Source organism: Colletes latitarsis, chromosome 9 (genome assembly GCF_051014445.1).
Source record: "Colletes latitarsis isolate SP2378_abdomen chromosome 9, iyColLati1, whole genome shotgun sequence".
Taxonomy (NCBI): Eukaryota; Metazoa; Arthropoda; class Insecta; order Hymenoptera; family Colletidae; genus Colletes; species Colletes latitarsis.
The window spans coordinates 16,823,578-17,111,935 of record NC_135142.1 but is presented as its reverse complement, the minus strand read 5'-3'; the positions used below and the strand labels follow the sequence as shown (position 1 = coordinate 17,111,935).

Below are 288,358 nucleotides of genomic sequence, written 5' to 3'. Positions count from 1 at the left end.
TTATAATAACGTAAGCGCTTCTTTAAGTTAACAGAACTTTACGGTTAACATAATCTTCTCAAACAATCTTTACGTAATCTTCAAACAACTGATAAATAAACATTATGAAAAACCGGGTGCGATTTTCTCGAATTTACAGATACAACACTAACTGGTACAAAACGTCAGTATCTATACAGAAAATGTTGTTGATGATCATGCTTAGGTGTAGCGAACCACTTGATTTCACCTTATTTGGCTTCTATTGTGCATCGATTGAAGGTTTCTCAACGGTACGTTATTTTATAATTTATACTATTACAATGTTTCTAGAGTGTGTTCCACATGGTAATATTACCATGAGCATTTCCGTTTCAGATAGTAAAGAATTGTATGTCCTATTTCATGATGATGTCATCCCTCGAGTATTAGTGAAAATTTTCCTCATCCAAATAGTAATGGAATAAGTAGTAATACTATACATTAGTAAGAAATGAGAACACTATCATTTAACTATTGGAGTTGATTCAGTGTAATCTGTGGAAGAAACACAGCGATCTTGTGAAAACTGTGGGTTTTGAAGAATTACTATTACTTTATTAATGTCTTCGAGCATAAGATACCACTAAAAATTTTTAACACCTTATTCGTCATTATGGTACAATAGAATGTAAAATTTTTAAGGAAAATTTTTATTTTTATAGGTCAGAAAGTAATAAGGTTCACAGGTAGAAAATATTATAATAATATAAAGCAAAGAATCATATAAGCAGAACAAAATCTTGATACAGATTAATATTGCCATAGTCTATATATTAAGTATAGTCAGTAACTATTTATTGTTATTTTTCATTTTTATTATATGATTCTGTAAACCTTCATATTTAACGGAATTCTCAGAAAGGGCCTAAAATCAAAATTGAGACGTGGAAGTGTTTTAAAATTTACAATTATTTTATAAAATTTAAAAAGGCTAATAGAATTACGTGAAAGAAACATCCATGAAATATTTTTATAATCATCTCTGAGAAGATTAAGTAGATCGCTATGTTTGTTCCACTGACTGTGCACTTTTCTGACGAAACTAAAACGCCCGACAGGTTTTCCACTCAATGCGGATAGTATGTTTCTGCATCCATAGGAGGAATTACTTTGATACGAAGTTTGGTTAATTTAGGATCGAAAAATTTAACCGTCCAATATCGCAGCGCTTTGTCTAGCTCGCTAGAATGCAAACATTCTACATCATAGGAATTAATTTATCCTGAAGAACTGAATAGCCACAGACTTATGTATTCTAGAACATTAGTATTATATTGTAGTATTAAATAAAGAGTGATATTAATTCTTGATATATGTAAAACCTATTAATTGTGCACTAAAGAGGCAATTATAATTGTAACGACGATTTAATTTCGGTTTTCAAACTAGTTGCTTCGTTTGCATTGTTTAGAAGTTTCAAGAAAATTTCTTGGGAATCGATATGTATCACGCACCTTTGAATATTACAATAAAAATGGTTACACAATTTACTCAAGTTACCTTAGACTGTCCGTTTGATAGTAAGTTTCACCCGTATCTAAGTTCAGTGCCGCTGACAAAATGCTATGATACATTTGCTGCAGTAGTGTGACATCTCTCTCTTATCACTCTCTGAAGACTAAAGTTAGTTTAAGTTTGGACAACGCTCTAAAGTCACTTCGATTTCTCGTCATGCCGACGGAACAATCAAGAATGGAGGTGTTCCAAGTATATTACAGGTCTGAAAGGTACAAACTTTTAGAGAAGTTCTCTATTTTTTAGAAACGTATAATTTTGTTAACAACCGTACATGCGTAATCACGATATAAGAATATCGATCGAGCCAGTCTCTTACCACCGTGTATTTACGGATGAATAAATAACGAAATGATTGTACACTATTTCATTCTTTATACCACAAATTCGTGATCTTTTATTCCATTTCCAAGAAAATATTTGTAAGAGGCGAAATTGAATTGAAGAAGTGGTGGCATATTGGATGGTCAGTCGTGTTTGAATCCCTGATCACTATGGCCGGACTTGAGTCATATTACAAGCTGAGCCTGAATCTTTTATCATTGATAGGACTCTGGCCCTACCAAAGTGTGAAAATTCGACGTTTACAGACTTACTTTATCAGTGGTTCGTCCACCTATTTCGTAATAACCCAGGTACAGTCGATTCATTCGATAAATTCTACTCGCTACTCGCGTTTCCAGTATTACCATATTTTATTTAAAGTTTTCTTTTATTAGGGAACGAAACTTTGCAACGGAATTAAATCTAACGCTTTTCTTTCAGTTGATGGCTTTCAAAACCGTCGAGTTCACGTTGACTCTTCTATTAAAAAATCTGTCGCCAATAATAATGTGCACGTGTGCCCTCGTAAAATACAATGCATTTTGGTATCAGATCGATACAGTGAGTTGTAACAAAAATTCCAATTAACTTAACGTTTTGATAAATAGTATGTAAAGACGATTGCAAATCCAGATTAAAGATTTTATGGAAGATGTGAAATACGATTGGAGCACCACAAAGGGTGAATCACTTAAAATCATAGAAAAACGAGCCGGCTTAGGAAGGTATTATTCAACGATATATGCGTGTAAGGATAAAATTGAAATTGGATAAATGACGCCATATTACGTCGCGTTAATTACAATAAGCATATAATTCCACGATCGTGACTATATTGCAGCATTCATATACCCGTCTGCGTGTATTGTGACGATATGCCACCTAGTATCCTTTACTCTGAACGTGTCAGTGCCCGTGAATGGAACACGACCGAACTATTTTCCAATAATAACAAATTATTTAATCGACGAAGAAAAATACCTATTTCTGATTGTGCTTCATCAGAATTTATCGTTGTTCATAATCGCGTCTGTATTTGTAGCCACAGAGACGGTGTTCATTATGTGGCAACAGCACGCTGCCAGCTTATTCGAGATTACTGGGTAAAAAGGACTTACTAATCGTATCACTGTCCCAAACTATTGTTATGCTATCTTATTAGTAGTTTCCCGTTAAAGATGCATTATTTCTGCAGAGTCAGGAGCTTACCAATTGACAATCTACTCACATTACAAGTGGCTAGTTTTTTTTTTTTTAATTTTTTAAACTAAGAGAATGAATTTATCTACAGTTCTTGGATATCTAATAATTTATTTTTAGTGTTTGTCGAAAGTAGAATTAAATTCATGCAGTAAAGTGATAAGGATGAATTTCCAGACGTGTGTTTTTTGAACATTTTTAATCAGGATTGTATTTCTATACATTTTGCAATCGATTTCTGTTCTTTAAAATTTTAAATATGAAAATTTAAAAATAACATATTTTTCCTGCGTCGTATGTTCGAACGAATTATTTGCTACAATTTACAGTTACCATCTCGAAGAAGCCGTCATCAAGGGGTCTGAGATATCATGTGTTTCGCAAGAACAATTGGATAATAACTGTAAGAAGTGTCTAATAAGTGCTGTAGCTACACATAAAAGAGCGACAAAGTCAGTATTTGAAATACATTACGTTTACGTATTAAGTGTTCTTAAATATTTGCGATGATACGGAGAGAATACTCGCTAAAAATGTTTACATATCTGCAAGCTTTTAGCTGACAGTCAAGGTGGTCGAACGATCTCTTAGTTTTTGGCAATACCTTCCACTCGCATTAATCGTATCAGCACGTTTACTATTTTTCATTGAAACAGTCTTATCTTTTTGTAAAGGTTCGTCCGTAAGATGAAACAAAAATTTGAACCCTCGTATACGTTTCTCCTTGTATTTGGTGTCATCTCATTGAGCGTTAATTTCTTTCGCGTAAGTAACTAATTATTTTCGTAAGCTACTAATTAGGAAGATTTCATCGTCAATATCGATAATCAGGTAGTCAGAAGTTACCAGTTTTGTGTTTTCCTTTTTAAGAAAATTCTCGTTTACTTTTCAGTTCTCTCGAGCAGTATGTTTGACCCACGATATCGAAGAATTTTTCATCTCCAGTTTGTTTTCTGTTACCGAGCTAGTTTATATGTTTTACATAAACTTTGTGATAGAGCAAATGCTGGAATATGCGAATAGACTTGTCTCGGTAATGTAAGCGCTAAGAACTTCCTTTTGTTAATAGAACTTAGCAATAACCATTAATCAAGATTGTCTCACAAAATTGTTTGTTGAATTTTTAACCAAAGAGTATGTAATGAATAAATTTTAAAATATCTAGAACACATTAAAGATTGAGCACCTTAATGTTAGAATTTGTTCTGGTTTGGTGTCGGTGATTGGGATTTCGTTAAAAAATTATTTACGTTTAAAACGTCTAAAACGTCTCACTCAGAAAACTGTAAGGCTATCGATACGTCACTAAGCAGAGTTCCTCATGCTGAGTGAGAATCACTATCGTGCGCATGCAGCTGTACGCAAGTTGCCTATCTGCAGCCGCAACTGTAAACGTTGATAACTTTTTAACGAAACCTTAATCAATAAATTGGTATTCTTGATTTTCGTCTTATTTTGGCCTCTAAGATCTCCCATTAAAATTTTTCCCAGGGGTGGCCGAACACCCTGTATAATCCACCAGCATCTTTATCAGATTTGTATTCTAAGACTCTCTAAGTTCTTACCAGAACTGTTACTGAGATTGTTGACTGGTATTCGGCTGATCGCGTATTTGTGATTGATGATTTTAACTTGCCAGGCGTTATCTGGAATAATTCAAACTTATATCTTATCAGTGGATGCAGTCAGAATATTGTACCATCTTTAGAAATTTTATTGAACAACTTTAATTTCTATGGTCTGAACAAGTCATGCATTATAGAGTGAGAGTATAAACTGGGTAATACAAATATTTCCTAAGTAACAGAAATATTGGACTTAGGTATACATTACACACCTGTGTTAAATTTTGGGATTCATTATCAATGTGTCGTCAGTGATGCTCATAAAGTTCTCGGGTTTAGTAAGTGTTGTGTGGCAGACTTAAAAAGCCATGATTACTACTAAAATAATAATCACATGAAATATAAACAACTCGAAAGAGTTCAACACGATTTCCTCAGATTTGCATGCTTTAAGTTAAGCTAGAGATTGTTTTTTACAAGTCATAATTATGTTCTGATTATGTCTACGGTTAACATGAGAATTAACTGATCTGATGTTTTTACATAAACTGATTAATGGCGTTGTATGGTGCCTGGAACTATTAACTGTACATTTTTATACACCATTGAGATCCACTTTGTTGTTTCATCCTGCCTTTTATAGATCTACAATCGATATTTCTGAGCCCTTAAATCGTGATCGAAACCAATAAATTCGTTTAAACTTTTTTTTGAGTAATGGATGGAATTTGAAAAGTTTGTTGTACAAATTGATGTAACTAATTGTGACACGTTCTATCCGATTGATGTATTATGTACAGTCGAACCTCGATAACACGAAAACCTCTATTAGATGAAAATTTTGTTCACTCTTACTTTAACTCGAATTATCTGCCACATACGTTACATGCATTATTTGATCTCTATAACTCGAATTTAGAATCGCCGAAACTCTATAAATCGAACTTTTATCATGGCTACCTGACTGAAAATAAAAGAACGCTGGGAAACATAAGATGAAGTTTAATAGAAAAATGTAATAACATTGAAGACAATATATTTTCTGCTTTAGTTATCGTTGAAAATGTCATTGATCAACAATCTATTGAATCCTTAACACAAAGCAAATTAAAGTTTCATTTAGTAATAATCAGTAATAGCAGTCTTTTGTCTGTAATAGAATTTGCTTACGATTATGTTCTGCATGTATAAAATAAATATATCGCCTTTAAAGATTGGATTTTTCTTTTTTTAAGTCATTACAATCGGAAAGTTATTAAGTATCATACAAAGCCTCTGTAAGTCGAACTTTCGTATATTGAACCTCTCTTGGTCGAAAAATTCGATAAGTCAAAATATCTGTAGCTCGAAGATTTTAGCTTTTCCCTTGAGATTCGAGTTATAATATGCAATAATGGGACTTAAATCCGTTTGCAATAAATAAATAATAAAAGGTATATAGAACTCATATTTTGGAAATTTCCTTTCAGAAATTATAGTACATATCTGCCTTTAATGTGTTTTGGATCAAAATTTATTTATCACCAGCTCCAATATCAAAATGCTTAGTGTCCATGATAATACAGGACAACAAAAATTTCTACCAGTCCTATTAAATATATAAACATAGTGAGAATTTGGATGCTTTGCGTTTACATGCACAAACTTGTTAAGCACGATTCTAACATATTTATAGATATAACACGAACTGGTACGAAACGTCAGTACATGTACAGAAAATGTTGTTAATCATCATGGTAAGATGCAACGAACCAGTAGATTATATGATTTTCTTCTTTTCTGCATCGATCGAAGGTTTTTCAACGGTACGTTAATTCTTGATTGATATTATCGCGACGTTTATATATCATGCTCCATATTGACATTTCAGCTCGTAAAAAATACAGTGTCGTATTTTACGATGATGTCGTCCGTAGAATTTGCCTAATCCAATAATACTGGAATACGTAATAAAATATTGGTAAGTAAAGGGAAGACATTTCGTTCACTTTTCTGTAGCACTCGATCAAGTACAATGAGTGGAACAAATATAGCGATTTTGAGGCTGTTGTAAGGAGCAACAACTATAGTACAGAGTATCATGATTTTGTATATGTTGACAAACGATTTACTGTACTATTTATCGACAACATATTTAATGATTTCTGTTGCGTCGACGATCGCGAACCGGTAAAAATGGAATGGCTCGCGAATGCTCGCTTCCCGAATAGTAAATTAATACTATCAGGGTAGTTGAAAACTGTTGAATGAATGAAATATACTGATTGCACTTGACTGTTGAAGTGTGCAGTCTTGATTGTTGGTTGATTGTATTTATTTGAATATATTGAGCCTTGTGCTCTGATATTTGAAGTATGACTTGTCGCGTACAAAAACGTTACTTGAAGGCGTTGGAGTTAAGTTGCCGTTTTTGGACAGCTGGCATGGCAACTTTCTCTCGATTTGCAGTTAGGGAGGTTCACGGTAGGGCTGTACGCTGGTACGTATATCTGAAGGTTGACCGTGCACGCGGTCAAGGAATTTTTGCCCTACCATAAACCTCACTTAAAAGGCGACACCAGGCTATTACAATGCGCAACTTTTATTCAACCGAATATTTCAGCTTGCTTGAAATAGATCGCCATATTTGTTCTATCCACTGTAATTTTTTCTAACGAAAGGAAAATGCTCAGCAGGTTCCCCAATGTATTTAGCGTTTCTTCTGCGGCCATGAAAGTATTTTCTTTAATATCTAATGTGCAAGACCCAGGACCGAAGATTTCGAACATTCAAAGAATAGTCTAAACTTGAATATTTTATTACATACTGTGTACAATAAAAGACAATTCTATTTCTTGATACATGTGGACTTGTTTTCAAAAAAAGAAACATTTATAATCCCGCTGATATAAAATTAGAATTTTACCTAAGGAAGAATGGACGAAGTAGTGTTTTGAATTGCAGTTGCGGGCCAAATTTATATTATATATACATAAAATTTTCGTAATACGATTGAAAGATGAAAACAAAATTCTACTAATAACTCATCGTTCTACCTACTTGTTTCTTCGAGCACATATTTCTGACAGCAAGATATCTGATAATACCATGAAGAAGCCTCGAGTGGATTCTAGTTCCTTTTGCTACAACGAAACAATAGCGACTGAAAGCGGTGCATGAATATTCGCGTTGCAAATCGAAGAGACAAAGCAACCGAGAAGAATATACGACATTAGTATTAATTAGAAGAATATACGACAACTTCTCAAATATGTTTTTTTCATTTTCAAGAACGTATAATTTTCTTAACGACCGTGCATACATTATCGTGATGGTAGAATATCGATCGGTCTCGTCCTTTGCAATCGTGTATTTACGAGTGAATAAGTAATGAGAAGATTGTAGATTATGCCATTCATTTTGCCACAAGTTCGCAATATTGTACCGTAATTTCCAAGAAAATAACCGTAAGAGGCGAATTGATTTGGAGGAGTAGTGGAACCGAGGGTGGACAGACACCTATGAGTCAGTCGCTTTTGAATCATCAGCCACGATGGCAAAACTGGAACCATATTACAAGCTGAGTGCAACTCTCATGTCGTTCATAGGACTCTGGCCATACCAAAATATCAATCTTCGACGACTTAAGACTGGTCTTATCAGTCTCTCCAACTGGTATTTCATGTTTGTCCTGGTATAGTCACTTTATTTGACACATTATACTTAACACTTGCGTTTATTTCGATTGCTAACATACATACGCACCTTACACTATATTTTAATAACAACTTTTACGATTGCTAGCCGTTCATAATACATGTACGTAACCTCCATTAATCTTTATAATTTCATAATTATTCCAAAATATACATCAACCCTATAATATTAACTTTTTCAAGTTCTGTGCACACCACTGATCCATTATCATTAATTTGCGTTAATACCAACAGAAGCGAAGCAACAATATAAAGAAACAATTTTTTTAAAGTTGTATGAATCCCAAATCTTTTTAACTACTGAGCCCCACAAGTATTTTTAACACAGTTACCTGAAAATCTATTCTTTTTATTCCTCGAATAGAAACGCTTGAAAGGTTCTTAATAAAAATATTATTAATAATCGAAGAGTATTCGTGGAAAGTAGCGTAAGTGCCAGCATTGTAATTTTAGTGCAACTTTGTTTCTTTAATATTAAATAACCTGATCTAACGATAGTATTAATTTATACGTCACACATTAAATAACTTGCAACAAAAAAACATGGATTCAAAGTGCGGCATAGTAATTAATATCATCGTTAAATCCGATTATTTGCTATTAAAGAAATGAAATTGTACTGAAATTATACACGCCAGGCGAAATGTTAGACGATCGATCGGAATTTTAAATACTTGCAATGAAATCTAACACGCTTCTTTCAGTTGATGGTTTTCAAAACCACAAAGTTCACGTTGTCTCTTCTGTTGAAGAATCTGTCGCCCATAATAATGTTCATGGGTTGCCTCTTAAAGTACAATGCATTTTGGTATCAGACCGATACAGTGAGTTGTAAACATTCCAGTTACGTTAAGATTTGATAATCAGAATGTAAAGACGATTGAAAATCCAGATTAAGGAATTTATGGAACGCGTGAGGTACGACTGGAACACGAAACAAGACGAGATACTTAAAATCTTACAGAAACACGCCACCATAGGAAGGCATTACGCGAAATTATACGCCAGTAAGAAAGATGTTGGAATCTACTGTAACGGATATCGGTGTAAGATGTGATCCCGCAATCATCAATGTGTTACAGTGTTTGTTTATCCGTCAGCGGTCATCGTGACGATTTTCCAAGTCGCAGCTTTTGTTTTTGTCACGGACGCATCGACAAACGGAACTCGAGTAAACTATTTTCCAATAATGACGGAATATTTAATGGACGAAGAAAAGTATCTATATTTTATTGTATTTCATCAGAATTTTACATTGTTTCTATGCGCCTCCACGTTCGTAGCCACGGAGACGTTGTACATTATGTGGCTGCAACACGCTGCTGGTTTGTTCGAAATCACGAGGTAAAAAGAGCCGATCATTCGATGCACTTTTACGACTATGGTCTTTGCCATCTTGTGTATACGATTTTATTCGATTAATGTAACTAACTCGTTTATTTTAGTAGACCTATCACAGAGTCATTCTTAATTTTTGTGACTTTCTTGACTTTGTAAGAAAGATTCAGCGTTACCTTCTTTGCCATATTAATTGCACTTGTTAATGTAACAAATTCTTTGTTGTAATTTGTAGTTACCATATTGACAAAGCAGTTTCTGCGGAATCTATGCGGTTACCTGTTTCGCAAGAACATTCGGATAGAAACAGTAAGAGGTTTCTAGTAAGTGCAGTAATTGCACACAAAAATGCGACAAAGTTAGTATTTTATCGATGGTTTTATTTTAAAGTGTAAAGTAACAGTAGAAAATCATGATTTTTTCGCACTAACAATAAATATTATATGAAAGTACGAGACATATTTTCAAGACAAATGATGATTTTTTTCATTCGATGAATCTTATTTGTTCATAAAGATTTGCCACCGATTTGAGAATTAGATTTCAAGCCTCTTATTCTGTTCTTCTTATACTCGGCGTCGTATCCTTGAGCGTTAATTTCTTTCGTGTGAGTAACTAATTCTTTCCGTTAACCGATAAATAGAACATGCTTGTGGTATAAAAAAGGCACTCTTTATTTCCAGTTGTCTCAAGCAGTATTTTTGACACACGACGTCGAAGAATTCCTGATCTCATTACTGTTTTCCATTTCTGAGCTGGTGTATATGTTTTACATAAATTATTTGATACAGCAACTGTTGGATTGCGCGAACAGCCTCGTCACAGTGATGTAAGCGTCAAAAACTGCCGTGAGCTTGTAAAACTCTGCTGTCAACGCTAAACAAACATCATTCGAGACAATCTATAGTTTCGATTTATCGAAATTTTCAGATACGATACTAAGTGGTACAAAAGGTCAATAATTATACAGAAATTGTTGCTAATCATCATGACAAGGTGCAACGAACCTTTCCATTTCAGTTTTTATAACTTCTATTCTGGATCGATCGAAGGATTTTCAACGGTACACCGTTTTTTTTATTAATAATATCGTGACGTTACCACGAGGAATGCGCGTAATTGTAATATACATTTCAGCTTGTAAAGAGCACAGTGTCCTATTTTATGGTAATGTCATCCTTCGAGTGTTAATACAAACTTTACGGATCTAATAATAGTGGAATAAGTAGTAAAATATTAGTAAATAAGGTAAAGAACTGTTTTCTAAAGCGGAATAATTGGATTTCTACACATGGAGTACGTTCTTACAAGATCTAACTCAGCGTTGTACAAAGTATAGATCGTAATAGCGCAATTTAACAAACTTTTAACTAATGATTGCTTTTCAAAGTATATGATCTAATTGTTTCGCTGCAATGTACCGTAACATGAATTTGCAACAACCTCGAACTGAAAAATGTCATTGGTCATTTAATGACAGTTGAATCCTCGAAAAAATTAATTTTGCAAGGTCCAGGTGGTTTCAAAGTTATAAAAAGGAACAAAGGTATATATTTTTGATTCCATTAAAAACAAATTCCAACATACTGGATAAGTTTGAAGGAAATTTCGTGAAAGGAAAAGAGTTATGTTTCCGTCATTTTGAACCATTTAAATTCTGTTTAGATTTTCTTTTTACCTAAAAATAGATACTTGGATGGTCTGTTTCCAACGCCTCGCATTGTAGAAGGTATTTTAGTAAACCGTTGGTACGAAATATTGAAGGCGAAACTATTTCGATGGAAACGTTAATGAGATGACCAGTTTCGCAAACTCGTTAACATGCAATCCTAGGAGTATTTCGTTCGTACTAAGTCGCAACATGTCGTTGAAATTCATACCCTTTGACAAAATAAACGAAACTACACGACGTACAACTCTTCTCGAAGTAATGGCCAAACGGAAGTTGTCGGCAGATACCTCACTACCGATACTGATCTGGCTCGAATGACGGATAAGAAGAGAGGAAACGAACAGTAAAGGCTCTGGACAAACAGGTATCGTCGAAACATAACTTATTTATGCTAGTAAAATAGAGAGGAATGGACAAAGGATAATACAAACCGTGTGTGAATGAAACAGATTATTAATGGAAATGCATATCAGTAAGAAATTTGATATGTTTGAATATAAAAAATAGAGACTGCGGGCATCGAGGAATATTCTAGAATGGAGGCACCTGTTGGTAGCATGTGAAGTTCATAAAGTTTGCATTAAGATCGACTTTCCAACATTACGCGGCTATTATGCACCCCAATTGCATGCATGCACTAGAGAAACTACGGTTATTTTCTCATTATAAAGCTATAATCATAGCTTCTATCGCTCGGTCAACGTATATGTAAAGTTAATAATATCTTATTAATTCTTTTACACTATTCTAGCATCAGTTCCATTCATATAAAAGAAGTAGATGTTCTATTATAACACAAAGATCTACAAATAATGAATGTGAAACCTAACTTAATAACATATACATTTTTATCAATCACTTTGTGCAGAAGGTAATGGATCATAATTCCGAAATGTTCGAAATCGTGTGAACGTTGTATATACAGGGTGTCCCGTAAATAGTGTAAGAGCCGGAAATGTGGGGTAGCTGAGACGATTCTGAACAACAATTTCCTTTGCAAAAATGTCGGATGGAGCTTCGTTTTTGAATTATTAACGAAAAACACTGACGAATCACGGCGCTTGCCTGCCGCGCGCTCAGGGCCGTCCGAACTAAGAGAGCCACCGTGTCGGGTAGGTAGCAAGATGTGCATCGGAGATACGTCGAGGAACGAATACAAATAATTAAAAATACTACCACCGCAACTGTTACCTCTGCGGATTGGATAAATCAGCCAGCTAAATCGAACTTATTAATTATTTGTATTCGCTGTTTCCAAGGAAGAAGGAATAAAATGTGGGAAGATACTCTCGGAATTTTTAGGAAATTAATTCTTCGCACCTGAGTAACGCTTCTCGCCAGTGTGTTAAAATTAAAATAAGAATTATTTTCAGAAAATTAAAATAAATACGGTAAGAACCATTTGTAATCGTTTGTTATTAAAAACTGTACTGGAAAAGCAGACTGGATTTGTGCATACCGAAACATTCCTCGAATGCAAAGGCTTTAATAGAGAAATAATTGAAATTCGACTTACCCATTTACTAGCAATATCCTGAAAGAATCACAAGATTACCAAATATTTATTTATATTTCACATTTATCATATTGTGTACGACGATATAAAATTTTCTTATGAAATCGTTCGAATATTTGAAAATTACACACTCGTTTATGCCGTATTAATTATTTGCGTTCTAAATTACTATAAATGTAACAGAAAATATCAAATAACTTTTACGTGTAAAATTCACAGCTACAATTTCATAGTGGTACGGAATCTGACTGAACAAATTTATTATCGAACATCATGATTAAAATTTTGAAGAATGTAACTATTACGCTTGGAGGTATTTTTATTCCATCGTACGAAGAATATTCTTTGGTAAAAGAAAATACGTAATGATATACAAAATATTTCATAATCACATAATGTTATATTATGTGATCATGAAATATTTTATGTGATTACATTCTGAGTCGCGTGTTGTGTAGATTATGAGGATATACTTCTCTTACACTATGGTAATTTATTCCATCGAATAAGAACCATATGATGGACAAACAGTCAAAGGGTAAATATTAAATAACAATTGCTGTAAATCTTTCTTTCCTTAGGTGACGTACGATATATTATTTCCTCTGTATGTCACAAATTATTATATTGTTCTCCTAATTGAGAATAATTTAATGTCGCATTAATGAATTTTTCAAATCCCTGTTTATCCTAATGAATCTTTCAATTTCTTGTTTATTCTAGCTGGTTGTGGTTGAAACGGATTATTAATGGAAATGCATATTGTTCGAATAAGAAAGGAACGTTGATCACACAAAACTGTTACCTAAGAGTACACGGCAGTCAGGGGCGTGAAATAAAAACAAACATCTATTAGCGACTGCGATTCAGTTATTATGCACCCCTGGCATTGGCTCTATTCCAGTAACAGCATAAATTGCATTTAAATTACAATTCCTGCCACTTACTTTCCGCCACTCTTCACGAGAACATGACATTGACAGTCCAAAGGTGAAAAGTTGAAATAAACAAAGGTTAATCTTAGAAGAATCGACGTTGATCCACTTCTCATTACATACTGGATTTAATTCGATGGATGAAATTTGCGAATCAAACACTTATCGACTGTTTCTTTTTAATTTCTGAAAAGAATATTCTGCGTAAATGTTTACACGGAGGACAAGGTGTATTTTGGCCTCTAGTTTTATATATTTTTTTAAATCTGATTTGTAGTTCCAAGTGTTTTAAATGTTTGCTTATAACGTAGATAAACAAACCTCTATCTATTAATGATATTAGTTTTACCTGCAATAACTAAAGTGCACAATTATACTATTGTTATATCTGCTTCTATGATATTCGACAAGTATCGTCATCGTAATTTTCGTTTACAAGTCGTTATACAAGTATTTGTTTACACTTCGAAAAAGTGATTCTCCAATAAATACTGGACATGGTTTGCAGTTTTGAATTACTCTTACAGAGAGATTTACGAATTAATTAACTACATCACGGTTTCGAGTGGTCCTCGATTGCCGTTCAGAAACAATTTCGAGCGTTGTCTCTACTAAAACTAATTCCAGAAATGCGGGAATATCCAGCTTATGGAGAAGGTAACGATCGGTGGTTTTCTTGGATTCGAAACACAAATGTGTTCCAGCCCTTGAATAGAAATGAACTTCGCTGACAGGAATTCTCAAAGCTAACAATATTGCTTCGCGATCGTCGCTATTGGAGGTACTCCGCAGGAACACGTTTGAGGAAATCTTTGCGTAGGTAAAACCGTTTGTCCACTGACAAAGGTGACTCGTGTTTCTGCTTTATCGCATTTCCGCGGCCAGAGGGCTAATCCTGATCAGTATTTTCGAGAATTCTTGACTAAAATCTGCTCGGACGAGTAAAACTTCTACCTTGATGCGAATAGTTTCTATAAGGAATGGAAAGGAATTTCAGTCAGTGATGAAAGTCATTATATAAATATTACCAATGGATCGAGAAGATTTTCCCGACGAAAATGAGTCCAAACACGACCTCATTTAAACTATTTGTTGGAGAGGATTGGGAACATTAACCCAACCGCCATTGTAAACCAAAACAAACATGGTGTTCAGCATCCCTGGTAACAATTTGAATAGAAGATTCTAGAGACCAAAATAAGACGAAAATCAAGAATACTAATTTGTCGATTGAGTCTTCGTTAAAAAGTTATTAACGTTTATAGTTCCGCCTGTAGAACACTAATCTGCGTATAGCTGTGTGCGCGCGATAGCAGTTCTCACCACAGGCGAGGTATACAAGTAAACCTTACATCCAATGTATTTTTTTCGCCTATTTTTCTGGGGCTCTAAAGCTCCATTAATATGCATTGTTTGAATTTTGAATCATTAAAATCCTTCAATCCGTCCAGAAGTTATGATTTTTTAAACATACGCATGAAATTTTGAGGAAACATTTCTGGCCGCACAGTATATTTTCGGTAAAGAATTTTTTTCTCGAAAGTACATAGGATTTCGTGAGTATGTGTATCCAACAAAAATGATAGTAGTTGACCCCCTCAACCGAAAATAATTTTTCTAGAACGATTTGAAATTTTTTAATTTTGCCGAAAAATTTTAACAGCTATTCGAACTGTTTTCTCGAAAATGGTTAGGATTTCGGTGGTATGTATTTTCACCAAAAATGATTGTAATTGACCCCTGCAACCGAAAATAATTTTTTTAGAACAATTTGAAATTCTTTTTTCGCTGAAAAATTTAGGCACCTATCCCCCGTCGATCATATGATCGTAGTCATTTTGTTTGACGTTGTATAACAAAATTTTTTAATACTTTTTTGTAGGTATCCATAAACTCTACCTTTTTCTACAATTTCAATCCAATATATCCACTATTGTAGGAGATATGACCATTTGAAAATTGGACCACTTTTATGGGGTTTTCTCACATTACACGGCCAAGGAACCACTCTTCGAATATTCTTGGAATGTCTACACATTCAGCATCAAAATACACGTTGTTAGCATTTTGGAACATTAAAATCCTCCAATCCGTTCAGGAGTTATGATGTTTTAAAGATATGCATGAAATTTCAGGGGAATCAGGCATATATGGTCAGGCATTGTATTTTCGGTAATGAATTTTTTTCTTTAAAGTGGGTAGGATTTCGGGGGTATGTCTGTTCTCCAAACATGATTGTGATTAACCCCCGCAGCTGAAACTAATTTTTCCAAAATGATTTGAAATTTTTTAATTTAATTTTGTTAATAACTTTTTAACGAAGCCTGAACCAAGAAATTGATATTCTTGATTTTCGTCTCATTTTGACCTCTAGAATTTCACATTAAAATTTTTCCCAGGTGTAGCTGAACACCCTGTATATTATTCCACTATAAAATTGAAAATTATATAGTATGTCTTACATTTCGCATTGCGTTCTCGAACGGACTGACTCCGAGAGAGGGACCCGTTCCCGTTCTACGCTAGCCATCGTGCAGCCACTCTTTCCAACATATAATGTCTGACAACTTCTACTTGCAACCCTATTTTTAATTATGTATAGTTGCAAACTTTTAAGAAGTAACCTGAGTAGCCTGTGATTAAAAATTGTCGGAATTAGGTCGTATTTGGACTCGTTTTCATCGGGAAAGCCTCACGAATCGATGGAAAGCTATCTGATAAAGATGTAACCGAAAATACAAACAAGTTTCTTCGCTGTAATCAATTTGAGAAATCGAAGTGCTTAGTGCAGACTTGAAACGAGGATTGTTCTCTTTGCCCACCAAAGAAATCGTTGAAAGCTTTCGTCGTGTTAATTGGGCTATTAATTTTGCCGAGTGTTTAGGATGCTCCGCGTCCCTATTTAGAGAAAATAAGGAGCGTTAGCGTCGCTGAAAGAGATCCTTGAAGGTTTCACGACTCGAGTTCTTGCACTTAAATACCTCGGTTCCAGGCTTCCAACTGTAAGCCATGACATTTGGAAACTGACTACAACGCTGTGCCAGCATTGCAGCCAGTCTCATTTGGAGATGGCTACTGGACACTGTTGAACGCCACTGGGCGCTACACTATAGACTTCTTAGGCCCCTAATAACGCCAACTGCAATGCTGGTGAGCCGTCGAAACAATTTTCCAGAAGGACGCTATTTGCGACCGAAGCTCAGGACAGTATAAATTGCAAGAATCTGGCTCCTTTAGTAAACTTTTAGAAATCGTGATTCGATCATTTTTAAAATACAAGCAATTAGAGTCCTCGTTGTATTAAATACTATCACTAGTAGAAAAGAAACTCGCTTTCTATATTTTTTGCGATAGTCATCGCTGTTCTTTGTCGTAAATTATTGTGATTCAAGTCTGAATGCGTTAATGCATCGCACCTTGCACCGTCACAATTTTATTTGTTCCGAGTTTCAGAGAATTCACTTAAAATCACGCAAGAGCACGGAGGCAGTAAAAAATGATACGTCTCAGTGTTTCAGCAGCAAAAATGGAAGCTTTTACTCTAATGGAACGTGGAAATGAACCAAAGGCAACGAAAAGGTTATAGAACAGGACTGCGCGTACACCGCTGATCATACATTGTTTTCATGACCGTAGCGCAATTTGACGTTCACCTAAAAAAAAAAAGAAAGAAAAAATGGAAGCTAAAAGGCCTTGGTACGCTTTTCCTCTTCCAGAAATGGATATTGGCTACCGTCACAGCCGTTTCACGAAAACCGTCCAAAAAAATCGTTACGTGCCTGTCCCATTGTCTCGTTCGCATTAACTCGGGTTGGTATCGCGAGAACCTAAGGAACGATGCTCTGGGCACCGAGTCCCATGACGCTCCAGCACGACGCTTGCTGGCTCTTCTTCGACGTAAAAAGCACGGGTGTGTCGCTATACGACGCGGAACTCATTTTCCTGCGAACAATTTCCATCCCGAAAACGAAGAACACCGCGTCGGTGGAACGGGACGAAAGTGGAGCATACGAAACGCGCGTCGAAACCTGTTACTCACGAAAGTGCTTCCGTGACTATCTCCAGGTTGTACAACCGTAGCACACTCTTACAAGTGGCTCGAAAACACGCGACCGGTTCCCGTAGTACGGAATCGTTGCCTGTTTCGCGAACAATCTCACCTGGTAATCATATTCGCGTAAACCACCCCCGTCTGACCGTCGTTACTTACGCTGAACGCTCCTGGCCTCGGGCGAAAAGCGAGACGAAATTTTTTTTTTTAATGGAAAAGATTGAATACGGTAGATCCCACGATCGGCAAAAATTGTTAGATTAATGTCAAAAAAATTGGGTGTATTTGGCGAGCCTCGTCAGATGGATTCGACTTCTTATTATGAAGTTGGACGAAAAGCCTCTACTGAGATTGAAATTTAATTAATTTTACTGCGATTGAATGTAAGCAACACCTACGTCAAAAGTCACCTGAAATAAAATTTCCCAACGCACCCCAATAAATTTCCATAAGGACTTTGCAACCTTGCCTTTAGTTAAATGTGATATAGAAAGTTAAGATGTGGCCAGTGTGCGTCAAGGTCGACATTGTTCTTTAAATTATTACTTTCGTGGTTGATATGATTTCGCGTAAAGTAACCGCGTTTGTGATCGATTCCTTGAAAGTATCAGGATAGTCGTCGAAGTCCCGGTTCGTTCTGGTATCCATGAATCATTAAGGGCCTCGTCATGTATTTCATAGTAAAGGTGCCGTAGGATCTCGCATTCTCGAGTACAATATTGTCCAAGGACCAATTTCAACTCGAGTTGGCACCTGATTCACCCTTTCGTCGTGATTCTCTTTAAGCAGCCCTTCACGGTCTTCTAACCATCGACTTGGTTTCTTCCGCCTCCCGCATCCAGGCTTTCTTTTTCCGCACAATTCCCATCCATGCGATGCATTTCTGCGCGCCGAAACGAAGAGCGTAATAATCATCACAATCCTGTTTTACTGCCCGTGAACGTGGTTGGTAATGCAGAAGGGAAATCCGGAAATAACTGGAACAACGGACAAAGGAACTGCTGAAAATCGATGATACCGGTTGGACCGCATCTTCGAACTTGATCAAAATCATAATATCACAGACGAAATATAGGATAGATTATTTAATGGTGGTGTCACACCACAGACTAGGTATTCGAGTAAACCTTACACCTTATGGATTTTCCTGGCTGAATCTGACTACCATACCGACCTGAAAATTCGGAGGTCTTCTTCTCACGGATGACGCTCAGTTGAGAAATTATTCACTGAATTAATATTGATGGGCAGACAGCTGACTTGACTATGGGAGGTATTGAAAAAGGCAATCCACTATTATCAGACGGCAGTCAGCTGCCTAAAGAAAACTAGCCCCTCCCCCTCTCTTGTATATGAATTCTGGCGCTTCGTAAAGCTTCAAGGATTCAATGAAGAAGTAGTTGATTCTAATGGTTTCCTGCAATAGTGAACACATTTCATTGTAATTCAACAAATAACAAATTTATTAAAAATCAAAAACAGAGGGTAGATGCAAATTATTTCGACGAAATTAAAAAATTTCGAATCATTCTGAAAAAATTACTTTTAGCTGCGGGGGTTAATTACACTTATTTTTGGTCTATTTATTTTTCATGCTTATATATAAAAATTTATTTAATAATATTTTATTTAATAGTATTTTAGTGAATAATATTTAGAAATTGTAAGAATGTTGGAAAAGTTATTCTTTAATCTCATAAAAATAGCCCAGTTTTCAAACGACCATAAATCCTACAATAGTGAATGTATTTCATTGGTCCTACCTCTTGACATTTCCTTCATGTCAACCTCATTGTTGACCATCTATGACCATAATCCAAAATCCAACCATTGTTGACTATCGAATAACCAATTGACTCATTAAACTGAGTCAAGTGGCTCACTGAACTGAGATACCAATATGGTAAGCAATCAGTAGTTTTGGAGACAATAGCCAATTAAACTACTGAAATCGATAAAGTTAGTAAACGTAGAAAAGTCTTTCTTCCCTTATATGGTCGCTATTATTAACAATTTTATCCGAAAGTCACGTGTTTTATTATCTAATATTTTCTTCGAACGTACAGGTCATGGTTTTCCAAAACTATAACTTTGACCAACCCTCGGAATTGGCGAGTACGTCGTATCTCGTACAAATGAAAGGAGTTCGAGTAAGTTCTCGTGGCGGTGCACTTAAAAGTGGAACGAACAATACGATAGCGCGTTCTATATGCGCTTTACAATGTGTATCGCGTTACGAACCACGCCATAAGAAGTAGTATTAAAAGCGTTGCTGTAAAGTGAAACCACCCGCGAGCCTCGTCTGTTCATGCGACTGCGAAGATTTACAAAAACAGAGAACGCGGCGATAACGGGATTAACTTTCACGAGTTTTGTTTTCTCTTTGCTTTCTTCGTTTCCATTCTCGCGTAAACCTGATTATTTTTCATCGAAGTACAAGAGTTATTAATCTGTTCCTATCAGAACAAAATTGTGGAGGCGTTAAATAGAATTGTGGATACGATTGATCGAATAATTCCAAGTAGAAATCACTAATCGACTACGTTATAAAACCTAGGTGACTCTTAGAATTATTATAATTTCAAGGAAAGAAGCAGTTCAATGCCTTTTCTTCAAAATTTTCGTGCATGAGTCATGCTCGTGTAACCATTACTTTGATTCATTTAAGTAGTCGTTCCGAAATAGTCACGACCTCGTTCCAAGAATAATTCTTGGACAGATCGAATAAAATGTAAACTTGTCTCTGATATACAAGAAATAAAATGGTACAGAAATAATCGTTAATAACAGGGACGAATGCGTAGTTGCACCGTAGTTGCGTAGATATCATATCAACCTTACAATTAGTAGATATTCAAATGTCAAGGTTCAATTACGGAAATTCGTCGGAAATCTCCTAGAAGAGGAATGGTATCTGCTTATTAAAATTTTAATTTCGTGCTTCTGACAGTGTTACGACGTCCGTCAAGTATTGACGGAAGTGCCTATATTTTATTAAAAATACACGTCGGTGCCAGTGTTCTAATTAAAGTCCAAAAGTAATCAACCTTTGAAATTCATGCTACCAAATACCTAAAATACCTAGATGCTCACAAAATAAGTTTTCTTTAAGCGGTGTTTGAAGCGTGATTTTCATTTTCAAATATTTTTTCGTGTAGTATACAATTAGGATATTTAGTCCAGAAATATCCAAATCATTTAGCCCTGGCCGTATTGAATATATCAATTTAATCGAATCCATAACACGCGACGAGAAGGCTCGCATGCAAAACAGCGTCTGTCGAGAACCTTCCCGCCCCACTGATGGACGCAACAACCCTGATCGCATCGCGTGCACATGCGAGCGAGATATCAACGAATCCGCGTGAATTATGACGTCTTCGTTAAAACTTACCTGGCTTCATAAGGAAATCGGTGATTTCCCAACGAACTGGTCGTGATCGTTGCTGACAGCCGTTTAAAATATCGGGGAAGATATGACACGGGCTTTGAAGACGAACACGAAAAACGCACTTACTTCCCAAAATAATTCGACTCTCGGGAAATAGAATATTTATTTTGAAAGCTCGTAACCGGCTCTCGGAGCAATTTATCGAAGCGTCGCAATTCGTTGAACTCAAGCCTCGATTGTTATCGAATTAGTGTGGACCGTGACATTTTAATTAAAAGTTCCTACGTTACAAAGATCGAAATGTTTCCTGTCAGCGACAACTGTCGACGTAGAAAGGAATCGGGTGAATTCGTAAACGATATTATAATGCTGTGGAGAGGGGCAAAGTATCAAACTCGTTTCGTTAGTAGAATTGTTCGATAAATAAATATATTCGAAGACTTCGAGGGAACAAAAAAAAATTGATGAATTATAAAATCGAAATCCCAAGGTTCTTCGGGGCGAGAAATCGGGTTAGAGGCCGCCAAGGAGAGCAGCTTTTAACGAAGTTACAGGACTTAATAAGAAGGTTGCGCTATTAGGTCCTAAGTAAACGAGTTAATCCGGTACACCTGCCGAGCCGGGAAGTATAGCGACGTGCACGAACATCCAACAGACGTCGAGTCCTTTTAACTTAACGATCTCATAAACCAAGATTTTTTTAACTTTCTTTTTTCCTCCCGATCAATTTATAAATACTTACCAGCCACCGTGCCCCCACTGGTCGACCAGCCGCGTGCAACCCCGGTGTTGTTATTCCCTTGTTCCCTTGCATTTAATTGGGGGTTTTTATTGTGGCAGCAGCGCTGTTACTTCATGTCCCGTGATTACATCTTGCGAGAACGATCGTTCGACTAGCGGTCGTTAATAATTGTAGAGCTGATAGCGGCGTCGGCCTATCATTTCTTCCTCGGTTTTCTTCCAATCATCGCACGAACGTGGGTCTCATTACGCCTCGTTTCCATGTTTTAACGCATCGACGATGTTTTTTTGGTCCCTCGGCTACTTTGAAGAAGCAGCTCGCATTCCGAAGAAAGAATCCAATTTCCAAATTGCAAATTGATTACATACAGAAACTTTAGGCGCAGTAACTCAATGGTTTTAATGATATGAATGACTTGTAAATTTACGCACCCTTCGAGTTACTATAAACATAAGTACACGTTACGGAATTTGCGGTACGATTTAAAATTGTACTATATATCAGTTCTAAAATAATCGAGTAAACGCTAAATGATGGAGGGCTTGGACCGGACGGGCCCCGAACACACAAAGCTTTCTTCGCCGTGGTATCGTTAATAATGCAACATCCTTGCACGAAGCATAACGTATAAATAACACTGTTCACGAGCACAGAGTAACATGGATATCGTTTTGATTGCATCGATTACGCGCCAAGGCACGTATATCACAGAATTGAATGTTTCGATCACTGGAATCATTGCCAGGGCCACGTACCTGTTACCAAAGCGATTACGTCTTTCTCCTTGATACCACACCTCTATCCACAGTATCTCGCGTATTAGGATAAACTGCCGCGATTACGACAGGTGGAGCCGGCCGTATTTCGTAATTTCTCTGTCGGGGTCCATGGCTTATGGGCCACGCAGTAAATTGCACCGAGCTATTTATGATCGCCTTACGCACATTTCGTTCCCTAACGCCACTTCTGACGCTTCGAAAGTGCAACGATGCACGAGAAATGCAGTGGTTCTCATGCTTGTACGTTCGATCCACCTGTTAATCGTTCGAATCGCAAAATGCAAAACGTAAATGGATTATTAAAGCCATTCTATAATATGGCTTAAAGCCCTCCAAACATTCACAAACATTCGAGGCTTTGTGCATACAACCTAGTACCCCTAAGACCGCTATTTAATTAGTAAATTCACTTAAATTCGATGATTTTCTTAAATACGAGTTCGATTCGTCGTGTCTCGAAGCTTTCATCGGACCGTCCAGTCATAAATGTCTATTAGTCACATTTTGCTTGTCAAAAATAAGAATAATAGAAATCTTCACGTTGCAAGCACGACGCACTATTATCCCTTCGTCTGTTGCCGCTGCGATCTTCGTGTTCTGGCTAACCAGCACCTATGCTGCGTTGATTGTAGCCTGTTGCAGAAATCTCAAACGCGATTTCACGCACGGATACGTCGTTCACGCAGCAGAGAACATCGATAAGAAACGTTTAACCACCTAAGTAAGTCTATCAATTTAAAAAAAAAGAATCCTTAGTTATTCTATATATTTACGTATTTTATAGTGATCAAATTAGGTAGAAGGTTGATGAAGATTAAAAACAGCGATGTTTGGTTTCCATCCTAATATCAACCGATAAAAACCGTCAGGACGACCAAACAGTATCAAGTTCGAACCAAACAAGGAAACACGAGCAGGAAGCCAAACTAAAACGAGCTTGAGACACCGTCGTTTCTAATAACTTTATAAACTAATAATAATCTTAGCTCGTTAAATACCCTGGAAACTTAATCGCCAAATTTTCCGTTGCCTTCCAGACGCCTGGAATACAAGTTACCGTGAACTTTAAATCTCGCAAGTTTATCGCGTCCCGAGAGGGAGCATTATTCGAGCACTGAGTTGTATTTCTGCGTGTTAGGTCTTTCGCAGTGCAACGATGCGACGTCGCGACGCGGCTACGTACATAGACTCGAAGAACAGGCGCATAATCTTAACATTTTGATCGAGGTTCGCATTGTCTCACAATCCTGACGCACCGACATTCGCTGATAAGCAAGCACGTAACTGTTTTACGTTGCAATCGAATGCGTAACAAAATAATTTTTGAATGGTTGTGCATTGTAATATTCATTCTCGGAATGTAACGAACAGTGTAAAATATTAGTTTGGCCAATAAGTAACGTCGAATCGAAAAAACAAAAAAAGAAAAAGTTTTGAACGAAGTGGTAAGAAACCGTTTTATGGTACGTTTAGTAAGAGTATTTCGAGGAAAAATTGAGGTCGCATGCAGTTTGCAAAAAGAGTAAAGAGGACATAGTGTAATATCCAACTAGATGTTTCTCTCTCTGACGATCTTTAAAATTCCTCTCGAAGTAAATACTTCGGCATAGTGCAAATTGAGATGCATCTCCGACCTTTCACTTTTCTCGCGGAACGTATTGCAAAACGTGCCCTGCGTAACGCGGCAGCAAGCGTTGGAAAAAGCATGCATGCTTCTCCAATTTGTAAACTCCATCACCGCACGCTGGTTTCTTCATTATCCCCTCAGAGAAATGTAGCCGGAAATTCCTGGCGCTGTTGCGAGTTTGTTTGTCCGCGCGAACGTTGCGGGAGGAAAGCTCCTTTCGCTCGGATTGATCGCACAACGGTCTGTGGACAAATTTTATGGCCAAACCGGAACTTTTGATCCCACGATATGTGACAGTTTATTCGTACGAGAAACGCTGATCGTGACTCGTAACAAGTATCGTTCCCTCGAGGCGAGCAATGCTTTTTCCAATGATAAATTTAAAAATTATTGTTAATTTTTATATGTTGGATTGTTCTTCTATTTACTCCAGAACGCGTGTATCGTTGACAAAATCTCATTTAATAAACGAAAAATAAAATATGAAATAAGATATGCGCATGTGGCACGTTCGACACGAATTTGTTTCAATCGTAACCTGGTTCTGTCGCTTATCCGGGGCGAAGAAATATTTATTCTTTTAAAAGACACCTTCTAAAAAGTTCAGAAATCATTTCGATGCGCTCAAGCGTTACAGAATATAATTCCGAGGATACGAGTGTCTGGGAAAGTAATCGCAAGTAGGACGCTTGTCAGAGGAACGACGGAAGAGAAATTATCGACTATTGGCTGCAATTAAACTTAATACCTCGACGTCAAGTATGCAATTAACGACGTTACATTCCCGCAAAGGCGTGTCAGTACGCAACGAGATTCGAAGATCTCACGCACGTAATACACTTTACAGAGTTGCTCATCAGAGTCACGATACGCTTCATAAATTGTTGCGAAGTAAAAATAGCGGCTGCAGGAGGAAGCAGTAAGAAATAACGTCGGTTTCATATGGTAGGGAATTACAGTAGAAAAGTTTTACCAAATGCTAGAACTTCCGCGTCCAACTTGTAAGTGTTCCGGAACTTTATAAAGAATCGTACTAGAATTTTTATGTATTTGCATGTCGCGTGTATTCCTAGACGTGCGCGAGCACCGCTGTATATAATTAAAATATTACATGTTTATACGTCGTTTTGCTCGCGGAAGAGTCCAATAATTTAAGAGCTTCTACGGAGTGTTCGGCCAGCCCTTGGAAAAATTTTTATAGGAGATTCTAGAGGCAAAAATAAGACTAAAATCAAGAATATCAATTTCTTGACTGATGATTCGTTGAAAAATTATTAAAAAATTAAATTAAAAAATTTTTCAAATCGCTCTGGAAAAATTATTTTTGATGGCGGGGATCAATTACAACCAGTTTTGGTGAATTGATATACCCCTGAAATCCTGCGTATTTTTGAGAAAAAAATTTAGTACGTGCGGAACTTTAAACGTTAATAATTTTTTAACGAAGCCTCCATCAACAAATTGGTATTTTTTATTTTCGACTTATTTTGGCCTCTAGAATCTCCCATTACAATTTTTTCCAGGGGTGGCCGAACACCCTTCACAGACTGCACGTACAATATTTAAGATGTTTAAAAATAGCGAGGAATTATTTGTATGACAAATGTAAAACAAACTAAGGAATTAGTTTGAGAAATACTATATTGCATAATTTTACTTGTTCGACGAATTTCCTGTTTGAAATTAAAATAAGAATCGTAAATACAGTATGAAAATGGTTTACTTATTAATAAAATTTGATAAACCCACATATAAAATATGTAGTCTTTTAATTACAAAGGCAAATACTGAAGTTGGAAGCTGAACGAACTCAGCAGAATGTCCAATATCACGTACAGATTGTTTTCAAAGAGATGGCCGAACGAAATGTAAGCAACGTGAGTTAGTACAACAAACAAGGTAAAAGTATACGAACGTACAAAAAGACAATCACAATAACTGACTTCGCAAATCCATGCTGCATCGCACATAAAACCGGTCCCGGACTCAGGTGTGCGCTGCAACTCAGATCCCTCTCTCTTTGTTAATGGTTTTCAGTAATGTTTTATCATGTATATGGATTTTTCGACGCTGACGTATTATTGTAAAATATTATTAATATTTTATTAAAGAAAAGACACTATAAAGTTTAATCATGATTTTTTTAACATAAATAACATTTATTTAAAAATAATCTTTAGAGGCTGCTGCAATACGTTGAGCTACCCTGACCTCTTGAATATCTTAAATATAAGCATTGAAACAATTTCAAAGTATCGAAATAATATGAAACGTTGTAAGGCGATATAGATACATTTAATTTGCATCTGTACAGCTGTATTTTCGTCGCTGAGAGCGACCTGCATAATTAACTTCACTCCGAGTGACGAAGATGAATGAGGATTAACGCAATAATTTTTTTCTCCTTTTTTCCAGAATTCCGAGATATCTCTGTTCGAGACAAACATTCGTTTCATGGGAAGCCTGCTAGCCTGTTACGTTCTCACCGGGGACGTGATGTTCCAGGATAAGGCGGCTCAGCTTGGTGAACGGATGTTGCCCGCTTTCCAGACGGAAACCGGAATTCCTCATTCTCTCATCAATCTCCATACCGGGGTAAGTCTGGGATTTCGTGGTTTCGCATCGGCCTCGACGTCGACGCCAGCATGTTTTAATGTTAATTATTTCTGATGGAATTGCGGCTCGAAATTTACACGGCGAAAACATTTACGGCGAAAGGGTCGCCAGGGAAATTCCTCTCAACGACCGTGAGATTTTGTCGTGGATTACATGCAAGACCGTCCAAAAGTAACTTCTTTTTAGCGTCTTTTTCTTCAGAGTCCGTAAATTTTACATAGTTGTCGTAATGTACGTACTTTGAACTGATCCTCGCTTGTTAAAAACGAACTCGGAAAAGTTAGAAACTGAGCACAATCAAAAGTTCAATGTTCTGCATTCAGGCTAAACGTTTTACCAATTTAATTTTTTTGCATTCAATCTGTTTAATGTTCGGAATGAAGCGATTTTAACACGTTCACTGCCAGATCAAAACTGTATAATATTCTGCAAAAGTAAAATTTTGATTTTAGATCATTGTAAGCAACACAATCTTTTGTTTCAGTACTTATTTTTGTAACCTTGTTAAAATTCATAAATTTTGTCAAAATTTATTTTTTTCAACGTCTTAGGTTGAGAATTAATTTTTTTAGTATCATAATGGTAAATATTGTCACCCATATACGGGTGACGTGGCAATGAAAGTGTTAATATTTAATATTCAATATTCAATGTATCTTTAGGGGCAGTCAAAAACATTGTCAATGAAAATAAACAAATATAATTTCAATATAGTGAAGGAATGTTTTCCAAAAAAAGTCACAAAAAATTCGAATCATGCGAATCTCGGGTTCGTTCGACGAAGAAAACAAGGTGTTACGTTAAAGTCGTTTCTTTTTTCGCCTGTAATGCATATGCCCACGGGGACGAAAAAAGAGTCGGGAAGATTGTACAGAGAAGGCGGAAACCCCGGTGGTTTTTGCGCGCACATTAGAAACGAGAACATCGTTGTATTCGTCGAGTTTTATTGAAACGATTCCGTCAAGTCACGCTCTCCAAAGCGATAGGCCGCGATTAATATGCAAATTCTTAATTGGACGAGAAACGATGCCGTGGAAGGCGTTGCCTAGGTCACTTTGCCTGTTCTGCATCTTTTTCCCCCCTTTCTTCTCTACCGTTCGTCTTTTCCTTTGATCGTTCCCCATTTGTTAAGATTTGCGTTCAGAAATAAACCCTTCAAATTACTCTACGTTCGAGAAGAATAATAACAGTTTTTATATTGTCACTGGAAGGTTTCTACAAGGATTTGGGTTCGATTGGAAAATAATGTAAAGTACAATCGTTGACGAAAGTTATTTAACGAAATTAGTTTACGAATGGATCTAAAATTTGTATTCGTTATTCGTGGGTAAAATTTGTCCAACTCTGGTTAACACCACCGTTTCGAGCCTTTTTCGACTACTCTTTCTTTTTGCTTCTCTCTTTCTTCTGCTGTATCGCTCTTATCTTTTAACGTTTCTCTTTGATGTTCACATTTTCTCGTCTTCCTGTTCGCACTTTCCCTGATTGTCTTTATCTATGTTCGCTGTTCCTGTAATACTCTTCCTCTCGCGTTTTCTGCCTACGGTTTCGCGAATCCTCGACTTCAAACGTACTTTTCCCCATCGCTCTTTTCGTTTGATTTCGCTCTTTCCTCGCTTTCTTTCCCCTTTCGCGCAATTTTCCATGAACGATACGACTGTCTACTTCGACAGCTCATTTCGTTTTCCCGCGGAGCGTTGCACCGCCGCAAAAACTCGGAGGCGAATGGAAATCCAGCAGGAACCGTTTTTTTTCTCGCGTTGGGGACCATATCCAACGAGTTTACACTTTCACGGTGCATTAAATAAACGTTGAAATTGGATTTCCTATCTTTCATATCAACCTAACGGTGGGAGCTTGCTCGCAGAGAAATAATTAAAGACCTCCTCCGTTATATTTTGCAGTAACTTTTAAGCATCCTCGGAAATATAAAATTACTTTTTCTTTGGCTAAAGAGGAACACGTAAAAAGTAGGTACTCTCGTGAAGTTATGTTTGAAGGTGAATTTCAAAAATTGAAATTAAATACAAAATTAATTTATAGTCGCTGTGTATCTTTTAAAACACGAATAAAAACTTAATAAAAACTAGTACGGTAGATGTTCAATAAATAATTAATTAATCTTCATGATGATTATTTGATTAATGATTATGATTACCATTATTACTATTTCTAACCGAGTGTAATTTTTGCACTTGTCACTCGTATAAAGTCCACTCGCAAGATTCAAAGCTTTTTTCTTTGAATTCCCGGGAAATTCAATTTATTTCTGCGCAACCACCGAGGATTGTCATTATCAACAAGACTGTAACCGTAATTTTACAAGCAGCGAATATTTGTCTCGGAAAGAAAAGGCAAAGCGAGTTTGTTTCACAACAGTGAGACGTCTATAATGTAAACGAAGTCGGCCGTCTTTGTTCTTTCATTTAATTGGTTCCCATTCGATACTGGTTTCAACGGAATTTTTTCGTCGACTAATCGAAACAAAATTTCGCCGAAATTTACAGGCGAGCAAGAATTACGGATGGGCGAGCAGCGGGTGCAGCATACTGTCCGAAATTGGCACGATGCATCTGGAATTTATCTACCTTAGCGACATCACTGGCAATTTGGTCTTCAAAAGCAAGTCGAGAACGTTAGGAAACTATTGATGAATCTGGAAAAACCGAAGGGACTCTATCCGAATTATATCCACCCTAGGACTGGAAAATGGGGACAACGTAAGTTTTCAAAACAATACAAATTGATTATAGATTTGTTTTCTATTATACTTTCCGGGTGAAGGGTGATACTAAACACACATTCTTTCCTTTGATTTTGATATATATATTTGTAATTATTATAGTATAAAATACTATGGACTACATTTATCCAACAATCCCGCATTCTTCTTCAATCCCTCAACCTTTCTCTCTTTCGTTCGTTTGTCGCTCGAGCGCACGCGCAATAAGCCGGGAGGCCCCGTTTTCATGTCGCGTCCAAAGGCGCATCCACATCTCACGTCATACATAACATTTTCTCTTGAGCATCAAGTATGTTTCTTATCTTTTAAAATTAACCTACGCGTATACAAAAAAATATGCATGACAATTTAGTGTAACGCTATATAGAGACACATGCTTGAACCACGAGTAATCTATACGACGTATATGGAAATAATAGCTTAGACAGAGGAGAGATTTAAAAAATTAATTTGACTTGTACGTCGAGAAATATACGCACTTAGGTAATTTTTTAACACCAAACCTACCAGCACTTCATGTATACCCATTCCAACCATGACCGATCAAACAACCAGTATTTCTTTTTCTCTTTTATGAGGCATCGTATTTCTAATTTTTCCATTATATGTATAGAAAGTTGTGTTTTGAAATGTATTCGTAAGATATCATTCGCTTTTATGTCGCATATTTTTTCTTAAAGCATTGAATTTTAAGAATCTGCACAAAAATATTCAATACTTTTACTCTAAACGTGCATTAGTATTTTAGTAGTATTAGTAAATTAGTAATTTTCATCGGATGGAAGATAAAACACTCTTGAGAACAAATTTTCTTTCAAGTCGATACCGTAGTTAAAAACAATTATTTACGAAAGAAATGGCATAATAATTATGCAAACATCGGGTATAGAAATTTCAATTCATTTTGAGTTAAATAAACAATTTGTAATCAAGTTTTATCGCACACCAATCATATAATCAATAAGAATTGTTGAAACTTCTTTAGGTATATAGCGCCAAAGTAAATGTGAAAATAAACATAGAAGACAGTAAAAATTATAGTAGGTGATATAATCGTTAGGTAGAGGATGAAATGCTCTTTAAAATGAGCGTTTGTACGAGTCGATAGCTTTATTAGTTCCGGAGATATAGTGATTTTAGTTTCGCGTCGATGCGATGGCTAGTTACGGAGATATAAGGGTCCGAAGCGTTTGTTTACTACGGCCTTGTCAAGGCCATTGACCGCACGTACTCGTAGTAAATAGTAAACGTTACGTCACTCGGTCACTCGGTCAGTGTGTCAACGTGCGAGAAGGAGGTCCGATGCGACGCGTTAAACGGAGACAGCGATAGTCAAATGAAGAATACTACCCTTTTACATAAATTACGATATCTCGAAAATGAAAAGTCGGATCGACATAAACAAAAAACCATTTTAAAGAGGAAGCTTTACCGCTTTTAACGGTGACTCAATCATGAAGAAAATTCTAGTAGCTTCGAAACTGCTCGCGTCTGAAGTTTAACTATTTTTAATACGCGTTATTAGACCGTTCTAAGGCAGTGGAAGCTGAAGATTCTCTCCTTTCGTCTTTGCTATAGATATATTTCCTATTCACATCGGAAGCTAACCAGAATTAGGTATCAAACTTTGTTCAGTTTCTTATAAAAAAATATAAATCATTCAAACGGTCGGCTGAGCGGTCTTAGTAGGCAAGACAGAATACATAGCTTTTTTAAAAAACAAACAATAAGAATAGAAGTGAATATTGTAAAATTCATTGTACGTATACTATAAGAAAAGTCGTGAAGTTAAATGGCGCTGAAATAATATTGTGTGTTAGAAATTCTGAACAAAATTTAAAATCGGTCACTTGACCGGTTGCGGTAGATTTAGTGTTAAGTAATGTTGGAAAAATATCGATTGTGAAAATTCGTAACGTATGTGTTTGCTTACGACTCGACCAACACGTCTGTCTATTGCTCATCATTTCCACTTGCGTTTGCGGAAAAATACATAATTTTCTCGTAAGGTGTTGTGCCTGACGTGCACCGCTGTGATTTTGAAACCCTCGTCTCTCCACACCGCATGCACTTTCGAAACCCTAAACTTGAGATTTAGAAGTAGTTGGAGTTCCTCGTCTGGGATTCAGTTTTCACGAATCCTTTAAACGAGTTTGCATCTCTTTGATTCTCGCGTGCCTCAACCGCATCCAGGAGCATCTCGTTTCATCTCGCAAGCCCCCTCACCGAGACGCTCGCATTTCAATTTCTGTTACTCGCAGTTCCCGCGTTTCGATTTCACTGTCCCGACCACACGTACGAAAAAGTAACGAACGAAAACACCATGATATAAATTTCAAAGAGCGCCGCGGCAACGTGTTCCGGGCTTCCTTTAAACTGGCCACGCCAATTTCAATCACAGTAATCAGTTTGCTCGTAAAAAAAGACGTAACACCTGAAACTAATTATTTTTTGATGTCAGACTCGGGCTTCATGAATTTCTATTGAAAATTAAAAATTTCCTATTGGATAAAAAGCTTTCTTTCAAAAAACACGCGATGCTCAAACATTGACGAATACAAGAGACACCGAACTTCTCGATAAAATCATTACCCCGCGGGCAACCGTGTAAAAAATCCGAGGAAACGAAAATGAACAGAAAAAAACTGACACGCTCATTACTAGCGAGAAACATTGACTCGGCCAAAAACAACAAAACAAACAAACACACAACAAATTCGTCCGTCGAATTTAATTTATTTCGTCCGTTCGTTTCGATCCGTAATCGCGCTTTTTCCTAGCACGGGATTTCATTTCTAGCCAGCGACCCGCGAACGCAGTGGAAAGAGGAAAACGAAAGTACTCGACGTTTCCCGCAACGAGGGGATAGAAAAGTCGCGAGAGTAAAACTGCTCGAGCTCTTTCCTCTTTGTCCCGCTGGCTCTCAGACGAGTTGTCGGAGTAGCCCTCTTCCCGGTACAAAAACCTCGCCGATATCCACGGCGAATCACAGTACCGGCGGTCTTTCCTGTTTTCGAAGAACCGCGGAGACGTTCTGCTACCCAAGTGGCCGACCATTTCGCTGCTCGTTGTCATAATGAAGCATCCTTCGCGATCACTGGCGCGCACTCGTCCGGCGATATCTTCGAAAACAGACGGTCCTCCTTCGTTATCCGGCTCGACGTTATTAATATGATTTCGCTTTCATCGCAGGAAGCACAAAATCAGCTTCCTCCGACGAACGCAATTGTAACTGGCAATCTAGAGGGGCGTCGCGAACGATAAATAGATCAGCGGTTCCTGCGTTAGATCGAGTGAATAGTCCCGCGAACCATTGAATTGTATATTTCTGAAAAAAAAACACCGCATGAAAAAGGTTACAGGTACTGCCTCTCTAATTATTTTATGAAATATTTTTTAGACTTTTGTGATCTTTAATAAAATTACGAATTCGATGAACCTTCGCTCTCATTCTGTAGAAAGCTTTTTGCATCATCGTATTCGTGGTGGTCATTTAACACTAAACCTACCGGTGATGTTTAATTATTTTTAATACACGTTATTAGACTGTTTTAAGATAGTGGAAACTGAAGATTCTCTCCTTTTATCTTTGCTATGTACATATTTCTTATTTACGTCGAAAGCAAATCAGAATTTAATACCAAATTTTGTCTGTGTTTTTACAAAATAATATAAATTATTCAACCAGTCATTTGACCTATCGTGGAAGGTTTAGTGTTCAATGACACTGTAATACAATATTTTATGTCATCGAACGTACATAAAATGAGCACCGAATTATGTTATGTAGTTTTCATTTTACTTCAATTTGAAAACCCGTTTATATCGCTGCCCAAGCCACTGTCGAATATAAGCATCGATGACATATTTATGTTTCCAGCTGTTTGCGATACAGCACGTTCCTTTCTCGAAAAAGCGTTGGCGTTAACACGGTTCCCCGTAGTAAATCGGTTAAGAAAACTATTTTCTCGTCAAATATAGATCACATGTCGGGAGGACTTGGCGACAGCTTCTACGAGTACCTGCTGAAAGCTTGGATTCAGTCGGGTAAGGAGGACGTCGAGGCCCGTCAAGTGTACGACGAAGCGATCGCAGCGATAGATCAACACATGATCCAAACGTCACCCGGAAAGCTGCTTTATGTATCGGATCTGAAATACGACAGGCTAGACCATAAAATGGGCCATCTAGCATGTTTCGCTGGTGAGTTTTAACAGAAATCCTCTTACTTTTCCATTTAATACTTCAGCTTCGCTTACTTTTAATACTTCTGCTTCGCTGGTATTTTCGCGAAATATCTTTTCGACCTGCGAGATTATTTTCACTCGTTTTTCTCGACTAGATACAGTAGCGACCACTCAATATCTGTTTATCATAGCGACGGTAGTTCTTCCGATTAAAAATCATCGTATCAGAAATTAACTATAGGCTCCGTGAAATAAATAACTGTTAGGCTCGTCCTGCGTTACTGGTTTCGAACCGTAAGAAATGTCTGTTTCCAGATGGAATGTTCGCATTAGGTGCCAAAACAATGGAAAACGAAATGTCTGACAGATATATGTCGATAGCCGCCGGTCTGGAAAGTCTGAAACTTGGACCGGAAGCTTTCCATTTCATCGAGGGTAATGAAGCGAGGAGCTTAAAGAACGGCGAGAAATATTATATCTTCCGACCGGAAGTAAGTTTCTCAAAAGTTTAAAAAATAAAACGTATTTCGCGTTTTCTTTTTTTCCTTTCTTCCTTCCAGCTGTAAAATATGTTTCATATTCTAAATAAGAAACAAGAATATAAACGCCCTAGGTCAAACAAACTAGGAAGTAACGTTTTGATGTTATTTTCTGGTGTTTCCCCAGCCAGGAACGGAAACTAAAATATTCAATCCTTAATTTTTTACGTCTCTCACTGAGCAAATACGGTCTGCTGGTCAAATTCCGTGGAGTAAAATATCTATCTTTCAGACGTTTGAATCGTACTTCGTGATGTGACGGCTGACAAAGGACCCGAAATACCGCGAGTGGGGGTGTGAGGCGGTCCAGGCGTTGGAGAAATACTGTCGCGTTCCAGGAGGTTTCACTGGACTTCACAACGTTTACGTGATTGATCCGCCACAAGACGACGTTCAACAAAGCTACTTCTTCGCCAAGACTCTGAAGGTACGAGCGCGCTATTAATTTATTTTTTAATGCACGTGGATCGAGCGAAAAACAACGCAACCACACCCTTAACTTTGTTTCAAAAGGGTAGTTTTCTGTGGAACTATGATAAGATTCAGTTTCTTTTTATATTTGAGTAAAGTTATTTAAAATATATTGCTAGGGTTTCAATGTTCACAATTTTGCATAGCCGTCAACATTTGAATTCTTTGAAACTGTCACCAAGGAACCCATACTTCGTCTCATCGATCCAGACAGTCTCTCTTACAATTTTATTTTGAGCGAACAATCGAGATGAATTCAAAAGCATAAGGAGAAAAGTTTGACGGGACACGACAATGCTAGATTTCACGCTTCACGAGCCACCAAAGAGACAATGGCGAAGTTGGATCTCTGTGTTTTACGTCATCCGCCATACTATTGAAACTCAACGCCATTCGACTTTCGACCATTCCTAAAATCAAGGGAATATCTTCGTGCTAATCTGTTCGACTCGAAATAAAACAAGTTGCAAATGCATTCTTAATTACTCTAACTTGTAAACCATCTTTCCTGACATTTTTAAGGAGAAATTGAGCTATCATATTAATTTATTTTAAGACGAGAGAGCGAAAAATCTGGTAAAATATATACGTGTCATCCGGCACGAATGTGTTAAACTGACCGATATAAATTAAACAACCCTCCCTTAATTAGTCGACACTGTTCCGTCGATTTTATCAATGGTTAATTACCAGTTTTGCATCCAACGAATTAGCTTCCCGTGAAGTTTTGTTCGACCTCCAGCTGAGCTAACAACTCACGCGTCGATGTAACATTTTTTTTACCATATTTCGCAAAGTCTGCAACGTTCAAGATCGCATCGTCTTGAATGCGAATCAAGCTCGTTAACTTCCCTATAAAGCAGCCGTGGTTTTTGTAACGTTACGCGGCGGGAAACGATTAAACTCATCGAGCAACGTCGGCAAGCTACAAAATGGGAACGCGAACCTGAACGTAGACAGTCATTATCGTCCATAACGGCGAGTATGTTAGGAAGTTAATTCACTCATTAATGCGTAGTTGATTACTGTCCGAATCCCACTGGACCTTCCAGGAATCCCATTAAACCGTCGCTTTTCCAAGATCGCCAGGATGTTTTAAAGCTTCCAAGATTCTTCGCGAATTGCTATCTCGGTAACCAAGAAAAATGGCCGGAGTCTGAAACAACATTGTTAACATGTTTATTCCAGGGATAAAAGGTCGTAGATTACGTTGAAAAATGTATAGGAACGAGTGATAAAATATTTAAATATATTTAGTAGACATACTCTGACCCCTGTCAAGTTTCTGTTTACGATAACAATAAACCATTATTTGTTTTTATAAAGAATTAATATCGAAAGTATTACTGTTTCAATTGTTATTCAAAATTGTATTTAGCATTGGATGCAATCAGAGACTAGAAAAACTGGTTGGCTGACGAAAACTGTGTTATACTACTGCAGCAGAATATGAGTTTTCGAGGTACAACGTTCTTCCGCAGCTTTGACTACACTTTTCCATCGATTCTGCAATGCAAATGAATCAACCGTCCATTAATTCCCATTAACTCTGCCAATTCCACAATGTATGGAAATAGAATAATACAACTTGATGGGGGAATATCTATAACGCGTAAAAAAACGAACTTTTTCATTACTACGTTTATTTGTCAAATCACTATTGTACCTAAAACCAACTTTAGCGACTTGTTGTTAAATGTTTCGCAATTTCTTTCGATATTAAATGGATGAACATAACAAAAATACTTAATACATCGCGCAATACCAAATTTCAAAATTTTTCAATGCTGTACATTCCTTTGTCAAATTGAAGATTGTTCTGTACTGGTTTACGCGCTTTTTAAGCATTAAGATGATTAACTAGTCTGATGAATCACTCTTGTAACACAATGGTATCATGTTTTCATTTATACACAGTATCACTGTAATATTTTGGTAATATGTTTCGATGTTGTAACTACCCAGTTTCTTGCATTATTTGCGGTGAAAATCAACGTGTCCTGTCGAGAGCCTTATGCTCCCCTTTGATAATCTCTGTTCTAGATTACTGAAAGCGTTAGGAAATGAATGAATGAAACCTCAGGAAGTGATTACTGAGATCGTTATTCTGATCTTTCGCAGTACCTCTACCTGCTGTTCAGCGACGACGACCTCATAAACTTGGACGACTGGGTGTTCAACTCCGAGGCTCACATGCTTCCCATCAGGGGCAATCCTTTTTACCGGCCATCTCCTTCTTTATAATTCCAACGAAGTCTCACGATACGTAAAAGCAATGCGCCGACGCGACAAGATTCTTAACACCGAGAATCGCATCGTCAGATGCGCCAAAAGGAGACCGAACTCGAGAAACCGGAACAGGAGTAACCAAAAATAGTCTGGCAAAACAAAAGGAAAAGGAATAAAATAGGGGTACGACAGTGCACGGCGGGATAAAGTGGCTACATGAGGACGAAGAGAGTCAGAAAACACAACGTTTATGCGACACTCATCAGAGAACAATGGAGGAAACAGCAACACGTGACAAATGGGAGAAACAGAATGGCAACGCGAGGTCTCGTCTCGAGACGTCGAGCGATCAAAGTCGCACGTTGCCGCGCGGTTGATACGGATAAATAATTAGTTTAGGTAAAACGAGGTAATAGGGAACGGCGGCGGCGTTACGGATGTTATCTAACAGGGAAATATAGCCAAATGTCGGGCAATTTTAATCAAATTTCAAACAGATTGTTCGTTTTTCCGATCTAAGGTCCGGTGTCGTATTTCATTAACACTTTACGACTTTAAGCGAGAAGCCACCCCTTGTAACAAATCTATTTTATTCAAGATTACATAACTCTTAAATAACAAAGGATATTGATACATGCTACGAATGGAGAAAGTTACTGTCTCTGGGAGAGCTTGTAAATTAGTGAGAAAAAGTGTCGGGGATAAAATTTTTTAGAAAACTTAATTTCTGTCCCCCTTATTTTTACATTTTTCTCTGCTGATACGAGCCTCAAAAATTTGCTATTTAAGGGTTATATAGACACGAACGAAATGGGTAGTTGCTCCCTTAAAGTCGATAAGTAGCAACAACAGAACGTGGTGTAGTTTTTAGGCCGTGTCGACGAACGTTTGTGCAAAGTTTCGTTAAAAGTGACGTTTGACAGTTTAACGATGTTGCTTTGTAAACGACACGCACGTACGTTTGTAAATAGCGAGAAAGGAGCGCATGCGTGAGAATATATAAAATAGAAAAACTGAACGCACGAATACGAGAATGGACGTTAATGGAGAGTGTGATCATTTACTCTTCACCCGAATGCGGGTACTTAACCCATTTCTTTTTTCGCCGGCGACACGAAACGGTCTACCCAACGGAATCCATTCGGAGGGAATTAGAACGTTTGGTCAGATTTATCGGTGATTATGGCGTGTTTCTCTTTTTCTTCTTCCTTCCGTTCGAGCTTGAAAAAAAATGATGAACCTTCCCTCAGAAAGAACGGAGAAGCTAATTATCGCGTGTGTGACGACGACGATGAATAATGGTAGCATTCGGTTTTGGGGATGTTCCTTGGGGAGTGGTTAAATATATACCACTCGTTACGAAAGTGGTGAAAAGACATTTCAAATAAAATTGTCTAAGAGATAAAATTACCTTTTCTGTTGACTGAAATTCGGTTGGTAAGCAAAATGAGATAAACATTCGGTATGGAATTGGTAAAGTCCACGAACTAGACTATTCTTATGTTTCTACTACAACGATGATGGAATTCCCTCTAAGCTACACGGTGGCAAATGATTGTCTATTTTATTTCTCCGAGTTCCATTTCATTAATAATGTAACATTTTTTACTACTTTTACATGTATAGTACAAAACTCGCTTCATTTCAATAAAAATGTAAAATTTTCGTAACCGCTATTCGTAACCTCTGATTGCTCAAAGAAGTGTAACTGCCCATTCAGAGGACTAACGAATCAATCACCTGCTCCGCTGACTTAGAGGGAACAACGATGAAAATCCATATTTTTCCAATTCGACAATTATATACGCGTGTCGTTACCTAAAACATATTTTCTCAGAAAAATATATCATGTTTTTTAAAATTCAAAACTGCTATTTCGAAACAGATATGGATTTTCACCACTTTAATTATGAACGTCTAATAGTTACGATTCGACTTTATGACGTGCAACGGTAAAAAAGAAAGAACAGCCCTCCAAACAAAAAATAATAATTGATCGGTTACTGTTATCACGATCGATCGCAATTGCCAACCGTCGATTCCGCCACTTTTCAAACTCCACCAAGACGAACCTGATCGCGGCTTTTTCTAACGTTTTCTACTTTTGAATAACAACACTGCGTCTCGACGGTCTCGATGGCAGAAAACGCCAATGTAGATTTACTCAATCCGTCACGCTTGTTTGACGCGACGAGTTATTTTTCTCTATTTAGCGGTCATAAAAACGAATAGAGACCAGTCGTGGAATTGTTCATTAGCGTCAACTCGTTTAGAATTTTCAGATTAGTTAAATATACCGTGAAGGGTGATCCTCTGTTGTCGCGATTTGGTCATGGAAAACGATGGTATCGATTATTTTCATCTGCACAACATTGCTACGATACGTTTAAGCGTACCTGTTGACGAGGAGTTCATAAATCTTGCTATCACGAAGTAAAATAATTACGTTGGCTGGATGACGTGAGATTTATCACAAGATGTTATTTTCAATTAACGTCTGACAAAGATGGGCAAAATTCTTATTCGGATAAATATTTCAAATAACGAATATATGATAAACAACATATATTTGTTATTGGTTGAATAAAAATTAAAATTCGAGTTATGACTGTTCGATTGAATATATGTTGTTTTCATTAATTATTTATTATTCGAATAAAATATTATCCATCTCTGGTGTCTATGTTTGTTTTTTACGAGTACCTTCCATAACTGCGACGCGTAATTTCTTGACTCACAAGTTTTTTTAAAAATACGATCACGAAGTCCGCAGAAGCGCGAAATGCAGCGTATGAATCATGGAAATTCGAATACAATTACAAGTTCTTAACGCCCTTACTTTCTACTCTTTACGAATTTCAAAGCGACTCGCAAATCGTGTATGCTACCATGTAACGGTGCAACTCGCAGAGCAAACTTCAAAACCCCTTAAACGTAAAAGTAAACTTTGCTACGAAGCTCGTATCTTAAAACGTGATTCCATATCGTGGCATTTTTACGAACCCCTGGAAGACAACAGGCTTGCAAAACCTTGCTCGAATTATCAGGTCAATTCATAAGTTTGCGTATTTCGTTATAGAAACTTTTTATAGATCTGCCAAACCCAAGAAAACCATAATTAAATAAAAAATAAAATAAAAATATTTATGTTCAACGACTCAAGCACATTTATCTTTGCACCACAGATAAAGATTATATAAAACGACCACTCTGTGTATGGCCAATATTTTTTTAACGACTTCTTTAATCAAGCATACGCAAAGACTTGTATAATGATCCAATAAATTGAAATATAAAATAAAGTCGGAAACGTGCCCAAACTTGCGACAAATCACATCGATCATCTGAGCCAGTCAATACAATCGAATTAACTTTGATATTCTGAAACGTGTGTAATAAATTGAGTCTAAGGATAATAATAGCACTAATGCAGCTCATCGTGACGAAATAGAGCAGAGAGTTGCCCTTCGTGGAAGCCGATTCGAACAGCCTTCCTGTATGCAGTCGGAACTCGACTGGCCGTTGAAGGCAAGCGACAAACTATCACTACCGCTTAAACCTTAACTATATTAATAGTGTATCACTAAATACATCCATATAATTGCAGATGAACAGGTAGAATTTCTGTTAAGAAAGCATATTACAATTTGAATACAAATTAAATAAATTTACCTAAACCTTCTGGAAACAAATGTTTTCGACGGAGAAACATCTATTTCTCCAAATTTTGATGCCTAACCCTAACTCGACAACACGCTCCCTGTTCTCCAGTTCGATACAATTTGTATTTAAAAAACGTATGCGTGCATACAGTCATAGAGGAAGAAATGTTCGTCACTTTTCGATCGTTTCTCGCATTTCGACGCAGTACACGAAGCAGGAAATACCGAAGAAGTGGCGTGTTCTTCGTGGAAGATCGATTTTCCGAGAGATTTTCCTCGACCACTTTTCAAACAATCAGTAAGCATCGCACTCGTCGATGATTAAGACGGCCAGAAAGTTACTTAATATATTACACATAATATACTCCACCTCTTGCCTTTCGTTCCTCGATTTCGGACGGTCCCTCAAAACATCATACTTTTTGAGCGTTCATCTCGGAACAGAAGCAAGACACACATGCACACCGGAACACATGTATTTGCGTATATCTTTTCTACTTGATGGGAAACGAAACGCTTGGAAAACGAAGAAGTTACATCACGATACTAAGAACGATGAGACACAGCGCGTTTCTTTTGTCATCGTCGTCGTGTTTTCAAGCGAATCGTTAATCCATTCGCATAGTCGCAACTGTGGTTCGTTCGTAGACGTTCACTGTTATTGACGCACTGAAGCGATTTCCTGAAAATCATTCAATTTGCGGATTTTAAAATCGAGTAACCGAAACAGGTGGCTGGACAATCTTCGAAATTATTTCTCACGCGACAGAGTTTGTGGTTCTTTATTTGAATGTGGAAACGTGAGAACATGTTACATCGTGATATTATTAAATTCGTAAAATTACGCACTCGTATAATTATTCATCACAGAATATCTCGTTTTAGAAAATGTCCATGCGATTACAGGACGATTGTTCGAGGAAAAATTGTATGTCCGTGTTAATACTGACAACGAAATTACCTTTTGTATAGTTACTGCACAGGAAATTTATGATTTACCAAAGAGAACAAGAAAAATATAATAATTTCGATCGGACTGACGCAAAGTCGCTTCGATGAACCAGCATCAGCGAGCATGTCAACGATTTAGTGTCTTCTAGCATGTAAAACACTTCGCTCGAAATTAGACGGCCAAAATCTCTTCGTTTCCCACTCCTTCTTTACGGACAAATCAGCGAACAAATGATTATTTGTATTGCTGATATACCTATACGTATAAACAGCGAACCTTAGGCCGTTGCTGTATAACAAAATAGTATCAAAGACGATAATCAATGGTGATGGAGATGACAAAGGGTTGGGAATAGGTTGGCGGTGACAAGGATAGTAATAAAATGATAATTAGCCTATACATATATTTGTGAATAGATATTTAATAACTTATTGTTAACTAGACCATTTTATTTGAAGAATTTCATTAAACGGGGTTTTGGGTACCAATAATACCATTTCTTACGCCGGAAGAGGAGATTGAGATTGAATGACCGCGTGCGCGAGAGAGAGAAAGAGAGAGAGAAAGAGAGAGCGATAGTTTGTACGTGCGCTTTTATCAAAGATCCGAGAAAGATAGAAACTGTTTTTGGCTTTACTTATCTAATTTTTGTAAGGCAGAGCGATGCAGACATGTCTGAAAGAAGAAAAACAAATATATATTATATATTTATCGTTGGTCGAGAATGAGATGAAGAATGGTGAATGATAAAACGACGACGCGAAACAATATACTTGTAAATACAATACACGATTTAGTGATAACGGGGTTTTACTTTTAACAGCTTTACGTGATTATTACTTTGTCATGATCAGTGAAATAAATAAATGATGATAATACTTTAATCGCGATATTGTTCATCTTCATAACCCCTTATACGACGTCAAAATATTTAAAGTATTTAAATACCATGTTCAAGAATAGATTGGGGCATTTAATAAAAATGAAGCCATGACAGCTCTATTTAGTAGGACTTCGGGGTACGTGAACAAATATACCTCGTAAAATAACAATGGTTTCGGAGCAATCTCTTCGTTTAAACGCTAGGCCTACCAGCAATTATAATGTATTTATTTGAACTAAAGAAATTAAAACGATAGATACTTGGAGAAATGTATGATGCAATGGAAATTTAGGGGTCCTGTGGATTAGATGGTAAGAAAAGTTTAAGGAAGGCGTGTTTCGTCTCGGTAATGCATTCTATCAAATCTTGCCTTAGTCGCTGCGATATTGGAAGTGGGTCGAGGATCGTATATGCACAGACAAGGTATGCCAGTACACCTTACATCCAATGTATTTTTTCGGCCCACTTTTCAGGGGATCTCGAGCTTCATTACCATTTAGATGTCACTCGCAATATGACCAACTGGTTACATTAATGAACAAAAGGGGAAGTGAGACAGAAAATGAAATTACAGAAACATTCCTGGTCACACATTGTATTTATGAACTAATAAATACTAATTCAAAAAATAGTTTCTCAATTGACCGCCAACCAGAAGAAGAGGATGCTAAGTTCACCTCCGAATACCCATGTCGGTTGAGTGCTTGCGAGAGGAACGGTCTCTTTGGCGGTGAGTACAGGAAGAGAGGGACCCCATAATAGAATAACAAAAGCAACAAGTTCACAGTTTTTTAGTCATTCTTTCGCGTTGCAATATAAAGTCAGATATTTAAGCAGCAATGATGCCGAAAAGTTGGAATGAAGATGACAGTGTGCAATTCTATAGTATTATTTGCAGCAGTGTACAAAGTTATGTGATATTGCATGATACTGTATGATGCTTTATGTAACATTACACAGTATGATGAGGCCTTTACTTTGATCGATTATACGAGTATATTGATTCCCAGACAATATTGATTTTTTCTTATGCGGCCAGTTCCCCCATAACATACTTTCGCGTCCTTTAACGGGAAATCGATAACTCTGTTTAATCGAAACGTACTACTTTTCTACGTGTTTATAGTTCCCTTGTCTTGTAATCAATGCATCCCCAATAAAAAATTATTGGACTTTAATTTAAATTAAACGTAAATCTTTAAAAATGTACTCTAATATTATTCCAACATTCTATTTCAGTTAATTGCTCATACACAAAGCAACCAAACTGGTCGAAGTGTAACCTGATTTTAATTTTCAATTATGGTTTAATAACTGTTTAATACATATTATTCTTACTTCCATCACAGAGCTTTTAACCCATCCAGATTAGAAATTAAACATTGTTAATACAATAAGTAGACAAAAATTACATCTGTTTCCGTTTGTGCAATTGCCACGACTATATTCTTCGCCTTTTGAGTGCTTCGGTAAACGTTTATTAACACGGATTCTTGCTGGAATTTTATTACAGTGGAAAATTCGGGTAGCTGACCCTTCGGTCAACTTTACCGCCATTATCAAATTCACGGGTGGACTCTACATTACGAGTCACCCTCTGCAAAGCATAAAAACGTTGCACGCCATGAAATATTTTTTGCACCGAGTCGCGAAGGGTAACCAAAGGGGAAACATACGTACGCTTAGGCGTACATCTATCCGACTATTGCGGAAAATATTTTTCTATTTCAATGCCTCTGGTATCCTTCCGATCCCTTGGGTTCAAAGTCCTTCTCCAGCCATCGACCTCGTAAATTACACCAACTGTCAATCATTTCCTCTCGCCTCTCGCAACCTGTTCCAAGGATTCACCGAGGGTGCGTGAAGGCATATAGTGGCAATGCGCGATCGATCGCGTCGCACTCGCGTTTCTGACTTCACAGAAGGACGTACTGCGTCGCGAGTTCCTGCTACGCGTGCCGAACGAAGTTTCCATTGGCCTGTGGCAGCATTTCGAGTGATCTTCTGTTTCGTGTCAGTGTTCGATCTATCTTTCCAGTTACTGGAGGCTGTCAAGATTGCCCCTACGCGACAGCCGAGTCTTTTCGTCCATAAGATGGGATTTGGCGACGATAAAGTCCGCTTTTCCGGTATTACCTATCAAGTGCTGTTAAAAAAATCGAAAAAAGTACTAGAATTCTTGAAAAACTTTCTAAGACTAACTATTTTTACCACGTCCTTGTGAAAGAGTTGCCCAATATGCATATTTTCTGTATCAAGGTCCACGACAAGGTATTAAATAAATTTCTGATAGAGGCTATTGCCATAAACAATAGCCTTTCAAGGTATTTCTCTCGCAAGTTTGCTATTTTATAGTTGCTCTATTTAAAAACAAAACTTCGCAATTTACACTTTCATTTATTTTCAGTGTCTTATATTTCTGTGTTTATTGTTATATATTATATTATATTGTCCGGTAATTAAAAACAGTTTTAATATAAATAGGTTGCATTTTTCCTAAGGTAAGCACTCCTACGAATTAAGAAGCTCTTATTATTAGATAATTATATTTTTATCGAGAATATTAATACAGGTAGAAAATAATCACCACTGACAATACGCACCTTAGGAACTCCTAGTCTGTCAATGTGGCAGTTATTAGATCCGAAAAAACACAATATAACGTATTAAGTAGTGCATATTCTAAAAAATATGTTTAATAAATTTTTTGTGTATTTCTAATTCCGAGGAGAACTGTTATTAAATTTGTAACACTCACAGAGGATAAAATATATTATTTTGACAACAATTTCTGTGTGCTATATTCTGTTCTAAAGAGAGGATGTTGCTGCTTTAAAGTATTGATGTGAGAGTATATTGATTAAACCCGTGCGTGACACGATTCCCCCCATGGCATTCACTCTTTAAAATGAAATCGATAACCTAGTAATTGCTTATTTCAATCGATGAAAATAACTGGTTAAACAGAACTACTTTTTAAAAGCATGGTTTATACATATATCCGACGTACGATATGTTTCATTTTTTTTTTTTTCTTATTATCAGAGATATTCCTATATATGCTACTTACTGTTTCATATTAAATTTAATTCTCGTTATGATTTCTTTGAAACATTTTTTAATATTTTAACAATTATTTCAGCGCAGACACGAGTACACTAAATACCTTACTTCACCGTCATATTGTACCGAAACATGGTTACGATTAAAAAGGAAACAATAGTTTACACAAAACTGGTACATTCATTTGCGTGTATTCGAATATTTGACAAATATTCGAAAACTATGAATAAAATTCAAATATCTATGTATTCGAATACTGTTATTGGGCATATGTATATTAATATTATTAATCGAATATTAACGATTCAAATATTCAGCAATGAAATAATTGAAATAGTATTACCTTTCATATGACGAACACCTAGCAGAAGTAGAAATAACAAATGATAGTCAGGCATACCTACAAGTCACACTGAATTGCGCGCGTAGTTGAATTTTATTGTTACTAGGATGACAATAGGAGATCCACAGTAGTCCACAGTGGAAAGTATACCCACAAATAACAGTAACTGGAACACTTTATTATAACAAAGCGGAATACATTACATTCTTTACTTGGAGTGTCAGTGGAGGAACTCGAAACGATCTGGGGAACGCACGCCGCAGTGCTCGTCTAAGTAGCAGTTTGCTTGACAATCAGCGATCGCCGAAACAGCTAAAACGCGATCGGTCACCGCGTGCAAATCACGTCGTGTGCAAACCACGCTATATGCACGGCAAACCGTTAGCGGCTTCCGTCTCGTAATACAATGTAACGCGGCGGCTTTCTATGACAACAAATTTCCAACATCGCTTGCTTCGATAAAAAAATTTTATGTACAATATACCTTAATTTGTCCACCAAGTAAACCAATGCTTATGCCACGCTCATATATTGCGCTACAAACCTTATAGTTCAACAGTTCGAACAAGAATGCAAACGAATTTGACGTAAACTGACATATTCCTGCTGTGAGCATATATAACATTAACTCTGGATTCTGTGATACCTCTGAACACATCTCGCACGCTTAGTATACCAGTCTTCTTAGAATATAACATCGACCGTGAGAAATACTTCTATCTTATTGTAGTGCACATTTCTTTATTACAATGCAGTAACCAGAAAGAGTAATCAGCCACCGAATCGACCATCGTGATGCTCACTCTAGGTGGATGTTGTGGATTATTGCAGCTCGTCAGGTAATTTGAATTATCACTGACTAAAACGGTTTTTGTAAGTTTAAAAATTTATTGCGGGAAATCAAATAACTTAGCGGACATTATCGTGCATATATTTAAAATAATAACTGTATTGTAACCATGCACGTCGATAATGTGAATTTACAGTTATCATATTCATACTGTGATCGTAGATACTAGTTTACATTTTAAAAAACAATCGTTAATTCGTGACAAAGTGAATACTATAGTACAAATCCACTGCTAAGCTATTAGGTCAGTATTTAAATATTCGGGAAATAATATAATTTTTAGAAATAAAGCGATACACTTTGTTTACCAGTTTACGTTTCGCACCTGCAATTATAAACATTCGTTTGCAACACTTTTACGCACTTTGAGTCAATGCAACTTCCAACGAACTGTTTAATCTGAATTTTGTATTCAGTGTGTTGTGAAACAAATTATTATTTTTTAATATTAAAGCTTCGTCCACTTTATGAAAAATACTTAATCGGCCCATTATTTTCTGTTACTTACTCTGGGAATTTTGTCATTGAATCCCAATCTTCGATGATAAAAAAATGACTATTTTTCAATACTCAATTCTCAAACTCAATTAATGAATTACGTTATTACAAATGAAACATTTTTTAAAATTGTATACGGTCCCGTTGCCAATTCAAAAATTACAGCTACTTCTCTTGCAAAGAAACATGAAAAGCTGTTCGCGTATCTTTGGCTATATATTTTCAGCCTCCTATGAACTGTATTTGAAAGTAACGTATCTGCTGATAACAAAAATAACCAAAATACACGTCCTCGATTTAATATTCAATGCAAAGTCATTTTTCCGCCATAGATTTGTAAACAACGTTGTCGTACTTTATGGTTCTGTGGTCCACAAAATGAGTGCGAACCAACGAATAAATTGTTCCGACAGATTATAAGTGAATCCGTTTTACGAAATGATGGTGTCGTTGACAAATTGTTAACGCACGATAGAGAATAAACGATTAAGAATACAGTACTATCTTTCGATTAATGCACCATGGTCTTCACTCTTTAGCCATTACCGAAACAATTGATAAGAAAAAATATTTATCTGATGAGCATCAAGTATTAGAAGTACTACTTGGTAAGTTTCGAATGTTAGAAGTGGTTCTGACTCCAGACCAAGATGATGTTTTTAGTTGAAAGTCTCCCGTAGAACACGATTTTCCATATTTACACCTGTTTCTGCTCTCAAAGCTCAAGTCACCCCATGAAACTATATTCTCCTATGCACTGCGTTCTTGCTAGCAATTGGAAACGTCATAATACAACGGTTCGATAGGGAGTGACAAATATTTCAGTGTATTCCACCTCCGCTTCCGTAAAAGATTATTTATTCATCACGTTTTCCAACGAAGCATATTAACCTGCCATTTATCTGTAACCCCCTATGACAATCGAAAATGACCAATAATTTTTCGATGATGCCCTTTGAATTTCACTTTGCGACAATTCTACCTTACTTTTTATCGATCCACGAAACAAAAAAAGAAAAAATAAAATTCTGGGAAGTAGCAAAAATGGGGAATTTGTGGTGGGGACAGCGAGGCTTCGTATCAGTCGTGTTGCAACTGTTAGGCGAAGATGGTGCTCCACAAAATCCACTACTACAAGATTAATCGTTTTTTTGGATTATTAACTGGTTTGTGGCCAGAAAGTGACGGCAGGTTACCGCATATTAAAATGTGTTTTATTATCATGACTTTCATCTCCGGCTTTGTAGTGCAGGTACAGTAAAGAGTGGTTTGCGTTAACTTTTCATTCGTCACTGCATATTGTACTCAGCAGGACACCTAACCATACAGGCGTAATCAATAATATTCTTTGTATTACTCAATTACATTTTTATATTCCGTTATACTTTATTTTGTTCATTAAACGCTGTCTCAATTTTTACTGATATACAAGATGTTCGGCCACTCGTGAAAAAATTTTGATGAAAGATTCTAGAGGCCAAAATATGACGAAAATCAGGAATATAAATTCCTTGATTGAGGCTTTGTGAAAAAGTTATTAAAAAATTATATTAAAGAATATCAAATAGTTCCGAATATATTATTTTCAGTTGCAGGGATCAATTACAATAATTTTGGTGGATACACATAAGCTCGAAATTCTACGTACTTTCGAGCAAAAAATTCTTTACCAAAAATATACTGCGTGACCAGAAATGTACCCCCGACATTTCATGCATATGTTTAAAAAATCATAATTTCGGGACGGATTGATGTACTTTAATGATTCGAAATTCAATCAATGGGTATTAATGGAGTTCTAGAGTCTTAGAAAAATGGGCCGATAAAATACATTGGATGTAAGATCTACTCGCATATCTCGTCAGTGGTGAGAAATACTATCGCATGCACGCAGTTGTTCGCAGATTGCCGCTCTACAGGCGGAAATTTAAACGTTAATATCTTTTTAACGAACATGACTTTTTCATCGACAAATTAGTATTTTTGATTTTCGTCTTATTCTGGTCTCTACAATCTCACATTAAAATTTTTTCTCTGAGGTGGTCGAACACCCTGTATATTAATTAGCATTTTTGACGACGAACGATCCTTTCAGCTCAGCGTGTTCGTTACGCATGAATGCAATTTCATGATGTGTTTGAGAATACTAACGTCTGTCATGCCAGATGTTACCTACTCTTTGAAATATTTGACATTCATTATTTATAACGATAGGGTAAGAGATATTAGAAAAATTAGATTCTTAAAGTACTTCTGGGTGAAACACCGCCGTATCCTGCGTTTGCAGGTATTGCAGGTAATGCGTTGGTTAGAAGCAGACTGGAACAACTTTTCCAGTAAAATGGAACAATTAATATTAGCGAAACATGCTAAGAATGGAAAATTCATCACCATAATATTTGTGGGTCAGTAATAGTATCTATATATCTAATAATTTTTTATAATTTGTTATTATTTATTACTTATGTGTTTATTTTCATAGTGATCCTTTTTGCGTCCGTCGTCTTTTTCGTGGTACTGTTGTGCCTACCACGAGTCCTACAGATTGCAATGTCTGGGAATGATACTCATACAAACAACCTACCATTTCTCTTCGAATATTACGTTGATCCTGACAAATACTTCTTTTTCATCGTGTTGCACTTTTTATTCATAAATTTCATCGGCATATGCGTTTTAATAGCAACCGAGATGCTTTCTGTAATTAGCGTGGAACACGGTTGTGGATTATTAGAGCTTGCCAGGTAAAATTGCTCAATAATGTAAACACAGTCATTTCGAAGGACACCACTCGTTTCGTGACTGTGCATCAACCCTAATTGGAATTTTCAGTTATCATATACAAATCATAATGGATGATACCACCTTACATTTCAAAGAACATTCTCTCATTCACGAAAAAGTAAAGACCGTGATACAAACCCATTATAAAGCTCTTAGGTCTGTATTTATTGATTTGAGTATCAGCATATCAAATAATATAAAGCGTATATTTTTATGTTGAAGTTTTATCAAATTCTTAAACGATTCTTTCTCGAAGCAATATTTGCCATTGATCGCGCTGGGCGTCGTATCATTGAGTATGAATTTTTACACCGTAAGTGTGATACATTTTGATACTAAGGCTCGTACATTTACAAACTAAATTATCTGCAGACGCAAGTAAACCACTAATATTCAACGAATTCTAAAAGAATACGTCGATTTATGTTATTTAGTGTGCACATGCGATGCTATATACAGGTACTTTGAACGAATTACTTCTTTCGGGTGTAATTATTATCGGAAACTTGGGTTACGTGTTTTCCTGTTGTTATGTTGGACAGATAGTTTTAAACTAATGTCACGACGTTTTCATTAAAGCGTGAGTATAATCTAGAATCTTTTGTATTAATAAGTATGTTGGACGTTGCAGCCTGTTTAAAGAGTTGCGTTCATAATTCTTTGCATATCTATACAGGGTGTTCGGCCACCGCTAGGAAAAATTTTAGTGCGGGATTCTAGAGGCCAAAATAAGACGAAAATCAAGAATACCAATTTGTTGATGGAGGCTTCGTAAAAAGTTATTAACGTTTAAATTTCCGACAGTACTGAATTTTTTTTTCGAAAATGCGCAAAATTTCGGGGGTATGTCTATTCACCAAAAATAATTGTAATTGACCTCCACAGCTAACAATATTTTTTTCAGAACGATTTGAAATATTTTAATTTCATCGAAAAATTGCAGCACTTTCTCGTATTTTTTTCTAGAAAGTGGGTAGGATTTCGGGGGTATGTCTATTCATCAAAAATGATTTTAATTGACCCTCACAACCGAAAATAATTTTTCCAGAACGATTTGAAATTTTGTTTTTTTTCATCGAAAAATTTAGATACCTAATTAGATTTTCGGTAAGGAATTTTTTTCTCGAAAGTTCGTAGGATTTCGGTGTTATGTGTAATGACCAAAAGGATTGTAATTGAACCATGCAGAAGAAAATAATTTTTCTAGAAGGATTTTAAAAATGTTTCTTTTCGCCGAAAAATTTCACACATTTTCGAATTTTTTTCTCAAAAGTGGATAGGATTTTGGAGGTATGTGTAATAACCAAAAATGATTGTAATTGACCCCTGCAGACGAAAATAATTTTTCCAGAACGATTTGAAATTTTTAAATTTAATTGTTAATTTTTTTAACAAAGCCTCCATCAACAAATTGGTATTCTTGATTTTCGTTTTATTTTGGTTTCTAGAATCACCCATTAAAATTATTCCCAGGGGTGCCTGAACACCCTGTATAGTGCTTCATGTAAAACACCAAAAGCACTTACAGACAATTCAAATTATATTCTTCTAATTGCTTTCTTCTTGAAAATAATTTTATTGTGCCATTACAACGTTATTATGCACAATATGGAAATATTCTGATTTCCGTCGAAATGTACAATCACTATCTAGTATTTCTGTATCGTGCATGGTAAAAACTTGATCTGATATATCTACAGATACTTCGTACTTGTTTAGATACGACACAGAATGGTATTCGGCTCCGTTGCCAATTCAGAAAGTATTACAGTTGTTTCTGCAGAGAAGTATGAAAACTTGCACGCTATCCTGTGGCGGTATATTCATATCCTCGTACAGGATGCAACTAGCGGTAACGTATCCGCTGATATCAAAAATTACTACACCACGCAACCACGATTCAACGTAAAGATACTTTCCCGTTATAGATATGTCAGACGTCGGCATCGTACTTTATGATGCTATGGTCTATAAAATGATTGGGAGCTTGCAAATGCATTATTTTGACATAATATAAGTGAATCGCTTGTATTACGAATAATAATTGTGTCAATTGCATCTTGTTAACCCACCGTACTAGACATTCGTTTATAAGTAACAATACATTATGGTATAAATTATTCTATTTGCATTTCTATAATTTCATTTACATTTGATTGACAAATTGAATAACTAGTGGACTTATTTGTAAAATAAGTGCAACAATGGTTCTAATCACCTTGAATAATTAACACTCGGATTTTCTTACAATAGCATAGTATAGAATCCAAAGCCGTTTCGTTGTAAAAGAAACATTAATCTCAAAAAGCTTGGATCAATTATCGAAACGGCCCGACTGGCAAAATTACTTACTTGTTAAGTATTACGTGTTGAAACCTAGAGCCTTTATGTCGTTGTACTAGGATAAGCTTATTTAACTGTCAGAATCACAAGTTCCGATACGAAGCTTTACGAGTATTACGACTCTGGGAATCTTCATTTCTACAATACGTACTTAAACAGCATCGACCCCAATTTCTGAAAAGACGCGCAACACATATTATATTAACTGTGGGATTTATACGTTCAACACCAGTGGAGTATAAATCAAAATTTCTGTATGTATGTATGTCTATATGTATACTACTACAACTTTTCACAAAATTTCACACAGAATCCTTACTTTTTCAATAATCCCGCGATTTGCACAGGAACTTCGTTGTTCACTACTCCAGCCTTTTCCGATATTGAAGTTCAAGTCCCCCCATGAAACTATGTTCTCCTATGCACTGCGTTCTTGCTAGCAATTGGAAACGTCATAATACAACCGTTCGATAGAGAGTGACAAATATTTCAGTGTATTCCACCTCCACTTCCGTAAAAGATTATTTATTCATCACGTTTTCCAACGAAGCGTATTAACCTGCCATTTATCTGTAACCCCCTATTACAATCGAAAATGACCAATAATTTTTCGATGATACCCCTTGAATTTCACTTTGCGATAATTCTACCTTTCTTTTTATCGATCCAAGAAACGAAGAGAGGGAAAAATAAAATTCTGGGAAGTAGCAAATATCGGGAATTTGTGGTGGGGACAGCGAAGCATCGTATCAGTCGTGTAGCAGCTGTTATGCGAAGATGGTGCTCCACAAAATCCATTACTACAAGATTAATCGTTTTTTTGGATTATTAACTGGTTTGTGGCCACAAACTGACGGCAGGTTACCACATATTCAAATGATTTTTTTTATCATGACTTTCATTTCCGGCCTTGTAGTGCAGGTACAGCAAAAAATGTTTTGCGTCATCGCATATTGTACTCGACAGGCGATGCAACGAGATTATCAAACTATACAGGCGTAGTCTATAATATCTTGCAGATTACTCAATTACATTTTTATATTCTTATATGTTTTATTTTGGGTATTAAACGATGTCTCAATTTTTGGTGATACAGTAGTGCTCACATAAGTGACCAAGCCCGGAACCGGCTTCGATCGTTCATGTGGCCATGGTTAGTTCTCAGAATTCAACGGAGATAAGGAAAGAGGATAAGTGCAAGTGAGATACAATAGCTTGCACCCGAAACCATATATCCAAGACATGAAAAACTAACCGCATCAAGTACAAACTGATGGGGATAACTTTGGTCATTTATGTGGTCAGAAATCGGGTCGCTTATGTAGGCACGACTGTATACGGGCTGTTCGGCTACACCTGGGAAAAAGTTTAATGGGGGATTCTGGAGGCCAAAACAAGACAGGTATCAAGAACATCAATTTCTAGATTGACGCTTTGTTAAAAAGTTATTAAAAAATTAAATTAAAGAATTTCAAATCATTCTAAAAAAATCATTTTCGTTTGCGGGGGTCGATTACAATCAGTTTTCGTGCATAGACATATCCCCGAAATCCTACGCACTTTGGAGAAAAAAATTCGTATAGGTGGATAAATTTTTCAACGAAAATAAAAAATTCAGATTATTCTGGTAAAATTATACTCGTTTTTCGGGTCCAATTACAATCATTTTTGATGAATATACATAACCTCGAAATTCAACATACGTTCAAGAACAAAATTCTTTACTAAAAAAATATTGTATGGCCAAAAATGATTCCCCGAAATTTCATGCATATGTTTAAAAAATCATTGTTTTTAGACGGATTCAAGCATTTTAAGGATTCAAAATTCAAACAAGGTGTGTTAATGGAGTTCTGGAGACCCAGAAAGGTGGGCCGGAAAAATACATTGGATGTAAGGTCTACTCGTATATCTCGTGAGTGGTGAGGACTATCGCGCGCTCGCAGCTGTTCGTGGATTGCCACTTTACAGGGCGGAAATCTAAACCCTAATAACTTTTTAACGACACTTCAACCAACAAATTAGTATCATTGTTCTCGTCTTACTTGGGCCACTAGAATTTCCTACTAAAATTTTTCCCCAGGCGTGGTTGGCTACCCTATATATTAATTAGCATTTATCTCGTCGAACGACAATTTTAGTTTAGCGTCTTCGTTACGCACGAATGCAACTTCATGATGAGTTTGAGAATACTGACGTCTGTCGTGCCAGACGTTTTCTACCTTTTGAAATACTTGACTTTCATTATTTACAACGATAGGGTAAGAGATATTAGAAAAATTAGATTCTTAAAGTACTTCTGGGTGAAACACCGCCGTATCCTGCGTTTGCAGGTATTGCAGGTAATGCGTTGGTTAGAAGCAGACTGGAACAACTTTTCCAGTAAAATGGAACAATTGATATTAGCGAAACATGCTAAGAATGGAAAATTCATCACCATAATATTTGTGGGTCAGTAATAGTATCTATATATCTAATAATTTTTTATAATTTGTTATTATTTATTACTTATGTGTTTATTTTCATAGTGATCCTTTTTGCGTCCGTCGTCTTTTTCGTGGTACTGTTGTGCCTACCACGAGTCCTACAGATTGCAATGTCTGGGAATGATACTCATACAAACAACCTACCATTTCTCTTCGAATATTACGTTGATCCTGACAAATACTTCTTTTTCATCGTGTTGCACTTTTTATTCATAAATTTCATCGGCATATGCGTTTTAATAGCAACCGAGATGCTTTCTGTAATTAGCGTGGAACACGGTTGTGGATTATTAGAGCTTGCCAGGTAAAATTGCTCAATAATGTAAACACAGTCATTTCGAAGGACACCACTCGTTTCGTGACTGTGCATCAACCCTAATTGGAATTTTCAGTTATCATATACAAATCATAATGGATGATACCACCTTACATTTCAAAGAACATTCTCTCATTCACGAAAAAGTAAAGACCGTGATACAAACCCATTATAAAGCTCTTAGGTCTGTATTTATTGATTTGAGTATCAGCATATCAAATAATATAAAGCGTATATTTTTATGTTGAAGTTTTATCAAATTCTTAAACGATTCTTTCTCGAAGCAATATTTGCCGTTGCTCGTGCTGGGCGTCCTATCGTTGAGTATGAATTTCTACATCGTAAGTATGCAATAATTTAATAGTAAGACTCATACATTTAAAAACTAAATCAACTCAAGACGCGTGTAAAACACAAATATTCAACGAATTCTCAAAGAATACGGTGATTTATGTAATTTAGTGTGCACATGCGATACTATATACTGGTACTTCGGACGAATTATTCATTTCGGCTGTATTTATTGTCTCAGAATTGGGTTACGTATTTTCCTGTTGTTATATTGGACAGATAGTTTTGAACCAATGTAACGACGTTTTCATTAAAGCGTGAGTATAATCTAAATTCTTTTGTATTAATATGTACGTTGGACGTTTTAGTTACGTTCGAAAAACTTTGCATATGTAGTGCATTATGTAAAACACCAAAAACACTTGGACAATTCAAGTTATATTCTTGCCATTACAATGTTACTATGCACAATATGGAATTATTCTGATTTTCATTGAAATGTACAATCACTATCTAGTATTTCTGTATCGTGCATGGTAAAAACTTGATCTGATATATCCACAGATACCTCGTATTTTTTAGATACGACACAGAATGGTATTCGGCTCCGTTGCCAATTCAGAAAGTACTACTGTTGTTTCTGCAGAGAAGTATGAAAACTTGCATGCTATCCTGTGGCGGTATATTCATATCCTCCTACAGGATGCAACTAGCGGTAACGTATCCGCTGATATCAAAAATTACTACACCACGCAACCACGATTCAACGTAAAGATACTTTCCCGTTATAGATTTGTCAAACGTCGGTATCGTACTTTATGATGCTATGGTCTACAAAATGATTGGGTGCTTACAAATGCATTATTCTGATATAATATAAGTGAATCGATTATATTACGAATAATAATTGTGTCAATTGCATCTTGTTAACCCACCGTACGAGACAATCGTTTATAAGTAGCAATACATTATGGTATAAATTATTCTATTTGCATTTCTGTAATTTCATTTACATTTGATTGACAAATTGAATAACTAGTGGACTTATTTGTAAAATAAGTGCAACAATGGTTCTAATCACCTTGAATAATTAACACTCGGATTTTCTTACAATAGCATAGTATAGAATCCAAAGCCGTTTCGTTGTAAAAGAAACATTAATCTCAAAAAGCTTGGATCAATTATCGAAACGGCCCGACTGGCAAAATTACTTACTTGTTAAGTATTACGTGTTGAAAAACAGGGTCTTTAAATCGTTGTACAAGGATGAGCTTATATAGCTACCAGAATCACAAGTTCCGTTACAAAGCTTTACGAGTATTACGTCTCTCTCCCCTCTCCCAGAGGGGAATCTTCATTTCTACAATACGTACATAAACAGCATCGACCCCAATTTCTGAAAAGACGCGCAACACATATTATATTAACTGTAGGATTTATACGTTCAACACCAGTGGAGTATACATCAAAATTTCTGTATGTATGTATGTCTATATGTATACAACTACAACTTTTCACAAAATTTCACTCTGAATTCTTACTTTTTCAACAATCCCCTGATTTGCACAGGAACTTCATTGTTTACGATTGTAACTTTTTCCGATTTTGAAGTTCAAGTCCTCCTTGATACTATGATCTCCTATGCCCTGCGTTCTTGCTAGCAGTGGGAAACGTCATAATTCAACGGTTCGATAGAGAGTGACAAATATGTCAGTATATTCCACCACCGCTTTTGTAAAGCGTTATTTATTCATCACGTTTTCCAACGAAGCGTATTAACCTCCCATTTATCTGTAACCCCCGATTACAATCAAAAATGTCCAATAATGTCCAACCCCTTGAATTTCACTTTGCGACAATTCTACCTTACTTTTTATCGATCCACGAAACAAAGAATGAAAAAATAAAATTCTGGGAAGTAGCAAACATCGGGAATTTGTAGTGGGGACAGCGAGGCTTCGTATCAGTCGTGTTGCAGCTGTTAGGCAAAGATGGTGCTCCACAAAATCCATTACTACAAGATTAATCGTTTTTTTGGATTATTAACTGGTTTGTGGCCAGAAACTGAAGGCAGGTTACCGCATATTCAAATGTGTTTTATTATCATGACTTTCATCTCCAGCCTTGTAGTACAGGTACATCAAAAAATGTTTTGCGTCATCGCATATTGCACTCGACAGGCGATTCAACGAGATTATCAAACTATACAGGCGTAGTCTATAATATCTTGCAGATTATTCAATTACATTTTTATATTCTTATATGTTTTATTTTGGGTATTAAACGATGTCTCAATTTTTGGTGATTCAGTAGTGCTCACATAAGTGACCAAGCCCGGAACCGGCTTCGATCGTTCATGTGGCCATGGTTAGTTCTCAGAATTCAACGGAGATAAGGAAAGAGGATAAGTGCAAGTGAGGTACAATAGCTTGCACCCAAAACCATATATCCAAGGCATGAAAAACTAACCGCGTCAAGTACGAATTGATGGGGATATCATTGATCACTTATGTGGGCAAAAATCGGGTCGCTTATGTAGGCACGACTGTATACGGGCTGTTCGGTTACACCTGGGAAAAAGTTTAATGGGAGATTCTAGAGGCCAAAACAAGACAGATATCAAGAATAGTAATTTCTAGATTGAGGCCTTGTTAAAAAGTTATTAAAAAATTAAATTAAGGAATTTCAAATCATTCTAAAAAAATCATTTTCGGTTGCGGGGGTCAATTACTATCATTTTTCGTGAATAGACATACCCCCGAAATCCTACGCACTTTAGAGAAAAAAATTCGAGTATGTGGATAAATTTTTCAACGAAATTAAAAAATTCAAATCATTCTGGTAAAATTATACTCGTTTGCGGGGGCCAATTACAATCATTTTTGATGAATACACATAACCTCGAAATTTTACGTACTTTCTAGAAAAAAATTCTTTATTGAAAATATATTGTCTGGCCAAAAATGATTCCCCGAAATTTCATGCATACGTTTAAAAAATCATAATTTTTAGATGGATTGAAGCATTTTAATGATTCAAAATTCAAACAAGGTGTATTAATGGAGTTCTAGAGCCCCAGAAAGATGGGCCGGAAAAATACATTGGATGTAAGGTCTACTCGTACATCTCGTCTGTGGTGAGAACTACCATTGCATGCACGCAGCTGTTCGCAGATTGCAGCTCTACAGGCGGAAATCTAAACGTTTAGTAACTTTTTAACGAACACGACTTTTTCATCAACAAATTAGTATTTTTGATTTTCGTCTTATTTTGATTTAAAACTTTTTCCCTCAGGTGGCCGAACACCCTGTATATTAATTACCATTTTTGTCGACAAACGATTCTTTCAGTTCGGCGTGTTCGTTACGCACGAATGCAACTTCATGATGAGTTTGAGAATACTGACGTTTGTCGTGCCAGCAGTTGCCTACTTTTTGAAATATTTGACTTTCATTGTTTACAACGATAGGGTAAGAGATATTTGAAAAATTCGATTCTTAAAGTACTTTTGGGTGATACATCGCCGTATCATGCGTTTGCAGCTATTGCAGGTAATACGTTGGTTAGAAGCAGACTGGAATAACTTTTCCAGTAAAATGAAACAATTAATGCTAGCGAAACATGCTAAGAATGGAAAATTCATTACGATATTATATGTGGGTCAGTAATAGTATCTATATATATAAAATTTTTTATAATTTGTATATTTTTTGTTATTATTTATTTCGCATGTGTTTATTTTCGTAGTGATCTTTGTTCGACCTTGGTCATTTGCTTGGTACTGTCGTGCCTACCACAAGTCCTACAGATTGCAATGCCTGGGAATAATACTCATACAAACAAGCTACCCTTTCTCTTCGAATATTACGTTGATCCTGACAAATACTTCGGTTTCATCATATTCCACTTTTTTTTCATAAATCTCATCGGTATATGCGTTTTGGTAGCAACCGAGGCCTTTTATGTAATTAGCGTGGAACACGGTTGTGGATTAGTTGAACTTGTCAGGTAAAATTGCTTAATAGTCTAAACACAGTCACATCGAAGGACACAACTCTGTCAAGACACAATTTTCAGTTATCATATTCAAACCATAATGGATGATACTACCTTACATTTCATGGAACATTCTCTCATTTGCGAAAAAGTGAAGCCCGTGATACAAATCCATTATAAAGCTCTTAGGTTTGTCTTTCTTGATTCAAGTAACAGCGCATGAAGTTATATAAAACGTATTTTTTTATGTTGAAGTTTTATCAAATTCATAAACGATTCTTTCGCGAAGCAATATTTACCGTTGCTCGTGCTGGGCATCGTATCGTTGAGTATGAATTTTTACGTCGTAAGTATGATACCATTTGATATTAAAATTCGTACATTTAAAAACCAAATTAACCGAAGATACAGGTAAAACACAAATACAGTAGTGCCGACTATGTAACCAAAAATGTACCCACATAAGTGACCGCGGTTATCCCCACCAATTTTAAGATGTCAGGTGACTTCGAAAATAGAGCGTGTCGAGCATAACTTGACACCGGTCGATATCGATACATTGTAGATATTTCGGGTGCCAGAAATTGTACGTATCTCACTTGCACTTATCATGTTTCCCTATCTCCGTTGAATACTGAGAAGTATCCATGTCCACATGAATAACTACGCCCGGTCCCGAGCATGGGCGATTATGTCGGCACTACTGTATTCAACGAATTCTAAAAGAATACGATGATTTATGTTATTTAGTGTGCACATGCGATACTATATTCTGGTGCGTTAAACGAAATACTTGTTTCGGGTATACTTATTATCGTAACCTTGACTTACATATTTACCTGTTGTTATATTGGGCAGATTGTTTTGAACCAATGTCACGACGTTTTCATTAAAGCGTGAGTGTAATCTAAATTCTTTTGTATTAATATGTACGTTCGACGTGGAGTTACGTTCGAAAGTCTGCATATACAGGGTGTTCCGACACCCCTAGGGAAAATTTTAATAGAGGATTCTAGAGGCCAAAATAAGACGAAAATCAAGAATACCAATTTGTTGATGGAGGCTTCGTTAAAAAGTTCTTAACAATTAAATTCATAAATTTCAATTCGTTCTGGAAAAATTATTTTCGGTTGCAGGGGTCAATAACAATCATTTTTGGTGAACTGACATACCCTCGAAATCTTGCGCATTTTCGAAAAAAAAATTCAGTACGGTCGGAACTTTATACATTAATAACTGTTCAACAAAGCCTTCAACTACAAATTCGTATTCTTGATTGCTGTCTTACTTTGGCCTGTAGAATCCCCCATAAAAATTTTTCCCTGGGGCAGCCGAACACTGTGTGTAGTACTTCATGTAAAACACCAAAAACACTTGCAGACAATTCAAGTAATAGTCTTGCAATAGTTTTCTTCAGGAAAATAATTTTATTGTGCCATTACAACGTTACTATACACAATATGGAATTATTCTGATTTCTACCGAAATCTATAATAACTATCTAGTACTTCTCTATTGTGCATGGTAAAGACTTGATCTGATATATCTACAGATACCTCGTATTTTTTAGATATGACACAGAATGGTATTCGGCTCCGTTGTCAATTCAGAAAGTACTGCTGTTGTTTCTGCAGGGAAGTATGAAAAGTTGCGCGCTATCCTGTGGCGGTATATTCATAGCCTCGTACAGGATGCATCTAGCGGTATCGTATTCACTGATATCGGAAATTACTACACACGAAACACGATTCAACGCAAAGTTACTTTCCCGTTATAGATTTGTCAGACGTCGGTATCGTACTTTGTGATGCTATGGTCAACAAAATGATTGGAAGCTGGCAAATGCATTATTCTGACATAATATAAGTGAATCGATTATATTACGAATAATACTTGTGTCAATTGCATCTTGTTAACCCACCATACGTGACAAACGTTTATAAGTAGTAACAAATTATGATATAAACTATTATAATTGCATCTCTAAAATTTCATATTAATCGATGTTTCGTTTTTTCAGTTTGCACAAACAGTATTATATATAAGTAATTTAGGAAAAGTATTCATTTCATTTGCAATGGTTATCGTACACTTGGTTAACGCGTTCTACTGTTCTTATATGGGTGAGATAATTTTAAATGAGTACGAAGAAGTCTCCATCGATGTGTGAGTGATCTTAACATTTCCTCCATTTTTTACTTCCCTGTAATGTGCAAGTCTAGCTATAAAACTGAATCAGTAACTAACAGACTGAAAAGTAGACTAAAGTAACTAAAACATAGTATTGATTAATAATGCAAGGTGTATTAAATTCCAAAGCTTATATCCACAATGTGTCTATTTTCATATCCCCTAGATATGACTCGGAATGGTTAGCCCCGTTGCCAATACAAAATTTCCTACTATTGTTTATGAAAAGGAGTTTCAAAAATAATTCACTCGCCACTGGAAGAATATATTTTCCTCGTCATATCGGACATTTTCAATGGTAACTGATTAACAAGTATTGGAAATTAGTAACGCAATGCAATCACGAGCGGTTGTTCAATTAAAAATCTACTTTCCTATTTTAGATACTGCAATCATCAGTGTCGTATTTTACGGTTCTTATGTCTCTAAGCTGATACAGAAATCACAAAATAATTATTCTAATAATATAATGCAACCAACTGTTATTGGCGGGTGTGCTTGTTTGTTTTTGCGTGTTTCAATATTAACTTGGCACGCTATGCTATTGCAAATAGTAATAAATAATGTTATGAAATCTTGACTTTCTTTCTATTTCACCTCCAGTTATTTTAAATGACAAATAACAGGTTTTCTGTTTACACCTCTAAAATCATTTGTGTGAATTTATTACTTCGACGTAGGAATTTATCTGATTCGATTGAAAAATGCATTTTATAGTTTATTCTTATATAAATTCTGCGTCGATCATTCTCATGCTGTAAAAAATAGTAACATTTCAAAGTAATGTAAATAAATATTACCTCCACATTATTTTCATTCACTAATCTTCTTATTAATAATTAATGGTCAAGTATCTGTAAGTTTGCTTTTCAATCGCGAACCGTAAACTGATTCTGATGTTATCGGTGCAACCAGCGAATCGAAACTGAAGATTACTGGTAATTATTCGGACAGGAGAGCCACGCTTGCCCATACTAAATATTTATAAAAAGAACCGGTAGCAAGAAAGCAGGCGCTCGTAATAAAATAGTAGCCAAAAATACACCATTGTTTCGATTGCGAGAAAATATAACGGTAAATAAGCGTTTCCGCCATAATTAAATATCAATATATCAATTGACACGTCACTCTTTCACCTTTCGAAAATTTTTTCAAAGTTAATTCAAGAGAGAAAATATTTACCTGGGAAGCGTTAGGGGTTGGCAGTCAAGTCGATTAACTCTGAGCTCCATTCGTATTTCGTCGGTCGATCGAAGATGAACCTTCTTAGCTATAAATATTACAAGTTTTACCACCTCAGCTTACAAATTCTTGGATTATGGAATACGTAATCGTCGTGGTTCGAAACATTTCAGAGGCTGGTTTTCGGTTTCTTTTTACTGGCAGTGGTTGTCTCCCAAGTATTGTCATTTGGTTTACATTTTTACATGTTCAACTATTTCGAGCTTATTCTGCAACTAATTTTGTTAACACACTCTTGTTACTCGAAAAGGTAAGCACATTGTATTATTCGGTAAACATACGAAAGTCATGTTATTTCAGTTAGCAGTATGCGTTGAGACTGTGTACGAGTTTCGCACGCTTTCGAAAACGTTAATACTTGCTTCGTTTACGTATGTGAGTTGTTCGAAATATTTAACGTTCTAGATTAATAGAAGAAAAATAAGCACTTCCGTTCTAAAGCGATTTTGGATTTTCTTTTTCCTTTATTAACTGCTCATACTTTCTCTACGTGCGACAGATATGCATACTTTTTCAGCAAATTAAACACAGTTGGACCGACTTACAAGAAGAGAACGAGTTTGAAACCATAGGAGCTATATGGAACGCGGTTGTTTGTAGAAAGTAATATTCATAGGTATGCAAACATAGTTCTTTTATCACAGTTATTCAACAATATATATTTTTATCTTTAACGAGATTTAAAATAATTACAGCATTGTGTAATCCCTTCCAAAGTTACATTATTTTAGCGCAATCTTTGCCGATTATTTTTGAAACAGTGATGGATCTGAACGAATCTCATCCTCACACCTAATTTGCGTTTATACAAGATTCTGATCAAGGAATGGGATTTAATATTGGTCATTCCATCCAGGCGATTTGTACTTTTGTATTAGGAGCGATAATATTAATAACCACCGAATTACTAACTTACATGTTCGCGCAACATGTTTTCGTATTCTATGAAATAATTGGGTAATATGTGGAAATATACAATTCGTTGTCTACAAAAAATGAGATACTTTTGAAATTCGTAGCTGTGCTTTGAATTTCGAAGCTGTTTCCTTTCAAATGACGTATTCAAGATCAGAAACGTATATTTGAACGTAACGATTAAATTAAATTAAATATACGAGACCTGTCTGTGCTTTTTACCAGAACGAATACAAGTTAATTATTTTCCAGTTATAGATATCATTGTGCAATAACCGAGAAAGATAAGTGTTTAATTTACAATAATTTGGCTATGGCGAGAAAGATACACCACAGAATCATACAGTAAGTATTTTCTTTTATAGTATTTTTAGGAACAGGTTTCATTATCTTAAATTTTTCTATTTTAATAACACAAGTATTTTGTCTCATGTCTTAAAATTATCGCACAAATTATAGCACTAATATTAATGAACTGAATGAATATAATCGACATTGTTAAAGATTCATTAACGCTTTTGAGATCACCTTGTCGACATCATACTTCTGTCTACTTATAAATGGTATGATTTCTGGCAGCCTGAACCTTTATTTGGTGAGTACTTTTTATATTATGTTTAGAATGAATTTAATTGCTTACTTTATACTTAAATAATATATTTCCTTGATGGCAACTTGTTTTATTTAACTGTGATAACTTTTGCACTTTACGATTCCAAGTTATTTGTAACTTAAAATTTACCATCCGTCAAGACAAATGTTTTCCAATGTATTTGTTGTGTATATAACAGATACTTTCGTCCGTGCAATTGAGGAACATGAGAAATCTCTTGGAGTCCGTTCTCACCATCTTTTGTTAATTTGTTTATTCGCTTCTCTGTCACCACATGGGCCAAAAAATAAACGTACGCGCACAAGTAGTCACACAATTTATTTAAACTCGCAAAGAAATTGCTGGGATATTATTTCATTCGATTCTAGTTTCTGTTAACTTCATAGATACGATACAGCATTGTATGAAGCTCCTTTAGATGCACGAAGAATATTACGTTTCGTCATGCAAACCAATATGAAGAACCGCATAATCACACTTACTAAAATATATAATGTATCGTTTCAAAGTTTTATAAAGGTATACAAATACTTATAAGTATTCGTATATTTTTTTACAATATTCGATTCATTCTCATATTTAATCGATAATAAATTACGATATCATTTTAGATGTCTAGCACGACTTTCACCTATTTCATGTTCTTATGCTCGGTACAACAATAAATAGCTCGATTAACGAAAATAAAATTACGTTAAGCGTATAATGAGTTTCGAAGGAGGTACTCTAAAACATCTACGGGTCATTCCACGCGAAATCGGACACTTTTTGGAGTAAGTTTTCAAATCACATTTAATTTTAAATATGTTGTAGACCTTAGGGACGTTTGAACGTATCTGAAAAGATATTTAAAGTTTTGTAAATTGTTGAAATTACAAACGTATAAAGATGAGTGCTACCTTTTATTCGCAAAATATATCTGCTGAACTAATAAAGGGATGAAAATGCGCTCTTGGCTGCTTGTAGCGAAGATATTACAGTACAAATAGAAGTTGTACCGATTAAAAGAAAATTGTTTTTCACCATTTTTTATGCAATTATTTAGAAGAAATGTCATGCTTTTAAACGAAGAACTGTTTAAAAATCTGATAAAATTAAAACATAATACACCTCGTTTGTCTTCTTAATGGATTGCCATAACCAACCAAATGCGTGTTCTCATCCGTTTATTAATTAAACGGCTATAATTCTTGAACGAAAGGTAGTCCTCAACTTTACGCGATTCTAGTAACTTAAATAATTACCAAAATATTGAAAAATCTTTTCAGGTACGTTTAAAATTGAACATGATTTCAAAACTTACTCGAAAAACTGTTGGTTTCTGCGTGGAATGGCCCCTAGATAATTTTAAAATATGTGTAAACATAGGACAATTGAAGTAATAAATTAAACTAATGTGTAATCTTTTTCTCAAATAAATTTGTACTTTTCACAACGAAATAATTCATTTTGAGGTTACTTTTACTGTTCAAGTGTTTGTAAACTTAAACCACCTACTTAAATTGCCTACTTAACTATTTAAGGTAGGAAAATGCAGACGACACAATTCATCAGTCAAAATAGCAAAAGATTAAAGCAAAAATATTCTGCCAAAGTTTCATTCACTATATTTAATAATATTTTCAATCACATTATTGAAATAGACGACTTCCACGAAATTTCTTTCGTATTTATAAATACATACATTTAAAGATTAATGTCGCTAGCTCATTACTTTGACGTTCCAATTAGCCTTATTGAATTGAAAAATAAATGTTATACTTTGTTCCAATATAAATTCAACGTTTCGAAAAAATAATAAAATTGCAAAATAATATAAATTAATGCTACCTTCACATTCGTTTCATTCGTTCATCTCGTCGTTATAATCTGTATCTGTATATATTTACCTGCAAAGCGTTGGGAATTAAAAGACAGAGTTGAAACATTCCGAGTTCCATTCATGTTTCGACCGTGGAACGAAGGTGAGCTTCCTTGATTAGAAGTATCAGAAGTTTCTTTCTTGCAAGCAGTCCTTGCCACTTAGGTATTGAGATTAAACTAATGGAGCTTGAGTGGCTTCAATGCGTGGTAGAAACCCTCTGACGAACTAGAAGGATTATATGTATGGTTAAGGAATAATAAAGGCAATTATGCGGCAAAGGGAGCGAGGTTTACGTATAACTGACATTTGCGGGTTGATTGCAACTTACTGATTGTAAGTTCAGTTCCAACGGGAAGGGAAGTCTTCATTGCGCAATTCTTGAAGCCAGACAGTGGAACACCTTCCCCTCGTTGCAACTTGCGATCGGACCTGCGTCGATTAAAAATTTATAACAAAGAAGGGTTCACAGCAAGAAAATAACTACTTGCAACAATATAATACCACAGAATATGCGACTGTTTCTCTGTAGCGGGAGAATTATGTTGCCTCGCGATACTTTTCTTTAAACTGACGGATCGATACGCCACTTGCGTCAATCGCAATATAATTTGTATGCAATTTGCTACGAATTTCCATGGTAAATTCGAAGGAAGAGAATATTTTATTAGGGAATATCGAGGGTGGAATGACGGAGCGACCGAATACTCGCAGTAGTATTTTAACCTACGATCAAGAATGGACTTCGCTGGCTATCATTACTACAAGCTCACCCACAAACTTCTAATATATTTGGGGCTCTGGAATATGGAAGCTAGATGGCCAGAAAAGATTCAACGATTCTATTCCTTGATTTCTTTCACGATATCCGCACTGGTTCAGGTAACATCTCTTTTATTATTTTATCTCACTAGGTAACTCTTTCCGAACGAGCAATTTATTATGGAGTTACAATTGTCAAGGAAATACGAGCATTTTAGGTGGCTGCATTAATCACGAACGAGAACGATTTACATGAGTTTTCGAAGTCGTTAATATTTATCATAAGCTGGTATACATGTGTCGGCAAGTATTTAACATTCTACATCCACATGGATAAAGTAAGCAACCGATGCCTAATGTTACTTTTTCCTTTATCTTGCATTTGCATTGGCGATACTCATGAATTCTGTGCGCGACAGGTGAGAACGCTTTTGTACTACGTTCAATATGACTGGAACCAATTAGAAAACACAGACGAGTGCAAGATATTGGAGAAATATACCAAAAATGCTAAAGTTATCAGAACGGTGTTCATGAGTAAGGGAAACATTTAATTTCTTCGAGACTCCACTTTTTATACGATGCAAATTTTTGGAAAACATAGCACGCGAGGTATAATCCGTGGTTATAACTGGAAAAAATATTTTGAATCCGTTAAGCATAAATAAGTCGTGAACGTGAAATACAGTTTGCCACGAGATTGGGCATTTACAGCAGATTAACCTTCTATAATTTGTTTCTTAATTTAATTTAATTTCTTCAAGTCTGATTTTTAAAAATTGTCTTTTCTACTTCTATCCAATTATTAATATTTTACTGTATCATTTTTTTCAGAAGAAATTAATTTGAGTTACAAAGGGTTTATTATATTTTAAATGTTATGAATTACACCCCTTCTGCCTAGGAATCTACTTAGATTTCTTGCAATAATCCTGATATTAATATGAGTTTTCAAAATTACAGCAAACATCACATTAATTCTGTGGTTTTTAATAATTGTCGAATGTTTACCCATTACGGTTAAGGAAACTTACGTCCACAAGGTTCTAAAACCTTTTATCGATGGAACGGGATCGTATTCTATATGTTATCTATTCCTCAGTATTGTATGTGCAATAGGATTATTGACAATGATAGCCACCGAAACATTCTTAATCATGTTGATGTTACATTGTTGTGCAATGTTTAAAATTATCGGGTAAGATAATATAGTTGTGAAATTTGTTTCCGTTTTCCGAAAATATGAAAGGTTTCCACAACGAGAATTAGCTTACGTACAATTAATTTAATATATACTACTTATCCCTAGCTATCGCATACGATGTGCAATTAACGAAAAGAAGAAATATTTGGTTTATGCAAAATTAATCGAAGCAGTGCTGTTACATGGAAGAGCCATCAAGTTGGTATTTTCAATCGCAACAAGCTTTTCTTTCAGACTCGATTGATTTCTTGAAAATCTTTTGCATAATTACATTGCTTTTATTCAATAGAGAATAACATTTTAATCATATTTAACATAACATACTTAAAATTTTATGGCCAACGTAAATAGTTTTATCATTATTAATTCTAAAAGGTATATCGATATCACAAACATGTCCTTCGCGACATCTTATTTTCTTCTACTTGTCTTTGGTTTAATTTCGATAACCATGAATCTATATAATGTGAGTACTTCTTATATTTGTTAATTTTGTACTTTACTACAGATTAGGACGTTTCTCCACTAAATATAACAAAAATAAACAGCACCTTTCATTTCTTTTTTTATCTTTTGTTTTTTATGATTAATATGTTTTTATATAGTATGTTTGTAGAGAAATTTTGTACAGAGGATCGATAACATTAAGATTACGTATTAAAAAATGATACATAACATCAATTTAATATAGAAAAGATAAATTCGCCCGATTCTTTTCCGTTTAGCTCCTTGAAGCTGTACTAGTGACACAGAATATCATGGATCTTTTGGAGTCGACTATATATTTGGGTTTTCTATTTTTCTACATATCGATGTGCAACTATATGGGACAAATGTTGATCGACCACAGTTCCAACGTTTTCACAGAAACGTGCGTCACAAAACACTCTCTAAAACAATTTTTAGGTTTTTTCACACTGCAAAATTCAATACAAATTCATTATGTATATGTTGAATATAAGCTATATGTATAATTTATACCAATTTTACAGATACGACACGCAATGGTACGCAATGCCTTTACCCGCACAAAAGTTAATCATTTTAATTATGCGGAGAAGCATGAATTATAGCACAATCAAACTCGGGAAAGTCTACACGCCCTCATACGAAGGCTTTTCGTCGGTAACGTTTGTGTAAAGAAAAACATATTCTGAATCTTACCGATCGTTCGTGATTAATTAACGTTTATTTTCAGATATGTAACATATCGGTGACCTATCTACTATTTCTCTATTCGTTGCATCAATAAATGTCATCGTTTGTAATAACAGAATTCTACTCGAAATTTTCGAATAGAGTTTTATAGTAGTAAATATATGAGCATCAAACACAGTTTGAACGAAACATTTAATCTAACGCTCCCTCGGTGTAATGTTTAATAATATTTTTAAAGAAATTTCCACCATAAGCCGTCAAACACAACTGTCGACGAATGAGTTATGCTATTCTCGTATTGCACTTCGTTGAAACGAGCTTAAAAAATCATTGTGTACCAAAGACACGTTTGATCAGTTCACACAAGTGCAATGTGCACTGCACGGTATCACGAATGTACCAAGTGAAGCTTTCTAACCAAAGTATTCAAATGTTTAGTATTCGTTCGCTTTGGGGTGGTAATGAATGTTTTTGCAGCTATTTCATTGTCGTTCCGTGTATCAGTATCAATGTTAGGGTAAAATATAGTTATTGACTTTGTGAGAACTTGGCGAGGTTTATGATACGGACGCTCGAAAACGCCGCTATTTTTGAGAGTAGCTAATTTCAATTCGCTTGTTAATAGTTACAGCTAAACGAGGTGTCTGAGCCCAAAAGAATAATTACAAAATTGAAGCAATTAGGATCTCGTATCTGGGCCTTGTTCCGTCGTTCTCAATAGCGATTGTCGTGTCACAAACCGTCCAACTAGTCGCCCGGTCGATTAACGGCCTTGGTACTTACCTGGACATAGTCCACGGTCGGGCGTTGGGAAATTTTTATTTTCGGAGGCTTCTGCTTGCACCCCTACTGGTGGGCGGCAACCTGGACATAGAGGATTTTGGAAATCCAATCCCCGACAAGATACGTTGGCCGAGTGGTTAATTTTAGTTACGTCTCATCGGTAATTGTAATATATAAGAAAAGCATTGGAAGAGCTTCTTCAGATTAAGAACCGAATCATAGTTAGGAACGTTACTGTAGCACTCATTAAGTTCTATAAACCCCAAATACACAACCATTAGTTTCTTTCAAAGGATGTTGATCCTTTGAGTTTGTATTAGTCGATACACACGTGCAAACACAACAATATCCGAACGAGCAATACTCGACCGCGAATCGAACAGACTTAATGTCAACAGTCAAGCGAATCGCCATTGAGAAACATTTCCAAGGAAAGCTTCTTATCGATATTTCTTCATTTCCCTTTTGGTTGGACATTCGTAACTGACACGATACACAATGTGGAAATTTTAAAAAAGATATTCAACGTTCGTCGAGAGGGAGAGACACGTGTACCACAATTTTCGAATAAAATCATAGGTATGGTTACGTAATGTTCTGGTTACGTGACTTCTGTCGATTTGTTTGCGAAGTCTCTTTGCAAGGGATGCGTCTCTGGTGTATTTCGATAGAATTGGGGGCGACTTGTTGTACGGTTGAACGACAATGAGCAAGTAAAATAGAGCTGTGGATGCCACCCACTTGTGGCACCAGCGGCCACGTAAATCAGGGCAACGCAGAAGGAAAACAAACGACGTTATGTTTCCATAACTGTGGGAAACGGTCATTTGTTTTCCACCGACGATAATCGTACGCAAAGATAGGGTTAATGTTTCTGCAAAGACAAGAAGCTACGTTTCTCGACTAACGTGTAATTTGCCACGATTCTTACTCCGCGATTTGTCGTTCTGGGAAAAACATTGTAACGCAGCGAACCGATCGAAGGACATCCTACAATCATAGCACCCTGTGTAGATATTGTTTCCAATTACACTGACCCTCGGTCTTTGCTGCAACATTATAGTTCATTACTTTTTCAAATGACACGCGAGGGGGGAAAAATATACCGAAGAGGGTAGACAACATCTGGAGGGTCTGGCGAAGCCCCCTGATTGACCGTTGCCCCAGACACATGTTAATTTTCGAGCTAGAATGAAAGATTTGAACGACCATCACTATAAGTTGAGCAGAGTTTTTTTGACGTTCGTTGGATTATGGCCGTACGAGGACACGCGTTCCACGCGCTTCAAAAGAGTATTTTCCGTGCTGATACTTACCTCCTCTATATTCTTTCAGGTACTGTTATCTCCTCATCGATATGTTTTCACGTGATTTGAATTAATTATATTTGCTAAAAGAAATATTTAATTTAGCGAACATGGTACAACGATTATATAATTATGTCTTTGAAGACAATAATCATACTCTTACTATTGTAAGAAATTGACGTATAAAAATTATTCGAATATTAATATTAAAATATATTCATAATTCAACGAGTCGTCATTTTGAATATTTGTTTGTTTCCAACAAAATGATTCGATCCTGAGGAGTTTAATTGACTCTAATCTTAAGTATTTGTGCTAATTAATTTCAGTTTGTAGTTTTGTTTCGGGCTCCAAACTACAACCGAAATCAGCTCCTAAACACCGTGACAAGCGTTTTGATAACGAGTATATTTCTACATAAGTGGTGCACTTTTTGGTATAACATTAATGGTGTAAGTTTTTTTAAATTTACTTAGAATTTTTTTTAATAATGTCGTAATGCACACGTAACGCGATTTTTTCAATAGAACTCACGAGAACAAGAACGTTGTAAGCCGATTTTATTTCACTTTCGAAAAGTAACGCGTGAAGCGTGGTATTCCACGAAACACCAACAGACTTTTGATGCCATTCATTCAAATCAACGATCATTTTTTTCGACTGTAGATCGAGAAGCTCGTAAATATGATTCGAGATAACTGGAGATCAATAAATAGCGAGAACGACCATAAAATAATTCTGAAATACATCGATCATTTGACGTTGATAAGTCAAATTTTTACATGTAAGGACGAACATTTTGTCTGTTTTACGTAGCAAAAAACAATCGTTATCGTTACTTTAATAATTGTAACCGTGCAAATGAGAATTATTTCAACAAGGTGGAGTCCTTGAAGGTGAAGCAATTTTAAAGGAACTGGGATGCAGATATGAATAAATGTTCCAAAATGTTTTATTTACATGCACCCTCATTCTCAAGGACTCGATTCCAGGTGAACTGTTGATCTGATTAATTGCATGGTATTACAGGCATCATTTATCTATCAATGTGCTGCTTTTTGATATACGATATGCCCTGGTCAAACGATTCCGAAGCATTGCTCGATACAAAATCGATTGACCTGCACATTGAATTGAATTATTATAGCGACAAGAAGATATACTCTTATGTCGCATATTTTCACGAGTATACTATGCTTGTGATCGGAGCTACCACCATTATTGGGACGGAAACAACGTCGGCGTTACTTTCTCATTACGCTAGTGGTCTGTTACACGTGGTACGGTAAGATATGTTAAAAAGTAAGTGCACGTGGGACTGACGCTACGAAAAATTCAGTAAAACACGACTTTGGAAAAAGTTTTGGTTTACCAAATACTTTGCAAATTTCACCTTTGACTGTTTTTATTTTATTTTAAAATAAGTACACCGTCTCTCCAATTATTATTAGTCAAGCGTACTTATTTTAACTCCGGTGTTCTCTGACAGTTATCGGATACAGAATGCGTTCCACGACAAAGTAGTGAAATCTTCAAGTTTCGAAAGGGACGAGGCGGTGCGTGGCAGATTGATCATCGCTGTAAAAGTGCACAAAACAGCGTTACAGTCAGTACCGTTAATTAATTTTTTTAAACTTAACTGTTCCAATCATATTTAAAAGTTTGAATTCGTGCAACATTTGAATTCTATTGTCTAATCTGAATGTCTGCTTCCTAAAGGTATTGCAAATTCTTAGATGTTACCCTAGGACGTTCCTATTTTACGTTACTTATAATGGGGGTGTTTTCCCTGAGCCTTAATCTTCTACGTGTAAGTACAAACATAGGTATTTTTTCTACGATACGGTTATATATATTTATAGTTTTCCGTTTCAACATATGGCTATCTCAGGCTAGGCTACAAACTAATAAGCTCACAGTAGCGATGATGGATATAATTATCGTTCTTGCACACTTTTTGTACTTGTTTCTGGGTAATTACATTGGGCAAATGATCATAGACAGCAGTACTAAGGTTTTCACATCCGCGTAAGTGATATGCGTAAAGCGTATTTTCAAAACGAGATTTATGCTAATTAGATGACGTTCTCTAAGTGGTATTTAAATATTCTGTCGTTACTGAACAGAGTCGGCTGTTGCGTTTGTTTTACAGATACCATACTCGATGGAACCTGACGGCAGTGCCAGAGTAAAAGTTGTTTTTGTTTATCCAGCTTCACAATCTGAAAAATTATTCGTTTCATGTCGGAAGTCTATTCACGCCATCTTACGAGGGATTTTCCACGGTAACATAATATCGAAACTGTTTAGAATTTATCGTTCTTTAATTTTTACTCATGCTGTTTTTGCAAGTATTCGTTTGCAGCTTGTGAGAATGTCGTTCTCTTACTTCACTGTCATTTATTCTACGCAGTTATGATCAAACAGAATTATTTATAACTTTGCTAGTAGAAACATAACGATATCGTTGTTAATATGTCACCCTCGATAGAACATGTAATGCTAATGAATGAATGACTTTATTTAAATTATATCTGGCTGATTGATTATATCAACTGCATCTTCACATTTTTATCCTTTAACTAAGGACTAAGACTTAGCTATTCATGAAACTGAGTCCACTGGCGTGCAAAATTCAGGGAACACTAATCTTTCATTGAAAAATTGCTGATATTTAAAGTGCGATAACTTCGTAATGAATCGTCGTACAACAATCATTCTGAAGTCCTTTTAAAGCTTGGAGCCTCTATTTTCAGAGTCCTCCAGCAGTTTTCTCCAGCGTCATTTCTACGTCACGTGGTAGGGTGAAGAAGCGAAGGTGTCTTGTTTTTCAAAAATTGTTCGATTTCAAACGACTGTACAAACATTGAAAAATTTTTTTAAGCGCTGCAATCATCACAGATTTAACGGCTGATGCCTCCCCCTTTACAACGACCCCGAAAAAATTAATCTACGATTTTGTTTTACCGTTTTATTGTACTTTGAATGAGAGATGTGCTACCGGCATTAAAATAACTCAAGGTACTCTAGGTGAAGGTTGCACAGACAGACTTGTACCTCATATGCATGTGTTTTGTCAGTGTGCGCTTAATGTGTGCATGTGGTGTGTGTGATTTAGTAGTGGGCTAAACGTTCAAAATCGGGTTGGTTCATAATTAGAACATTATTCATATTAATCAATCACGCTTCCGTAGCAAACATAACATAGTTCCTATTAATTTAAAAAAGAAAGCAAATTTCTGTAACCCCTTTATTAAAACGGTGATCATGTAAAGAACTGAGGTAATTAAACAGCACTGGTTTTAGTTGACGCCTCTCGTCTCCAAAAAGTTAACGCTAATAATGATTCTAAAGTATCTGATACCCATGGTGTTGGCCCTGCTCGTTCTCTCCAAGTACGTCATTTTCTGGCAACAATCCGAAATAGTGAATTGAAAGAATTATTGTCGGAATAGTTGCTCTCGATATAGTGTAAGAATAATTCCTAATACAGATGAAGACATTTGTGGAGAAAGTGAAGCTTGATTGGAACAGGATGGACAACGAGGAACTGAGGATCATTAAAGAGTACGCTGGCTTAGGGAAACGTTATACAATAATTTTTGCACGTGAGGAACAAACATAACTTCAAAGATTGCAATGCTCGTTTTACTGCAACAACCGATATGTTACAGTGTTCACTTACCCATCGACGTCCATTAGAATGTTGTCTCACGTCGCATCAGAAATTCTGGATATTATAACGCCGTTGAACAAATCTCGTCTTCACACCGCACCAATCCCAACGAACTATTTTATTGACGAGCAAAAGTACCTCGTTTTAATCGTGCTGTATCAGGATTTAACGCTCATAATAGGCAGAATTATTTTCATAGTCACTCAATCGTTGTTTATCATGCTCATACAGCACAATGTGTCGTTCTTTAAAATTGCTTCTTAAGAAAAAATTTTATATTATTTCACATTATAAAATTAGAAAAGCCCGAATCTTCCTGTATTAGATCGTATAATATTTTGTATTATGAGTTGTGTTTGATATGGAGACGTTAAAGTTATTGTCAATTTACAGCCGCCGTTTCAAAATAGTAATTCTGGACTGCGTTTCCCATAACTCTCAATTGTTCGATAGGGTCAACAAAACGCGTTTGTTAAGAGTCGCTGTGCTGCATGAAGGCGTAGTGAAGTTAGTGGTCTTTTTTATTTTTCAATTATAATATTTCTCTAAAATGTTGTTAACATTTTCGTTAATTTGACCACCGAAACAACTCTTGTTTTAGCTTTTAAAACCAACTTTTCTCAACGATATCAATGGTCTGATATTAATGAGTATTTTTTAAAGATTTTCCAAAAATTTGAAGTTCACCTTTACGTTACAATATTCTACTCTCCTTACCGGAGGTGTTTTATGTCAAAGCGCCTTGTTATTTCTCGTGAGTACCTGCTTTTTCTTCTTGGTTAAGAAAACTTGAGAATTTCAGATATACGGGTTTTCAGATGATTCAATCAATGTTTGTGTCAACTGAAAGAGAGGAATTATTACTGATCCTTACGTTTATATTAACAATATTTGGGTACATGTTTTATATCAATTTTGTAGTGCAACAAGTATTAGACAGTGGCAACTGCAACTTTACGTTTTCGTAATTATTTCTTGTTTCCAAGATAATGCGATCGCACAAGCAAAATCAAATCTTTGCGATAGAATAATTAATTATTTTATAAATACACATTACAGTAGTATAATTAATATTTTCTATGGCTGCTCTTAGGTGTAGTTAAACATTCTATCCAATGAGGAATATACCTTATTTGTCTTGGATGTGTACCATTAATACTTTTATTTTCATGACTTTTTTAGTAGACAGGTAACAGTGAATCAGTTGTGACAAAACCATTAGCCATGATAAATTTATGGAATCTACGTAACGGATATCGAGCGCCGCGAAACATATTCCCCTAATTGTGAATATGTTACAGTTTTTGTTTATCCATCAGCGCTTATTGTGACGATATTGCACCTCGCATCCTTTGTTGTGATCACAGACGTACCGTTGAATGGCACTCGACGAAATTATTTCCCGATAATGACGCAATATTTAATCGATGAAGAGAAATACCTTTATCTGATTGTACTTCATCAGAATTTTTCATTGTCCCTATGCGCGTCTATATTTGTAGCTACGGGGACGTTGTTCATTATGTGGCTACAACACGCTGCCAGCTTGTATGAAATCACGAGGTAAAATGACTTACTACTCGATGCACTCTAAGATATACTCTCAGGCTGTGTACACGACGCAATAATATTGTGGCATCGCCTCCCATGCTCGCCACCAAAGGGGTCGCAGTCTCACAAGCGCTCGACCGACCCCTCTGTTGCTATATACATATATGGAAAAGAATTTTGAAGAAAGAATCTCAAGTGAGTGACCGTTGAAATGAGCAGTTGCTAAACGAGAGCAGTTACAGCGAAAGAAACGCAGAACGAAAGAACAAGAAGAGAATCCAAACCACAGCATCAAAAATAAAAATCAAACGGATAAGGATACAATTTACGGCGAACGCGTCCTAACCACAGGAAGGACAAAAACCAGCCTGAAAATCAAGGAGACAAGCAAGAAAAGGGACCACGCCCACGCTCACCGAAAAGATAAAACAAAATCATCGCCTGGTTAACAGACAGGATGTGGTGACCCATACACGCCAATCATAAAAAGGAGAACCCTATCCTTATCAGATTCCAAGAGGACGGATTCACATCAGGACAAGCGCGGACGGATTCACGCAACCACGCCCTAAGAACACCATTAAGGAGACGGCCATTGCAACCTCCAAAGTTGCCATCGTATCAGACCCAGTCGAGACATGAAACAAGTATGGCGTCCTAGTCGACATTTTTGACACAGAAGGCCCAAACGTCAGCAGCGCCATCCCCAATGCCACCAGCACCGAGCCCACTACGAATCAGGTTACCACTCCAGTTTTATATTCCAACACATCATCTGGTAAGCCACCACCTCTTTTTATACATTCAAGTGGTACCATAAAGCAAGCGGTAATATACGCTCAAGATCACCTAAATAGCATCCTTAAATTCACGCATTTTATGGAAGCTTACCATAAACCCTTCCAGAACAGAAGCAATCCTCTTCTCCCATAAACGGAATCCCAACCGAACCAATATCTCCGTAGACAACTACCTCATTTCCTGGTCCAACAAAGTGAAATACCTAGGAATCCGGAATACCTAAAATGGCAACATAACACACACGATCGAGCCTGCAAAGGTATCGGAGTCCTACGCATACTCTATCCCCTCATATCCAGAAACAGTCCACTCCCCACCTCCCTTAAATTCCGCCTATACAAAATCTGCGTACGCCCAATCATAACATACGGCGCCGAAATTTGGTGCACAGCAGCTTAAATGCACATTTCCAAGATTCAGGTAAGACAAAATAAGTACCTTCGCGTCATACTAAACAAACCGCTATCACCAGACAACCGCCACACAACTGCTTCGTTGCATGAGGAAGCAAAAATAGATTATATTCGCTAGCATGTCATGAAGCTGGCCGCTGCAGCTCAAACCTCCAAACCCCAACACAAGAAAAACCGCAACTCTACGCTAACATAAATATTTCTAGACACCAACACCCATATTAAATGCAGGCTATAGGGCCCCAGCCCCAGGTACTGCAATCAATCAAAAGAAATAACAAAAAAAAAAAAGAAAAGAAAGAAAGAATCTCAGTCTATTATAGACGCGTTCAAGTGAAGTCCTGTTCGAGACGCGTTACGCACGGTCTAGTAAAGACGTAGTTGTGTGCATAAAGTTCAGTCTGTTAAACATTAACCTACGTGTGGCTACGTGTTACCCACAACACTCGCGAATAAACATTAATAATTACCCTCAGTATGTTTCTGCTTCCCTAGAAGGAATTACTTTGATACGAAGTCTGGTAAACTCAGGATCGAAAAATTTAACCGACCAATATCGCATGCGCTTTGTCTAGCATCCTAGAATGCAAACATTCTACATCATAGTAATTAATTTATCCTGAAGAACTGAATAGCCACATACTTATGTATTCTAGAACATTAGTATTATACAAGGTGTTCGGCCACACCTGGGAAAAATTTTAATGGGGGATTCTAGAGGCCAAAATAAGACGAAAATCAAGAATATTAATTTCTTGACTGAGGCTTCGTTAAAAAGTTATTAACAATTAAATTAAAAAATTTCAAGTCGTTCTGGAAAAATTATTTCCGATTGTGGGGGTTAATTACAATCATTTTTGGTGAATACACATACCTTCGAAATCCTACCCACTTTCGAGAAAAAAAACAGTTAGGTGTTGAAATTTTTCGGCGAAAAAAAAATTTTTCAAATCGTTCTAAAAAAATTATACTCGGTTGCGAGGGTCAATTACAATCATTTTTGGTCATTACACATACCCACGAAATCCTACCCACTTACTAGATAAAAATTCGAGAATGTGTGAAATTTTTCGACGGAAAAAAAAAATTTCAAATCGTTTTGGAAAAATTATTTTCGGTTGCAGGGATCAATTACAATCATTTTTGGTGAATAGACATACCCTCGAAATCGTGCGCATTTTCGAGAAAAAAATTCAGTACGGACGGAACTTTAAACGTTAATAACTTTTTAACGAAGCCTCCATCAACAAATTGGTATTCTTAATTTTCGTCTTATTTTACCCTCTAGAATCCCCCATTAAAATTTTTCCCAGGGTTGGCCGAACACCCTGTATTGTAGTATTAAATATTATTTCTTGATATATGTAAAACTTATTAATTGTGCACTAAAAAGGCAATTATAATTTTAACGGTGATTTACTTTCGATTTTCAAACTAGTTGCTTCGTTTGCATTGTTTAGAAATTTCAAGACAATTTCTTGGGAAACGATATGTGTCACGCACTTTTGTATATTACAAGAAAAATGGTTACACAATTTACTCAAGTTACCTTAGAGTGTCCGTTTGACAGTAAATTTTACCCATATCTGAATTCACTGCCGTTGACAAAATGCTATGATACATTTGCTGCAGTAGTGTGACATCTCTCTCTTATCACTCCCTGAAGACTGAAGTTAGTTTACGTTTGGACAACGTTCTAAAGTCACTTCGACTTCTCGTCATGCCGACGGAACAATCAAGAGTGGAAGTGTTCCAAGTATACTACTGGTCTAGAAGGTACATACTATTAAAGAAAATTGCTCTTTTTTAGAAATGTATAATTTTGTTAACAACCGTACATGCGTAATCACGATATAAGAATATCGATCGAGCCTGTCCCTTGCCACAGTGTATTGACGAGTGAATAAATAATGAGATGATTGTAGATTATACCATTCATTTTGCCACAGGTTCACGATATTCTATCGTACTTTCCAAGAAAATAATCGTAAGAGGCAAAATTGATTTAAAGGGGTAGTGGAGCCGAGGGTGGACAGACACCTATGAGTCAGTCGCTTTTGAATCATCGGCCACGATGGCAGAACTGGAACCATATTACAAGCTGAGTGCAACTCTCATGTCCTTCATAGGACTCTGGCCATACCAGAATATCCATCTTCGACGACTTAAGACTGGTCTTATCAGTCTTTCCAACTGGTATTTCGTGTTTGCCCTGGTATAGTAATTTTATTTGATACATTATACTTGACACTTGCGTTTATTTCGGTTGCTAACATACATACGCACCTTACACTATATTTTAATAACAACTTTTACGATTACTAGCCGTTCATAATACATGTACGTAACATCCATTAATTTTTATAAATTCATAATTATTCCAAAATACACATCAACCCTATAATATTAACTTTTTCAAGTTCTGTGCACACCACTGATCCATTATCATTAATTTGCGTTAATACCAACAGAAACGAAGCAACAATATAAAGAAACAATTTTTTTAAAGTTGTATGAATCCCAAATCTTTTTAACTATTGAGCCCCACAAGTATTTTTAACACAGTTACCTGAAAATCTATTCTTTTTATTCCTCGAATAGAAACGCTTGGAAGGTTCTTAATAAAGATATTATTAATAATCGAATAGTATTCCTGGAAAGTAGCGTAAGTGCCAACATTGTAATTTTTGAGCGACTTCGGTTTTTTAATATTAACTAACCTGATCTAACGATAGTATTAATTTGTACGTCACACATTAAATGACTTACAACAAAAAAACATAAAGTCAATGTGCGGCATAGTAATTAATACCATCGTTAAATCCGATTATTTGCTGTTAAAGAAATGAAATTGTACTGAAATTATACACGCCAGGCGAAATGTTAGAAGAACGATCAGAATTTTAAATATTTGCAATGAAATCTAACACGCTTCTTTCAGTTGATGGTTTTTAAAACCACAGAGTTCACGTTGTCTCTTCTGTTGAAGAATCTGTCACCCATAATAATGTCCATGGGTTGCCTCTTAAAGTACAATGCATTTTGGTATCAGACCGATACAGTGAGTTGTGAACATTCCAGTTACGTTAAGATTTGATAATCAGAATGTAAAGACGATTGAAAATCTAGATTAAGGAATTTATGGAACGCGTGAGGTACGACTGGAACACGAAACAAGACGAGATACTTAAAATCTTACAGAAACACGCCACCATAGGAAGGCATTACGCGAAATTATACGCCAGTAAGAAAGATGTTGGAATCTACTGTAACGGATATCGGTGCAAGATGTGATCCCGCAATCATCAATGTGTTACAGTGTTTATTTATCCGTCAGCGGTCATCATAACGATTTTCCAAGTCGCAAGTTTTGTTTTTTTGACGGACGCATCCACAAACAGAACTCTAGTAAACTATTTCCCAATAATGACGGAATATTCAATGGACGAAGAAAAGTACCTCTATTTTATTGTGTTTCATCAGAATTTTACATTGTTTCTAGGCGCATCCACATTCGTAGCCACGGAGACATTGTGCATTATGTGGCTGCAACACGCCACTGGCTTGTTCGAAATCACGAGGTAAAAAGAACCGATCATTCGATGCACTTTTACGACTATGGTCTTGGCCATCTTGTGTACACAATTTTATTCGATTAATGTAACTAATTCGTTTATTTTAGTAGACCTAACACAGAGTCATTCTTAATTTTTGTGACTTTTTTAACTTTGTAAAAAAGATTCAGCCTTACCTTTTTTTGCAATATTAATTGCACTTATGAATGTAACAAATTCTTTGTTGTAATTTATAGTTACCATATTGACAAAACAGTTTCTGTGGAATCTGTGTGTTTACCTGTTTCGCAAGAGCATACGGATAAAAACAGTAAGAGGTTTCTAGTAAGTGCAGTAATTGCACACAAAAATGCGACAAAGTTAGTATTTGATCGATGGTTTTATTTCTAAGTGTAAAATAGCAGTAGGGGATCGTGTTTCTTTCGCACGAGCAATAAATATTAAATGAAAGCACGAGAAATGTTCGAGTTGATGTTAGAATAAACTATTAATAAATTATAAAACATAAATTAACATAATTAACATAAAACATAACAATTGAATATTTTCAATACTAACGATGATTTTTTTCATTCGTTGAATCTTATCTGTTTATAAAGGTTTGCCACCGATTTGAGAATTAGGTTTCAAGCCTCTTATTCTGTTCTTCTTATATTCGGCGTTGTATCCTTGAGTGTTAATTTCTTTCGTGTGAGTAATAATTGTTTTCGTTAACCAATAAATATAGCATGCTTGTGGTATAAAAAGTGCCCTCTTTATTTTCAGTTGTCTCAAGCAATATTTTCGACACATGACGTCGGAGAATTCCTAATCTCATTACTGTTTTCCATTTCTGAGCTAGTGTATATGTTTTACCTAAATTATTTGATACAGCAACTGTTGGATTGCGCGAATAGCCTCGTCAAAGTGATGTAAGCGTCAAAAATTGCAGTGAGCTTATAAAACCCTGCCATCAACACTAAACAAAAATCATTCGAGACAATCCGTAGTTTTGATTTTGTCGAAATTTTCAGATACGATATCAAGTGGTACAAAAGGTCAATAATTATACAGAAATTGTTGCTAATCATCATGACAAGGTGCAACGAACCTTTCCATTTCAATTTGTGTAATTTCTACTCTGGATCAGTCGAAGGATTTTCAACGGTACATCGCTTTTTTTATTAAAAATATCGTGTCGTTACCAAGAGGAATGCACGTAATTCTAATTTACATTTCAGCTTGTAAGGAATACAGCGTCTTATTTTATGGTAATGTCATCTTTGGAGAGTTAATACAAACTTTACGTATCCTATAATAGTGGAACAAGTAGTAAAATATTAGTAAATACGGTAAAGAACTGTTTCCTGAAGCGGAACAATTCGATTTCTACATAAGGAGTACGTTCTTGCAGAATCTATTGTAGCGGTGTACACTGTACAGATCGAATTTGCGCAATTTAACGAACTTTTTACTATTGATTGCGTTTCAAAATATATGATCTAATTGTTTCGCTGCAATGTACCGTAACATGAATGTGCAACGACCTCGAACTGAAAAACGACGTAACATCTTTTTCTTATTTCGTCTGATAGAAGATACCGATGAAGTTTGACCATTTAATGACAGTTGAATTCTCGAGAAAATTAATTTTGCAAGGTCCTGGTGGTTCCAAAGTTATAGAATGGAACACGGATAATTTGGTCTTGATATTATTAATATCATGCAAGGAACGAAATTATATATTTTTGATTTCATTAAAAACAAATTCCAAGAAGGTTGATAAGTTTGAAAGAAAACTCGTGAAAGGAAATGTCAAGGGATATTCTATAATAGAGACACCTGTTGGTAGCATGTAAAGTTCATAAAGTTTGCATTTAGATCGACTTTTCAACATTACGCGGCTATTATACACCCCAGTTGCATATATGCACTAAAGAAACTACGATTATTCTCTCATTAGAAAGCTATAATTATAACTTTCATTGCCCGGTCGTCGTATATGTATAATTAATAATAACACTATTCTAGCAAAAGACGTAATAGTTTTATTTTAACACGAAGATCTACAAATAATAATTGTAAAACTTAACTTAATAACATATATTTTTTGTCGATCACTTTGCGCTGAAGGAAATGCATTATAATTCCGAATGTTCAAAATGGCGTGAGTACTATACATATATATGTCGGAGAAACAACTACATTAGCCATTGCTCTTGGGCTACATCTATCAAGTTCTCTCGGGCGACCAAGCCTTTGTCTCGTTATCCTTTCCATGTTGATTAAAACCCTTAACTAATTAAAGCATTAACTGATAACTGGAACGCACACTTTATTTACAAGAAAGAATATTAAACGAAAACGGATGAGTCCTTTGCAGGAATTCTTTTACCCTTTTTTAGCGGCCGCGAGATTTTGTCGCTGATTACATGCAAGACTGTCCAAAAGTAATTTCTTTTTTACGTCGTTTGCTTCAGATTCCGTAAATTTTACATGGTGTCGTAGTGTGCGTATTGCAAACTGATCCTCGCTTGTTAGAAACGAACTCAGAAAAATTGGAAACGGAGCACTATTAAAAGTTTAATGTTCTGCGTTCAGGCTAAATTCCTTACCAACTGAATTTTTGTATATTTAATCTGTTTGACGTTTGGAATGAAGCGATTAAATATTTAATATTCAATATTCAGTGTGTCTTTAGGCGCAATCATGAACATTGTCAATGAAAGTAAACAAAAATAATTCGAATGCCGTGACGTAATGTTTTCCAAAAAAGGTTACAAAATATTCGAATAACGTGAATTTTGGGTCCGTTCGAAGAACTGGCCACGTCAATTTCAATCACAGTAATCAGTTTACTCGTAACTGGAACTAATTACTCTTTGACGCTAAACCCGGACTTCATGAACGTCCACTCCGTTAGATAAAAAGCTGTCCTTCGAAAAACACGCAACACACGAACAGTGATGAATACAAGAGACGCCGAACTTCTCGATAAAATCATGTATCCCGCAAAGGACCGTGTAAAAAATACGAGGATACGAAAATGAACAGAAAAAATACCGACACGTTACTTACTAGTGAGAAACATTGACGCGGCCAAAAACAACCAAACAAAGAAAATCTTAATAAATCTTCTCGCGGTCCGAGAATATATCAGGCCAAATAGATTTTTAATCTGACAACCATCAATTATGTTGCTGAAATAGTTTTGAACGGGGAATGGAAGAGGGGGGCGAAAGATGGGGCAGAAGGGGTGCTGGTCCCATTTCACGGTACTTCTCAGGTTCCTTTTGCGCTTCCGTCGCCTGCTGTGGAGACGCTATTTCCCAAGATCTTTTTGCGCGATCCCGAATAACGCATTTATCATGCCGCGCATCCCCTCGGGTGTTAGATCCTCTTCTCTCGTTGTTCCGCCGACTTCATGTTCCTCACGTGTTTTCCCAATGTATAAACTCGAGAAAACGGAACAGGAGTAACCAAAAACGAAAGGAAGTGGAATAAAATAGGGATACGACAGTGCACGGCGGGATAAGGTGGCTACTCGAGGACGAGGAGAATCAGAAAACACAACGTGTGTGCAACACCAAGCGGAGAACAGTGCAGGAAACAGCAACACGTGACAGATAGGAGAAACAGAACGGCAACGCGAGGTCTCATCTAGAGACATGGAGAAATCAAAGTTGTATGTTGTCGCACGGTTGATGCGGTTGAGGCCAAAGACCACTGTAAAAACCTAAAATAATGGGTTTTTTTGCGATATTTGTTTGTTTTTGATAGATGGAAAAGTAAGAGGATAATAATATTCAGAAATGCTTGATGCTTGAATGTTATTAACTATGTTGTTAAGCGTTAAGACAAAAATATATTCAAAAATAGTGAAAACGACGACGCTGGAACCATTCTCGCGAGGCGTGTTTTGAATTTGAGGCGCTCAGCGACACGCAGTATAACTGACGCAAATTTAAATCGGGAAAAATACAAAATTTTCTCTTAATCTACATGAGTATAGCTAGAGAAGCATCTGGGGGTCATGGATAAGTTAATTTTAACATTATTAATTAACATATGATAGCCCCATTTCTTGTACAAAGTTGAACTTTCTACTACAAATGCCCGTTAATCACACAAAAATCAATGTTTCAAAAAGCTCCACATAATTACAGATGGACAGGCAGAATTCCTGTTAGAAAAACGTATTATAATTTGAATAGAAGTAACATAAATGTACCTAGACCTTTTGGAACAAAAAGCTTTCAACGGAGAAACATCTATTTTTCCAAATATTAATGCCTGACCCTAACTCGACAACACGCTCCCCGTTCTCCAGTTCGATACAATTTGTATTTAAAGAACGTATGCGTGTATACAGTGTTAGAGAAAGAATTGTTCACCACGTTGCGATCGTTTCTCGCATTTCGACGCAACACACGAAGCAGGAAGTACCGAAGAAGTGGCGTGTTCTTCGTGAAAGATCAATTTCCGAGAGATTTTCCTCGACCACTTTTCAAACAATCAGTAAGCATCGCACTTGTCGACGATTAAGACGGCCAGAAAGTTACTTAATATATTACATATAATATACATCACCTCTTGCTTTTCGTTCCTCGATTTCGGACGGTCCCTCAAAACATCATCCTTTTTGAGCGTTAATCTCGGAACAAAAGCAAGACACACATGCACACCCGACACATGTATTTGCGTACATCTTTTCTACTCGATGGGAAACGAAACGCTTGAAAAAGGAAGTTGCATCACGACACTAAGAACGATGAGACACAGTGCGTTTCTTTTGTCATCGTTGTCGTGTTTCCAAGGGAATCGTTTATCCATTCGCATAGTTGCAACTGTCGTTCGTTCGTAGACGTTCACTGTTATTAACGCGCTGAAGCGATTCCCTAAAAATCATCCAATTTGCGAATTTTAAAATCGAGTAACCGAAACAGGTGGCTGGACAATCTTCGAAATTATTTCTCACGCGACAGAGTTTGTGGTTCTTTATTTGAATGTGGAAACGTGAGAACATGTTACATCGTGATATTATTAAATTCGTAAAATTACGCACTCGTATAATTATTCATCACAGAATATCTCGTTTTAGAAAATGTCCATGCGATTACAGGACGATTGTTCGAGGAAAAATTGTATGTTCGTGTTAATACTGACAACGAAATTACCTTTTGTATAGTTACTGCACAGGAAATTTATGATTTACCAAAGAGAACAAGAAAAATATAATAATTTCGATCGGACTGACGCAAAGTCGCTTCGATGAACCAGCATCAGCGAGCATGTCAACGATTTAGTGTCTTCTAGCATGTAAAACACTTCGCTCGAAATTAGACGGCCAAAATCTCTTCGTTTCCCACTCCTTCTTTACGGACAAATCAGCGAACAAATTATTATTTGTATTGCTGATATACCTATACGTATAAACAGCGAACCTTAGGCCGTTGCTGTGTAACAAAATAGTATCAAAGACGATAATCAATGGTGATGGAGATGACGAAGGGTTGGGAATAGGTTGGCGGTGACAAGGATAGTAATAAAATGATAATTAGCCTATACATATATTTGTGAATAGATATTTAATAACTTATTGTTAACTAGACTATTTTATTTGAAGAATTTCATTAAACGGGGTTTTGGGTACCAATAATACCATTTCTTACGCCGGAAGGGGAGATTGAGATTGAATGACCGCGTGCGCGAGAGAGAGAAAGAGAGAGAGAAAGAGAGAGCGATAGTTTGTACGTGCGCTTTTATCAAAGATCCGAGAAAGATAGAAACTGTTTTTGGCTTTACTTATCTAATTTTTGTAAGGCAGAGCGATGCAGACATGTCTGAAAGAAGAAAAACAAATATATATTATATATTTATCGTTGGTCGAGAATGAGATGAAGAATGGTGAATGATAAAACGACGACGCGAAACAATATACTTGTAAATACAATACACGATTTAGTGATAACGGGGTTTTACTTTTAACAGCTTTACGTGATTATTACTTTGTCATGATCAGTGAAATAAATAAATGATGATAATACTTTAATCGCGATATTGTTCATCTTCATAACCCCTTATACGACGTTAAAATATTTAAAGTATTTAAATACCATGTTCAAGAATAGATTGGGACATTTAATAAAAATGAAACCATGACAGCTCTATTTAATAGGAGTTCGGGGTACGTGAGCAAATATACCTCGTAAAATACCAATGGTTTCAGAACAATCTCTTCGTTTAAAAGCTAGACCTACCAGCAATTATAATGTATTTATTTAAACTAAAGAAATTAAAACGATAGATACATGAAGAAATGTATGATGCAATGGAAATTTAGGTGTCCTGTGGATTAGATGGTAAGAAAAGTTTAGGGAAGGCGTGTTTCGTCTCGGTAATGCATTCTATCAAATCTTGCCTTAGTCGCTGCGATATTGGAAGTGGGTCGAGGATTGTATATGCACAGACAAGGTATGCCAGTACACCTTACATCCAATGTATTTTTTCGGCCCACTTTTCTGGGGATTTAGAGCTTCATTACCATTTAGATGTCACTCGCAATATGACCAACTGGTTACACTAATGAACAGAAGGGGAAGTGAGACAGAAAATGAAATTACAGAAACATTCCTGGTCACTTATTGTATTTATGAACTAATAAATACTAATTCAAAAAATAGTTTCTCAATTGACCGCCAACCTGAAGAAGAGGATGCTAAAATCGCCTCCGAATACTCATGTCGGTTGAGTGCTTGCGAGAGGAACGATCTCTTTGGCGGCGAGTATGGGAAAAGAGGGACCCCATAATAGAATAACAAAAGCAACAAATTCACAGTTTTTCAGTCATTCTTTCGCGTTGCAATATAAAGTCAGATATTTAAGCGGCAATGATGCCGAAAAGTTGGAATGAAGATGACAGTGTGCAATTCTATAGTATTATTTGCAGCAGTGTACAAAGTTATGTGATATTGCATGATACTGTATGATGCTTTATGTAACATTACACAGTATGATGAGGCCTTTACTTTAATCGATTATACGAGTATATTGATTCCCAGACAATATTGATTTTTTCTTATGCAGCCAGTTCCCCCATAACATACTTTCGCGTCCTTTAACGGGAAATCGATAACTCTGTTTAATCGAAACGTACTACTTTTCTACGTGTTTATAGTTCCCTTGTCTTGTAATCAATGCATCCCCAATAAAAAATTATTGGACTTTAATTTAAATTAAACGTAAATCTTTAAAAATGTACTCTAATATTATTCCAACATTCTATTTCAGTTAATTGCTCATACACAAAGCAACCAAACTGGCCGAAGTGTAACCTGATTTTAATTTTCAATTATGGTTTAATAACTGTTTAATATATATTATTCTTACTTCCATCACAGAGCTTTTAACCCATCCAGATTAGAAATTGAACATTGTTAATACAATAAGTAGACAACAATTACATCTGTTTCCGTTTGTGCAATTGCCACAACTATATTCTTCGCCTTTTGAGTGCTTCGGTAAACGTTTATTAACACGGATTCTTGCTGGAATTTTATTACAGTGGAAAATTCGGGTAGCTGACCCTTCGGTCAACTTTACCGCCATTATCAAATTCACGGGTGGACTCTACATTACGAGTCACCCTCTGCAAAGCATAAAAACGTTGCACGCCATGAAATATTTTTTGCACCGAGTCGCGATGGGTAACCAAAGGGGAAACATACGTACGCTTAGGCGTACATCTATCCGACTATTGCGGAAAATATTTTTCTATTTCAATGCCTCTGATATCCTTCCGATCCCTTGGGTTCAAAGTTCTTCTGCAGCCATCGACCTCGTAAATTACACCAACTGTCAATCATTTCCTCTCGCCTCTCGCAACCTGTTCCAAGGATTCACCGAGGGTGCGTGAAGGCATATAGTGGCAATGCGCGATCGATCGCGTCGCACTCGCGTTTCTGACTTCACAGAAGGACGTACTGCGTCGCGAGTTCCTGCTACGCGTGCCGAACGAAGTTTCCATTGGCCTGTGGCCGCATTCCGAGTGATCTTCTGTTTCGTGTCAGTGTTCGATCTATCTTTCCAGTTACTGGAGGCTGTCAAGATTGCCCCTACGCGACAGCCGAGGCTTTTCGTCCGTAAGATGGGATTTGGCGACGGTAAAGTCCAGCAAGTGGAAGAATCGACTCGAGGGAAGAGAATCCAGGAATGGGAACGTACGAGCTACCCGGCTGAAACAACCAGAGATCGAGGAATTCTCCTGCTAGTTGGTACTGGTTGAGGCTAACGGGTGTTTATCCTTCGAAGGAAGTGCACTTTTCATTTGCTTCCTCGGAGACCAAGTAGATCCTTTCATTTGCTGGGCCTTGATGTCGTCAATCGTCAGTTTATAATACAAGGAATCTTGGTTAATAGTGAGATATTAATTTTTACAAACGTTTCTATTCGATGAAGTCTAAATTCTGTCTTAACTTGGGGCATCTCTATTTTCCTAGCTGTCGTTGAATTTCTCGACCGAGTGCAATTTCGTCCCTTCAACCGAACGCACGGGCCGCCATCCGTCAGCTTCGTTATGGAGATATACAGCGACTGCAAGAACCGTGAAACGTTTAACGTTCGAGCCGTGTGTACTGTGATGTGACTAGGTGAGCACGATGTTCGCAGAGCGGTTAACAGTCGACCGGAAGTAATTTGCACAACGATTGAACGAGTAACGCCGGGCATCCTCGTTTTGTTGCTTACACGTAAGGAATGCGAAAAATTGTTTTACACAATCTCTTTCCATTCGTTCGAAAACTTTTCATGTTATTGTTGGAATATCGTGAAATCCATCTAAATCCTTAGATACCGCTTTTCCGGTATTACCTATCAAGTGCTGTTAAAAAAATTGGAAAAAGTACTAAAGTTCTTAAAGAACTTTCTAAGGCTAACAATTTTTACCGTGTCCTTGTGAAAGAGTTGCTCAATATGCATATTTTCTGTATCAAGGTCCACGACAGGAAATGAAATAAATTTATGATAGAGGCCATTGCCATAAACAATAGCCTTTCAAGGTATTTGTCTCGCAATTTTGCTATTTTATAGTTGCTCTATTTAAAAACAAAACTACGCAATTTACACTTTCATTTATTTTCAGTGTCATATATTTCTGTGTTTATTGTTATATATTATATTATATTGTCCGGTAATTAAAAACAGTTTTAATATAAATAGGTTGCATTTTTCTTAAGGTAAGCACTCATACGAATTATGAAGCTCTTATTATTACATAATTATATTTTTATCGAGAATATTAATACAGGTAGAAAATAATCACCACTGACAATACGCACCTTAGGAACTCCTAGTCTGTCAATGTGGCAGTTATTAGATCCGAAAAAACACAATATAACGTATTAAGTAGTGCATATTCTAAAAAATATGTTTAATAAATTTTTTGTGTATTTCTAATTCCGAGGAGAACTGTTATTAAATTTGTAACACTCACAAAGGATAAAATATATTATTTTGACAACAATTTCTGTGTGCTATATTCTGTTCTAAAGAGAGGATGTTGCTGCTTTAAGGTATTGATGTGAGAGTATATTGATTAAACCCGTGCGTGACACGATTCCCCCCATGGCATTCACTCTTTAAAATGAAATCGATAACCTAGTAATTGCTTATTTCAATCGATGAAAATAACTGGTTAAACAGAACTACTTTTTAAAAGCATGGTTTATACATATATCCGACGTACGATATGTTTCATTTTTTTTTTTCTTATTATGGGAGATATTCTACATCGCATCGACATGTAGGTCATTAGTGTCACATATCTATATTAAGTTAAGAATATGCGATATTTACTGTTTCATATTAAATTTAATACTCGATATGATTTCTTTGAAACATTTTGAAATATTTTAACAATTATTTCAGCACAGACAAGAGTACACTAAATACCTTACTTCACCGTCATATTGTACCGAAACATGGTTACGATTAAAAAGGAAACAATAGTTTACACAGAACTGGTACATTCATTTGCGTGCATTCGAATATTTGACAAATATTCGGAAACTACGAACAAAATTCAAATATCTAAATATTCGAATACAGTTATTGGGCATATGTATATTAATATTACTAATCGAATGTTAACGATTCAAATAATCAGCACTGAAATAATTGAATGAGTATTACCTTTCATATGACGGACACCTAGCAGAAGTAGAAATAACAAATCATTGTCAGGCATACCTACAAGTCAGACTGAATTGCGCGCGTAGTTGAATTTCCAACATCACTTGCTTCGATAAAAAGATTTTAGGTACAATATACCTTAATTTGCGCTAGAAACCTTATAGTTCAACAGTTCGAATAAGAGTGTAAACGAATTTGAAAACTGACATATTCTGCTATGAGCATATATAACATTAACTCTGGATTCTGTGATACCTCTGAACACATCTCGCACGTTTAGTACACCAATCTTCTTAGAATATAACATCGACCGTGAGAAATACTTCTATCTTATTGTAGTGCACATTTCTTTATTACAATGCAGTAACCAGAAAGAGTAATCAGCCACCGAATCGACCATCGTGATACTCACTCTAGGTGGATGTTGTGGATTATTGCAGCTCGTCAGGTAATTTGAATTATCACTGACTAAAACGGTTTTTGTAAGTTTAAAAATTTATTGCGGGAAATCAAATAACTTAGCGGACATTATCGTGCATATATTTAAAATAATAACTGTATTGTAACCATGCACGTCGATAATGTGAATTTACAGTTATCATATTCAAACTCCGGTCGTAGATACTATTAATTTTTACTAAAAATACAGCGTTACACTTTGTTTACCAGTTTACGCTCCGCACCTGCAATTATAAACATTCGTTTGCAACACATTTACGCACTTTGAGTCAATGCAACTTCCAACGAACTGTTTAGTCTCAATTTTGTATTCAGTGTCTTGTGAAACAAATTATCATTTTTTAATATTAAAGCTTCGTCCACTTTATGAACAATACTTTATCGGCCCATTATTTGCTGTTACTCACTCTGGGAATTTTGTCATTGAATCCCAATCTTCGATGACAAAAAAATGACTATTTTTCAATACTCAATTCTGAAACTCAATTAATGAATTACGTTATTGCAAATGAAACATTTTTTAAAATTGTATAAGGTCCCGTTGCCAATTCAGAAATTACTGCTACTTCTCTTGCAATGAAACATGAAAAGCTGTTCGCATCTCATTGACTATATATTTTCGGCCTTCAGTGAACTGTATTTGAAGGTAACGTATCTGCTGATAACAAAAATAACCAAAATACACGTCCTCGATTTAATATTCAACGCAAAGTCATTTTTCCGCCATAGATTTGTAAACAACGTTGTCGTACTTTATGATTCTGTGGTCCACAAAATGAGTGCGAACCAACGAATAAATTGTTCCGACAGATTATAAGTGAATCCGTTTTACGGAATGATGGTGTCGTTGACAAATTGTTAACGCACGATAGAGAATAAACGATTATGAATACAGTACTATCTTTCGATTAATGCACCATGGTCTTCACTCTTTAGCCATTACCGAAACAATTGGTAAGAAAAAATATTTACCTGATGAGCATCAAGTATTAGAAGTACTACTTGGTAAATTTCGAATGTTAGAAGTGGTTCTGACTCCAGATCAAGATGATGTTTTTAGTTGAAAGTCTCCCGTAGAACACGATTTTCCATATTTACACCTGTTTCTGCTCTCAAAGCTCAAGTCACCCCATGAAACTATATTCTCCTATGCACTGCGTTCTTGCTAGCAATTGGAAACGTCATAATACAACGGTTCGATAGGGAGTGACAAATATTTCAGTGTATTCCACCTCCGCTTCCGTAAAAGATTATTTATTCATCACGTTTTCCAACGAAGCGTATTAACCTGCCATTTATCTGTAACCCCCTATTACAATCGAAAATGACCAATAATTTTTCGATGATACCCCTTGAATTTCACTTTGCGACAATTCTACCTTACTTTTTATCGATCCACGAAACAAAGAGAAGGAAAAATAAAATTCTGAGAAGTAGCAAACATCGGAAATTTGTAGTGGGGATAGCGAGGCTTCGTATCAGTCGTGTTGCAGCTGTTAGGCGAAGATGGTACTCCACAAAATCCATTACTACAAGATTAATCGTTTTTTTGGATTATTAACTGGTTTGTGGCCAGAAAGTGACGGCAGGTTACCGCATATTCAAATGTGTTTTATTATCATGACTTTCATCTCCGGCCTTGTAGTGCAGGTACAGTAAAAAATGGTTTTCCTCATTTGTTCATCTCTCGTTGCATATAGCACTCGACACGGCACTCAAAGACAATATCACACCATACAAGCGTAGTCTATAATATTTTGTAGATTATTCAGTCATATTTTTTTATTTTATTATGTTTTATTATGCGTATTTAACGATGACTCAATTTTGGTGATATTATATTAATTAGCATTTATGTCGACAAACGATAATTTCAGCTCAGCGTGTTTGTTACGCATGAATGCAATTTCATGATGTGTTTGAGAATACTGACATCTGTCATGCCAGATGTTGCCTACTTTTTGAAATATTTGACATTCATTATTTACAACGATAGGGTAAGAGATATTGGAAAAATTCGATTGTTAAGGTACTTCTGGGTGACACACCACCGTATCATGCGTTTGCAGGTATTGCAGATAATGCGGTGGTTAGAAGCAGACTGGAACAACTTTTCCAGTAGAATGGAACAATTAATATTAGCGAAACATGCTAAGAATGGAAAATTCATTACGATATTATATGTGGGTCAGTAATAGTATATTTATCTAATAATTTTTTATAATTTGTATAATTTTTCTTTATATGCATTTCGTATGTGTTTATTTTCATAGTAATCCTTTTTACATCCTTCATCTTTTGCTTGGTACTGTCGTGCCTACCACGAGTCCTACAGATTGCAATGTCTGGGAATGATACTCATACAAACAAGCTACCATTTCTCTTGGAATATTTCGTTGATCCTGACAAATACTTCTGTTTCATCGTGTTGCACTTTTTATTCATAAATTTCATCGGCATATGCGTTTTAATAGCAACCGAGATGCTTTCTGTAATTAGCGTGGAACACGGTTGTGGATTATTAGAACTTGCCAGGTAAAACTGCTTAATAATGTAAATACAGTCACATCGAAGGACACCACTTGTTTCGTGACTGTGCATCAACTCTAATTGGAATTTTCAGTTATCATATACAAATCATAATGGATGATACCACCTTACATTTCAAAGAACATTCTCTCATTCACGAAAAAGTAAAGACCGTGATACAAACCCATTATAAAGCTCTTAGGTCTGTATTTATTGATTTGAGTATCAGCATATTAAATAATATAAAGCGTATGTTTTTATGTTGAAGTTTTATCAAATTCTTAAACGATTCTTTCTCGAAGCAATATTTGCCGTTGCTCGTGCTGGGCGTCCTATCGTTGAGTATGAATTTCTACATCGTAAGTATGTAATAATTTCATAGTAAGACTCATACATTTAAAAACTAAATTAACTAAAGACGCATGTAAACCACAAATATTCAACGAATTGTCAAAGAATACGGTGATTTATGTTATTTAGTGTGCACATGCGATACTAGATACTGGTACTTCGGACGAATTATTTATTTCGGCTGTATTTATTGTCGCAGACTTGGGTTACGTATTTTCCTGTTGTTATATTGGACAGATAGTTTTGAACCAATGTAACGACGTTTTCATTAAAGCGTGAGTATAATCTAAATACTTTTGTATTAATATGTACATTGGACGTTGTAGTTACGTTCGAAAGACTTTGCATATATAGTGCATTATGTAAAACACCAAAAACACTTGGACAATTCAAGCTATATTCTTGCAATTGCTTTCATCATGAAAATAAATTTATTGTGCCATTACAACGTTACTATGCACAATATGGAATTATTCTGATTTCCATCGAGATGTACAATCACTATCTAGTATTTCTGTATCGTGCATGGTAATAACTTGATCTGATATATCTACAGATACTTCGTATTTGTTTAGATACGACACAGAATGGTATTCGGCTCCGTTGTCAATTCAAAAAGTACTCCTGTTGTTTCTGCAGAGAAGTATGAAAACTTGCACGCTATCCTGTGGCGGTATATTCATATCCTCGTACAGGATGCAACTAGCGGTAACGTATCCGCTGATATCAAAAATTACTACACCACGAAACCACGATTCAACGTAAAGATACTTTCCCGTTATAGATTTGTCAAACGTCGGTATCGTACTTTATGATGCTATGGTCTACAAAATGATTGGGAGCTTACAAATGCATTATTCTGACATAATATAAGTGAATCGATTATATTACGAATCATACTTGTGTCAATTGCATCTTGTTAACCCACCGTACTAGACATTTGTTTATAAGTAGCAATACATTATGGTATAAATTATTCTATTTGCATTTCTATAATTTCATCTATATTTGGTTGACAAATTGAATAACTAATGGACTTATTTGTAAAATAAGTGCTATAATGATTCTAATCACCTTGTATAATTAACTCTTGGATTTTCTTATAATATCATAGTATAATGTACCAATTCGTTTTGTTCTAAAAGAAACATTAATCTCAAAAAGCTTGGATCAATTATCGAAACGGCCCGACTGGCAAAATTACTTACTTGTTAAGTATTACGTGTTAAAAACCAGGGCCTTTATGTCGTTGTACTAGGATGAGCTTATTTAACTGTCAGAATCACAAGTTCCGTAACGAAGCTTTACGAGTATTACGACTCTGGGAATCTTCATTTCTACAATACGTACTTAAACAGCATCGACCCCAATTTCTGAAAAGACGCGCAACACATATTATATTAACTGTGGGATTTATACGTTCAACACCAGTGGAGTAAAAATCAAAATTTCTGTATGTATGTATGTTTATATGTATACTACTACAACTTTTCACAAAATTTCACTCAGAATCCTTACTTTTTCAATAATCCCGCGATTTGCACAGGAACTTCGTTGTTCACTATTCCAGCCTTTTCCGATATTGAAGTTCAAGTCCCCCCATGAAACTATGATCTCCTATGCACTGCGTTCTTGCTAGCAATGGGAAACGTCATAATTCAACGGTTCGATAGAGAGTGACAAATATTTCAGTGTATTCCACCTCCACTTCCGTAAAAGATTATTTATTCATCACGTTTTCCAACGAAGCGTATTAACCTGCCATTTATCTGTAACCCCCTATTACAATCGAAAATGACCAATAATTTTTCGATGATACCCCTTGAATTTCACTTTGCGACAATTCTGCCTTACTTTTTATCGATCCGCGAAACAAAGAAAGAAAAAATAATATTCTGGGAAGTAGCAAACATCGGGAATTTGTGGTGGGGACAGCGAGGCTTCGTATCAGTTGTGTTGCAGCTGTTAGGCGAAGATGGTGCTCCACAAAATCCATTACTACAAGATTAATCGTTTTTTTGGATTATTAACTGGTTTGTGGCCAGAAACTGACGGAAGGTTACCGCATATTCAAATGTGTTTTATTATCATGACTTTCATCTCCGGCCTTGTAGTGCAGGTACAGTAAAATATGTTTTGCATCATTGTATATTATACTCGACAGGCGATACAACGAGATTATCAAACTATATAGGCGTAGTCTATAATATCTTGCAGATTATTCAATTACATTTTTATATTCTTATATGTTTTATTTTGGGTATTAAACGATGTCTCAATTTTTGGTAATACGGTAGTGCTCACATAAATGACCAAGCTCGGAACCGGCTTCGATCGTTCATGTGGCCATGGTTAGTTCTCAGAATTCAACGGAAATAAGGAAGGAGGATAAGTGCAAGTGAGATACAATAGCTTGCTCCCGAAACCATATATCCAAGGCATGAAAAATTAACTGCGTCAAGTACAAATTGATGGGAATAACTTTGGTCATTTATATGGTCAGAAATCGGGTCGCTTATGTAGGCACGACTGTATACGGGCTGTTCGGCTACACCTGGGAAAAAGTTTAATGGAGGATTCTTGAGACCAAAACAAGACAGATATCAAGAACATCAATTTCTAGATTGAGGCTTTGTTAAAAAGTTATTAAATAATTAAATTAAAGAATTTCAAATCATTCTATAGAAATCATTTTCGGTTGCATGGGTCAATTACAATCATTTTTCGTTAATAGACATACCCCCGAAATCCTACGCACTTTGGAGAAAGGAATTCAAGTAGGTGGACAAATTTTTCAACCAAATTAAAAAATTCAAATCCTTCTGGCAAAATTATACTCGATTGCGGGGGCCAATTACAATCATTTTTGATGAATACATATAACCACGAAATTCAACGTAATTTCAAGAAAAAAATTCTTTACCAAAAATATATTGTATGGCCAAAAATAATTCCCCGAAATTTCATGCATATGTTTAAAAAATCATAACTTTTAGACAGATTGAAGCATTTTAAAGATTCAAAATTCAAACAAGGTGTGTTAATGGAGTTCTAGAGCCCCAGAAAGATGGGCCGGAAAAATACATTGGATGTAAGGACTACTCGTATATCTCATGAGTGGTGAGGACTATCGCGCGTACGCAGCTGTTCGCGGGTTGTCACATTACAGGCGGAAATCTAAACCCTAATAACTTTTTAACGAAACTTCAACCAACAAATTAGTATCATTGTTTTCGTCTTATTTGGGCCTCTAGAATTTCCTACTAACATTTTTCCCCAGGTGTGGTTGACCACCGTGTATATTAATTAGCATTTATCTCGACGAACGACACTTTCAGTTCGGCGTGTTCGTTACGCACGAATGCAACTTCATGATGAGTTTAAGAATACTGACGTCTGTCGTGCCAGGAGTTTTCTACCTTTTGAAATATTTGACTTTCATTATTTACAACGATAGGGTAAGAGATATTAGAAAAATTCGATTCTTAAGGTACTTCTGGGTGACACACCGCCGTATCATGCGTTTGTAGGTATTGCAGGTAATGCGTTGGTTAGAAGCAGACTGGAACAACTTTTCCAGTAAAATGGAACAGTTAATACTAGCGAAACATGCTAAGAATGGAAAATTCATCACGATGATATTTGTAGGTCAGTAATAGTATCTATATATCTAATAATTTTTTATAATTTGTATATCTTTTGTTATTATTTATTACTTATGTGTTTATTTTCATAGTGATCCTTTTTGCGTCCGTCGTCTTTTTCGTGGTACTGTTGTGCCTACCACGTCTTCTACAGATTGCAATGCCTGGAAATAATATTCCAACATACAAGCTACCATTTCTCTTGGAATATTTCGTTGATCCCGACAAATACTTCTGTTTCATCGTGTTGCACTTTTTATTCATAAATTTAATCGGCGTATGCGTTTTAATAGCAACCGAGGCGGTTTATGTAATTAGCGTGGAACACGGTTGTGGATTATTTGAACTTGCCAGGTAAAATTGCTTAATAGTCTAAACACAGTCACATCGAAGGATACAACTCAGTCAAGACACAATTTTCAGTTATCATATTCAAACCATAATGGATGATACTACCTTACATTTCATGGAACATTCTCTCATTTGCGAAAAAGTGAAGACCGTGATACAAATCCATTATAAAGCTCTTAGGTCTGTCTTTCTTGATTCAAGTAACAGCGCATGAAATTATATAAAACGTATTTTTTTATGTTGAAGTTTTATCAAATTCATAAACGATTCTTTCGCGAAGCAATATTTACCGTTGCTCGTGCTGGGCGTCGTATCGTTGAGTATGAATTTTTACGTCGTAAGTATGATACAATTTGATAGTAAAATTCGTACATTTAAAAACCAAATTAACCGAAGATACAGGTAAATCATAAATACAGTAGTGCCCACATTGTAACCAAATTTGTGCCCACATAAGTGACCGCGGTTATCCCGACCAATTTTTAGAAGTCAGGCGACTTCGAAAATCGAGCGTGTCGAGCATAACTTGACACCGCTCGCTATCAACACGTTGTATACAGGGTGGGGCAGTAACTATTAGCACCTCAGATATCTTCGAAACTATAAGTTTCACAGAAATGTTTGCTAAAGTAAATTGCACAGTACGAAGGGCGCTATTGGGTGGCGATAATAGTTTTTTTGCAGGTGGAGGTACTTCGGACATTTGAAGGTCACATCCATTTTTTTTAATGGATCGGTATGTTTTTGTTTCCGTATCACGATAGAGGATCTTAAAACGAGTTCAACGACCTATTACACAAGGTCATTGAAGGTCATAGAAAGTAGAGAAAGGCGATAAACTTACGGTTTTGGTAGTAAATGAAACATGTTTATAGTAGGTGTTCGAAATGATGACCATCCCTGTCAATGCACCGTTGGATTCTTTTTACGATTGATTGACTTGCAAGTCTTACAGCGTCAGAACTTATTGATGCACAGGCTGCAATAATTCGCTGTTGCATATCGTGAGATGTAGTTGGTACTTCTTTGTACACTTTCTCTTTCAGTGTTCCCCACAGAAAGAAATCTAAAGGTGTTATGTCTGGTGAACGAGCTGGCCACGATATTGGACCGCTGCGTCCAATCCAACGATTTCGAAATTTTTCATCGAGTTCCTTTCGCGCAATCGATGAATAATGTGCTGGGCATCCATCATGTTGATACCACATGGTTTGTCGTGTAAATAAAGGTAACTCTTCTGGCAAAAGACCCAATGTATCCTTAATAAAATTAGCATAGACGTTGCCATTCAAATTTCCATTGATAAAATAAGGTCCAATAATTTTATCACCTATGATACCGCACCATACATTCACAGACCATTGTTTTTGATGTTCAACCTGTCGCAGCCAATGTGGATTTTCCGCTGCCCATAAATGCATGTTATGCAAATTAACATTCCCGTGATTTGTGAATGTTGCTTCATCAGTAAATAAGACGGTATTAAAAAAAAGCTCATTGTTTTGAATCTGACGTATAGCCCATCGACAAAACTCAACGCGATTCATGAAGTCGTTCCCATGCAATTCTTGGTGAAGACTAACGTGATACGGATGAAATTTGTGACGGTGCAAAATGCGAAGTACGCTCCTTCTACTAATGCCAGATTCGCGTTCAATTTGTCGCGAACTAATATGAGAATTTCTAGACACACTAGCGAGCACACCGATTTCCATTTCTTCGTTAATTACTCGTTTCTGGCGTTCACTTTTACGAACACTTAAACTACCGGTTTGCCTAAGTTTATCATACACATTTTTAAATGTTTGACGCGAAGGCTGAGACCGATATGGATATCGTTCAGCATACAAGTTTTTCGCCCTTACAGAATTTTGTTGGCATTCGCCATAAATAAGAAGCATATCAACCTGCTCTTCAAACGGATACATCGTGCCGGATTGACCGATTTATCGATACTAATTTTATGATGTTTATCTTACTCTGCAAACTATTAAAGTGTCCTTCAAGCAGTGTTTATTCTCAGTGAAGTAAACGGTAAGCATTACGCATTCCTCTACTGTTGACAATACGTATGTTTCATTTACTACCAAAACCGTAAGTATTATCGCCTTTCTCTACTTTCTATGACCTTCAATGACCTTGTGTAATAGGTCGTTGAACTCGTTTTAAGATCCCCTATCGTGATACGGAAGCAAAAACATACCGATCCATTTAAAAAAATGGATGTTACTTTCAAATGTCCGAAGTACCTCCACCTGCAAAAAAACTATTATCGCCACCCAATAGCGCCCTTCGTACTGTGCAATTTACTTTAGCAAACATTTCTGTGAAACTTATAGTTTCGAAGATATCTGAGGTGCTAATAGTTACTGCCCCACCCTGTATATTTCGGGTGCCAGCTACTCTACATGACACACATGCACTTATCATGTTTCCTTATCTCCGTTGAATTCTGGGAGGTATCTATGTCCGCATAAAAGGCCACGGCCGGTCCCGAACTTGGTCGATTATGTCGACACTACTGTATTCAACGAATTCTAAAAGAATACGATGATTTATGTTATTTAGTGTGCACATGCGATACTATATACTGGTGCGTTGAACGAAATACTTGTTTCGGGTGTATTTATTATCGCAGACCTTGGTTACGTATTTTCCTGTAGTTATATTGGACAGATGGTTTTGAACCAATGTCACAACGTTTTCATTAAAGCGTGAGTGTAATCTAAATTCTTTTGTATTAATACGTACTTTGGACGTTGCAGTCTGTTCTATAGCTACGTTTGAAATTCTTTTCATGCGTAGTGCATCATGCGAAACACCAAAAACACTTACACACAATTCAAGTTATATTCTTGCAATTGCTTTATTCTTGAAAATAACTTCATTGTGCAATTACAGCGTTACTGTGCACAATATCGAATTATTCTGATTTCCATCGAAATGTATAATAACTATCTAGAATTTCTCTATTGAGCGTGGTAAAGACTTGATCTGATATATCTACAGATACCTCGTATTTCTTTAGATACGACACAGAATGGTATTCGGCTCCGTTGCCAATTCAGAAAGTACTACTGTTGTTTCTGCAGAGAAGTATGAAAACTTGTACGCTATCCTGTGGCGGTATATTTATATCTTCGTATAGGCTGCAGCTAGCGGTAACGTATCCGCTGATATCGGAAATTACTACACACGAAACACGATTCAACGCAAAGTTACTTTCCCGTTATAGATTTGTCAAACGTCGGTATCGTACTTTATGATGCTATGGTCTACAAAATGATTGGGAGCTTGCAAATGCATTATTCTGACATAATATAAGTGAATCGATTATATTACGAATAATAATTGTGTCAATTGCATCTTGTTAACCCACCGTACGTAACAAACGTTTATAAGTAGTAACAAATTATGATATAAACTATTATATTTGCATTTCTATAATTTCATATTAATCGATGTTTCGTTTTTTCAGTTTGCACAAACAGTATTATATATAAGTAATTCAGGAAAAGCATTCATTTCATTTGCAATGGTTATCGTACACTTGGTTAACGCGTTCTACTGTTCTTATATGGGTGAGATAATTTTAAATGAGTACGAAGAAGTCTCCATCGATGTGTGAGTGATCTTAACATTTCCTCCATTTTTTACTTCCCTGTAATGTGCAAGTCTAGCTATAAAACTGAATCAGTAACTAACAGACTGAAAAGTAGACTAAAGTAACTAAAACATAGTATTGATTAATAATGCAAGGTGTATTAAATTCCAAAGCTTATATCCACAATGTGTCTATTTTCATATCCCCTAGATATGACTCGGAATGGTTAGCCCCGTTGCCAATACAAAATTTCCTACTATTGTTTATGAAAAGGAGTTTCAAAAATAATTCACTCGCCACTGGAAGAATATATTTTCCTCGTCATATCGGACATTTTCAATGGTAACTGATTAACAAGTATTGGAAATTAGTAACGCAATGCAATCACGAGCGGTTGTTCAATTAAAAATCTACTTTCCTATTTTAGATACTGCAATCATCAGTGTCGTATTTTACGGTTCTTATGTCTCTAAGCTGATACAGAAATCACAAAATAATTATTCTAATAATATAATGCAACCAACTGTTATTGGCGGGTGTGCTTGTTTGTTTTTGCGTGTTTCAATATTAACTTGGCACGCTATGCTATTGCAAATAGTAATAAATAATGTTATGAAATCTTGACTTTCTTTCTATTTCACCTCCAGTTATTTTAAATGACAAATAACAGGTTTTCTGTTTACACCTCTAAAATCATTTGTGTGAATTTATTACTTCGACGTAGGAATTTATCTGATTCAATTGAAAAATGCATTTTATAGTTTATTCCTATATAAATTCTGCGTCGATCATTCTCATGCTGTAAAAAATAGTAACATTTCAAAGTAATGTAAATAAATATTACCTCCACATTATTTTCATTCACTAATCTTCTTATTAATAATTAATGGTCAAGTATCTGTAAGTTTGCTTTTCAATCGCGAACCGTAAACTGATTCTGATGTTATCGGTGCAACCAGCGAATCGAAACTGAAGATTACTGGTAATTATTCGGACAGGAGAGCCACGCTTGCCCATACTAAATATTTATAAAAAGAACCGGTAGCAAGAAAGCAGGCGCTCGTAATAAAATAGTAGCCAAAAATACACCATTGTTTCGATTGCGAGAAAATATAACGGTAAATAAGCGTTTCCGCCATAATTAAATATCAATATATCAATTGACACGTCACTCTTTCACCTTTCGAAAATTTTTTCAAAGTTAATTCAAGAGAGAAAATATTTACCTGGGAAGCGTTAGGGGTTGGCAGTCAAGTCGATTAACTCTGAGCTCCATTCGTATTTCGTCGGTCGATCGAAGATGAACCTTCTTAGCTATAAATTTTACAAGTTTTACCACCTCAGCTTACAAATTCTTGGATTATGGAATACGTAATCGTCGTGGTTCGAAACATTTCAGAGGCTGGTTTTCGGTTTCTTTTTACTGGCAGTGGTTGTCTCCCAAGTATTGTCATTTGGTTTACATTTTTACATGTTCAACTATTTCGAGCTTATTCTGCAACTAATTTTGTTAACACACTCTTGTTACTCGAAAAGGTAAGCACATTGTATTATTCGGTAAACATACGAAAGTCATGTTATTTCAGTTAGCAGTATGCGTTGAGACTGTGTACGAGTTTCGCACGCTTTCGAAAACGTTAATACTTGCTTCGTTTACGTATGTGAGTTGTTCGAAATATTTAACGTTCTAGATTAATAGAAGAAAAATAAGCACTTCCGTTCTAAAGCGATTTTGGATTTTCTTTTTCCTTTATTAACTGCTCATACTTTCTCTACGTGCGACAGATATGCATACTTTTTCAGCAAATTAAACACAGTTGGACCGACTTACAAGAAGAGAACGAGTTTGAAACCATAGGAGCTATATGGAACGCGGTTGTTTGTAGAAAGTAATATTCATAGGTATGCAAACATAGTTCTTTTATCACAGTTATTCAACAATATATATTTTTATCTTTAACGAGATTTAAAATAATTACAGCATTGTGTAATCCCTTCCAAAGTTACATTATTTTAGCGCAATCTTTGCCGATTATTTTTGAAACAGTGATGGATCTGAACGAATCTCATCCTCACACCTAATTTGCGTTTATACAAGATTCTGATCAAGGAATGGGATTTAATATTGGTCATTCCATCCAGGCGATTTGTACTTTTGTATTAGGAGCGATAATATTAATAACCACCGAATTACTAACTTACATGTTCGCGCAACATGTTTTCGTATTCTATGAAATAATTGGGTAATATGTGGAAATATACAATTCGTTGTCTACAAAAAATGAGATACTTTTGAAATTCGTAGCTGTGCTTTGAATTTCGAAGCTGTTTCCTTTCAAATGACGTATTCAAGATCAGAAACGTATATTTGAACGTAACGATTAAATTAAATTAAATATACGAGACCTGTCTGTGCTTTTTACCAGAACGAATACAAGTTAATTATTTTCCAGTTATAGATATCATTGTGCAATAACCGAGAAAGATAAGTGTTTAATTTACAATAATTTGGCTATGGCGAGAAAGATACACCACAGAATCATACAGTAAGTATTTTCTTTTATAGTATTTTTAGGAACAGGTTTCATTATCTTAAATTTTTCTATTTTAATAACACAAGTATTTTGTCTCATGTCTTAAAATTATCGCACAAATTATAGCACTAATATTAATGAACTGAATGAATATAATCGACATTGTTAAAGATTCATTAACGCTTTTGAGATCACCTTGTCGACATCATACTTCTGTCTACTTATAAATGGTATGATTTCTGGCAGCCTGAACCTTTATTTGGTGAGTACTTTTTATATTATGTTTAGAATGAATTTAATTGCTTACTTTATACTTAAATAATATATTTCCTTGATGGCAACTTGTTTTATTTAACTGTGATAACTTTTGCACTTTACGATTCCAAGTTATTTGTAACTTAAAATTTACCATCCGTCAAGACAAATGTTTTCCAATGTATTTGTTGTGTATATAACAGATACTTTCGTCCGTGCAATTGAGGAACATGAGAAATCTCTTGGAGTCCGTTCTCACCATCTTTTGTTAATTTGTTTATTCGCTTCTCTGTCACCACATGGGCCAAAAAATAAACGTACGCGCACAAGTAGTCACACAATTTATTTAAACTCGCAAAGAAATTGCTGGGATATTATTTCATTCGATTCTAGTTTCTGTTAACTTCATAGATACGATACAGCATTGTATGAAGCTCCTTTAGATGCACGAAGAATATTACGTTTCGTCATGCAAACCAATATGAAGAACCGCATAATCACACTTACTAAAATATATAATGTATCGTTTCAAAGTTTTATAAAGGTATACAAATACTTATAAGTATTCGTATATTTTTTTACAATATTCGATTCATTCTCATATTTAATCGATAATAAATTACGATATCATTTTAGATGTCTAGCACGACTTTCACCTATTTCATGTTCTTATGCTCGGTACAACAATAAATAGCTCGATTAACGAAAATAAAATTACGTTAAGCGTATAATGAGTTTCGAAGGAGGTACTCTAAAACATCTACGGGTCATTCCACGCGAAATCGGACACTTTTTGGAGTAAGTTTTCAAATCACATTTAATTTTAAATATGTTGTAGACCTTAGGGACGTTTGAACGTATCTGAAAAGATATTTAAAGTTTTGTAAATTGTTGAAATTACAAACGTATAAAGATGAGTGCTACCTTTTATTCGCAAAATATATCTGCTGAACTAATAAAGGGATGAAAATGCGCTCTTGGCTGCTTGTAGCGAAGATATTACAGTACAAATAGAAGTTGTACCGATTAAAAGAAAATTGTTTTTCACCATTTTTTATGCAATTATTTAGAAGAAATGTCATGCTTTTAAACGAAGAACTGTTTAAAAATCTGATAAAATTAAAACATAATACACCTCGTTTGTCTTCTTAATGGATTGCCATAACCAACCAAATGCGTGTTCTCATCCGTTTATTAATTAAACGGCTATAATTCTTGAACGAAAGGTAGTCCTCAACTTTACGCGATTCTAGTAACTTAAATAATTACCAAAATATTGAAAAATCTTTTCAGGTACGTTTAAAATTGAACATGATTTCAAAACTTACTCGAGAAACTGTCCGATTCCACGTGGAATGACCCCTACATAATTTTAAAATATGTGTAAACATAGGACAATTGAAGTAATAAATTAAACTAATGTGTAATCTTTTTCTCAAATAAATTTGTACTTTTCACAACGAAATAATTCATTTTGAGGTTACTTTTACCGTTCAAGTGTTTGTAAACTTAAACCACCTACTTAAATTGCCTACTTGACTATTTAAGGTAGGAAAATGCAGACGACACAATTCATCAGTCAAAATAGCAAAAGATTAAAGCAAAAATTTTCTGTCAAAGTATCATTCACTATATTTAATAATATTTTCAATCACATTATTGAAATAGACGACTCCCACGGAATTTCTTTCGTATTTATAAATACATACATTTAAAAATAGTTGTCGCTAGCTCGTTACTTTGACGTTCCAATTAGCCTTATTGAATTGAAAAATAAATTTTATACTTTGTTCCAATATAAATTCAAAGTTTCGAAAAAATAATAAAATTGCAAAATAATATAAATTAATGGTACCTTCACATTCGTTTCATTCGTTCATCTCGTCGTTATAATCTGTATCTGTATATATTTACCTGCAAAGCGTTGGCAATTAAAAGACAGAGTTAAAACATTCCGAGTTCCATTCATATTTCGACCGTGGAACGAAGGTGAGCTTCCTTGATTAGAAGTATCAGAAGTTTCTTTCTTGCAAGCAGTCCTTGCCACTTAGGTATTGAGATTAAACTAATGGAGCTTGAGTGACTTCAATGCGTGGTAGAAACCCTCTGACGAACTAGAAGGATTATATGTATGGTTAAGGAATAATAAAGGCAATTATGCGGCAAAGGGAGCGAGGTTTACGTATAACTGACATTTGCGGGTTGATTGCAACTTACTGATTGTAAGTTCAGTTCCAACGGGAAGGGAAGTCTTCATTGCGCAATTCTTGAAGCCAGACAGTGGAACACCTTCCCCTCGTTGCAACTTGCGATCGGACCTGCGTCGATTAAAAATTTATAACAAAGAAGGGTTCACAGCAAGAAAATAACTACTTGCAACAATATAATACCACAGAATATGCGACTGTTTCTCTGTAGCAGGAGAATTATGTTACCTCGCGATACTTTTCTTTAAACTTACGGATCGATACGCCACTTGCGTCTATCGCAATATAATTTGTATGCAATTTGCTACGAATTTCCCTGGTAAATTCGAAAGGAGAGAATATTTTATTAGAGAACATCGAGGGTGGAATGACGGAGCGAGCAAATACTCGCAGTAGTATTTTAACCTATGATCGAGAATGGATTTCGCTGGCTATCATTACTACAAGCTCACCCACAAACTTCTAATATATTTGGGGCTCTGGAATATGGAAGCTAGATGGCCAGAAAAGATTCAACGATTCTATTCCTTGATTACTTTCACGATATCCGCACTGGTTCAGGTAACATCTCTTTTATTATTTTATCTCACTAGGTAACTCTTTCCGAACGAGCAATTTATTATGGAGTTACAATTGTCAAGGAAATACGAGTATTTTAGGTGGCTGCATTAATCGCGGACGAGAACGTTTTACATGAGTTTTCGAAGTCGTTAATATATACCGTAAGCTGGTATACATGTGTCAGCAAGTATTTGACATTCTACATCCACATGGATAAAGTAAGCAACCGATGGCGAATGTTACTTTTTCCTTTATTTTGCATTTGCATTGGCGATACTCATGAATTCTGTGCGCGACAGGTGAGAACGCTTTTGTACTACGTTCAATATGACTGGAACCAATTAGAAAACACAGACGAGTGCAAGATATTGGAGAAATATACCAAAAATGCTAAAATTATCAGAACGGTGTTCATGAGTAAGGGAAACATTTAATTTCTTCGAGATTCCACTTTTTATACGATGCAAATTTTTGGAAAACATAGCGCGCGAGGTATAATCCGTGGTTATAACTGGAAAAAATATTTTGAATCCGTTAAGCATAAATAAGTCGTGATAGTGAAATATAGTTTGCCACGAGATTGAGCATTTACAGCAGATTAATCTTCTATAATTATCATTTTTTCAGAAGAAATTAGTTTGAGTTACAAAGAGTTTATTATTTCTTAAATGTTACGAATTACACCCCTCCTGCCTAGGAATCTATTTCATTTTTTGCGATAATTCTGATATTAATATGAGTTTTCAAAATTACAGCAAACATCACATTAATGCTGTGGTTCTTAATAATTGTCGAATGTTTACCCATTACGGTTAAGGAAACTTACGTCCACAAGGTTCTAAAACCTTTTATCGATGGAACGGGATCGTATTCTATATGTTATCTATTCCTCAGTATTGTATGTGCAATAGGATTATTGACAATGATAGCCACCGAAACATTCTTAATCATGTTGATGTTACATTGTTGTGCAATGTTTAAAATTATCGGGTAAGATCGGGTAGTTGTGAAATTAGTTTCCGTTTTCCGAAAATAAAAATAGTTTCCACAACAAGTATTAGCTTACGTACAATTAATATAATATGTATTACTTATCCCTAGCTATCGCATACGATGTGCAATTAACGAAAAGAAGAAATATTTGGTTTATGCAAAATTAATCGAAGCAGTGCTGTTACATGGAAGAGCCATCAAGTTGGTATTTTCAATCGCAACATGCTTTTCTTTCAGACTCGATTGATTTCTTGAAAATCCTTTGCATAATTACATTGCCTTTATTCAATAGAAAATAACATTTTAATCATATTTAACATAACATACTTAAAATTTTATGGCCAACGTAAATAGTTTTATAATTATTAATTCTAAAAGGTATATCGATATCATAAACATGTCCTTCGCGACATCTTATTTTCTTCTACTTGTGTTTGGTTTAATTTCGATAACCATGAGTCTATATAATGTGAGTACTTCTTATATTTGTTAATTTTGTATATTACTACAGATTACGACGTTTCTCCACTAAATACATCAAAAATAAACAGCACCTTTCATTTCTTTTTTTATCTTCTTTTTTTTATGATTAATATGTTTTTAGAGAAATTTTGTAGAGAGGATCGATAACATTAAGATTACGTATTAAAAAATGATACATAACATCAATTTAATATAGAAAAAATAAATTCACCACATTCATTTCCATTTAGCTCCTTGAAGCTGCACTAGTGACACAGAATGTCATGGATCTTTTGGAGTCGGCTATATATTCGGGTTTTCTATTTTTCTACGTATCGATGTGTAACTATATGGGACAAATGTTGATCGACCATAGTTCCAACATTTTCACAGAAACGTGCGTCACAAAACATTTGCTAAAACAATTTTTAAGTTTGTTCACTCAGCAAAATTCAAAAGAAATTCATTATGTATATGTTGAATATAAGCTATATGTATAATTTATACCAATTTTACAGATACGACACGCAATGGTACGCAATGCCTTTACCCGCACAAAAGTTAATCATTTTAATTATGCGGAGAAGCATGAATTATAGCACAATCAAACTTGGGAAAGTCTATACGATATCATACGAAGGCTTTTTATCGGTAAGATTTGTGAAAGGAAAAACATATTCTGAATCTGACCGATCTTTCGTGATTAATTAACGTTTATTTTCAGATATGTAACATATCGGTAACCTATCTACTATTTCTCTATTCGTTGCATCAATAAATGTCATCGTTTGTAATAACAGAATTCTACTCGAAATTCTCGAATAGAGTTTTATAGTAGTAAATACATGAGCATCAAACACAGTTTGAACGAAACATTTAATCTAACGCTCTCTTGGTGCAATTTTTCATAATATTTTTAAAGGAATTTCCGCCATAAGACGTCAAACACAATCGTCGACGAAAGAGCTCTGCTATACTCGTATTGCACTTCGTTGAAGCGAGCTTTAAAAGTCATTGTGTACCAAAGACCCATTTGATCAGTTCACACAAGTACAATGTGCACTGCACGGTATCACGAATGTACCACCCACTGGGGTGGTAATGAATGTTTCATTGTCATTCTGTGTCGCCCTTAATTGAGTTCGCGTGACTGGAAATGTAAGACTTGAACAGTATCAATGTCAGGGTAAAATATAGTCATTGACTTTGTGAGGAACTTGGCGAGGTTTATGATACTAAGCTAATAGTAGCTAATTTCAGTTCGCTTGTTAGTAGTTACAGCTGAACGAAAAGACCGAGCCCTAAAGAATAATTACAAAATTGAAGCGATTAGGATCTCGTATCAGGGCCCTGCTCCGTCATCCTCAATAGCGATTGACGTGTCACAAACCTTTCAACTAGTCACGCGGTCGATTAACAGTCTTGGTATAGTCTGGGCTAAAATATAGCGAGGTCGTAAACTGAACTCTTGAAGGTTTGGACTGACTCCTGCTGCGACACTTAGGGCCGTACATGACATCTTGCTTGGGGGTGCCTTTCTGAATGTTTTTCTGTGTCCGTAACTGCACTACCTTTTTTCATTTTCTAGATGCATATATTATAAGCAGGTAAAGTAAGATATTAAAGACTTGAGTAAGACCTTTACTTGTTACGATACCTCTAAAAACGGCTTTTTAAAAATGGCGACACTAGATAAAATATTTTTTCGTACGGCCCTGACTATGGTTTAAGGTCCTTAGCTACTTGTATTTCTGTCAATTCACTTGTTTCAGGAGTTGAAACGTGTAAACTTTGACACCCACTCGAATTTACGACCTCGCTATATTGTGGCCCGGACTATACTTACCTGGACGTAGTCCCCAGTCGGGTGTTGGGAAATTTTTATTTTTGGAGGCCTCTACTTGCACCCCGACTGGTGGGCGGTAACCTAGACTTAGAGGATTTCGGAAATCCAACCCCCGACAAGGTACGTCGGCTGAGTGGTTAGTTTTAGTTACGTCTCATCGGTAATTTTAGTATATAAGAAGAGAATTGGAAGAGTTTCTTCAGATTAACAACAGAATCATTGTTAGAAACGTTACTGTAGCACTTATTGAGTTCAATAAACCCCAAATACACAACCATTAGTTTCTTTCAAATGTTGGTGATCCTTCGAGTTTGTATTAGTCGGCACACGTGCAAACACAAGAATATCCGAACGAGCAATACTCGACCGCGAATCGAACAGACTTAATGTCAACAGTCAAGCGAATCGCCATTGAGAAACCTTTCCAAGGAAAGCTTCTTATCGATATTTCTTAATTTCCCTTTTGGTTGGACATTCGTAACTGACACGATACACAATGTGGAAATTTTAAAAAAGATATTCAACGTTCGTCGAGAGGGAGAGACACGTGTACCACAATTTTCGAATAAAATCATAGATATGCTTACGTAATGTTCTGGTTACGTGAGTTCTGTCAATTTGTTTGCGAAGTCTCTTTGCAAGGGATGCGTCTCTGGTGTGTTTCGATAGAATTGGGGGCGACTTGTTGTACGGTCGAACGACAATGAGCAAGTAAAATAGAGCTGTGGATGCCACCCACTTGTGACGCCAGCAGCCACGTAAAACAGGGCGACGCAGAAAGAAAACAAACGACATTATGTTTCCATAACTATGAGAAACGGTCATCTGTTTTCCGCCGACGATAATCGAACGCAGAGATAGGATTAATGTTTCTGCAAAAACAAGAAGTTGCGTTTCTCAACGAACGTGTAATTTGCCACGATTCTTACCGCGCGATTTGTCCTTCTGGGGAAAACATTTGTAACGCAGCGAACCGATCGATGAACATCCTATAATTATACCACCCTGTGTAGATATTGTTTCCAATTACACTGACCCTCGGTTTTTGCTGCAACATTATAGTTCATTATTTTTTCAAATGTCACGCAAGAGGAGGAAAATATACCGGAGAGGGTAGACAACGTCTGGGAGGTCTGGCGAAGCCCCCTGATAGACCGTCGCCGCAGACGCGTTTTAATTTTCGAGCAGAAATGGACGATTTGTACGACCATCACTATAAGTTGAGCAGAGTTCTTTTGACGTTCGTTGGATTATGGCCGTACGAGGACACGCGTTTCACGCACTTCAAAAGAGTATTTTCCGTGCTGATACTTACCTCCTCTATATTCTTTCAGGTACTGTTATCTCCTCATCGATATGTTTTCACGTGATTTGAATTAATTATATTTGCTAAAAGAAATATTTAATTTAGCGAACATGGTACAACGATTATATAATTATGTCTTTGAAGACAATAATCATACTCTTACTATTGTAAGAAATTGACGTATAAAAATTATTCGAATATTAATATTAAAATATATTCATAATTCAACGAGTCGTCATTTTGAATATTTGTTTGTTTCCAACAAAATGATTCGATCCTGAGGAGTTTAATTGACTCTAATCTTAAGTATTTGTGCTAATTAATTTCAGTTTGTAGTTTTGTTTCGGGCTCCAAACTACAACCGAAATCAGCTCCTAAACACCGTGACAAGCGTTTTGATAACGAGTATATTTCTACATAAGTGGTGCACTTTTTGGTATAACATTAATGGTGTAAGTTTTTTTAAATTTACTTAGAATTTTTTTTAATAATGTCGTAATGCACACGTAACGCGATTTTTTCAATAGAACTCACGAGAACAAGAACGTTGTAAGCCGATTTTATTTCACTTTCGAAAAGTAACGCGTGAAGCATGGTATTCCACGAAACACCAACAGACTTTTTATGCCATTCATTCAAATCAACGATAATTTTTTGCGACTGTAGATCGAGAAGCTCGTAAATATGATTCGAGATAACTGGAGGTCCATAAATAGCGAGAACGACCATAAAATAATTCTGAAATACATCGATCATTCGACGTTGATAAGTCAAATTTTTACATGTAAGGACGAACATTTTGTCTGTTTTACGTAGCAAAAAATAATCGTTATCGTTACTTTAATAATTGTAACCGTGCAAATGAGAATTATTTCAACAAGGTGGAGTCCTTGAAGGTGAAGCAATTTTAAAGGAACTGGGATGCAGATATGAATAAATGTTCCAAAATGTTTTATTTACATGCACCCTCATTCTCAAGGACTCGATTCCAGGTGAACTGTTGATCTGATTAATTGCATGGTATTACAGGCATCATTTATCTATCAATGTGCTGCTTTTTGATATACGATATGCCCTGGTCAAACGATTCCGAAGCATCGCTCGATACAAAATCGATTGACCTGCACATTGAATTGAATTATTATAGCGACAAGAAGATATACTCTTATGTCGCATATTTTCACGAGTATACTATGCTTGTGATCGGAGCTACCACCATTATTGGGACGGAAACAACGTCGGCGTTACTTTCTCATTACGCTAGTGGTCTGTTACACGTGGTACGGTAAGATATGTTAAAAAGTAAGTGCACGTGGGACTGACGCTACGAAAAATTCAGTAAGACACGACTTTGAAAAAAGTTTTGGTTTACCAAATACTTTGCAAATTTCACCTTTGACTGTTTTTATTTTATTTTAAAATAAGTACACGGTCTCGCCAATGATTATTAGTCAAGCGTACTTATTTTAACTCCGGTGTTCTGTGACAGTTATCGGATACAGAATGCGTTCCACGACAAAGTAGTGAAATCTTCAAGTTTCGAAAGGGACGAGGCGGTGCGTGGCAGATTGATCATCGCTATAAAAGTGCACAAAAAAGTGTTAGAGTCAGTACCATTAATTCATATTTTCAAGCATGTTTAACCGTTTCAATCATATTTGAAAGTTTGAATTCGTGCAGCGTTTGAATTGTATTATCTAATCTGAATGTCTACTTCCTAAAGGTATTGCAAACTCTTAGATAATACCCTAGGATTTTCCTATTTTACATTGCTTATAATGGGGGTGTTTTCCCTGAGCCTTAATCTTCTACGTGTAAGTACAGACATAGGTATTTTTTCTACGATACGGTTATATATATTTATGATTTTTCGTTTCAACGTATAGCTATCTCAGGCTAGGCTGCAAACTAATAAGTACACAGTAGCGGTGTTGGAAATAGTTATCGTTCTTGCACACTTGTTGTACTTGTTTCTGACTAATTACATGGGGCAAATAATCATAGACAGCAGTACTAAGGTTTTCACATCCGCGTAAGTGATACGCGTAAAGTATATTTTCAAAACGAGACATATGCTAATTAAATGATGGTCTCCAAATAGTACTCAAATAGTCTGTCGTTGCTGAACAGAGTCAGGTGTTGCGTTTGTTTCACAGATACCATAGTCGATGGTACCTGACGGCGGTGCCAGAACAAAAGTTGTTTTTGTTCATGCAGCATCGCAATCTGAGAAATTATTCGATTCAGATCGGAGGTCTATTCACGCCATCTTACGAGGGATTTTCCACGGTAACATAATATCGAAACTGTTTAGAATTCATGGTTCTTTAATTCTTACTCATGCTGTTTTTGAAAATATTCGTTTGCAGCTTGTGAAGATGTCGTTCTCTTACTTTACTGTCATTTATTCTACGCAGTTATGATCAAACGGAATTATTTATGACGTAGCTAGTAGAAACATAACGATATTTTTGTTAATATGTCACCCTCGATACAATATGTAGTGCTAATAAATGAATAATTTTATTTAAATTATATCTGGCTGATTGATTATATCAACCGCATCTTCACATTTTTGTCCTTTAACTGACCTCTAAAACTTAGCTATTCGGGAAGCTAAATATTTCTAATGTCATATGGAAACATGTCCGTGTGAATATTTTTCTGCGCAGTAAAAACCTTCGAACAGTAGAGTCGAGGAAAGCAATATTAGATTCGAAACAAATGGAATGGTGAAAAGATATGCGCGTTGCGAAATATTGTTTTACAAGTGAGTTGTATCACGAAATCTGATTTTGAATATAATGGATAGAGAAATGTAGTCTAATATTGTTTGAATGTATAAATGATATTAACGTGGAATTATTTTGTTTGTTTCAGGTAAGTACCTTCAATTTCCTGAAGAACAGCGTATATCAGCCGTACTATGAAAACCAATTTAATAAACGCGGTTTATTCATGAAATTTTGAAATTCTAATGCTTGCCAGTCATTCTAGCAGGCTGCGACTTCTACTTCATTATTGAAAAAAGATTTTCGCGGAAGATGTACAAAATCGGAAACGAGAAAGATAAGTTAGTCAATATTAGAGATATTGTCGTCAGTCGAGTTTCAGTCGCGCCTCACTATAGATGGTACTTTATTGGACTACTATAATTTCTCTATATGGCATCTGTCGTTAGTCGGGCTTTGGCTATACTAGAGTTCAGACCTTCGACGGTTTCTGAATCTTACTGTTGAGCGTCGTTCGGGTAACGGGTTGTAAGGTCGACGACACTCTCGTAGTGAATTCGCGAACATGCTCGCAGATGCGCTATCTCCACGAACAAACTAATGTTGTGGAGTCGCGTGGAGAAACAAGGATTGATCTACGGGCAATGCTATGTAACGGTAACAGAGAGACATAGATTTGAAGTGCGTTAGTCGGAAGCGTCGGAGTAACTGCATTGCAGAGATGCCAGACGGAGCTCCAGGTGCACCGGAGACACCTCATTCCACTGTCTCACACTATGCCAGATCACACGTACGTGAGCTCGTAGAGTTTCGGAGAGTCGATAAGGGAAAACTGAAAACGGGAAAACTCTCTTTTTCGATTCCCCGAAGCTGTCCGAAGTAATTTCCGACCGTCTCGTGGGAGTCGAGAGAGGAAGGCTCACATTTTGCCTTCTCGCTCTTGAACAACTGAAATCCGACCTCACGTCAACGGCATTTGATTTGGAATCTCGACTGCCCAGGCATTTTTAATCTTTGACCAATGTAGGCTCACATAAGCAAAGTATATACCATAAGAAAAAAAGAATTTTGTGAAATTCTTTTTACGGAAATACACGTTTTAAGACCCGCTGATCATATTTTAGTTATTGAAAAAGAAGAATTTTTTTTATTATTCCTATGTATGAGCGTGCATATGTATATTATTAATACGGTTCTTCAAAATCAAAATACTTTAAGATTGAATACTAATAAATTAAAATGAGAGTGCACACTTTGCCAGTATCGTGCACCTTCTAGCATTTTTCAATAAGAAGTGTTGTTATTCTTGTAATATGAACAAAACAGAAGAATTAATTGTTGTAGAAATTAATGAATAATGATTTTCCTCGATATGTTTTCAGATAACCGTATCAATTTGTTATGACGAACTAAATATTACGTGCCATTTTAATAGGAAGTGTGGGACGGATTTTAAATTTTAAAAGGATATAGCCGATTATTTTTACAGGTACAAAACATAGCGTTTAAACAGTGATCTAGTAGCGATCGCTGCTGGTCACTTCTGGACACTGCTGACGCATGAAAGCCACTGCAATCAGAATTGACCTCTGCTGACAACTACTGACAACTAGTGACAATTACTGAACCCTGCTAACTACTCCTGGTTTCTGTTGGTCTATGCTGGCTTCTGATAGCCTCTTATGACCAGTGCTGACCACTCTGCTGATATTTTTGATAACACGTAACAACTACTACTGGCTAGTGCTTGCCTCTGCTGGTCTCTGCTGACCACTTCTGATATTTCTGACAACGTATAACGATTGCTACTGACTACTGCTAGCATCTGCTTTCTTCTACTGATCTCTGCGTACCTCGGTTCACCACTGCAGATCACTCCTAGTACTTCTGACTACGTATAACGATTGCTACTGGCTACTGCTAGCATCTGCTTGCCTCCCGCTGTCCTCTGCTCGCCTCTGATGGCCTTGACGTGCATCTGCTGGCCACTGCTGATACTTCTAACATGATATATATGTAATAACGTTCGTGTAATATAAATCTACGGCAATAAATGATACAATTTCAAAGAATTTAAAGTGTTCTCATCAGTTTTACTTTTCTTTTCCTCTCCAAGTCATTCCCTTAGTTATAAGTTACGTGTCACCTCTTGAGTATCATGTTCTCCTGATAACAAAGTCTAAAATGGGCCTAAAACCGCCAACGCCATACTTGCGGTCGATCAACAATATTTATTCATTTATTCAGTAAACGTCACCTCCCGTACTGGCTACCATAGAGCTACACTCTCGTCTCTCTGGCAAGTGCTCGATCGACCCTCAGTTTTTATATGCAGGGTGTTCGGCCACCCCTGGGAAAAATTTTAATGGGGGATTCTAGAGGCCAAAATAAGACGAAAATGAAGAATACCAATTTGTTGTTGGAGGCATCGTTAAAAAGTTATTAACAATTAAATTCAAAAATTTCAAATCGTTCTGGAAAAATTATTTTCGGTTGCGGGGGTCAATTACAATCATTTTTGGTGAATAAACATAGCCCCGAAATCTTGCGCATTTTCGAGAAAAAAATTCAGTACGGGTGGAACTTTAAACGTTAATAACTTTTTAACGAAGCCTCCATCAACAAATTGGTATTCTTGATTTTCGTCTTATTGTGGCCTCTAGAATCCCCCATTAAAATTATTCCCAGGGATGGCCGAACACCCTGTATACACTTTTGAGCCGACATCTAAATGGGTCATTTGACTAAGGAACGGCCTGGGAGCAAAACAAACCTAATAGCGAATCGACTAGCAGATATACTGGGGGCTACCAGAAGAGAGAGGGGAAGGGGAAAGGGGCTGCTGTGGAATTTTTTTTTTAAATTCCGCCGGGATTTATGTCACTTCCTCCAGTGACGTCTTTTTCAGCAGTTGGCAGAAATTCTTGGAAATGACGTCACAGCAGGAAGTAGCACAAATTCCGGCGGAATTTTAAAAAAAATTTAAAAAAAATTCCACAACAATACTCATTTGCATTTTTTTAGTCCGAGTTTGGATTAATGTATTTTATTCATCTTGTCATAGGTGTCTGTTCTGAAAGCATTATGTTATTTCACGTAAGTAATTGATTTCACTTTTGTCTAAACAATTCAAAGAACTTGTGACCTATGATATTTAGCTATCCCAATAAATATTTTTATTAAACAATAGAATGTAAACAAGTATTTATGTTTTACACACATTATCTAATGCAGCATGTGTTGTACTGAGGCAATAACATTCGTACGTTTTTGAAAGTATTTCTGCTTTGTTTCTGACGAACGCTGAATAATATTTTGTATCAAACACATAGCTTTTACAAAACATTAACGCGAATATATAATACAATATGGTATATGACATCAGTGTTCACTCAAGAAATGTTATTGTTTGTCATGCTAAGATATTCCAGAGAAATTAATTTTAGCATTCGTTTCCCATAAAAATCATCTATCGATGGACACACTTCATGCAATCTTTACAAAATCCGTAGAACGTGTATTTCTGTTGAGTATTAAATAAAAATTGAGACAAGTTTGAATAGTATAGTCCCTAAAAAGAGTGGTCCTTCGAGCTTTAATAGTCAACGCACTTCGTGCAATCACTACAAAGTCCGATCGAGAAGTTCTCGACCGCGGATATTTAACAAAAACAGTTATAATTCTTATGTTTTCAGGATCCCAGTCGTTGCTAATCATTGTCGGTGCTTCTGTTGTGTTCTGGTATTCTGATACTAGAGTCCGTTACTTGGCGTACTCTTGACAGAAGAAATAAAACACTTCGAAGTACGTCACTTCCCGTTTCGTCTCTTAAAATAACACTCTTCTCCATCTGAGACTAAAGTGAAAGAAAATTCTGGTAAGACAATACATCGGCGGTGGTATCGATACAAAACAGTGTAACAAAATTTCTTTTCTCAAACAACGTATAATTTTCCCAATTGTTAATATTTACAGACTGACTGCAGTGTCTTATTGATCGATAATGATTATAGTGCACCTTCGACACGGTTTCTTCGTAGAATTTCGAAATTATATCGTCTGCCATTCATTCTACCGCGCTGGGACTTCCGTTTTATTATTGAAGGAAACATTTTTGTAGAATATATACATAATGAATGTCAAGAGAGAGAAATTGGTCGATAGTAGGGACACTGGTCAGTTGAGTTTCAATCGTGTCGCAGCATGGATAACACGGTATTGCGATACTATAGTTTCACTATACTTCTTATGTCGTTCGTCGGACTTTCGCCATACCAGAATACAAAACTCCGATGGCTTCTAAATTCTATGATTACGTTCATGTTCATAGTTTTTGTGATCGGTCAGGTATAATTACGAAATTTAATTTACTGTGATCGATTACTATGAATCAGAGATTCCCAAACTGTTGTTAACTTACGAGATATATTTCAAAGAAGCTAAACTCTCACAAATATTGATAACTGCCTTTATATTCATTATATCTGTTTTTAACGACAAATGAAAATAAATTAATATAATTAAATTTATTTAATGGATATTATGAATTTATTGTGGGTTCATAATTAGAACATTATTCATATTAATTAATCACGCTTCTATAGCAAACATAAAATAGTTCCTACTAATTTAAAAAAGAAAGCAAATTTCTGTAACACCTTTATTAAAACGGTGATCATGTAAAGAACCGAGGTAATTAAACAGCACTGGTTTTAGTTGAGGGCTCTCGTCTCCGAAAAGTTAACGCTAGTAATGATTCTGAAGTATCTGATACCCATGGTGTTGGCACTGCTCGTTCTCTCCAAGTACGTCATTTTCTGGCAACAATCCGAAATAGTGAGTTGAAAGAATTATTGTCGGAATAGTTGCTCTCGATATAGTGTAAGAATAATTCCTAATACAGATGAAGACATTTGTGGAGAAAGTGAAGTTTGATTGGAACAGGGTGGACAACGAGGAACTGAGGATCATTAAAGAGTACGCTGGCTTAGGGAAACGTTATACAATAATTTTTGCACGTGAGGAACAAACATAACTTCAAAGATTGCTATGCTCGTTTTACTGCAACAACCGATATGTTACAGTGTTCACTTACCCGTCGACGTCCATTAGAATGTTGTCTCACGTCGCATCAGAAATTCTGGATATTATAACGCCGTTGAACAAATCTCGTCTTCACACCGCACCAATCCCAACGAACTATTTTATTGACGAGCAAAAGTACCTCGTTTTAATCGTGCTGTATCAGGATTTAACGCTCATAATAGGCGGAATTATTTTCATAGCCACTGAATCGTTGTTTATCATGCTCATGCAGCACAATGTGTCGTTGTTTAAAATTGCTTGGTAAGAAAAAATTTCATATTATTTCACATTATAAAATTAGAAAAGTGTTTTACTCAATTTCCCGAATCATCCTGAATTAGATCGTATAATATTTTGTATTATGAGTTGCGTTTGATATGGAGACGTTAAAGTAATTGCCAATTTACAGCCGCCGTTTCAAAATAGTAATTCTGGACTGCGTTTCCCATAACTCTCAATTGTTCGATAGAGTCAACAAAACACGTTTGTCAAGAGTCGCTATGCTGCATGAAGGCGTAGTGAAGTTAGTGGTCTTTTTTATTTTTCAATTATAATATTTCTCTAAAATGTCGTTAACATCTTCGTTAAGTTGACCACCGAAACAACTCTTGTTTTGGCTTTTAAAACCAACTTTTCTCAACGATATGAATGGTCTGATATTAATGAGTATTTTTTAAAGGTTTTCCAAAGATTTGAAGTTCACCTTTACGTTACAATATTCTACTCTCCTTACCGGAGGTGTTTTATGTCAAAGCGCCTTGTTATTTCTCGTGAGTACCTGCTTTTTCTTCTTGGCTAAGAAAACTTGAGAATTTTAGATATACGGGTTTTTAGATGCTTCAATCAATGTTTGTGCCAACCGAAAGAGAGGAATTATTACTGATCCTTACGTTTATAGTAACAATATTTGGGTACATGTTTTATATCAATTTTGTAGTGCAACAAGTATTAGACAGTGGCAACAGCATCTTTACGTTGTCGTAAGTATTTCTTGTTTCCAAGATAATGCGATCGCACAAGCAAAATCAGATCTTCGTGATACAATAATTAATTATTTTATAAATACACATTACAGTAGTTTAATTAATATTTTCTACGGCTGCTCTTAGGTACAGTTAAACATTCTATCCAATGAGGAAATATACCTTATTTGTCTTGGATGTGTACCATTAATACTTTTATTTTCATGACTTCTTTAATTAACTTGTCGATAAATGCAACCTTAATATTTTGCTTACAAAATGAGCAAATATAGCACAAAAAACTTAAACAAATTTGTAAATTTCAGTTATAATACAGAATGGTATGAAACGTCATTGTCTATTCAAAGAATGCTATTGTTTATTATGTTAAGAAATTTCAGAGGAATCGAATTCTGATTGCGTTCAACCCATCTATCAAAGGTTTTTCTCAGGTACTAATTGGTTTCATAGCAAAACCATTTTCGTTCAACACTAGAAGAGTACCTTCCTTTTTACCAGTGGCATATACATTTTCAGTTGCTAAACACAACGATGTCTTATTTCATGGTGTTATATTCCAGACAGCAGAATTACAAATAGTTCAGCTACGTAGGACCAACACAGTTAAAATAGTTTTAATCGATGTTAATCAATTATTTCCGTTCAAGTTATGCTTCGTTAAGGATAAGTTAAGGAGGTATTGAGATCTCAACATTTACTATCGAATATCAATGTTCCAGTACACAATTGTATACAAAATAAACCAAAATGTTTGTGCTTGAACGGAATGAAAAAATGAGTCCCATTAAATGGAGATTACGTAGAAAAATAAATATGTACGTTTCAAGTACAATAAATTTACTATACTTTGAAATCAATTTAGGATTCGAAACCTTAGTTATCAAATTTTTCTGAAAGTTACTTCCATAACAAATCAATTTTCCATCGTTAGTTTTGAGATTCGTATTCATTACTTCATGAATAACATGTGTCTATACTCATACATATGTTTTTTGTTCTTAGCATAATTTGACTTGAAATGAAAAATATTGTAAAGTACGTTCAATATCTCTCGCGATGAAAAATGTCCTTACCATTTAAAGTTTGTTCCTCCAATACTTTCATTCCATTCTACCTTTCGATGGTATTTTTTATATAATATAAAAATCGCAAAGAGACTTATCACGCTACTAACATAATCAAGAATTTACCTTATGTCTCGCCCTATCGCGTCCGGTTTCGCGTACATTGAACTCCCGTATCTTCCCGTGAAACCAGCAGTTTTTCAAATACACATTTCTGAGTGCACCGCCTTCGACAATACTATGTACCAATCAACACCAGTATTACGTTCAGTTCAAAGTTTCGAGCTGATTTCATCCCCACTAACGTCGAGGAGTAACTTCGATTTCCTCCCCAATCGACGAAACAATACAGACTGAAGATGCCGCACGAATATTCACGTTAGACATTGAAAAAACGAAAAAGTCTAGAACCGCAAATTATATGAACATCCAATGAAAATATTTAAAATGTTCCCCGTTTATTGTAAACGTATCATTTCCCGTAATAGTCGTGAATACATTATCGCAACGAAAGAATATCGATCGGTCTGTCTTCTGCAACCCTGGATTTAGGGATGAATATGTAATGAGAAAATTATAGATGCAAATTTTTGCTTTATTTCCAAGAAAATCTTTTCAAGAGACAATCGACTTCAGTGAGTGATGGTGCAGAGGGTAGACAGGTAACAGTGACTCAGTTGTGACACAACCATTGGCCACGATGGCTGGGCTAGAAACGTATTACAAACTGAGCATATTTCTCATGTCGTTCATGGGACTTTGGCCATACCAAAATTCAAAACTTCGACGGGTTCAGAGTGCCATTATCACTCTCTCCTCCGGATGTTTTGTAACAGCCCAGGTACGCTCCTTTAATCCGGTATATTAAACCTGACATTTGGGTTTACTTCTATCGCTTACCTACACACGCACATTAGAATGTTTCAGAAAATAAAGAGCACTTAAAAACGTGAATTTATTTAATCTTAACTGTTTCTGAAAGCAATTGTATTTTTTTCAACTTCATTTATCCACGTTTGATATTGTCATGATTGAATTACTACTCGCTCAAAAAGTCGTAATTCTCCATTATTTCAAACGGGTGATCGCCTGACCGAACAAGGTCTGCATTATACACTGAATGCATTATATTAATACAGAATTTAATTACAGAACTATAGTTTCGCTACGTGTAGCGCCGTAAAATCATCGGAGCTTCGATTTATTCGTACTCATTTTGAAAAAATTGACACAATACTTTCCCGACTCGCGAAGATAACAATTATTTAAATGCAACAATATTTTTTAGCATACAGTCATCGAAACATTTACGCATAACAATACATTAATGAGAATATCAATTTTCAACCCGCGTCTACAAATGTAACAACTTAGATTTATTCAACTCGAGAAGCCCCAGTCTCATGAAAAACAATTCTATCCGCATGGAACGGAATTTAAGTTTAAATCGAACTGGTATATATGCCCGCGTGAAATTTAACGCGCTTCTTTCAGTTGATGGTTTTTAAAACCGCAGAGTTTACGTTGTCTCTTCTGTTGAAGAATCTGTCGCCCATAATAATGTACTTGGGTTGCGTCGTAAAGTACAATGCATTTTGGTATCAGATCGATACAGTGAGTTGTAAACATTCCAGTTACCTTAACGTTTCTTAATCACAATGTAAAGACGATTACACATCCAGATTAAGGAATTTATGGAGCGCGTGAAAGGCGACTGGAACACGAAACAAGAAGCGATACTTAAGATCATAGAAAATCGGGCCAGCGCCGGAAGGTATCATGCAAAGTTATACACCTGTAAGAAATTTATGGAATCTACGTAACGGATATCGAGCGCCGCGAAACATATTCCCCTAATTGTGAATATGTTACAGTTTTTGTTTATCCGTCAGCGCTTATTGTGACGATATTGCACCTCGCATCCTTTGTTGTGATCACAGACGTACCGTTGAATGGTACTCGACGAAATTATTTCCCGATAATGACGGAATATTTAATCGATGAAGAGAAATACCTTTATCTGATTGTACTTCATCAGAATTTTTCATTATTTCTATGCGCGTCTATATTTGTAGCTACGGAGACGTTGTTCATTATGTGGTTACAACACGCTGCCAGCTTGTATGAAATCACGAGGTAAAAAGGACTTACTACTCGATGCACTCTAAGATATACTCTCAGGCTGAGTACACAACGCAATAATATCATACAACATCCCTGAAATTTTTCTGTGTTTCGATACAAGTGATATACATAAGAAAAAGAGATGCACATAGGTGAATAATTAATATCTTCTTCCAGAGATTATATCACTTTACGTGAGAAACAATTGGGACAAACCACAGGTCGTAAAAATTAATATTCGGAGACTCTTGATAGATCTCGAGTAATACTCTAAACGTTATTAACGCCTTGGTAACGTTTAATGATTCTAGTAGTAACGAATAGTCGTTTAAATGAAACCGGGAAGAAAATTTTCTTGAAATTTTAGAATTATTAAAGGGAAGTCGAAAGTTTCTAAAGGATCCTAAAAACACGAAAATTTAAGGGGTGTTCAATTATTTTGTCACAGAATGTACTATGTAGAAATCATAAGTTGCCGACAAATCAAATCAACCGTATCACTAATTGGACAACCTACTTAGACTTTTACTTACAATTAATCGATTACATGCTCAAGTATATCGCGTGACGAAAATGGCAAAGAAGAAACGTCGAACCAGTGGGTCTGTTAAGAATCTAATGGTGGGGAATAGGCGAAGCGAGTATAATACTTGGCAACTTACGATCTTTGCACGGTACATTAATCACAGCACTGTCTAGAGCCATCGTATACGGCCGCTTTTCATGCCTCCCTTTGGAAGAGCACTGTTTGCCTAGGCGTCATATTCTTATCAATAAACAATACAGTTACGAATAATTCAGCAATGCTTGGAACATTGAACTCTGTGTCGACAAACAAGTTTGGGATCTAATTAGCAATACAATTTTGAGCATAGAAGTTGAAGCTTTCGCAACTTTTCGAAACCTCTTAATCACAGCGTTGCTAATTATTATTTGTATTTTTTAATTGCTTCCGTTTGAAAATTTCTATCTATATCAGCCAAAATATAGCGTTGTTTTAAATCTACTTTCTTAATTTGTAATAACTAATTTGCTGATCTAAGATTACAATCTATTTTACTTAACAAAATTTGATTCAAAATTACATACCTTATCAGATCCCATGGTTTCGGTTCAAAATGTGATCAAACTTCAGAGCCACGTCACCTTCGAGCTGTCCACTCGTATTTTAATTGTTATGAAATCAAGGAAACAACGCAATTTTCCAGTTCTAGGACACGTTTAAATTAATTCTTTACTGTAATTTACAGTTACCATATCAAGGTAGCAGTTTCTGAAGGTACGGTGTCAAGTATCTCTCAAGATCTTGCGGATTGTAATAGTAAGAGGTGTTTAATAAATGCAGTACTTGCACATAAAAAAGCCGCAAAGTCAGTATTTGCTCAATGACATTCTATTTACGTATGAATTATTCTTTAATATTTGCGATTACATGAGAAGATTCACATCCCATTTTCATCTTTCCACGCGTCTACCTTCCACACTAGTGATTACACAAAATGTTTTAGACGAGATCTACTTTTTTTCGAGAATGTCGTTATGTAATCAGTATGATTTTGTTCCAAATACAGGTCTGCAATTCAAAACCACCTTTACCCCTCCTGTTTTTTTTTTTTTTTTGTAGAAACATACACTATTTCTTACTTATATTTGTAATATATGAATAATCAAATGGTGTGAAGATTATCCAACTCGTGTTATAGCCAATAGTTAAGGTATAATTTCTTGGAAAGATTAAAATGAGACACTGTGTGCAAACATTTGTATTGGGCATCGATGCGATTGAGGAGTCCGTTTCTGTTTGCACTTTGAATCAATCTCATTAGTTGTCACTGAACATTTACTATTTTCCGGTCAAATAATCCTATCTGTTCGTAAAGGTTTGCTATGGATTTGAAAGCAAAGTTTCAAATCTCGTATTCCTTTCTGCTTGTATTTGGCGTCATCTCCTTAAGCGTTAATTTCTTTCTCGTAAGTAACTAATTTTCTTCGTTAACCACTAGATGAGAAAACTTTGTTGGTAATACAAACATAAAGAAAGCTAGATGCTCTTGAAATAATCTTCCTATTTGTATTTAAATGACACGCTTACTTTCCAGTTGTCTGAAGCGGTATGTTTGACACACGATCTCGAAGAACTCATGATGTCCTTGCTGTTTTCCATTACCGAATTAGTTTACATGTTTTACATAAATTTCTTGATACAGCAACTGCTTGATCACGCTGATAGCATTGTTATAATAACGTAAGCGCTTTTTTAAGTTAACAGAACTTTACGGTTAACATAATCTTCTCAAACAATCTTTACGTAATCTTCAAACAACTGATAAATAAACATTATGAAAAACTGAATTTACAGATACAACACTAACTGGTACAAAACGTCAGTATCTATACAGAAAATGTTGTTGATGATCATGCTTAGGTGCAGCGAACCACTTGATTTCACCTTATTTGGCTTCTATTGTGCATCGATTGAAGGTTTCTCAACGGTACGTTATTTTATAATTTATACTATTACAATGTTTCTAGAGTGTGTTCCACATGGTAATATTACCATGAGCATTTCCGTTTCAGATAGTAAAGAATTGTATGTCCTATTTCATGATGATGTCATCCCTCGAGTATTAGTGAAAATTTTCCTCATCCAAATAGTAATGGAATACGTAGTAATACTATACATTAGTAAGAAATGAGAACACTAGTATTTAACTATTGGAGTTGATTCAGTGTAATGTGTGGAAGAAACATACCGATCTTGTAGAAACTGTGGGTTTTGAAGAATTATTGTTAATTTATTAATGTCTTCGAGCATTAGATACCATTAAGAATTTTGAACACCTTATTCGCCAGTATGGTACAATAGAATATAATATTTTTAAGAAAAATTTTTATTTTCGTAGGTCAGAAAGCAATAAAGATTCACAGGTAGAAAATGTTACAATAATATAAAGCAGAGAATCACAAAAGCGAAACAAAGACTTGATATAGATTAATTTTGCTATAACTCTGTAAACCTTCATGTTTAACAGAATTCTCAAAAAGGACCTAAACCAAGATTGAGACGTGGAAGTGTTTTAAAATTTACAATTATTTTATAGAATTTGAAAAGACTAATAGAATTACGTCAAAGAAACTTCCATGAAATATTTTTATAATCATCTCTGAGAAAATTGAAGTAGATCGCTATGTTTGTTCCACTGGTTGTGCACTTTTCTGACGAAACCAAAACGCCCGACAGGTTTTTCACTCAATGCGGATAGTATGTTTCTGCATCCCTAGAAGGAATTACTTTGATACGAAGTCTGGTAAACTCAGGATCGAAAAATTTAACTGACCAATATCGACTGCGCTTTGTCTAGCATCCTAGAATGCAAACATTCTACATCATAGTAATTAATTTATCCTGAAGAACTGAATAGCCACAGACATATGTTTTCTAGAACATTAGTATTATATTGTAGTATTAAATAAAGAGTGATATTATTTCTTGATATATGTAAAACCTATTAATTGTGCACTAAAGAGGCAATTATAATTTTAACGATAATTTAACTTCGGTTTTCAAACTGCTTGCTTCGTTTGCATTGTTTGGAAATTTCAAGAAAATTTCTTGGGAATCGATATGTGCCACGCACCTTTGTATATTACAAGGAAAATGGTGACACAATTTACTCAAGTTACCTTACAGTATTCGTTTGACAGTAAATTTCACCCATATCTGAGTTCACTGCCACTGACAAAATGCTATGATACATTCGCTGCAGTAATGTGACATCTCTCTCTTATCACTCCCTGAAGACTAGAACGTTGTCCAAACTTAAACTAACTTCAAAGTCACTTCGACTTCTCGTCATGCCGACGGAACAATCAAGAATGGAAGTGTTCCAAGTATACTACAGGCCTGAAAGGTACAAAGTATTAAAGAAAATTGCCTTTTCTTAGAAATGTATAATTTTGTTAACAACCGTACGTGCGTAATAACGATACAAGAATATCGATCGAGCCAGTCTCTTGCCACTGCGTATTTACGAGTGAATAAATAATGAGAAGATTGTAGATTATGCCATTCATTTTGCCACAAGTTCGCAATATTGTACCATAATTTCCAAGAAAATAATCGTAAGAGGTTAAATTGATTTGGAGGGGGTACTGGAACCGAGGGTGGTCAAACACCTATGAGTCAGTCGCTTTTGAATCATCGACCACGATGGCAGAACCGGAACCATATTACAAGCTGAGTGCAACTCTCATGTCGTTTATAGGACTCTGGCCGTACCAAAATATCAATCTTCGACGACTTAAGACTGGTTTTATCAGTCTCTCCAACTGGTATTTCATGTTTGTCCTGGTACAGTCACTTTATTTGATACATTATACTTGACACTTGCGTTTATTTCGATTGCTAACATACATATGCACCTTATACTATATTTTAATAACAACTTTTACGATTGCTAGCCGTTCATAATACATGTACGTAACCTCCATTAATATTTATAAATTCATAATTATTCCAAAATACACATCAACCCTATAATATTAACTTTTTCAAGTTCTGTGCACACCACTGATCCATTATCATTAATTTGCGTTAATACTAACATAAGCGAAGCAACAATATAAAGAAACAATTTTTTTAAAGTTGTATGAATCCCAAATCTTTTTAACTACTGAGCCCCACAAGTATTTTTAACACAGTTACCTGAAAATCTATTCATTTTATTCCTCGAATAGAAACGTTTGGAAGGTTCTTAATAAAGATATTATTAATAATCGAATAGTATTCCTGGAAAGTAACGTAAGTGCCAACATTGTAATTTTTGAGCGACTTCGGTTTTTTAATATTAAATAACCTGATCTAACGATAGTATTAATTTGTACGTCACACATTAAATGACTTACAACAAAAAAACATGGATTCAAAGTGCGGCATAGTAATTAATACCATCGTTAAATCCGATTATTTGCTGTTAAAGAAATGAAATTGTACTGAAATTATACACGCCAGGCGAAATGTTAGAAGAACGATTGGAATTTTAAATATTTGCAATGAAATCTAATACGCTTCTTTCAGTTAATGGTTTTCAAAACCACAGAGTTCACGTTGTCTCTTCTGTTGAAGAATCTGTCGCCCATAATAATGTTCATGGGTTGCCTCTTAAAGTACAATGCATTTTGGTATCAGACCGATACAGTGAGTTGTAAACATTCCAGTTACGTTAAGATTTGATAATCGGAATGTAAAGACGATTGAAAATCCAGATTAAGGAATTTATGGAACGCGTGAGGTACGACTGGAACACGAAACAAGACGAGATACTTAAAATCTTACAGAAACACGCCACCATAGGAAGGCATTACGCGAAATTATACGCCAGTAAGAAAGATGTTGGAATCTACTGTAACGGATATCGGTGTAAGATGTGATCCCGCAATCATCAATGTGTTACAGTATTTGTTTATCCGTCAGCGGTCATCGTGACGATTTTCCAAGTCGCAGCTTTTGTTTTTGTCACGGACGCATCGATAAACGGAACTCGAATAAACTATTTTCCAATAATGACGGAATATTTAATGGACGAAGAAAAGTATCTATATTTTATTGTATTTCATCAGAATTTTACATTGTTTCTATGCGCCTCCACGTTCGTAGCCACGGAGACGTTGTACATTATGTGGCTGCAACACGCTGCTGGTTTGTTCGAAATCACGAGGTAAAAAGAGCCGATCATTCGATGCACTTTTACGACTATGGTTTTTGCCATCTTGTGTATACGATTTTATTCGATTAATGTAACTAACTCGTTTATTTTAGTAGACCTATCACAGAGTCATTCTTAATTTTTGTGACTTTCTTGACTTTGTAAGAAAGATTCAGCGTTACCTTCTTTGCCATATTAATTGCACTTGTTAATGTAACAAATTCTTTGCTGTAATTCGTAGTTACCATATTGACAAAGCATTTTCTGCGGGATCTACGCAGTTACCTGTTTCGCAAGAGCATTGGGATAGAAACAGTAAGAGGTTTCTAGTAAGTGCGGTAATTGCACACAAAAATGCGACAAAGTTAGTATATGATCAATCGTTTTATTTTTAAATGTAAAGTAACAGGATATCGTGTTTCTTTCGTACGATGAATCTTATGTGTACGTATAGGTTTGCCACCGATTTGAGAATTAGATTTCAAGCCTCTTATTCTGTTCTTCTTATATTCGGCGTCGTATCCTTAAGCGTTAATTTATTTCGTGTGAGTAATAATTCTTTTCGTTAACCGATAAATGTAACATGCTTGTGGTATAAAAAATGCACTCTTTATTTCCAGTTGTCTCAAGCAGTATGTTCGACACACGACGTCAAAGAATTCCTGATCTCATTACTGTTTTCCATTACTGAGCTGATGTATATGTTTTACATGAATTATTTAGTACAGAAACTGTTGGATTGCGCGAACAGCCTCGTCACAGTAATGTAAGCGTCAAAAACTGCTGTGAGCTTGTAAAACTCTGCTGTCAACGCTAAACAAAAATCATTCGAGACAATCTATAGTTTCGATTTATCGAAATTTTCAGATACGATACTAAGTGGTACAGAAGGTCAATAATTATACAGAAATTGTTGCTAATCATCATGATAAGGTGCAACGAACCTTTCCATTTCAGTTTTTATAACTTCTATTCTGCATCGATCGAAGGATTTTCAACGGTAGATCGCGTGTTTTATTAAAAATATCGTGTCGTTACCAAGAGGAATGCGCGTAATTCTAATTTACATTTCAGCTTGTAAGGAATACAGCGTCTTATTTTATGGTAATGTCATCCTTGGAGAGTTAATACAAACTTTACGTATCCTATAATAGTGGAACAAGTAGTAAAATATTAGTAAATACGGTAAAGAGCTGTTTCCTGAAGCGGAACAGTTCGATTTCTACATAAGGAGTACGTTCTTGCAGAATCTATCGTGGCGGTGTACACAGTATAGATCGAAATAGCGCAATTTAACGAACTTTTAACTATTGATTGCGTTTCAAAATATATGATCTAATTATTTCGTTGCAATGTACCGTAACATGAATTTGCAACGACCTCGTACTGAAAAACGACTTAACATCTTTTCCTTATTTAGTCTGATAGAATATACCGATGATGTTTAGCCATTTACTGGCAGTTAAATCCTTAATTTAAGTCCAGATGGTTTCAGAGTCACAAAATGGAACACGGATAATTTTGTCTTGATATTACATGCAAGAATCGAAGGTATATATTTTTGATTCTATTAAAAACTAATTAAAAGAAGCTTGATAAGTTTGAAAGAAAACTCGTGAAAGGAAATGTCAAGGGATATTCTATAATACAGACACCTGTTGGTAGCATGTAAAGTTCATAAAGTTTGCATTTAGATCGACTTTTCAACATTACGCGGCTATTATGCACCCCAGTTGCATGTATGCACTAAAGAAACCACGATTATTCTCTCATTAGAAAGCTATAATTATAACTTTCATTGCCCGGTCGTCGTATATGTATAATTAATAATAAGACTATTCTAGCAAAAGACGTAATAGTTTTATTTTAACACGAAAATCTACAAATAATAATTGTAAAACTTAACTTAATAATATATATTTTTTGTCGATCACTTTGCGCTGAAGGAAATGCATTATAATTCCGAATGTTCAAAATGGCGTGAGTACTATACATATATATGTCGGAGAAACAACTACATTAGCCATTGCTCTTGGGCTACATCTATCAAGTTCTCTCGGACGACCAAGCCTTTGTCTCGTTATCCTTTCCATGTTGATTAAAACCCTTAACTAATTAAAGCATTAACTGATAACTGGAACGCACACTTTATTTACAAGAAAGAATATTAAACGAAAACGGATGAGTCCTTTGCAGGAATTCTTTTACCCTTTTTTAGCGGCCGCGAGATTTTGTCGCTGATTACATGCAAGACTGTCCAAAAGTAATTTCTTTTTTACGTCGTTTGCTTCAGATTCCGTAAATTTTACATGGTGTCGTAGTGTGCGTATTGCAAACTGATCCTCGCTTGTTAGAAACGAACTCAGAAAAATTGGAAACGGAGCACTATTAAAAGTTTAATGTTCTGCGTTCAGGCTAAATTCCTTACCAACTGAATTTTTGTATATTTAATCTGTTTGACGTTTGGAATGAAGCGATTAAATATTTAATATTCAATATTCAGTGTGTCTTTAGGCGCAATCATGAACATTGTCAATGAAAGTAAACAAAAATAATTCGAATGCCGTGAAGTAATGTTTTCCAAAAAAGGTTACAAAATATTCGAATAACGCGAATTTTGGGTCCGTTCGAAGAACTGGCCACGTCAATTTCAATCACAGTAATCAGTTTGCTCGTAACTGGAACTAATTACTCTTTGACGCTAAACCCGGACTTCATGAACGTCCACTCCGTTAGATAAAAAGCTGTCCTTCGAAAAACACGCAACACTCGAACAGTGATGAATACAAGAGACGCCGAACTTCTCGATAAAATCATGTATCCCGCAAAGGACCGTGTAAAAAATACGAGGATACGAAAATGAACGAAAAAATACCGACACGTTACTTACTAGTGAGAAACATTGACGCGGCCAAAAACAACCAAACAAAGAAAATCTTAATAAATCTTCTCGCGGTCCAAGAATATATCAGGCCAAATAGATTTTTAATCTGACAACCATCAATTATGTTGCTGAAATAGTTTTGAACGGGGAATGGAAGAGGGGGGCGAAAGATGGGGGCAGAAGGGGTGCTGGACCCATTTCACGGTACTTCTCAGGTTCCTTCTGCGTTACCGTCGCCTGCCGTGGAGACGCTATTTCCCAAGATCTCTTTGCGCGATCCTGAATAACGCATTTATCATGCTGCGCATCCCCTCGGGTGCTAAATCCTCTTCTCTCATTGTTCCGCCGACTTCGTGTTCCTCTCGTGTTTTCCCAATGCATGTATGATGATTTCCCCTCCGTCCTCTCTTTCTCATCGCCGAATATTTATCATTCTTCTAGAACCGAACGTCGACCGTCCTTCTTCCGTTTTCGTTTCTTTGCGGACGCCGGCGACCGTCAAGCCTCGAGTCTTCTGAAATTTATGGTTCCATTGAAGACTGTCGAGTTATCGCTACGGAGCCAGGGCGAACGAACTCTGTTGCGAATTTTCGGCAAACTAATTAATACTCGAACAGAGGTTCAGGGTTAGATGGGTACGCGGTCATAGCGACCCACGACAGAATTTCAATTTTATGCGAGTCTTCGAGAAGGATTTCTGCTTGAAATTTGATGTAACTATAGCAAACGACCTATGTACTGTGCGTCCGCGAGAAGTTGGCTAGCGAAAGGAACGCAGGTCTGATTGGTGCCCAAACGAAAGAAGAGATGGGCGGAGTAAGCCAGCCACTCCCATTAGCCAACTTCTCGAGGACGCACAGTACGTACTCCAAAAAATCGGTGCGATAACTTCTTGAGCGCACCTCGCACAACGGAATGATATAGTACATACAACAATTACAAATTTAAGTCGAAATCCACCCAGTCGAAGCATGTCGAAAATAAAGTTTCACCATGGCTACCTCTACTTGGGCGTTCGACTTCTACATCGGCCAGTCGTCCGCCGAATTTAATTTATTTCGTCCGTTCGTTTCGATCCGTAATCGCGCTTTTTCCTAGCACGGGATTTCATTTCTAGCCAGTGACCCGCGAACGCCGTGGAAAGAGGAAAACGAAAGTACTCGACGTTTCCCGCAACGAGGGGATAGAAAAGTCGCGAGAGTAAAACTGCTCGAGCTCTTTCCTCTTTGTCCCGCTGGCTCTCAGACGAGTTGTCGGAGTAGCCCTCTTCCCGGTACAAAAACCTCGCCGATATCCACGGCGAATCACAGTACCGGCGGTCTTTCCCGTTTCTGAAGAACCGCGGAGACGTTCTGCTACCCAAGTGGCCGACCATTTCGCTGCTCGTTGTCATAATGAAGCATCCTTCGCGATCACTGGCGCGCACTCGTCCGGTGATATCTTCGAAAACAGACGGTTCTCCTTCGTTATCTGGCTCGACGTTATTCCTTCCTTCCTTCCAGCTTCCTTCGACGAACGCAATTGTAACTGGCAATCTATTGGGGCGTCGCGAGCGATAAATAGATCCGCGATTCCTGCGTTAGATCGAGTGAATAATCTCGCGAACCATTGAATTGTAAATTTCTGAAGAAAGACACCGCTCGGAAAAGGTCACAGGTACTGCCTTTCTAATTGTTTTATGAAATATTTTTTAGACGTTCTTGATGTTTAATAAAATTACGAATTCGACGAACCTTCATTTGGTGACCTAATTCCGTAGAGTAAAATATCTATCTTTCAGACGTTCGAATCGTACTTCGTGATGTGGCGGCTGACAAAGGACCCGAAATACCGCGACTGGGGGTGGGAGGCTGTCCAGGCGTTGGAGAAATACTGTTGCGTTCCAAAAGGCTTCACTGGACTTCACAACATTTACGTGATAGATCCGCCACAAGACGATATTCAACAAAGCTACTTCTTCGCCGAGACTCTGAAGGTACGGACGTGCTATTAATTTCTTTTTTAATGTACGTGGATCGAGTGAAAAACAATGCAACCATACCCTTAACTTTGTTTCAAGAGGGTAGTTTTCTGTAGAACTATGACACAATTCATAGTTTCTTTTCATGTTTGAGTAAAGTTATTTAAAATATGTTGCTAGAGCTTCAATGTTCACAATTTTGCATAGTCGTCAACATTTAAATTCTTTGAAACTGTCACCAAGGAACCCATACTTTGCCACATCGACCCTGACAGTCTTTCTTACAACTGTATTTTGAAACAACAATGAAGATGAATTCAGAAGCATAAGGAGAAAAGTTTATTGGGGCACGACAATGCTAGATTTCACGCTTCACGAGCCACCAAAAAGATAATGGCGAAGTTGAATCTCTGTGTTTTACGTCATCCGCCATACTGTTGAAACTTAACGCCATTCGACTTTCGACCATTCCTAAACTCAAGGGAATATCTTTGTGCTAATCTGTTCGACTCGAAATAATGCAAGTTGCAAATGTATTCTTAATTACTCTAACTCATAAACCATCTTTCATGACATTTTTAAGGAGAAATTTAGCCATTAGTAGCATCTTAATTTATTTTATGACGAGAGAGAGAAAAAGTTGATGAAATATGTACGAGCCATCCGGCGTCAGTGTGTTAAATTGACCTATATAAGTCAAGCAATCTTCCCATAATTAGTAGCCACTATTTCATCGATTTTATCAATGATTAATTGCCAGTTTTGCATTCAACGAATTAGCTTCCCGTGATGTTTCGTTCGACCTCCGGCTGAGCTAATAACTCACGCGACGATGTAACATTTTTTTCACCATACTTCGCGAAGACTGCAACGTTTAAGATCGTATCGTCTTGAATGGGAACCAAGCTCGTTAACTTCCTCATAAAGCAGCCGTGGTTTTTGTAACGTTACGCGGCGGAAAACGATTAAACTCATCGAGCAATGTCGGCAAGCTACAAAATGGGAACGCGAGCCTGAACATAGACAGTCATTATTCTCATATGCTCATTGTCAGTCATATGAAAACTGAGAAAAGAAAACTGAGTTGTACTACTGCAGCCGAATGTGATTTTCCAAGCTACAACGTTCTTCCGCAGCTTTGACTACATTTTTCCATCGACTCTGTAATGCAAAGGAGTCAACCGTCCATTAATTCCCATAAACTCTGTTAATTCCACAAGATTTGGAAATAGAATAATACAACTTGATGGGGGAAGATCTATAACGCGTAAAAAAACGAACTTTTCCATTACTATGTTTATTTGTCAAATCGATATTGTACCTAAAACCAATTTTAACGACTTGCTGTTAAATGTTTCGCAATTTCTTTCGATATTAAATGGATCAACATAACAAGAATACTTAATACATCGCACAATACCAAATTTCGAAATTCTTCAATGCTGTACATTCCTTTGTCAAATTGAAGATTATTCTGTACTGGTTTACGAGCTTTTTAAGCATTAAGATGATTAACTAGTCTGATCAATCACTCTTGTAACACAATGGTATCATGTTTTCATTTATACACTCTATCATTATAATATTTTGGTAATATGTTTCGATGTTGTAACTTCCTAGTTTCTTGCATTATTTGCGGTGGAATTCAACGTGTCCTGTCGACAGCCTTATGCTCCCCTTTGATAATCTCTGGTCTAGATTACTGAGAGCGTTAGCAAATGAATGAATGAAACGTCAGGAAGTAATTACTGAGATTGTTATTCTGATCTTTCGCAGTACCTCTACCTGCTGTTCAGCGACGACGACCTCATAAACTTGGACGACTGGGTGTTCAACTCCGAGCTTCCCATCACGGGCAATCCCCTTTACCGGCCATCTCCTTCTTTATAATTCGAACGAAGTCTCATGATACGTAAAAGCAAGCGTCGACGCGACAAGATTCTTAACACCGAGAATCGCATCGTCAGATGCGCCAAAAGGAGACCGAACTCGAGAAACCGGAACAGGAGTAACCAAAAATAGTCTGGCAAAACAAAAGGAAGAGGAATAAAATAGGGGTACAACAGTGCACGGCGGGATAAAGTGGCTACACGAGGACAAAGAGAGTCAGAAAACACAACGTCTATGCGACACCCATCGGAGATCAATGGAGAAAAGAGCAACACGTGACTAATGGGAGAAACAGAACGGTAACGCGAGGCCTCGTCTCGAGACGTCGAGCGATCAAAGTCGCACTTTGCCGCGCGGTTGATGCAGTTAAATAATTATTTTAGGTAAAACGAGGTAATAGGGAACGGCGGCGGCGTTACGGATGTTATCTAACAGGGAAATATAGCCAAATGTCGGGCAATTTTAATCAAATTTCACACAGATTGTTCGTTTTTCCGATCTAAGATCCGGTGTCGTATTTCATTAACACTTTACGACTTTAAGCGAGAAGCCACCCCTTGTAACAAATCTATTTTATTCAAGAATACATAACTCTTAAATCACAAAGGATATTGATAGATGCTACGAATGAATATACTTACTATTTTTGGGATACTATTTTTGGGAAGCTTGTAAATTAGTAGGAAAAAGTGTCGGGGACAAAATTTTTTAGAAAATTTAATTTCTGTCCCTTCTATTTTTACATTTTTCTCTGCTGATACGAGCCTCCAAAATTTGCTATTTAAGGGTTATGTAGATACAAACGAAATGGGTGGCTACTTCCTTAAAGTCGAGAAGTAGCAACAAAATATTTCTGACAGGACAGTGTTTGTGGTTCTTTACTTGAATGTGAAAACGTGAGAACATGTTACGTCGTGATATTATTAAATTTGTAAAATTACGCGCTCAAAGTATTCATCATAGAACATCTCGTTTTAGAAAATGTCCATACGATTACAGCACGATTGTTCCAGGAAAAATTATGTGTCCGTATTAATACTGACAACGAAATTACCTTTCGTACAGTTACTGCACAGGAAATTTATGATTTACCAAAGAAAACAAGAGAAATGTAATTAAATTCGATCGGACTGACGAAAAGTCGCTTCAATGAATCAGTATTAGCGAGCATGTCAACGATTTAGCGTCTTCTAGCATGTAAAACACTTCGCTCGGAATTGGAACAAAATCTTTTCGTTTTCCTCTCTTTTTTTTACAGACAAATCAACGAACAAATGATTATTTGTATTGCTGATATACTTACACGTGTAAATAGCAATTCTTAGGCCGAAGGAAGAGAATCTTCAGTTTCCGCTGTCTTAAAACAGTCTAACAATGCGCATTAAAAATAGTTAAACTTTAGACGCGTGCAGTTCCGAAACTACTAGTGTTTTATTAATTATTGAGCCACCGTTAGAAGCGGTAAATCTTCCCCTTTAAAATGGCTTTTGGTTTTTGTCGATCGGACTTTCCGTTTTCGAGATATCGTAATTTATGTGAAAGCGAATTTTTTAAAATTCCACTCTCCGCCTTAGAAAAGGCTATTGACGCGTATTAAAAATACTAAAACTTTAGACGCGTGCAGTTCCGAAACTATTAGTGTTTTATTAATTATTGTTGTATTGTTAGAAGCGGCAAAGCCTCCCCTTTAAAATGGTTTTTGGTTTTTGTCGATCGGACTTTCCGTTTTCAAGATATCGTAATTTATGTGAAAGGGTCTTTTTCTTAATTTGACTATCTCTGTCTCCGTCTGACGCGTCGCGTCGGGCCTCCTTGTCGCGCGTGAGTCGAGACAGTCACGTGACTAGGAAGTCGTAGTATTTCCAAGAATTTACTACGCACTGTCTACTATCTACGCGCGCGGGGCATGAATGAACTCGCGCGAGCGCAACGAAATGTAAACAAAGCTTCGGACGCTTATATCTCCGTAACTAGCCACCGCATCGACTTGAAACTAAAATCGCTATATCTCCGGAACTAATAAAGCTATCGGCTCGCACAAACGCTCATTTTAAAGGGCATTTCATCCTCTATCAAATGACTGTACCAGTTACTATAATTTTTGCTGTCTTCTATGTTTATTTTCACATTTACTTTAATGCTACATGCCTATTGATCATACGACTGATGTGGGATAAAACTGGACTATAAATTGTTTATTTATTTGAAAATGAATTTAAGTTTGTATACAGGATGTTTACATAATTACTATCCTATTTTTTCGTAAATAATTGTTTAGTCTAGAATTAACTACCGTATCGACTTGAAAGAAAATTTATTTTCATGAGCGTTTTATCTTCTATCCGATGAAAATAACTAATTTACTAATACTGTTGAAATACTAATGCACGTTTCGAGTAATAAGTAGTATTGAATATTTTTGTACAGGTTCTTAGAATTCAATGCTTTAAAAAAAAATATGCAACATAAAAGAGAAGGATATCTTATGAATAAACTTCAAAACACAACTTTCTCTATATATAATGCAAAAATTAGAAGTACGTTGTCTTGTAAAATTGAAAAAGAAACTAGTCATTTGACCGGTCATGGTAGGAATGGGTATACATGAAGTGCCCGTAGGTTTTTGTTAATAACAATTATATTAATTTATGGCCTATCTCGACATCGAAGAATCCTTTAATACGAGATTAAATACTTTTTAAATATGTACACTGACGGATGTCAATAGACATGACGCATTCATTGAGATTGGACACTTTATTTTAACAGTATGGCTAATATCTGGTTAAATTTATCTATGAGAGTACAACTACTATACAATAATCTTTATATTTTATCTGTGCATTGCGTTTGCTTAAATTTTGTTATTTTAATTAAATTTAGTTATGTCAAATATTGCATGATCGAGTTATGTGCTTACTTGAACCACTATGCCTCAGGAATAACTTCGTAAGCGCCGTGCTCACGAACTTCCGTTATTTATAGTACAGTTTGATCAACTATTTCTTCTCGAGTGCGTTCACCTGGCAATCGAACCTAGATTCTACTTTCGAGCTAAACGCAATGAACGTTACGATCACGATATCAGTATTTATGCGCGTTTACTTCTTCATCCGATTTCTTACGATTTAAATACTCTGTTCTACACATTTATTTTCGAGAAACATTTTTTTACACATTCTATTTCTCATGTTCCACGTTGTTTCATAGGGAACGACTCGAAATACACGCAAATAATTGTCTTAACCAAGCAGACTTTGTACTAGAAAACGATATTCCATTTCAAAGCTTCTAGATAGCTAAACCAACTATGTGTGTACAGTAAGCATACCAAATCTTCCTTTGCAAACATAAATTTCATATTCACAGAGCCATGCACGATTTGTGTACATTTAGCATACGTTCGGAGTCGTGTGCATGTAAAATGGTCACAAAAGTTTGTTATCACTATTCGTCTAAAACAAAGAGCCAATAATATCAATCCTTTTAAAAAATGTGAAATTTTAGAAAGGATTTAATTATATAAATTAATGTGGATTCACTAATATTTCTTGCTAGTCATCGCAAGGAATTTAACTACTACTCGATTCAAAAAGCCAGATAAACTATTCGAAACGATTATTCGGCAGAAATAGCTCTGTCTATTTTTGCATATAAATCTTTCAGATTAGATGACAAAGAATTACATAATATTTCGAATACTTCAAAATCATGTCGATACGGCAATTTATTATTTTAATGTTCGTCTAAAATCATAAATATTCTAACCTGCTATAGAGTAAGGTTCTGTGAATCAGACCAATTTTTTCAATGCCATTAATCACAATTTTCTCGTGTTTTGTTTTTATTGTTAGCCCCACATATTTCCTGTTTGATGTAATTATTCTATATCAACACCATCAGCTTCACTGACCTGACTGACTGACATCAGGGACCCCAACCCCATTACTTCGTTAATCACTCATCGACTTCATTAATACTTGTCATTTTAACTAATGTTATACTGAGATAACGTGTTTCCATGTTACTTTAAATAGACTGAAATTAAATAATTCAGTCCCAGACCTCGATTAATAACTTCACGCGGTGCTTCGTCTATTAAACACGCTGTCAGCTTCAACAAACAGAATTGTGAATTACATTTTCAGGGGATAAATTAAGTCGATTTGTATATGTTGGTTTGCCTCTTTCAAAAAGAGAAAGTTTTCTTTCATTTAGAAAAACCATCGACGTTTGTGTTGCGTTTCATTTTTCGAGACACAAGTCAAGAGGGTGCAGTGTCCCTTCTTTGGCTTATTTAGACAATGAATAGGATCGATTGGGTCTGTGGGTACGTGAAGAATTTTTTGTCACTGATCTTTTTTCATTCTGACAGTTTCTTCCGAACTGAACAGAGGTGCCATTTCAAGTGTTTCAAATAAAGACAAAGTTTAGTTTAAAAAATATTTAACTGTATGTTTTACTTTTAATTCCACCACCTATTTCCAATAGTATATTTATACATGGCAGTAAAAGTGTTAAACGGTATCGTTGAAACGTTATCAGAAAATACAGAAAAATTTTTAAAAAAGTCGAACGACCGGGGCGAACGTAAAGGGGATGAAAAAGAAATAAAAAGAGGCGGCTGGACGGTGGTATCGGAAAATAAGAGCAAACCGCGAGCAGGGCCGCAGCCATCGAAAGGAGCCAGATACACTAGGTCAACCCCTGCTAACCGTAAAATCCAAAAGTTCTTCCCCTTCCAGTGCGACTTCCGTTTATGTTAATGAGTGGCAAATTATCGGAAAAGAGGCCGGTTCGCGTAGCAGGCTGTCATACGTGTACAGAGGTTCGCAGGACCTCTTTTTCTCCGTCACACTTTCCACCCTCGATCGGCTTCCTCTTTTCAGTACGTCACCTCGAAATCCGATAAACGCGGCTGGCTCCGCGTTTATGGTTATCGTCGAACAACGCCGTTGTCCCGATCGAACAGTCACCCCCGGGTCACGGCTTGAAAATCAAAACACCGCGAATAAAGTATCGTGTGCTGCGGCCCTGATCGATTACCCATCCCCTTGCTTCATCTCTTGCTGCCCGACCGATGAGCTTCCATTCGACGTGCCGCAATCCCGTGCTCCTCGAACTGTGATTTCTATCGACCACCCCTTCCGATTTCTCGAGATTAGCTGACATTAACCTTCCTCTGATTAAGTTTCCTCCCAGTTTTAACGTGGTATCAAAGTTATTTAAAATGGTAATTTCAGTATGACACGTAATACGTATTAATTCGCAACAAACAAACGTTTTCTCGACGAATCCATCGAATTACACGTGATCGAGCAATTGAAACTTACCTTCATCGTTAGAAACTATTTTTGCCCAGATATAGTCCAGTTTAAACGATGAGCAATCCTAGTATTTTTTTCAGATAGGGTGAGTTGCCTAATTTTGAACACCGCAATAATATCAAAGAATCATGATTTTGCAATCTATTGGTGATGAATGCTATCGATTACGATTGTTATTTATTACAACTAAAATATTGTAATCTGAGTTTTTCCTAGATGATCTTTGACCTAATATTATACATAATAAGGTAAGTGCATCAGCTTTATGTTGGCTTGATTATTTCTCCAAATATAAATATAAATATATATAAATTTAGTATTCCATATTACGAGTACTATGAGCCTAATATGGAAAATAAGGACCTCAGTAAAAAAAATAAACATTTCCTAAACCCTTATTATATTTTAAATTTGATTGTTACCAGTCAAAAGGGTATAAATTCATAATATTCAAGTCTTTATAAAAGTTCTGCAAGCAAGTGAAACATGTATATAAAAAAAAGTATTCCATATTAGTGCAACTGACGCTACTAATAACAACGCCATGTCGTCCATGAAGATGAAACGATGCTAAACAGAACGACGAACGGCTCGTATTTTTCCGCCAAACTGTGAGAACTTAATCTAGAGGAGAAAAACAGAAAGAAATGTTATATAAAGTTATAAATAAATATTAAAGGAAGCAACTCTTAAAGATAGTATGTATTCTTAAGTCTCGTGCTCTTTTACTTTCCTGTGATCCTGGCAACTTGGTGGCGCCACGTGATCAAATGAGAAAGCAAACGAAACAAGTGGGGGCCGGGGACGAATCGAATGATAACACGTCATCTTCGAGTAATTCGATTTACATGCCTCGCGTAACTTTCATAAGCCAAATTTGCAACGCAGAAGTAATCTTTGTCGATACTGCCACCATAATTTTCAAATATTGTTTTTCCCACATACTTACTATTTTACAAAAAGACAGTATTTCGTTTGTTCTTCGCGGTTTGATAGTTTAATATTCGATTACTAGAATACAGTGTCCAATGTTTCCAATCAAAAAAAACATTAATATTCAATGAGAAAAAAGATAATCTACTATCAAAATTATCATTGCACATCTTTTATTTAGCAATTGTTTAGGCATTCTGAGACGATGGTATTTAAAATGAAGGGTAATGTGAAAAATTGTGGAATTAAGATCATCGAAGTCAATAATTTATTTAACTGTACTCAAGACCGTGATTAGCAACAATCACAGTATTCGCAACAGGGGGCGTAGCTCAGATGGTAGAGCGCTCGCTTAGCATGCGAGAGGTACCGGGATCGATACCCGGCGCCTCCAAAAACCATATTTTTTCTTCTTTTTAGTTTAAACAATACATTTTTTATTGCAAACATTACATAACATAAATTCCCCCAATTTCAAATACCATAAACGTAAACACAATGCTCATATATTTTTCTATTCACGACTATTGTTATCGTATCATTACACACGTTCGTTATTTAATAATATTACTCTTTTAACCTACAAAATTGATCAGATATATCGAATCAAACGTCCATTCGACTTCAACCAATTTGCATGTACTAATAACACAGTTTCCATTAATTAAAAAAAAATATCATCACAAGCAGCAATAAAAACATCTGCCACTTATTGTATTACTATTTTGTCCGTATTTTGTAACGATACACGAACTGTGAATGATCGATCAATTTTTAATCGGTATTCGCGGAAATCTTATTTAGAATAATATTTATTTAAATAGACGTTTTTTTCAAGTTTTCTAGAGATTCGTACATTTTGTAACCGACGTTCGGAAGCAGCAATCGTTGTTGAATAAACATTTTTTGCGAGTTTTATTATACGCTTCATTGCGAGCTAAGAATTATGGATGAGATGATTGACGGTCGGCGAATAAGAATTGACCGGCCACCAGATGGTCATACGAGTATAGCAATGCGCACGGACACACATAAACCGCGCATCCAGGTATAGCGTTTAGGCGTTGTTCGTGGCGCTATCCTAAGCTCGTTTAGCTCCTCTGGCCACCTCCACATCGGATCTGCTAGCCGGTTGATTCTAAACCACGATTTACCAACAACCGGCAGCGAAACTAGTGCTGGTTTGGCATCGTCCACATATTCATCCTAATCCCCATCCTAATCTCTCTTGACAAGAGTTCCTTGCGACGCTTCGTAACCACACCTGTTGATTTAAACGACTATAAACAATGAAACATTGAAACGCGCGTTAATCTGTAGTTCCCCATTATACCGACGATTCTAAAAGTGTCACATACATACATGCATGTATATTTTATTTGTAGATATTTAGATTTTTGGATCCGATCGTATCAAAAAATATTACTACATTATTTAACAAAATATTCCTTGATATATACGGTCTACTAACGTGCAATTTACACACCACTGCCCAATTTTATGAGTAACTTACTCCGAAATGTTTAATAGCTTAAACTATTTTCAAAATTAATAGCATTGGGTCATTTCATAAGTTTGTGCCGTTCGTTCTTCCTAGAGTGAAATTTATCGGTTCATGGAATGTCTGATACATTTACAATACCAATATCAACATTTATAAAGATTTGGAGGGCAAATAGGGGTAATATCGAAGCTCCAAGTGTTGTTTCACGCTAACTTATCATATGAAACTTAAATGTATGACAGCATAAAGACTTTCACTCGTATCCAATAAAAATATACGATTAAATTGTCCACGGAAGATATATGTAACTGAAAATTGATGGAAAGATTCCACTAGGAAACATTCTCACCGATAATTTTGCAAACCTATACTGAATTGTCTACTGAGTTCCGAAGTCTATTTATCATCTTCCTTTTCTTCTTATGAAACGATGGTAAAAAAGATAGTAGTTTCATGCGCGGGTGCATCATTCATCCCTGCCCAGATTCTGTGATCCTGGTTCTTACCCCGATCTAGGTTCTCAGCGCCATTGTTCGGATGCGGTCAAGCGTCCTTTGGAGAGCATTGCGCGTGACCGCTACTCAAGTAACAAGAGACCTCAGGCTCCTTGGAATACACAGTATGCACATTAGGGTGATCCTTAGCTACGTAGTGGCTACTAACTTAGCTAATAAGTGGCAGATGTTTTTATTTTTTTTGACGCACTCTCACAGATTGTGACACTTGATGAAAATATCATTTATGCCAAATTTTAGCGTGATTGGACAACTAGTAGACACGTACCGCATTTGAATTGAAGTTTTGAAATTATAACGATTTCGCATTAGAGTCGAATGCACTTGTATTATCGTATTCTAAATTTGTTAACCGATATTTTTTGGTGAAATTATAATTCCTTTACTGTAAAATAATAACACTATATATGCGTGTGATCTCCGCTACTATCGTTCAATTTATTATTAAACATCGCATATAACATGGGGAGTAAGTCATAATTCGTGATTTTTCCTTATGTATGGAAACTAAAACCGAATGTAGGTGTGCTACGTTTTGCCATACGATTGTTTTCAATTGAAAGGACGAGGCACATACGATCGTGTGTCAAAAAATCACGTTTCTTTGCATCGTACTAGGAAAAGGTTCTTTTCCTTTTTTCACGAGAATTAATAAATTCCGCTTGATTGTTGGGTTAGAGAAGATCGCAGAAACCATTTTTCAAGTACACAGTCATAATCTTCTGTTCTTCTTGTACGCCAAGTTTTATGCAATGCTAATAGTTTTCGAGCTTTGATCACGATCAAGACACTTGTTTTGAGATCCAATTTTATTTTCCATACGTTGTAAAATAACACACACAATACCTGTCTATTACCAGGAAGCTTTGTTCCAAAAATTTCACTTTCGTCATGCCACAACAAATATATTTCACCGGAACTTCTGGTCTCCATTTTTGTACACATTTCTCTATGAATAATATTTGGCGAACTGCACACGACGAACTCTTAATTCCTTCCTGTACCATTTAGCTCGACGAAATTCGGGCCCAAACGATAGGCATCAACGCACGGTACACAGACCAGACTGATGCTAAACTGCTTTGTAACAGAGGTTATAAGAATCGCGACCGACTTTTGTGGCGTACTGGTAGGAACTAAAACTCAATCACGATCGTCATTTACTGTCCGCGAGCCTGGCGTTATGTTTACGTTTGGGCCAAAATCTTTGTCACGAGTCAAACTCGTTAAGGTACGGGAAGGGGTTAACAATAACTAAATAAGAGACGCTTCTTGTTCCTACCGCCTTATCGTTGAAAGTAATATACAAATATTATTAATATATATATCTGAGAAATTGTACTTCTAGTTAAAAATGTTCTTTAGTACTTCTAAAATGACACAATACAATTATGTCCTAAATTTACGTGAAATCGCCTATAATTTAACAATTTTAACTCAAATGCGGCACAGATTCCAGTTTTCCAATCATTCTCAAATTTTGCACATGTTATTTTCTCTCTAAATGACATGATTTAGGAGGGTAAGACCGAGCAAAATCGAAAGTCGAAAAATAAGGGCCACCCTAATATGTACTATACTTTTCTACTCCAGGCGCTGCGTTGTATAGGATACTGAATATAACAATGACAATCACACTCACGTTATTGTTTTAAACATAAGGAATTATAATTTCATTAAAAGATATCAGTCGACAATTTTGGTAGAAGATGGTACAAGTGCATCCGACTCTAACGCGAAATCATAAAAATTTCAGAACTCTAATTTAAATGCGGCACGGTTCTTGTTGTCTAATCTCGCTGAAATTTTGCACAGAACTTTTATTCACCAAGTGTCACAATCTGGAGGGGTGTGTCAAAAAGTAATCGAAAGTCGAAAAATAAGGACCACTTTAATACACATTCATCCAATAGAATCTACAACAGAGAAGAATTAAGACCAAACCTCCTGTGAGAAATTTTAACGTTCCCTAGGTGGAAATTGAAATCACAAGCAAAATACGATGTCCTGTACATTACGCGCCATCTGTAATATGCTATTTTTTTTAAATTTATCCTTTAAAAAAGATCTCGAAACGAACTATATCCATTGCTATTTAGCTGACGATGGATTTATGGCAGGGTCAAGAGCTGAACACGATTCTAACGATGGCTGCGTGACTTCGAGGCCATTGTCGATTATTTACGACAAGTTTGCATGTGTCGAGCGAGGCAGGTGACCAGACATCGCACTGTCGATGAACAAGGTCTTTGTCCTAAAGTATCTGGCCAGTGAAGAAGGCAACTAGCCTTTCGACAAAAGGACCTCTCAGAATCTTTGAAAGACTCAAATAGTCGATTATATTATATTTCTAACAAACCCTCGCATATACCAACGTCTTGTACCAATGTGTTTGAGATTCAAAGCACATTTTCGTCACGATGGAAAATAGAAAAATCGATCGTTAAAGACATTCTCATTTCTGAAGAAAAATAAACGCTCGTATTCTGTTATTCTCGTTGTTCCATCAAGAATTCTATCGAACCTCCTTGTTCGATATCTCCCACTCGAACGCAGGATGGGATTTCAGCCCCCCTCGGTTGACCCAGTTGGGCACAAAACTGTCACAATAAAAGTATCACCAACGCACACAGGCTCACCGTGCAACCCCCCCCCCCACGCTTCGTGTTCTCCTGTTGCTCCGCATGTTTTTTCTTTGTTCAACGCTTCAGAATTTACCACCCATTTATTACGGACATGCATGGGCATGTTTCATACTACGTCGAACAGTAAGGCCACGCACAACCCGTACGACCACGTGTTACAAGAGCACAAGGGAAGACCGAACACGTCCTGCAACCCTAATAATGCGTGTGTAGATAAGGTGACGTAATGTGCGTGTCACTTGCACATTCCTCGAACAAATGTTTTCTCAAACGAATTCGCCTGAAACGCGTTCGTACGCTGTGCACAAAAATTACGAACGCCAGATACGGCGAAGGTACTTGTCTAAAATTTTTAATTTCGAATAGAAAGTAAAAATCGTAACTCTGGTATCGATGTCGCAAGATTTCTACAACCTATTGGTGAAATACCTACCGTGGAAACAAATGTAGAAACAAATAGCTCGATCTAGGAGCTTTGCAATCGTTGTTGTTGTTATTATGTTTCTAAATGTTCGAGTCTCGTAGGTAACGAGCATCCACGCAAGGAGGACTGTTTTTCTTAAATATTACGTCGTTTAAATTAACTTTTCCTTTTCTTATATTCGTACACTACGATACTTTTGTGGCTAGTCGAAGTTCACACCTATTCCGTCGTTCCTTTTCACAAATCAGTTCCTTTAATCTTGCCCATACGTTTTCAATCGAATTAAGACCAGGAGTACTCGCATGCCATTGATATTGTTGAAATGTATATCTCCTGACAAGGCGTTCATTTACAAAAATTAATCTTTCATTATGAGATCGAGGTAGGTTCTTCGGTGACCGAGTGGAGGGCCGGATGTTTATAGTAATAGAGATGAGATCCCGAGACTCTAACGCATTCGTTCCTTGGTCCCCCGACGCTTGGAAAGTTAGTCTTTCACGAGAGTTCGTTCGATCGAGTTGAGATATAATCTTCCTCTAGTAAAAAAGATAGTTTAAAAACGTGTAATAATATAAAGTGCAGTGCAATTTCCATAAATCAATAATCCTAATAGTTTCAACAGTGTTCTGTTACAAAAAGTTTTCTATGCTTCGCTACGATGACAACTGGGCATTGTCATTTTGGAAAATAAAGTTTGAAGCGTCTTCGATCCAATTCTCGTTACGAGAAAATAAAAAATGTAAGTAGAATATAAATGTATAGAGTAAGTGGTAGGAATGTGAGATATCCTTTTTATTTTTTAACCAAAAATCTCGCAGAATAGTAAAAATTAACTCTTTGCACTCGTATGTTGCCATCTTACATTTTATTATTGTAAATATATTTACATTAGAATTTCATTCTAGGGGTCCTTTTTACAATGTTTTTTTTAGTTTCTGCTTAAATATATGCGTATATATAAATAACAAATAGAAGATTTTTCCTCTTTTGTCCTGGCTAATTGGTTTTGTTCCCGAGATCACTGTTCAAGAGGGGGTGAGATGCAGATTAAATTTTTGTATTTTTCTAATTTCTTCTACTAAACCGACAAGTTAAATTGTAATATGTTCCCATAAAAATGTTTTCATTTTGATCGAGTATGAAAAAAAATTCCGAGTCGATTAGTAACCATCTCAAATATAAATACGAGTGCAAAGGGTTAAAAACTTTCAATAAATAAATTTAGAGAATTTCATCTGAAATAAACTGCACGAGTATAAATATCGTGGACCTTGCAAAACCTACGAATTTTTTGATGGTTGCTGCTATATGATACTTTGACAAAACCTTCCTTGACAATATTGCATATGGCTCAAAACCTGTGTCTCATATTTCTACCCTATGTCGTAATCTTACCTTCTCCTCTATTTCTGAATTAATCAGAAAGAAGGAAGAGGTGCTCCTGTCGCCTAAGTACCCTCTTCTTTGCTGTTTCCCCTTTTCACTTACGCGGGTCCCCCCTTCGCGCTTCATTCGTGACTTTGCCGCACCTCTTCTGTCGGCTCGCGTGCGAGGAAGCGTTTCCCTGAATCGGATGTCCCGTGATGTATCTCCAGGATGCTCGTTGTTTATGCGTCCCTTGCACAGTTGGACCGCAGTCAGGCTTTGGCCTCGGCCCCAAAAAGGAGCAAGGAGGAAGAGTCAAAGGAAGCGAAAGCAGAGATCATGCTTTCCCGATAACTCACGCTTGTACAGCAGTGCGTGAGCCTAACCAGTCTGCAAAAGCGTGGCGAAGTTATGGTGTAGCCGCGTACGAGCGTACAGTGTCGACTAAAATGTTCCCGACGCGAACTCCGAACGTAATTTTTCGAATCCTCGAACCGTTCGATCGGATACGAACGGTCTACGGTGTATGAGATCGATAATCACTGATCACGGGGGTACCAATGAAAATGAAAGAAGGGTTGATAATTTGAAAAAAGAATTGAAATTGGTATTAACTAAAAAGTATTAAAGTTACATAAAATTGCAAGAAAGAAATGAAATGTTCGAAGAAACGTAGTCAAATATTTATTATCAAGTTTACGAATGTCACGAACTCCCAATGTATAAATATTGACACGATTTATGAGATGGGGTAATTCCTTCGATACGTCATCGATTAATTTTTTTTAATTCACTTTGCACGTATATTTTTCATTGCAGAATTGTTCCGTCGAAACACGTTTCTCGTGAATGGAGCGTGTAAGCTGTAGTATCGTAAACTTTTAATCGACACTGTACATAATAAAGTGTGCGTACGTGCGTCTTCTGGATGTGTGTATTTATATATGGTACACATGGAAAGTGGTCGGACCCTTTGAACACTCCCTATGGGGGCTGATTCCTTGGTAAGGCCACGCATTGCCTCTCAAGCCCTTCATTCCTTCGTGTCCTTACAATGCCTACATGTGTAATATGCGACACCCCCTTGTACTTTATACTAGTTACAAACGTGATACAATTATGGGATTTTTTTCTATTGATCGTGCATCAATTAGTGAAAAGTCATTCTAGAAATTTACATAAAACATCAATTACAACGTACGTGCACGGTTAAGAATAATTAAATTGCGATACAATTTTGCCTACGGCACATATTTATGATGCTAACGCATTAACGTAAATAGCAAGAAAGTTTTATATTTAACAACAATCGATGATTATTGTTATTATTTATTGTTAAACTTGCATATTAACATACTTTGACGTTTAGTTCTTTTGTTAGTCATAAATAAGAAAAATTTAAACATTGATGTACATAATATGAATGCTCTATATATAACAGTCTCTGATGGTACAGTTTGCATAGTTGTTTTTTACGTATTGCTAAATTTTAATATTCCACACAAATGTTTCACAGTTCGTTGTACGTAAAAGTGAAACATTTAAAATTATATTCCCCATGTTTGAGCAATATTTTTTAACAATTTGATACATTAGAAACCGAAGTTGATATTCAACATGCAAATAAATTATCTGACGATGTTAAAACTATATCAATGCAAACATAACTGTATTGCACCCAAAATAAAAAAAAAATCACACCACAATTTTCATTCCATCGATGTTCGATGCACATTTCAACGAACGTGTCAATAACAATGCGTAGAATAAAGTATAAGTTAACGAACGAAAAATGTTTGGGCCCGTTTCGCGGGAAAGATAATTATTCGCCAAAATTGACATCAAAAAACTCGAATCGCGCGAGCAATTTATTGCGTGGGAGGCGATCATCGTTCGATTTGTAGGCATCGAGCGCGACGGTACTCCCACGCTTCGACCTCTTTAACGCGATGTGTTCCTGGTAAAAAATCTCGTTCTCTATTGTTCCACCCTAATTAATGTCCGCAACAGCAGTCTACGCCCCAGGTCGCTATGTGCTCGTGTCCCTGAGTATCATACGTCCCTGCTACCTCGCGCTGTCACTTATCCAATATCTGTAAACAAAAAATGGTCATTAACAACGGGCGGGGTAAGATGAATGGGCCTCTTTCTGTAGTATACGCTACACGCGCGTACACACCTTTCGTCATATGCGTACGACAATGACAGGAAATTATAACGACGTCACGAAGAATCTTCCACGATCCACTTAACGCGTCCCTGCATGCACTTGACCTTGATACCTTTGTTTAACAAATATTGTTGAGAATCCTATTTTCCACGTATCTTACAAACTTTTTAATTTTCACTTCGATGAACCAACGCTGATAAGCTTAGGACGTTACGATATTAATTATTTTTAATGTTCCCTTTGACAAGTTAACACGTTGACTGCCAATCTAAACCCGTAAAATTATTTACAAGACCAAAACTTTGATTTTAGACAATTGTAAACTACATAACTTAAAACTTGTCGTAGTACTTTCTCTCGTAACCTCACTAAAATTTATGAAGCTTATTAAAATTTATTTGCTTTAACATTTCAACTTGAGAATTAATTGTTTCAGTTCCATTGTTAGAAGCTCTGTCACCCATATATGGGCGACGTGACAGTGAAAGTGTTAAAATGCAAGGAGGTCGTTTTGAACATCTATTATTCAAAAAGAAAGTCTACAACTTGAAAATGGAGTCAAATGGAACACATGTTTATGTGAACTTTTATTATAGTTTTCTTGAGTGGAATCTAATTATCTCTAACTATCGAATGTTTTGACGTCCAAGGCAGGATCTGCTAGGGTTACCTTGTTAATGGACCAGTTTTCCTTTTCTTTTCACATTTGTTTCGTTACTTAAGTTTGTAATTTGTCACAAATAACAAGCCTGTCCGTGAAAGATTTATGTTTGCTCAGAGAGCGTTGTGGAAGGAAATGCATGTTTACGCGATAAGGAATGGCACTGATAAATTGCAGAGTCGAGCGAGAGAGGAGTGGGGCACGCGTCGAACAGTGTTATGTTCGATAAGCGTCGGTGAACGAGCTTTTTTTTAAATACAAAATGTCGCGTCGCGTAACAGGTTAGCACGCTGCGAGTAGGTGAACTTTACAAATGTAACGTGACCGCGTTTATCGGTAATACATCGCTTTACCTTCTGTTTTCCTGGGTAATTGCAAACTTTACTTAGTTTACAACGATTTGTTACATCGCCGTCGCGAATACGTGGAAAATTGCAATACAGCGCGCTACGAGCAACGATTTCGCGCCCATCTGGCCTGGTTCCCTTACGAATTTTTACAGAGCACTGTACCCTCGCGATCGGTGCTTAGAAAACATTGTTTTCTATAACATTACATAATTTTGCAACATAAGAATTTATCTACGTATTTATATATCACTGTATCAACTTTTCCGTAACAGAATATTGTTAAATGTGCTTCCTTGCACCCCGAATGTACATTTATCTCTAAGTCTGAACGACATATTTTATTTCATTCTTTAAATCATGTTTTATGCAGTGCAATAACGACGTACAATTATTAATAAGCAATTTGTGAAATTCCACTCTCCGCTTTAAAAAACTCTAACAGCGCGTATTAAAATTAGTTAAACTTTAAACGTGTGCAGTCCCGAAGCTACTAGTGTTTTCTCCATAACTAAGTCATGGTTAGAAGTGATCAATCTTCCTTTTTAAAATGATTTTTCGTTTTTGTCGATTCGACTTTTCGTTTTCGAGATATCGCAATTTATGTAAATGGTAATTTTTCTTGATTCGACTATCGCTGTCTTCGTTTGACGCGTCGCGCCGGACCTCTCTGTCTCGTACGTGACTTGTGACTATCGTGGCCCAGTGACCTAGTTACTACGAGCACGTACGGTCAACGACCTTGACAAGGCCGTAGTAAGAAAGTAAACAAACGCTTTGGACCCTCGTATCTGCGTAACTAGCCACCGCATCGACTTGAAATTAAAATCGCTATATCTCCGGAACTAATTAAGCTATCGACTTGTTCGAATGCTCGTTTTAAAGAGCATTTCATCCTCTATCCAATGACTATACCAGCTACTATAATTTTTGCTGTCTTCTATGTTTATTTTCACATTCACTTTGACGCTACATGCCTATTGATTATACGACTGATGTGGGATAAAACTGGACTATAAATTGTTTATTTATTTGAAAATGAATTTAAGTTTGTATACAGGGTGTTTACATAATTACTATCCTATTTTTTCGTAAATAATTGTTTAATCTCGAATTAACCACCGTATCGACTTGAAAGAAAATTTATTTTCATGAGTGTTTTATCTTCTATCCGATGAAAATAACTAATATACTAATACTGTTGAAATACTAATGCACGTTTAGAGTAATAAGTAATATTGAATATTTTTGTGTAGGTTCTTAGAATTCAATGCTTTAAGAAAAAATATGCAACATAAAAGAGAAGGATATCTTACGAATAAACTTCAAAATACAACTTTCTATAGTATATATAATGCAAAAATTACGTTGCTTCGTAAAAGTGAGAAAGAAAGACTGATCATTTGGCCTATCATAGTAGGGAGGATTAGTGTTGAAAGATTCAAATTGCAACTGTAACTGCATAAATACTGGATCAACGGTCGTTTATCTTTTATTCATTAATTAAAATTTTTATCGAGATATACAATTTGCCTATCTATGCATCTAACCTTTTTTACTCGCTTTGGAACACTTACAAACTGTTTCGTTGTCGATTGCAACCGTGGCTCAACTCGTTACTCGATGTTTCTACTTTCCTAATAATCGCATGTCTCGTCGGTTCTAACCCATTTCTTTCCATGGCTCCGTTCCGTTTTATGCTTTGTATTTGTATTGTGGTGTCAAAAGGCCGAATGTAGAGCACCTACAAAATAAAGAAACGCACCCAGATAAAGAAAATCTGAAATTTAATATCTATTTGTGTATTCATAATGATATTACTATGAGAAAAGGAAGTAGCGTAGCACAAAATATATACAATACTCATCCAAGGTCAGGCTTAGTTATCATCTATGGGGGAAAAATTAATATTGACAAAATTATAGAATTCTCAGAACCAAATACTTTTGAAATGTTAGGAATAAATATAAAAAAATGAAGAAAAGATAGAAAAGGGAATTCCTTTAATGTGTAGGAATCCGGTATGTAGCTTCATAATAAAATCATGGTCATTGATTTTTAACAAAATAAATTTCATAGATAACACAATATTGTTACGAGATCTAAATGCAGAAAACAAGATCTGGTACTGTAGAAACAATAATGAGGCAAGAAATAACCTAGAAAGTATCTCTAAAATATAAGTATAATTTGAAAAGAAAAATCTAAATATGTGAAAAGTATCTTCTTCGGAGGTGATTCAATCACTTCCGCCCGATGGGTTTCACAACGTCATCATCGAACGTTAATTCATTGAAGGGAATCAGAATAAACTCCTGCAATGTTGATACTTCTCTAATATCATGACAACGAGCGCAGGCCACCTCCTTGACGTCGGTTTAATCTGTTTGGCACATCTCGTCCGGTTTTTAAGATCAAAGAAACACACGTTATTCCCGGGATATTTTTGAACCTTTGGAGTGCAAATGTTCTGTACACATGTTTCCCTTTGACAGCAGCAAAGGAAGCTCTGCCAGGAGATATTTAGAAACTTTACGATTTTTTTTTAAATTAGTTTATAGCTACATGAACTACTCGAGTAAGTTATTAATAACTTGGTAGGAACTGATCGCGAATTACAGTTTAAAAAAAAAGTTGAAATGTCCGAAGAAAAAAAAACTAAACGAAAAGGTTATCTTACCATCAAACTAATTCAGAGTAAACAGTTATATAGCGTCTCCAGACGACTTCGATAACCAACATGAACATTGCTTCTCATCATGGAAACTTGAAATAATGGAATAACGCCCGCTAATGTGCTTACCTTTTATTGCGTGCATCTGGTCGTTCAAAGTTCGAGCAAGAACCTTCTCGTGTCTCCTGATCGAGTTATGCAAATGCATAACCGGTGCTGTAAAAATTTCTCTGTGTCCATTTCCCCCTGTTTCGACTTATTCCAGTTTCATCTACAACAGAACAGACCGGCTGCGACGCCCCTAAATTCGATGAGCTGCCAGCTGCGCGAAACCCCTGCAGAGAAACAGGATCCACGACAACGCGTATGGGTCGATGACTGTAGCGTGACACGTTTAATGAATAACGGGAGCAGCCACCCTCTCTGGAGGGGTTGAAAATCACCCCCTGCAACCTCGTGTTACCCTACTACCAAACCGCCCTTGTTTTCCAATAAACACAAAGTGTGCAGCCCTTGGACAAGGGTTGGCCGGTAGAAAATCAGAATCGTCGCCATCCTTGAGAGGGTGGACGCTCGTTCGGTCGACGACGTCCCCGGGGAACGTTTCAATTGGAAACCGATAAGACGGCTATCGGAAATATTGGCTCGACCTTCTGGGATTGATGACGGCCTGCTCCATTTCCGGTCGAGTCTTCGCCGAGCGTGCGAGCGTTACACGTTCGATTTATCGATTCTCGGTACGGTCGGAACCTCTAGTTCTCGTATGCAGCCCCGTTCCGAGAACCAATCGGGAATTCCTATTCCCGATCACCGAGCACCCCCGTATTTATTGGCTATCGAACCGCCGATACGCACCCCCGGCGCGCTGATGAACTCTCGATACCTCAAGTTCTCTCAAGATTCGCCCGGGCGTCGATTGTCTTACATGGCGGGCGCCATTGATCCGTGCGGACGCGAAACGAGAAAGGGAAACGGAAGAAAATATCAAAAGGGACGAACGAAAATGTATTTTAATTCGACGACGTACACGCGACCAGAATCTTGCAATTTAATATTTAAGGACCCCTCGAGCGCTAATGAGAGTACTCCAAAATCTTAAAAGCCACGTTTTAAATGTGTGTCGAGGGTTTTAAAATAATTTTCAATTCGATGAAAAGAGATCCAACAGGGGATGAGTGGCAGGCACGCGTGAAGTCTGTGCGCGTGACGGGATCTGAAAATTAAATATTTAAAGAATTATTAAATGATAGACGAAGTACATTATACGCTGCTGTTTTTCATAACCGGTGTTTAAAGTTCTTTTTTATTTTTAAATAGTATTCCCGTCGATGTACCAATTGAATATCAATAATAATATATTGCAATTTGTAAAAAATCTTTATATAATTTCCTCGTGCATCGACCCCTTTAGATAATACCAAGGACCACGAGGACCGTTACTCCTATCAATAATTCTGTAACCCTGTTCAAGTAGTAATACCATCCGTAATACCTCTTTCTCCCATTCGGTTTCGGTAAACTCTGGCCTCCGTCTCGCGTATTCGTATCGTCGAATGACAATTAAAATTCTAGAAATTATTCTGATTAAATACGCTATGTTTACACGTTTGTCAACGTATTATATTTTAGGGATGTTTCGAAGGTAGTTAGGCCATTGCTATATGACTGGCGACAGTTTTATGGCTGGGACAAGGGCTGAGTGCAACTCTGACGAAAGCCACGCACCCTTGCAGGCGTCATTGTTTACGACCAGACGTCGCCACGTTGAAGAACAAGAGACATGGTCCTAAAAGGTCTGGTCACGAAATGGAGAAGGCAGCTTTCGACAAGAGGACACCCAAAAACCTTTGAAAGACTCGATCGTCAATATTATACTTCCAATAGTCTGATGCAAATATGTTTCAGACAAGAGTTAATCAGTTTCTGGTCAGCTACAAAAGATCAAGGCTATCTTCATTTTTTAAATGACATTGCATATTTTTTCTTTATATTATTATAACTCGTGTCAAGACGAATTCAATGACCTGGTATACCATGACCTTCGGATGACCTTGGCCTTAGAAATTTAGGTTTAATCAACAGAAGCATGTGAGGGAGTTCGTCACGATAGCATTATAACTGCAACTAATACAAATTTGTTTAGACGACTGGAATTGTGCTTACAAGAAAATGGCTTACAATTCGAGCACTTATTGTACATTAATTGAAATAAAATAATTTTCGATATTAACGTTTCTGTTGATTAAACCTAAATTTTTGGAGTACTAATAGTTCATGGTACATATACCAGGTCGTTAAATTCGTCATAACGAGCTACAATAATATAAAGCAAAAGATATGCAATGCCATTTAAAAAAATGAAAATGACCTTGACTTTTTATAATAAAAATATTTTCTTTGACATTCTTTATATCTAAACTTGTAGTTGGCCAGAAACTAATTAACTTTAAAGAAAATAAATCTAGATAGGACTCTTGAATTTTAACGAGTCTGTAAAAATAAGTTCAATAAGAAATGATGGGTATGCTAGTTTTCAGTTGTCTAAAAATAAAGTCTCGTTTTCGTGGACAATTTGAGAGGTTTGGTCTGACAGTCAACGTGTTGAAGGCAGACTCAATAAATTCTCATTACCTTTCAAATCATTTGAATCAATAAAGTTGACATAAAACTATGATTCGACAAGTTTGTACTTAGGTTTTCTCGTTAATTTTTATAATTCCTTGTACCTTGAACTAATGATATAGCAATTCATATAAACATTATTCGTTACTTCGAAAAACGCCATTTCGTTTCATTTGGTCCGCGTCTCGGACATTTTTGCACGCTCTGCAACGTAAGAAAGGCAGCTTCTGTAAAGAGGATCGCGTGGAATCGCACGACGTTTACTCCGAAACCTCTTTCACCCATTTCCAAAAAAGATTTCACACCCAGCAACTCGATACGCGTTTACTCGAGAATCCAGACGCCATGTTTACGGCAACAGCGTACGCGTGGCGTCGTGGCGGTGATCAGGCGAACTACGAAGCATCCCCCTCGACGGTAGGGTGAGTTCACCCTCCGATCGTGGCGCAACACGGACGCAATCCCCTACCCAGCTACTCGTCGGGAGAATGTATCTCCGTCGCTGCATGCTCGCCTGGCAAGGTGGCGGGCACCGGCGACGCTTCGTCCCTCGAAAGGAACCGATAAAAACCTCCGCAGCATCTTTTTCTCCAGCCGACTTTCAACGAGCAGACCGCCTGGAGACAGGGCAGAGAGACCTTGGACCCCTGCGTTCAGCCACTTAAGCAACCGGCCGTCTCACTGCGGCCAGGATCGTATGGCGAACGAGGGGGTTCGCGACCGATGTCGCAGGTTCGGCCGCGCGATTTATGATGTCTTTTTACCCCCCTGCACACACCCTTATTTCGTTTTTCTTCGATCTCTCTTTTTTATTCGCCTTTCCTTGGCAGCCTCGAACGTGTGCACGCACACCGATCCCGGGTTATCGATCTCTGCCGATGATGGCTGACAGCGCCAGCGCGCCACCCCCGTCGCGCGCATATCACCGCGTGCATAACCGCCCCCGCGTCGAAACTCGCGACGCGTCCCGACGCGCGCAACGCCTGTCGAACAGCCTGTCAACCTCGTTCGCGATTACTAATTTTATTTTCATTCGTTTCACCGTTGAATCGCGGATTCAACGAAATATTTATTTACACTGTAACCCTCGTTGACCCCTCGCGACGGTGGGAGGTCATAAATTTCTTGAGGCATCGAAACAGACTGTCGACCGTCAAGACGAGATAAGCGACATAAATGGACGCAGATAGAAGTCTTTCGCCCAGTGTCAATGTATCTAGACACTTGCTATGCACGTTGTCGATCTTTGAACTATCGCAACTTTGCGAACAGAGGTCGAACAACGATCTTCCTGGGGTCATTTTGTAGGTTGAATTTTCTCTCAAATCCTTTTACACAAGAAAGAGAGTGTGCTTTATGCAACTGAAATGACTATTTAAAGATTACCTCCATAAAAGTTAATATTTCAGATTTTGTTGCCATTTTATTTGAACAAGGAACGTCTATATTGAAATACGAGTACAACATCTATTCTATACGTAATAATAGCGAAAAAACGATGTAAAATTCTGGAATCATGTTAAAAAATGATTCGAAAAAGGATCAAAGACCGCCTTAAAGGATTACATAGTCGGTTAAAGCTTGCATAAATGAAAGAATCGAAATGTTTACTGGTAAAAACTACCCTCGAGAAGCGCGCGGTTCCTTTTCTGTGCTCCTGTTGTAAAAAGCCTCGAGCCATCCCAAATCGAAGCCCGTTTGACCGCGAAGCCCATATCCATCCCTGCTAGACGAGCTAAAGGGTACAACATTTTTCGAGTACTCGGTACTTTCTCGATCGTATGAGCCACTGATCCGACATTCCTTCTTTCGACTGCCGACGAGACTTCAGAATCTGACGAGTCTGTGAGAGACAACGACATCGGGGAACCATCCTCCTTCGATGAAACGAAGCAACGGAGACGCCTGGTACGCGTTGGCTAGCGAAACACGAACAAGGAAAATGATAAAAGAGAGACCGAATCGAAAGAGGTGGCTGTCTACGAAAACGGGAGTGGAACGGTACGCGAATTATGAAAGAAGTGGTCCAGCCAATCGAGATGAAAGAGATCAACTCGACGTCATGGAAACCTGATACGTAGAAACTGAAGATCATCTCGACGCGTGGTTCAAACATAGTGCAACGGGTTGGGCGTCGTTTTTGTACTACGTTATCGGAGATTACGAGATAATTTTAAAATGAGCGATGCGAGTCGATGAATTACACGGGTAATCAGATCTGAGATTTACTTTGCAAAGTTACACCTGACGAGCCTCGATCAATTTTTTGATCATCCATTTTATTAAATTTAAGAGGTCATTAGACGGTTCTTGATTAGCTCTTTTACTAGGGAGCAGAGAGATTTTTATGAAATTATCTAAAATATAGAAATATAGATTGGATAGAAGATTCATTATTTCAGTGTTGAGAACCGCACGAATTTTTTGATCACGTTAAGAAGTACGGAATACGAATAACGTCCAACTCTGAGTATCAAGATACTTACTCCAATCGGTTTGATAGAGAGAGGGGATGAACGAAAGGGAAGTGGCAGACACGAGCGGTCGAACTGGTCCAGGGAATCTAACGACTTATAAGATGAAATGGACACCAGCTGCCCTTCTATGCGAGCCTGGTCCAAAGATGTTGAAGATCATCTCGAGAAACAGTCCACTGTCGCAGCATCTCGATCATCTCTCCTGGCAATTTCGAGATCATTTAATTGCCCGACATCTTTCCGCGAAGTCGAGCAACGAAGATTGGCGCGGAAATTTAAGCGTCGCGACCGTCTTTTCCTTATCCTCGTCTCTATGCCCTTGTTGAATATCAATACGACGATTCACAGTACGATTAATATTAATAACACTATAAATTAACATGCAAAAATCTATAGAAACCAAACCTATATAACGCACTTGTTACACAAAGTATCGATATTATGAACTGTCAAAATAATTTTGCTCGTACGTAATAAAATTTAGACAATGACTCGACCATCTCGATTCAAATAAAATTAAATACTAGTATTTTATAATGGCACAGAAAAGAACGTAAAATACTCTTTCAACAATATTCGAGTAAAAGATATCGTAAGATTAACGTCAACCTTTCGTTCGAATGTTTTGAAAGTAGTCTGCTGCTATTTGGTTAGTCACAGATTTATGACAGGGTCAAGGGCTGAGCGTGATTCTGACGAAAGCCATGTCGATTGTTTACGATAGGTTTGCACAAGTCGAGTGAACCAGGACTGTCGAAGATCTAAATCTTTGTCCTGAAGGATCTAGCCACTGTGTGAAAAAACATAGCTTTTATGGACACGAATTTTTTACAGATTTCTGTTTGAAGTGTTCGTATTGATTCCACGGCGCGTTTGAACGGACGAGATTCACGCTACAGCCGCCCACGCGAGCACGTGCTTCGTGGCTCGAGGTCTCCTCACGTTTCTGACAGCCTAGTACAAACGAAGCACAAAAGTGAGTGGTGAACAAATGGTAGATCGACGATGGCAACGTGGTAACGATTAGAAGAAAGAAAGCGAATCACGTTGGTCAGTTCGTGGAATCGTTAAGATGGCGGGCTCGTTCTCTGCTTCTTTCGCGTCTTCGAGGCTAGTAGTAATTCCACGAACGCCTCGTAACCTCTGTCGTGCGAAACGTCGCCGTGCTATTGGCCGATGGACGATTGAACAGAGCTGGGGTTCCTGCAAACTTATGCGATCTTGGTAAACACGGGACAGGAATGCGAGTGGTGAACCAATAGCCGAGGACGAAGCGAGACGAGAAGAACGCAAATGGTGCTCGATGAATGAAAGATATGCGCCCATGACACAACCAGTGGCTCTCGATGTGTCAGCACAGATTTTGGGAGGTTGCATTTGGACTGTTTAGACTAATATTGTGGTGAATCGTTTCGTAAGACGTAGCTACAAATGGAATATTTTCAAATATTTGTATTAATTATTAGAAACCCCATTAAAAACATGAAGGGTCCAATTGGAAGTTTAAGGTCGATGAAAAAGTATGTGGAGTTATTTCACTTCGTTGAAATCCTGCATTTGAAGTTTAAAATTCAAAAAGAAATATGTTTTAATTTTCAAATAAATCGTATATAAATCGTGTTAGATAGTTTCATAAGAAACAAGAGAGAAGAATTTAACGACAAATAAGCATTAACGTACATTTTTATAATGCAGTTGTATTCTACAATGTTTTTGTATGAATATAAGTATTATATTTGCGGTTTGGTTATACCTACCGAATTTGAAAAATGGTACTTATATCACACATTTTCTGGAAGTATGTTTTTGTACTTCCTTTTCCAATAATTATGCCTATCTTGCATGAGATTATTCTCCATTTTTAATTCTTGGTTGATATTGAGGTAACTATTGTCGTTTCCTCTTGGTTCCCAATTTACTGTAATGTCGTCGTCCATTTTTGAAGTGGGATTTCTGAAAGAAAAATGATCAATCGGCTAGTAAATCCATAAAAAGAATCTTTAGATTATCGAAACAATAAATATTGAAATTTATTAAAAATGATATCAACATTGATGATTATTACCGACCTGTCTTTAGCAAAATTTGTCCATAATTTAGTCATTATGTTCGTCATCTTCTCTACAGAGGAATCTGGTTCAGGTAGATTTTTAAAGGCGGTTGAGTAAAACAAATAATTCAGTTCATCGCCGTGCGCAACTCCTGCTGTTCCTGTGATAAAAGTAAATAAACAAACATATAATATTTTGTATATTGTTTTCCTGTAATAATATCGATCTCACCATCGTTCATGCCAAAAATATTTCTCATATATCCAAGAGGAGCCTCGTAGGTAAACAAATATTCATAAATCGGCGCTGTGTTTCGAGTTGCCAAAATGTCAAGCGAAAGTAATTGCCCCGCGTTATAGAAAACATCGCTTAACATCTACAACGCGCAAACGAAATTAATGCAAAGCATATTAATCATTCTGATTCAGATATACGTAACGCAAAAACATTACCTTAGAGTATTCGTTTATATTCTCCTTCGACACATGCTTGTCTCCATAATAGAATCTTCTCAAACATTCGCCAGATGCTCTTCTTATGTTTGAATCGGTGTAATTTAGATCGTCCGGCAGGAATAACTCTGGCTCGGTGTTTAACATTTCGATGCTGTCCAACATCTCTATTTAATTCAAAGTGTACTTACTAGTAATTACAAACTTTTTACTACGAGCAGACGAAAAGCATTTAAAGGGTATCCGTGGTAAATGAAAGGTTAAAGGTCGCTGTTATACATACGTTGTGCAAAGAATTTAGATTCGTCGGCGACGGTTCCAGCCATTACTGGCACGTCAGCGATTTTTCCAGATTTCAAAAGCGTCCATGGATCGGTCGACAGAAATATATCTTGTCCTAAATCGACTTCCACCGATGGAACGAAAGCGTGCATGAATCCATTCAGCATGTTCTGTATTAGAGCAAACATCAAAAACGTTGTTTGAGTATATTTTACACATTTTACAATTAATATAATCACCATGGTAGACGTGCCACTGATTGTACTAAAAAAATAGCCTTAGTAGTACGATAATAAGAGGATGGTTCTTTTGATTTATGAAATTATGAAAAATTAAAGAGATTCGAGTTGTAGAAATCCAGTATCTTAAATTAAATTACTTCACCTGATTCTTCATGATCTCATTCGACGCTTCGTAGATATCTTTAGAGTTAACCTCTGTTAATTTCTGTACCAACTCTCCGGTGTCTGTAGTGTGTATTCCAAGAGCCTCGCCTAACATAAAAGCCTGCTCTTTTGGATTGTACGATATACTCCATGGATTAACCGCGCTTCCACTTTGCTCAATGACGCTGTTGAATAAGCCTAAAATGTAACAGATTAGGCTTGTTAAGAATTCAACAAGTTTCTAATACGAAGAGCTTGCATTCCATGTACTCGTAAATCCAATGAAACTCTCTTTGCTACCTTCTGACATGGGAGACAACATGTGATACTGAACAGAAGCTCCTCCAAAGTTCTGACCGAAGATAGTCACTCTGTTTGGACAGCCACCGAAGAAATGTATGTTATCTTTCACCCATTTCAACGCCATAACCTGGTCTTTCATGCCAGCATTCCCAGGAGCGTGTTTGTCTCCAGTGTTCAGGAATCCTGAAATACGTACAGAAATGGGTAGCATATTCTTTTTAGAGCAATTGTATGAAACGTAAAGAGCTTGATAGAAGCTTATGATTCGGTTTACCGAGCACGCCAAGCCTGAAATTAACGGTGACGAGCACCACGTCGTTCTCGAGTAAGAAGTCCGGTCCAAAAAGCACGTCGTCGCCTAAGCCAGAATCCCAGCCATCAGGGTGAAACCATACCATAACGGCTTTACGAGCTTCCTTGTCCAGCGCTGGGGTGTAAACGTTGAGATAGAGACAATCTTCATCGCCGACAAGGCCGTTTTTATATATACAAAAGAAGGGACACGTTGAACGTTGTTTGGTCGCGTCGTAAACGCCCCCCCAAGAGTCTGCTGGCTCTGGCATCTAGAAATTAGATTCAAGTAATTAATACTTGGAATTTATTATCAGTAAACGCAGGCATCAAGACGAATTATATTATTGATAGTAAAGTAAGTACAACGGACTTTAAAATATTATTCATTGTTCTACTTCAAATTACTTTATGAGAAAGAAAATATTTGATTAAAGTTGCTATTACAAAAGGAATGAAAACATCGTGAATTCAATGGCAATCTGTCCCATCCTACAATTCCTAACCAGGAGTACCATTTATAAATTTTTACTTTATATTCTATCACTGATCACCATTACAACACTCAATTCACAGACCACTCGCGAGTTTTACTTACTCGAAACTTATTGGGTCCAACATTGGGTGCTGCGTAAGGTATACCTTTGAAACTGTAGTACGCCTTGTTATGGAGGACAGTTTCGGTCTTCAATCCCTTCAGCATACCCTGAGGGATCTCTAATTGTACGTCTTGGTCCGCATGTGCCCAAGCGAGCACAAAACCATAAAGAACCCACTTATTCAGCCACATATCGAAGATACCAACGTGCAAATAGTCGATTTATGTATTATAGCGTTGCTTTTATAGAGAACGTTCTGCACGGGATCGGCCACAAGCGATCTGAAAAACAACCAGTAGAAGAATGGATTACGCAACCATGCACGAGCGTGATCGCACAAGCATGGATTATCCACTGGACAATTTCCTATCCTTTGCCCGCTTTAATGAACAAAGATGATATTCGGATAGTTAAGTATCGGATATCCTGAAGTTATCCTAATCTTCGGCCGAATTATCCTCATCGTGACTCGACGTGAACGTTTCCGGAATTATTAGACAAAACAGCCAGTGAAATCAAACGTCAAATAAATGTTTTCGCGATTAAAACGAAAATTATTGTGCATTATTCAGGGCTATCATTAGACACGCATGCATGATTGCAGAAGCATTGGGACTGTGAAACGAGCTCGAATTAGGCGTGGAACCTTCGGGATCGAGAATTCTTACCGGAAGCTACGTGCACCACCGGTCATAAGCATCAGGACAATATTTGGACTATCGTAACTGCGTGAGAAGGAGTCTTAAAATAATCTTCCTGGGGACGTTTCAAAGATTGAAATCTCCCTTTTACAACGACCCTCTTAAAAGGTTGATGTTTGAATTTTTGGTATTTTATTTCACTTCGAATGAGGAACGTGTCGAAAAATATCTATGAAACATTTCATTCTCATGAATTAAGGGCTACTGTTACTTATAAAATCGATTAAAAAAAAATGCAAGGCTTAAAACTTCTCAGAAAATAATTCTTTTCCACCGATATTTCTGATTCATAGAAAACCTACGTGCACCTTGAAATGGTTTGGAGAAATGGAAACAGGAATGTCGAATTCTCAAATAATTATTTCGAAGGGAGACGAGACTAAAGATTTCGTCCACGACCTGAACGGTAAGAAGATGACGAAAAGAAACGCGTGATCCGCAGACAAGTTGAAAGGAGAAAAAGTCCTGTGTCGTTTACAGGAGCATAGAGATGGAAAACTTGCACGGTGAAAATTGTAAAGTTACAACACAGTTAACACTCACCTTCGTCGCGTTCCTACTATCCTAGTAACATATTTAATATTACTTGATATTTACGTTAAATTATTAAATTAAACAATTTAGCGACCCGGTTGAAGAGTTTTCTATTGGCGGTAATAGGAGTGAGATGTATTTTTGTTCAAACGTGCATCGATTTAGCCAGATTGGAGCGTAAAGACGGCCTACGTAACCTGTCGAGAGAAACACGAAAACAAAGTGGTGATCAGCCAAGGGAGTTGCATGCAAAGTGGTGCATTTAAAATGAATTTTCCATTCATGGAAAATCCTGGAGATTAGGCCTACGTTTTTCTGTTATGCTAATTTTGAAATAGATGTAACCACTTTACGATATGTCACAGTAGACCCGGTGTTTAAGTTGTTAAAACCTTGGAAACTCTTGGAAAAGCACAGGCAATCATTATCGAGTGAAAATTGCCGGGGATTGAGGGTAATCGTTTCGGGTCAATATTCGAACTGATCGAAACGTGTATTTCAGTACGACTGATCCTCTTTAGCGACCTGTTTCCCTGCTACGCGAGCACCACTCAGCACACCCTCTGGATTTCCACAGAGCGTGCGTGTACAAGGGCATTTCTTTGTCCCTTTTAGAACGTAGACCAGTGGTTCCCATTCAGGAATCTCAGTGATTCCAACGTTAGTACCTACGAAAAATAAAAATACGATGAACGGGTTGTAATATTATTTTATACAAATTAAACAGTAAAATTATGCCTCAGTATTACGAAAAGACAGACTGTGATTGTTCATTACATACTCTTCAATCATAAAATGATCGACAAATTTCGTCTAAATTTATATTTTATTTACAGTTACTCTGTTGGATATTCTTGTTGTTTCATGAATTATATTTATTATAAATATTGTTTTCGATACTGTCATATTGTCCCTTACATACTCTTCAATCATAAAATAGTGGACAAATTTTGTTTAAATTTATATTTTGTTTACAGTTACTCTGTTGGATATTCTTGTTACTTCATGAATTATATTTATTTTAAATATTATGTTTTCGATACTCTGCCATTCCTCCTTTGAAATCTATCTTACAATTCATTATAAGTTTTCTTCGTAATATTGTTCGAAAATATATTTTAGTCTATGCTGAGGTTTTTACATAATAATTCTCTTTTTGAACTTAAACTTTATCGGGGGCGTAGCTCAGATGGTAGAGCGCTCGCTTAGCATGCGAGAGGTACCGGGATCGATACCCGGCGCCTCCAAAAGATTAAAATATCATTTTTTTATTTATCAAGTAAGAAAAAAAAAAAAATTAAATATTTATTATCGAATATTTTATATTTCCTACAATATAGAATATATAATTAACAGGTAGCAATGAACTAAATCTATTCTAAATGTAACTAATTTTTTCCGATGTATGTAATAACGACCATAATTTTGCACAGGTTTGACCGATGGATATCTTTTTAAAAGCGAAATTAAGGAACCGCTTATAAATTATAAGGGATCAAGAAGATTTCACTGTCCAGCAAACACTTACGAACTGCCTGCTTATAGGCAAGACACTTTATTAAGGTTGAGGCAATTAAGATCGGAAATGGTTTGCATAAGCTTTCGTCCAAGGTGAAGCTCTCGAGGGATATATTGTTACGTCGGATGACGCTCACCAGGTAATTACATTTTCAAATAAAACTTGTATACTTTTATACTTTGATATAGTCAACCAATATAATAATCGCACTCATTGAAATAATTATAAATCGTAACTATAGTAACACCGTACGAATAAATTTCTCTCAGAACCAAACAGAAATGTAATCTTTTTTCTCCTCGTCACTTACTATTGTTATTTGTAAGACAATCTATATGAATGTCGAGTCTCTTTATCTATGTAAATCTATAGTTACTGTACGTTTAATTTTTCAGATAGTGAACTACGTTAGTCATGATATAAATTCGCGTAAGACATTGCGATTGGAAATTTTACAAACTTCCCAAAAATTGAGTTGTTGGTTTGGCAAACAATCCTTGGATCCTCAAAAATATCCCAATTATTATAAACTGCCACTAACTTCATCTTAATGCTTTCTAATCAAGAGTGCTACTCCGTTAAATAACGTTAATAATGAAAGTTTTGCAACCCCAGAGAGTGGCGAATCGAAGCTTTGATATATTAAATAAAAATGTAAGATTTAAATCGTGATATTTATCTTCAGAGTGAATCGTTGGATCTCCGAGGCATGAAAAGAGAATTTATCACTGGATTTTAGCGCCGGAGAGGCTGTTATCACTTTGGACAAGGCTGTGTTTTGGACCAATGGAAGGTATCATATTCAAGCAAATCATCAACTACATTGCAAATGAATACTCATGAAAGGCGGAATCCCTACTTACTCTTCCCTGAAGTAAGTTTATCTAGATCAGTTTTCAGAACTCGAAAGAATAAAGTATGAAATGTAACTAACATGTTTTGCAACGAAAATTAACAGAGACGAATAGGTCATAAAATCTAATTCTTAACACATCATTTTAACAGAAGAACAGTTTATTTAAAATGAATAAAAAAATTACGACTGGAAATCTAAACAATACGCCGTAAATTTAATGTCTTCGTACTCGATAAAAAATATTAATCGTATGAATTCTACAATTCCGATAATACAGATACCCCTGTGACTCACTGTAGATACATGTGTGCATGCATAGATAGTATCACAGACGAGATCGTCTGTAATAGTGTGTTGCAATCTGTGGTTCACGCTTTTTAACGCTAGAGGGCAAACAGGCTAACCGCTTTCTCGCTGTTGAAGTTACGAGGTGAATGGTAGATATACGCTGCAAACGGTGGGAGAAATTAAGATCATACTTCACAGGATCATTTCTGTAGTAGATCTAATTTGCTCTGTGCCTAAACGCAGAGTTGATGCAACCACGATGAGGATAGGTAGCTCCTTTCCCTGAGCGTGAGGAGGACTCGAGAAGTTGACTTTGTTCAATTTCTCAGTCATCGATGATCGTTCACCCCTTGTACTCAGTGCGAGGGGCCTGGGAAGTGGAGCTTTCTGAGTGGCCGCTTTTTTTATTAAATACAATTAAACATAATAATTTAACCTTTAGATATAAATAACGATTAGAGTTATTCTTTAATTTATACAGGTTCTATCGATAACAGGATTTTGACTTGAAACACGAGTTTTTTAAGATGTGCTGCGTATTGGAGCCGAGCGACCAACACTCATTTCCGTCGGTGCGTGAGATACGTGGCAATATGATTTAATTCTACCATAATAGGCGTTATGATCGTTTTCTATAACGTGCTGGTAATGTTACGAGTGACAACGAAATTATAATGTGACTCTAGAGCCTCAGAGAAATGGGGCTGAAAAAATACATTGGATGTAACGTCTATGATATTAACTGATGGGATGTTTTCGATATCCCTAACACCTAGAACAAAAAAATACATTGTGTGTTAGACAGGTTTATTTTATACCTTGACTGTCCTTACTTTTGTTGACGTTAACATTTCACTGATTCAGTTGACCCTTTAACGAATCCCTAAAAACATTGATGTTTAACGAGGTCGGTATTTTAATTCATGTAACACAAAGTCCCTCTGTTTATTAAACAAATTCCAGGAAATGTATCTCAATTATTCAAATTCATATCGTATTATTATGGATTATTGTGTGCCTACTATACGAATCTGTAATATACAGAGTGTTCGGCCACTGGGTTTTTCACTGAGAAAAATGTTAATGGGAGATTCTAGAGGCCAAAATAAGACGAAAATGAAGAATATCAATTTGTTGATTGAGGATTCGTTAAAAAGTTATTAAAAAATTAAATTAAAAAATTTGGAATCATTCACGGAAAAATTTTTTGTTGCAGGGGTCAATTGCAAGCATTTTTGGTCAACAGAGATACCCCCGAAATCCTACTCAGTTTCGAGAAAAAAATTCCTAACCGAAAATATACTTTCTGACCAAAAATATCTGCCCGAATTTTCATACGAATCTTTAAAATATCATAACTTTTGAACGGATTGGACGATTTTAATGTTTAAAAAAGCAGACTGCGCGTATTTTGATGGAGAATTTGTACAAATCGCAAAATATTCGAAAAGTTGGTCCTTGACCCCGCAAAATGAGAAAAACCCCATAAAAATGGTCCAATTTTCAAACAGTCATAACTCCTACAATTGTGAATATATTTTAATGAAACTTTTTTCTGAAGTAGAGCTTACGGGCACCTACTAAAAAATATTAGACAACTTTACTGTAGGGCGTCAAACAAAATTTCTAAAAATTAAAAACGAATTTTCAAGAAGAATCGACAGGGGGTAGGTGCCTACATTTTTCGGCAAAATTGAAAAGTTTCAAATCATTCTTGAAAAATTATTATCGGTTACGGGGGTCAATTACAATCATTTTTGGTTAGTAGACATACCCTGGAAATCCTACCCACTCTTCAGAAAAAAATTCGAAATATGAAATTTTTCGACAAAAAAAAAAATTTTTAAATCGTTCTGAAAAAATTATTTTTGGTTGTGGTAGTCAATTACAATCATTTTTGGTGAATGGACATATCCCCGAAATCCTACGTACTTTCGAGAAAAAAATTCTTTATCGATAATATACTGTGTGACCGGAAATGTTTCTATAATTTTTTAATGAAGCCTCAATTAACAAATTAGTATCCTTGATTTTCGTCTTATTTTGGCCTCTAGAATCTCCCATTATAATTTTTCCAGGGGTGACCGAACACTCTGTATAAATAATAATAACAACAAAAGTAACAACAAAATGGGAAGCATGAAGAATAAAATGTGTGTTTTCTAGAACAGAAGTTAAAATGGAACATATAATTTGACATCTAAAGTAAAGAAGTTGCTGAGCGTTCTCCTACACAAAGAAGTTGAAATTTTTATGACGAACGTCAAGTTGTATACTTAATTTTTTATTTGAAACTTCTACGAAATATGCTATGTAATTTTAAATGTTAGAATGTCATTTTAACTAGTTTTTGTAAACAAAAATTTTCGATGCCTCGTTGAATTTTATATAATTTGAAACTCGAAGTAAATTTTTGTTTGAAATTTTATTAATTTTTGGATTTTATTTTGCTTACGATAATCTTAATTATATTTACTTAGTTTTAAGCTTGTTTCTTGATGGTGCTACATCTTAAACGCTATTAATTGTGATTTTCAATTATTGATGATTGCATTGAAAGTAAAAGCACATTATCTAAATTCACGTGAAATTAATCTAAAGATTGTATCTTTGCGGAAGACTGAGATCATAAACTCGACTGTTATGCGGCTGCTCTAATTGGTAAAAAAAATTCTGATTCCTCTCAATTTTCAAAATTATAATTCATTATTCGTGAGAAGAAGCCATATTCGAATAAATGCCGTGGTATAATCGAATGAGTGAATTTATATAGAATTAAATAAATACTCAAAAATGTTCGATTTCATGATATTTTATTACAATAATTCCATATGAAGAGATGAAGATAAATATAGAAATGTTGAAGTAAAAATGGAAAGTTGTGTGACATTACATACTATTTTGTAATGTATGTTATAACAATATACAATAGGTAGGCTATACAGTAATATCACAATGCATGATTCACAACTTCGTAAAAGTCTAGAGAAGAGAATATAAATCTAAGTCGGAGAACACCGTTCATCGTTCAATTTCCTTGGAGACGAAGCCGGTGCTCGTTATATCGATTAGAAACTGCGATGAAAAAAAAAAATTATTTTCTTTTCCTCCTTTTACTCTACACACTTTCGAGAATCGGAAATATACATACGTATTCGAATAATGCCAATTCGTTAATCATTGTCGTTATTCGTTCAATAATATAGAATATCGACGACGCTAAAAGCTAATAGTGGTGTAGACAGTACTCACTTTATAGTAATAGTACTTTTCTTAATCGTAATAGTAATAATAACAATAATAATGATTAATAATCATGACAACAGGCGCATACGCTTTTTTTCCTTTGTATATGTTTGATTGCATGATTGATATGACGTTCCTAGCTCTTCGGACGATCGCTATTATGTCTTGAATGACATTAAAAAACCGCATGAAAATAAATTACTATATGCTACCGTAGTCGAAAAAGTCTTATGAGCGACGGAATAAACTTAAAGGCTCGTATTCATAACACTGTATTATCACTAAACGATACGCCTTTGTTTCTCGAATATTTTTCTGATAGAAAAAATTAATCTCGACCGTTAATTTTTTAATAGCGGCATTTATGTCAACCGATGCGAACAGCGTAATTATCAACGTTACATTTCTAATGTTTTATTGAGAATATTCTCGATTTGGCGATTGTTAGTGCAATTTAACGAATTTTCTTAAAACCTCAGAATCTTTAATAAACTTTATAATGGTGTTAAACATTAATGGTCAAACGTTTTCGATAAATTCTAGGAAAACACAATTGAATTAATTAATATATATCGTTAAGAAAAGTAAAGGAGTATAGTTCGTTCTACTAGAGCGTTCTGAATACAGGCCAGACAGTATAAAAAATTGAGTTTCGTGCCACTTCAAGAGCGCATTGCCACACGTACTGGTCGTTGTAGTAAACTTCTTTCTAACAAATATGGCCGACTGTGAGAAGCTGAGCGGGAAAAGAACGTTCTTCCCAATAATTCTCCTTTACACGAATTAACATGTCCTAGGTATTCAATCGCTACGTTTATCGACCAGACCATGTCAGCGATTGTCAGCATACGAGACGCGTTAAAGAGTCCTAACAGATCACGAGCATAAATAAATTCCCACGAAATTTACGACAAGTGCGAATGAAATATTTGTACTTTCTTGACTTTCAACGAGTACATAATAATGTCTCACTAACAACGTTCAGTATCATCAAAACAAAAATTAAGAAGTTAAACACGCGTCGTACGAGTCCAAATTTCAAGGAAACGAAAAATCGAACGACACACTTGACGCAATAATAATTTGCAACTGTACCAGTGAGTGTACCAAAGAGGCTAAATACCAAGATGAGACGAATTAGAATGTTTAAACGTAGAATGTTCAACGTTTCTTTTCACAATTAAGGAAACATTCCTTTTGGTACTTAGTCTCCTCGATACTTCCGCTCTACAATTACGAAACCAGAGTCTAAACTATCGTTTCACTAGTTTCGGAACGGTTAATCTTCAATCGCGTCTCGGAGAACACGCCAAAGCTAAAACAAAACTAACGTTCTCATCTTTCGTACGGGGTCCGGTGAACGTTTTGTACTCAGCACACCCACAATAAATACATCATCCTCGCCGTTGTACCATCGTTATGAGTATATATTCGCGTGATTCGTTACAAGGTAAAAAGTTTCGAGTCGGTTTCGATCTCAACGTAAGCGTAAAGACGACACGCGTACCTCTGATTGCAACGTATATGTTTGCTTGTGTACGTGTATACATAAATGTGTGTATACATATAGATATATGTATATAGAATATTCTGGAAGAACAGATTTGCGTATTGCAACAGCGCAAAGAGGGCCGTGACGCCTTACCGAGGTAAACGATATCCTACGTCTCGGATATGTGACTTTCTGGATCGCCTGCTTTGGTCGAATAATCAATGGTTACTTAAGATGATCAGGCTCTCGCGCTAGTATTCTTATCGCCAGTCGAACATTTCCAGACGCGACACGCGTCCGATTCGAACAGAACCTACAGTCAACAGCTGAAAAGTATAAGCCCTATTGGTAAAAATTTGCTTGCTACATTTTCTTCAACTTCCAAGTATCGATAACACGTAATGACAAATGGATCGTCAAGACTCGAAAAGATATCTTCTATACTTTTGAGGTGAACTTCAATATTTAAAATTGTTTTCCTCGAAATAAGTTCCAATAAACGCTTAAATTTCTGTCCAAAATCGAACATTTTCTTTGCAGAATTCGCAATTTCGCAATTGTTATTATTTTTCGGTTCGGAGGATACAAATGCTTTGTACCATGAATATTATAAAATAACTGTTCTTTTAAGTCTTTCGACGCAATAGTACATATTTCGAGAACAGTCAATGATGCTCGAATACGTTTTTACGAGTGCTTGAAGTAAACCAGACTTCTTCCCTAACGCGTCCACTGTTATGAGCAAAAGTCACTCGTACGTTTTAGGAACTGAACATTTTCTGCATTTTTAATCTGTATAGAATATCAACACAATCATTTAACTGTTTTAACTTTGATCATATTTTATAGACATACAACAATCTTCCTTCATTAAGCAAAAGTTTGCATCAATAAATATTTACTTCTTCCAAGAAGATTGCGGAGAAAGATTATCAAGAGTTCTCAGCGGCAAAATGTCTAAATCCATATGGATTTATAACATTTATGTGCCTGTAAAAGATTTTTTATTTTAAACATCGAAGAGTGTTTCCAACTTTTGAGCGACAATAAATATAATCAATACCTTCCTTCAACTGCTATTCGTAAACCATAAGAAATCATACTAGATATCATTTATATAACCATTAATACAGTATAAAGAAAAAATCATTTAGAGCATGTATATTTACTTGTAGTTAATGAAAGTTATATACACAACCTGCGAGAAAGTATTCCATCTGCTGAGATCATACTGTTTCACTTCTCTTCGTACGAGGTTCACTGAACAGTGAACGTGTTAAGTCATTAACTGCTATTTCTTCTATCTCCAGGTATTAAATCTGCTCGATGTCTCAAAATATGCTAAAGTTCTGGAATGCCTCGCTTCTTCTTGATTTCTAGACAACATTACGTGATTATTCTCGTCAACTTTGAACTACACACCCATAAGGATCCCTTGATCCTTAAATAAATCTGTTTACTTTTGTAACACAAGTAAGCCTGGTGATCTATAAAACTTCAAATTTATTATTTTCTAAAATTTTGAGTAAATACCACTTGCCCTTACTTTTGTCTCGCAAGTGGCGTGTTTAATTAAAATATAGCCAATCTATAACCGACTGGAAGTCTGCTAGATCTCGGTGCGCCCAGAAATCAACAAAACGTGGATATTTGTTTTATCTAAACGGACGCTGCTTCCACCCGGAATGTTCGACTGTTCAGACGAAGCAAGTAATGGGGCTATCCCTGCACTATCCTCGTCCCGTATTTCCTAACTGCATCATCGTTCCATCGATAAGACGCTCGGACGCGTAAGTTTAACGAGTACCAACTGAGAGGGTACTCGAGTTAAAACGTAATTAACGGGGTTAAGTATGAGAAGAAAAGCCGAGAGCCGACTTACCTAGGAAAAACCAGGCCGATCTCGAACCGTGGGTTCTCCCTCGCCTCGTTTCCGGATATTAAATACATCGAGTAAAAAGTGGCAATCTTCGATAACCTACTCCGCAAGTACTTTGTACATCGAGTGAAATTCTAATCCCTTTTTGTTCTTCGCGGTCTAAGGGTCTAAACGATTCGTCCTGCGAGGACCTACACCCCCTATACCCGTTTTCGTTTAAGACTGCTGAACGACGGAAACGTTCGTTTCCGTTATGCTACCGCCGTCGCGGCATATGCTCGACGAGGTGGTCGTTTCCTCCGACGTCGCTGGAGCCACCGTCAGCTGCCTCTGCTCCATGTGATCCAAAGTCTTCTCGATGGCTCTCAATCTCTTCTCCAGACTCGTCGTCCCGAGGATTCCCACTTGCAACTGGGGACCCAAAGGTAAAATCGCCAACAACCACCACGTCCACGACGGGCCGTCTGGTAAACGCGGCCAATCCTCCTCGGTGTCTGGCATTCGACCGAATACTCGCTGTATTTCGGACTGCTGGGAAGACGGGACCGTGTCCCACCATCTTCTGCCTTTCGCTCGCACCTGAAAACACGATTTTAATTGATTCTCGTGTCGCGAATTTAGCAGATCGTTGCTACCAAACGACAGATTTCAGAAATAAATAGTAATACGTATTTTTTAAGGAAACCGCTGTGACGGTTGAAAATAAAGGGAATTTTCAAGAATTTTTTGGGCGTAACTGTAGAACTTTTTTTGATAAATGTTTAATGTTTTCGGAAAATACATTTCTTAAACTACTTCTTGTAAAGATTTCATTGATATCAAATAACATATATCCGAGTTAGGAAGACTTCATTAGATTTAACCCTTTGTACTCGGAGGCTTTTCTTCGACCACCTACTACTAACTCAAACACACTTTCTTACGAAATAGATACTAAATATCCAAGTAAACATATCTTTTTTGATATCCCTTGTTTATGTATTTTGTCTTATATAATCACTTTAAAACAATATCGTGTTTCGTTAGAGTGTACATCCAAATTCTTTGCTAGATGTCCCTTCAGAGGGGACAGTCGAGTGCAAATCGTAGGTCACAAAAATATTCGAACTGTAAGGGCGAATGTAAACAAACATTGTTCAGTTCATACGTTATTGGTCTAAGAGTATTTATTTAAAATCGAATTGCTTTCAAAATGAATCGGAAAACGTCAGAAAGAGAATTGGTAATAAAATGATACAAAGAAGGAAAATCTATAAATGAAATTGCAAAACTTATAAACGGGAGTAAGTCCACGGTTCAATTAGGCATATGTCATCGTTCGAATACTTTCGTGAGCCTGTGTAAATTCAATATATTTATTTTTTAATTTGATAGAACAAAATGCTAAGCGAACTGAACCAAATTATATCAAATTTAAAAAGTGTATATTTAGGGGGGGGGGGGGAGACTACTGTGACGGTTGAAAATAAAAGCAATTTTCAAGAATTTTTTGGGCGTAACTATGAAACTTTTCCTAATAAATGTTTAATGTTTTCGAAAGTACATTTCTTGAACTACTTCTCGTAAAAATTTCGTATAAAAATATTAATTATTATAGCCATGATAGAAACCAGCGTGAGAGGCCTCCAAAAATTTGTTAGAAACGAGCAAACGTGTAATTTTTCACTGCAAGTTGCGAAACAAAAAATCATGCAATTTTCTTAAACTATAAGATAGTAGCTTCGGTTGCACGCACGGTTTTTCAAAAATAATTAATTATTATTAAATGGTGGAACTTCGAAGGAAATCTAAAAAAACTGTGACAAAATCAATATTTCTTTTAACACCACGTCGAAATTAATTGTTCGATCGAAAATTTCGTACGTGCCACTGAAGACAATAGTATTAGGAACCACCATACAAAATTTAAAGTAAATCGGATGAAAATTGGCTGAGTTATTGAGCCGGCCAGTTTGAAAAATGTGGTTTTGAGAAAAACACGTTTAAAGTTTTGCACCAAATTATCTATGAAATAACGTTGAAATTTTTAATCTTTCTAAAGGGCATCCATTTCTAGAACCTAAAACGTATCGTTTATGGAAAGACGAAGCGTGTCCTGTTTGTGTCGATATGCGTCTGCCTGTGGTCCAATTTTAATATCGAGGACCTTCATTATTTGTAATAATCCTGAAGAGCCATCGTTAAATTGGATTACGGCTAAATAAGTTGCCAGTTGGACCACTTTAGTCGTGTATCGGTACATTTGATTCACACCACTTATCGTTCTAGACTAAATACTCTAGATTTACACAGTTATCTCGATCAAAACACTTCCCATTCATATGAAACTTTTACCACAGCAGAAATAATAAAACAGTTTCAAATGAATATCCTAAAGTAAAGAACAGTTAGTTTCAAGCGTTACGCATATTACATGTTCTACATCTATTAAATCTTCTATAACTTTGTCATTTTTGCGAATTTTGCTTTAATATTTACAAGCATTGAAAAGAAATAAAAAAAATTTCGATTTTTTCAATCCGTCACAGTGGTTTCCTCCCTTAATAGATTCGAGCTTACGTTTTAGGGGTCGATGAATATTAAAAAATTGTATTTCAAAACTATCCAATACGTTACTCGAATAAAAAATTTTTCCAAGCAATTTTTATAATGTTGAACAAAGATACTAGATTGGTTACACTGTTATCTTGTTCGCGTTTCAATAATACTTAATGGTATCAAATACGACAAGAAATGTCAAGTACATCTTACCAATACAAATGACTATTTGTTTTGATATCTGATACCTTAACGTAATGCTTGGGAATTGATACATATCGATATTAATTTGTATATCATTGAATTGGTACTATCAATATCGTAAGGTTTCTTGGAACCTGATTATCAAAGTATGCTACCAGACAAATTTAATACAATTTTTTTAAAATAGTATAGTCAGTGAGCGAACAATTTGCCATAGATTCGGAAAACGCTGATTAGAAAACATGAACTTTCCAAATCACTCAACAGAGTTATCCATAAAATATAAATTTTTAAAACTTGATAATATAAATATGCTTCTTTTAAATTTTTACAATAACAAAACATTATTAAAAATGTACACTGAATTTAAATTGAATGTAACTTTTTTTCAGTCAGATTTTCATAAACGTATGTAAAAGCAGACCTAAGTGTCGTTCAAACATCTAATTATTATATATCATTTTTTAAAATTTAACTTGTGCCTTAAGAAATAGCAATTTGTACATTGAAACACGATGTTTTGTGTAATAGCATACAAAGTTTGTATTAAAAATTTTATGATGGATCGCGGAGAATTATTTATTACGATATTTGAGTCACGTTTTGAGAGAGTTGATATGCACTGTGTTAAATATTATTTAGAAATATTATTTACATTGAAACAATAGCCATTGACAGCTTCATTAAGTGTTTGGCTATTTCATCTGCAAGAAACTAGAACAATATCTGAAAGGACTCATTGCTTCGATTTAGGGTGTAAAGATGGCGTGGATAGTGGGATACGTGTACTTAATATCGTTTCTTTGATGTAACTCGTTTAAAAATGACAGAAATTGCCAATGAAGGTAAAACTTTCTGAATTTGAAACTTTAAACGTGAAATTGAAAACAATGTTTTCGAGTAGCGAATTATTTATTAAAATCGAATACGTTTAAACGAAAATTTCTTACCTTGTCGTGTAACTCTAGGAGGCTCAACAGTTGGTCTTCCTGTACCATCGTGTCCCTCAGGAATTCCACTTGAGCTGTGTCGTAGCCATCCCTTTCTCCCCCAGAGAGGACCCTGAATCTCCTTCCACCTACTGTACTGAGAATACTGCAGCCGTCTTTCAATAGAACTCTGTCCCGAATCTCGAGCATAGTGCCGTATTCAGCATATCTGAAACGTTAACAAACATTATGATACTGGATTTCATTTTGAAACTATAGTTTTCTACAATTAAATGATGCTCTGTTTAACAATAAGTTACGTTAAGGTCATCGAAGTACGATACAAGATTTTATTTATCAATGATATACTATGTAATCGTACCATTTATATATATCAAACAACGTATAAAAGACAAATAATCGTTTATTTGTAATAATATAATGAAATATTTCACAATGAACAAATAAAAATTTAAATGCCCAATCGAATAACTGTCACAAATGAATTGCTATACATATTTATATGTGATAAAAACACAATTCTAATTAATACCCTGCATCAGTCAACGTTAGCAGAAAAATTGCAACACCCTCATTTAAGTTCAGCATTCATAGATTGATACATGAATTGACTTTCTCAATATACATATTGTCCAACTGGGGAGTCTATCTTTTTTACAAGCTAAAAATAATTTTTTTACATTTTCTCTCAGATTCAAATCTTAAAAATATTGTGACAGAATTTAAAAAATTGGTGTTGTTATGTCTTTAAATTAAATTCTCTAACACTGTTTGCTGAAACTTTAAAACTGTTTCTCTCGAAACGACATTTTTAAAATGACGGATATCACGTCAATTAAATCTATCTATCGTCTTAACCAATGTCATATAACTCAATTTTATAAACAAGTCAAATTCTTTTTTCTAGATACTGTTTTTGTACTTATTTCGTTTCAGACGATAACTATATTTATGCACGATGAAAATCTTTTTTATTTCTTTTGTTTAAAATGTCAGGGAAACAAATTTTATCGAGTCAATCATGGGTACAAGCTTTCTTTGCACATACAGTAGCCCCTCGATTATTAAACAACTCATTTGCTGCAGTAGCAATACAACTCAAAAAAAGACGCAGCTTGTAAATTTAAACTGCTAACCATCTTGCTTTATGGTCGTCAATTGATGTTGCAAGCAGCCGGCGAAACAACTGTTAATAAATTGAATAGTAAAAAAACTTTTTAATGATAAGAACCAAGTCAAAGCTATACACTATGCATGTGAAAGTAGGAATAAAAGTTTCTGAAACACTAATGGACTGTATCCTCGTAATTTTTTTATTCACATTTTCCTGAAAAATTTAAGTCAACAAATATTCACGAAATTTATTATTTAAATACATATTAAATAAGGTATGTATTATAGGAACAGGATGGTTAATAATTACGAATACACCAATTAATGTAATGAAACGTCCACTGATATCTTTATTAATATTACTTATAGAACTCTATTATTTCTTCACACGCGTGCACGTTTTTCTCGATCCTTTCACATTCTCTCCGTCTCCTTTTGTTTTTCCCGCTCATCATTTGTTTTTGTGCTCGGCTATTATTGCCCCATACACACATGCATATACTATTTCTTACACTAATACATGTATTTATACCTACGAGTTGTCCTAAAACAGAAATCCCCCGATTTTCCGATTCCCTCGATTATCCAATCAACCCCTTGCCATTACAATATCGAATAATCGAGGGACTACTGTATCGTGCATAATAATGCATTACATCAGCAAGAGTAACTATTCATAGTTAAAAAAATTCTTAGAGTTTGGGAAAACACAAATAACACCCAATTTTTAGGATATTTGAATAAAAAAGATTATTTGGACTTCCAAACAGTGTTATTATCGACCAGCTTAGGACATTCTTTATTCTTTATTCCTTTCAAATATTAATAGCACAGAATTTACCGGACTCATTTAAAGTTAAGGAATTGTAATTTTACCACCTTACTGTCTCGCTCGACAATAGGAAATTGACATATACTAAAGCCATTTACGCGACGCATACAATAATTAGTTTCAGGGAGTATTTTGAGCCCAGATACTTACACCCTTGGCATCATGGCCGACTACCCCCGTATGCACCCACAGTGGGTGGAAGTTAAAGTTTCGAAAGGATTGGCACATACAAGATGGGCCAGCTCTGATTTGTCAATCAAGACATCTCCCATAATTGAATTTTGCATTTAAACAAGGACCGAACAGGAGGAGCTCAGAATGCAAGAGAACACAAGATTTAAAGAATTAGAATTTCAATAACTTGTACAGATCGAACTATTTATATATCCGCACTGAACTTTTTCTATTAACACGTTTTATCTTTATATATTCAAATTGTTAATAAATTATTGTATTGGGAAATAGGTGTTGTTATATTTTCTGTTTGCTAAATAATCGGCTTCACGAACTTCGTGAGAGCCAACAAAGATCCTTTAAAGATATTGTAAAATAAGAAAATTCGTAATGCAATTACCTTTTGGCGCCTGTCGCTTCCCTGTTGAGACACGCCGCGATACCAAATTGACGGACGCCGCTTTCAACGCATCTTCTTACCATCAGCCTGTATCTAGGCTCGTAGACGAAAAGAGGACAGGCGACGCACGGGAATGCAGTGGTGCAGACGAATACTGCTATTTGCTCGCTGCCCAGAAGACCAAGTCCCTGGACGAGTTCTAATCGGTGGCTGGCCGCCCTCGAGGCATATTCCGCCGGAGCCACGGTCTTCAGAGCCCTCTCCACGAAGTCCGTTACCGTCTTCTGGCTACTGGCCAAGTACTGTGAGCAAAGAACACTTTGGTAAGTCGACCAGAAGCTTCGTCCTTCTCGAGAGGAGCCTTCAACGGGAAGACATCGCCGGCGAGTTTCGTGACTTTTTTATGAGCCCGAATCCTCCGGGTTCCCCTTTGACAGGTGCTTTCGAGGCCAGCTACCCCCCCAGAGACCGACATTAATCATGAATCGAACGTTTCAACTAGAACGTTACACGCGGTGCGCGTTAAGGCTCGAATTAACAATGCATTACAGGTCGTGTGTTGACGTATTTGGCGTATGTCTCGCGTTTATTATGTTTTTAAATTATAACAAAGCCAGTAACGGTGTTAACGTTCACGCTGTTATTACTATTAGTTATAATAGTAGTTTATGCTGTAGATATGTGTAACCCTTTGCACTCCGAGAGTCTTTATTAATATAGACAACTAGCAATACTAACTGCAATTTTGTGATGTGACCTCTAGAAATAAAAGAATATACTTTTTCCTAGGAAAGTGTATAAATATCTATGATTTAAATTTTATTCGCATATTTCTTAAATTCAATTTGTGTTATCATTAGACTGCGGATGTTTATGTTAATAAAATATGTCAAAATATGCAAGTGACATGTGCTAAATAAGTATCAATAATATGTTAAAATATACAGGAATATGCAAAATATATTCAAAATATGTAATCAATTGTAATTTAAATTACAGTATGTTACGAGTATTTTTTTTAATATTGTCAAGTGTTAGTTGACGACGTTTATCGCTTAAAGTTAATTTATAAGCTGAGAACGAACGCTCAACATTATAAGATGTGATTGGGGCATATTTAAATTTGTTGAAGTAGCATACTTTAATTGTCTTAGATTCTTTAAAAGTCTAACCTCATAAAATTCGTTTCCTATCTGTCAAGAATACTTCAGAATTACTGATTAATACTATTCGTACCATGTATGAACTGTTACCATTAATGATTCACTATAGGTAAACACGAAATGTATAAATAGCTATTCTGACATGACTATCGTATACAAACGTTGAATTAATAAACAGAAATAGATGTTCGGAAGCCCATATAAGCAATAATTTTATGAAAAGAAATGCAATAAACATATACATATAACATATGCAATATGTTTCGACATATGTTTTTATAAAAAATATACAAAACGTATGTCATACGCAAAACATGCAACATAAAAAATATATTTTTAAGGACCTCTAGTGATGAAACAAACTTCTACTTAGGTTTCACTGTTTTATCTATTTCCTAGAAACACATGCATCTGCATAAACACCCGTAGTCTAATTACCATAAATGGAGCTCAAATCGAGCTATGGTATACATATATTATGTTTGTCGTTGTACCAGCGCCAGTGGAGTACACAGGGTTAATATTCTCGTCTACTAAATTCGTAAATCGAAATTCTAATCGTAGTAATATCAACAATTTAAAGACACTTAACATGGCAGCGTCGAACCTTTCCCAAAGTATTTAATAATTGAAAAGAAAAATTACCACAATGATGTGCTAAACCAAGAATCTACGAAGCATTTTGTATTTCGTATTGCGATCAAGCAATGAAACTATCCGATATGTACTGCGATTAATTAGAAAAATTACCAAAATCAATAGGTGTAAGACGTTCAGAATTATTAAATCGAAATAAAGTGATTTTTCAATGTGTTTAGAAATGTTCAAAATATATTGTATAAATTTGTTTGAGAAATTTTTGATTCATTAAAATATTTGAAAATACCGAACAGCAGTATGGGGTAACATGTTCATGTAAACTTAAAGAGGTTTTATAGTGACATAATTATTTTACTTAAAAAATGGAGAAAAGTTGTCGAACAAGAAAGAGATTACGGTTTTTTCTAGAACTGTAGCACTCACATTTATTCATATCTGATAAGAATTGCTCTCCATTGAAAGTAAATAGTTTTTCCATGATAAAAAGAAATTTTTCTATGATACTATTTATAACAGAATTATAACTTTAATTATACGAGTGCCTGGGTATCCCGGTTATTGTACACGCGTGTAAATATATTTGAAGTAGATAAATTTCCATTTTAAACAGGCAAATTAAGCTAGTATTGTTACGATATTTCAGCAAGACGTTAAATAATTTTGAATGGAATATAAAAAAGAGTTAAGAGCAATACGTATGCGTAGAGAGGGAGATGTTAAACGGGCACAGACTAAATGTAAATAACGTACGTGAAACGATGCGTTATAGTGTAACGTAACTCAAAGGGAAGAGGATGAGAAGAGATATAAGATTGCGCGCCGCAAAATTTCTTTAACGTCATTAACGACGATGCCTGCGAAGACAATTGGTAACAACGCGACGCCACGAACACGGAAGCTACTGTTCGACGGCTCTGGTGACCGCAAACAATAATCATTTCAATCTGCAGCATCGTTAACCACTAGGAAGTATTATGTCTCATTCACGGGCAGGTGTTGCTCGGCGTCCTGCGGGGGTTATCGTTTTCCATGGAACGTCGTTTGGAATTAACGGATCGTGACTAACGAGTTGCGTTTACGGAAATGAGGAAATTTACGTGGAAAATCCAAAGGATACGACGGCGAACGTGGGCGTGCGAAAAACAACGACCAACAGCTGAAATAACCGATACTGGAAAAATAGGGGAAACATCAACGCGAATGAAATCATTATTCCGTGTACCACGAATGAAATGCAAAAGGTTTTAAAACGAATAGAACTGTGGGAAATTTTTGTGGTACTGATTGCCATAGATATGAAGTGAGTGATGTTTTGTATGAGGAATGAGCGTGACACGAGTGTATGATCCAAATAATTTGTATACTTTATGATTGAAGAGTGAACGAAAGAGCGACGTATGTGAAGCTGGTCACTTTGAAGTTAGTTTCAAAATAGTTTTATCTAACGTTATACAGTTATAATAAATACGTTCTATTCATCCACCCACAATTTTTAGGGTACACTTGTTAGAGTACAACTTGATATTCGGAGTGATTAAAATTTTTTTGATCGATAAGAATGACAACATATTACGAAATTGTTTCGTAATATGCACACAATTGTTTTGTTGTGTCAATTGAAGGACTTCGTGCTAGTTGATACGTTTGTTTACCACGCATAAACTGTTAATTATTATGCAACGCGCATCGTGGCGGTTGTAAGGTTCAATAATATACGAGTTATATTTGGAAACTAATGTAGTGAAAAATGATTTAAACTAATCCTGTGTTACTATATGTATACGCAACCTTGCTTGTTGCATCATGAATGCATGAACGGTTGAAGTTCCTTGATATTTTTAATAGTATCACGTCCTCTGTTTATTTGTTTACGAGAGGAGGGTAACAAAATTACGGGGAGAACAAGAGTTCTGATCATCCATAAAATTTAATTCAACAAATTCCGAGATGACTGTGAAAAAAATTGCCGAAAGTAGTAGTGTAAACATTGATACAAAAAACATACGACATAAAATATTAGGAAACCATATAAATCTTTGCCAAAAATAAGAATTACAGTTATTTCATGTAAAAGAGATGAAAAATATTAAGCATTAAATATCATTAATTAATTGTTTCATATTTTAAGTTTTTAAATAAGCGTGATATCATTTTGTCCCTCTTTCATTTCAACTAATAATTCCATTTTCTTTTAGATCAAGCTAAATAAAACTAGTCGATGAAGTTTATTCATTTAATTCGTATACGTCAACGAAAGCATTCTAAAAATATATGTACAAAATTTAAGATTAATTTCGAACGTGTACAATATTTGAAACCAATTCTTATTATCGAATGACTCTATCTCTGTGGTCTTCTAATATTCTATGACGTTTCACCTGCACTGTAACTAGCTTCGCTTCGTCTCACAATACTAAAATCAGTATCCCTCCCCCAAGACTCTTGATAACTCTCACCTCTTGTATAAACTCTTCGAAAAGGACATGGCTTACATGCGTAAGCTTCAAACACTGTTATTTCATACTAATGAGCTTTCGCGGCTCATCGAGAGGTTCTGTCTCCCTAAATTTAATATGCAAAACGCGCATCGCCTGCAGAAGGAAACGTTACTTACGTCGGCGAGAGACGTGACGCACAGAGGACAAGCCGAAGAATAGTCCAGACAGCGATCCAAACACATCCAGCAATACGTATGCCCACATGGTGTTGTTACGGGTTTCCATAAGAGTCGACAACACAGGATGCAATCCAACTCGCCTGCTGTGCCACCGGAAAGAGGTGGCAGGAGAATCTCAGCGGGCCTCGCTTCAAGTCCTGGAAATGTCACGTTTTTTATTAATTAATGCATACATAGAATTATGATGAAGATGAAACTAACGTTTCAGTAAACTTATTCAGAATAAATATGAACGTAGGTTTCAGAAATCAGTAGCTTATACTTCTACTTTATTTGTTTCTTATTGCTTCGATGAACGCAACGACGAGAAAGAAAAAAGTTGGGAAACGGATTATTTTCGTATTAACAGTTTTTCATGCCCAAAGATATTCTCAACATTTAGTAAAATTATAATTATATTCAATGGTGAATTAGTTATTTTACAATATTTCAAATTATAGTAGCCTTATTTTACAAGTATTAGGGCTCTTCCATCACAAACAACGTGTTAAATGTGACGGCTGTTTTCTCCAGGTGGAAAAGAAATTCCCCATCCTTGGTTTGTACTCTTAAATTTGCACCTCGATTGCATGAATTTTATTTGATATTTCGAGAAAAAAATTATTTCTCGGTTATTTAGTAATTCAGACTGAAAGTGAATGACAAAAGTAGCTGAATTTGTAGAGCTATTAATCATTTCTGTAAGAAAATTTCCTGCAAGAAATTTAATCGAATTCAATCAGGAAACTTTACTGGATTTACTTTTATCAGGATACATTATGCAATTAAGATTTAAATACATTTAAGGATAACTATGAGCAATAAAGTTCGAATTAAATATTTACTATTCGTAAGTTCAAATACATTGAGAAGAATTATTAAGATTGAGGTGTAAAAAAGTGTAAAAAACAAATTTAATTACTCGTAACATTCTTGTTAAAACTTGAAGCTATCGTTATCGTAAACTTATAGCCAACGTAGTTAACCCTTAAGTGGATTATTCGGGCCCTCCTTAAGTTTAAACTAATAATTGTTTAATATATGTCAATGTAATTATTTGAAAATTTATTTAATTTGCTATTAGTTGAAAGTTGATTTCCATTTACCAATTTAGTGTTTTTCAGGGTTAAATTTAGTGTTTCCGAACTTTTACGGATTCTCAAATTGACTTCTGTTACAACTCATAAAAATTATTTATAATTAAGAACAGACGTATTAGTACATTATAGATATTAGGAATAATCTTAAAACTAACATTATTTTTTAATTGGAAATTTGGAACTTTTCATTAAGAATAATGCTTGTAATGAATTTTAACTGAAAAATACTATGAAATTTATGTCGAATAGACGGTTTTAGCAATATAAAAATTTCTGTTGATGATTCCATGTACATGATTCTTTTATATTTCTAAATATAATCTTTTATATTTTTAAATAATTGTAAAGTCTCTGAACTCGATTGCTGAACGCTAAATCATAAAATTAAATTTCGGTGCGTATTTTTCCACATTACTTGCACGTTGAATAAATTTTTATTTTTATAATATACAATCAAGGACCAGTTTATCAATGGCACGCATTTAGCCCCACGTATCGTAGTCACTGTGCACCGTCAGCTATTAATACGAAATGTCAGATAAAACGTAATCGGTTAACCTTTCCAGGCTGCAATACATTTTTCACGAGAAAATGAAGTTTCGTTCGATGATTAACAATCTAGCCAATTAGAAGCGTGCGAAGTATTTTGCAAAAATTCTTACATCTCGTTAGTATATACTTACAGCGAACCACAAAAGTATTGGCACATGACATAAATTGAATAATAACAGGCAAACTAAAAAGGCAATAAAAAAGGCTATAATATTCTTTTATTACGAAATAGATAGTTTAGATCCTCAGCTAGTTAAACTACGTAATAAAAGAGAGAGTTTCGTCTTAAAATTATAAAAGAACGAATTGCAACAATTTATCGCATATTTTTAAATCACAAAATTATTAGCACATTTCGTATAAGTATAAATTTTATTATAGTTAATATTTTGTTGGGTTTCCTTACTGCTTTATGACTTGTTTTGTAAAACGCTTTTTCTATGAGACTAGTAAGTTCTTTTTACCGCGACTTGTTTTATTTTCTATTTGTTCTTTTTGTTTATATTTTTTAGTAATAATTCATATTGTTGTATAATCTTTCAATCTCTCTGCGATATTCTAACCTTTCGCTTAATAATAACTAAATTTCTTCTTCTTTTCGATACTAAATATTAAAATGAATGTTCATATAATTAAGGATCTATACTGAACGATTGGAACGAATAATAAAAATACGTGAAAATCTGAATACGTTATTAAAATTTTTTTGATTATCTGTGCCAAGTTTATTTTACTATTATGTGACGTAAAACTATAAAAATATGCAAGGAATTAATGCAGTTCGATTTTTAGACGAGTTAAATCTATCTCTTAATTCAAAAATATTACAATCCTTTTATTGTCGTGTTATAGTATGTATTTCTGTGAAATATTTACCTGTGTCAATAAGTTTGTCACTGTACTTTTAAATTTTACAACTAATTTGATAATACTATAAATACACAATGTTAAATAATATTTAAGTACTATTTAACAGTGATGCTTTCTGAAAGTCACGTTAAATTCGCATCAAAATAAAACTGTAAACTGTCATTGGACGCCAATTTAAAAATTCCATACCCCTCTATATCGTACAGACTGTCATCTATTTTTTCAAGATACAACTTACTTTTTAATTTCTCTACATCTTGATACACTCGATCCAGGCCGGCCTGTAGCTTGGTGTTGTTCTGTGGTGCTGCGTTTGACAGGAGTCTCCTACTAACAGTCTGCAATGAATCAACAAGCATAATTGGATTAAGCGCGAACTTTAATCTCGAATTATTAGGACTGACACGATTAGAGCTCCTTTTCTTTGAAATACAATTCATCTTTATTTGTAACCAGACGCCGCGCAATTGTGTAAGATTTAATGGACCGTTACACAACCTAGGAATCAGTTCGAAACTTAATTTTTCGACATTCCGTTTTGCCTCGATGTCGTAACTACCGATATCGTTTATGTTTGGTTCGAAGAATCTTTGCTTTGCTTGCTTGCTCGTAAAATTTCGGTTTGAAAAAATTTGCAATTCGTGATTTTCGTCCGTCTTCTCTGTCAAACGAAGAACAGCTTCATTCTAATGACATCGCTTCGTCGACAACAAAAACCAGGAGAATTTGAAACCTTATTAACGAGGGGATTTGTAATTAAACGTGGCGACCGATTACTGGTTACCGAACACCAGCAGCTTATCCTAGCAACAAGATCGATGGTGATTGAAACATCGGGTTTATATAAGTTTCAGACGCCTGAGCGCTTATTACCGCCACGATATCCGTATTGCTTCGCCAATCTATAATAATTGCAAATTGATTGTTAATTACGCGCATTCCGTGACAAGAAGTCTAGCATCGTAACAGTGCTATCTATAACGAACAGGTGCATTGATCTTCTCGAGGCAAACAAAGTAATTAATCGAGATAAACAAGGCGATCATCGAGAACACAATACAAACGTTAATTATTGTCCTTGTGTTAGTTTTATCATTTTACGAGCGGGAGTAAACGAAATACTGAGGGTGTACTCGACTGAGAGAACGAAATTTTTAGATTGTTTATCGATCGTTCCGTTTCCTACGTTCTTTCATCTTTGGTGGCTCATTTTCGTGTACAAGTTTCGTAGCACTTAGGTTTTACACAACTATTGTGTAAACAATATCCTTGACAAACATTAAACTTACGTAAAAAAAAAAATAAAACCTGAATTTCTCGTTTTCTGAGTAATTTATTCAAATTAAAACATGAATTTGTTTAAACAATGTCCGCGACTACGAATACTGTTATGTTTATTCAAAAAATTAGTAGTACGCTTATTAAGAAGTTATATAATTTCGTTCGTTTTAAATTTAACATACTGCAGTCTTTTTTCCACGTTAGCAACATGACGCATTTATTATTTTCGTCTTCGTTCGGTCGATACAATTGCATATACTACAAAGATATTCATTCCAACGAGGAAAAAGAGAAACAAAGAGATCGAATGATTTAATCTGAACGTCAAAGTCAACGTACAACTGTATCTAATGATGTCAACGTGAGAATAATCGGTTACCGCTCCATTATTAACATAGACTTACGGAACCTGTCAGTTTGACAGGTTTCAGATTCCATGATTACAGTCGCAGAACTCATAAATATTATTTGTTAGGAATTTATGTTGAATTTGATTAATGCAACGGTATGAATATGTATCTTTATTTTTAAAAAATCGTATTTCAATGCAACCGTCAATACGACAAGTTTCAATAAAGATATGTTAATAAGTATATACATTATAATGTAATATCACAAAATTTGACAGAGAAACTAAATGACATAAAAACGACGATTTTTAAATTAATTCTCCGTTACGAATCAGTTTCTAATTATTCAAAACAACTTCTAATGTAATTAATTTGTACATAAATGATTCTTTGCAACTTATATCCAACCTACAAACAGCGTTTACCTTAAAAGAGTTATTAATTCTTTACTTATCTAAATTTAGTTATTACAATTCCGTATTTGATCAAATGCTTGTATAATTCGTTCTCGTAAATTTTCACGATTAGTATGGCTTTTAGCATACACGTGTTCTTTAACGTGCTGCCACAAAAAAAAATGCTAGAATTCTTGAAAATGAAACGGCAAACAAAAAATCATTATTCTGTATTTTTTATTTATTTTTTCGTAATAATTCGCCGAATTTTTTCGTTTATTTGAATAAAATATAGGGGTAAAGAAAATTTTTAAAAATAAAACAGCAAACAAAAAAATCGTTATTCTATATTTTTTATTTACTTTTTCATAAGGAATTCGTACGGAACAGTAGCGTTAAAGAAAATGAAACAAAAAAGAAAAAATTGGTGTTCTATATTTTCGATTTATTTTTTATAGGGAATTTGAATAAAATAGTAGGGTTAAAAGATATGAAGCGACAAACAAAATTCTTAAAAATGAAACGACAAAGAAAACTTTTTAAAATGAAATGGCAAAGAAAAGAATCATTATTCTATATTTTTTATTTACTTTTTCATAAGGAATTTGAACAGAACATTGACATTACAGAAAATGAAACGACAAGGAAAAGATCGGTATTCTATATTTTTGATTCACCTTTAATAAGGAATTTGAATAAAATAGTAGGGTCAAAGAAAATGAAACGACAAACAAAATTCTTAAAAATGGAACAAGAAGGAAAATTTTTTTTAAATGAAATGTCAAACAAAAAATCGTTATTTTATAGTTTTCATAAATAATCCGAACCTGTGCGAAGTCTTCTTCACCGCCGCTGCTATTGTCTTCGCAATCGGAACCGTTCAGGATCGCACGACGATTCCTCTTGAGATTCATCATCTGATAACGACTCCTGGTGCGCGACGCACCCTCCGTTAAATTGTAGGGCGCACGGGATGGCACGTTGTAACGACGATGACCGGCCGACAGCACTTTGTACAGCACCTGAAGACAATACGAAACGATACCTTTTGTAATTATAATGCGACCGTGCGGTGAAAGCCGCTCCTCTGTCCGCGAGGATTCGCATAATACGCGTATCCGTCGACGCTGCAGCGCCGTCTCTTTGTTGCACGCTGATGCTTAATGTAAATTAGGCTTGCAAATCTTCGTAAGTATGATTCACGCTCGCTTTGACGCGCAGGTAAAAAAATTACGACCGCGCGTGGTGTAATTACAACGTTGTGTACATTTGAAACGTAATTCGATTCTACGTAGCGAATTAGGTAGGCAAATTGGACGTCGTTTGTTACCGTTTCGCGTGTCGCGCTCTTAAGATTGTAAATGTCTCGCTCGCGAGCGACGTATGACGTTGTGAAGAGAACGAAAGAAACTGAGAATTTTTTACGAAATCGCACAAACCGTTTTCTTACGCCGACGCGCAAATTTATTTGAGAATTGTACTCGAGAAAAATATATACAGATACAAAAAAAAAATTTTATTCATCCACAGGGTAACGATCTTCTTGTATGTTGTTTTCTAGTTGATAAAATTGCTAATACTTTCACGAGTTTGTGTATATCCTTTGTCAAACACGAAAAGCAGATTTAACTGTTAAATATTCACCACCGTACTCAAATTCGCTTCAACATTGAATATTCAACATCGACGTATGTCTTGTGATTTAATCTGGTAGGATTCTATTTACGTGTGTTTACATTGAGTAAAAAATTTGCATAGTTAAATAGGAAAACACTGACGAAATGAACAAATATAGTATTTATAAATGTTTCACTCTGTAGTGTATCATAAATATTTTCATATGTACTTCCCTTTCAACAAGGCAGTATTTCTGTTAAGAATTTCAACCCTATAGATACTTCAATTTTGTACAAAACATTCCTCTCGATCAATCTAAATTGCAACTTTTCAAGCACAATTAAATTTCTTTCTCCTCGTTAATGTGGGATAAAGGAGTATTTAGCATTACGCAAGCAAGATGTCCATTTATCGTCTGGAATATCTTCTTATTGTTACTTAATTGAAAGTCTCACGTTTTGAGAAAACATTATTCGACGACGTTTTGCGAACACGTGCAAAAATGTTATTTCGAAACGCGCGTAATTACTTGATTATATCTTTTATCCGCGCTGAAAAAATAAAACGAAAAAATTGATCATCTTTCTCTGGTCGTTGATAAATTGAGAGCGTTTCGAATATTCTGTAATTTTATCGGAGAGCTTGCAGACATTGCGAGAACGTAGGAAATCCGCAAAATTTCATGGCACTTTATGCAACTTCCTGACAGGTCGCATCCGGAACATTTTCACCTAAAGAAAGTACTCAGCCACGGGCTTCGCATTGTTTGCCCTACGGCACGAACGCTACGCGAAAAGAATGATGCCTCGATCTTACATAAGTACCGGTGCAGCTTGCGTCAATGATTCCAGCCGGCTCTCCGGTTACATAATGACCGTTCAGAATTCAATTTGTCTCAAAGTACCTCACATTCGTGTGTTCGTACATCAAATTCCAACCAAGCAACTCATCACCCGTTCGCGTGATCGCAATTAACCCTTAAAAGGGTACATTTGAGTCGAATTACGTAATCTAGTCGAACCTTCAGAGGTGAATAAAGAAAAAACTACGAACCACGATCGAACGTATTCCTTTTTTACTTAAAGAAACACGCTTCCACCATATTTATGCAACAATTAATAAAAAATAATTATTAATTACAGAGCGTGAAACGTAGCTTTTTTTGCATACGTTTGCGGTAAACTGTTTAGTGACGGATCTACAATAGTTCAAAGAGGGACAAAAGAATCGCAAAAAACATTTGATATTTCGAGAATTTGAGAATCCCACCCTTAAAAATTATGAACAGAAATAGAAATTTTTTTTAACGTTTGTCAACGAATAAAGAAATCTTTTGAAACAATTAAAATTCAAATAATATATTTTTTTGGTTAATATTTTCTTATTCTTCAAGAACAAATGCTGTTAATGTCAGCTTGAATTTAAATATAAAATATATATGTGAATAAAACGTCGACCAACTGGAACACCTTGCAATTAGATCAATTTAAAACAAATTTCGATGTTACCAGCGTTTGACGTTGAAAATTAAAATGTTACTATTTCTTGTTTTAATGGTTTAAAACTCATCGTAAAAATCCACGTCTTACGTATAACGTCGTATCTCCATTAGTAATTATTTGATTCTTTTTATCTTTTGCGCAATTGCAACAAAGGGGATTTTCTTTTAAAAAATCTATTTCATTTTGATATATAAATTTTTTTTGTTATACTTTTGTAGCTGTTTTTAGATTAAATCATTATACTTACACGTATTTCCTTAATATTTATAAATCGAGATGCTAAAAATACGCATTATGCTCGATGAGACGCATAATATTACGCTTTAGATGGATATGGCGTTGCCGATGGGACGTGTATTTCTTCCTTTAAATGCAGATAAAAGGCATATCACGAAACGAATGAATCTCGTTAATTAGTATTCTAGAAATCATTGTGCACTGCGCAATATTGAGTATAGTATCAGTTTATAGACGTCTTCATCCACCGTAGGTTGAAGTAGAAAGGTACACATTTCACCTGTCATATGTAGAAGTAGGATCCATACTGACACCCGTCATCTAATAATATGTGTTAACACGTTGACTGTCATGGTGATCACTGGTAACCGACACTTCGAATTTATAAAATACAACGAATTAAACCTAATACCAGTAATATTTTGAATAACGTTACTACCATTAGAAATACCGTGAAATATCAAATACATCATTGAATTTATAAATGTGTATATTTTTTACACTATAGTTTGAGCAAAGAAAACATGCAAAAGTAACGCAACAGTCAACGTGTGAAAGGTACTTTTACTTTTGGAATAAACTTTGAAATAAATTTGCTTAAGAATATTTTCAGAACATATTACGTTCAAACCTTGAAAATTGACAGTGATGTAATAATGAAAAGGATTCGATACGTCACAACATTGCCATTACGTCATTACGTTTAATTCCCACTTTTTTAAACTAAGAACTTGTATGCATAATGCAAAAAGAAAAACAAAGTTGTTAATAAATTAATCGATAAAATAAAATAGTTACAAAAGTTCGAATGTTATTTTCTAAAGAAAATTCGATATTTATTAAAAATGAAGAATATTGTTTGAACTGCTAACAACGAGTTAAGGTGAAGTATTGCGATGCAAATATTCCATATATTCTCAATTATATCATAATGTATTAAACGCGAAGAATTACACCTCTAAAGGACTACTAAGAAAACTATTTGTCAATAAATTGTAACATTCGATCCCTGTTTCGTCACCGATCACCGTATAATAAAAAGATCGTTTAAAAAAAAAAATATTAATTCTATAATTATGCGAATCGTGTTGATCGTATCGTGTGTTAGACATGCCTGTCATAAATCGAACACACCTCTGCAACGATCTGGTAGTTGCTGTCGAGTGACTTGTAACTCAAAAACAATAACGACTCGCTGAACGACGAATGCGAGAACGATAACCGCGATTTAAAGACTCGAACGTATCGAGTTGCGAGTAATTACCGCGTGGCCTTACCTTGAGTGTACAACTATACTAGCCTTGGGTCACTCACCTGGTGTCTCATTGGATCACAAGATCGTTGCATCGATTGATACGACGGCGCAGAGGCCAGCAGGAAAATAAATTTCCTTTTTTTGTTCCACTGATATTCTAGCTATTTTATTTTTTTTTTCCTTTTGCTCGCGTAGGTGCCCCACGGAATCGTCGCGGGTTTATTATATAATAAGGCATTGAGTCGTCGACGTTGGCCGCTCTAACGCCCAGTGTTATTCATGAAAGTCAATTCGCGGAATATTTATTCCCGACTTAGCTCATTCATCTTCCGCCTACGTCGGGAATACGAAACGCGCGATTATTTGCGCGCCGAGCAAAGAAAAAAGAGGAACTTCGATGGCGATTTACGAGATGGTCGCAGAAAATCTGTTTTTACGAAGGAGAACAGTCAGACGTTTTATCGTAATTTCGTCGTCGATATTACTAACCGGTTCACGAAAATAAAAGAAGTATCTCAAAACCTGTCCGTAACATTATTAGCTTTGTGCAACGTGGTTATTATGATCGTCACGATTCCTTCTCATAGAGTCAGATTTAATTAACCCTTTGATTTCCAGTGGGACTTACAAATTCTTTTAATTAAAGGTGACTCTTACGTAAGCAATGTATGTACATATGCACTTGACTCTAATGTGGACTGATAAGCTTATGAAAAGAGTAAAATCGATTACACTTTTATACGCTTGACTTTATCTTTCGCGCCGACGAGACAGGTTTAGAAACCATTAATTGAATTCAAAGAAAGAGATAATGATTGAAAAAAGATTTATACGATAATTATGTGCATAGTTCGCTTAAATGAAACAAAGTTGTGTTTGCAAATTCATAGTAGAAGTCTTTAATATGTAACTCGTCAAGCTTAAGAAATTTCTACTACAAATAAAAGCATTTCTGTTTTATAATTCCGAAACAGTTACTTCTGGGGCCAATGTTTCGTAATGCTTCGTGTAATTTAATAAATAATACACATTATATATTTATTCAACGTCTGACATTAAATTTCCTTTCGTATGACATTGAATGTAACACGTGCCTTTGTAGTTTGTAATTTTTAATCAAAAGTAATTAAATTACGTTGGTTGAACCAAAGGTTTTGAACGATCGAGAACGCAGAGCAGGGAGATCTTACGTCTCGTAACAAATAGTACACTCTCTTTCATAATAATAATAACAATCTATAATAATAATCCAATAATAATAATCCATAATAATAAGTAACATTTGCAGATATATCAAAATGGAGAACTAAAGGTTTCGAACGATCTCATCTTACGTCTCGTAACAAATAGTGCACTCTCTTTCATAATAATAATAACAATCCATAATAATAATCCAATAATGGAGAACTAAAAGTTTCGAACGATCGAGAACGTAGAGTAGAGAGATCCTTACGTCTCGTAACAAATAGTGCACTCTCTTTCATAATAATAATAACAATCCATAATAATAATCCAATAATAATAATCCATAATAATAAGTAACATTTGCAGATATATCAAAATGGAGAACTAAAAGTTTCGAACGATCGAGAACGTAGAGTAGAGAGATCCTTACGTCTCGTAACAAATAGTGCACTCTCTTTCATAATAATAATAACAATCCATAATAATAATCCAATAATAATAATCCATAATAATAAGTAACATTTGCAGATATATCAAAATGGAGAACCAAAGGTTTCGAACGATCGAGAACGCAGAGCAGAGAGATCCTTACGTCTCGTAACAAATAGTACACTCTCTTCAAATAGTATACCTACTTGCGAGTGGTTATCATTGCCCCGGCACGGGTCACTCACCTGACGACTATCATACCGAGTCATTAAGCTATACCACTAGCAGTCGTACCGGAAATGCCGTCGTGCACAGACGTCCACTTCTTTTGTGTACGTTCGTGACTCTGGTACAATATCTCGATCTCCCTCTCTTTTCTCTCTCGCTCGCTCGTTTGTACCGTTCATTTATGTACTCTCTGTTTATACAACGCTCGCCACGACATCAAAATTAGTATGAATGCTAATGGTTTTTCCTCCGACGATACAACTGCAGCGTTAGAATTTCCTTGCCCGTTACATTAAAATGAAAATGTTTGCGAAACGCGTCATTAAATTCATTTCTATTTTTATTTCTATTACGAAATTTCTCAAATCATGAAATCACCGAAAAATATCAATGTTTATTTATTATGGTTACAAATAATCATTGTGAATGATTAAATTTCTTTTTTTGATTGCGATAACCATTATCGAAGCAATATATTATATACTCGATGTATCTGGTATGTTTGCATATGTTTCTTTATATTTACACGTCATTTTTCTTAATGTCGGAGGTTCGAAAACTGACATAGGAGAGCAATACACAACTTTGTATGAACGAGAAAAGTGTGTAATATATGTTTTTAGTAACCTTTTCAAACAATAATAATAATAATAATGTCAACAACACAAAGAAAAGAAGTACAATAAAGGACCAGGATTTGGCTGTTCAAGATCTTTCACCGTCTTCTTAACAATAAGTAATATTTAAGATAAAACTTTACAAGAACCAGGAACTCAATTTCAAAATATCACAGAATCAACACACATACACACACCACAGAAGAACTTACGTAATCGTGTAAATACTTGTAAATATACATAGTTGTTATTTAGTTAACGAGCAAGATATGAAAACTAAAAATCGCAACAATGTATCCTTAATATGAAGGACGAGATTTAACGATGCTGTTATTAAATCTAACGCATATAACATGCCAATTTATGTCGAGTAAAATAATTCATTCCTAAGGAGAATAAAATCTATTTCGTAAACGTCCAGTTTTTTTTAACATTGTAGATTTAGTTGCTCGTAAAATCCACGTCAACCCCACCACGAGATAAGAAACGAAAGGTGAACGTTATCTACGGGTCAGTGTAACATTTACGTCCACGTAAAAGTCAACATACCTTGATCAATTCGTGACGTACAGCTTGAGGATTCTTGTCAATAGCCACGCTGATGCAAATGGCGAAGAGCGCTTCTTCGTGTCTGCCCAGCGCTGATAAAGCCACCCCTCTTCTGTAATGTCCCTATCGATGAACACGTAATAATTAGAACACGAGAGTACCGATCGAGTCGAAATATTAACAGTTATTAATCGATATGTTTTGATTAGACTTGCGATAACGTTGCGTAAAAAATTATGTATTATACGCAAATCGAAAATCTTAATTTCTCGAGATACTCGGGTAAAATTATACCTAATTTTCAGTTTCTATGTGTCTGTGTACATATAACGGATACCGTTTTACTACATGTAAACCAACCAATTGGCAAATTAAAATTAATATAAATGCAAAATTGCATGGGATTCGTTTCATCGTTATTTCACGATTAACCCCTTGACGTACGATTTAATTCCAAATAATTTTTCAAAAATACACTATTTAATTTTGTTTAAATTTGTACCTACAAGGAATACTCACGAAAAAGAATAGATTTGTTTTACGAATACTTCGTCGATATAAAAATGTGTTGATTTCAATTTATAAGATTGGATGACGAGTGAGTAATCTCATAATTGTGAAACTTGACATCAAGAATTTGTGACGAGTCAGACTTTATATTGCTGCACGATGATTCGTAACATTAACAATTCATAACTTGTTCTACTCAAATTTTGAACAAGTTATTATACATATCACTAATAAAAGTTCATAAGGGAACGAAGAGAGAGTTTCTTCTTTTCTTAACGTTCAAAATCGGTACGTTGCAAATGTATATTTATAATAATAAGTCGAGATCATTCCACAAACAATAGATTTTCAAAATGTTTGACAAATGTTAATCAACACACAGTTGTAATGTAACTTAGAAAATAGGTTGAAATGTAACATGGTTGTCACACTCTTCGCGCAAAGCTATTATTAAAGGTTGAATCGATAAACACACATAGCATTTGCAACTTGTTTGTAGGAACACCGTTCTAGGGTCAGTTGAACCGAATCTGATAAAAACCGTGGCACGAGGAGGAAACCACTCATTTGTCGCATTCCTCGGCGAGGTGGTTGGTCTGGGTCAGAGGTCAGGTTTAGCCCTTAGATTTAGGTTAGGGATACCACGTTGTCGCGTTGTGGGTGGGTTTGGACCAGGATTGGGTTAAGGGTAAAGAGGCAGTACGCCGCCCAACATGTGATCGAAGACCGTGCCAAGTGGGAGAAACCAACCCCCTATGCCATAGCTTTCGTGCGATAGATTCAACCGTACCTACTGTTATACCTCTATTTTCTACGAAATATCTTCTCCGAGCTATTACGTGTGCCTCTGAATAACGGGAGTCGTTTACGGTTCGCGCGCGATGAGTCTCCGGACGTACTTTCTACTTGTATTCTGTTAAATGGTGATTCATTACACCCATGAAGCGGGCATCAATAAAAATGTACATTGACGTTTGATTTCTTTGAATTACTTCTACCACTTTTTAGACGTATCAGAATGCGATAGTTCGAACAACGAATATTTTACAATAATTAATTTAACACGTTCACTGCCAGATCAAAACCGTAGAATATTCTGCAAAAGTAAAATTTTGATTTTAGACCATTATAAGCAACATAGCCTAAAAATTTTTTCAGTACTTATTTTTGCAACCTTGTTATAATTCATAAATTCTATCCTTTATTTCCCTCGACGTCTTAACTTGAGAATTAATTTTTCTAGTATCATAGTGGTAAATCCTGTCACCCATATATGGGTGACGTGGCAGTCGAAGTGTTAAACATAAATCGAACACGTTAAAACCGTATAACTGTTTGTGATACGATTTGCTTCCTTTTGTATCACAATTTCCTACAACTTCGTCGATCAAAATATCAGTAAGCGTGCAAATTATAAATAGTGGAAAACAGAGACTGGCAAAATTCATTCCTACCTGAAAATTGCAAGTCTAATTATTGAAATAGTACAGAAAGTTTGCAAACGAAAGCTCCTACGAAAACTCCAACTTGTCTGGTTCTGTGTTCCGTTGCGATATTACTTAAACGCTGGTACATAAACCGAGGAAGTTTATTGCGCTCTTCTTTAGCGTAGAAAATTGTTACGGTATTTACCAAGGTTTCTTCACCCATGACCATATTTCTTCCAAAAAATACAAGTATTTTATACAGTACAGAGGGTGGTTTTAATAATTGGAACGAGCTATAACTTTGTTTCTATTGAAATTAGAACGACATTATAGAAAACTGTTGCGCTGTTTAATATGTTCTATCATACGACTGTAAATTGTTTTTCGCAGATACACCAGTGTATTTGCAAAATGCAGTTAAACTATTTATTTAAGTGGAACCATAAGAATGTTTTTTCTTCAATTGATTCCTCGTGTTATTTTACGTATAAAAGATAAAAGACAAGTCACTGACAATTTTTAGTTTTCAAGATACTTTGCCACCGTTACGTTTTGCAAATATTCTTATCCTTTTATTTGCACTTTCCATTGCATTATTTAATTGTCCACTGTTAATAACGTAAAATAATACGAAAAATCAAGTTATAAAAAAAAATTCGTAGGGTTCCATTTAAAAAAATAGTGCAACTGCATTCTGCAATTACATACTAGTGCATCTGTGAAAAACAATTTGCAGTCGTATGATAGAACATGTTAAACAGTGAAACAGTGAAAATGGTTAAGATTTTGGGGGTATGTCTATTCACCAAAAATGATTGTAATGGACCCCCGCAACCGAAAATAATTTTTCCAGAATGATTTGAAATTTTTTCTTTCGTCGAAAAATTTAGGCACCTACCCCCTATCGATTTTTCTTAAAAATTCCTTTTTCATTTTTAGTAATTTTGTTTGGCGCCCTACAGAAAAGTTATTTAATACTTTTTTGTAGGTACTAATGAGCTCTACTTCAGAAAAAAGTTTCATTAAAATATATTCACAATTGTAGGAGTTATGGCTGTTTGAAAATTGGACCATTTTTATGTGGTTTTTCTCATTTTGCGGGTTCAAGGACCAACTTTTCGAATATTTTAGCGATTTGTACATATTCTCCACCAAAATACGCGTAGTTTGCTTTTTTAAACATTAAAATCGTCCAATCCGTTCAGAAGTTATGACGTTTTAAAGATTCGCATGAAATTTCAGGGAACCATTTCTGGTGTCACATTAGATTTTTGGTATGGAATTTTTTTCTCGAAAGTGCGTGGGATTTCGAGAGTATCTGTGTTGACCAAAAATGATTGTAATTAACCCCTGCAACTAAAAATAATTTTTTCAGAATGATTTGAAATTTTTTAATTTCACCGAAAAATTTTCTGATCAGTATGGAACTTTAAACGTTAATAACTTTTTAACGTAGCCTAAATCAACAAATTGATATTCTCGATTTTCGTCCTATTTGGCCTCTAGAATCTCCCATTCAAATTTTTCCCAGAGATGACCGAACACCCTGTATACGTATCATTTATTTAAAGGAAAGGTGATCATAGAAAAATAAATATTACTGACTCGTGAAATACTTGTCTCTACAAATATTGTTTTAAATCGGTTTAAAGATTTCTATAGGTTGGCCCAATTTCTAGAATCGCTCCATGTAGTTGTAAATGCATTATGTGCGCGTGAGCACCGATGCAAACGGTGCATAAAGGAAGACAGAACCGCATAAGTGGCTCCACCCGTAGACAGGAGTGCATTAAGTGAGTTTCATTCATGACATAATTATATTTCAAGCTTACAGTATCAAAGTGTAGAGAGAAAATTACGAAGGAAACGGTAGAACTTTGCAAAGTTCGCGTACGATGGTAAGAAAACAAATATTAAAAGAATGCGACTTTAGATTTCAAGGTGGTTTCTGAGTCAATTTTGCGACACCCTTAATTAACGAATCTCCACGAATCACGTTTCGTAGATTTGAAATCAGTTCTCATTTGATATAGAACAGGATCGATAAGCTTCTTGTTTACACGAAACATAATTTTATTCTATGCGTATCACTGGTTCAGTGGCTCTGGACACAAAAATGACCGTAGAAAACGGAGTTTCTCACCTTGCCCCAATCCGGTCGAAGCCTAACAGCATGATCAGCGTCCGTGAGGGAGGCTTGAGGCCTATTCAGTAGAAGCAAGACGTGAGCCCTGTTGCTAAGATGAAGTGGGCTGTTTGGCGCTGAAACAGGAGAAAACACGTCCGTAAAGCATTGGTAAAATGTTACCGCCGATGAGCGCGCGGGGGAGTTTTCTTGGCAAGAAAACCGTCCCCCGTGTTTAACGAAAACCTTTTCTCTCTGATTGAATCGAGGAAAGGATTTCACATTACCAAGGAGTAGATTCTAGAATCTCTTTGATACATTCCTGCATTCTTAAGAGTTCTCAAACATTTCGCGGAAAAGTGGAATTCGAAGTAAGCTCCTACAATGGAAATCTCGTTTCCGTTTAAACGAATAATCGTTTCTCAACTTCAAATTCCTAGGCAATCTCTAACTTCGATATTCTACAAGTTCACTCTTAAGTTTCTCCAAGTTTTGTAAATACGTTTAATTTAATTTTGTAAAAAAATTAATCAATTCTTGCATAATCTTACATAGTATTATCCATGAAAACTTAATAAATTATCTATCTAATAATTAATATCTAATTCTTATATTACGTATGTCCCAATGTTTGTTTTCATTTTACTTATTTAATGTCACATCGACTTAAAAGTTATTAGTAACCATCGTGAGGTACATTCATATCATTTAATAAACATACAGTCATGAATCTTCAACAACGCTTATCTTATTTTCTTTTAAATCGTTATTCGATCAGCGTGCGCACGATCGAGAATCCGCGATCGAAATTTTGATCGGTTATAGCATCGTTCGAGAATTAATTTGATAAAGGAGCTCGTAAATAAGAGATCGATCAGAACTCGTCGAGAAATAATAGCTTATAAGTTCGCAAAACGATAGAATGTTCAACCGATGAATTCTCCGTCGCGTCGAGATCGTTGATTCGTAAATTTCACGTAACGTACTGAAAATCGCCTAACAAGGCGATGCAATTCTTTTATGAGTTATGTCGACTACGAACGTTGCACAACGCGAGCGTAGGCGATTACGGGCTAGTACACGCTTCACGGCCTCGTCGAATTTATTCCGAAAGCGCAATACGTGCTAAATAATTTTCTCTTTCATCGATTCGACCTTCGATGACGTTCGGTAAACGGAATACACAATGTCTTCTACGAGAATCGTTTATACGTCGTGGCTGGAACGGAGTATGCTCGTCGATCTTTGCGAGCGAAAGCTTGTAATTAGTACGGTCGAATTAAACTGCACAAATTAATTGGCTTACATAAAGTACCGGTGAACGAATTGAATGCTCGTCGTGCTCTGCATTCGGTCGCCTCGTGGGTGTCAGGATCTTCGAATAGTCGAGTTTTATCGAATCAACGAGCTGTACACAATATTCTTCGATTACGCTAGATAGACCATAAAGAAATTAAATAATTCTACTTCGAGGTGTATCCGGAGAAATAGTTGGAAACGTGATATACAGGGTGTTCGGCCACCCCAAGGAAAAATTTTAATGGGGGATTCTAGAGGCCAAAATAAGACGAAAATCAAGAATACCAATTTGTTGATGAAGGCTTTGTTACACGGTTATTAACGTTTAAAGTTCCGACCGTACTGAATTTTTTTCTAAAAAATACGCAAGATTTCGGGGGTATGTCTATTTACCAAAAATGATTGTAATTGAACCCCGTAACCGAAAATAATTTTTCCAAAACGATTTGAAATTTTTTTTTCCGTCGAAAAATTTCACACCTTCTCGAATTTTTTTCTCGAAAACCCGTACGAATTCGGGGATATGTCTATTGACCAAAAATGATTGTAATTGACCCCCGCAACCGAAAATAATTTTTTTAGAATTAACTAAAAATTTTTTTTTTCGTCGAAAAATTTAGGCACCTACCCCCCGTCGATTTTCCTTAAAAATTCCTTTTTCATTTTTAGTAATTTTGTTTGACGCTCTACAGAAAAGTTGTCTAATACTTTTGTGTAGGTACCCATGAGCTCTACTTCAGAAAAAAGTTTCATTGAAATATATTCACAATTGTAGGAGTTATGGCTGTTTGAATATTGGACCATTTTTATGGTGTTTTTCTCATTTTGCGGGGTCAAGGACGAACTTTTCGAATATTTTTGTGATTTGTACATATTTTCGACCAAAATACAAGTAATTTGCTTTTTTAAACATTAAAATCGTCCAATCCGTTCAGAAGTTATGAGGTTTTAAAGATTCGCATGAAAATTCGGGCAGACATTTCTGGCCAGAAATTATATTTTCGGTAAGGAATTTTTTTCTCGAAACTGAGTAGGATTTCGGGGGTATGTCTGTTGACCAAAAATGCTTGCAATTAACTCCTGCATCTAAAAATAATTTTTCCAAGACGATTCGAAAGTCTTTTTTTTCACCCAAAACTTTCAGCACTTACTCGAATTTTTTTCTCGAAAGTGGGTAGGATTTCGGAAGTATGTGTATTCACCAAAAATGATTGTAATTGACCCCCGCAATCGAAAATAATTTTTCCAGAACGATTTGAAATTTTTGAATTGTTAATAACTTTTTAACGAAGCCTCCATCAACAAATTGATATTCTTGATTTTCATCTTATTTTGGCCTCTATAATCCTCTATTAAAATTTTTCCCTGAGGTGGCCGAACACCCTGTATATTTATAAATTTTCTTACAAGAGGATATAATGGAATTATTAGCACTAGTTTTGCGGGCATTGATCACACATTTATTTATTGATACCTTTCATGTTGACGATTTTTCTTTTAACCCCTTAACGCTCATATTTTTCGGGTTAACCAAGAGTGATCAGTTTCCTTTATTGGATTTATTTCTAAAAATGCGGTTTTTGTTACTTACAATGTTGTATCCAACGTATAATTTGAAAAAGAACAAATATTGTCATCCCTTAAACCGTTAGATTAAACAAATATCGTTTTTCGAAGCAGTCAGACTCGAGCATGAACGTTATGGGGTTAATTAGAATCAATCAAATTCAACATAAATTGTTAAAAAATAATATTTATGCGTTCTGCAATTTTAAATATGGAATCTGACATCCGTCAAATTGACGGCTTCCGTAAATGTAGTGTTAGAGACAAAATGAAATTTTTTTAGATTCATCCATTTACACCTTTCCTATATTTCTAATAGTTTGCGCGATATTTGACGAAATACGTTTTGCTGCCCCTACTTTGAAGGTGAATTTCACCCCTTCAATATGGGTGATAGTAAATAAATAAAATACAAATCAAATATTTTCCTTGTTGAAAGGAATACATTTACGATGAAATATTTTATTCGAACAATAAGTAACCAGCGAGACTAACGTATGGTAATTTATTCGATCGATCGATTCGATTTCTATTTACTTACTGTGAAATATTTTATTCGTAATTTGAATTTTTATTTTTATTTAGCGAACAACGGGTAAACAGTTGTTTATTTTTTATTTGTCATTCGAAACTTTTGAATTAATAAGAATTTTGCCCGATTGTGTTGTTGAATAATTTATGTGATCATTTTTATAAACGTCTGGACGTCTGGCAAGAATTTAATTATCCTATTTCCAAAACACAATTAACTGTTCGCGTAAGAACCACATATTATAAATTTGTTCCAAAGAGACAATTCTATAGACATAAATTGTCAGAGAAATGTTGAAGTTCAGACGATGTAAATCTATTGTAACGGGAGTATTTACGACCTGACTTTTGCTAGTGAAGAACCTATATACCTACTCCAAACTATTTAGAACAGGATCATGAGCAAGAAGATATGAAAGGAGTTGAGATAAAATTACCAGAGAATTTTGTTCGAAACGTGGAAAATGTACATCTTATTAAAAAATCTGTTTCAATTAAATCTTGATCGAAATGTGCGTTTGAAAGTTTAAAAATCGAAAAATTATAATAAAAAACAATGAATAACCACTGATTTCTACGCGACTATACGCGTCGTTATTACGACGATTCGAAAGTCGAAAAAGAATTTGACTCGTATTATTTGTCTCGCGGGTGTCGATCAAACGAATCGCTGCGATACGACGTTTCGTTCCGTATAATTTCCTCAAGGTAAAGTTTACTATAAGTAGACGCCCGTCTTTGCTGGATGCCTGTAATCGTGCTGGAACATCGTCTTGTAACTTTCTCGAAATAGGTTGTACGCGGTCGCAATTTCGATGGCATCCGTTCCCCTTCGCAGCGATGCACATACGAGTGCAGCGAGCAAAATATTCTCATCCCATTAAGCATTTCCACCTTCTCTTCGCATTGAAAATTAATTCACTTCGTATCGAGTTTAAACGCGTCGTCTCTCGTCGCTGTATCTTGCTCAAAAGAGGACAAATTTCTCGATTCGTCGTAACATCATCGAAATAAAAATCTTATAGTTTTAAGACACACGAATATCTATTGTTTGTCGATATTCTCTTGTCGGATGTAGTTTTACATAGAACTATGTTTACTCGTATCGAATGTAATCTATTCTGCCATTGACACGATAAAATAGTTCAACTGCATCTTTTTTACACGACTGAATAATTAATGATAACACTTTGTTATGGATTGAATAGAATTCGATCGTCTAAGTCGATTGGAGATATATTTAATATCCACAGAATTCTCGAAACAAATTGTAATTTTTGTTACATGTGAATAAGTAACGTTTCTTCATTTGTTGTAACGTAATTGTTGCTACGTTACCCGGGAATACCGTGACATTTATTTTAGCTCAAACACGAAAATACTTTGATAAAGGAAAATTAGAGACTGCCCAGTCTTAGCAGCGAGGTTCTATTTTAGCCTCAAAGAAAGCAGATAATATACGAAAATCTTAAAATCGAACGTGTCCCTGCTATATTACAATGGCGTCCAGAAGCGTTCTTAAGAGTAAAAGAAATTAACTTCTGTAACACACTACTTACTATTTGTCAAATAATACTTTTTCATAGAAACAATTATATGAAACTTATTTCATTTTTATTTGAATAATTAATATTGAAATATCAATTCAACTTCTATTAACTCAAAACTTCAATTTTCATTTCATTTCTTGTTTACAACAATGTAAAGCGTCCATACATAGGATATTTCACAAATACGAGGCCATACTTCAAGAGCTAAATCTACACGCTAACATAAGTAAGCAAATCATATGAAGAATATCATACAAAATATATACATATTTTAGTTTTCGAATTCATTTGTGAAAATCGCAACAAATTCAAATGTATATTGTACGTGTCAAATGTACCTAAACAAGAAAAGAATTGTATATTTACGAAATTCTTTATTTGTGTACATATGTGAATATGTAAATTGAATACATGTAGCTGAAAATAAATATATAATTTTATGCATAATTCCTTAAAATCCGCGTTCAACGAAAATTCTGTTATGGGGAAAAATGAGCCTGGATAAATTTGTCGCGTCCGTCCCGAACTAATCGCCTTCCAAAAGATTATAGAGAAAGTATTCGAAGTGGACTGAAGGCGCAAAGATACGGTTAAACTTCGACAACTTTATCAATCTTATCGGTATTTGGTACCTAAAACTGATCGTTTATATTTCGGCATCGCATCCGGGCAACGCTGGATAATATTCACACGCTCGACGGTTTGTTGGAAATCCTGCAATCATTCTAATCTACAAATTTCGATGTCTCTGATTCAGAAAGGAAGTTTTTGAGTACCTATGGGATGGGTATGACACTTTTTTATCGATATGATTAATAAGTGACATCACAGAAGTTCCGTCAACAGTAGCAGATAACGTTGAAATATTATTTGTAAAATTCAAGGTTTCGGATCAAAACTGTTTAATAGCAATAAAACGTCTTTACCGTAGCAAACTTATAAATATAAATAAAGGTATACGTAAGAAACCAAAAGTCAATTACACAATCGTTTAGGACTACCATGTTCGTACGCTTTTACAGGATATTTACATTCGTCTAACGTGTGAACAATCCTTGTTTTCATTCACCCTTTAAAAATTAATACTACTTCCTTTGTCAGACGATGCTCCTTCTTAATCTTCATCCTCATGATGATTTCCTTGGGTTGTAAACTTGTCTTGGGAATGATATTAACCATGTCGGTTATTTGTCATTTGTCTATGAGATAATTAAAAAATGTTTCTTTATTATAACACTTCAAAAGAGAATGGAATTCGATCAATTAAATTTGTTTTATTCAAATTATGTATTGTAAAGTTGTTGGAAATGATTTTCAATGCTGAACCTCGATATTTTAATTTTTCCAGAAATCATCTATGTTGTGCAACGTGTATTATTCGTAATTAAAGTAGATCTTCAGTTCATATCAATGACGATTAACGTACCAGAGTGACTATCATCGATCAGACTAAAATCTTCATTGCAAAACTTTTTAAACCATCTGAATTGTTATTTGAACCGCGTCTTGCAGGAATAAAAATTGCTGGAAAATACATCTTCTTGTTATTCATTTTCAAAACAAGATTCGTTAAAAGAAAAAAACTATCGAATGTAAAAATTTCATTTTTAAATTAAGCGTCGAGTTGACAGCTTCTATAATATGTATGTATTTTATCAATTTGTAATAATTTTCATTAAAATTACTTATTGGGCCAATTCAATATAGGATCGAGACGTATCACCGGAAATTATCCTAATCGTCACGGTCGTGTCCATGAACAGAGTCGTTCCGGGGAACAGGCGTGACGGTACAACGAGAGAGAAAGAAAAACGTGCTACACGTCGCGCAGCTATCACGATTTGGGCAGTGCAACCAGAGGCGACGCAGGCGGGACTGCATCCTGGCATTGTGAGCAATGTCATTGCCTCCGCGGCTAGAGGCCCTTGGTTGGTCGAGGACGAATTTCCGGCACGCGCGATCACCGCCAATGCCAAGTCGAACCGATTCATTGAGCTCCATTTGTCAACGCTGACCGCGAGGAACCAGCGTCTCGCATAAATCTTCTGTAAACGCGCCTCGCGAATTCTCGCCCCCACAACCGGGCAATTTAACAACAACGTATGAACGCTCGATTGGACGGATCGCTTTGTCGCGAAAATTACGAGAAAACGGAAGACGACGGGACAGACCGTGCACCGGTGCAAGATCGAGAGCCACGGTACAGCGTTGTACTTTCAGTATTTTCGCTTCTTGTTGTACCAATTAGTCGGTCGCCATTTTCGTTTGGGAGCGTTTGACGTTCGTAATGCCCGCTTCTTTGTCGAAAGTGTTGAATTTCGTAAGATATAAGCTCTTTCTCATCCGACTAAGCGTTTATTTGGGACTCAAATAAGAGTCGTCAAACTGAACTGCGAAGCATTTTTGACTTTTTCGTTCGGTGCATCGTTGAGTCGAGTCAGTTTGGAGATCTCGTAGAGAGCAAACCGTAAATATACCTTTCTCAAATAATAAAGGACAATATAAAAAAGGTATAATATACAGGGTGTTCCGCATTTTTCCGTACACGCTTCAGCAGCGTGTTCTACAAGTAAAGGTAAAACTAAAATGTTATATAACAAAAAATCTATAAATGCTTTGTCAAAAAGTTATAACAAAAATACGAACTGTGAAACTCGATTGAGATTCAGGACATTAAAATAAGAAAAGAAATCAATCTTTTGCAAGCATTCGATATCGTGAGTTTCTTTGTGATTTACTGAACATAAACTTGAACAACAGTTCAAAATTTTATGACAACAAAAAGTTATCATCGAAGAAAGAATACTTTAGCACCCAACATAAATGATAGAAACTAAACTCTGATAAAGAAATGTTTAAGTTATCCATATAATTCTACGTTAAAAATATTTTTTCGTGCCTCAACTAGCAGTTGCTCGATGATGAGCAACCTTGTCTAACTACGGAAAAAATAACAGAAAAAATAGGTCGATGACTGATAATAAACGTAAGTATTAATTTCTGGTACCCACAATTCAAAAAACGGCATTATTTATGGAATGACCTAATATAACTCCACAATATCATTTTGACATATAACCAATATAATCAATTTTATTTAAATTTGTTCATACATGTAATGCCCATAAAACGACAGATTTGTTTCGCGAATACTTCCCTCAAACTATTTTTTCATTTTAATATGCATAATTTCATGGCAAGCGTAGCCAAAGGCGCGTAAAATTGTCATAGACTGTAAATAAATCAGTAGTAAAATGTAACATAAGTATTATTCGAATATAACCGCAAATTTTACTTTGAAATTAATTTCAATGAAAAGGAAATTCGTAGACTAGTGTAACAAAGTATTTTTCTCGTTTAAAAAATTGTCATTCCGAACACTGACCGAGCCGACACAGAAAAATGCGTAAACTAGCGAGCGTATGTATGGTCGGACGCGCGAACTTGAAAACGACGCTCGATAAAATTGTCACGAAGCCCCGACGAGGTTCGTTTCACGGAGGCAAGTGTTTTGCCAGCCGTGGCAGAGGATCGATATAACGTTTCCGACACGGATGTCCGAGAAACAGGAATATAGGAGTCACGGGAAACACCGGGTGAACGTGCATTCCACCGTGTGGTGCCTTTAAGTGCATGCCACGAGCGAGTGAACGCAACTCTTTGTGCGAGGTAAGTATGTATTCGACGAAAATTTCACGCATTTTCAACGGACGAAGATTCTTAGCTCACTGTCTGCAAACATATTCCCTGAAACTTTACTCCGTTCAATGCGAAAACAAGTCTCTTACAATCGAGAAACAAAAGACGGGAAAGAATACGGTTAAAAATAAACTCTCTCGTTTCGAAATTGCTATTAACGGGAAGTGCATTCCATCGTGCGATGCATTCGCAAAACACACTGTTGCAAATGACTGAATACAATGTCTTCAAAACACGAATTATTTTTTTAAATAATTACTTACACCTTTGTTTAAAATTGTTTCTTCGTTTAGTTTCTATTCTAATCATTTTTATCAGTAGACTGCAGATCTTTGTGCAAATTCATATTTTTATTAATAGAATTAATGAAATGGGAGCTTTGTAGAGGATTGTCTCAATCTCTAAATATAATATTTCTTATATTTTTGCATATTGAGTGCATTCAAAGTTTTTTGAGAATTAAAATTCCCCATAAATGTATAAATATCCGCGGTTTACCTATCACATTTTGAAATACATTCGGTCGAAACGGAATCGATGATTGAGAATTTGAAAGCAGAAATTACGATATATTCTCAGCCTTGTAGGGCAAAGATTATTTCCTCTTCTTACAGTCATTTTAAAGCTGCTATTTCGAATTTGACTGTCATTCATAGTGTTCAACTTTTCAAATTTACAGCTTCGTTTGAAGTAGAGGTAAAAGATCGAGTTAAAGGAATGTTTAAATATGCAAACGCAGAAACGAAGCTAAAATTTCTAAAAATGAAACAAAACATAAAATGTCCTCTCGCTTTTTGGAGCACTATAAATAGTTAAGATATCGAAAAATAAAAACGATTTGAAGAATTTTATGGGAATTGTTCGTCGGTTAGCTTTAAACCTGTTTAAGAGTTGTTTTTCCTACGAACATAAATCTGAAAATAAACTCTTAAAGTTTGAAAGTGACTTCGATTTAGAAGTACCATTTCAGACTATTCGACATTCACCGCAGTTAAAATCGGGCAGAATTTTATTCGAGTTTTTAATGACATTTATTTATTAATAACGAACAAACTCTCAAATAGTAGTTTCTTCGAACATTTTAACTGGAAAATAAGTTTAGATTGAAACAAAAATTAATTTCGAGTATAAGCTATCATGTGTGTATGAGTAAATAATTTATGTGATCGTGGTTGTCAGAAAGAGTAAATCTTTATACAAGGAGCAAATAAAAATTGAGATATACCATCCTTGAGAAATAATGAACCGAACAGCGAATTATATTCAAATTATTTTAGTCATAATTCTAAGAATTTTAAATCGATGATTCGTTGCTCGATCAATTACGTACTTAAATAATAATGTATCCAGATGAAAAGTTTGCCCATCTCTAACCACAATATTAACTTACGCAGATGTTCGGTTTCGATATCAAGCATTTCAAAACAAAGATGGAGAAACAGTCTTATCAGTCCGTCGCACGAGAACAGGATGTCGTATTCAATCGATAGAAGTTCGTTCCAAGAACGAATTACAACCTGCAATGTTCTGGCGGTACTTTCACATACAAACGCAAGTAATAACCGGCTCACGCTCGTACCTTAGGCGCGTCTGCCTTTTGAGGGCGAGGAAAAAACCGGACCTACCTAATCGTACGGGGGACTGTGCATCGCGACGTCTTTCTCGACGAACAGACTTCTGTGCGTGTGTGTCTTTTAAGTGGTATCTTGCCTATCACGGTCCAGTGACACGTGTGAGAAATGAACGGAATCGACGCGACAACTGATCTGTTTCCTCCAAAATTTTTGACAGAGTACAGACGTTTCTTGATCAGTCTGATTGATTAATTCCAGTTTTGACATTCATTCTGTTGAAATATGCACATTATTTACCAAAAAATTTTTACCAGACCCAGTTCATAAAACTTCAGTGCCAGGATTGAGGGCCGGATATTTATAATAACAGAGACAACTATCGTAATAGAATCACCATTAGTACGTTCCTTCTTAAAAGGGTCAAAACAATATTTTTCTCCAGAAAATTCATATATATTAGCAAAACTTTATAAATTATATAGATTTAATGCATCTGATGATACATATTCATCGTATAGTAAACAGCATATTTTTAAACATATTCTGAAATTAAATAAGCTGTAGTTCATTAGACTATAAGGGGGATCTTCCAAGTCGAGAGAAATAGAAATGTTTAACTCACGAATTACGGTCTGGAGCTCATTTTAAGAATCATTACTGTAATTGTAAAACATTCAAGTAGTTTTTGGTTTATTTTAAAAGTCATAAAGAGTTCTGTTTTTCATGGATATTAACAGAAATGGATATATAAAAAATAACAATTTCTGACTTTTTATTGTAACAATACAAGAGACTTCTCTTTATTTATCAAATGTCATATGCAAGTAAAGATGCTCACAATCAATATCTACGTTGTGATAATATTTTTTTGGTCACATTCTTTGTGATCATATACACCAAAGGAGACACCTTCCGCTAAACAAATGAATAAAGATTGCTATGTAATTACATAGCGATGAAGAAAATAAGAAATTTTAACTAATTAGTGGCACATTAAAAGTATGTAAGTATGTTACAGAAGCTATTGGAAGTAAAATATAAAATCGCGTGTTACTTCAACGTAGTTGATTTGTGGACTTACGTTATCGGGGTATTTTTTATCTACCCTTGTGAATACATACTATATACGCTTGAATTTTTCTATCATTTTTCCTTAGCCCACTTTGTGATAGTACTAGACTAATATTGATTAGAGACATGCTCTATTCTGTGAAAATATCAGCTTTCGTTTTATTGATTCTTTGATAATATAAACAATTTCTTAGAATAATACGTAACAGCTTTGCATATATTTATATTATATTCCTCTAATTGAACGCATTCAAATGACTGCTTTCGAACGAAGAGATTTAATATGATAAAAGACGTTGATTGTCAAGGGACCATATATTTGTGTATACCATTAATAAAATAAAATTTATGGTGTACATTTCGGGAAGTAAATGGAAGTCTGTGATACGATTAAAACATATCAATGTAGAAGTTATTGCGTATCTGCAATTGATGGTTTTATTTATTAACGCGATCGATCATATTAGAGAACGTTATTTCCTGTCTATAGAATCGAATTCTAAGCTATACTAGTAATCAAGTAAAATTTCATTACAGTTTGAAGAGATTACGTTAGATTTCAATATTCAATTTCCACTATTGATATCACCTCTGAAGTTAAAAACTTTCCTAAGTACTTGTACGAAGTGAGAAAATTTCATCAACGTTTAATACTCTATTTTTCTTTTGTGAAAATATAAAATACATAGTATTTTTACGAATGTTATATTTAAATATTGTTCATAGCATGTGTATATAACTGTAAAAAGAAATAAATTGTATAAAAAATCGTTAAATTTTATGGTAATGTTGCTTTTCCTATTTTACTTGTTTCATAAGTATAACGATGCACCCAACAAATGCAACTGCACTTTCTAAAAAATCACAAATTTTATTCCATTACGCGTAAAAAAATATGAGGGCATATTGTTTAAAAAAATCAATGTTTCGTGAGATATCTTACATTTTACCGCGTTAAATTTTAACTTGCAGTGATGATAAACCGTCGTTAATTAAGTGAATGTTATTGGTCGTTGACACGACTTACGTTCACAAGCGTTTACAATTTAATCTGTACAATATGACATATCTCGTAAAACATTATACCTCAATTTTGATACGGATAAAAAAATATGCGATTTTATTGAAAAAGAGCGCATTTCTCGAGCGTGTCGTTGCACTTGTTGAAAAGCGAGGTTGTTTAAATATAGACATTTCTATGCCATTTAACTTTTCCCACTACAGTTTTGTTTTATCTCTTATCAAATTCGAGATGTAACTTGTTCCAATTACACCACGTACTCTGTATAAGAGAAATATTGTTAAAATATGCGTTGCTGAACATTTAATGTCAGAAGATTGCCAGATAATGGTTATTTGCCGGACGTGCCTAATCGTTTTCATGAATTCATGCTCCCATTAAATTTCTTAATATAATACAATATCGCCTCGGAAGTCATAAATAACAGTATTAAAGATAAGTGCGACTATTACAATAAAAGAAATATAATGTCTTGATCTGTTGCAGCGTATTCAGATAACGATCAACCGATGATTCATAGACATTGAGAGGGATTATCCAGCTCCTACATCTACTCTTGTCTTATTGCACGAACCAATAGATACAGTTAGAAGCTAGAAAAATTATGCTAGAGAGTATCATAACGTTAGTGAAACCATTTTCGACTCTGTCCGTGTGCTGTCTCCGCGACAATGTAAACAGTCCTCGCACAGCGGCGTCTTTAGATTGTGTATGCCTAGCTTCATAGTTATACAGGGTGTTCGGCTAACCCTGGGAAAAATTTTAATGAGGGATTCTAGAGGCCAAAATAAGACAATTAAATTCAAAAATTTCAAATCGTTCTGGAAAAATTATTTTCGGTTGCGGGGGTTAATTACAATAATTTTTGGTGAATATACATACCTTCGAAATCCTATCCACTTTCGAGAAAAAAAATCGGGTAGGTGCTGAAATTTTTCGGCGAAAAAACAATTTTTCAAATCGTTCTAAAAAAATTATTTTCGGTTGCGGGGGTCGATTACAATCATTTTTGGTATATACACATACCACCGAAATCCTATGCACTTTCGAGAAAAAAAATTCCTTACCGAAAATCTAATTAGGTGCCTAAAGTCGACGAAAAAAAAAATTTCAAATCGTTCTGAAAAAATTATTATCGGTTGCGGGGGTCAATTGCAATCATTTTTGGTGAATAGACATACCCCCGAAATCCTATCCACTTTCTAGAAAAAAATTCGAGAAGGTGTGAAATTTTTCGACGGGAAAAAAAAATTCAAATCGTTTTGGAAAAATTATTGTCGGTTGCGCGGATCAATTACAATCATTTTTGGTGAATGGACGTACCCCCGAAATCTTGTGCATTTTCGAGAAAAAAATTCAGTACGTGCGGTATTTTAAACATTAATAACTGTTTAGCAAAGCCTCCATCAACAAATTGGTATTCTTGATTTTCGTCTTATTATGGCCTCTAGAATCCCCCATTAAAACTTTTCCCAAGGGTGGCCGAACACCCTGTATGTCTCAGGAACAAGTAAAAGTAGGTCCTCCCTTTGACACAAAACTGTACACTGACACAGGTAGGTAGATACTGTTTATATAATTCGCTTAGTCGCAAGCGACGCGATGCAGTAAAATTCTGATCCACGAAAAATTTTGCAAACGTACGACGGTACAGTTTTTCAGAGAAACGTGATCAGGTATAAAAGTAGAAATCCCTGATCTTCAACCGACGAGGAACCGGCCTTGATCGGTCAATTGAGTTTCATTCGACTATAAGCTGAACCTGCTAAACCTTGCCTCTGATACGGGAATATCTGTACGAGACGTCCTTCGTAAAAAGACTACGCGACCAGAGTATCGCTACAAACCTAATTAGCCCGCACATGATTTGAGAATTTTAAAAAGTAAATTCATCTAACCTCGTTTCGTATCGATCGTTCGAGTTTCAAAGAAAAATTAAAGACAGTTTGAAGACTACTTATTTCTGTAGATTTATATAACTCAGATATAAATGCATAAACAACCATTGAATTTATAATTCATTATTTATTGATCTAACAATAGCTTCCGTTCGTGGAATGGAAAAAACAGCCATACAACTTTAATCGAATTCCTCCAGTAATATGCTCCGTTATGAAACTCGATTGCAACGTAAAATTTACGTAAAATTTTTATAAATTTCATTTCGAATCTGACAGCTAGTCAACAAACTATCGTTTTCTCAATTGATACAAGTTATGCTGATCTAGGATAAGCAAAACCTTTCAATGTGTGAATATTCTTATTACTGCACAAAACATTCGAATACCAAGCTTTAAAAAAATTGACAAAGTTAAAAATATGTTCTGGATAATTAAAAATCATACAAAAACACTTTTCAATATTTCCAAATGAACCAATACTTCGCATGTCGGTTGTTAGTCACGAGCTTCTCAGTTATTCGATCGATATCTTTTTTGCATCGATTAGATTCTAGAAATATTAATCGTTCGATCTATGTATAAAATCTAAATTCGTGCAATGTCTGCATTATACATCTATAGTTCTTGCAAATTTGACTCAAGGACACTTCCTTGACCGTGAGCAACGCCACAAACCACCTCTTCTCTCTCCTGCAGTCCTCAGCTTTCTTCGGACACATGGTCGAGCGCGTTGAACTTATAGGAATGTTTCTAGTAACCGGCTCGAAACACGATGAATCTCTAAATACATTAGAATGCACTTATTGTGTGCAACTAAACAACAAAACAGTTTTTGTACATCCGTACAAAATCATATTAACACTTTGACTGCCACGTCACCCACATATAGGCGACAGGATTTTCTACTATAAAACTAGAAAAATTAATTTTCATGTCGAGATATCGAGAGAAATAAATATGTATAAGATTCATGAATTTTAAGAAATAAGTACTGAAAAATAAGTACCAAAATCAAAATTTTAATCTTTCAGAATATTATACGGTTTTAATTTGGCAGCGAATGTGTTAAAGAGCTGCACATAATATATAATACGATTGGATATTCTGGTAACACGATTTGAGTATACAAAGCGAGATTTAAATAGTTTAGGCTTAGAAGAAGGAATGTTCTTGATTCGATGAGACGATGCATTCAAACTGAACTTTTCGACTATTGGTCTGCAATTAACGTTCTTACTAAATAAATATGGAACATTATCTTTCTTCATTACATTATACGAAACAAGATCTTGAAAGTCCTGACAGCTATTATATTACGAAATTAATTATTCTCACAAATAAACACATGCAACTATGTATATGTATAATTTTACATATTCATCTTCGTATTATCCAATTCTTCGAAAATACTCAAGCCCACAGATTCGAGTGTCTTACCAAATCTGTCCCTATAATACCAACGAGTCTCTTATTGTATTTTACAGCAGACATGAGTTTTGTTAACTTAACATCTCCGTTTTATTCTAACACAAAAGCAAAGAAATCGTGTTGGCATACGTAATTCTAAATGGCATTCAGATTCAGTGACCAGAATTTTTCATGAAGCTTATTTCACCACTAGTTAGACTTTTTTGTTGCATAAACCAATGACTAATAGTATCACTATCATGAGAATGCAATTTATGGACGAGAAGGCGGATTTTCTCACATCGTGAACATCACTCGAGGCCATTCTTTATAGTTTCCTTGCGACACTGTTACTGTTAACCGAGGTCAATGTTTCTTGAATTCATTTTCATCTTTCAAAACTAATGTTATGCTTCAATATCACTGCTGTAATTGAAAACAACTTTACTCTCAATTTTTTGAGTCAGTTTCTTCAAAGGATAATGGTTATTCTCAAACATTTATGTTTAATTCTGATAATGAGCTTCCCGATCTAAGCGTGAATATAAGTAATATCTTCTATTGGCAATGATGATATTCATCCATTAATTATTAAATCTTATAGCATAATTTTTAATAAATTTCTCTCTATCTACTGATTTCAAAATCTGATCAAGGTGAAAAATAGATTCAATACGTGTCTTGTAACAAACGAGCTCATTTAAAATCGATACTCCAAATTGTATATGCATCAATTGTTTAAATTTACACAATGATTCATTGTTTTACTATTTAAGTTCAGATTTCAATTTAAACTAAATTAACAATGTTTTGCTTATGTACATACATGCATTCGTTTTGTATTAAATTATAGCTCCCATATATATAACTGAGACGACATATTATAAGTAATAAAAACAGTTATTAAAACGCGATTTCTTACACGCCTATCAGCATGATCCACATTGGAGGAAATTGATACTTTGTGACTGTATCACCCAAAATATTTTCAAATTTATTTCCACATACATTCTCTTAAATTTTTACACGTAACGTTTAAAGACAAAGTCTAAATACTAAAAACTATTTTCAAGGGCACGTTGATACACGCTTTTCTGTTTGCAATTTTTATTAATAAAAATTAGTAAAAATTGCTAACTGAAAAGCGTGTATCAACGTGCCCTCGAGATCTTCTCTGTCTCCGGCGTCGGTTTCGAGCTTCGCGATGCAACGACGAGAGGAGGAAATCGCCACGAAACGGCCAAACGAGAGAGACGTGAGAAAAAGATAAAGGTCGAGTTCGAGAAGCGAGTTAACGGACCGCTATACCTCGGCCAGCGAGCAACAGCAGCACCAAGCAGCAGCAACGATAGCATGGCGATGAAGTACGCGGCCGGGTGACCGACCTTTACGTAACGCTTAGCTGTTTGCGCCGGAACGGCTGACGTCCATTCGATCCAACGGCGATGCGTCGCCCGACGCAGCTGCACCAACGTGTTGAGAGTCGACGAGAAGACGCTCCCGCGGTACTTCGTCTTCCCGGCGTCCCTGTCCTCCAACCTAACTCATTTATGCCCGACTACCTGCGAACCGCGTGCTACTATGCTGCAGGACGCGTTACAAAGCCAGAAAAACGACGCTTCTTCAAATACTGACGTCTTTTTCTCAACGTTTCATAAAGATCATACACGGTAGCTGAAGAATGCACAGTAGATTCTCATTTATACAGAGTGAGGCACCTAAAACAGGTCACCTGAATACCTTGTTTGTAATTATGGGAAAGAAAGTGTCAGGCAAAAATTGTTTGGGTGATGTCAATAATCTTTTATTAGTAGAGGTGCAGAGGAGATATAAAAGTCAAACTTGTTTTTTTAAATAGAATGATATAAATTTTTATGTATATTCTGATAAAGTTTCTTAGGACGAGTGGAAAAAATACCTACACTAATAAGTGAATTGGGAAAATATTACAGGTGACTGTCCAATCGTGAATGGCCTTCATTTTATAGATCATTGTATTCGTTCAGGAAAGCTCTGTCAGAAGATACGTAACAACTTATATTATGTCATTTAAAAAAACAAGTTTAACCTTTATATCTCCTCTACGCCTCCACCTATAAAAAAATGATTGACATCGTTTCACGTGACCCTCGAAATTAAATAACTTTTGCTTGATACTTTTTTTCTATAACTACCTGCGAACCGCGTGCTACTATGTTCCAGGACGCGTTACAAAGCCAGAAAAACGACGCTTCTTCAAATACTGACGTCTTTTTCTCAACGTTTCATAAAGATCATACACGGTAGCTGAAGAATGCACAGTAGATTCTCATTTATACAGAGTGAGGCACCTAAAACAGGTCACCTGAATACCTTGTTTGTAATTATGGGAAAGAAAGTGTCAGGCAAAAATTGTTTGGGTGATATCAATAATCTTTTATTATTAGAGGTGCAGAGGAGATATAAAAGTCAAACTTGTTTTTTTAAATAGAATGATATAAATTTTTATGCATATTCTGATGGAGTTTTTCAGGACGAGTGCAAAATATACTGACACTAATAAGTAAATTAGGAAAATATTACAGGTGACTGTGCACTTCATTTATAGATCATTGTATTCGTTCTGAAAAGCTCTATCAGAAGATACGTAACACCTTATATTATGTCATTTAAGAAAATAAGTTTGATCTGTACATCTGCTCTAATTAGTATTCTTAATTTTCGTCTTATTTTGGCCTCTAGAATCTGCCATTAAAATTCTTCCCAGAGGTGGTCGAACACCCTGTATATTGTGGTTAACTGAAAAAACTATCAGGACAAATAAGTGTAAAATGTTCAGAATCATTGAATCGAAAACCTAACCTTAGACAACATGTAACAACAAATGTTCAAAAATAATAACATGAATTGGTTGAGAAATTATCACAGCTGCTTTATTCTTCATATATTGTGTTATTCGACTGTCACTAATTGTATACAATTTGAAAGTGTCAACGTATTAAAAAACAGTATTGTGCAACATTTTAATATAAAATCAAAGAAGTTTTATAGGGACGATTGCTTTATCGAAGAAATGAAAGGGAGACGGTGAATGGTGTATTTGAAATATTGCTTTAATTTTTAGTACAACACTATGTACATACAATATTTGAAGTGAACCCGTCAATATTCGCAGAAGATGTAATATAAGAAGGATACATTTATTTTAAATACATTATATAATTTACATTTATTAATATTAGCAACACCGTAACCATTAACTTAAACATGACATTCACGATAAAAGCAAAATGTTCAGATGTGAAACCAATATCGTGACCCTAGTGATTAAGTTATCGATAAGTTACAAACAATTTCGCTTGAATGTTACAAATAAGTATTAAACTAGCAGTTATCGTGTGTTCATTATATTATTATGCAACAACCGTAGTCGAATACTCCGTATTGGTGATTCGTTCCTTAAGAATTTAGATAGGTATAAAGTAAACTATTATTTCTATACAAAAATAAAATATACTGTTTGTAGTTTATAAAATAAAATATGCTATATCTTCTCCTGTTATAATATGAGTAAAAAAATTAGTACACCGAATTTTCTATTGTCATCTAAAGCGACGATTGTAAAAAGTGTGTTGAAAACTTGGACATTTATCTTATAATTTTTATGGGATATTAAATTAAATTAAAGCTCTACACATTATAGAATTCTGTTTAGTTAGTTGTAGTGGTGAACAATATCTACCACCGCGCTGCGCCGGGTGCAATTGGTCCGTTAAACCGCGAAATCAATTCAAGGGTGATTTTGATAGAGCTTTACACCACGGAATTAACTATAATCAGTGTAATACATAATTTATATAATATTACATAATAAGTCGTATAAAATTACAGTCTGTATTTTGATTTTTGGCTTGATATTGCTCAAATAGTGTCAGATTTGTAAAGTTCGTTTAATAAAGACGGGGGTTGAAACCGTTACGATATCGATTCCGCTTATGAAACGGTTATGACAACCAAAATAATTTTTCGATTATTCTACATATATCGGTTCTGAAATGATTCTAAAGTTTGACGTCATTTATGTATCGTTTAAGAACAATTTTCATAATAGTTATCGTATATTACATAATAATACATAAATTTGCTCACATAAACAAAAAGTAAAAATCAAGAAATCTATTTATTTATACCGGGTAACCAAGAAATCTATTTATTAATGCATAATAAAATCATTTCATAACAGATACAGAACCGATAAAAAGAACATTTTATTTTAAAACATCGTTTCGATTTTGAAAGTGTTTCAGTCAGAACTATTATATAACAGTTTGGTGACAGTTATTTTTAAAACCTTATCTGTCCCTGAAGGAGATCGATTATTTAACGCATCGTCAAAAGATCCACAATATTTAAAAAGTGATTCGACATGGAAAATATCACGCGCTTGACACTATTGAACCATCACGTACACCTTATCAAGTTCTTGGAACACAGTAGAAAAGTTGCAAACGATTGGTCAGCGCGATACCGCGAAAACAGTGTGCAAGGTATGTATCAACAACGTGTAGTGCACGTACTTATATTCCCTCCTATTCTGGCAACGATCAATAATGCTCCACGTGTCGCCCGGTGGAACGTGCGCCGGGATGGCAGCGTCCCTTGACACGCCACTTGCCAAAGTATTCTCGCGTATTTCTTTCCGTATGCGCCTGTTTGCATCATCTTTGGAAACCGAGCGTCAAGCACGAGCGTACCAAGACTGCGTTTTACATACGACCCATCGCTCGCGTCGTAACACGTCTGCGATCGCGACTCTTGGCCAATTTGCTGACTGGTCACTCTTCCTGACACGCAGAAGAACGTGCATCGCGACGTTTCCCGGACGCTTTTGCGGGAAACCGACCGCGGGCCAAAATAATTGCGACGCTCATGGCGGACCCCTTACGCAATAAAACCGCCTCGTACAATCCGGAAACATCTAACGAACGGTAAGAAGAGACAGCGACAAATCAGGCTTTTACCATCTTTCGAAAGACGCGCGTAGATCGTGGCTGCTATCGTCGACTTCGTGGATGGATTCTCTTCGCGCGATTTCTTCCATAAATTATTATCGTTTCGACGATTTCGTCGGTGAACTTGAGCGTACGCGCGTAGGAGTTCATCGAATCGGAAGAACGACTTCGCTGAAACCGTCGTGGAGATCGCGCGACGCACCGAAACGTGCATTATCAGCGATAACAAGCTTCGTGCTTTGTTTCGTATATACGGCGGTTCTCAATCGTAATCAAAATTCCGAATACGGTTCGATTTTAAATGAAAAATTTCAAACTTTAAATTTCTGGCTCGAGGCTTGGAACTTGAAATCTGCTATTTGGAATTTCAAATTTAGAACTTGGAAAAGTAAAATATAAAATGTTAGATTTTGAATTGGAGATTTTTAATTAGAAATCCCACAAGAAAGAATTCAAAATTAAATTTTACAAATACTTTGATTTCAGAAGAAATGTAACAATTCTGATAACACGTATTTACCAAGATTTTTATTCCCTATAATCCTTCCCAATAACATAGCAAATTAAATGCCAATTTGTAAGAATGGATTCAATGTGTTGAAGTCGTCCACGTTGGACTATCAATCGTAATCGAGATTTGTGCATACAATAGATAACAAAGGAAGATGCGTAGAAAGTCGCACCGATCGGAACAAAGACCAGTATGACCGCATAATTCCTCGAACCAGAGCACGGAAATCATTGTTTATCGCCAGCTGACACGTTTCACCAGCGTGTCACGCTCGTTGTAAACGGTAACATTATGTAACGACACTTTACAGGTATAATAAACGATACGTTAGCTGGCCACGATTGGATGTCTTCTGATCGTTTCACAAATTGAAACCCGTTCTACGTCATTACGTTCACTACTACAATAGCACGGAACTTGTATAATTACGAAAGAATTTGTTCCTGCGTAATAACGTAATCTCTTCGAACCAACAAATTAATCACGAGAGCAACTGTATACCTAACTATTTCGTAGTCAGGAACGAGTAGTTGGAAAGTTATTTCAGTTGTTTGGTTATTGTACGTAGGTTAAATCAAAATGTCCGCGTCACTGCTAAGTTTTAAGTCTTCCTTAAGTCTAAGTCTTCTTCACAAATTGCACGGAGTTAATAATAGCAAAACAGCGAACATGTACTGTGCAGAGATTGGAAGTTGTCGATGAATCAAATTAGACGTATCGTCTGAAGCTACCTGGTAGTCATTAATTAAATCGATTATATCCCCCTCTAAAAGTCGTAATTTTTAGTCAGCGTGGGCTTGAGTGTGTATAAAAATAAAAACAAGTCGTTCATACCCACGAGTTTGTTGCATAACGAAGGTTGCGAAGAAGAAACATCGAGACTACGTAATCGCTAACAAGAACTTAGAAATAGAGACTTCTAGAAAGGATTAGGTGTTCTAATTGTAAGTAGTCTATATCTATAGATTCGTTAGATACGACTTTAATAAATCGCCTGTATTCCAAGCAAGTTTAACGTAAATTTTCTTGAAAGTGAAGCATTGTAGAAAAACTGTGTTTTCTTGACACACGGTGTACAACATTTTTCCGAAAACTTTCCGCGATATTTCCCACTCATTATATCCCAACCGTCCCCGGTATCGCCGCTGAAATTGTAATTTCCACTCGCATTAGAAGGCAAAGAAATAGAGGTAGCTTTCTCCAAACCAGGAAAGCGACGATCACCGTTGCTGACCTCTCCGCTTCGCTTTGCACAGACATATAGCCATTTTTCACGGTCAAGTACCGCCCCGCTGATGCTTTCGTTCGATCGAGTTTCCTGGCTGTCTCTGACCTACTCTCTCCGCCTTCTTGACGGTACCACTTCAGGTGCAGTGTTCTCCACTCCTCGGAAGTAATCGACGTGCACGATAGCCGACGGAGGAGGAAAATGTAAATGCAGTAAGCCCTTTTCGAACGAGATGAGTTTTCGACAGAATCGATAGTTTTGGAACGGTTTTGCGCAAAGAACACACGCTGAAAACCCAAAAGTGGTCCTTGACGCTTCGACTGTCACGCCATAAAACAATTAATTCCTAAATTAAAGGAAATAAATTTCAATAGGATTTATGAATTTCAGCGAGGTTACGAAAATAAGCATCGAGACAAATCTGAAGTTATGTGATTTAGAATTGTTAAAAATCAAAGTTTTTGCTTCGTGAAAAATTGCACGATTTTGGTCTGGCAGCCAACGTCTTGATAGAAGTCGTAAACGTAAACATTTATCTTACGATTAAAATGGTCCTTAACACTTCGACTGACACGCAATAAAACAAATAAATTTCAATAGGATTTATGAATTTTAGCGAGCTTACGAAAATAAGCACAGAGACAAATTTTAATTATGTAGTTTAGAATTGTCAAAAAGTTTTGGCCTAGCAGCCAACGTCTTAATAGAAGTCGTAAAACGTAAACATTTATTTTACCATAGCAAAGCGCCGAGTTGTAACAATAGTGTGACAACGCCGTACTAGCATCCATTATAGTTGCATTTTACGATCAATTATACAACAGATTTGCACACTTTACAGTTATCTTTCAAATAGTCGGTATCCATCATAATTTTACAAATAATTATACGAAAAATCGTTACGTCTGTAGCTTTTACGAAATCGATGGTTGGATACGACTTACAGAGTAATCACGGTCCTGCCTCCGAAGTCACGTAATTCCTTCGGAATCTGCATTACTTCCTATCGGCAACGACTTCCTGAAATGTATATTTCTAACAAATTGAGAGTTCGTAATTTAACGCACTAGCTGCGACTTTAAAATGGTTTCTCTTCCCCGTATTCTCAAGAGTCTAGTTACATAAGCGTTCGATTTATTGACTTTCAAAAACTATGAGGGAATATTTCGTTCAAAGCGTAATTATTCGAAACATATTTCAAATTATTTTCGTATTTAACAGTGGATTAAATATAAATAAATGTCTACCCATTCTGAAAAGTTTGAATATGCGTATTATTGAGAATGTACTTCGAAAAGTAATGCCAGTGACAGGGAGCGTTTCGTCCGTGTTCAGCTTCGATTTCAATTATTATTTTTCAGAGTTTCGGCATTCTCGTCTCTATGCAACTTTTCCAATACGACACAACGTTCGTCCAACGAGGCGTTCTTTTTATCGTACAACACAACAGTCACACGTATTGTTCTGATTTTCAATGTTTTCTGGACCCACGACACATAGAGCCGGGAATTACTTCGCGACAGCGTGTTCCATTAAAAGACATCTAAAGCTTGAAAAGCTACGATCAGATATCAATATCTCATTAGTAAATGGTCATACTGCGAATAAACCACAAAAGCTTTACACGCAATGTCAGTTGGACGTTCATTAAAATTATTATTCTAAAAAGTTTCTCTACAGATATTTCGTTTTTAATATGTGGCTGATTCAGAAACGTGAAACTCTATTTGTTTCGAACAGTACAGCATATACCACGCAACTGGGTCAGGCTTTATAATTAAAACGGATAGAGATAAACGGAGAAAAAAATCATGTGAGAAAATTAAATGGTTTTATATATTTCTCTTATGTTACTATTACAGCCTTACGTGCACGCGTTCAGCTGCAAACTGGAATTTATCTTCTTTTTTCAACGGAACTTCGTATCATTTAGCGCACTATTTGATGAGACTTTTCATTTTCTACCAGGAAGTGCACATGTAAAGAACAGTTAAGTGAAAAGGTATTTTAAATAAAAACTTGAATAATAATGTACACGGGAGTACGTACAATTATGTTAATAGAGAGAAGTGCTACTTTAGAACTTTCAAGTTAAGATACTTTGCAAATTAATAATTTGTGTGCTCTAGTTCCTTCTTGAAGTAATGATACGAATCTCGAGAAACATTATAAAATATTGTGTTTTTGTGTCGTAGAAGTTCATTTCCAAGTTACGCAGTTTATTATGGCAAAATTAACCCTTCCAGATAAAGAGAAGAATATCAAAATGTATTTTCAATTATTTAATTTTCTACTTTCTTAATATATTTTGTCTATAACGTCAAAGTTAGGTCTGAAAGTAGCTTCTGGTTGTACTTTGCCATTACATGAATTATTCTTTATGTAATAGTATATATTCACTTTCATCGCGTGTTTAAAAGTTACGTGTAATAATAACAATAATAATTCACACGATTTGCTGTATATAAATATAACCTTCCTTCCAGTATGTAAACGAATTTAGTGCACTATACTCGCATTGTGAAACCTAACAATATTTTGAAAACATTTAAGAACATATAATACATAATTTCTAAACTCTTGTGGAAAATTTGATTTTTGTTTGCACGTTTCGTATTAATCATATTACTGTATGTCGAAGTATCACGAAGATTAGGATGAAACGATTACCCGCAGCTTATTGAGCAAGCCCGCATCATGAATACCCCTTACGAGTCAAATAACACATCAGCGATAGCAAATCTTCAATGAAATCATCCGACCCCACGTGAATCAGGGTGAATTACGAAACACGTGTCCACGTTTCTCATAGCGCGTCGAAACATACAATACAGCTGTGTGATTTACACGATAACAATTGCCCTGACCCACGATGCACATATCTGGTGATTCAAGTATCAATATTTCATGGCCAAAAATGAATTGTCCAACTTTCATATTTTTAAAATATTTTTTTTCCTATTAAGTGACAATCCCTTAAAACTAAGAAATCCAGAATATTACTTTTTCCAGCTAACTCTGTGATCAGAAATAGCGTTTTGAATATAAAATTATGAATCTTTAATTGAGAAACATTTTGACGACGATGAAGTTATATAGAACAAAGGATGCTTATTCCACAATTAAGTAAGAACAGTACAAAGATCATAACAGGTTGAGTAGGTTTGAGTAGGTTTATACAGAGTGTTCGGTCACCCCTGGGAAAAATTTTAACGGAGGATTCTAGAGGCCAAATAAGACGCAAATCAAGAATACCAATTTGTTGATGAAGGCTTTGTTAAACAGTTATTAACGTTTAAAGTTCCGACCGTACTGAATTTTTTTCTCGAAAATGCGCAGGATTTCGGGGGTATGTCTATTCACTAAAAATGATTATAATTGACCCCCGCAACTGAAAATAATTTTTTTAGAATTAATTACAAATTTTTTTTTTCGTCGAAAAATTTAGGCACCTAACCCCCTTATCGATTTTTCTTAAAAATTCCTTTTTCATTTTTAGTAATTTTGTTTGGCGCCCTACAGAAAAGTTATCTAATACTTTTTTGTAGGTACTAATGAGCTCTACTTCAGAAAAAAGTTTCATTAAAATATATTCACAATTGTAGGAGTTATGGCTGTTTGAATATTGGACCATTTTTATGTGGTTTTTCTCATTTTGCGGGTTCAAGGACCAACTTTTCGAATATTTTAGCGATTTGTACATATTCTCCACCAAAATACGCGTAGTTTGCTTTTTTAAACACTAAAATCGTCCAATCCGTTCAGAAGTTATGACGTTTTAAAGATTCGCATGAAAATTCGGGCAGACATTTCTAACCAGAAATTATATTTTCGGTAAGGAATTTTTTTCTCGAAACTGAGTAGGATTTCGGAGGTATGTCTGTCGACCAAAAATGCTTGAAATTGACCCCTGCAACTAAAAGTAATTTTTCCAAGACGATTCGAAAGTCTTTTTTTTCACCCAAAACTTTCAGCACTTACTCGAATTTTTTTCTCGAAAGTGGGTAGGATTTCGGAAGTATGTGTATTCACCAAAAATGATTGTAATTGACCCCCGCAATCGAAAATAATTTTTCCAGAACGATTTGAAATTTTTGAATTTAATTGTTAATAACTTTTTAATGAAGCCTCCATCAACAAATTGATATTCTTGATTTTCGTCTTATTTTGGCCTCTAGAATCCTCTGTTAAAATTTTTCCCAGGCGTGGCCGAACACCCTGTATAGTAATGATTAAAAGTGTTAGATTTTTGGTTTATTTCATTTGAAAGTTTACGCTGTTGTTAGGAAGACAATGTAAATCTCAAATGCAACCTTTAAATATTCTGGCATTCTGGGCCACGTCTGCAGCCACTTAAATAAACTTTACAAACACGACAAACAATTTCATTAGTCTCAAATACAGAATGCAAAGCAATTAAAGAAACTTCAATCAAAATCTAATATATGTATATTTAGAAGGATCAACCGGTGAAGAAGACTTTATTTAGATATTTAAACAATTTAGAGATACATGATATTATCGCGTCAAAATGTTCAAATGACCGAGGGAAGAAGATAAATTTAACTTTTAATGTCTTTAAGTGACCTAATTATATTCCACTTATGTATATTTAGAAGTTAGATGTCTCATAGCCAAAGTGACAGGCTACTTTCACATTTCCTCTTAGATCTTAAACAAAATATAAATATCTTTGGGTTTGTAAATTATTTGTACAATTCGCCTCGATTTCGTGATTTATATCGTGCATTTTTCGCATACTACGATCTAAATGTTTGAATGTCTTTGTCTCTGAACAGCTTCCTTCAAAAGTTTTTGAATAATGCGGAATTTTGTACCAGCTCTGCAATGAAGTAAAGTGTCCCGTAGTTTCGATACAATATATGTATGTATACCGAATGACTCTGAGTTTACTTCATATCTATAGAGTGTTTGTGAAATGGCGATTTTCCAAGTTATAGGCAAAGAAATTTCCAAACACTGAAAGAATACACAAACGAAAAAAATATGAGGATTAATTCAACAAGAAATAGGTGTGTATTCAAACCAGTATCTGTTACATAACATGGAGCACTCATTTTATCCGCAGATAGGGTGCAATACGTAATTTTGGTACAGAGACGTACAAGATGCAAATAATCTGTATGACCCAATCATTAAATCGAGACCAAGATTACTGCTGAAATGCACTGGTATCGTAATTTAAGTTTATCTGTTTGCACGTTAAAATTCAGTAGGACTACCAACTAAAGATAATTTCATTTTTATATACACGAATGATTGCTCATTTCAAGTAATTTCTAAGGTTAATCATAAATATTAGTATGTCTTCTTATAGAGTTTTGACAAATCTAGAAATATCGTTTATTACTAACTTAGGAAAGTTGGATTCGTCGAGCCATTCAGTTTCGAAATCTTAAAAATATGTTACTTCGCCCTTATAAAATATTGTCTAAATATTTTTCACTGATACTTATGTCTTGAAAATTTAAAATAAAAAGTTACTTTTTATATAATGAGAACACTAATAAAGGAAAACAAAAATAAAATAAATAGTATGCTCCTTTTTATTGATATTATGTGCTTCATTCCTAATATAGAATACCATTATTGCTCATAAAACGTTTCTTTTCAACGACCGTTTTCAAAAAATAGTTTCTATCTTTCTATAATTAAACTTTAAAGAATGACAGAAGTAGCGAAAATTAAGTGTCAAATCGTTAATGTGTATATAAGAGATTGCATTCTTATCGATAACTTTATGGTAGGCGTGTCAAACTCATTTTGGCTCGCTGGCCAATTTGCATTTTGCTATCATGTTGCAAATCGTAGATGTACAGTTATGTTACAACGGAGTATGCTTGTCGACATATTAAATAAGTAACGACTAATTATCAGTCATAACAAACTATTATTATTACGATGTTTCAACTCACATGTTTTGAGTTGTCTTCAGGAAAAGCATCGTTACATAACTTATGAACATGAAATTAAATTACAATCGATGCATTGGATGGAAATTCATTTTTTACGTTAATTATCTATATTCACTATCTTGACTTAGATATATGATGTATAAAGAGAATCACGCAATTCGATCGGGTTATACTCGAATTAGGTAACAGATAGATAAAAACTGTAGAGAGAAAAGTTGGATGATGCAACGATGCACCAGAAAAATGCAGATGCATATTTTTTTAATGGAACTGCATATTTTTATGTACTCGAATCGATTTCCCGGATTATTTTACATAAAAATAATTTGGACACCATGTTAAAAAAATTAATATCTTATGAAATATTTCACATTTTTACTAAGTCCTTTACTTACTTATCTTACGCACGATTGTATGCACTTCATACATCGTTTCTTAATGTTTTTCATAACAGAATTAAGCTACTCGCTATTTATATAAATAATATTAATAATTATTGAATACTATTTAATAATTTTTTATGCATAATGATCCACATTACAGATTCGAATAAATAAAAATATGCAATTGTATTTTTCTGGCGCATCGTTGCAGTTATGAACAAAGTAAAGTCACAGAAAAATAAACACTATTATACCATTCAACTTTCGTAATAAATTAGTAAACAAATTTAGTGAACAAAAAATATGACTTTGTTTAATAATTTTATCCCATTTATGAAAAATAGTGAATAATTATGAATAATAATATCTATCTTAATAAAATTTAGTTTTTATTATTGTATTACTTTTTATCAAATAATGCCTTAATGAAAATTTTTGGCGTATATATTCCTTTGTCATCTAATGTCTTAATTGTAAACATCTAAGAGATACGATGGAAGTAAAACCAGTAATATCGAAATAGCAAAGAAAATAGGAAACGTTATAATAGTAAAAATAGATTAGATTCCAACAAACGCGAATTTAAAGTAAATTTAAAAATAATAAAATACATATAATGTAATTCGAATACATAGATTAATAACGTTCGAAAATAAATTTAAAAGAAAATTTTTATGCAACATTTGTATTATATTTATTGTTTTTGTTCTACTAAACATTATCCGTATTGTATATGTAGACAGGAATACTATAAAATAATAATTATCTAAATATAAAGATGAGAAGTATGTACAATGATAAATATATGTATTTATAGGTTATATAATTATGTTTATTCTAAACATGACTCGAAACGTATTAGTTCAAACCTCGTAATAAAAATAGCTTCAAGATTTATAACGAGTCGTTATTTATCTCATAACAATCGTATATATTTTGATGGCCATTTGTCAGTTACATCAACATTATCACAAATAAATATGCCTAGGATTGTAAGTAAACTAACAGCTTCCTTAAAGATAATCAATACCAGATATTATTTATAATTAGTTGTAGAAAACTAGAAAAATAATTTTCTTCTCAAATAATATTATCTAATACCTTCGAACGCGTTAAAAAACGTTAAAATTTGATACAGTACCCGTTTTATTAAATATTCAAAACCGGTGTTCATCGGTCAATTTCGATTTTTCGTATATTTTATTATTTTTCATCGATATAAAAAATTGATTCCATAAACACAAGTTCTCCAATAAAGATAGTATATACCGATAATACAATTCGGCATAAAAAAAACGTAATAACAATAATAATAATAAAGGCGTAAAGTTGGCCAGAAAATCCAATGCATCGAGCCGTGTGCTCGGGCATGCCTGCTTTACGCTATTTCTAACATCGGAATGCGAAGTTCGTAAGAACACTTTTGGCCAAGCATTTTTAAATTTCCGACCACAGGGGCGACCGAGACCCGTTGCCGGACGATTTTCAATCAGCGCGGACCGATCGGTTGCGCGTTCCACGATCGTTCGGCACGCGCGCGCACGTACCCAGCCGCGTATCCGTCGTTCTAAGATCGAACCGATTAATTTCGTTCGGTCGTCGCCGAGCACCGGCCACGTTTATGCGTAGCGCTCGTCCTTACATAACGCTTTTTATTATGTAATTGACAGAACCGTCGACCCTGCGCGCCTGCGTACCGCCGCGGCGAAAGCGTCGCGCATGCAGGCAACCTGACGAAATCACGCGTTTTCCAGCACGATCGATCCTCGCGGGCTCGCTTCATTTCCACCCGCGGCACGGCGAACACGCTCGGTCGCGCTCCCTGAAAACTAAAGGCTCGTTCCGCCGTTCCCGACGACGGATCTTCGCCCGGTAATCGTCGTCGCGGACGGTGTGCATCGGACGTATCTACCAACGGCGCTCTTCGTTAGATAATATAACGATGGCCGAGGCAGCTACGGCCGGGGCTCTAGTGTCAACGTAACCATTTATATAAATCTATCGTTACGTAATCGGCCGGCCGATCTCTACAACCAAATAGATTCGGCCCGTGCTGCCGTTACGCGACGCACACAGCCTGGCCACGTGGTGACTGCTGCTCCGGCCGCGGCCACCGTCTACTCCGCTTTCGTCGCTGATCCTTCGAGCTTTGATTACGCGCACACGAATACGTTGCGACACAACCGCCGCGATTTTAGTTCCATCCGTTCGCCCGCGACGCCCAAAAACGCTATGCTCTCGGGATGCATGCCGTAATCGTGCTAACAATTACGCGGGATCTACTTCTGTACCGAGCCGCTTCGACCATTATCGCAGAGTTCGAACAACATTTTTATTAAAATGTCAAACTACGATAACACGGTAGTAGTAGCTGACAATGTTAATTTTATGTTGGGGTTTTATTTTAGGTGACTAACAGATTATTAAAAATTACTTTATCACTTGGACTCACACTTTTTTCTGGAATATTCCTCACAGCACGGTCCATATTTATATACATACAATAGTAGGTACATTTGTCTCAAGACAATAGATATCACGCGCCTGTCTACCTGCGTACATATTAACGTAGGTCACGTATTACCTTTTCCTTTTGCCTTGCTGCGCCATCGTTTCGAGACAATTATATGTAATTCTAAGTTTCATAATTTTCTTAAAAATTTCAAGGTGTACGCGAAGCAAAAGTTTCGTTTCAAATTAAAAGAAAGAAACATCTGATTTATTCATAGCTATACTGAATCAATAATTTAAGATTGATAGGTTCGCTTACCCTCTGTATTTCTGTGTTATAGTTAGTTTTAACAAGTACCTTTGACAAATAATTGTTGGAATTTAGTAAAGAAGCATTTAAAAAAATATTGAGAATCTCAGACAAAATTTATTACAGAAACTTCGTCTCCGATTATTGACATGTAAAAGCGTCAACGAACATAGTCACGATTATAATTACGTTTCGAACGCAAACACCGCTGTTCTACAAACTTCGAACACTATGACGTCTATCATAATTATACAATACAGCGTTCGAACTTTTGCGCATCGCTTCCATTGGTTACCGTCACCTGTTGCCTTATTATTTATTCATACGATTTTCGCTATAGTTTTGTCACGCTATACGGTTCTATATCGCGTCGAGGGTATAGCGGATCTAGAGACCTTCGTGCCAGGACAACGATTAACGACGTAAAATTCGATCGATCGAAAACGAATCGCTCGTTGCGCGTGTCGTTTCCAACGACCGAAGGCGTTACGAAACACGTCGACGGTCGATAACTGCGACATTACTTATTCCGAATATTACGGCCAATCCAGAAGCGCGATTTTTCTATAGTAACCGGTTACAGGTGTTTACCTCTGCACGCCGTTGAAACTTGGCAACAAGTACTACGTGGAAGTTCGCTGCTGCGTACGTGGAACGGTTTAATCTTGTCAACTCCGGATTTAACGTGGAAACGAATAAGCCACGATCGCGCATGGAGAACTCGCGTAGTCAACGAGACGTTGGATTTGGGAGAGATTCGGTAGGGGAATTTCCACGTCATCGAGAAAACCGCTAATAAACGCGAACGAGAGAACGTTCGGTTCGAGCGATGAAATATCGACCACCGATACGCGAAACAAACATTGTTTAAAACGAGAACCTCGAGAGCCTTTCGCTTATTCGGAGCACGGATTCGCGCGTAAATTTTTCGCGCTGGCCGCGTTCCAGATCCACGTTCGACAAAATTTATGTAAATTTTTCGCCGTGACGTAACGATTTTCATCGTATCGCCCGGTATATCCGAAAACCGGTAGGTACGTACCGTGTTTGACAAATATCAAACGCCGTCCCCTTTGCTCGAATTCCAACCGGGGGACTCGTCAGGCGCGTAAATCGTCCACGAAATGCAAGAATAATAAATAACGTTTGCAAATATATCCGACCAATTACAAATTAATCCCGACGACCTCATACCGTGGAAATAGATTTCGTGTGCGCGGAAATTTACGAGGGTAAGTACTAACGAGCAAATCCGGCGGAATTCAGTTGGCACACGTGTAGGTACCATAATGTGTATGGAATTCACGCGTTAAATAGTTACTGTTGCACCGAAATGGAAATTACATTTAAAAAATTTTAATTCCCTGGTCCTGCGAACGGAGAGAAATCAAGTAGAATAGAAATGATCGTTTCTAGCAATAGTAATAGTAATAAGATTTGGAAAAACGAAAAATATAAAAAAATCTATTTTCAAAATTTATACTTCATTTTATCCATCAGTGGCAGCCACGCGATATTTTGTTCAAAATTAAATCAGATATTGAGACGTGTACGTAAAAGACAAATATAAAGTTTCATCGAAATTAATTATAATCGTATTACCAAATATACACGTTAAAAAGAATTCTTTTTTGAAATAATAAATACATGATAGTGTCATATGTTTTTCCGTTAAAACAATACTTCCTATATTAGCAGTCTATTACTGAATTTCGCCCTTTACACTCAGGATACAATGACATTGTATTTGTTCCATGTTATTTTGTCCCTTTTTACTGTACTTCTTTTCTTTCTGTTTTTTGACATATTTGCAATAAAGACCTATTATTATCATTCCAGTTTGTGACCAGAATTTTCTAACTCTTATTCTGTATAAAATTGACCGATTTCTGTATACAGGGTGTTCGTCCACCCCTGGGAAAAATTATAGTGAGAGATTCCAGAGGCCAAAATAGGACGAAAATCACGAATACCAATTTGTTGATGGAGGCTTTGTTAAAAAGTTATTAACGTTTAAAGTTCCGCTCGTACTGAATTTTTTTCTCGAAAATGCGCAGGACTTCGTGGGTATGTCTATTCACCAAAAATGATTGTAATTGACCCCCGCAACCGAAGATAATTTTTCCAGAACGATTTGAAATTTTTCTTTTTCGTCGAAAAATTTAGGCACCTACCCCCTGTCGGTTTTTCTTAAAAATTCGGTTTTGATTTTTAGTAATTTTGTTTGACGCCCTACAGAAAAGTTGTCTAACACTTGTTTGTAGGTACCCATGAGCTCTAGTTCAGAAAAAAGTTTCATTGAAATATATTTACTATTGCAGAAGTTATGGCTGTTTGAAAATTGGACCATTTTTATGGAGTTTTTCTCACTTTGCGTGGTTAAGGAGCAACTTTTCGAATATTATTGGAATTTCTACATATTCTTGATTAAAATACGCGTTATTTGCATTTCGAAACATCAAAATCCTCCAATCCGTTCAGAAGTTATGACGTTTTAAAGATGCGCATGAAATTTCAGTGTAGCATTTTTGATCTCAGATTAAATTTTCGATGAGAAATTTTTTTCTCGAAAATACGTAGGATTTCGGGGGTATGTGTAATGACCAAAAATAATTGTAATCGACCCCTGCAATCGAAAATAATTTTTCCAGAACAATTTGAAATTTTTTTTTGCGTCGAAAGATGTCAACACCTACCCGAATTTTTTTCTCAAAAGTGGATAGGATTTCGGAAGTATATGTATTCACCAAAAATGATTGTAATTGATCCCTGCAACAATACATAATTTTTTCAAAATGATTTAAAATTTTTAAATTTCATCTTTGAATAACTTTTTAACGTAGCCTATATCAAGAAATTGATATTCTTCACTTTCATTTTATTTTGGCTTCTAGAATCTCCTATTAAAATTTTTCCCAGGCGTAGCTGAACACCCTGCATGCAAATGTGTATACATATGTTGGTAACTTTAATATTTGTAGATTCTGTATAAATTATTTTGAAGCAATGTTAATTGCTGATATTATAAATTACGCTATTGTAAATTATTCCTGATTCCATATTCTTTTTATTTCTTGGGCTAGTGGAGTGTATTTTTTTTTCTCTGTATATTTTGTTTTTATGTTATAGTCTTTCGGTATAGCTATACCAATAATGTAGTTCTATTTATTTTATCTATGAACGTGTAATTGATTTGTCAGTAAGTATGGAATTCTCTCAAAAAAATCGGTGTAAATAAATATTTGTTCTACCAATCGACACGCGCCCCGAATAAGGCTTCGACGAATGCAAAATTGTTGAGAATAAGCATTGCATGCATATATTTTTAATAGAAATTTGTATCCATTGGTGCAGTCCTTGCAAAAGTCAGTACTATCCGAGGAGGACACTCGTTTATTGCACCCCCTGAGCGTCTCGTTTCTTTTTTTACGAGCTTCATATTAAAAATTGGTTTATTAAATTGAATACTCAGATTTAGCTTTTCAATAATCGTTCTACTTTATTTTACTACACGTTGGAAGAGACACCCTTTCAGTATGACTTTTACAAGAGAACTGAACTATAATACAATCGAACAGAAAAACTGAGAGCTAACGAACTATGGCGTTGGAGACTAATATCTCCCTTGTGTTTATGCGAGGTCCTATCGCATCTTTGTGTAAACAGGAAACTGAATCATACGAGGTAATATAAGCAGAAAGATAAAGCATCTCTCTCCATCTGAATAGAAGACCAGTATATACCGATTAATACTTGTACTTGGTTTTTAGTAGAAAACCTAACACCTCAAGCTCAGTTAGCAGAAAACCGTCAAGCTAAGAACAGCATTTTCGTTTTGTAAAACTATATTAATTAAATACATACTTAGGTCGAAACTCTGTTGTATTTATTTAGCAAATAAATCTTCAACAAATACATACGTATCGCGAAGGGAAAGAGGAATCGTTTATCGTACTTAGCGAGCGGACGATCGACAATGTGATTGTGGCTGGAACATGGAAGGCTGCAAAGATATGTAAAGACAACCGCGATATTCTTCGCGTTTGGAGTCGTGATAAAGAGGGGACTGTCATTCACGTCGGATGTAGTGGGCGACCGCCACACACGCCCCCCGAAAACCGAACGCTGCCAGGACGCTCGTAGTCGCGTTGTTGCGTTACACGCAACGAGTGAAACTTTCGTCGCATTGTTAATGCGCGACTCGATCGTGCGTTGTTGCACCGTTATGAAACATGTGCAAATGCGCGATTATCGGTAAACTGTTTTCGCGAGCGAATCCAGCAGTTTTGCGCACTGGAAAAAAAACAGAAATAAATCGTTCGACACGCTAGCGACTAGCGGTCAAGCTACACGCTTTACTGGTCATCGTTTAAAAATAGGTCAAAGAGTTACATTCCCGTATTGAATTTCATTCAAGTATCTCTTCGGTTTAGTTTCCCATTAACCGCCTAGACGACGTACTGAACATATGTTTCACTGGCTTTGATTAGAAAATCGCGCGATATTCAAAGCGAACTGTGAATTTTTTTATACGCTCTCCAGAATATAAATTCGACGATCGATTGGTTAATTTTTGTAATTTTTAATATTCAGAAATGTAAATTGGCAAAACTAAGTTTATCGCGGTTTATTTGTAAAAATGTACCGTACTGGTGTTCGAATCAAGAATATTAATGTCTTGATTGAGGCTTCGTTGAAAAATTATTAAATTAAAAAATGTCAAATCGCTTTGAAAAAATTATTTTTAATTGCGAGGGTCGATTACAATCATTTTTGGTGATTAGACATATCCTCGAAATTCTACGTCCTTTCGAGAAAAAAATTCGTTACCGAAAATCTAATTTGAGGCCAGAAATGCTTCCCTGAAATTTCATGCGGATCTTAAAAATGTCATAATTCCTGAATGGATTGGGGGATTTTAATATTTCCAAATGCAAATAACGCGTATTCTAATCAAGAATATATAGAAATTTCAAAAATATTCGAAAAGTTGCTCCTTAACCACGTAAAGTGAGGAAAACCCCATAAAAATGGTTCAATTTTCAAACAGCCATAACTCCTATAATAGTGAATATATCTCATTGAAATTTTGGGAGGAAGTAGAGTTCATGGGTACCTACAAAAAAGTGCTAAACAACTTTTCCATAGTGCGTCAAACAAATTTATTAAAAATCGAAAACAAATTTTTAAGAAAAATCGACAGGGGGTAAGCTGCTGAAATTTTTTGGCAAAAAAAAAATTTTCAAATCGTTCTAAAAAAATTATTTTCAGTTGCAGGGGTCAATTACAATCATTTTTGGTCAATAGACATACCTCCGAAATCTTACTCATTTTCTAGAAAAAAATTCGAGAAGGTGTGAAATTTTGTGTATACATTCTGTATACATTCTGTATACATTCTGCATCTACTGTGATGAAATAATTGTTATGAAATTGTAAATATGATATATTTGATGTTCTTTTCTGATAACAAAACGTTATTGTTAACTTTAAGAAATTGCAAATATATCAATTGTATACAATTCGAAATACCTCCAGCATTTTAGAAACAAATCATTTTTGGAAAAACGAAATTCTATACTTAATGGATTAAATACATTATTTTATCGCTTAACCATATTATAAAGAATAATATTTTTAGAATTTGATGAAGAATCTTTTAATAGATTTCGCAAAATAATTACAATGGTGTGTAAACAACAGGTAGAACAATAATCACAATACTGTGGGCTAAACATAGTAATGTTTTCTTAAAATTATTTTTTCTGAGCAACTTAGATACTTAGATATTGTGCCAGACCTATTATATAACAGTAATATCTGTATTCGATTTCAGTAGTCAGTTTTCAAAATATTTCAAACTTTATTGGGAAATAATTAAAGTATACGAGCTTCCTCCAATTATCTAAAGTAGTACATTCTAAAGCAAAATTTAGAAAACATTGGTTAGACAATGGATTGGCGGCTCTTCGTTCCTCTATGCCACAGATGTATGAGAAACCTACGTGTAAATTATCATGAATAGCGACAAGCGTTAAGTTTTCATTTCTTCATTTGCAAGCTCCATTACAACGACAATATTCATTAGTGCTCATGCCGAGAACCGTCGAGTCATTCATATTATTTAGTGCTATTACACTATGTGGCTGAACTTGACCAAGAATTACAAAATTAGTCATTAAAGTTGCAATATGCCCTACTTATAATAATTAGAATACTTCGTATTGTGAAGAATAAACCAAATTTCTCAGGAAAAAAGAAATACATGATCCGTAATTGTCAGTTACATACGCTTAACATCAACCAATTTGCAGAGGACACACTGCAATGGCACTAACAGTTTGGTTTCAAAACATCGGCTCAACGTCTCGTTAACCTTTTTTTATAAATACTATGAAACGTACATAATGCTTCACGAGACCGACGATTAAACGTTATTATGCTGTACAATTTGTACCAAATTATTCTGCGTAAGATAAACGCCTTTAAAAATATCTGTTATCCTATTTAAGTAGATAACCCTCTACGTGATCCCGTAATATTCAAGAAATATTCGAAACATGGAAACAACGAAGATTCGTTGAAAATTCATTTCTATATCGCTAACCTTCGTACGTCACCGAACGGTACGTTTACGCGTGGTCCGTAAATAAAGAAAACAACTAAATTTAGAAGGGTACCAGAAGTGGAGGAAAAGACAGATTCGATGAGAAAGTACGCTCGAGTAGAAAATTCATGGATCGACGAGTCCCATCACCGGAAACTGATTTCCTTGGTCCAGGATACAACGATAACAGAGACGGAGCGGTATCCACGACGCGTGCAAGCGCCGCCAAAAATAAATCGGAGTCCCCGATGCCGGTGGAACCACGGCCGCCGATAAATGGCAAATCGCCAGAAAGCGCGAAGTTTACATAACAGAGGAGTTTGACAGCACGACGAGCACGTGACCGCGACCAGCCTCTATCTTATCTCGGCAAATATGCCTTCTCGGCGTGTACGACTCTCTTATTATTCTCTTTTACGTAACTGGCCCGCGCGTATCGATCGGTCACGGTGTATCCCAGATGGTTCGCCACGTTGGGCGTTTCCCGCCAACTAGCACCGTTGACCCGTTACCCTGAACCCGTTCCTCGTCTCACGAAGATCTTCAACATTATAGATAGAACGACATATTCCTACCGACCAAGTTCAAGAACACTGTGCGAACGTATCGCGTACGTATGCACCTTTCGCGTACCTAAAATGTTTCACATTTTTTTGGGCGTTTTCCGTCAATGGAGATCGTTACCGAGCTACTGGGTCGTCTCATTTTCAGCTATTGCACGATGTAGAATGTTTCGTTCTGTAAAACAGTGTGCAACGCGTACTTTCAGCTTCGACACTCATTTTTTTCAAATGTCTATCAGTTACTGTCGTTGGTATGTTTAAAATTTTCTAAGCTGTGAATTTTATCCTCGTCAATCTGAGAATGTCGAATAGCATAAACTTATAAAATGACGTAATATTACATAAAACCTTGATACTTGTATCTTTTAGTAGTAGTTACATTACTTTCAGAATTTATATTTGATATACATATTTGTATTGTTTAATACGTTGACTGCCACGGCCTGTTTGGACGAAATGATTCCCAAATCAATTTTCAGAACTCATTTCATACTTTATGTAGCAAAATAAATAATGAATTTTGTCGAAGACATTAATATTATTAATATATATATTTTAATATTATCATTAGTATGTTTAAAACTTCGAAAGGCCCTTGAACCGACAAATTTTGCTTTTCTCCTACTAAGCTGCAAATTTAATAAAATGGGAACTTCATAGAGGATTGACTCAACCCCTAAATACGATAATTCGTATCTTACTTAAAATATTTAGCATATTTTTGCGTATTAAGTGCATTCTGTAGTTTTTTGACAATTTAAATTTCCCATAAATGCATAAATCTACTTATAAGAAATAAAATACAACAATCTCCAGACTCATTACTGGGTAAACAATTTGATAATGTCAACGTTTTAATGAAAGGGGTTGAATTACATTTCAATACAAAATCGAAAAAGTTTTGTAGTGACGATACAATAGTTCTGTCAAACGAAGGGATGAGAGTCGTCGAACAAGAAGAGGTTTACTATTTTTTTTAAAATTCCATTGTACGTTTAAAATATTGATTTAAACTGTAGTATAAAATTCTGCACGAAGATATGGGGCGACCTAATATTATTCCGAATTCCTTCGTATTTTTCCAAAAATATTCTTCAATTTTGTACACAGAATATTATACGAACGCGTACGTCGCACGCCGAATTAACCTTGCGTGACTAATTGTATTTATGGATAACAGTGAGTACTTTTACGTTGCACGAACTTTGATAATTATTTTATTTTAAAACAAACAATGAAACTTGACTTTTAACGAAATATAAACGATTGATGCTTATTTATGGTAAAAGTCGATCTCTCTTACAAGAATAGAAACCTCCATTAAATTATCTCGCGTGGCTGCTTCGTTACGCACAATTTGGCGATGAGGAACAGAGGTGTTTCAAACTTCACCTTCCCTGATTCACGTTCGATACTCAAACCGCTCTAAAAATATAATTACCCAGGCTAACTCAAGAACTGGGCGCTGCTTTTGGTCGCTCATGCACTATTTATTATGCAAAAAAATAATTAGAATATTTTCTTTCAAAATATCCCGTCACTTATCAACGTTCAAGATCTTTTGAAACTCGATACGAATTTTTTGAACGTTTTCAACCAACTACTACCGTTCACCCTCTACTTCGAAACATTTCGTTTACTCTTAAAAATGTTCTTTTACGTTACGAACGAATAATATAATTATTTTAAACAAGTTCTAGAACATAATATGAAACCACGGTAAATATCTTTTCCCGCCAATTGCAATGACTCACCTCTTGTTTTGAAATTGTACGCATCTGCCAGAGACTTTTTGGAACATGAAATCATTAGTTAAGAGGAAGTCCAAGAATATGATATAAACTTTACACGAACGATTTAGTTTTTCCGTCAACAGGTAATTGAAAGGTGATTCTATTTATTTTTGCCCAAAAATTATCTTCGTACCGTATAATATATGATATACTGTAAAGAAAAAAAGTTAAGAAAAAATCGACTTGACTAAGAAATGAGGTGGAAGGGCTCCCCTCAACAATTGACGGGAATTCTTCCAAGTCGCGATTTTTTCACTTGTCCAACCTTAGCGTGCAATGCAAACTTTTAGCGAAGTATGGACTCGAAAGAAAAACGTTCGACATTTATATCCTGTACTTGTTTTTTGCCTATTTTTTATAATTGTTTCTCCAATTTTTATCATAGTTAATAGGTAAAAATACTTTCGTAATTAAGTTTTTCCTGTGTCCATTCATTTCGTGTTAAAGGTTTTCCTGAACGAACATTTCCAGCTACAAGTATCGATCCATCTTACTAATTTATGCTTTCCAGTATGCAACATTGAAAACACAAAATACATTCAGTAACTTGTTCCTTTCACAAATATACTTCGAAGTATTCCAATATCTGTAGCCATACTAGAAATAAATGTTTCCTGCCCCTAAGAATATTTCGAGTTCGAGTATTTGGTCTCTCTGAAAGTTTACGTTTCCGAATAAGCGGTCTAATAAAGTTACTTTCAAATTCGTCCAATGACACACCGTGCGAAATAATCGATACAAAAATATCACTCGATCGTTTTCGTACAACGTGACGACGAAAACTTTACTCGACTTTATGTTTTCTCTAAAAATAATCATGGACTGAAGACATGTTTGCGAGTGAAAATAACGAATACGCGGGAATATATGATCGGATTATTGATTCGCCACCGTGTCCTATACGAGATGAGATAAACTAAAGAAGCGTTATGGCTCCGTTCCGAGTTCGTCAAAATCCGCAGCTCTTGATTCTCAACGTATTTTTACGCAACGATCGAAAATCAAGTCGAGATAGCCCGTTGGCGCAAAGCGTTACGTAATCGATCATGTATAAGAACGACGCTAATAATTTGACACGTGAGATACGAGGCTAACGATTTCATAGAACGCTGACGTCCCACTTGGAACGAGATTCCACGGAAAAATCACGTGTCATGTAATAGTTTCTATCCTCGAATACAGCGGTCGTCGAAAATCCTTAATGGTTCTCGATTCGGCTTGGCGCGGTGATGGTAGTCAGTCCGAGATATCGATTGCGGTCGTATTTATTACCGATTACGTAAAGCCAATGCCGGCTTTTCTATATTCCAGGTCGCACGAATGAATATATTGCGCGTAACATCGGGTGAAACCCTTTTATCCTACGTTTGTTGACCAAACGACATGGAAATGATAACAGTGTGTCTGCTCTGTTACGTTAGGCTTTATCTGGAAGTAAATCAAGAGAGATATTTCAATTTAATTCTAGTGCGAGAAAATTGCTCTTACGACCCAGTCGAGTGCACTACCGAGCAACTTATAGGTGTCTCGAATCATTACACAATCGATTCGATTTATACTTAGAAATCTTCTCGAGTGGCTTCTTTACAAAATTGATATCGAAACTTTTTATCACGCGATTCTGTTTCGAAGTAGAAGTCGTATTCGAACGTGATTAATCATAGCGATAACGCAGCTGCATTCTAAGATTTAATTTTGATTTCACGCGTGACCTCAGGCGTTTAGATTCGTCGATCAAATTTACAACCAATAGTAAATACTTGAAACGTGGAAATAAAATTATACTATACCGAGTTTTTGTATCGAGTTAGTGATTGTATTCAATGTTTGCTGAGTACTATTCTGCCATTTGATGAGTGAAGTTCAAGCACAGGAAATTAAATATTTTATTTTTAAATAGTGGGCACACTATAAATTAAATTCCGAAAACATTGTATACATATGTAAGTGAAAACTGTGTCTCAACAAAGGCTGTTTTTTGTTTGAAAGATTCCAAACTTACTACTTATATGTAAGTTCATTCGTATTCGGTTCGTTCTACCAAGCTTTCATTACGTAAAAATAACGAATGAATATTTAACGAAGGAAGAAAAGAAATTATATCAGATATAGTCGTCATTGATACTGCTATTTCGTGATTATACCTCGACGTAACTAATATACTCACAATTATTATATTCGTCATTTCACATGTTTGATAAGATCGGATCAACCTTCGTTAAGATTGAATGATAAATATTCTCCATTATGTAAGTTTGTTAACGTTTTAATAAAAATAAATATGATAAACCAATAATTGATCAAATTTACAGAATAAGATTTAAAGAATTTCTTTTATTGCCAAGTTATCTATTAATTTGTAGTCTAAAATAGTTCGTAACTGCAAGATTGTCAATTTGCATCAATACAAAATTGTTACACTGAAATTGAGGACATCAACCTAAACTGGTTAAATCATTATAGCAGTACAAACTTTTCATCATCCTGATGATTTGTGAATATCAATGACTTGGATTTTATCTAGTGTCTGCAATTACACGGACATTATGTATATACAGGGTGTTCGGCCACCCTTGGGAAAAATTTCAATGAGGGATTCTAGAGGCCAAAATAAGACGAAAATCAAGAATACAAATTTGTTGATGGAGGCTTCGTTAAAAAGTTATTAACAATTAAATTCAATAATTTCAAATCGTTCTGAAAAAATTATTTTCAGCTGCGGGGGTCAATTACAATCATTTTTGGTCATTACATATACCCCCGAAATCCTATCCACTTTCGAGAAAAAAATTCGAGAAGGTGTTGAAGTTTTTCGACGAAAAAAAAATTTTTCAAATCGTTCTAAAAAAATTATTTTCGGTTGCGGGGGTCAATTACAATCATTTTTGGTCATTATACGTACCCTCGAAATCCTACGCACTATCGATAAAAAAATTCCTTACCGAAAATCTAATTTGGCGCCTAAATTTTTCGACGAAAAAAAAAAATTTCAAAACGTTCTGGAAAAAATATTTTTAGTTGCAGGGGTCAATTACAATAATTTTTGGTCATTAGACATACCCCCGGAATTCTACCCACTTTCGAGAAAAAAATTCGAGAATGTGTGAAATTTTTCGACGGAAAAAAAAAATTCCAAATCGTTTTGTAAAAAATATTTTTAGTTGCAGGGGTCAATTACAATAATTTTTGGTCATTACACATACCCTCGAAATCTTGCGCATTTTCTAGAAAAAAATTCATTATGGGCGGAATTTTAAACGTTAATAATTTTTTAACAAAGCCTCGATCATCAAATTGGTATTCTTGATTTTCGTCTTATTTTGGCCTCTAAAATCCCCAATTAAAATTTTTCCCAGGAGTGGTCGAACACCCTGTATATATAGAAAGTTAAAAAAAAAAAAATACAGATGGTGAAACTTGTTGCGTAACTAATCTGATCCGCAAGTAAAACAAATTAAGCTAATTCGTAGTACTTACGAAACAGATGAAAAGAAAGAAAATTTGGAAAGCGTCTCAAAGGACAACGAAGTTCATCTAAAAATGTGTTCTTACATCACGAAATTTCAAAGTAACATTAAATATTTCGCTGTTGTTTGATGTTTTTTTAATTCTTCGCAAAATCATTATTGCGAACGTTTTACAAATATTTTGTTTGGTCAGAAGCTTTCTATGAATAATCTTTTATATTCAATCATGAATAAAATCAATTTAACGTTGATTTAATCAATATAAACGGGAGAAAAATTTTCTGTTCGTAAATCTTGGGCATAAAAATTCACTCCTCTTTTAAAAAAGAAAGAAAGGGTGCCGTCCAAAATGTTTCGAAACCACTTTAATACGTACGTAACATGAGGGACTTATGTTTTCCGATTACGTAAGAGGAAACACATGTTTCAGTTCCAAGTCAATTGTGTCGACGCCACCATGGAACATAAAATACGCATATTATATCGACGTTTTTTGGCCGAGTCTAAACATTTCTTATAGAAATAAATATATAAAAATACCGATTTATAAAAGTACCGGAATGTCGTTTCTAATTTACCTGTATTGTTACTGGTTTATTGTAGAACTTCATTTATCGGAAGCAAATTTTTCTCAATGAACGATTTAGTAAACTTCTGCTGAACTCCTATTATTTGAACTACTATTAAAAGTCATTTCAGTTATATAAACATTTATTACGCAGGAAAATGTGAACAAACACATTTTGTAAACAGGCATATTTATGTTATGTTGTCGTTGGCAATGTACGTCGTATTCTCAATTACCAAACAATTTTTGAAAGAAGCAATCTTTCCATTGTAATAGTAGTAAAGTATATAAGGTAACAGTACTCGATTTGTAATTTAAAAATATGGTTTCTAGTAGTAATTCAAATCGTAACAGTAATATCCTTTTAAACGATAATTTCTGTGTCTACAGTGTTCGGTGTAACAAAAGTAACAATATGTAAACATAAAGCGACGATACATGAAAGAAATAAAAGCAAAAAGAATCCCATGTCAATCACAGAAAACACTGTTTCAGATGCTGCAGTTTATTCTCTACTCGAGTGTTTGAAAGATTTAAAAGATCTACCGTTTAAAAAATCCTTAAACAAAAATATATAAATGATATTTAAATTTCTTATCGTTACTTTTTCATCAAATAAAGAGTATATTTGCTAAGCTTTATTAAGGTATTGTCTATACAAGTAATTTTCAAATTCATAAAAAATATTATAATATTGCTATGATCTGAAGAATGAGTTATATGATTACGTCAGGTTATTTGAACGAAAAGTTAAAAGTAGTGGGGATAATCGATGGTCAACTACTACTCCCGTTGGATTCATACAAATGGAGTTCTACTTTATCGTTGATGCGTAAAAAACTCATAATTTTCAAGATATTTCAGACAATGGTTCTACAAAATAAATTTAAAGCAATTTGAAAAATCTATTTTACCGAATTTTACCGAAAAATTACGGATATCGAGATAATTTCGGTTCCTGGTCCGTACGCGTTCGACGACGTCAATTTTCACGTAATTGTTCACCGCATGCAACGCAATCCTCTCTGTTGCGACACGTTGCACCATCGCATCGCCAAAATGCGCAGAAAGTGGGTTACCCGTCAACCAGTCGACAGCACTTGCACGTGGACGAGTTAGATCGGTGACCATACACGGAGGAAAGAATCTAATGTATCTTTAACGGGCCATTAAACCCTTTGGTTCTCGCGACACCGTATGCAGCAACCGCGAACAAACTGGTAGAAACAAGAAGCAACGACATGAGATAAAAAAAAGAGGAACGAACAGACCAGACCGAATCACCAACCGCGATGCCCCAGTTCCAGATCCGCGACGATTGAAAATCGCGAACAGCGTCGACGAGACGCTTTACCTGAATAGTTTTCGCCACGCGGATCGATCGACCGACGTTTGTGTTCTTTCGAAACTGCTACCGCTAATTAAACTCGTCTAATTGATTCCGGAGAACCTGCCTCTTCGATCGAGTTTTGTTTTCCCTTGTCATTAGAGAGCCCGCGAAAAAGTCTTTGCGAACCGAAGAAATCGATTTCGATACAGGACACCACGCTGTAACTAGTTTGTTTGCGACCAAACCGGTAAACGTAGTTATTATCCTCCATCATTGTGTTTTTATACGATTCGGTATCAACGATTATCCTCTGGTTTCTTTTTTCTTTCCTTACTTCTTCATCCTTCTATAGAAAAAAAATGTTTCTCGTATTTACATACTTGTCTACCCTCTTATTTCGTTCTTGCTTTTTTTACGATGCTATTGAATAAAAAATCATAATTTGAATTTACACGTATCTCTATATAATTGCTTATTTTGATCCATGTACATGTACCAATTTTGAAAAATTTGAAAAATATCGAAGCGAGATTTTTGATACAAACATAAGTTTCGAAATTCGTAAATAAAGACCAATTGAAATCGTGTAGGTTATCAATTACTTTATATTTTGTTTTGTGATCTCATTACATTCTCTCTTTAATATTTCTTGTGTTCTTCGAATGCATGTTTTCATCGAGTTATTAAACTGTACCGATCAACGATTTCGTCCGTTATCCATGATTTTTATTTTCCCTTCGAGAATTGGTTAAAAATAATTCTTCGCAACTTGTTCATTAATTGGTCTAACAAAGTTCAAATTCGAACATTAACCCCCCTTTGTTTAAGATATTTACCACTATCAAGATCTTGTTCAGAGGATCACAAATACGAAAAAAGGCACTTCTTACACACACCGATCTCCATGATTAACGAGGTAAGTGAATCAAACCTTTCTTCAATTTTTCTATATAATTAACCTTAACTTCATTGATCGTTTCTCATTTTGCCTTTCCTTTCTTTTTAAAATCATTCCTACTGAGAGCTAGATAAAAAATTCGAATTGCACGCACAGTTTATCGCTCGCAGCATCTGTGCTTGTCATTACGTACAATTACCAACCACCGGGAACGTCTAATTTATAACCGCGAGTAGAAAACGACCACCACGGATCCCCAATTTTCTTCTTTCTCTCTGTCATCGTCGCTAATCAAGTTCACTTTTTCCCCGTCGATGGTCAGTCATCGGGAACGAATTACTTAAGATCAAAAGGATCAAAGTGACGCAAAATAGTTTATTTACGGACGGAAATCACGGTAGCAGGAGGCGTGTTCTATGTCAATTGTGTTTCCTCTTCTTCCGTCGCTGGTGATCGCCATCGGGATCGTTCCAAAGATTAGAAGGATCGGTTATGGCGTACGTTTCAAAATAACACGACTGTCGTTATTCACCGTACGAAAGAAGCCAGTCGCCGGATTAAACGATGAATCACGTATCAACCAGCGCGTTTTGCGACCCGACGAATGAGTAAGAACATCGTCGGATCCCTTACGTAATTTGATTCGGTGGCAGCGAGTGGGCGACATACAGCTGTACGTCTCCGTTGAAACCAAATCGATTTGTTAGTTTACGCACGAGAAAACTGGCTGCACACGATCGTACGCTTTCTCATTTTATAATACTACGAGATTTTTCGATAGGCTAAATTTTTTGTACAGAACTACCAGGCAAATAAATCATATTCTCATCAACTACTGTTTTCGACCTGTTCAAAAGCGTCACTGATCTTCTATTTCTTCTCTTTATCCTAGTTCATAAATAATATTAGATTTCTTTCGAGGTCTCTCGTAACATTAATCGAATCGTATGTTCCTGACTTTTTGGCACCTGATCAACCACTATTACATCCTGATTTTTGAATATAGCAGCTCACGCAGACAGTTTCACTTCTGATCGTAACGTATACTATATATTTGATATTTTTGTAATGTAAACATACAGATTAATTTAAAAAACTGCATCGATTACTATATGCAAGCAATTACATTTTGCAGCTGTACGTGCATGCAACCATGCATAGTGAGAAGATAGAAATATGAAGCATCAGAGATCACTTTTTTTTTATATTTCTCACCGTTTTAAAAATACAATCTGGTTCACTCGTGTGAATCACTCTGTTTATGAGAATAGTATATAATACATGTATTATAAAAGATGACCAAATATTTTTTAACACAGGGTTACCATAGATGCATTTAAGCGTAAACAGATTCAGAAGTGTTCTTGGCGGAGAATTTTAATATACTTTTACGGATTAACAATCCTGAAATGAACCTTCTTATTACATAATGCGTAGAGTTAAGAAGACGAACATTAAATGTCAGCATTACCTTGTAGAAATAAATTGAAAAATTTGTAATCTTAAATCCAACCTCGAGGACCTATTCGATCATCCCAAAAGACGCGTGTGCGTGTATTTGTGTAGAATGACGAGGGTATGCATTTCAGAACAAGAACAGTTGAATATTAAGCACGTTTGATTGACACTTCTTCGCAGAGTTTACATTCCACGGTACAATAATATTATGCCAAAGCGTCTGCTATCTTCGTGTCTTCAATAAAGATTCTTTAAATCATTTTAGTGTTATTAATTCTTAATCTTCGCCATGTTGACTCGTATGAATCGAACTACTGTTTGAAAAAAATTTTCATACAAACGATAGCATTGTTCTCCACCGTACGAGATTCAACGAAATTCTTGTTTGATATTCAATTTTCTTAATAACCGATGATTCATTCGGTTTGACCTATTTCGAGATGACGATCACGATCAAGGATGAAGCAACGAGTAAGACGAAATTACCGCAAAATATTTTGAATGCTATTCGAATCGTATCATTTCTCTGTGAAGTTTGTGGTACATGCTACTTTCGAATTATCCGCATTCATTATTACAAGTATCATTCACGAAAATAACTTCTTTACTGTATTGAAGCACATGTATATCAGAGTCGATAAATTGATTTCCTCGTTAACCTGTACTTTTTATATCTCGAGTTTTACGAGCCACTTAAACGTATTTAATTGCTTCGTCTTTTTTTACCTTGACCGAAACGTTAAAAATATTCAAATTCGACGAGAAGAATAGTAATTCACGATTTCTTAATAACTTTAGGCACAATCGCTAAAAGTAAAATATTGCAAGAGAATAAATGGATGATCTAAGAAAATTACTCACGTTTCAAAAACGATTATTACAAAACAATTTTGCGTACCGCTTGCGAATTCTCTGGCATCAAACGTGCATTTATCTTCGCATGCCTGGTACAACAATCGTATTTACAGCAAATGGTAACCTGAATTGCATAGGTATGCACATACATTCCGGGTTGCACGTTACACTCGAAGCAGAATTCGAACGGACGCCGAGTAACAAACAATCTACGCTCAAACATTCGTACCACAAAACGCGTAGCAATGAATCTCTCGACTAACCGAGACCTTCGACCGCAAGGTTCAATAGAGTCTATCGATCCGAAAGGAACAACCCTGCGACAAATCCTGAACTGGGATTCACTATCGTTTTGAAAATTAAAATTTACCACGTGCCATTCAACAGTTGCCACGTCAAAATGGGTTATTCTGCGCGAAAAAAAAATAAGAAAAGAAAAAAAAACAATCTTTTTAAATCTATATGGTCGCGTGTAATAGAGTTTTGAATGTCTGTATGAGTAGAAACAGTGTAATTAACAGGTATGTCAGTGAAATCGTATTTAATTGTACGCATGTTCAGCAAACTTTCAAATACCATTGTCTCGAAAATGAAGCATTGTAAGACAAAATTTTACTCTACGCTTTCATCTTGTTTTCTAAAAATAGCGTTTTTTTAAATTGTATTCTTCTGCAATTCGTAAATGATTAAAGGTAAATCTCTTAAAAATGCTTTTAATTGTAAAACGATTTTTCTACTCATAGAAATTAGATAGATGCTGTCACTTTTTGGAGAAATTACAAAATTTCAAATCATTCTGGAAAAATTATTTTTGGTTGCAGAGGTCAATTACAAGTATTTTTGGTGAATAGACATACCCCCAAAATTCTACGCACTTTCGAGAAAAAAATTCATTACCGATAATATAATGTGAGGCCAGAAATGTCTCTCGAAAATTTCTTGTGTATCTTTAAAACGTCATAACTTCTGAACGGATTGGAGGATTTTAATGTTTCAAAATGCAAACTACGCATATTTTGGTGGGGAATATGTACAAATCGCAAAAATATTCGAAAAGTTGGTCCTTGACCCCGCAAAATGAGAAAAACCTCATAAAAATGGTCCAATTTTCAAACAGCCATAACTCCGACAATTGTGAATATATTTTAATGAAACTTTTTTCTGAAGTAGATCTCATAGGCACCTACAAAAAAGTATTAGACAACTTTTCGGTAGGGCATCAAACAGAATTACTAAAAATCTTACACGAATTTTTAAAAAAAATCGACAGGGCGTAGCTGCTGAAATTTTTCGGCAAAAAAAAATTTTTTCAAATCGTTCTAACAAAATTATTTTCGGTTACGGGGGGCAATTACAATCATTTTTGGCGAATAGACAAACCCCCGAAATCCTACGTACTTTCGAGAAAAAAATTCTTTATCGAAAATATACTGTGTGGCCGGAAATCATAACATCTGGACGGATTGAAGGATGTTAATGATTCAAAATTCAAACAATGCGTATTGATGGAGCTTTAGAGCCCCATAAAAATGGGTCGAAAAAATACATTGGATGTAAGGTTTACTCGTATACCTCGTCTGTGATTATGTTCCTCGTGTCTATCACTTCATATGTAAGTATAACCCAATTATCCGGCATTGCCCCAGTCCCGAGTATACCGAATAATCGGAATATTTTACTATACTCTTGTTCTCGAACACGATGGTTTCAAACCACATTTTTATACAAATATAAATAAATGAAATATTCCAAATAAATGTAAATACAAAAAACGACTAATAGAAACATTTCTGCCGCTCGTTCTAAATATTTCTTCGCGGAATCGCGTATCGTGTCGATACTTGCCTCCAACAGCGTGGGTTTTCACGCTTCCGCTTGAAACTTTCAGAAACGTCGAGATCGAAACGACCAAATCCCCGACTTGCAATTAGTTAAAAGCGCACGCGAATCGAGACAAGAATCTACGTATATCGACCTGAGAAATCTTGATTCGGTCTATAACGCTAACCGTCCCATCCTTTCCGTGAACATCGAGTTACCAGCGCGTTTCGAGCGGTCGGATTCCCCGAGATCGGCGTTTTCACGGTTAATTGCCGGAACAGAACGCGTCGGTTTGCCGCGCGGCGTCGATTTTCTCGACGCTTTCGCGTACACGGCACCTCGCGAGCAGCGGGAAAGCATCGCGGCTACTCTTGCCTTGACATGAATCGCGACGGATTAATTTCGTTCGTCGTAATTATGTAATCGAAACGCGCTCGCGGATTTGCGATACCGCGGTTCCGACCAAGCGTGACGCGTTTATCGGAGTTGCAGAGAGACTGCATCAAACCGTGCCCCACGTGGCCGAAACTCGTAGGAGAAACTCGTAACGTCATCGCGTCTGTCAATCTTTCTCCAACGAGCTCAACGGCAGCATCCGTTACGGTAAAAGTTGCCGATTTCAATGCAATCGAACGAATGTTGCAACTCGGCGAAACTGGTAATTAGATAACATCCAGTGAACAAAGTAGGGTAACCGCCACAAGAAACGGATTTAAGTTTAATGAAAATAAAACATTGAGCGTTTGATGAAAGTTAAAATATTTGCTAAACGAATTGCTGGATCGATTTGCTCAATATGTATACCTTGATATGGAAGCTAAAAATCGATGTCGAATGATTTTCAATATCTCAGTTTTTGTCCTTTATCAGGATCTCTAAATGTTAAAATCGACGCTTCGCGAGTATTTGATGAAAGTTAAAATATTTGTTAAACGAATTGGACCGATTTGCTCAATGTGTGTACATATAACTTGATATAAAAGCTAAAGATCCATGTCAAAAGATTTTCAATTTTCAGTTTTCTACTTTATCAGGATCTCTGAATTTTAAAATCGACGCTTCGCGAGCATTTGATGAAAGTTAAAATATTTGTTAAACGAATTGGACCGATTTGCTCAATGTGTGTACATATAACTTGATATAAAAGCTAAAGATCCATGTCAAAAGATTTTCAATTTTCAGTTTTCTACTTTATCAGGATCTCTGAATGTTAAAATCAACGCTTCGCAAGCATTGGAATCTAGAAATAAATTAAAACAATTTTTCATTGATATTCCCACATTTATTTCTGCAACAACAAATTTTTAAAAATGAATAGAAATAAATAGAATCAATGTCTTCTTATTAACCCCTTATTGTACAATGGCAAGTCTGACTCGTCACAAATTCTTGATGTCAAGTTTTACAATCACGAGGCTACTCACTCGTCGTTAACTCTTATATATTAAAATCAACACATTTTTACATTTACAAGGTAGTCGTAAAACAAATATCATCTTTTTCGTAATCATTTATTATACGAACTTAAACAAAATTAAATAGTGTACGTTTGAAAAATTATTTGAAATTAAATCGTACGTCAAGGGGTTAAACATTATTATTTCAATTAGAAAGTATCAAGATTTTCACAATCGAAAATCTAACTCTTTACCGATACTTGAATCGAAGCCAGAACTAGTCATCAAATGCAGTGAAATTTTTTCACTAAAGAAATTTAAACGAAGAGATTCACGGTGATAATTTATTTTTCATTTTAACCATAAAAATAAATAAAATTACAGCAAACAATATTAAAATTTTAGCAATAGGCGCTTGTGTATCATACACGCCAAAAATGCTTGAAAACAGTGAACATGTAAGATTTGATAACGCTATAGAATCGAAATAGAACCTGTTATTTCAATATTTAAAAAAATAACTATACAAAATGTCCAATTGCCAAACTTTACGAAGAGAAATTTTAATTATTACTTTCAGAAAACAAATTTTTATTAATCAAAATAAGTTCCATCTACTTGAATACACTTCCATCCATAACTAACAAGAGTATAAATATCATTGTTGTTGAAACTTTGAAGTTCCAGATTCGATGATTTTTTTTATCTGTTCTTGACAAAATTTGATCCCCCTTAAAAGCATGTCTAGAGTTTTGAAAGAATGATAAACTGTAGAAAATAAACCTAGTGAATATTATAAAACCTCATAGTTTGAAACATTAAATTTCAAAACTGTTTACAATATATGAAGTCTTGCATTATCGTTTAAGAGAATAGATCGCTGCCTATTTACGAGATCTGGTCTGTATTTTCAATTTATTGTGAATTTTTTAATATATTGGCAATACCTATCTGTTATTCTTTCATTAGTAGGAAAATGGAATAATTAATAAATAATTAAAAGCATATCTTAAAGCCTCGTGTTTGTCTAGGCATTGTTCTCTTAGGATTGTCGTAAAGTACAAGTTTGTACTACGTCTTATTATTCGGTGCAAAAACAGTTCGTGGTTGTCAAATATAAAAAACTCGTATTTAATCAATTCGACTTGTCTCTGTCAGATCGATTATGTGATATCCACTTATCCATTCTTCAATTGTACCTATGACACGCAGATATCGAAGTACCTATAATTAACGTTTAATCTGCTGCACGTTCCTTGGAGGTTTCTCGTGAATCTTTCTCTAATATATTGAAATTTGCAAAATCTAATATTTTATACGAACCAACTATAAGTTTACCGGGTCCCTTGAGACTATCACAACCCGAATTCTTGCATTTTATAGGAAGTTAGAATCTGAGTGTGAGAAATAAAAGTGTAATGTGCATTTGTTTTTTAAATAGAACGATGCCCTATTTTACATAAATCGATTCTAATTACCGTTCTGTAGATAGAAGTATTTAGTCATAACCATTGAAAACGTAACAATTGACAAGATCTTGTATGTTTGAAAATTGCTTTATTTTGACCAAACTAAAGGTAAAAAAAAAATGAAGAATTTATATCTATCTCGTTTGGATAACAGAATTAAAATAATAAAAATATCGTAATTATATAACAGATTATTTCACCCATGTTTATTATATCTTATATCGAAACTGTGTTCCCAATAAAACGGAGTAAACGATCGTGACAGATCTCTAACTACTATTGACATTATAGACACTGTGACCGAGTAGACCAAGTGATTGGGTATGTTATAGATTAGAAGTTCTCAAACTTTTTCAACTGCGTACTACTCTGCGTTACATAATTCACTTCGTATACAACGGGTTAAAATGATTCTTGCCATTTCTAGGAGAAAGACGCCTGCTCGAAAGACGAGATTTGCTCGATGCCAGACTTGACTTTTCACCAAATACGGCTGGAATAAAATTGTTTTAACCCGTTGTAACGACTTAACTAAAACTTTGTACACTGATTAAGTTCGACAACCTCTTAAAAAAATATATCATTATAGAATTAAAGAGCCGATATATTTGGAGTTATTCGCGTTAAAAATTTTTTAATATGTTTAAAAACTTTATTGATCCATGAAGTAACTATGCACCGTCCAATGAGACAAGTTGGAAAATATAAACGAAAAATAATTTCTGATAAAGTGTCTAATTTTACTCCAAATTAAACAGTGACCATTTTCGACTTCAAATTATTGAGTGAACTTTTTAAGAAATTGACATTTTGTATTTACGAACGGTTAATCGAAACACTAATTTAACGTCGATTTCGTGATCGAACGACTTAAATAGAACCATAGTATAAGGTATTTTCGGGAAAGTATTTTACGTGTTTTTAGCTCTTTTTAATTTCGTCCAGCTTTTCGATGTTTTAAAACACTGTGCGACGCGTGACTCATTTTGTTTTCTCGATAAATTTGTCGCGTCGCTTCAAATCGCGTTATATAAATCCGTATCGCGTCGCATACGATGCGTTTGCGCGCGGCTCGCGCTTCGACTTCAATCTTACATGTATATCAGCGATGAGCAACCTTTGTCCTGCAGTGTGCCAAAATTGAAAACCTAAGACTCCATGCTGGAAAGATTGTTTTTAGCTTCTTTTATGGTCAGTCAACGGCGTTTAAACGAACAGAAATTGGAACATTTACCTTAAGCACAAAATACAATGCGGTATGTATGTCGCACAAGGCGAACATTCCCTTCAATTATTAATAACTCGAAAACTATAAACTGTAGAACATACGTTCATACAACGTTTTTTACTTCTTTTGATGCGTCATTTCGGCTCTTTAATTATTTATATTTATTTTTGAAAAAAATCTGGTGAAAAATTCCCTTCAATTATTAATAACTCGAAAAATATAAAGTGTAGACCATATGTTCGTACAACGTTTTTTACTTCTTTTGATGCGTAAATTTGGTTCTTTAATTATTCACATGTATTTTTGAAAAAATCTGGTGAAAAATTCCCTTAAATTGTTAATAACTCGAAAACTATAAAGTGTAGAACGTATGTTCGTACGATGCTTTTTGCTTCTTTTAATGTGTAATTTCGGCTCATTAATTATTTATGTTTATTTTTGGAAAAATTCGGTATTTGAGCATTTAATAATGCCATTATACGCGAAGTATCGCATATTTCGACTTTCAGTGAACGCCGACGCGCGTGTAATTCGATGCAAGGCGTTCTGGTCGCCGACTACGTACGAAACTGGGATTATTTCCACTTTAATCGACTTCGATGAAGAGCAGAAAAGAGATTCGAGACGCCGGTGCTCTGTCGAGATTCCGTCGTCAAATGTGGGTCGCGGCCTCGATTCCGCTTCGATGGTACCCATCCATCAATCGAAACTCCGCTTGTCTCCCTCTTTCCGCGCCGTTACAAATAAACTATCGCTGACTCGGTCCTCCCTGTTCGTTGTTTTCTATTATAGTTCGTTTTCTTCTTTCACCGCGTCGAGTACCGTGAATTTAGATAAGCCTCGACAACGTTAACCCTCTTAGCCACGAATCGCGCTCTCGTGAAAACTGCCGAGACTATTTACGAACCAATCGTACGATTCAATTTGAAAGTTCATCGTGCATTCCATTTTCAAGACGTTTTATTCAAATTGAGAGATGTTCGACTCGACCAACGTGCTCCAATATTTCATATAATTGTGCAGTTCGTTAAATTGTTACAAACGTTTAATTAGAAGCAGAGTTTCTATTCAGCTACTTATTTCGTAAAGTGTTCAATTAAAATATAGAATATTACACAAACTCAAACAATGCAGGAATATATATTCTAATTTTTCTTTTATTCAATTATGATGTATTTTATTTGTACCAAAGAAAGTGAAACGATATATACTTGAATAAATGTATAATACGATGGAAATAAATGTTTATTCATTTTCTTGTAGAAGACTACGGTAAATTTTGTACAATTTTTATTAAGTTCTCTCGTTTCTGCAACGTTTCTGCAAAAATGTGTCTCTTTTTTCCACGATGCTACCGTTGACATTCTAGCTTTAAACAGTGTTTATCTGTCGTACGAGCGCTTCAAGCGAAAGCCAAGTTATCGATAAATATCGATAATCCGCAGTAACTGTGCAATACTACGCGTTGTTTTTGCGATGAAAGAAATTGCAGTAGAATCGACACGCTGAGAAAGTTACATAACATTGTCGCGGTATCACGGCAATCTCATTAGGAAAACCAAATGAGTCACACTGTATTTTCATGCTTCGATATAAGGCTCTGCGAAAGCACACGAAAATACGTCCGAAGAAACAACCCACACTTTTCATATAGCGTATGGTATTTTCGTACGATTGCAAATTTACGTAACTATTTCGCGAAACGCATATTGTACCGTCAGCTACCTTTCGTAGAAATTTTTCGATACGCGACGATATAATCGATCACCTTTATTCAAATGTCTCTATCGTTACAGTCGTCGAATTTTTCTTCCAAAAAAATTGCAATAACGAGAACAATAAGAGATTATTAATTCAAAAATTGCATTTATGCGGAAGCTGACTGAACTTTCACGATTGATGAATGTCCTATGATTTTGAAATTAAAAGAAAATGTTGCGTAACCACGCAAATGTTTATTAAATGGGTGTAATGAAAATATGAAAGTACGAAGAAAATACGAAGTGTGTTTTACTGTTATTACGGTATAAGGTTGGAATAGGTCAATGAAATTTATTTAATACGTTTAGATAAGCTCTACTCAATACTCGAATTCATTGGAAATGATAAATACAACTCCTTTCAAACGCTTACTATTAATATTTAATTTGAAAGTGTCGGTCAACGGAAGAATTTCGTATTGAATTTATTTCGTCTGAATGAATGCAATTTTACGGTACTAACAGTACCAGCAATTTCATTATCCTTTCATTTACATCTCATATTTACGTTCTAACTCTTTATTAAAAGATTCATGAGTCTGTATCTGCAATACAATGTACTTTATTTTTACATATTAAATATGGGAACAGTTAAACCGACAAATTTTGGAAAACTGTTATATATTTGTAAACTGAAGATTTCATTTTTTATTAAATTAAGAAACTTCGATGATCGTAGAAATTAATTAAATTAAAGACTCTTGACCAGAGTTACTACGATAAAATTGAACCATAAAATTGAACTTCTAAGCTTATTTTTTTTTTAACGAATCCTGCGAAACTTATAGTCAGAATTGATTATCAAACGATCGATTACACAGACAAAACACCTCGAAAAATAGAATTTTCTATTAAATCATTTTTAACTGCAGTACGTAACAATGTCGATTACAATTTCCTTTTAAACACCTCCAGTGAAAGCAAATGTTATGAAAAGTATTTTTTACGAATGAGAAAAAAATTAATTTAGATGGGTTTGGTAACCGGAAGTTATCTATTCTACTCTTTTATTACTATTACTACTTCCACGATCTTCGAAAAGAAAAGAAAATTTTAAGTTGCGGTGAATATAACGATAAGATCGAAATCAAGATTGTTGACGATGGAATAAAAATTACCGGTTACTTGAAACTAATCTAAAAACAAATTCAGAACTATGGTGGTAGAATATTTAGAGAAAATTATACGTATGTTCTAATATGACGATGTAACTGACTACGTAACTAAAATTATAAAACTGAAAATATATCAAAAATATATATTAGATTGACCGTATTTTAACACATTCGTTGCCACGTATCACATATTTGTGACAGAGATGCTTATTTGTTTTATATTCTCGTAAATAAATAAACTATAAATTGTCGACTATTGTCACATTAAGAGGAATACTATATTCAAAATATTCAATTGATCTATTATTTTAATGTATTTTATTTGTAAATAATTGAAAATATGCGCTACGTTGAATAAGATTACTGTAAATATAACGTGGTCTGCAACGATACAGTGATAGTTTACGTAAATGAACAAATTATACAAAAGTTTATCTCAAAATAGGTGTACTCATTAGTAACTTTACAAAAAATTTGATAATTTTATTTAATTCTATGCGTTTGCTTCATTTTCATTGGTAATGTATTATGATTTTGTTCAAACGAAATTATATTATTCTGGTTTAAAATAAAACGTTGCAACATTCGTTTAGTTTATAAAAATATTACTAAATGATGCCAGAAATTTATTGCAATTTTCGGCGCATTTTCTTAAACATGTGTCATTTACCGAAAGTTTGTGTTTTTAATTTGATTTTTGCAAGTTATGTACAGTATTATAGTACCTTCCAAACTGCTAAACAATCTTTCTACAATATTAACAATTGGACCCAATTTTTTATGTTAAATGTTTATCAACTTTGAATTGAGTTTATAAAAAAAATACCAAAAAATACTTTGATGATTTTTTACTCGAAACAGAGAAAATGACTGACTGCTCCAAATTACAATCAGAATTAATATAATAAAAAATGTTCTTTTATTCATTTACAAGATAAGAAATTGTTTCTGTATCTATTTTATATTTTAATTAAAAAGAAATAAAAGAAAAACATTACACAGATGCAAAGTTATGATTTTCTTCCTGAACGCCCATATTATGTACTCGAAATGATTGCTACGATATTTCAGGCACTTCCTCTAAACCAATCAAAAAACTGTTCGAACAAAAGTTACACAGCAATCACTTGACAAGAAATTGCAATAGTAGAAATTAGCAAAACAATTTTTATTCAACAATAAATCAAGGTCGCTTCAATTTTTGTGCATTTTGTGCAATTGATGCATCTTTGTATTCTCTTTAAAAAAGTGTAAGAGCTCTTAGGTCGAAAATTGACTAGAAGCTATGATTTTTGTTCCGAATTCCCATTTACGCGACACACTGTGGAACGTAGTAATCATCATTTCAACGTGCATTTCTCTTGCAACGAATAGCGAAAACAAACGATAGCAAAGACAGAATACCCGCGAAGCGAACCAGAAAAAATCTCGAAACTCTTGATCACGGATCGACGCACCAGCACAAGGGATTAATATTTATAGACGAGAAGACACTCGCGAAATTTGCGAGTCCCCGTTTCCATTGGTGGTTGGTCGGCCTCCGGCTGATCGTGGCCCTGACACGATGTTGTTCCCGTTGCTCTCTTTGCGAATCACTTGAACACCACGGATGCGTCCTTGGTTCCTCGGTCTCGCGCTCTTTAGAATTCGCGGCCACGTCCTCCCGCCGCCTTTCCAACCGAGATAAAGGTATGAAGGAGCAAAGCGTGCCGAGTTTGGCAGGGATCCATACGTGCGACGAACTCGAGAAAACGTCCCGCGAGGCGGGAAAGTCGCGGTCCGGGATTCGACCTACGTGTTTCTTCGAAGGAACACCGAGACAATGCTTTCTGGAGGACGAAATTAACATCGTGCCCGTCACGAAGCCACTTATTCCCGACAATGCGCGCAGCTACGTCTCTTAACTCGCCCTGACCTAGCTTCCGCCGACTGAAACGTATGTATATCGTTTTCAAGCTTTTCGAGCGAAATACGCACGCGACGTCGTACGCGCGTTCCTTCGATTATTCTCGTGCAAAATTGCGGCTTCTCCAAAACTCGCGGGAATCGAGGCTCGAACGTTCTGCGTGCCTTTTGCAGAAATTACGGAAACCGCTTGTTACGAACAAAGGACGCGTCTATCGGTTTTATTAAAGCTCGAGCAAATCTCCAGACTTTGACACACCGAAGATAAGAATCAAATGTGGAGGTTTTACGGAGGATTATGGTTCGTCGCCTTGACACTAATTTTCTGGAAAAATGTGTAGCGTTACAAAATCCGCGGGAACGAATGTAGATACTCTCTATGCTGAAGACAAATGCAATATCTAGTGTCCACTGAAGAGATTTCAAGGGTTACTATCAAAAGTAAAACTCTCTAATGAACGAATCGAGAATAAGGGGTCTTTATTCGTGTTTGAAAACTGATAAATTCTTGTATTTCTCTTAATAAAGAAGGTAAGTATAAAAATGATAATTATTATTATTTACATATTTCATTAAATTATTATGCATGCACTTAGTTCTACTAATTATTTTCCATTTACGATCAACTTTTTTGGAACTACCATTAACATTATTCAAGTTCTGAGAAATTGAGCATAAATAATACATCAATAATTTTACTTGTTTACATGTCAAATAGTTTTTTAAAAGATTTATTTTTCTCTCTATCCTCTTATTAACATTTTAATTTCTAAAACATTCCTATAAATGATAATATTATATTCCCAAAATCTCCAATACTTTTTTTATATTGGTTCAAGTGTACCTTTTGAAATTTTCATTTGCTTAACACGTAATAAGTGCAACAACACTTTACTAAAAAATTCCTTTGATACAAAGTAATACAATCTACTTGTTATATGCAAAAAACTTGGAATAAGCATAAATTTCATGCATGATATTTATAATGTACTGTCCTGGTATCTTGAGCTGGCGAGTTATCGGTACGTTCACTTTAATATGAATCTCACACGCTGTAGAATGCGAACCAAAGCTGTGAAAGAAGTAACATTTTAAGCGTAGCAACTCCAAGATTATGGCCAGGGCCGTTTCTGACAGGGGTGCAAAAAGTGCCCTTGCACTTAGGGGGCCAAAATAATAAAAATAACAATGGACAAACAGAATTCAATCGAATTAATTTTATGTGTAATCTTTGCAACGCTCTTCGCGTATATGAGTAAATTACCTTTATACGCGTTTTAAAATATATGATATTTAGTTATATTTACTGATATAAATTCGTATGGGTAATCGATATAAATTAAGGTAGATATTTATCAATTTCATCATTATTACAAACAGTATACGATCAGTTCTAATTTCAAATATACATATTTTGCAAACAAAACGTATACGAAATACAAGCAATTAAAGATGCCAATTTAGTATTTATCAACAGGGGTTTTATCGCTGAATAGTGTACCATGTAACTATGTTTTACTTTAAGAAAACAACATTTCAAAAACATTTTTCTTTGAACGATAACTATTTGAAAATTATGTAAAATATCAAATTCTTAATTAAATAATATTATATCAATAAGGGCGGGGATATTGTTTCTGCAACCTGGGCAGCCAATAACACACGAACGGTCCTGATTACGTCGAGGATCCTGAAATATACGTAGAACTTTCAGCTCCACTTTCAAACTCGCTATGTATTCTAAAGTTACATGATCGCGCGCGAACCGAATCACGTATCCCGCGATAAATCATTCACCCAGTCGTTCATCGACTCTCGTTTCAATGATCCTACTAACGGGCGAAAAAAAAAAGAAATTCTGCCATAAAATAGACGTCTGGACGCGCGTTGATCACGACGCGGACCTAAACAGAGAATACGATTTACGCGGATCGACGCCCATCTTCTCGATATATTCGACGGACTGTTTTACGAACAATGGCCATTAGAACGTGCTCGTGTTTACTTTGTGCGTAACAAAGTCCGTGGGAGCGGCGCAGTAATCCTGTAATGCTTATCGTGCACGAAGAGACAGGGGCGATCGGGGAGGAGTGAGCGAATGCTCGATAAACGGAGCGCGAAGAGCTCGATATTATTATTACATAATCGTGGATCGGCATACCTTTACGGTAGAAATTCCTTAACGGGTCTAAACAACGAGGAAGAAAAACTGTCTTACGAAAGGAGAATCTGTATTGCCCTTCAGTTGATCTATACAATCATATTTTGTTTTTAACATCCTTCAATATTTTGGGTGTTACGTAACTGTTTCGATCGAACCAATGTTTCGGGAATCGACAATTAATCACGGAAAATAATCGAACCGTTTGAAAGCTGTGAAAGTCCATTTTCCTTTGTATTGAGACGATGGTGGGCGTCTACGTAGCTTGTACAAGTCTATATTTGTTTAAGTAGATGTAAGTTGTTTCTTTTTATAATTAACTAATATCTTTTTTCAAAACCATGAATAAATTTATATCACACGTTCCTTAAATTCTATTTTTATAATATTTATAGTACTTTGACGTAAACTGAGATTAAAAGAAAACGAAAATCAAGAATACCAATTTGTCGATGGAGCCTTCGTTAAAAAGTTATTAACGTTTAAGGTTCTGCCCGTACTGAATTTTTTTTCTTGAAAATGCGCAGGATTTCGAGGGTATGTCTGTTCACCAAAAATGATTGTAATTGACCCCCGCAACCGAAAATAATTTTTCCAAAACGATTTCAAATTTTTCTTTCCCTGTCGAAAAATTTCACACCTTCTTGAATTTTTTTCTAGAAAGTGGATAGGATTTCGGGGGTATGTCTATTCACCAAAAATGATTGTAATTGACCTCCGCAACCGAAAATAATTTTTTCAGAATTAATTAAAAATTTTTTTTTTCGTCGAAAAATTTAGGCACCTACCCCTTGTCGATTTTCCTTAAAAATTCCTTTTTCACTTTTAGTAATTTTGTTTGACGCCCCACAGAAAAGTTGTCTAATACTTTTTTGTAGGTACCCATGAGCTCTACTTCAGAAAAAAGTTTCATTGAAATATATTCACAATTATAGGAGTTATGGTTGTTTGAAAATTGGACCATTTTTATGGGGTTTTTCTCATTTTGCGGGGTCAAGGATCAACTTTTTGAATACTTTTGCGATTTGTACATATCCTCCATCAAAATACGCGTAGTTTGCTTTTTTAAACATTACAATCGTCCAATCCGTTCAGAAGTTATGACGTTTTAAAGATATGCATGAAATTTCAGGAAAGCATTTCTGGCCTCGCATTAGATTTTCGGCAAACAATTTTTTTCTCAAATATACGTAAGATTTATGTATAATGATCAAAAATGATTGTTATTACCCCCTGTAACTAAATATAATTTTTTTTAGTATGATCTGAAATTTTTTAATTTCGTCTAAAAATTTCAGTACCTACTCGAATTTTTTTCTCGAAAATGGATAGGATTTCAGGGGTATGTGTGATCACCAAAAATGATTGTAATTGACCCCCGCAACCGAAAATAATTTTTCCAAAACGATTTCAAATTTTTAAATGTAATTGTTAATAAATTTTTAACGAAGCATCCATCAACAAATCAGTATTCTTGATTTTAGTCTTATTTTGGCCTCTAGAATTCTCCGTTAAAATTTTTCGCAGGGGTGGCGGAACACTCTGTATATTGAGACTGAGATTGAGAGGGAAGTCCACTGTTGCACTGTGTTTGAAATAGTTTGAAACATGAAAATGGCGCAAGATTTGGACGATGCAGAGTACAGACGATGTGGGGTTCGAATTACAGAAAGTTTTAAGTGTACAAAAGATACATTAAAATAACGAACGACATGGGAAAATGCTTTTTGTAGAATAATTAAGATCGTTCTTTACGAAACGAAACAGCTTATGATGAGGAAATTCTCTACTTTTATTAACGTGGTACATGTTATGCATATCCTAGGACAATGATTCTTCGATAATTGTGTTTGTGTATACTAAACGAATCAAATTAATATAAAAGCCTTTTAATTCAAAGATTTATCATCGAAAACGATATATCTGTAGTCAGATGGCAAAACCTGATGTGTCACTCTTACGTCAAAATTGTGATATGCGATTTTTCATGTATATCTAGATAAGATCTATTAATTAACAATGGTTGACACCTGCTTATTGCAAATTTTAAAAAGAAGGAAATTGGCATTTTCGACATGTCAATTCTTTTATTATTCAAGACTGTATACTATGACAGACTATAATCAGCAGGAAGAGGATAAAACATGACTAATGATATTTTTAAATAAAGAACACTCATATATCCGTTATATTAATCTATTTATATTGCAATTTTCCTTTCTACGTTATTCAGTGTAGAAAACAACGTTAGAAGTGCTGATTTAACAATATTTTCGTGTTCAAAAAGCCATACAATCTTCCAGTTACGTGCTTTGCTTCTTATTCGTATTAAAAGAGTTTGTTTCCAAAATAATGTGGATACAGAAAAGTAAACGTCTTAAAAACTGGTTTTGATTATCAATCTGTAGATGATTCTGATACTGATCCTTCGTATGATTCGAAAGCTGATTATTTTCTGTATGATAAGGAGAATAAAAAAAATGACCAAGAAACGATCTTGGTCATTAAAATAGTCTCTTGATGGAAAGGATTCATCACGAACCTTTGATTTAAGAAATCAAAAAAGAGAGAAGCTAGTATTCGAAAATTTAATCGATGAAGAGTACCCAATGTTTCAATGTTGTCAATGTTTTCAAAAATAAAGACCCGTCATCAATTTTGTCTAAATATTCATGAAAGAAAAAACCAGCCATACTTGATACATCAAACAACGTTTTACGTGAGAGGAACACGAATTAACTTCGATTAAAAAATACTTCTTACTATAATTAATAAAACGGATTTGTTAAGAATACTATGATTATTCACAACTGAGCAAACTTAAAAATCATTGTACTGTAAAATTAGAAAAACATGACGTATCAGGTTTTATCATCTGATCAGAGATACAATTGATCAATTCCGCAATAAAATAACGCACGTATCGTGGGTCGTTGTATTTATCTTGAAAAGAATCTCTATGTAAAGAAAAGTATTGATCTCTTTTGAAATTATTGTCGATCTTGATTATCCCGAAGGACCTTACAGTTTACCTTGGCACCCCGTTCACTTCGTAATTATTTATCGTAATCAACTTTGTTTTCGAGAAACAGTCGTTCTTACGTTGGGTCAGTTGTCCGCTTATCCTCGTGGAAAGAGCTACTATAGTTGGATCGAACTCAATTGGCTGCTCAAGGCCACTTCCCCGGATCGCGCCAGGCACGTCTCGTATTTTTACGCCATGCCAGTTTGCCTTTTTGTTTCAGAGACTAAGAACGCTTGTCCGTCGCGTAAAGACGAGACAGTTTCGCGTGGTAGCCAAATTATGCAGAAGCGATAGTCAGTGGCCTTGAACGAACAATTGATTTTGATCCGACTGTAGTCGGTGTGTATTGTAAGATACACGATTATTTGTGGGGTGTTATAAAAGCATTTACAAACAATTAGCAGATTATGCACGAAATCTCGAGCGTCGAACGTGAATAAATTATTTACTGCGTCGTTCCAAGTATTTTTAACATTTTAACTATCATATTTTGGTCTGTTAGAAACGATTAATCTTGAACAGAAAAAAGTAAATATATTTCGTACATTAATTATAAGAAACAGCTATAGTTGGAAAATATAGTTACTCTTCAAATAAATTCCAGTAAAAATAGAAATACATTATAGTAAATTAATCGAGTTTTGGACGTCTTTGCGTCTAGTTATATTTTAAAAATAAAACTGTGCTTAAAGAATCTTAAATATCAAAGCTTTGAACATATTTATACGCTTCTCTAATAACTAGGGTGCTAAATGTGGACTAATTTTTAAGTCATTTCTTTACTAACTAACTTACAATAACTACGCATTGTAAGGACAATTTTTACAAATTGTAATTGTATTTGTGTGTTCGTCATAAATAGCTTACTACCCTTTTAGTAGGATCAACATGGCACATATAACAAGATTTTGCTACTCTTTTTCTTCCACTTGTATCTTGCATAAAGGTAGAAGGAACAACATTTAATGTAATTCGTTTATTTACCGTATTTTCTATTGCTAATTCAGTAGAAAAATACTTGAACTATTCGAGATAAAACAAAAAAGGAAATAGAAGAAAATTCAAACAAGATAAGGCTCTCTTCATTCCTGGGTCATCTTCAAAGAATAGAGAGTTGAAAAGTAAATAATCTGAGAATCTGACAAGCGCTCTTCGTAGAAAACACTGACAATTAACATTAATATCAGCCTATATTATAGTTACATATAATTTATTGGCATGTATTATTCAAACCTTTCTTTATTAAGTTATATAAATGAATAATTAAAAGTTTCGAAAAAGTACAAAAACGAAATTGTGATCCCATATTTGATGTATGGAAGAAATATGTAAAGGGCTAAACTAATGTAAAATTATCAATTGCCAATATAAGGGTTCAACCAGTCAAATCTGTCTCTAAAAAATAATAACTCAACGTGCAATGAACATTATAGAAATACTTAAATAGTTTTTTCAAAGTTATTTTTGTATAAATTGGATGTTCTGTTTCCAATAGATCGCTTACTATATTAATTGGTAATATTGAAACACCAAAGTATAGTTGATATTGTTTCTTCCTATGCGTCATGTAACTCCGTTTTCCGCGTCTCGAAATTACGCGTCTCGTGTCTTGGAAAAGTCCGTGGTTTTCTCACTGTTCGTTTCTGTCATCGAACGTGCAGCGCCGCGTGCACGTGCTATATAAAGTGCAGCTTGCTCTCGAACGATAATTATAGATCCCTTTGCAGAAACGAGATTACCGCGATTCGAAAATACTTGGAAGACAATGGTCCCCGCTCACACTTTCGGGAAATGTTTCCCGGTACGAAGCTCTCTTTCAACTCTTGAACAATTGGGTTGTTTTTTCGTTCGATCGCACCCGGCAGCAATCGATCGTTCTTTTATCGCAGATGGCGAAAGACAATAGCAGGCTAGGGCCTTTTAAGTAGAAGCGTCGAGGAAGTTTCTCAGAACCTGTATGCAGCCGCTCTGATTTAATTAGAATGTAATTTTCGCAAAACGGTCTTTCGTCTCACGGTGCTCACGCAGATCTAATTGCCTCTTTCACATAAAATTGGAGCAAGAAATACGAGACGACAAAAATAAGTTATTTTTAAAATTTTGTCGAAAAAAATCAATTTTCATTCCAATGGAAGTTAGTTATTAAATCTCGAAGAAATTTCTTAAGAAACATTAATTTTCAATTATTATAGTTAGGAATAATCATTATCGATGATAGAAATTTAATTTATGGTTGTGGTATCCGATATAAGTAAGCGAAATTTTTGCTGATTGCACTCGACCATCAATTATTATTAACATTATTAATAATTAGAATTTTCTTATCGTCACTACAATAAATATAAGAGTGTAATTTAATAATGGTATGTTACAGAGAACAATCCTTAATTTCGTTTGGAACATCTTAAATATCACAAATACACAATTAGAATAGTTCAATGTTGATAAAACTGGATTGTTAACTCTTTCATTAATTAAAAAGAAAACAATTCTGCGTCTCTGATTATTCATATTTTGATTTTTACATATATGAATTCGTTACATGAATGAAAATATATTTAAAAAACAAACTGCAATAAACAATTTCATTTAGTTTAGTTTAATGTGAACAGGTGGTTTGAAAGTAAAATAACTCTAGATTGGTGGTGTTCGAAATAAGTATATATAGATAATACTATTTCTCTTTTGGTCATGGTCGAAGCAATATAGCGAAAAATCGATTAAAGCAACATCGAAAAAATGGTAATTCAATCGAGGACTGTGTAATATGGAAGGAAAGTTTAGTTCCTGGCCTAAGAGGGGAAATTAAAATTACCGTAGCTGACTTAAAAGGCCAGGTGGACGGTGCAGGTGCAATCGAGCAAAGAAGCGATCCGACTGTGTGTTTGCAGGTGGCTTATTCGCATGATTCGTTTTTGCTTCTTTAAATTTAGTTTCTGCGTCAACGGAGCTTACGTAATTTTCATATCCCGGACTGCACCGCGATACGAAGTGTCCAGCATGGCTATACGATGTTCGACGTAACCATTAACCGCATTTTGTTTTACGGAAACAAATTAAAAGTGCTTTATATACCAGGGACCCTAATTGTTATAATTAAAATAAAGTTATACGATAATAATTACTTTCGCGATTGAAATACTTTTAGTTAGAAATAACGATTATAAGTGATCAAAATTTATTTTAATTACTCGTAATAGTTCCACTAATGCTATTCGTTTCATGTTATTGATATTAGTTATCTAAAATTATTACCCTAAAAGTTGTATTATTGCCAATAGTAAAAAATATGCTATAACGTGAAAAATTTGGTTGGTCGAATACAATAGAAAAATTTGTTGCTTTGTTTGTGATTTTTTTATACAAAATTATTATTTTTGATCCTTGTTTTTTGCAAACTAATTAGCTAGCAGTGGTAAATATTTTAGAGTTTCGATTTTAGACCTTAAAATGAGCTGAAAATTTAGACTGATGAAATCGTGTTTGAGACTTTTTATTTTTCAACGTGTAAATAAGGTATTTGAATCAAAAATATTACAATAAAACAAATTACAATTTAACTGTTACGAAAAAAAATATTTACCGTATATGTGCATGTTTTTCACTTGGTTTTCACGACAATGATATTTGAAAATTTGTTCTATTCACTACTTACTGTTTCTACTTATGTCGTGATTTTCTTGAGAACAAAACTTTGTATGAAAAAATTATATTCTTTCTTTTTAAGTTGCCTTTTCATTTTTAGAACGAGATAGAAATAACTGTCAAATCCACGATTCTCTTCTATATTAACTTAGCTAAGAAAATTTATAATTCCTTCAAGACATTAAATCGAAAGATTTATTTCAATCCAAATAGTTACCATAAACCACTAAAAAGATAAAATTGATATTTTTAAACACAATGAAAATGAATATTTAAAATTTCTATATACAAGCTGAGAACTACTACTTTAGAACATTTACTATCAGCAAAAGTACTCAAATATTCTGAATATACCATGCAGTTTGATTCACTCTACACGAACTATATGTGGAAAGCTCCTTTTCTAGATATTGGCATATTTCTAGCTTGACATACGATTCCAACCAACGTCTGCGCGTTTTTGCAGAAATCGATCGCGGTTATATCGTCTTCAAATCATTTCGCGACGAACGATCCGATCACATAAATCAGAAATTCCATATTCAAAAACTTTTTCTATTTTATCACGAAAGTAACGTTGTCGTTTTGTTCGAGGAACGCTTATAAATTCTGTTTTGTTATTTCGCAACCATCTTTACGACCAATAAAGCGATAAATATTGTGCTACAAATTCAGTTCTCCTTCGTGAAATATGAATTCAAGCGGATTTTGTTGACTCGTATTTCTGTCTTCGTCGCGGTTAGCTGTGCTGAAATCTTCGCCAAGTACGACTGACAGATGGTCACCCCCGTATTTTCTCACGGCGGTACTTCACGATCGCGATGCGTCGTCTCTTTCTGATACCGTTGGTAAACGATTACCAAGAACAATGACGCGTAGCCGCGATAACATGTAAGCCGCGGTTCGTGACTAATCGTCCTTGCGGAGATCGTCCTCGTTATCTTCGTCATCGTAGATTACATTTTACGGAGAAGGTCCCGCGAATAGTATCTACGTATGAAAGCGAGACGAGAACGATTAGATCGAGACTCGCTGCAGGCTAATGGTATATGGGGGGTCTCGTACAACTACAAAAAAACGACTTTCCACTTTGTTTGTACATCAAAAGTATAATGTTTCAAAAATAAGCTACCAAAATAACGGAATTAACTCTTGTTTGTAAACCGTGTCAAAGCATAAAACAATGACGTTTTTTGTATCGTGAAATTTCGTTACGAGAGGTTTAAAATTGTTCTCAACATTCTCGAAATTAACGTCTATCAATTTCAAACATTGCTGATTTAATTTGTTTTATAGTTTCCTAGAGCTTAAATTTAAAATTCTGAGGAAGAAAAGTAATTTTTCTTTTAAAGGCTATAAGATTTTTAAATTTGACATTTCTTTTACCTTAAAAACAGGTTTAATGCCAGCGTAAATTATCTAGCTTTAAGAATATTGTTTGCTTTTTGTAATTGCCAAAAAGCGTAGTTGATATCAGTTACAACATTATATAAATATGTAAAAAGAAAACTTTACTTCGTCTATTTATAGAGTACTAAACTTTCATTGTCTAAAGGCTCATTATTTTTTTATATAATATGTAGCTACATTATGATTACGGAGTCAAGGAGAAATTTCGAAATCAATTTTCTAATAATTTATTAAATTTTATACTTACGACAGATATAGCTTACGAAAGATTCTTCATAAATGCATGGAATATTAAAATTGTGATATCTAAATTAGGTATTTTCAGGTTTACATTATTTTTTTCCAAAAACAATCTTTTGTAAGCTGTCAAACTACTTGAGCTGTTCATTTTTAAATTTATTTTTTCGAATATTCACATAATATCCGATGATTCTTTCTCAAGGATCATATGTCATGCTTCTCGCATTTAGTGTATAATAACAGGAAATCGTACTTTTTAGTAAAAATCCTTTCAGAGAAGGCGTTTACATTAGCGAATAAAATGTTTAAGAAAGAAATGTCCCTGATAGCTGAAAGATAATTCTTGATTTATCTATGCTGTACTTAATTTTAAATAGAAACATCGGTGACCTTATTACAACTCTTGAACAATGACTAATCAACCATTTGTAACTATGCAATTATCAAAGCGCGCAGTATCATCAACAATTACGAGTCTCAATGCCTAGATTTTTTCCAACATTTTGTTACAAAAGGCAGTGAACAAACTCGTACCCAATGAATCACTGTAGTTTTTCTCTCCCCTTTAGGCACAAATCGTCATCATAAATTACCATCGCGGGATGCTTATTTCCCCCTCGATTACAAATTACTGCTGCAGTCATCGTTCTGCAATGCACCAAGTGCAGGTGTTTAGTCTTAAAAGTTTCAACGTGCCGAAGTCATTTTGTGAAATATTAACTAATCGACGTCTCAGGTCGCAAATCTAACAACGAAACATATAGTTCAGTCAAAAAAAACAAATGCAAGTGCTTATTGTCAAAACTCGGTAACACTTTATAATTCAACTGAATCATCCTTTGTAATTTCTTCTTCATACATTTATTGTATATTCTAAAAAGAAAATAAGAATATAGAAGAAAATGTACTAAATGTAACATTCCAATATACTTTAAAATATTTCTTGCAGATTAAACGTAATTTAATATAAAATGTACAAAAATTAAAACGTATATGTTTTTAAAATAGATAGGTTACCGGTGTGATGTAGTATATAAATTACTTGTTCAGAGTTACGAGATTCTAGTCTTTAATTAATAGTAAAATTAAACCTTTTGTAATAATGTCCACGAGTCCTTCGATTTTAAACGTGTTTATCTTCAAACCTTGCTTCCTCGTACAATTTTACTTGTTGCATATTTATTTTAATTTCAAACAAGCTTTATAAAATTTATAGTAAAGTAGTGCATTATATAAAAATGGGAAACAATACAATAACATTAAAGAGCTAGAGAGCGCAATAAGATACGAATGGAATAAAATTCAAAAAACAACATTACAGAAATTAATTAATAGTATGAAAAACAGAATATTTAATAGAATTAAGAAGAAGGGAGGTAGTATCAGTTACTAATTTTTCAAATTAATTCTCTGAGACTAATTTAAATGACTGTTCTTATACAAATTTCGCCATATTTCCGTGTACTAAACTGTAATATCTTGTTTGCGATAGAAATAAACTATTTTCTCCAGATCTATATATTACTTTTTCAACTTCTATTACACCTTAATTATTTCCTAGCATTCCTTTCATTGTATCATACAAATTATTTAAATTCTTATTAACCCCTTACAGTACAATGACGAGTCTACCTCGTTATTAATTCTTTATGCCAAATTCCACAACAACGAGGCTACACTCGCAATGAAGTGTAATATACTAGGTTGGGGAAAAAGAAATCCATTATTTTTCACTTAGATGGTTGTAGTGATATATATCTCGAAAAATATTGACCAAACAAATTGAGACTTGTGGTCGTTGGAAAAGTGACATTCCGTATTAAAAAGAATTCTTTTACAGTTTTTTGGTTGGAGGATTCAGTTGTGAGTTACATGATATAAAAGATGGAAGATAACAAAGAGAAAATTCAGTATATTTTACGATTTTGTTTTGATGGAGGTGAAAATGCAAGCCAGAAGGCTGAAATTGTGAATGGTGTTTATGGTCCCGATACTGTCACAGTCAACGTCGAAAATATCGATAATATCCTGGAAATGATCGAAATAGATCGACGTGTTAGCAGTTGTAGCACCGCCCAGAAGCTAAAGATCGACCATAAAACAGTTTTAAACCATTTGCATAAAGCTGGATTCAAAAAGAAGCTGGATGTTTGAGTGCCACACGAATTGATGAATCGAATTTTCATCTGCGAAGTCTTAGCCAAACAAAACGGTACATATTTGACCCAAGTCGCACAATCCGAACCATGTTAAATAAAATCTTGAAATAAACGTGAAAATAATGAATTTCTTTTTCCCCAACCTAATATTAAAATCAACAGATTAGTACATTCGCAAAATATTCATAAAATAAGTCTGTTCCTTTTTACGAACAAATCTAAACAAAATAAAATAGTATAGATTTGAAAAATTACTTGCAATTAAATCGTACGTCAAGGGGTTAAAAATCACAGTGTTCTTATAGAAATTTCGTCCACTGTACACAAAGTACAGGTTCGGTAGGTTTAGTGTTAAGAACGTTTTCCCACTATGTTCGTGGAGCCGTTTTATTTAGTAAATAGAAATCCAATACTATTTACAATAACTGAATTTATTCAGAATATGTACATGTGTTAACAGTTTAAATTGTAATGTTCGTGGTTCGATTCTAATGATGTTCTTACGGTGTTCAATGTTCTTATTTGTTCTTATCGAGTTCTGATAGTGTTCTAACTCTAAAATCTCATGCCCCGCGAATTTATAGCTATTCCAAAATAGGTGGAGATTCGGTGTCGCCAATCAAACCCCTGCCCATCCCTCGTGGGCTAGTCCTCAGACATTCGAAATCCCACTCACTGAGGGTGGTGCAGGGGTAGGTATGGTCCCAAAGTATGGTTCTTTAACGGCTTTATAGTACGGCAATTTGCATTATAAGGTACAAAAGGTTACCAAATTGCTGATTAAGTAATTTAAACTAATATTCACTAAATGAGGTCCGTTAATAAATGTTGGAATTCGAGCGGGTTCGTACGTCCCGTGAACTTGCGTCGAGAACGCGGCGCGAAAGCGACGATTTCACGTGCGGGAAAGCATCTAGCGGCACGTGCCGCGTTCGCTCCGATTCAACGCGGTACGCGCCACGTTTTGCGTGGCGAGCGTGCGTGGAGTCGGTTCGCTCGGCTCGGCAGAGAATCCTTTGTGTTCTCGGTACATGCACCGTGGTCCCACCGAGAGGGCCGCCACGACGTTCGGAATAATCTTGGACTCTCTCTCGCTTCTACCCGAGCCTCCTCCTCCGTCTCCCAAAGCGTTATACACAGTGTCCCTCAACATCGATGGTACAACCTGGTAGTGGGGGCGATTCTACGCGAAAGAACACGTCAAAACTAAAGATATAAGCAATCGGAGCGATTGCCGCAGTTGGACGACGGATGTTTAGGTTTAAGAGATAAGAGGTGTCGATTTCGGAAAGAGAGGAGAGCGGAACCTTCCCGAGGAGAAGCGAACGTTCTGCTGGCAGTTGAATAAAAACCTTTACGAAAACTTTTAGTTTTTTTTCACCCTTTTGTCCGCTATAAAGAATAACATTTTTTCATTTGAGGCTTCATTGTTGAAAAAATTGATCTTGAATATTTAATACGCGTACACTTGACTATGGCTCGGATGGATAGATCTCTTTTGTACAGAATTGATACGAGCTTCTAGCTCATTACAATTTCATTTATTGTTTTAGTATGTTATTGTCATCGGATTTGACAGATTTGACACCCCTTGATTTTCATCTATGGGGTCATGTTAAAACAAAAGTGTATAACAATATTTTAACCCATTGACTGCCAGGCAAATTTAGAACGTCTTGCCCTGGGAGCCGAGATTTTGTTTTAAAGAAACCATGAAATTTTCCAAAATATAATAATACTAAGTTACAGATTTAGTATTGAAGTGGCATTTACAGTAATTTTTATTGGAAAAAAAACACTACGAGATATCTCGCAGTCGGCAGTCGATAGGTTAAAAGCGAGAATCATTTGACATTTGAAGAATCAGAGATACGGAATATGTTAGCACGCGTTCATACAATTCTAATTTATAAAATACAGTTGTGTATGTAGCAGAATAGGCAATTTTTACCAAATTTTTGTATTAATTAAGTTAATGTAATAAGTAAATTACATGCTTTATTTTCATTTAAATCCACTCTACATCCATAAACAGAGTAACAGATCATGTTGATACTAATGATAACTTAAATGCACGCGTACTCGGTAAATATTTTTGTCAACAACGAAGCCTCGAACGAAAGAATTTTATTCTTTAATTTTGGTTTGTTTATTCACGCGGTATCACCCCCTCCCTGCTTGTACCACCGATGCTGGGACACCCAGTATAAGAACCGCCTCAGACTGGCCGTGAACTTACCGACGCGACGTCGTCGTCTTCGCGTTCGAACGCAGCCGCTCCCTTTCCACGCGAGGCGTCCGTTCGGTGCACTCGGTATGCACCGAAGAGAGAGAAGAAGGAATGCGATCGATTCAGTTATTCTTTCCAGCAGGATCGAGAGAATCGCTTTACCTGCCGGTTGCAGGCTCGCTTTATCTGCTTCGAGCACCAGGGTCCATGGAACACGTTCCTTCTACGGTGCATTGTGCGCGCGAGTGCAACGTTCGAAAGGATCCTTTTGCTCTTTAACTACTTCTAACGCGATTTAATTAGGTAAAATTGTTCAACTACGTATTAGTTCATTCTTTTTTCGCCCCTTAACACTTTGACTGCCACGTCACCCATATATGTATGGGTGACAGGACTTTTAATAGTGGAACTAAAACAATTCTCAAGTTGAAATGTTAAAGAAAATAAATTTTAATAAGCTTCGTAAATTTTAATGTGGTTACAAAAGTAACTACTACGACAACTTTCAAGTTGCGTAGTTTACAATTGCCTAAAATCAAAGTTTTGGTCTTGTAAACAATTTTAGGATTTTAGACTGGCAGTCAACGTGTTAACCAGTTAACTGTTTCGACCTCTTTGGAAAATGCACAAATTTAGCGATGAGGAGTACTCGTCAAACACAGAGTACGTGTAATATGAAATTAGGTTGTAATAAAATGACTTTTACTTTTTTATTTCATTACTTAGATTTATTTATTTACTTAAATTAACATAAATATTTTGCACATGAACGAAAAAAAACATGAAAAATCAATTTCTTAATTTAATTTGCTGTTAGAGAATGGTATTGAGCAAAGCATGATATAATGAATAATGGAACTTCTCAAGTTGAACACCAATATATGAATCCGTAATTGCTTCTGTGATGACTAATAAAAGACAACGATACATTTACGAAAAATAATTCATACTATATGCGGTTTTTTTGACATTCATTATTTATAAACTTTTATTTGTTCCTTTTATTACGACGGGCCTTAAAATATTTCAAACATTTTGAAGTTTACGAATATATTTTAGTTTTCGCTAAAATTGCAATTTAAACTGCAAACTGTTACTACTTATTACTCATGACGAATATACTCGTCATTGCACAAAATTATACACATTTTTCATGTCGAGTACACTCGTCAGAAACAGTTAACTGGCTAATGCTTTAAGTTAAACTCGGTTTAAGGAACGAAAATAATTGTTTTCGTTTCGGTTTTCACTTTATTATCGTAATTAAAAGACATATGGTTGCGTGGCACAGAAAAAAATCTGATAAACAAAACTGATTTTTTGCGGATTAGGCTGAGAAAATGTCAGCGTTAAGGAATTGAAATATGTTTGTAGTGGTCATACAAAAGTACAGATTTTAATTTATGAATAATTTAAATATACGAAAATTTATGGTGGCAGGATATATTAAATTTAAACTACATATTATTTTATTCTTTTTTTTTAAATTTGTACTTGAAGTGGTCATAGAAAAGCGCAAAATATAATTTAAGAATAATTTGAAAACGCGAAAATTTATGGTGGCAGAATAAATTAAACCTTGTTACGAACGTAGCTTTTCCTTGTACAGATTGATGCGAATAATTCATGACGAGTAAAACTTGTCATTCTACGAGAAGCTGCCGAAGAAGCCAAGTATACGAGGGAAAGTTTATTTCGTTTTTCTCTTAATTAATTAATATTTAATACTTGAAGAATACATCAGTGATTCTCAAACCGTGGGGCCCTTGGACCTTCAAGCAACATGGCGGGACGGGTTTAGAGCAGACAGCGAACATTACTACAAATTTTGTTTTAATTCAACGAAATATTACATAGATATTAAAGGAATCAAGTTTTGTTCGTTGTGAAAGTATGCTGTCCAGTATATACTGACATTTTTAATCTTCTATTCAATTTGTTCCTCTCAGTTGTTTGAAAATTTTTCAATTACTTTAAGCAACTCAACTTACATACACATAATAATTTTTTTTAAAATAATAAATACATGATCACCGTCTCTTAAAAAATATTTTTCTGTCAAGGAAATGTTTACAAAGTTTCTCTCGACTAAAACACTCTTTTTCCTTGTTGGTCGAAAAGTAAAAAGTGCAACGAGTGGTAATGGTCCAAAATAAGGAACACAAATAATAAAGGTGACTCAATTTTTCAACCATTCTGAACAAAAATCGTATTACTTTCTTGCACTTTGCAAAGAATGCACCATAAATAATAAACTAAAATCGAACAGGACGTTGTATATTCTCGACGTCTGAAAGACTGCCCGAAAATCAAGCAACGCCAAATAGTTCAAAGAAGCGACGAGGGGATAAATTTTCGTCGCGAGCGTTCCTGCGAATTTACCAATAAATTCTAAGTTGTTCCAAAAAAAGCACGACATTCGAGAAAATGCTGTGTACGAGACTGTCGTCGGTCGTGAATTCCAGCCGTCTGAGGATTGCTGTATAGCGTCATGGATTAAAAAATAGAAACGGGCCCAAGAGATGTTTCGCCGTCTGGGAATCCGGACAAAGGAGTCTCTACTAAGAAATTGCAACCGGGTCGTCAACCAGATCCCGTTCGAGTCGTAATGATTAAAATTCATCTATGATGGGACAAAGAAACAACAGATGCATTCGCGCTCGCGATCCAAATGGCTACGCGCGAACGAACACCGAATAAAGAACGTAACATCGAAGTGCCTCTGAATTCTTTTAAAACGCGCAACATTCACTCAATAGGCTAGTTATGCAACAGTCATTTCGTGCGACTGATACTTATAATCTTTGAGCTTCGTAACCGGGAACAGTATTTAAGTTTTAGGAGAGTCGTATATGGAAAATTAAAATTACAACATTTTCTAAACGAATAATAACAGCAGAATGTTTGTAAATGTGTGATGAACAAAAAAGAAACGTCAGAGTAAAACTTGTGTATAAAGTTAAACTCTGTTGGTTCGAACAAGTATTTCTAATGTCTTAGTTATCGACCATAGTATCTAGATCCTCTTCAGTGATAATTTAAAATATAATTCAAGATCAAGCATTATATATATTTTGTGTATAAAAAAATGATAATATGGTGATCAAAATGATATCGAAAAATATAAATGTTCATCTCTAACAATGAAAAGATGAAAATTTTTTTGAACAGAAAAAAGTGAGTTAAAAACGCCATGAAAAATGTTCATTTCTAAAGACAACGGTAATATAATTTGTTACATATATTATTCCTCTTTTCTATTAGTAATTATGCTATAGGAATTTATCACGAAATTAAATTAAATAATTATAACAATGGACGTACCTGAGTACTATACAAAATGATGAAAGAATTGCATATTTCAATAAAGTAACGACCGTCTTGAATGTAGGGACTATCTTCTTTCATGAAATTGAAATATTAATTATAACGAAGATGAATAATAATATCTAAAATTAAAATTACAAATTTCAGTTTCACATTATTCCTTCCCTACAATCATTTTGAGAAAAACACGTTTAATTTTTCAACCAGTTTCGTATAAAATATGCTTCAGGAACGAAGAGATGACTCAAGGACCGTCGAAAAGGAAAAATAGTCTAGACTGTAAAAACTCGAATGCTAAATAAAATCGTGAAAAGAGGAATGAAAAAACACGATATACGTGCATACTTGTTTTTTACAGACGAGATAAAGAGGATCGACCGAGCGCATATTATTTACGGGCGATGTTGTTTACAAAAACGAGAAATGCCGCACAAAGTTTTCTTCGGCTGACAGATAAAACGGATAACATTATCGGGAGATCGAGCGTAGTAAATAAGAACATTTGAATGGAATATCATTCACGTAGCAGAACCTATTTTTTGTCCAATTTAATGTATCTGGATTATCAGTTCCTGTAGTTCCTCGACAGCTGAATCGTCAGGAGCTTTCTGGCTTCTTCGACGATAATAAACTTTAATCGTTCGCAAAACGAGCTCCATTTTTCTATCATTGAAATCGTTACATACAAATTAATTCGATCTTCTGCGGTTCGTAACGTTATCCGGATTCGTTGTTTCGTAATGATCTTTATGTAACTACTTTGTAATCCCCGGCGAGAATTTAGTATCTCGAACAGTCTGCGCGCGAATTGGATCTCGCCGTACGCATTGTTGCACGACAAAGAAACCACAAAATAATGAGTTTCAAAAAATCAAATAAATACCACTCTTTAAATCGCAACGAAGCGGCCTTTCTAAAGCAAACCGAACTCCAGACGATCGCACTTTTTTCCCTCCCCAGAGATACGTACTCCGAAATGTGAGTAATATCTACACTGGTTCGATGTTCAAACAGTCGAACGTCAACATCGATTAGCGGTAATAATACTTCAAACAAGAACCCTCGAATGCACAGAGCCGCGCGGCTGGTTCGCGCAGTCGCTTTGAATCCCAGACACGCGATAAGAAAACGAGCGCGAATATTCACTCACCGAGATGAACCGCGAGGTTGTACCTCTCGAGGGCCTGAGCCAGGTGGCCCTCCTTCATCAGAATGTCACCCTCGTGTCTCGCCCGGCTGGCTTCCGCCTCGCGGGGCCACCACTTTTCCACGAGCCTCTGCACGAGCACGTTGGTCTCACCCACGGCGACGATCTTTTGTCCGCACACGCGACAGCATTTGCCCGGCTCCACGCAATTCTTGCAGTACGTGTGACCGCAGTTCGTGGTCACCGGCAGGCAGAGGGTTCCCTCGCAGAAAGGACATGCGAAGGACGTCTCGATTTTTCTTCTGGAACCGGTGGCGGTTGCGGCGACACCGACCAGCTCCTCCAGGAGCGCGTTGGCCAGGTGTTTCAGTCTCTCGGCCGGCACGGGTCGCGCCGCTAAACATCGCGAGTAAACCCCGATGGACTCCCTGATCCGTCCACACTTCGCCAAGGAGTCCCCGTAGCCGACCAACACCTCGAAACTCGCGGTCTGGTGCTTCAAGCTTCGTTCGTACATTTCGACGGCCAGCCGGTAATTGCGCGAGGCGAACGCTTCCTTCGCTAACTCGGTCATCTTTGCTGATAAACAGTCTACCCCCCCGAGGTGCTTCACCGTTTCGAACCTCGTTGGCGGCAGCGGAGTATTTACGTGCGCACGTCGATCGCGGGGTAAACCGCGCAGCAGAATCCGCCTGTTGACTTTTTCGTGGCACTCGGTACGACGCGCATTTTACCTCATCGATTGCTCGGGAAACGAGAAAAATTCAACGGAAACAGTACACTTTTTCCCCATACGAACGGAAAACAACCTAGGATCGTATCGATTCCTTTTCTCCTCCGCGAGTCGCGTTCGGATGAGAGGAAAACACTTCACTGCGACGCGAGGATGTCGGCCACGAGCCTTTTATCGAAACTTCCGCTCGATAAGTCGATTCGCGGTGCACGTTTGACAGTTGGCCGGCCACGCGGTTGTAAAATCGACGGCGAACAGCGGCACGCAGATAAAGCTGCCTACGTACAGCACGACGGCGCACTGACGACTGCCGTCTCGGTTGTCACCGCTCGCTCGAGCCACTGTCAGAAACGTAAACCAACCGGGCAGCGAGAGGGGTGGCGATAGAGCTGGTGGTGGTGGTGGCGACGGCAGCGCCGCGCGGCGGTACACACACCTTCGACTTTTCGCTGCGTCTACCTCCGCCAACTGTTTCACGATACCACGGACCGTGCAGTGTCAACGGTTTCACGTTCTACGTGGGCGCTCTCGACGGTGTCAAGCCACCACCCCTCCACTACGGAGTATCAACCGTGGCGTCATCCTGTCACGAAGTAGATTCACCCTCGATCGACATTATCAGGATACTCCTTTCCCTCGAATTATCTTCCTAGCCCGCTCCAAATTTTGGGCGAATTCATTGTTTGTTGACGTTCGGTTTGTCCCGTCCAAGGATCACCGTTGTCCGATGTTCGTCGAGCATCGTCGAGGCGTCGAACGGAGAGTCTCCATCGCGTATTTTTGTTATTCCGTGGCGAACGGTACAAGTCCCGTTCATCTCGCGGATGACGTATTCCCCGAGTATCAACAGGCTCCGGCGAGCCGCGTCTCGGCGGCAGTCGAGGGTATTGAGCGGCGTCGCCTTGTCCGCGCGTCCTGACGCAAGCTACCCGCGCTTCTTCGGCTGATGCTAGCAGCTGAGCCGCCCTTGAAATAAAAATCGAGCAACCGCGGGAATAGACACGCACCGTAAACTTTCACGGGGAATTACGGTAAACAGGTTGGCCCGTGCCAAGGGACCGATCAGCCGGTAGAGGATGCAGAGGACCGTTTAACCAGGACACTTGTTGTTGGCTTTGTCGCGTTATCTCTGCCCGATCGGAGGTGGTCGACGGTCTTCGGAGTAGAATCGTCGAAAGTACGGGGTTTCCCCTTCTCGTAACGCGGCACGGGAACGCACTGGTTTATCGCGAGTTCCTCGCGTACGAGGCAGCGGGATGCGCGACCGTCGGGGAGCTTACATAAAGAACGTCGCGTCGGTGCACAAAACGTGGCGGGAGCGAGCCGGATTTCGATTGGATCAATTATTCCACGAGCGAGCCTCGGCTCTCCGGGCTCTAGGAATCTTACTGAGCATGAGCAGTGACGTTACTTGCTCTACGTCGCGGTATTCCACTTTACCCGGCACCGAGATCAGACCTGCGTGCGCTGCTCCCCTCGGTGTGTCCCGTGCGTGAGCGTGCATCAGCCGTCCACTGAGTACGCAGACGCACTCTAAACACACTTGTGTACCAGCCACGTTTGCGCGTTGCAGCCAATGCACTCTCGCGCCCAACAACTCGCGTGCTTTACGGCCGAGATGATGCAGCACGCGCCCGGCTGACCGTGTACGCACGATATCAAGGGGTCATTCTACTGGAGGCTGTTCACACTTACTGACACGTCAAAAATATCGAAATGTCGTTACGACTGGCGTTTAACCCTTTGCGGTTCCACGTCGAGGTGGATGCGACATCGTATTTCGTTCCAGAAACTTCTCCATCTATCTCCTGACCTCGACAACTACATCAGCCTTGAACTATGAAACACGGTGAATCGAGTGAGCCGTGAATAGATGGAAAGGCACAGCTCGAAACTTTACTATCCTCTCATTGTCTCCTGATGCCTTATTCGTTTTAGTCAAAGGGCACAGCTTCACCATCGCATCTAGGCAAATCTCAACTGAGAAAAATGCATTTTGCGAGGCCGGATTGAAAAGTTTCCGGAATGACAATGAAAACGAAATAAATCTGTTCTAAATTATACCTTATTTTGTAAGAAGTGTATATGTATTTGGACCGTGGAACCGTTATTTTTGGCGTCGATGGTGTTTAGGCTAAGGTCGAGTACGTATCGATGAGTGAAGTGGTTAGGTTTAGGCTGAAATGCGTTTGGTGGTCTGTTCCTCGAACGTGCGTAAGGAAAGGGGTCCTCCGTATCAATGATCTCATTTATGTATAATATTATGAAGATAGCATGCATCGAACGCTGGTCGAGAGCAGATACGGTTTTTACACTTATCTTTTTATGTTCTCTTTATGTTCATTTTATGTTCTTTATGTTAAATAGTTTTAGTAATATTAAATAATATAGTTTACATCATTAAATTTAGTGCTCGAGTATTCGAATCCGACCATACGCCTGTGATCGTCCTTACAATTTTTCAACATAGTCCTCACGGAACTCGATACACTTGGTCCAACGTTTCTCTAGTTTTTCTATTTCCACCCGGAAGTGACTTTCTCCAAAGTCATCAACATATTCGTTTACAGCCTCAATTGCCTCCTCGTTTGTGTAATATCTTTTTTTAACTAGGAAGATTTTGAGTTTCGGGAACAGGTGGAAATCCGAGGGCGCCATATCAGGGGAATATGGTGGATGTGGAAGAATTTCAATCTTCAGTTCTGACAACTTTTGTTGCGCGATTGCACTTGAATGGGCGAGTGCATTGTCGTAATGGAACACCTTTTTCTTCGCCATTCCATGGCGATTTTCTCGAATTGCAGCTTTCTGTTTATCCACAAGCTAGACTACTTGATAGATTGTTTTAATATTTGGAGTGAATGCTCGTTAAAGATTTATCAACATAACAACATGAAACCAGCTACAAATAAAGAAACTCCTGATGACTATTCCGGAAACTTTTCAATCCGCCCTCGTATAAGTTGCTACCTGAAAAAACTAATGAAGTTGGAAGACTGACAATTAATACTCAAATGTACCTAAATCCAACATCATCAGGATAGAAATAAAGATATTAGCAAAGCTAAGACAAGGAGAAGACGATGGTTGCACAAACAAATTACAAGAGTTGCTTAATGTCAATAGCTACAGAATACTACACAAGGACCTCACAAAAACCATAGAAAGGATAACCATTAATATAATTAAATAGGCCAACCTTCCTAGCACCATACAGAAGACAGTACTACGTAAAGAATTCAAAGCACCCTGTCTTTACAGGCAAATATTTACCTCCTTCAAATATCCAAAGTTTTGAACCGCACCCTTTAATTTTTGTATCAGGAAGACAACATGTTAAACAAAAATTTATTAATGGTAAAAAGTTAGTATGAAAAAGCATTTATAAAATCAAAATAAAAAATATTTAATTTAGTTTTGATTTGACTTAATATCTGTATACACGATTATAAATTAAGCAATAGTAATTGAACAATATTGAAAATTCACAAAATGTTACCATTTTTAAATAAATTAAGGAATTGTTACAAATGTTCTCTTCTCATTAATGACAAAAAACGATAACCAATATTGTTACAATCTTTTGTTATAATCTTAGTTCAATGAATGGATGAACACATTTTCTATATGTAATTCAAATTTTAGAATAGCTTTATTACTTTGAGATATCACTTCCGTGAACTTGAAAAGTATTGTTTCGAAAGAAATGGATTTAGAGTCTCTGGTCACAACATGTATATACTAAAGTCATAAACTGCATAGAAATATTAACAAATTTAGTTTTTTGATCATGTCAAAGTATAATGACTCTTTAATGATTTCATTTTGCGTCGTGCAAAAACAAAAAAAATCAGAATTTCAAATTTAAGTAGTGCAAACTGAGTCTCAAAATGATAATATAATAATGCAATTGAACACGAAGTAAAATCGTTCAACCTCGTACGTTTAAAATAATTAGATTGTCCTTTGTACTCCGTTTATAATATTTAGATTAGCTAATTGGTATCGCATAAAAAATACGCTTTGTATAAAATAAACGATTTCCAATATAAGCTTGTTAAATATCGCATTTCCAATTGAAAGATAGATATTATATTGCAATTATAATCGTAATTTCGCATTACTGTTTAACATAAATGGTAAGAAAAGCTTTTCCGTTGTATTTATATACTTTCCTTTCATTCTACTAATTACGTAAAGTAGTTCAATGTTGTTAATAGAATAGAGCATCTATATCGAGATTAATACGGAAACAAAACGATTCTGATAAACGAATTTTCCAATAATCGATTTGCGTAAATAAAAATAGAAAATTTCTAATAGCAAAATGTGAGAGTTAATTTCTTTGAACGATACTTATTTATTATATGAAAATGTGCATTCTCAGTGCAGACTGACACAATGATGTAAAGATTAACCGTCTATAGATGGAGTTAGGTTTCGCAATCTTTTCGGTACAAATATTAGCACACTGTCTGCCTCTTTCTGTGCTTTTGGTTTTTTCAATGCAACATATGATACATTTTTAACTTCAAGGCTTTGTGAGATACTGTAATAGATATCCAAACAATACCGTATCATACTTTTATCATTAAATATAATTAAAGAAATTCAATTTTATTGATTCATATAGGTCATTGCTATAGCTATAATATAGTGTTCCACGAATCAATCCTCATTATTTATCAGTCACTCCCGATTATCTGACAGAAAAATGTTACGAATAAAAATTGATCAGTACTTAATCGTCGAATAATTGCAATTTGAAAAGTAGCAAAAGAAATGATCAATGAATCGTTTTCGAAGATGGAGCACCGAATGTTTTAAAATAAACGATACGAGACAGTAGACATACGTTACAAGACTCAGACATAAATAAACTTAATATATGGAGGTGATAATAGCAATGAAATTGAAAAAGTATACCGTAGTATACACGCAAGTGCGTGATTTCGAACTTATGATATTATGCACATGGACTTGATTTGTGCTTTTTAATAATAGATTTTCGAACAATTTATATTCCAGTTTTTCGACGTCCTATTGCGTTACTAAAAAATAATATAAAATACATATTGAATAAAGAGCAAAGTGATTATCATCGATTCAACTTGCGAAGGTCTGTAAGCCTTTCTCCTTCGCATTCACCGATTCTAATCGCTTGTAAGACATCGAAAGATCAAAGTTTTTCTCGTAATGATAAAACACGCGTCGCGAACGCCTACCTACTTATCGTATGATTAATTTCTTTATTAATTTCTACATCGCGCTGTTACACGAGTCGCGCGTCGCGAAGAAATGAATTTTCCCGGCGTCACGATCGCTGCTCCCCGCGTGGGCGGTTTCTTTCATTCGTTTTCTGTTTTCTCGCGGTTAAAGGTGCAGCCATGCGCGAAATATTTCATTCAAAAATAGATAACATTTTATTGTAAATATGAAAGACGAATAAAATCTACAATATATGTGTTTATTTGATCGAATACAGTTTGATTCTATAATATTCCCCGAATTAGTTTTTATTACTTTTTCATCGAGCCTATAAACAAAGGGAAATTAACTTTGAAAATACATGGAATCGTTAGACATTAGTAAAAGAAGAAACGGTGAGTAATGAATCGTACACGTATACGACAAATTTTCAAGTACTATTATCTCGAAAACATTATAAGAAAAAATATTATATTACATTTCCAAATTATTTTATCATGAAAAAGTGCCACTATTTGTAGTTTCTGGAGCAATGTTTCGTGTCATAAATTCTAGTTTTTATTATTATTTTATTACGCCTGTATATTCTAAAAATATGTAAAAATTTACAAGTGCGATTTTTAAACATTTTCAGGCGT

The 288,358-nt window shown here is 35.7% G+C and overlaps 10 protein-coding genes, 3 non-coding genes and 1 pseudogene across 13 annotated transcripts; 12 read left to right on the top strand and 2 right to left on the bottom strand.

Annotated features, from left to right (window-relative positions):
• The first annotated feature begins 2,030 nt into the window (after positions 1 to 2,030).
• On the top strand, positions 2,031 to 3,849 carry LOC143345662 (uncharacterized). Its single transcript, XM_076773025.1, is given in 6 exon segments — positions 2,031 to 2,171; positions 2,302 to 2,421; positions 2,494 to 2,608; positions 2,702 to 2,963; positions 3,390 to 3,512; positions 3,735 to 3,849. Coding segments are annotated over 6 exon segments (876 nt in total).
• Positions 3,850 to 8,157: 4,308 nt separating this feature from the next.
• On the top strand, positions 8,158 to 10,898 carry LOC143345661 (uncharacterized). Its single transcript, XM_076773024.1, has 9 exons — positions 8,158 to 8,298; positions 9,025 to 9,144; positions 9,213 to 9,327; positions 9,403 to 9,664; positions 9,894 to 10,016; positions 10,175 to 10,265; positions 10,342 to 10,487; positions 10,589 to 10,721; positions 10,796 to 10,898. Exons 1-9 carry the CDS (start codon positions 8,158 to 8,160, stop codon positions 10,847 to 10,849), a joined length of 1,185 nt encoding a protein of 394 aa, XP_076629139.1. The 3' UTR covers positions 10,850 to 10,898.
• Positions 10,899 to 26,224: 15,326 nt separating this feature from the next.
• LOC143345659 (mannosyl-oligosaccharide alpha-1,2-mannosidase IA-like) lies at positions 26,225 to 37,423 on the top strand. The gene is given in 8 exon segments (XM_076773023.1): positions 26,225 to 26,248; positions 26,787 to 26,966; positions 29,495 to 29,612; positions 29,615 to 29,707; positions 33,712 to 33,933; positions 34,233 to 34,408; positions 34,689 to 34,883; positions 37,049 to 37,423. Coding segments are annotated over 8 exon segments (1,131 nt in total). The 3' UTR covers positions 37,172 to 37,423.
• Positions 37,424 to 81,106: 43,683 nt separating this feature from the next.
• Positions 81,107 to 82,589, top strand: LOC143345658 (uncharacterized). Its single transcript, XM_076773022.1, has 6 exons — positions 81,107 to 81,160; positions 81,229 to 81,343; positions 81,419 to 81,680; positions 81,911 to 82,033; positions 82,274 to 82,364; positions 82,548 to 82,589. The coding sequence occupies exons 1-6, from the start codon at positions 81,107 to 81,109 to the stop codon at positions 82,587 to 82,589; spliced, it is 687 nt and encodes a 228-aa protein (XP_076629137.1).
• Positions 82,590 to 98,722: 16,133 nt separating this feature from the next.
• Positions 98,723 to 102,441, top strand: LOC143345657 (uncharacterized). Its single transcript, XM_076773021.1, has 5 exons — positions 98,723 to 98,828; positions 98,917 to 99,178; positions 99,248 to 99,326; positions 101,744 to 101,867; positions 102,185 to 102,441. The coding sequence occupies exons 1-5, from the start codon at positions 98,723 to 98,725 to the stop codon at positions 102,439 to 102,441; spliced, it is 828 nt and encodes a 275-aa protein (XP_076629136.1).
• Positions 102,442 to 114,013: 11,572 nt separating this feature from the next.
• On the top strand, positions 114,014 to 115,366 carry LOC143345656 (uncharacterized). The gene is made up of 6 exons (XM_076773020.1): positions 114,014 to 114,228; positions 114,433 to 114,549; positions 114,667 to 114,757; positions 114,830 to 114,975; positions 115,100 to 115,232; positions 115,313 to 115,366. Exons 1-6 carry the CDS (start codon positions 114,014 to 114,016, stop codon positions 115,364 to 115,366), a joined length of 756 nt encoding a protein of 251 aa, XP_076629135.1.
• A 4,512-nt stretch (positions 115,367 to 119,878) lies between these two features.
• On the top strand, positions 119,879 to 127,562 carry LOC143345655 (uncharacterized). The gene is made up of 9 exons (XM_076773019.1): positions 119,879 to 120,022; positions 120,392 to 120,511; positions 120,579 to 120,693; positions 120,760 to 121,021; positions 126,182 to 126,301; positions 126,812 to 126,902; positions 127,031 to 127,176; positions 127,291 to 127,423; positions 127,509 to 127,562. Exons 1-9 carry the CDS (start codon positions 119,879 to 119,881, stop codon positions 127,560 to 127,562), a joined length of 1,185 nt encoding a protein of 394 aa, XP_076629134.1.
• A 1,579-nt stretch (positions 127,563 to 129,141) lies between these two features.
• On the top strand, positions 129,142 to 131,406 carry LOC143345654 (uncharacterized). Its single transcript, XM_076773018.1, has 6 exons — positions 129,142 to 129,282; positions 130,009 to 130,128; positions 130,197 to 130,311; positions 130,387 to 130,648; positions 130,878 to 130,965; positions 131,257 to 131,406. Exons 1-6 carry the CDS (start codon positions 129,142 to 129,144, stop codon positions 131,404 to 131,406), a joined length of 876 nt encoding a protein of 291 aa, XP_076629133.1.
• Positions 131,407 to 135,321: 3,915 nt separating this feature from the next.
• On the top strand, positions 135,322 to 137,370 carry LOC143345653 (mannosyl-oligosaccharide alpha-1,2-mannosidase IA pseudogene; annotated as a pseudogene).
• A 6,581-nt stretch (positions 137,371 to 143,951) lies between these two features.
• On the top strand, positions 143,952 to 144,024 carry Trnaa-agc (transfer RNA alanine (anticodon AGC)). The gene has a single exon. It is a non-coding gene; the product is annotated as a tRNA-Ala (tRNA).
• An 18,710-nt stretch (positions 144,025 to 162,734) lies between these two features.
• LOC143345961 (esterase FE4) lies at positions 162,735 to 165,602 on the bottom strand. Its single transcript, XM_076773679.1, has 9 exons — positions 165,398 to 165,602; positions 164,783 to 165,071; positions 164,506 to 164,691; positions 164,204 to 164,403; positions 163,821 to 163,989; positions 163,538 to 163,704; positions 163,317 to 163,461; positions 163,104 to 163,245; positions 162,735 to 162,987 (listed from the first exon to the last, which is right to left on the bottom strand). Exons 1-9 carry the CDS (start codon positions 165,587 to 165,589, stop codon positions 162,816 to 162,818), a joined length of 1,662 nt encoding a protein of 553 aa, XP_076629794.1. The 5' UTR covers positions 165,590 to 165,602; the 3' UTR covers positions 162,735 to 162,815.
• A 2,205-nt stretch (positions 165,603 to 167,807) lies between these two features.
• Positions 167,808 to 167,880, top strand: Trnaa-agc (transfer RNA alanine (anticodon AGC)). Its single transcript has one exon. It is a non-coding gene; the product is annotated as a tRNA-Ala (tRNA).
• A 1,597-nt stretch (positions 167,881 to 169,477) lies between these two features.
• On the top strand, positions 169,478 to 169,692 carry LOC143345976 (small nucleolar RNA U3). Its single transcript, XR_013080365.1, has one exon. It is a non-coding gene; the product is annotated as a small nucleolar RNA U3 (small nucleolar RNA).
• A 2,400-nt stretch (positions 169,693 to 172,092) lies between these two features.
• LOC143345522 (LON peptidase N-terminal domain and RING finger protein 3) lies at positions 172,093 to 283,821 on the bottom strand. Its single transcript, XM_076772743.1, has 9 exons — positions 281,783 to 283,821; positions 202,791 to 202,909; positions 198,711 to 198,833; positions 191,919 to 192,113; positions 189,304 to 189,403; positions 186,502 to 186,701; positions 182,125 to 182,426; positions 179,606 to 179,813; positions 172,093 to 176,492 (listed from the first exon to the last, which is right to left on the bottom strand). The coding sequence occupies exons 1-9, from the start codon at positions 282,351 to 282,353 to the stop codon at positions 176,130 to 176,132; spliced, it is 2,181 nt and encodes a 726-aa protein (XP_076628858.1). The 5' UTR covers positions 282,354 to 283,821; the 3' UTR covers positions 172,093 to 176,129.
• Positions 283,822 to 288,358: the final 4,537 nt, after the last annotated feature.

Excerpts from the sequence above, each read along its gene's own strand:
- LOC143345661 (XM_076773024.1), top strand. The coding sequence starts at position 8,158 with ATGGCAAAACTGGAACCATATTACAAGCTGAGTGCAACTCTCATGTCG. Across the intron at positions 9,145-9,212 it reads TTTGGTATCAGACCGATACA|ATTAAGGAATTTATGGAACG; the intron begins GTGAGTTGTAAA and ends TTGAAAATCCAG. Across the intron at positions 9,328-9,402 it reads TTACGCGAAATTATACGCCA|TGTTTGTTTATCCGTCAGCG; the intron begins GTAAGAAAGATG and ends AATGTGTTACAG.
- LOC143345658 (XM_076773022.1), top strand. The coding sequence starts at position 81,107 with ATGTCCATGGGTTGCCTCTTAAAGTACAATGCATTTTGGTATCAGACC. Across the intron at positions 81,681-81,910 it reads GGCTTGTTCGAAATCACGAG|TTACCATATTGACAAAACAG; the intron begins GTAAAAAGAACC and ends TGTAATTTATAG. Across the intron at positions 82,034-82,273 it reads GCACACAAAAATGCGACAAA|GTTTGCCACCGATTTGAGAA; the intron begins GTTAGTATTTGA and ends CTGTTTATAAAG.
- LOC143345657 (XM_076773021.1), top strand. The coding sequence starts at position 98,723 with ATGCGTTGGTTAGAAGCAGACTGGAACAACTTTTCCAGTAAAATGGAA. Across the intron at positions 99,179-99,247 it reads GGATTATTTGAACTTGCCAG|TTATCATATTCAAACCATAA; the intron begins GTAAAATTGCTT and ends CACAATTTTCAG. Across the intron at positions 99,327-101,743 it reads TTTGCGAAAAAGTGAAGACC|TGTGCACATGCGATACTATA; the intron begins GTGATACAAATC and ends TATGTTATTTAG.
- LOC143345656 (XM_076773020.1), top strand. The coding sequence starts at position 114,014 with ATGCCCTGGTCAAACGATTCCGAAGCATCGCTCGATACAAAATCGATT. Across the intron at positions 114,550-114,666 it reads GTGCACAAAAAAGTGTTAGA|GTATTGCAAACTCTTAGATA; the intron begins GTCAGTACCATT and ends TACTTCCTAAAG. Across the intron at positions 114,976-115,099 it reads ACTAAGGTTTTCACATCCGC|ATACCATAGTCGATGGTACC; the intron begins GTAAGTGATACG and ends TTTGTTTCACAG.
- LOC143345655 (XM_076773019.1), top strand. The coding sequence starts at position 119,879 with ATGGATAACACGGTATTGCGATACTATAGTTTCACTATACTTCTTATG. Across the intron at positions 126,302-126,811 it reads GCACATAAAAAAGCCGCAAA|GTTTGCTATGGATTTGAAAG; the intron begins GTCAGTATTTGC and ends CTGTTCGTAAAG. Across the intron at positions 127,177-127,290 it reads GATAGCATTGTTATAATAAC|ATACAACACTAACTGGTACA; the intron begins GTAAGCGCTTTT and ends CTGAATTTACAG.
- LOC143345654 (XM_076773018.1), top strand. The coding sequence starts at position 129,142 with ATGGCAGAACCGGAACCATATTACAAGCTGAGTGCAACTCTCATGTCG. Across the intron at positions 130,312-130,386 it reads TTACGCGAAATTATACGCCA|TATTTGTTTATCCGTCAGCG; the intron begins GTAAGAAAGATG and ends AATGTGTTACAG. Across the intron at positions 130,649-130,877 it reads GGTTTGTTCGAAATCACGAG|TTACCATATTGACAAAGCAT; the intron begins GTAAAAAGAGCC and ends TGTAATTCGTAG.
- LOC143345961 (XM_076773679.1), bottom strand. The coding sequence starts at position 165,589 with ATGTGGCTGAATAAGTGGGTTCTTTATGGTTTTGTGCTCGCTTGGGCA. Across the intron at positions 163,705-163,820 it reads ATCTAAATTCTTTGCACAAC|AGATGTTGGACAGCATCGAA; the intron begins GTATGTATAACA and ends TGAATTAAATAG. Across the intron at positions 163,462-163,537 it reads ATATAAACGAATACTCTAAG|ATGTTAAGCGATGTTTTCTA; the intron begins GTAATGTTTTTG and ends TGCGCGTTGTAG.
- LOC143345522 (XM_076772743.1), bottom strand. The coding sequence starts at position 282,353 with ATGACCGAGTTAGCGAAGGAAGCGTTCGCCTCGCGCAATTACCGGCTG. Across the intron at positions 192,114-198,710 it reads TACGTCACGAATTGATCAAG|GTGCTGTACAAAGTGCTGTC; the intron begins GTATGTTGACTT and ends TATTGTCTTCAG. Across the intron at positions 179,814-182,124 it reads GAAGCGACAGGCGCCAAAAG|ATATGCTGAATACGGCACTA; the intron begins GTAATTGCATTA and ends TTAACGTTTCAG.